The sequence below is a fragment of the Denticeps clupeoides genome, chromosome 19 (assembly GCF_900700375.1).
Source record: "Denticeps clupeoides chromosome 19, fDenClu1.1, whole genome shotgun sequence".
Classification (NCBI taxonomy): domain Eukaryota; kingdom Metazoa; phylum Chordata; class Actinopteri; order Clupeiformes; family Denticipitidae; genus Denticeps; species Denticeps clupeoides.
The window spans coordinates 6,758,666-7,009,004 of record NC_041725.1 but is presented as its reverse complement, the minus strand read 5'-3'; the positions used below and the strand labels follow the sequence as shown (position 1 = coordinate 7,009,004).

The following is a 250,339-nucleotide window of genomic DNA, read 5'->3' as shown; positions in this document are numbered from 1 at the left end:
CATACCGATCCAGTGCCCCATACTTTCACGTGGACCTGCGTTGAAGTCCTTTCAGAGGGAAGGTGACCAAGCCTGGACACAGTACTCAGAATGAGTACTGTGGAGTTTAAACTCCACCCATCTGTGGAGTTTAAACTCCACCCATCTGTACCCCAGCTGTCTCTTTGCATTCTTGACCGCTTCCCCACACCAGCAAGAGACATGGAAGTTCACACACCCTGATCCATAAAATATTTCATTTAGTCTCTATTGCATTTCATCTTCCAGTCACCAGCCCTGCCTTTAATTACGTACCAGTCGCTCAGCAGAATCTCTGTCTCCAACTCAGTATCAGTGGCATCTCCTACCTTATTCCCATCTGCATATTTAACGAGTGTTGTTTATGTAAATAAGGAAAAATAACGGTTCTAGAACAGATCCCTGCCCCCCCCCCCCCCCCCCCCCCCCCCAAAAAAAAAACAAAAAAAAAAAAACATAGTGAACACAAGGGTAATTGATCAATTACTACAAGTACTACATAGGGCCACATGGCGACATGCATTTAGCGACGTGGCCTTACACCTCGGGGGTTGTGATTCCAGTGTTCATGCTCTCCCCATGTTTCCACGGCGCGGGTTTCCTCCATGTTCTCCGGTGTCCTCCTGCCCTATAAAGGCGTTCACACTCTGGATTGTCTGCAGGTGTGCGAGTGGTGTGCGTGCCCTGCAGTGGCCTGGCATGCCACCCAGGGTGACCCCGCTTAGGAAGTGCTTCAAGATAATGAGCATGTGAATGAATGAGTGAGGGAGGGAGTGACAAAGTGCTATATATTACTAAAGTTTACTGAGACTTGAATGAAAAATTCATGAAGTTTGAGCGGTCAGACCCCTACTGTGCCAGACAGTCACTTTCCGAATAAACCTGTATACTTGTATTTGGGTATGGTTTTTACTACAGTGAAATAACCTGGCACTGTGTTCTTCCTCAGGCACTGTCTGTTCATTCTTATTTGTTAGGTGAAATGAACGGGTGATAGTCGATACTCACTTCTCCTAATGCACAATGACCCAATTAGATTACAGCAGCATTATGCTGCAAAATACAGTGGAAGAAGACCAGGGCAGGGGGGGGTCGTAATTTATTTAATTCCTGCATGTGTCTCGTCGGTATCTGTCTCAGTTAGAGAAATGGGATATGGGCTCCATCGTCAGTTTAATGAAACAAACAAATACGCTGAATATTATTTAAAGACTATAGCCGTCTCCTTTCCTCTTTTCAAAAATCAGCACACAGCCATGTCTCTTTTGCCTTAGAAAGCACTGCAAACCACATTTGTGCTCAGCCTGTACTGTACACGAGTGAATGAACATCAGAAGATGTGCAAAGGACACAGAATCTCAGATTCTTCAGTTAATAAGCTCAGAATAAAGTCTTTTGAGTTTATCAGACACTGTTATCCAGTAGTTACAGGGACAGTCCCCACTGGAGACACTTTTGGTTTATAGGCTACTACCTATAAGCTGTAAAAAAAAAAAAAAGATATATATATTCTCACTGAAGGCATCAAAACTATGAATGGAGTTATGTACTGTCACGATGAGCTTCAAGAGGTCGTCACCTGAAATGGTTCTCCAACAGTCTTGAAGGAGTTCCCAGAGGTGTTTAGCATTTTTGGCTTCACTCTGCGGTCCAGCTCACACCAAACCATCTGGATTGGGTTCAGGTCCGGTGACTGTGGAGTCCAGTACTTTTTGTTAAGTACATAACTCCACATGTGTTCATTCATAGTTTTGATGCCTTCAGTGAGAATCTACCAACGTAAATGGTCATGAAAATAAAGAAAACACATTGAATGAGAAGGTGTGTCCAAACTTTTGGACTGTACTGTATATAAAATATGGAAAACAACTGAACATTGTTCAGACAAAAGGCAGCCCAAAGAAAACCCAAAACATGTTCTCAATAGTCCAATTTAAAGCCTGAAGACCAGAGATTCCATGAGAAGAGGGGTAACGTGGGTGTGAGGCAGTGGTGGCCTGGGACCTTTTTACTCACACGATTTACTCTCAGCTGTACACAGCCTGGTTTCTATTATAACCCGGACGGGATTTCACAGATGCTGGCTCCCACGCGAATGACCTGCATCTCTTTAGCCAACTTAAAGCCGCCCACTCTCTGCTCGTGAAGTGGAGACACACCCCAGCTTGTCTTACACTGGACTTGTGAGGCCTTTGGGCATCTTCATCATCTCGTAGCTTCAGAATACAGTCCGGCATGAACACAGACAGAAACTAGAGAGCTGCTGACAGCTCTGAAAAGACATTATGACCTGACATGGTCCTTCAGATCAATGCTAATGCAGATGCAATGACCAAATTGCCGGACATTGTGCCAGCTACAATGATGTTCCACATAAATATGAATAGAGCTGTTCATACATTGCCAGGGTAATTGGCCTTTCAGGACAGAATTATTACCGCTGACATAAGGACAAATAAAAAAAGACTTTATTCGTTTATTGACTGGATTCAGAATGAGTTTGTTGTGTATCTCTTAATGTGAACTGGAGTGGGATGGGGGTCAGTGTCTGCCAAATAGCCACACAGTCAAAAATGAGAACAAGGCCCATCATTTTTTCCACTGGGAGCCCTTTCTATTGGCTGGGGCTGTGATTTTAGCTTCTCAACATGGAGTTTGTAAAACTGGATGTTAATTCATTTGAATTCGAAAATTCCCTGAGTATCCTGATACCAGATTTTTCTGCTTTGTTCTGAACTTGCCCTTGCTTGATCTTCGTTTGCCCCCAATGTTGCTGTTTGCCCATGGTTTGCCTACTAAAGTGAAAAAACACTACTGGCTGAACCAACTGTGATGTAATGTCCTTTAAAAAAGTAAAGATGAGGTTCAGTAGTGCGTGTGGCCTACACCTACCTGTATGACCTCCCTACAACGCCTGGGCCTGCTCCTGATGAGGTGGCGGATGGTCTCCTGAGGATCTCCTCCCAGACCTGGACTAAAGCATCCACCAACTCCTGGACACATTTGTTGTCTCGTGACTGCGTGGCAGCATGGATGTGGAACCGGGTGACACGTTTTCCATTTAATCAGCGTTCTGATTGCCGGCCTGTGCTCAGTCATGGTTTGTCAATGAGGCAACGACTCAACGGCTCACCTCAACTCCCCTCATCTCCAGTAAACCCAATCCTTTCTCCTGCTTTCCTCAACCCTGATTCCCTGTTTGTTGTGTTTGTTATGTGAGCGTCGTCTGTGGTCACCACCTGCAGAACCACGCCTTTATTGGGGATGTCTTGCTAATCGCCTGTAATTTCAACCTGTTGTCTATTCCATTTGCACAACAGCATGTGAAGTTGATTGTAAGTGGACAATTTGATTGGTGATTGACTTGCAGTTACATAGTGTTGTTTAAGTGTTCCCTTTATTCTATTAGCACTTATGTGTGTGTGTGTGTGTGTGTGTGTGTGTGTGTGTGCGTGTGTGTGCGTGTGTGCGTGTGTGTGTGCGTGTGAGTGTTAAATCTAATGCAGCAAACCTTTGCTGGAAAGCCCCGTCTTTTTAGATCACCTTTCTACCCCTGGCAATCATGCCACAACACCTACTGTTGACAACAATTGAATCATATCTTACATTATTTTTTCTACACATTTATGCATGAAGGCCTTTGTCTGTTGCCTCTCTCGCCCACACAACAGTACACACAGCAGAGAGACGTCTCCAAGCCTGGAGTCACAAAAGAAAAGGAAATAGGGATGGCGAATGATCAGACTGGTGGGTGCGAGGTTAAGCAGAAAGCATGAAAAAAGCCCCTTTAGGCTCAGAAACAGTGAAATCAGCTACTCCTCCACAAACCAGATGTTAGATGCAGCACCAGCCTGCATGTGCATGCTCAAAGGCACAGGCTCATCTAAACGGTCATCCTGTCATTCTCACCTACACCTCCCTTCTCCTGGACACCAGGCTTTTCCCACCGCTCTTTAAACGACTTAATAAGATAAGATCCGATGATTCCATGAACGAAAACTGTCAAGCAATTTGTCATTATACTGAAACCCAGAATGAGTTCTTTTACATAATTTAATGCAATTGCAATGTCTGAATCATTTTTACAGAAGCTGATTGTGTCACATTCTTGGCCCCCCTGTCAGCGCTCTGGGTCAGGCGCTTTGGGAGTTCTGCATGAAAACCAGGAATCTCCTACACAGGAGCCTGTTTGCTTAGTCATTACTATCCATGAGGATGTATGAAATGTAGCAACAGTACAGCATTCAAATGAATATCAACACACACACACACAAACAGAACAATCCTGTCTGCTGTACTCCCAAATGGAGGGAACAGGAGTAGATTCAGTCATGTTTTCAGTGTGTGTGTGTGTGTGATCAATAAAAAGCATTTGATATCATTATTCTACTCCACCCACTCACACACACACACACACACACACGGTGTTTGTGCACAAGGCAGAAGTGAGAGAAATGCCTGAGACCATTCAGATATGCCCTAAAAACTACTGCTCAGCACCCAATGAATTGCTAAAGCAAGATAACTGTTAAGAAACCACTTTGAAGTCTGAAAGACATAAGCTCGCCCAGGGGATGGTTTGTGCAAGGGAAGAGTAAAGTGGGAGTGGAAGTGCAAAGATGAGTTCTCATCATTTGCAGGTAGCTGAGTATGTTTATGCAGAGGATTCGGTGTCCTGACATGAATCTGAGGCGCTAGTGTAATTTTCAAAACACAATGTCAACCTTGCTGCTGATTTGGTCACAACAGAATGGGTGGGGCTGAGACCCCTAAGTAATCACTGAGATACTAAAAGAATTGTTTCTCTCTAAGTGGTTCCTAAGGGTATTGTTTCAAATACGCTTTCCCAGCTTACCCCCAGAGTAAATAAAAGCACCCCTGCTGGAGTATAATTACTATTTATTTTATAACCAAATGAGTTACACCACCAAAAATACTCCCCTCTATTATTAATGACATTACTTTACTTTATTTTGCAGACGCTTTTATCTTTTACAAGAGGAATACATCAAAAACAGTAGAGTAGAATAGGCCTACTTAACTGGTTGACATAGAAGACAATGTGATTCCTATATATTGTAGCCAATGAGCTTGAAGATGGGAAGAAATGAGATGGCGACACAGCTGAGTAGCTCTGAGAAGACTTTCATCAACCGGAACCTCCCAAACCAGGATCAGGGCAGGAATTCACCTAAGATCACAGTACACTCCATGCCTGCCCCATTTACCTCCAATTTCCAGGCAACAGCCCACTAACTCACCCAACACTCACCCTATTGGTGGGGAGAACCTCACCTCACTACCCCCCAGAGGCGGCCATATGTAAATTAGCCCAGCCCTATTGGTTGCAAACACTACAATATTAACACACTGCAAGCGAGGCAACTGATTGTACAGCATTGAGGATATTCAGACTAAATCTACCAAGCAATATAAGCAACAATCTAAGAGCCTTCATTGAACCATTGGAAGGAGGCTGGGTGCCACAGTTTGAAAAGCAAGGTTATAGATAGTTTTCATTGTTACTCCCATCTTTAGCATCCTTTTAAATATTATTTTGTGTTGGTGAATTGCCTTGTGACCAACCTCTGTTACCTACTTGACTGCAGAATGTTGTTATGTGAGAGCTGGGACTATTAAACATCACATTAATTTACATTTACAGCATTTATCAGATGCCCTTATCCAGAGCGACTTACAATGAGTAGTTACAGGGACAGTCCCCCCCTGGAGCAACCTGGAGCAATGGTAGTAATTGGGATTTGAACCTGGGACTTCTGGTTCTTAGGCGAGAGTGTTACCCACTAGGCTCCGACCACCTTCCATTCAGAGTATGATGTCACATACTTATTGTCACCAAAAAATAATACATGTATTGTGATTTTGCATCAATTATAATCATTGTCGGGCCACTGGTCTAGACATTATGCTGAATGACAGCACTGCACCTTTCTGTGTCGTGTATTTCTGGTATCGTGGTCTTTGTTAGAAACTCCTACAGGAATATTCAGCCACTCAGGATCAGAACACTCCCCTAGACTACGGTGTCAGATTTCTGCCATGCACTTTTTGCTACCAGACGATTTATCTCTTGCGAAAAGTCCAGATCCAGCGGTAAAGCTGCACACTCAGGCTTGAACTGCAGCATCCATACATGTGCCACACACGTGTGCCATAGCCACACAGATGCTTTTCAGGCAGGTGACATCATGGTTTATGTATTCTGAATAAATGTATGCCACAGCTTTTTGCCTGTGTCTCATGAGCACAAGGGAGTGCACGATACTGCTGTGATTCACCGTAGCTGATATATAATACTGTGGGTTAAGGGGCTGGTTGGCTAATGTGTGAATTAGAGGAGTACAGCAGAGTGCTGCCACATAATACCCTGTCAGGAGTTCTTTGGCCTGTATAAGGATCAGTGGGCCTCTGTTGCAAATAACTCAGATGACAATAATGGCAGATTTTCTAGGGAGCCCCAGATCAATATGGCTGCCCCCTCCCATTACTGACATCCTCAGTCTCAATCAGATGAGAAAATCCATCTGAAAAAAAAAAACATGGAAAGTTCCTTGTCTCCCTCTAAATCTAAGCTGGGCCCATTAGCTTGTGGGCAAGCATAATGCTGCAGTAAAACACTGTCCAGATTGGAAGCACTGGAAGTTGCTAAGTGATGTAATCCAGACAGGCTTAGTGGTTTTCAAGCTTTTTCTTAAGCAAAAAGTGCTTAAATGGCAAAAAAAAAAAAAAAAATCATTAAAACCATAGCATCCAGTAAACCACGGGTTAGTTGTTCTTAGATGCACTTGCAGAATGTCTAAACACTCTTGAGATCACAAGTATGCAAAAAACATACACCAACATTATTCAACTTTTAATTTGCTCATTAATGATGAAGCATTGCCTTTTAAATTCTACAAATGATATGATATCTTAAAGTGAAGTAATTGTTACATGTGATACACAGCAGCACAGCACACGGTGCACACAGTGAAATTTGTCCTCTGCATTTAACCCATCACCCTGAGTGAGCAGTGGGCAGCCATGACAAGTGCCCGTGGAGCAGTGTGTGGGGACGGTGCTTTGCTCAGTGGCACCTCAGTGGCACCTTGGCGGATCAGGATTCAAATCAGCAACCTCCTGATTACGGAGCCGCTTCCTAAATCGCTAGGCCACCACTGCCCCACTAGGCCACAACTGCCCCACCTTACGTCAATATTATACATTATGCCTTGTCAGATATTATACATTTGATGTACATTGTTATGTACATTATTGCTATTACACTTAATAGAATACATTTTAAAAAGTATGACATTGTGCTATATATAATAAATTCTTAACATTGGATTTTGTGCTCTAGCAGGCTTTTCTAGGCCAGGGTGCATGAAGTCCAGATGTGACTTAAGCTTCCTCCCCATTAACGGCTCTGCAGGCAACACCCAGGCAGTGGTGTCAGTGAATCCCCCTGCCTCTTTAACCTCTTCATTGCTGGCTGCACGGGGAAAGTGTTTAGCAGTTTCTCATTTAGGCAATGTGTGTGAATGTCTTGATGTGTGTTAGTTCATTAGTTCATGTGTGTTAGTCGTTATGGATCCTCTCCTCCCTGCCAGTTTGGATCATGACTGAAACTGAACTAAACGAAACTTAAAAAGTGCACACTGCATTCAAGTGCAGCTGCATTCAATTTCCTTACCAAGTATTCAGAATGAGGCACATAAAAATAAAACGAAGCGCAGAACGATTGCTCAAAAGCTATTTTAGGCGCAATTTATCACTCTCCAAATACACACAGAATTGCGTAACGTTCATTCCGATTCATTCAGATTTTGCCAATGCCTCATGACCTGAGGGCTTTAAAGCAAAGAAGACTGACCTCATGTGTTAAAAACTGAGAATTACATGGCCGTACCTTTCTTCTCACTTCATAACAGCCTCACTTTCTCTGAACCACCGGTACATTACTGAATCCTGAGGCTGATTCAGATAACAACTAGCCAGCTGGTAAACCAGTAAACCCATGATAAAGTTAATAAGTCTGAAACTAACTGCTCTAGGGAAATCCTTGTGTTTTTTTACTGGATGTATTGCTCAAGTCCGAAGAGCAAGAATGTGCATGTGCAGGGCTGATGGTATTCTGGTGATCTGGCTCAGTTTAACCTCTGACTGTGTCTTGTAAGTAGTAACTGGACAAGCAAAGCTTTGTTATGCTGCCATTGCATAATCTCCATGACCAGCGAGAATAAAACATTTCTTCATGACATTTATTGAAGCGGGTGTTCTCCAGGCCTCCACTATCCTGCTTAGAAACATCTACACCAGGACGCTGTCCACACCAGTGTTAAATGTAGCTATTCATTTTCTGTTATCGGTTACTTCTTCCACAGACTGCATTTGACCACAGTATTCACTGAGCAGAGTCAAGGAACGTCTTTGGGACCACTCAAGGTCAGCAGCATTGTGAATATAGCGTCTGGCTGCCTAAGCGTTCACCTTCCTTCGTCCCTTATTCTGAAATGTACCTGTTTGATTATATTTACTGTTCAGTGCATGATGTAACGTCTTGTTACTGTCTTGCACCAAGGGTTTAGTGTCTAAAACCCTGCCGTTCCTGACCCCCCCCCCAAGTGTAACCTACAATACCGTTAAAATGAAATGAGTTTGAATAGAAAACAAATTACAGTACGTGTGACTCCAGGCTGCACCACAGGTCAGTACATTTAGTCAAACGACTTGAACGTGTGTGCTGAGGAGCGCTGAAGCGATGTGTTCAAGTGGTCCAGGGTATGAAACAACGAGGCACACACAGAGAACGTATAGAGACGTGGTTTATTAATATTGTGGAATTCAGCAGGGCTCTGTTTCCATGGTTCTGAAAAGAAGTGCGAACCTGCTCAGGTGGACATTCTATGACAGGTACCTTGATGATGACGGCAGGGGTGTGGCTCACCTAGGACCTGTTGTTTGTGCCCGTGAGATGTATGGAGTCGCCGCTGGTCTAAAAATTTGTGTTGAGTGTGTTGGGTTGGTCACCTGGTCATCCATTAAAGGTTCCGTGACATTAATATATTTTTTTGCATTTTGTCATGATCCGGTCCAGCAGGGGTTACTCCAGGTCCGGAGTTTCATGTTCGTCCTGTGTAATGTTCCCTGATTGTTATCACCTGTGTATCATTGTATAAAAGTCTCCTGTTCATGTCTTTTCGCCATCAGGTCATTGTTTGGTGATGTTTCCCTTGTCTTGTGAGTTATGTAGTAAAACCCCTGTCTCGTGACGTCGTGTGTATGCGGCCTCCTTCCTCGCCATGTCCAGACATCGACATTTTATAAATGTCTTTGTGGTTTGCTTCTTCAGTGTTTTTAGATCTTTTTGTTAGTTGCTTCTGTGGAGTATTGAAGTATAATTACAAGTATTTTATAACTTTCAAAGGTTTTTATTGACAAGTACATCAAGTTTATGCAAAGGGTCAATATTGTCAGTGTTGGCCCTCTGCAGCATGGCATGCTGTCAATAAACTTGATGGCGACCCATTCCTTCATAATCAGTGCTTGGGTTTTGTTTGTCCACCTGCCTCTTGAGGATTGACCACAAGTCCTCAATTGGATTAATGTCCAAGGAGTTTCCTGGCTATGGACACAACATTTCAATGTTTTGTTCCCCGAGCCACTTAGTTCTCACTTTGGCCTTATGGCTCCTTTTGGCTCCATCATGCTTGAAAAGGCATTGTTCTTCACCAAACTGTTCTTGGGAGAAGTTGCCGTAGGAGGATGTTTTGGTACCATTCTTTATTCATGGCTGTGTTATTGTGTGTGAGCGCACAGCACATTCTCCAAAACTCTCCACCTCACTGTGGGTGCAGATGGACTCACACCTGCCTGCTGCATTCCTGAGCAAGCTCTGCATTGGTGGCACCCCGATCCCACAGCTGAATCATCTATAGGAGACGGTCTTGGTGCTTGCTGGACTTTCATGAGCAACCCGAAGCTTTCTTCACAACACTTCTTACCTTGAAGTTTTTGATGATTTAATAAATGGTTGATTTTGGTGCAATCTTAGTAGCAGCAATATCCTTGCCTGTGAAGCTCTTTTTATGCAACACAATGATGACCTCACGTGTTTCCTCTCAGGTAACCATGGTTAACAGAGGAAGGACAATGATTTCTAGCATCACCCTCCTTTTAAAGCATCCAGTCTGCCATTCTAACTCAGTCAGCATGACAGAATGATCTCCAGCCTTGTTCCCTTCAACGCTCTCACTTGTGTTAACGAGAGGATCACTGAAATGTTCTCAGCAGCTTCTTTTGTGGCAGGGTTGAAATGCAGTGGAAATGTTTTTTTTGGGGGATTAAAAAAAGCTCATCCAGGATGCGAGCTGTGGCAAGGGGGTTTGCTGTGTCTGTCAGCATAGCGTCTAGAGCATGGAGGCGCTAGCAGGAGACAGGCCAGTACATCAGGAAACGTGGAGGAGGCCGTAGGAGAGCAACAACCCAACAGAAGGAGGAGCTCTGAGAGAACCCTGCAAATGACCTCCAGCAGGCCACAAATGTGCACGTGTCTGCTCAAATGGTCAGAAACAGACTTCATGTGGGTGGTACGAGGGCGAACGTCCACCGTGGGGCCACTGGTGCTTACAGCCAAACCTTACAGTCCATGCAGCACGTTTGGCAAGCAAGATTGGCAAAAAGAGCAGCCTTTAGAAGTTGAGAGGGCATTTGTGGAAATGATGTCATCAACACCATTCAACCACCACAATGTTTGTTGCAACCAGATCCGACCATCTGAGCTGCTGCTCGCTAAATTTCTCAAAGCACTCATAATACATTTATACGTTTCTAATAGACATAGACAGGTTTGGGGAACTCTTGGGGAATTTTTTTTAATAGGGGACCTTTAAGACACGACACTGAAGACTTCTCAGCCACAGGCACGATGGTGGTGGCCTTGAGACATGTTGGAACAACGGCGGTGCTCAGTGAGAGGGAGTGAGTGAGATCAACTGGGAGCTTGAAAAGAAAAGTCCAGTCACTTCCATTCTAGTCTCTCCTCTGTTTTGCTCTTTTTGCCCGGAAAAGACCTGCATCCCCCGCCCGACTCCTCTCGGCCGATCGGCTTCCATCCAGAGACCACGCCCATGCGTCCCCACGACACCGGAGAAGGGCGCCGTCATCCGATCCTCTCATTGGCCCGCGGCGAGGCGGGAATTGCAGACAGCCCCGCCCACTGGCAAATTCATAAAAAAAAACACAACAAAGGAGGAAAACGCGTGGGGCTAAACGCGTGGGCCCCGATCAACGCAGTTACACCGAGATAATTACAGAGATAAAAACGTAGATATGGCTTATTAAATGTGTAATTACTCGGGAGAAGGTGTAGGTGCAGCAGGTGTGTAACCCCCCCCCCCCGTCTCGTCTGATACCCGTGACGTCACGCCGGGAAACCGGCGCTACACGCTGCGCTCCGGTCCTCCGTAAACAAGAGCGGCGATGGTGGCGGGGATGGCCGGCTCGGGAGGCGGCGCGCATCTGGACGACGGGTGGGCCTCCTTTTATTCCCTATTTTCTCCCCTACCCTCGCGTCTCCCCTTAAAAATGCCCCTCAAATTAATTAAAGATTTTCTTTTTTTTCTCGGGGGGGTTTTGTCTGCAGCGCGCGCGCACAATGACGCCGTTATAACAACACAAAGCGAAAGGAAACGAAAAAGGCGGCCGTCCTCGCGTCGCGGGTTCGATGGACGGCCGGGGCCTTTCTGGAAAGTACCGACAAGTGAATGTGGACCTAGAAGCACGTGTGTCGGAATCGCGACTATTCTGCACGCGTGGGGTGCACTGGGACGGACCCCGTTCTTTGCGTTTAGCGAAATAAACAACGACCCGGGGTACTTTATGATGCACAATAAATTTGGCTCGGTACAGAATAAATATCATGCTGGTGTCGCACTCTGAGCTGGATCGATGTTGCAATGGTTGCACCGAGGCTGTAGAATCATGCAGACAGGATGTTTACTGGTCAGACCAGGTCGAATAATCTCGACTGTTAGACAGTCCAGGCCAAAAGTTTGGACACACCTTCTCATTCAATGTGTTTTCTTTATTTTCATGACCATTTACGTTGGTAGATTCTCACTGAAGGCATCAAAACTATGAATAAACACATGTGGAGTTATGTACTTAACAAAAAGTGGAGACCTGGACTCCACAGTCACTGATCGAGGTGGTTTGGGGTGAGCTGGACCGCAGAGTGAAGGCAAAGGGGCCAACAAGTGCTAAACACCTCTGGGAACTCCTTCAAGACTGTTGGAAAATGCCAAGAGTGTGCAAAGCAGTAATCAGAGCAAAGGGCGGCTATTTTGAAGAAACTAGAATATAAAACATGTTTTCAGGTATTTCACCTTTTTTTGTTAAGTACATAACTGAATGAGAAGGTGTGTCCAAACGTTTGGCCTGTATTGTATATGATTTCTGCTGTTTACACTGCATGCAAATGCAAATCAAACTGGCGTGCGTGTCGAGGCAGGGGCTTGGCTGCGACACACGCAAACAGGAACATGATTGGCAGAGTGGTTTTAACGTAATGATGTCATTTTTTAATTCAGTTGTCTCAGGGTCGGGTCGAAAATTCAAAAACAAAAATCTATACATTTCTGGGTTCTAGATAATGTTTCATAGGCATAAAAGATGGAAAAGTATATTTCAAAAAGAAAAATGCAATTGACCTCTTGGTCAAAGTCACAGGATGAGTCAACAAATGGTTTTCTGCGGAGCGTGTGTAGAAACATCATCTAAGACCAACACACACACGTTCTACCACTTTTTCTCGTGTGCTTCTATAAATACGTCTCATCATGGTATTACCCCGTGTGACACATCCTTGTTTACATACCCGCTGCCGATTTCTGGTTCCGGATGTGGACGAGAGGGCTTATTTTGACTTGCCAGACTTGTTCTGCCTGTGTGTGGGCACCGTGCTGCTGTCGGCTACAGTTTCATCCACATTCAGTACCAGCAGATGCCTGTTCAGACGTGTGGAAACGTATTCACGCCAGGCAGTATTAAAGCCGGCGGCTCCTCCCCTTTCCGGCTCCTGCTGTGGAATGGTTGTGGACGGAGACATCAACCTCAGTTTGTGGTTGTCAGTTTGTCCTTGTAGCTCGATTTTGTGTGATGAATGTGGCAGCTTTCGAGCTTTCGTAGGGGCAGCGGTGGGTAAGGAAGCGGCCCTGTAATCAGAAGGTTGCCGGTTAGAATCCCACTGAGGTGCCACTGAGCAAAGCACCGTCCCCACACACTGCTCCCCGTGCGCCTGTCATGGCTGCCCACTGCTCACCAAGGGTGATGGTTACAAGCTGAGGACACATTTCATTGTGTCACCGTGTGCTCTGCTGCAGTGTTTCAGTGCAGAGAATTTGCTAGTGTGGGTTGTTTCCTTGTGACTGGACAGGATGGCTTGTAGGGCTGCAACTAACGATTATTTTAATAATTGATTAACCTGTCGATTATTATTTTTTTTATTAATCGTAGAATCGGATAAAAAAACAAAAAAAAAACAAAAAAAAAAAAACAAGAAAAGCATTCATTTCCAACCCTTTATTCAAAAACAGAACCAAAATCTTTAGAAAGTGCACAAACACGTTGCTCCTTGAGCTGTTATAATAATAATAAAATAAAATAAAAATGGACTAACACAAAAAACATACACATGTATGCTTTAAAAAAATAAAGTGCCACCTGAGCTGCCAGAACGATAATTTATAAAAAAATAAAGAACAATACAAATCAGAAAATTTAACAGGATTTGTTTGAATGTCAGAACTTTGAATGTCACACTGACACACACACACAGACTGCAAAAAATGCTTTTCTAACTTAGTAGTTTTGTACTGATTTCAGTCCAAATCTCTAAAAAATCTTAAATCAAGATACATTTACTAGACACATGAAATAGCATAAGAAATGATGTCTTGTTTTCTGATAAAACATCTCAGAATTAAGTGATTGTTTAAAACAAGCATAATTATCTGCCAATGGGGTAAGAAAACTAATCTTAATGAGATATAATCTCAAACAGAAGTTTTAAGCATCACTTAATTTTCTCATGCCGTTTTTCTTGTCTAGTAATCTTGATTTAAGATTTTTTAGATATTTGGACTGGAAACGAGACAAAATTACTAGGTAAGAAAAGCTTTTTTTGCAGTGTAGCTATACATGACAACAGATTGAAAAATGAAACCTCCAAAAAAGGCTAGTGAATAAAAACATGTCTTGCAAAGTAACTATAGCAGCCCTGCTTTACTACTGTTATTAACGCGCTAACGTTAACTTGTCATGCCTGTCAAGCTGGATGACGGGTAAACATTTACATTTACAGCATTTATCAGACGCCCTTATCCAGAGCGACTTACAATCAGTAGTTACAGGGACAGTCCCCCTGGAGCAACTTAGGGTTAAGTGTCTTGCTCAGGGACACAATAGGCGAGTCGTCCACGCGGAGACGCAGAGAACAGTCTGAACGCTGTTTCATCCCCCTCCACACCTGTAGGTGGTGCTGTAAGTCCCTGTTTAGTTCTCCTCCGCGGCGAGTTCAACACCAGCACCAGGGACATTACGTTCCTCACTTCAAAACGGAACAAAAGTAGGATTCTGTAGGGACGTACCCTGCTGCTGAACTCCCTTCTTCCTCCTCAAACACTCCAACATGTTTGCGTTTCAGGTGCTGGATCATTGCCGTGGTGCTCCCGTGTCGTGCCATGTCGCTTTTGCATATTTTCGTGCAGATTTCTCTGCCTCCGCCATGTATCTGTCCTCTACCTCCGCTCGTTTTTTTTTTTTTTGCTCCGCGCTGTCTATGAGGCGCCAAAATCAGCTAGTATCTGTGCGCGAGAGAGACCGAGTGTGTTCACTCTGCTCCATAACGAATCGATTAGGAAATTTGTTGGCAACTCTTTTAGTAATCGATTTTTATTGATTCAAACGATTCGTTGTTGCAGCCCTAATGGCTTGGATATGCTTATGGGGAAATATTGGCAGCAGCATTTTTGTTCAGGAAATGTAGTTCAGCTGCAGTGAAAGGAAATATAAATATTGTACTTTGTTATTTGTAGGTCAGGGGTGTCCAGTCTTTTTTTTAGGTCAGGTGAGAGGAGAGTTCAGCCATTAGAATCCCCTTATTTTCTACTGAACTACCGAAAAGCCAGTGTTTTTTTAGCATGTGTGCGATTCTCTTGCATGTTATTACTTACAGCTATTTTGCATGATTTATCTCTGTCTGTATGTAGATTTTGTGTCTTCTGATCTGATGACACATCAAAGTGTGTAATCAAAATGTGTGATATTATTTCAAAATGAAAGGCATCTTGGGTACCTGAACACAAATTTTGCAGTAGAAGTTCACTATTCACTATTGAAACATAGTGACAGAGCAAAATGTTTTTTTTTGTTCTTAGTTTGTGTTAAAATGTCATTCTAAGCACTTGAATGTTAAGTTTTTGTATATTATTATTATTATGTTAACACACAGAATAATCTTGTTGTACTTTCCATGGCAGATTTAACAATTTGTGTTTATTCTTTGTTTCTGGTCCTTCAGAGATGAAGATATTCCTCCACCGGATCCAAAAGGTGAGAGTCATTTAGAAATTTAGGGTGGTAGTAGCCTAGTGGGTAACACACTCGCCTATGAACCAGAAGACCCGGGTTTGAATCCCACTTACTACCATTGTGTCTCTGAGCAAGACACTTAACCCTAAGTTGCTCCAGGGGGGGACTGTCCCTGTTACTACTGATTGTAAGTCGCTCTGGATAAGGGTGTCTGATAAATGCTGTAAATGTAAATGAAATGGAAGTGTTATCCTGCATGGCCACTAGGGGTCAGGGCTGCTACACACGTTGAAGAACTGGAATAAAAACTGGGTTCCGATATTAGATATTGACTTGTTGACATGGATATTCTTAAAATACACAAAGTTTGTACAGAATACACAAATACACAAAAAATGTACAGTATGTGGACAAAATCGTATTTGCTTGTTGATGACTTTATTTGCTTTGACTTTATTGGTTCATTTTTTTCCTCATTAATGTACACACAGCACCCCATATTGACCTGATGGAAGCGATACATGTGTAAGCCCGCACAGAGTTTGCTAAAAAACAAGTAGGTGAGAAATAAGATTCTCTGGTCCAATTAGACTGAGATAGAACTTTTTGGCCTTCGTTCTAAGGTGTGTTTTCGAGGTGTTTTGCAGCTGCAGGGACAGGACAACTGGTTGCAATCGAGGGAAAATATATACATAGGGAATGCTAGACGAAGAGAAAATTATATATAATTTATATATGGGGTGGTAGTAGCCTAGTGGGTAACACACTCGCCTATGAACCAGAAGACCCAAGTTCAAATCCCGCTTACTACCATTGTGTCCCTGAGCAAGACACTTAACCCTAAGTTGCTCCAGGGAGACTGTCCCCTGAAACTACTGATTGTAAGTCGCTCTGGATAAGGGCGTCTGATAAATGCACACATACATACATACATACATACATATATATATATATAGATAAAATTTCTCTTTGTCTAGCACTTAACAATCTCCAAGCATACTCTTTGCTGACAAGTTAGGCCTTGTCAGGGCTCTTAGTTTTTGTAAACTCAAAATCTATAGAAATCGAACGAGAACTACTGGTGTCTTCCTTCTGTAAGTCGCTTTGGATAAAAGCGTCTGCAAAATAAAGTAAAGTAAGTATAGGGATATCCTGGAGGTTTACCTTCCAACAAAACAATGATCCTAAACACACAGCTAAAATAAGGAGTGGCTTCACAACATCTGGGGAGACCTAAAAATGGCTGTCCACCGACGTTTACCACCTAACCTGCCAGAACTGGAGAGGGTCTGCAAGGAGGAATGGCAGAGGATCCCCAAATCTAGGCGTGAAAAGCTTGTCACATCTTTCCCAAAAAGACTTATAAGCCATATAAGATGTAAAGGGCGCTTCTACTAAATACTGAGCAAAGGGTCTGAATGCTTAGGACCAAGTGATAGTTCAGTTTTTCTTTGTTTGTAAATCGGCAAAAACACAATTCTGTGTTTCTCTGTCAGTATCGGGTGATGTGCCTACATTAATGAGGAAAAAAATGAACTTAAATGATTTTAGCAAATGACTGCCTGGGAACCGGGGTCTTTCATAGTCTTCCACTTGTTGCTCATCAGTGCTCATCTTATTAACATTTACTTATCATGTTAACACTATAGCAGAGTGGACCCACAAATGAGCCCCAGGACCCCTTTTTATTTAGAACGTGCTAGTAGCATGAAAACGTAGAACGTGCTAGTAGCATAAAGGTTGGTGTAAATATCCAAAAAGGCAGGGGATTCACAACTCCAGGCAGCAGCAACCACTGCCCTTAGACTTTCTGCTTAGTCAGGTAGAAAAAAGAAAAGATCGAAAGCCATTCGCTGAACAAGCCGAGCTTGGTCGTCCTTTTCCTGTTTACCTCAGCGTCATGAAAAAATGATGGTTTTCGAGTGTAAACCTGTTTCCTTGGGCCTGTCCCGATGTCGACACGAAAACCCCATAGCATACTGGGTAACGCTGAGGTGGCATAGCCACTGTGGAGGGAAAGGTGGTGAGGTTGGCGCGATGGAAATAAGACATTGAACTGGCGTAAACACGTACAAGGAAAACCATGTGCATCATTTGCCCGAATTAAAACATTTTGGGGTTGTCATTTTGTCACCAGTCTTAGGCTGGTGAACAGCTGTTAAAAACAATGTCAACCATATTTCTGCCTCCTTAATGTGACACGGTGACCTGCCCTTGACCAAATGCATGCTGAGCTGTGATCTTATAGGTACTTACCCGTGGTGACCTTTTACTGTTACCCAGAAACTTTTAAAAAATGTAGTGATGTTAACACAAAACAAAGAACACACTGATAACTTATCCTATCAAGCTCCATCCTATGACATTTAGGGCTTTTTTGATTTGTAGTTTTTACACTATATTGTTGTAGAGTCTGTATTCTGTACTGAATACTTTGGAGTTGATGGAGTTTGTACAATCGTCTTCTGTGGAAAACATTACACAAATACAACTGGAAACAATCGCACGCATCCGTTTTTCTGCATCGTGCAGTGGCAGGAAAAAAAAAAGATGCATGTGGCCCGTTTCTAAGGTGAGATATTTGCACCGCATTGTGGCAAACAAATCTAGTCTTTTCCCTCCTTTTTCCTTTAACATAAGCTCTGACTTAATTGTTTATAGCTTTGGTGTTTATATCTCACATACTCATAAAGCAAAATGACACTATTGTCACAGTCAGCAGGTTGCAGACTTTCTATGAAATCTGGGCACTATAAGTAGACTACACATTTTATACAGACAAAAATTATAGGCATACACCCACTTTTTATGCAAAGTAATGTAAACACACATACTCAAAATGTGTGAATTATGCAAATGTTTATTGTGATCATGAAAAAGCCGAACACTGAGATCTAGCTGAATTTTATAGTGATTATCGATCAAGATCGTATAATCAACCCAGCCCTAGTATTGATGCATTACACAAAGTGGATGGAATAATGAAGGAGGAGGACAGACGTGTGTATTTTCAAAACTCCAAAAGAATTCCAAACTTCTGTACCAAATGTGATTTATTTTCATTAAAGATGAATCCTACACAAGCAGTGTTTCCTCTTTCGATTGAATACAACACATACAGTAGCCAAGGAGCAGAGTATGAAGTGTTTCTTGGAGTTGGAAGCTAGTGGGCAGATAAGATCCATGCATTAGGAGAGGAGAGTGATCGGGCGTGATCAAGGATTCATGGTCTGGGTGCGATGACTGTACAGGAACCGACATTATGGAGTGGAGGGCCTGCAGAGCGGGAGAGGAATATCGATCAGCTGGTTTTAGATAGGGTTGTGGTTAAGGATGCTAAGTGAAGGTCCGAAATGTGAAGTTTTGTTTAACAGTGTTTCTTATGATTTCCAGATTGCTTGACTGAAAATGAAAGCAGCAGTTCAGGTATTTACGAATCAATATTTAACTTATGACCATATTCACACCAGGAAAAGAAAAGCAGATTGGTGTCATGTTATTCTGTGAAAAACAAGTTTTTCACATTTTAATATCATCATATCTTCATTCCATAAATTAGTACTAAGTAGTAGTAGTTCCATCTTATAACATGAAATGTTTTGCACATAGGTTATCATGAATCGAGTCCTTTACAATTACTGTCTGTACTCAATAACAGCAGAATCTCAGCATGAAGTCATAAAAACTGTAAAAAAGTCATATTCTTCAGTTTATCTGTTTTCTATATTGTTGTAGCCTATACACTGTAAAATACCTCATTCTAATGTGAAATGTAAATTGGTACATTTTTTTTCTTATTTTTCTGGCATGGCAGAAATTTATTGCTGTACTATGTGGTTGCTAAAAATAAATAAATACATATTTTTTCCCCCCTTCAAAAAAACATGTGAAAACAGATGCATCAACTGATGAGAGTTCATCGGGAGAGGAAGACGAAGAGCAGGTGGATGAAGAAGAAAGAACTACAGGTGAGTTCTGACCTATGCTGCCGTTTCTGTCCTGTTTTTCATAATTTGCTTGATCAAGCAAATGATTCTTGTGTTTCAGAAGGAGCCTCCTCCAAACCAGAAAACACAACCGTGGACGGTAACCGACTTCACACACAGAACAACAATATCTGTCATCTGTTTTTAATATTTTGTCTCCTTTCTGAATGCTGGTTGTTTCTAGCAGAAGAATCATGTTCTCAGTGCTCAGGACATGGCCAGAACTCTGAGCAGAAAGTGGCTGACTGGGCACTGGAATTATGGGAAATTTGACATTAATATAATCTTTTATCTTTCCGTTTTCCACAGAATTACCCACAACTCATGGAAATCACAAAGGCATTTTGACTGGTAAAATACTTGAATGGACTTGTAAAATTTTGTTTTGTGTGGCTGATGATACATTCAGGTGGCCCTGATACAGAAACTAAGCCAGATTTGTACATCCAATAATACATTTGCACTGATAAGCACTGAAACATGGCACATTGCACACTCAGCATATTTATAAGTCTCCGTAGCGAATGTGTCCTCTAATGTTGTTGGTACTTTATACTGTAGCACAAGTAGCTTAGTGAAGTATTAGTCACAAATCTGTCGAAGTTCAAGTAAAAAAACATTACATTGTACAAATACTTGATTCTAATCAGTCTGTCCATCCTTTCAGGTGTCAACCATAAACTGGGCTGTGAAAAATGCAAAGCCAAGCAGGTAGTGTGTGTGCGCTAGTAATATTGTTGGGACTTTTGAGTAGATGTCTACAAGTTGTGTAAAGGTTTAGGATTTGACATTGTAACACTTTTGAACACCTATCAGCCACAGTCTTGACAACACCAACATTGTGGTCTGTCACATTCCAAACCATCTAGTCAATATAGTGGTGGACTTGCTGAGACTTAATTTACATTTACAGCATTTATCAGAGACCCTTATCCAGAACGACTTAGAATCAATTACAGGGACAGTCCCCCTGGTGACACTCAGGGTTAAGTGTCTTGCTTAGGGACACAATGGTAGGCTAGCCTACCATCTAGCCTTGTTGCAGCTTGTGTCAGCACCTTTTCAAACTATTTCTGGTACAGTACTGCAGTGTGCATTAATCTGCTGAAACAGGCAACTGCTTACAATGAATACTGTTGCCCTTTTAAAGTTTTTCCATTGTGTCTTCTGACTTGTCTTGCATTAAATTTGTGCTGTGGAATCAGATTGCATGAGTTTTTGTCACGACAGTGCGTTGCAGGGAGGACTCATCAGGGGTTTAATAATGAGACATCAAACATGGCAGGAATCAGGAGATGTACCAGGTGACAGGAACAATGCTTGCATGCTGACTAGAAACATTCAGGAACATTTAGGACATCAGGGAACATGAGACATGGAACACATAGGAAAGAGTTCAGGATATGACACTTTTCCTTCACACCTCACAGGCCTCAGCATGACCCTGCATGACAGGTGCCATACGAACCAGTTATCACTTAACCTGACAGTGGTTTTAATGTTGTGGCTCTGTATATACACGAGTAATGCGTGCATAACATAATATACATACATATTACCCTATTATACTGTGGAGCTGGTGTCTGATTTCAGTTGAATTTTTTTGGAAATCTCTCTTCTTCATTCCCTCTTGTTGTCTCAGAATCCGGATTATGAACTTGTTACTCCAAAGAGGATGTCAAGAGGTCGCTTGCAGTAAGTCCCCTTTCTTTCTTTAGTTCTTATTTGCCAGTAACACAACTTATACAATGTAAAAACACGAACAAAAATACGTTTGATGTCATGGAGTGATATTGCGGACTGTGGCCGGTATTACGCAGCAACAGTGTTTTCCCCTCTGGTTCAGTAAAGGTGAGGGCTTATCAGGATATGTCTGATGAATGAATGACACATGTTTTTTTTGTTTTTTTTTCGGGTGGAGCATTGAGTGGGTGTATTTAAGAAGGTGTGCTTTACTACAGTGTGAGCGGCTCTGCATCTGTCTGTGGTTAACATGAGACATCGTGGCGGTAATGGCACAGGCAGAGCGGAATTACAGCAAATCCATCAGTTTGTGGCAAGAGGCTTTATGCGTATAGTCCCTGTATTACCATATGTCACCTGCCTTTTGCTGAAGGGCCAATTTCACAACTGTCGTTTAGCTGAGAATAATTCAATTGTCTTTATTTAGACAGTCAAAAGAGGATTTCCCTTTCGTCGAGTTGTCTGCAAAACACAGTTGAATACACAACATTCTAATATAATAACTAAACAGCATGATTACAGAACTGGAGATGTTTCACACAAAGAAACGTCAGCTCTGCATGTGAATCTTGCAAACCGTAGCAATATAAGACTTGTGACTGAAACTGAAGTGTGGGTGCAAGGTTCACAGCATGGTTGCACATTTGGGGGGTGGGGGCATCCGAAAGGAAAAGGGTGTAAAGCGGTCCGGATGTAGCATGTAGCATGGAAAAACCAACAGGAAATATGGTCCCCCATTGTGATTGTGGTTCTCTGAGTTATTCCTAGGTCCCTAATTTCAGTTTTTAGCTTAACTAGTTGTTAAAAAGTCATTCATAAACCAGTCAGAGAGCATGAAACTCCTGAACCCCAAGCTTTCTTTGTCTGAGAAAAGATACATTTTTTCTCAAACAATAATGTCCTTATATAAAAACATTAGTTTACAATAAAACACAAAAAAAATACTATTACTAAAATTTATCATCAAATTCTTATACCATTTTAAACTACAGACAATTTAATGTACAAATTCAAGCTTAAAATTGGATGAGCATTAGTACCTTGTCTACTTTTGTTTTTGAAGGCACCATAGAAGAATGCCGCCATCTTGTTTTCTTGGTGTTGTGTATAATTCTTCTCTGACCAATAGAGGGCAAAGAAAAGGTTCCTGTATGAGGACAACAGGTTTAAATAGAACAGAATCATATATTATGTTAAAGAGAAGCCAAAATATAATGTCCCCATTAATTGTTGTCTATTTCGGTAGATTTTTGATATGATGTCTGGCAGTCTTACCTTTTTGTCACTCATGCATTCAACTCTTTCAAATCGGCCATCAGATAATCTGGATAGATTGAGTGTAATGAACATGAACATGAACATTGGTGTGCTGTGCTTCTGCAGGTTGGTGGTGGAGGACGAAGGCACGTACGAGTGCTCAGTGACGGGCCTCGTGTTTGAAGTCTCTCAGGGCGTTCAGATTAAGTACTGTCTTCTCTCCTGGAGCAAGTTTGGTGCATATCTGAAGGACGAGTGGAAGTTTGCTGGACCCATCTTTGATGTGGATTGTGACCCAGCAATTCTCAAGTCCATCCAGTTTCCTCACTCCCTTTGCCTTGCAGGTAATTAAGAAATGAACTTCTTTTATCAAACACCTTTTTTTCAGATGACTAACACAATTTTAACTCTTACCAACCCCACAGACCAGGATGATGACATGGTCTTTAGTGTCCTGCACATGAAAAACAGTAAGCCTGTTATCGAGCCATCTGTTGAGCACTCTGGTAGCCACATAAAGTGGAGTGTGTCATCCCTGTCCCCCGTGGGACCCATTGTCCAAACGAACAGACAAGTGGGACACCACGGCGTCGTCTTAGTCTTCAAGGAGGTTGACCAGCAAGCATCCTACTCCTTCAGGGTGTACCTGGCACCCAACAATGACTCTGACATTAAGGTGAAACTCACATGGTCCAGTGCAGCATTTTATGTATGATTTTGTGATTTAGAGGGACATTAGTCATCTCATACTACTCTGTAGTCCTCGTAGTTTTCTTAATGGCTTGTGAGAGTGACAAAGCTGAAAACAGCCAGTATGTAAGACCTTGTGAAGTCACTGCTGTCACACTGTGGGTTTACAGTAGTTCTTGATGACCCATTTCCTTGCTCTCTGTGGTTTACTGTCCTGGATATCAGTGGCAGTCAGTAATCATCTCTTCTGGGGTTCAGACTCTGTAGGCGTGGGTGATGAGAATTGTTAATATAGAGTTAATGGTTTGAGTATTGTTCCCTAAAATGGTTTTGTTATGACATTTACAAATTTTGTAAGCTTTCTTCTGTGAGATTTAGTACAGTAAACCTAATGTGTTTTTAAAAATGAACTTACCTCAATCCAATACTTCATTTGGCTTCTCCTGTTAGGGGTCGCCACAGTGGACCAGCTGCTAAATAGTTGTCCACTTTTGACCGGGCTCCAGGGAATACATGGTTACATGCGTCTCCAGTGTTTTAAATGTAAAGGATTGTGTCATAACTAAATCTTATGTCACATATTATTTGTTAGGACATCATGAAAGAGGTACGCAGTTCAAAAAAGAAATACATGAAAATGGAGAAGCCTCCAACTTGCCAGCGGCTTCTGGAAGAGAGTAAGAAGTACCGGCTGACCAGTGATCCAGAAGGGGACATCACACCTGTTGTAAGGAAATGACCCTTTATACTTGCACTTAGTCATCTGGACACCTTTCAGTTCACTAAATGCAGCTGGAGATGCTTTCCTTGAAGAATGACTCAAACATACGTGTGTGCTTTGTCTCCAGAACTTCCAGTTCACTCTGCACGTGGTGAAATTGAAGGGCTACTTCGAAGCCTTCTTTGAGCAGCCACCCCCCTTTAAGCTCAGCCTGATAGAGGTGGAGTCGGATCAGGTGGTGTGGTCCGCCACCATTAGAGAAGGTATGCGTATGCAAGAATGACACGTTTCTCACCTGCCACTAGTCACTCCTTGTCAGTTAGGTTTAGAATATGGGTTGAGATTTTGGGTTCTGTACAAAGCTTGGGGCGTATGGTGAAAATATTGTAGTAGTACCGTAGTTCGTTAAATTTTTATTGCAGCACAACGCGGATCAATGGCATTCAGCAGGCATCTGCACCAAGCAGGCCTGGTGCAAGAAGATAAAAAATACCAGGATGTGGGTATATGGGACACTGGATTTAGCAGCGTGCAACTTTATACAACTTGGAAAAATAACCACTCTGCACACCACCTTTTAGCTAACTTGCAACCCACCTATGGTGACAAAACCCTTAACAGTCAGCAGTTAGTTTATGTGGGGTAGCTGTCAAGTGTTTCATGGCAGTAAAATGAACCGGACAAGAACAATAATTCAGGCAGCGCAGGTTCACACACGAGCAGAAAGCATGTGTTCTTTGACCTTACTTCCTCGTCACAATCCATTAAAAATGTTGTAGTTTTGGAACTAAAGGCCAGGCTGACTTGCAAGTTGATGGGCAAAAATGATATATGATGCATGCAATTACATCCAGGTCCTCTTTAACAGGTGACTGCGTGGACAATGGCAGCGAGAAAACAAAAAGAAGAATAGAGCGTAAGTCATTTATCTGTCCTGTTTCTTAAATGTTTCTCAGATGGACATAAAGGGGATATAAAAACTGAACGCCCCCCTGTTTTGTGATGTAAACAAATATCAAACACAATAAATAATTGAAAAAATTTTCCCCTTTTAATGTGACCCATAACATGTACAATTCAGTTGGAAAAAAAATGCATAAGTTACGTAAAAATGCAACCTACAAAGGTACTATAAGCTGGTTGCATAAGTATGCTTACCCATAAAATATTGCCTTGTTGATGCATATTTTCATTTAGTTACAGCATTCATTCTACTAGGATAGGAGTGGCACACCTTGTGAAAGAATTCCAAATCTGTCAGGGCATCTCTTGTGCAAAGCCCTCTTCAGGTCACCCCACAAGTCTTCTACAGCAGATAGGTCTGGGCTCTGGTATCACTACATGACCAGGGTTCTGTGAGAAAGATTTCCATTCCATAGACTTGAAACACACTCAAGAGACAGAATCAAGTTTCTGAGGAAATACCTGAACATTTTTCTGTTGTATTGCTGTTAAAATGTACTATATTCACCCTTCTTTAGGGAAGAGAAACAGCACCAGTACATCAGAAGAGGAAGCTAATGGTAAAAGATCTCGCTGGGATGATGAATCAGGTGAATATTTGCCATTTTTCTTGTCCAGAATTTGAAAAATCTTGTGGAATGTTGTTCACTATCCCCTCATTGCAACACAGGGAGATGTGGGCAAATACACAGCTCACAAAAACACAAAATAAGACACCTAGATCTGAATGAAATATTCATATTAAATACATTGTTCTTTACATAGTTAAATGTGCTGACAACAAAATCACACAAAAATGATCAATGGATATCAAATTTATCAACCCATGGAGTTCTGGAAAGTGGAAAAAACACACTACAGGCTGACCCAGCTTTGATGTAATGTCCTTAAAACAAGTCAAAATGAGGCTCAGTAGTGTGTGTGGCCTCTACGTTCCTGTATGACCTCCCTGCAACACCTGGGCCTTCTTCTGATGAGGTGGCGGATTGTCTTCTGAGAGATCTCCTCACAGACCTGGACTAAAGCATCCATCAACTCCTGGACAGTCTGTGGTGCAACATGATGTTGGTAGATGGAGTGAGACATGATGTCCCAGATGTGCTCGGTTGGGTTCAGGTCTGGGGAACATGCGGGACCGTCCACAGCATGAATGCCTTTGTCTTTCAGGAACTGCTGACACACTCCAGCCACATGAGGTCGATCATTGTCTTGCATTAGGAGAAACCCAGGGCCAACCGCACCAGCATATGGTCCCACAAGAGGTCTGAGGATCTCATCACGGTCCTCTGGCGAGCATATGGAGGGCTGTGCGGCCCCCCCCAAAGAAATACCACCCCCACAACATTACTTGACACCACAGCTAATTAATTAGTCTCAATTAATTCATTAGTTTTGAACGGTCGTCTTATATCCTGGCCAATATCTTAAATCATATAACGTGGAACATTAATGCAAAACAAAGCCCTGGGGCAAATGAGTTATATGGTAGTTATATGGTAGCTTCACAGTTCATGTAAACAGTTCATCTAAATCTGAAATTTCATGAGAATGTTCTAAATGGTTCCTTAGATTAGTAATGTTGGTTTGGGTAAACTCCCTATCACAAATACGCTGATTCCTGTTGTCAGTGACATTTTAGAGAGAGCCGAGGTGTTTTTTTTAATACTTGAGGTGAGTTTCATCATGATCCCGACATGGTCACTGCGAAAGACAATGCTGGACTTTTTAAGGATCTGCTGAAAGCACCTTGTCCTACCAACACCTAACATCTACTCTCTATCAATTACAATGGTGGGGGAAGCACTGCACGAATCATAGCCAACCTAATTATCGCTCCCCATCTGCCTTACAATGTTTATCCAAGCGATGCATGTCTCCGTTCCTCAAAGTCCTCCGTCGCAGGGCTGGGTTGTTGGAAAGGTTTCTTTAAACCACACCCCTTCTGCAGGGCTTTTATTAGATTGGTCGCAGAGTTTCTGGAAAAGCATCTGATTTACTGCGTCTTTTTCGGTTCTGTTCTGTCTTTCCCTGAGCAGCCCCTGACATTGACGGTTTTTCCCTCACCAATTTTTATGTGCACAAATCTGTTTTTTTTTTTTTTTGCCTCTACACTTACTTGTTTTGGAGGTATAAACGTCTTTTTAAAATTATGCCTCCTCAGCAACCTCCTCAGAACCTTGATTCACTGGTTTTCTTTCATCATTGTGTGTAGCTTCTTCTTCTTTGTGTTGTAGAATTGTTAAAGTCTGTCTTCTTTGCACCGCCTTAATGTCCCTGTGCTCTGTTTTATGTGAACAGATGGCATCAGGACTGATAAGTGCCCTAAAGTGACCAACGAGCAGCTAATGGAAGTTGCCAAATGCATGGGCAAGGAGTGGAAGCAGGTGGCCATCAGCTACCTGGGCCTCGACTTAAAGGAGCTGGAGAAGATTGAGGTGGGAGATGAGGAGCTGACCATGCAGAAGTTCAGGATGCTGGACTTGTGGCGCCAACGGCGGTCGAAAGGAGACGCAGGGGTGGCTGAGCTCTACACGTGCCTGAATAAGGACGACGTTCCCAACGAGGTCCGAGATGCTTTGGAAGGTGAGGACACCATGTTTATTGTCAGCACTGGCTTTCGTAAGAATTTCGTGAAATGGGTAATCGGTGTCTGTTTGTGATTTATTATCTGATCCTCAGATATGATGAATGGCGACAGCTCAAAGTGAACAGTTGCAGAACATCAGCACCAGAAGAGGCCTGCTCAAGCCCTTCAGATGCCTTGTGCCCCACCAGCTTGACAAATGACATTCCTCAGGATCACTAAATGGATGGATGTGAATTGAGAAGCTTTTCTTCTCTGCCTGGTTTGATATTTTTTTTAACAAACTCTTTCTGATTCTCGACAACTGAGATCCAGGGATCTGAGATACATCTTTTTTTAAATCATGTGTAGCAAAAAAGGGAACATGCACATGAGTGTGGTACGTATGTACAAGGACATGTTGCAACTGTTTTATGTGAACAATAATGAGAAATCATGGGCAGGATTCATTTATTTTCATGCGCCAGCAACTGAACTCAGCACTTGATTTATTCTGTTTTTTTTTTTTTCTGGTGAGACGACCGCTCAGGAAAACAACCCACGCCGGTTGAATGCAGCTTATTTTGTTAAGTCCCACATGCTGTATTTATCGTGGGTTATTGTGTGGAGCTCAGTTCATTTGGATTTGGCGCATTACATGCAAGTGCTCCTTTCTTGTCTGTGGTACAAAAAGTCATTTTTTTTTTTTATACCTTTTGTGTTGTATTGTTGTGTGTGTGTTTGTATATAGAGAAACGCTCTCGTTTTAATTGAAATTCCATTTCTGGTCGAGTTGAATTGAATCAGTTCAGGGAAATCAACTCAAATTCTTTTGAGTAGCGTGCTGAATTTCTGTTTTCGCTCGAGACCAGCTGTGGTAAAATCTTCAAACATTCCAAAAAATGTCCCCCTGTTGGCTCCTGCACTAATGCGAGACTTAAAGACACGTCACGTCTCTTTTCAACGATGAGTACTTGAAAAAGAAACTAGAGTTTTTCTACGCCGCACAAGAGAAATCATCTCTGTAAGTCTTATTTGTTGTCTGACATTAAAAAAGTGAAAGAAAAGCAGCCGGTCTGTCTTTCTGAACTGCAAAACATGAACTGTGACATGCCATAGTGCCCATTGCCAATTTTTTTTTTATTAAAGTCAATAAATAGTAAAATATCAACAAAGTGTTAATAAATAGAAGATAATAAATAAATACTTGTACATGTCAATACCCAGAATATAACAGGATCTGTAAGTAGCTTATTTAGACGTGCTTGCACCCAGTCTGATAGCTTTTGATTTGAGTAGAAGAGTGTTTTACTTCTGCTTTCTGGCGTGGACTTTTGTAAATAAATCCTGGAAGATCCTTCCTCCCCCCCCCCGACTACCAACAGAAGCACCGAACAACTTGGGGGGTCGGTAGTGGCGGCGGCTCAGGTTCTGTTCTCCCCGGCCGCCAGGTAGCCCAGGGCCCGGTTTATGGTGACGGCGCGCTGCTGGAAGCCCTTCGCCAGCTGACACAAGCACACGCGGTTGTTGAAGGCCTCGGCCGACTTGCAAAGCTGGAGGAAGGAGGGGAGAGCGGGCCGAGGTCGGCGGTGAATCGGTGCAGCCCGGTGCCAAACTTCATTTCCAAACACAATATCACAGCAGACAGAGCAAACCTGGCAACACTTGCAGGATACAAAATAAAATAAAAATACACCTACATTCATGTCTTCTGATGGTGGCTTCTGCTCGGGGTTAGACGAGACACATTTCTGGGGGAAGATGGATGAAATATTAAAGATATTAAAACAGTCTGATCTCCTTGCGATGATTCGACAATGTCTCTCCTAGACCGATTCACACATGAAAAAAGAGTCATTTACCTCCTTGGTGTCTTTGATGGCGTCCAGGACCTCCGTGAGGTCCGATGTCGGGTAGGATTTATTGTAGGCGTCCAGAACCGCTCCGTAGTGTTCCAGGTCCGCCCTGATGTTCACCAGACATTCACCCTGAACAGAACCGGGTCAGACATTCAACACCGAACTCCGGTCCGAACCTCATCGCGCGGCGAATCCTTACCTCGTTCAACCGGGTGTTCTGTTGATCGGAGCAGAGCGAATTCTGTCGGAGGGAGAGAAGAGCTTTAAAAAGAAGAAGGGGAGAAACGAGCAGAACTGTCCCACGCGTGGGGTGTATTTACGGAGCTGACCGCGGGCGCGCAGGTCGACAGGGTCGCGGTGTGCCGGACCTTCGCGGGCATCTCGGTGCAGTTGAAGCCGGAGTACAGGTCGCTCTGGGAGGCGACAGAACGGCGACAAGTTGGAGAAAAAGAAGGGGGACAGACACGGGCCACGTGGGCCGACGCGGTGTCGCCACTCACCCTGCGCACGAGCCGGCGGACGGCGCGGAGCAGGTCGTGCGCGCGCGCGACGCAGTCGGAGTCGGGAGCGCGCTCGGGGGCGCGCACGCAGGGCAGCGGGGTCGCGCCCGCGCCGCGCCAGCAGAGCAGCAGCAGCAGCAGCAGGAGGGGCCGCGGCGACCGGCTCGTCGGAGGGACACTCGGCCAGGAGCTTGGCGGCATGTCGGCGAAGCGTGTTCGCCATCGGGCGTCTGGCGGCTCGTATTTAAAGGAGCCGCCGACCGGCCCACCCCGGGAAATAACGTCAGGCGGTTCCACGCATCTCTCCTCGGCACAATGATGATATCAGTGTTAGTATCGTAATCCCGGAGAAACCACTCCAAATCCTCCAAACTCATTATTCTGTTTCAAATAATAATATATACAATAGCAGCAGAGCCACCGATTATAACACACACCGCCCTTCAAAAGGCTCTTGTTTTTCATACAGTACAGGCCAAAAGTTTGGACACCTTCACATTCAATATGTTTTCTTTATTTTCATGAGCATTTACGTTGGTAGATTCTCACTGAAGGCATCAAAACTATGAATGAACACATGTGGAGTTCTGTACTTAACAAAAAAAAGGTGAAATAACTGAAAACATGTTTTATATTCTAGTTTCTTTGCTCTGATTACTGCTTTACACACTCTTGGTATTCTCTCGATGAGCTTCAAGAGGTCGTCACCTGAAATGCTTCTCCAACAGTCTTGAAGGAGTTCCCAGAGGTGTTTAGCACTTGTTGGTCCAGCTCACCCCAAACCATCTGGACTGGGTTCAGGTCCGGTGACTGTGGAGGTCAGGTCTCCACTTTTTGTTAAGTACATAACTCCACATGTGTTCATTCATAGTTTTGGTGCCTTCAGTGAGAATCTACCAACGTAAATGGTCATGAAAATAAAGAAAACACATTATTTACTGAATGAGAAGGTGTGTCCAAACTTTTGGCCTGTACTGTACAATATGAGAAAGGTTTGAATAGATTGGTGTGAAATTGGCTTGCTGTATAGCTTTGTTAATCAGATAAGTTTTCAGCTTTATTAAAATAATTATGTTTTTTTAAATATATAATCAGTAAAGCTTTTAAAGTGTCATACATTAAAGGAATGCAGCATTTCACTGGATCTCAAGACTAATGGTTACTGATAAAGTTCCACTTTACGTGCATGTAGATATTCCATCATTAACAGACATTTACAGCTACCTGTCACTCACAATATGAGTTTTCACCCATTTGGCATAAACAATGTTTCCTACCTAAAATGAGGACATTTCTAATATAAGTATATTTTTGCAGGCACTATTTTAAATATATAGGGTCAGTTTGATGCTAGTCTTAAAGCATTTCCATAAACTTGAATCACCAGACACCCTAACTTGCAATGATTGGTACGTCATTTGGTCACTTTGTCAAAATCGAGTCTTTCTCATGATTTAATAATGTAGTAATAAAGTGCAGTCATGTCGCCTAACAAGCAGAAGTATACTATATTACCTCTAATATAATATTAAAATGAGAATATCACGTGATGAGTAGGATAGAATAAAGAAAATATAATAATGGAAATAATGAAAGATGAGGGTGGAGTGGTTATATGTTATGTGTGGTGCCATGCTATATCACCGTATCAGCATATTTTAATGAATGGCCACACAAGCACACAGTATATGAAACAAAGTTTTATTTTTATTTTACATTTCTGTACATAAACATTTCTTCCCTCAAATAAAGATTCTGAATATAATAGGATGAAAATGATAATAACACACTTATTCATTTAAAATGACTTGTGTCAGAAAATCAACATTCACAAAATGTTGAATAGCGATTAGAGTGAACATATTACCAAAAAGCTACGACTTGACTACAAGGCAGGCATGTATCCTTTACTCTTTTAGCACCTTCAAATAAAAGATTCAGTTTAAAACTACCATTTGTGCAGAATAAAAAAAAAGAGGCCAACTTTAAAATACTGTCCACCGTTTCCCCCCCCAGAAATTAGATTTTGTTCATACAATGTTTTTTTGTTCTTACAAATGGATTTTCTACTACATTCTCACTATCTTTTTCATATTTTTTTGCTTTTGACAGTTATAATTTAGAGGCAAAATGTAAAATAAAACGTAAAGAAGCAAGGCCAGTCACTGCACAGAAAGCCAGGGACGTAATCCTAGACTCACACGTAGAGATTTCGTCTCTCAGACGTGCTCCACCGTCAGCAAGTTTGGAACAATCACAGAAGCGAATGAAAGAGGCGGGTCCTCCGTTGTACTGATATCATAATGATGGAGAGTGCGTGGCGCATCGGTGAGAGAGGCGTAATGTCGGAGGGGATGTGAGCGCCTCACTTGGATGGGGTCTTTTCAGCCAGATGTTTCTGCTGGCTCTCAGCATGCCTGCATGGAAACAAGATCCATCAAAAACCACTCCGGCAATTATACAGCAATAGAATTGACTAAACTGGAGTGGCATCATTTTTAAATAAAATTTTCATCCGATTAGCAATAAAAAAAGTATTGTAGTCATTTGTAAAGATTATTCATAAATGTAAGACTTGACCAGCAATAAATAAGTATTAAGCGATTGATTAACTAACCACAGTAATACAACATAATGCTGGCATCGGTGTGCTAAATGCCTTGAATTAAATGTATATGATCTTGCAAACTGAGGACAAACTGTACTTTGGATGAATAATTACGTTCATTAATGTAATTCATGAATGTGCCTTTACTCCATGTAATTACTATATTAATAGTGTATAGCAACTGTGTTTCAGTGTGAAATTGGGGGACACTCATGCAGTATTGACCTGGTCAGGTCCTCAATGTCCACCAACATGGCGTCCTGCTCCATGTGAAGCTCATCTCGGATCAGTAGCAGCTGCACCAGTTCCTCGTTCAGACCTGAATATCCAAACACGGGGTGAATAATGGGTGCCACACCACAACTTTTCAGAAGTGTCCAGTGTCGCATGTAAACAATAGGCTTTGCTTTCAGACAGTCTCTTGCACCAGCAGAGGACATGCTGGTTAAATCAGCCACCCTCTTCCTGTCACCTCTGACTATTGATCCTGTGATTTCCTATTTTTTGGCATAACACATGATTCTCAAAAAAAATTATCTCAGTCACCAGAGTGGAAGTTCCCTAGAATGGGAAGTACAGCAGGAGTACACATTATTTAAGGGAAAATATATATACAGAGGCATGGTTTGCGGGAAAGAAAAATGTCATGCTGGTTTACCAAGTCATTTTAAAACGGTAGATAACCGAGGAATGTAGATCTGTGGTTTATGGTTGATGATGTCAGTTTATTAGTTATTACGTTTCCTTAGTGATTGAAACTGAAAAATACTATAGTAGCATACTATATGAGTGTAACTATTTTAATGATTGTAGTTTCATGTCTTAATAATAAAAGTATTTTATAACTATAAAGGATAAATCTAAACCACAAAATATGTTAGTAGTCTCATTAAATACAGCAAAACATTTTACTGTCAACTATTCAAAATGGGCCTAAAATGAAATCATTTAGAAAGCTGACTGTCACTGCATTTCCTCATGACATTCATTAAAATGAAATTACATTTAAAATAAGGGGTTTTGGAGGAATATAGTTTCTTGGCACCCCATGTTAGATTGGCCACACATTCAGTTACGTTCAGCAGGGCCATTTGGCAAAAATGTCATGAAATGAGGATTAATGTGGGTGTAGTATGCATCAGTTGCTCATATCAAACTATGACATAATACTAGAAATTAAGCAATATTGCAGAGATATGCAAATATTAAATTCTGTCTGTCGGTGTGTTCACTTACTCTCAATCTGGGAGTGCAGGTCATTAACAATGACCTGTAGCTGGCCTAGAGTCATGTCTCTGAGGTCGGATGGCTTCAGGCTCCTCTTCATCAGACACTCACTGATGTGGGGCATGTGGGGCAGCTGTTATAGAAGAGATAAAAAAAAGTGCATTTTTTGTGAATTTACATCGCACTGAGACTATCCCTCTCTCAGCACATCGTGCACCTTGCACCAATAAAATGCGTCCGCAAGGCGTGTGCTGTTGTCTATATTGTACTTTCCGTAATTGTTATGTTTCATACAAACCTTTATTTGTTCATCCTTATAAATAGTGATAAATATATTTTGAATGACTGTTTGCAGTATGTGAAGCATGTGAAGCTCTTAGTTTGTAAACTCAATATTCTATAGAAATCGAACGAGAATTGCTGGTGTCTTCCTCTTGTAAGTCGCTTTGGATAAAAGCGTCTGCTAAATAAAGTAAAGTAAAGTAAAGTAAAGTAAAGTAAAGTAAATGTTAAGATTTTGTGTATGTGCCCGGCTGAAGGCCTGTTCGCTGCGGGTCCTGAGATTCTGTGTGGAGTTAAACTGAACCAGCAGGGGGCGCTGCGGATGCTTATCTCCTTGTCTCTCCTTAGCTGTATGCTGTTTGGCTTCCTTTTTTCCTCTCCGGGCCTTCTCTTCCTCTCCTTCAGTTTCTGTCTGTGACGTGACGTCTTACGTCCACTGTAGCTTTTGCATGCCTGCGAGCGGCATGTACTTTCTAACCTTTTCACTTCAAAATACGACCGCTCTGCAGCGAGGTTCACACCCAGTCACCATCACGCTTCCTGTCTCGGTTTAAATGTTCAGAGGCGTCCCCCGAGACGAATTTCCCCCTTTGCCCTGACACAAGTGTGTGAGACGAAACGAGAGAAAGAAAGTGAATGAGCTCATCTGTTTACTCTTCTCACAATGTCGCTGGCTGCTGTGGAATTTCCTTCATTTTCAGTGACTTTTACTCGCAGGCTGTTTGCCACAGACATTTTCACTTCTACAGAGAGCGGAATTAGAGAACAAGAAAGCCACGTTCAACATGTGAGCTCCAGAAGGGCCTTAACGTTAACGCTGGACCGACCGCAAGGCAGGGAGAACCGGGGGGAAAAAGAGCAGCGGACGGCAGCGTTTAAATGAGGATTTGAGAGCGGTGAGGTGTCCCGCGTTCATTTTACATTCGCAGCTTTGAGCCTCAGCGCTTCTGACAACCGGGCACAGCGTGACTCCCAAAGCGCGTCACCCGCTGCATTCTGGCCGATAAATAATACATCGCCCTTCCACTTGCCCGCCTGTTTTGCACTGAATAAGTAAAAGCACCAGGTGGGCCGGTGCAGCGGGGTGCTGGGTAATCAGACGGAGGCGCGGCATCCACGTACCCCGTCAGGGCCCGAATGCCAAAGAGGAACTGAGGATCAGACAGCACTGAGCTCACCAGCGACCATGTCAATTACACTGATAATGAGCAGCGACTTAAAAATGTATTTCCTTTATTATTTAAACCTACTTCCATTATATACCCACTTTATTAGACTCAGGTTATGGTAAGTTACAAATGTCCTCCTTTTTGTAGAAAAAAATAGTTTTGTCCCGTCAAATTGAGTTCCAGTGGAATGCTGAAGGTTCGACACTTTTAAACCTTCATTCAACCTTTTGCAATGAACTGAGTTACACTGAGCACAGAAGCAATAAAAGACGGCCAAATGCAGATTGTTCTGTATCTGGTGCATCACCAAATATGGGTTTGTTCAAATCATTATTTGTCACTTTTTCAATTACTATTTATTATTACATTTATAATATATTCAATTCATGTTATGTTTTATGGAAAACAAGGATCCTAAACATTTAATGATAGTGCATCACCAAAGTACATTGCATTGTAGACACCTTATGTATTCTATGTTAACAAGACAGTGTTGTTATAATATGTAAATATACTAACAACCCTATAGCATATATACTATATAGACGCCAATCCCGAAAAATGTCCGTAAGCAGAAAGAAACGAAGAGAGACAGTTGTGTGACTGACCAGATCAGCAACCGGGGACTTCTTGCGGTTCTGCTTCTCCACCTCCACCTGCATCTTGGCCATGGGTTTGGCCATCGCCAGTGCCAGCCTGGCCTCCGCCTGCAGCTTCTTCTGCCGACTCAGGAAGTCCATGTCCTCCAGCGACTCCGAGTCATCCTCTGTAGTGTCCCGATCCGAGTACGATGAGCTTTGCTTGCTCTGAGGAAAGAGTGAAACCGGCCCGCATTATTCTCAAGTTGCTGAAACATTCACAGTCATGCTTACCTGTGTCCAGTAACACTGGAAATCCCAAAATACACAGAACTCTGGAGATGGATTATGAATCTGGGAATCTAGGCCACATAACACAGCGCAACAGCCAGGTCACATCCCCAGTTGACACCACATAAATGTTGAAGGTGAAGGTGCTGCCAGTGAGTTTGGAACCAGATGATGTTTTGATATCTTATTGATTATCTAAAACTTCAAAATATTGGGTTCTTCTGGTCACAGTGTAGAATGTTATCATGGAAGAGAATTAGATTTATTTGAAGCATAGGACCAGTTGTTCCTGGAAATGAGTGCTAATAGACTCATTTTGTGACTCACTGATGGTCGTGTCAGTAAATGACCCATGGGTCAGAGTACAACTCATTTCACACTCGGTTTGGTGGGTGGGGGTGGGTATGCATGTGAGCTCAGAAATTACATTCAACACTGACTGACCAGAAGCTCTGTATCATGTGGTCAATGTCGAAGACTGGCGACTAACGGCTCTGAAGGTCCAAATTTGGTAAGGTTCAGACCCAGTGATCCTTCCCTGTTACACACTGCAGTGCACTTGCAGCACAAATACCAACTGGGCAGGCCCCGCCCATCCAGGACTGGAGTGTATCACAACCATAACACAACTAGCACCCAGGCTGAGATAGCCTCCAAAACAGAGTATGATAATAAAACTGGGAAAAACTCATTAGAATTTTAGGAAGCGTTTTTCCAGCTTTCAACCAGGAAACATGAGGTGTAACATGTCTGTGTTTAAATTCCCCCCTTCTCACCCATTTGAAACGAACCATTCAATTACATGTCATAATTTACTGTTGAGTACAGGTGAGGTCAGTGAGGTGCTTGTGCTTTCGCAGTGAGGTGGCGTACCATAGGGGACAGTGGTGTGTCCAGACTGGTTTCTGTCTTGCTGTCATCCGCATCGCTGTCTTTGTCACTCCCGCTGTCATTGACAAAGCAGATCTGGAGATTCATCCCACTCTGCAGTCTGTGGGGACACATGAGACGGTTGCGTGAGTGAGTGAGAAATCCACCTGACACTGAGGGTCCACTAAAGGAGTTTCAGATGGCACAGTTTAAACAATATATATCATTCGAATTACAATTCTCACAGAACCATCAAAATATTAACATACATTGTCCAATATCTGCTATTCACTGCATATGACCTCAGTTGCTGTGCAATATTTAAATAATCGCTATGCAGAACTTTCACTTTATCTTGTGTTCTGTTCTACATACATGTCTGCAAGAAAGGAACTGCTTTTAATCTCACTGTATATGCATATAGTGACAAAAAATGATAAAAAATAATTATATGGATATTGTAATAGAATACTTTCCATTTTACACCGCTATGTCTTGGTCATATTATGCATAATAGAAATTTGCATATATGTAAGAATGTGTGGATGATTTCTGTTTGTTAATTCTGCACTTGATTTCTGTACGAAGAGGAAGTCTATAGAATAAAATAGAATAGAAAGAATTTCTAAAAGTAACACGTGATGATAGACACTCCCTGCAATCCCCTTCTTTTATCGCGGTTGAAACAGCACATATTACAGATTACTGGTTCAGGCAGTCATACAAATGAAACCATGTTCTGCAAGAACTGTCATAGAACCTCAAACCAAAGAATAAACAATGATGTATGTAAGTGTAGTACATTAAAAATACACAGATTATGCACATACAATATATCATGAGGTATGTGTTGTTAATACACACTGAGATGTGACTTAATATTTTGAACTTTTTTTTTTTTTTTGGGGGGGGGGGGGGGCACTATTAATGACATCAAGAATAATTGTTCATGCGTGCATAGCTTCCTTTTTTACCACCTCCAATAATTTTAGTTATTTATTGCTTATTTAGGTATTTATTTATGGTGCCTTTATGGTGCATTTCTAATACCTTTAACATTTCATGCCATACAGATGTTACAGATGTTTAAATATTTTTGCTATTTTCATGCAATTGAATTCAATGTTGGTAACTGTATGAACTTTATACTGGAATCATGTTTGAGAATGTAAAAGTGTGTACATCTATGGGGACTCTTTTGTTTGGGAAATCACTTGACTTTGAAGAAAATATTAATTTTGCTTATAAAACCATGTGAGATTACTGGAAAGCTTAAAGGGTCCTTCCAATAACTTCTTGTGATCTTGTGTGGGAGTGGAGCTTCTCTAATGGGAAGCAATGCATTGTGGGGAACTCTGAAAGCGCTCTGAATGCTGATTGAAAGATGCACAGTGCAGAGGTTGAGAGTTCACAGCTGCCAATGCCAAGTATTTCTGTTCTCACCCGCTTTCTCATTTGGTTTCACTTTTGCACGTTCTTCCTTACATGAGGTCACGCAAATGTTAGAGGCCAAAAAAAAAAAAAAGAAAAACCCTCCTGTGGCTGCAACTGAAGTCAGATTTCCCAGAGGTCCAGCTGCCACTCTCTAGCTGCCTTTAAACAGGAAATGAGAGCTGTTTTTGAGGCATGGACCAAATGGACAAGACCCTCTTACTCATTAAAAGAAAAATTTGTCAGAATTAGTGAGAAACAAAGTGCCCACAGGAAGGAGTGTGGACAATGACTATCAATGTACACTCCAAAAAGGTTCTTCACCTCCCTCAAGAGCATATTTCTCCACCTAACCTCAAAATCTTCCACAAAGAGAGAATGCAGGGGCGCAGGGAAAGTCAAACTGCTCCAGGTTTGTATAACCAGTCATCCCCTCGAAGGTCAACGAGAGCAATGAGGTCAGAACATTGTTGCTGTAGAAAACCCTCTGCTTCTGTTGACAAGCTGTATGGCATTTAACTAATTGAGAACAATTTTACATAAGCGATTAATAGTTGTGTTCATGCTGTATAACATCATAATTTCAATATTGATATTTTGATTATGTTGAGATTTTGAATGGCCAGTGTGCCCTAAATAAAATGATGAGTGAATTGGTTTAAATAATACAATCAAAATCAATGAAAAGTTCAGTGTTCATTTGAAATGAAAAATAATGAAAAAATAATTATTCCAAACAGTTGTAACAGACATGTATCATTAAGTTGCCTTTTTTATAACTTTATGGGAGCCTTTAATGATTAACATAAATATATTTACCGTGACGACAGGCTCGGCTTGCCACTTTTGCTGCAGCCTGTGTAGAGGCCTGGTCCATCGTCGAAGAAGCTGCCAAGAGCGAGCTTCTGCCGGATGGACTCTCTCTCATTCTTTTGGGCCTGCAGAGAAGGTGGACAAGAGAACGAGTCTGAGATGCTGTGTTGTATATGTAAAACTGCCACTGAAAGCATGTACAGCAGTGGACAGAAGACACACGCGTCAGTCAACAAATTAAAGGATTTGTGGAAGTACAAGGGGGCAGTGGTGGCCTAGCGGGTGAAGAAACAGACACGTAATCGGAGGGTTGACTGTCCGAACCACGAACCCCTGAGTGGTTCTGAGGTCCCCTTGATCAAAGGACCGTCACCACACACTGCTCCCTGGGCGCCTTTCATGGCTGCCCACTGCTCACCATGGTGATGGGTTAAAAGCAGAGGACACATTTTTGTGTGTGCTGCGGTGTTTCACAATCACTTCACTTTCACATGTGCGTATGTATATATAACAGCCTGTACGTACAATTGTGATCTTGTTTTCGAAAATCCAAGCACAAACTTTCCCAACAAGTATAAATGTAACCACGTCAGACAGTGGCGCTGCAAAAAATGGCCAGCAGGTGGCAGGGTGGGAAAAAGAATGCACATGTTAACATGAAGCCAGCTCATGCTGGAGACATGCCCAAACTATCTCTGCACCTAGAAATCACACACACACACACACACACACACACACACACACACACACACACACACACACACACACACACACACACACACACACACACACAATTCAGGTATGCTGGGCAACGGAAGACCTGAAACTGTGAAAGCACTTGAATTCTCATCAATCACCAGCAGAGGGATATTTTTGCTTCTACAGGGTGGTAGTAGCCTAGTGGGTAACACACTCGCCTATGAACCAGAAGACCCAGGTTCAAATCCCACTTACTACCATTGTGAGCGAGACACTTAACCCTAAGTTGCTCCAGGGGGAGACTGTCCCTGTAACTACTGATTGTAAGTTGCTCTGAATAAGGGCTTTGAAACAATCAGTAACAATCCGTTAAGATGCCTGTGGCTGAATTATAAGTTTTATTCACATTTTTAATGGCTGTTAACAGGTAAACGCTTTTTGTAGATTGGTTTTTGTAGATTGCCTTCAACTGTGCTGTGAACTGAGATGGAGCTCATGATGTGGGCGGGTGTGCGACCTTCACGCCAAGCTGCAGATCTCACCACCGGTGGGGTTATCTGCAGGCCAAGACCCTAAAATGCTCTATTCCTTCACAGTTTTCGTACAAAACACCCTGCTGTACAAACACACTGCACACACCACACAGAGTGGGGTGGACCCCCTGCCTGGTCCCTCACACCCCGACCCTGGGGACAGCAGCTGGTGCGCCAGGGGTGCAAAGACCATTATGGACCGCAGCGTAAAACCAGCACAGGGAAGCGAAGTGTGTTTGTGGGGAGGAGGAGATCACACCCCAATCCACACACAATAAAGCAGGTCCTTTAAAACACAAAACAGCGGCCGATTTAGAGCTGCAGCCAATTTCAATTGTTCTGTTAAGAGAATAGTGTACATACAGTGTGTGTGTGTGTGTGTGTATATTCAATTCACTGCAGAACCTGTGATATGTAACAGCCTTATGCTTTCACTAGCCATAATTTAACATTAACAACCAATGAACAGAAGAGGAATGGATGCTGACTGAAGTCATTACTGATCACAGTTTTAATACAATGTACACAATGTGTATTCTGAATTATTATATTTTGGTATGTAACTCTGGACAGGAGGACCCAACCTCCACTAAAGTACAGATACACAACCGACACTGCACTAAGAAGGCAATTTCCCCTTCTGTAGCACCGGGCGAACTTTTTCTTTTCTTTTCCAGTCCTTTCCCCTCCCCTCTTTTCAAGCTTGAACTGACCGATCCGTCTTTCCGAAACAATAGCGGCCTTTCAGGAGTTGGCAGAGAGTCACTGCCACTGGCGACCTCACACCCTGGTCTCAGCCACCACTTTCAGACAGGGGACGATTGTTCGCGAAGGCATGAGAGCTTACATCTTCTCTCTGTATGTAAGTGTGTGTGTGTAAAAGAGATAGAGAAAGAAGTGGACAGAATTGTGTGTGTGTGTGTGTGTGTTCACCATCTAGTTCTTCCTCAGACAAGAACACGCAGTTAACAAAGGTGTGTTTTTGGGCCATGTTTTGCAATGCAAAGAGAAAAAAAAAGAAACAGAATATAAACCAAAAATTAATACTATTTTCTAACAAATAATTAAGCGATAGGAAGTCATTGTTTACCCGTTCTTATGAATAAATACTGAATTAAGAAACAAAACTGGTAAAATGTTTGTAGATGGACCGCAGGCCTTATAAAGTTATGAAGCCATTTAATAAAGTTCCTTAGCATGTAATCCAGGGTTTAATCCAGCATTTAATTCACTGCGGTTCAGAGCCAGGAAAACACACATCTATCAGTCCACAGGCACAATGCACCATGGGTTACCACAGGATATCTGGCAACATGAGCTAAGGTCAAAGGCATGCCTAATGTGCAGGTGTGTGTTTGTGTGTGTATGTGTGTGGTGCAGAGTGAGTCAATGAAAGCCCCACTCCTCTGAGATGCACTACATTCCACTTCCTGATAAGGACACCGACCTCTCACCCTGGGCCACAGGTCACCGTGGGGTGACAGGAAACCTGGGCCCGTCAATTCAAGGTGCAGTAAAAAGAGGGCAGCAAAGAAAAAGATCAGCGTGCACCATCTGAGCTGTTGTGTGTGTGTGTGTGTGTGTGTGTGTGTGTATAAGGACGGAGAGATTACAGCAGGTCTTGACAAGACCTGAGAGGAATCCACTGCAACTCGTCTTTGTAGAAACCATTTAAGGTAGGATGGCAGGATGAAGAAGTGAACCAACTAAAGAGTTGCACCGCCATCTTCTAAATCTGGAATACATTCGTAAAACATCTGCATAAATGCAAGAACCATCACACAGGGCAGGCTGGGAGATGGTGGTGGGGGAGGAAATATCTCTCAGGAATGCAGGGGGACAGGTTGCATAGCCCCCTGCCATTAACACACACACACACACACACACAAACCAGGGTAAATATGACCAATCCCACAGACCAGTCCACCTGTAATGCTGCACAGAGCTGAGTAGTAGGTACTCAGTAGTAGCTATGTGTAGTAGTAGTACTACCTATAGTAGGTAGTAGTAGTAGTAGGGAGGTAGTAGCCTAGTGGGTAACATACTCGCCTACAAACCAGAAGACCCAGGTTGAAACCTCACTTATGACCATTGTGTCCCTGAGCAAGACACTTAACCCTGAGTGTCTCCAGGAGGGGACTGACCCTGTAACTACCGATTGTAAGGCGCTCTAAATAAGAGCGTCTGATAAATGCTGTAAATAATACACACACACACACACACACACACACACACACACACACACACGCACACATTACCTTTTTGCAGCCGTCTGTTAAATAAAGAACAGAAGTTTTGTAAATGACATCATCCACGTCATAGTGGACATGATCCATGTTCTCTCCCATCAGCTAAGTGTGTGTGAGAGCGCTGTCTCCATCTCAGGCAGTTCTGAGCTCTGGACAGCAGGACATCTTCTGCTGCTGCTGGACGAGCTCCCATACTCTTCCCGTCTGAGCTCTGACTCAGGGCAATGCGTGGAGCTGCACCCCCACCTTGACTACGCCGACTGTGGGCAGGAAGGCGGTCACTGACAGAGGTGGTGTGTGTGTGTGTGTGTGAGACGGGGGTTGGGGTGCTCTCACCCTGTTGTGAGAACAACTGCTTCTTTTGGCAGATTTAGAAAGTGACACCTCAACAGGCGAGAGAAGCTGCGGCGCTGCACCTTCCTCCCTCTTAAACTGCATCAGCCAATCAGACGTCTCCATCTCTCGTTCTGTCCGTTTTCTCCATTTCCTCCTGCTGGTTAGTCGCAGGGTTTAGAGATCACTAACACAATGTAACACAACATCGACTGTGAGGAGGATCACTAAACTCAGGTTAAAGTTTATAGAAGTGGTTGATGTTCATAACTAGTGAATTTTTAGATGATCTTGTTAGATGACCCTTGTTCTCTCGGTAAGACAGAGAGAGAGAGAGAGAGAGAGAGAGAGGGGAGAATGTCTGGCTCAGCATTCTGACAGTCAGGTGCTCAGCACCTGTTCAACGTGTGTGTGTGTGTGTGTTCAGGGAGTGGGTTAAGCGACATGCTGCTGTGACTGGAGGAGAGACAGGAAATTGTTTGCATTGCAGAGATTTGTATTAATTGTGAAAAGTTCAGTTTTTTTTTTTTAAATCAGAAATATTTCATGCAGGTGGGTGAGGAGTTGGACTGATTTGTGGACATGTACACACACACACACACACACACACACACAGGTCATACTGGAACACCTTCATTAACATGAAGCTGTTTGAAATCCCTTTGAAGACCAGCGGCCGCGCTACACACTCTCACCCTGCACCCTCTCTCCAAAACACACACCGTACCCTCCGTTCCAACGTCACCGTCTGATCACTAGTATGGTCTAGGACCTTTGGTTGACAGGCGTCTGGCCGCAGAACCTGTCAAAAACTAATTCGCACGAACACACACTGCTGCGTCTCTCTTTCACGCACACACAGACAGCGACTGAGAGAACAGGAAGTGGGCCCGACAGATCTCTGATCCTGGTGGATTATGGGTGACGCCTGCCATTGTGAAGCACACACACACACGGGCTGTGGGCTGCAGGTGTGTGTAAAGGGGCTCTAATGCAGTCTGACTTCATCCCGGAGCTCCATGACTCACACAGAGCAGGGAAGGAGGTGCATGGGGTGACTCCACGCTCCACGCTCCACGCTTATTCTTCCATTCCAAATATAAATTCAACATCAAAATCTATCAAATGAATAAACATCGGCAAGACATGGAATATAAAGAAGTTGTGCCCACGCGCATAATGAACGGGAACCATGAAAATAAAGTCACGTTTATTATTGCATTTATTAGAGAGTTTAATGAACTGCGTGGAGTTTGGCAAGTTTGTGCTGAAGCGAGTGAACAAGTGGTCCGAATTCGGCGCTGACAGCCTCTTCGCCATCGCTGACCGCGTTTACATTGTGTTGGTGTGCAAACGCCCCGCCTCCCGTGTAGTGGGCAGCAGAAACGCAAATTATACACAATTCTCCGTTTTATTTGTTTGATTCCACGATTCTGTCTGCGGAGTCTCCCATCTGTGTGTAGCAGTAGATTCTACCTCTTCTCATCTCCTAATCTCTCCTTTTATACATTTTGTTCTTATTCTGGAAGAAAACGGGCGAAACTGAGGCTGCTATAGCAACGCGGAGAAACGGTACAGAGGTGTCTCTATGGTGATGCCGCTGCTGCGGTTCCAAACAAACTGGGCTAGAAAAAGAGCACACACCCTGTGGGACGTGTTGTGGAAGACACACCTACTAACACACACACACACACACACACACACACACACACACACTTGCTCAGTGTATGAAGACCAAATGATGCACGAGGTCTATATTGTGGGTGTGTGTGTGTCTGTGACATTTAAAAGAAAAATTATCATTATTTATTCATGCACCAGTTAGCTGCTTTACAGTGACTTCTAGACAAAATAATACACACACACTCACACACACACACACACACACACACAAGCAGCCCTCGCCACACCCTGCAGGCTGAGATTATGAGAATCGATCCGAGAGCATCCGAAGCCCCCACCGACCCAGCATCCCTCGCTCCTCCGCCCTCAGAAGCTGGCCTGTGTCTGTCGCCGTAATGCATGTGACTGGACAGGAATTACGTGGTGTGTAGGAGATGTTATCAAACCACACGCATAAAAATCCACTCCACTAGCCGCACTTGGCAGTGTTTTAGATAAAAGCATTTGCTCAGTAGCTAAATGTAAATTCACCCACACACACACACCCCCCTTCTCTCTGTTGCCGTGAACCGTGAGAAGACGGTTATTGAAAGTCACCTTCGCCCACACGCTTCGTGGCTTAATGGGTCTGTACTGAGAGCGCAGTGAGGTGTGTGTGTGTGTGTGTGTGTGTTTTTTTGTTTAGGGGCAGGGGAGCAGCCCCACACCGCCCGCATCTCCTGCAGGGGACAGCACAAGGGGCGCTGGCAGTTGCCTGGATACCAGCCTAATTGAGCGTCCCCGAGAGAGTCGGTGCTATCGCAGCCGGGCCCTCCTGTTCCGAGTCTCCTCATCTCTTCTCTTCTGTAGGATTACAGTGTTCCATGCCTTTTAAGCAACATTCCTCGTTCTGGTTATCTGACCTTTATCTTGTCTCTCCGCCCTCCCTCTCTAATCGTACTTTTTAAATCTCGCTTTCCTCTTCCTGCTATTTTTGGTTATGGCAGGATAACATGGTTAGTTCTGGCCAGCGCTCTGCCAGTGAGTTTAATCCGCCGACTGTTGTCCTGAGGAGCACTCTGCTAAAGCTCTTTTTAAATTATAATATTAATAATCATAATGAAAGTCTCCGTTAAGATGTTTCAGGGCAGAACCAGCTTACCAGCGAGGTGGCAGAGATGCAATAATTCTGCCCATACCAACGTTTATCAGGACATGCAACAATTTTACTAACGATTTCTATTACCATTGCACATGTAAAGCTGGAATAATACTGAACAATAAATAAAATGAGGCTGTGTTGCTGGTAATGTTAAGATCTGTGAAACGCGTGTCTGTCTGGTGGGGAATGAGGGCGGGGGCGCTCCGCTCAGACTTTATCATTAAGTTAAATGGGACACTTCTGTCGCAGTTCTCATACACCAGGCTCCCTGTCTGGGACACACACACACACACACACACACACACACACACAATCACATCACTGCAATGAAATATACGCTGCAGTAAATCTCATAAACACACACACACACCCTCTCATTCCCAAGGAGCTGTTGGTGAGTGTGAGCTCTGAAGAGGAGAGGTGCATTATTTCCTGCAGTCAAGAGTGCGCTTAGCAACCGGACCAACCCAGATGACAACAGACAGCTCTTCACCGACCGCGACGGACGTTCCAAACATTCCGAAAAGACAAACGTGTGCTCCTGGCGCCCTACAGCCAGGACACCAGCTCCATACCTGGTAAGCGCAGTTTTCCTGGTGAACCATCCTCTTCCTCAGCACATCGTAGTCGCGGAGAGGGTGGAGAGGAAGAGCCGGGGAGCCGCGCTCACGCTTGCAGACCGAGAGAACCGAGCCTGCCTCTCCTCCCCTTCCGTGTCTGGTGTGCAGCGGGGGCTGGAGTCAAATGGTTTTGTAGCGCTGCCGCTCTCTCTCTCTCCCTCTCTCTCTATTCTCCATTGACGGAGGGATCTGAGGACTCATCCACCAGGGAGAGGCAGGAGAGGGAGGAGGGTGGCGAGAACGAGAGCGAGGGAAGGAGGGGGCAGGGCTCTCGCTTAATGTCAGACGTCTCCTGACAGCGGGCCGAGAGGGAGGGGTCAGGCTGACCCCCTCCGCCAATGACGTTTCGGCGCAGAGCCGTGAGGAGTGGGGCGGAGTGACCTTTCGCTAGTCAGGGCAGCAAGATGGAAATGTCCCACAGAGAAAGTGAGGGATCAAAGGAAAAGAAGGAAAAATCCAGCGAGGGAGAGAGAGAGAGATCCACCACTCACATTTTCCAAAATCTCAGCCAGCCTGATTTCCTGATCCCGCCCATTTTCTGAACAAATGACTAAAATAGTGTAAGATAATATGTCATAAAATGTTTTGAGTTAATTTATTAAATCATCTCTTATTACAAAGACACTATTCTAATAATAATTTCTACCAAAGTACACTGGTATGTACAAATGGCACAACATCATGTTGTGATCACGACACAAAAACACAATAAGATGTGTGAATTGCTTTCTCATGACGTGGGTTATAGATTTTACATTTGTTTTGACAGCCAGGTCACGTTTAGACTTCGTTTAGAGTCTCGCAGGTCTGAAACGTGTAAAGCAGCGAGTGGAGATATGTTCCTGAGCAAGCGTACTCACTTTAATCCCTCCCTCCCTGGACCCTGGCATGGACAGCAGGAATATAATCCCCCTGTGCCATCTGTCCTTCTGACGTGGTGCCAGCCGGATAGAGCTGATACCCGCCCGCGCCATCATGGCTTTCTGCCGTTTAAAGGGCTCGCTTTCGATCGCTAATCAATGGCTGCAATTATTTCATTACTCTAATTACTGCGGTAAGGTAATACTGGTAGGGATGTAGTGGAAGTAGAGAACAGAATTGATCACATAATCACAATTTTTCATAAAATGTATGAGTAGCAGATATTACCTAGTCAAATAACAGCCAAATAGAACAATCAAACAAATTGACCTTTACAATTTTTTAGTAAGTAAGTGCTAAAATAACCATTCAGTTATAAAAAATTAATCAAAAATATTTTTAAAAAACGTAATATTTGTAATAAATGAATAAAAAATGCTGGGCCCTCACCAGTGCAGCTATTATTGAATATGCGCTGTTATTAATAATTAATATAATAATTAATGTCTGGACACGTGTTTTAGGCGAGAGCCCCGTTTTCGGATCACTGACCATTTCTATTTTTTTTGGACAGCATCCCACCCTCCGCTCATTGATCTCCCTTGCATAATTCCGCAGCAGAGTTTAATGAGCCGTAAGCGGACTGGCGGTGATCTCTGTATGCTGTGGTGGTGGATCGCTCCCTCTGGCAGCTCCCACAGGGTCCAGCTGGAGAAGTGGGAATGGCCCCAAGCCCGAGGAACACTTCATCAGAATGAACCCTCAGAAGCCCCTTCTGGGACCGCAGGCATACGCCACTTCAACTCACCCATGTTTTGCACAAATCATTATTCATAATGATCGGTCACACCATTTACTGTAAGTAATAGTGAAGTAGTCATATTTATTGGTGTACTGTAGAGTTTAAATGTGTTTCACGTTAAAATGTGGCTCACAGAGGAAATGGACTTTCTGCAGGAGTTTGGAAAGTAGGTGGGCGGAGCCTGCAGGTAAGAGACTGATGACTGGGTGCAGCATTGTGGAGATGCTCCACTAAACCAATTAACACATGCAAAACAGGCGCAGACGTGCCCGGCTCCTGAACGTGAGTAGCTCGCACGTAAAGAGATGCAGAAACATGATCATACACAACCTCTGGAGAACGGCGCAGAACCATCCGGAACGGGGGAGACGCTACTGGACCGCCGTCCCTTTGATCCCGGCACTCTCTAATTACAGCAAATGACCGAGCTAGTTCATTTCACCCGAGTATAAATATATCCGCGCAGTCTGGAGATCCTTCATGACAGGAATGATGAAACTTCTCCGTGTTCCTGGGCAGGGGGATTATTTCGGGAAACATCAACTCAAATTGTCTGCGGTCTGGACGAACTCTTCACTGCCTGACAGTGGCGGCGAAATGGGATCTGAAGTCAAGTGTGTCTTTCGCTCTCTTTATTTCCCACACACACGGCGCAGAACAGAATACTAATGCGATCCCAGCTCGCGGAGTAACTTTGAAGTTGGAATCCATGAGCTACACGCAGCCCCCCTGCCTACGCACCCCCAGTCCGCTTCGCTCTTTCATCTCTTCCCCTTCCTGCACATTTCCAATTCTGTTTCAGCTTCCATCAGGAGATTATTTACTGATACTGCACATTATGCACATCAACCACGACAATGACAAATCAACACAATAGTGGACAATAGCGCGTCTTACAATGAACACCTCTCTCCTCTTTCTCTCGCCCGTCTCTGGCCCCCCTCCTCACCCCATCACCATGGCAGCAGTCGTCAATGCTGACCTTCACATAGTCCAGAGGCCTTGTGTATCTGGGTGAAGGACAAGGAGAAAAGGAGTGGCTAATGTCACTGAACTTAGCACACATCACATTCAGCGCCTTTCCAACTTGAAAATGGCTTCACCGATCAAAAAAGGCCTTAGCAGTGGACCAATTGGGCTGCAGAAATTCTGATACCGAATCTTGCCGGTTATGAATTGATGGCATTTCACAACATGATAAGCAGAACAGTGATTTCAGACACAAGCACATGCACATTAACTTGGATTTTGATCTTGATTATTGCAGCATTAATTCCAAAGCATGCCTTTCTCCAAACTACTCCACTCTTCAGGTCACGTATTTTCTCTACCTGCTTGTCAAATTCATGGTCCTGGGAGATTATTAAGGGCTTATCTATATTATTCATTTTTTGGATTAATCTGGTGCTAGTTAGAAAGACAATTTTGGATATGGCTCATGGCATTTTTGACAGCTCTGACACTTTAGACTGGTTTCTGGTGGGATATTCCTGCTCCACCTCCTCTTCTCGGTCCCAACATGCTTCTGCTGTCTGCCAGACTGGTGACCCGCTCCGTCCCAGATGCGTAAGAAGTCCCGCTGGACCGGGCAGCACTGCAGAACACGGACTGCTGGCTGCCCGCAACACGTTCTGAAGCCAGATCTCAACATGGGAGCTGGCAGATGGGCTCAATGGATGGGTTTTTTTGTTAGAGGTACCAAAAACATAGTTAACTTAACCCCTTCAGTCCTCATGAATCAGACAGTACCTCTTTATTATTAGGTAGCTACATTGTAGGTATTCGTAAAAAGGATATGAACTGATTTTGAAGCGTTAAATATAATAAATTACCTATACCCCTACACTCACCAGTCTTTCACCTTTATTCATTAGCGCTCAGTTCTGACTAAAGGGCCACTGCAGAACAATGTGAGCCCATCGCAAACACTGCAGTGACACTGGCCTTCATCAGAGTCACTCCAAGGTAGAGATTGGTCCTGTGCCCCGGCTACAGTCTGTAACTCTACACATCACAGTTGTCAGTGAGCTATATACGAATTTTGATGATATCACACAGGGACAACATGCTTGTTCTTATATGACATCATGTCTGAATATAAAGAAGTCAATCGTGTAGTCTGCAGTATTCCCTGCATTTTCATCTGTTTCAGTGCATATCTGACTGTAGATGTAGAATCACACATACACTGTCAGGATTGCCTGCAGCTGGGCTCCACACCGGAACCCAATCCTGACGCCCCATAAATGCCGGAAGTTTCCGCCCGTTCGGGGTCGCTGGCATTTTCGTGGACTCTGCACGAACTTGACCTGGTTTTGTTATGAGTGTTTTGAGTTCTGGCAATCGCCACACGCCTACGGGTTAGTTTCACTTCGTTATTTAAGTTAAATCGTTTTCGGCCACCGCGCCGCTGTTTATTTGTATTTCTTTATTGTTTGTATTAATAAAACCCCGTTCCCAGCATGTCAAACCTCTGCGCTTCCTTCCCTCGTAAGTCCGTAGTCGTGACAGAATGCCAGCGACCCACCCAAAAGCGCAGAGGTGGAAAGCGGAGGAGAAGAAACGCCGCGAAGGACGCAGCCCGGCGCGGCGAACACGGACGCCAGGGGAGAGACGCGCCGCCCGTTCTGGTGGAGCGTTTTCTCCCCGACAAGCCGTGGTACGCGGCGCCACGTGATGACGTCACCCCCGGGAAACTCCGCGAAACCCGGAAGCGACAACGTCGGCGGGTGAGTGGGCGGAGCGAGGACGTTGGCGTCGGCAGCAGCGAGGAAGTGACGTGGGCAGCGAGCGCAGAAGATGCGACCCCCACGATCTTCGCCATGTCGAGCCAAGAACTCTGCGCTCTGCTGGCAAGGCTCCCCGTGGACTGGGACGACACGGACGACGACGAGAGCACGGGAGACGAGAGTTGGGCTCCGCCCATCGCGCCAGTCTGCGATCGTCGCAAGGTCCGTGGGGACCCACGTCACTTCCAGGGGGGTGAGAAGCGGCAACAACAACGACGGCGTTCCTCCAGCGAGGAGGTGGGCAGCCTCCAGCCCGAATGGCCAGAGTACTGCCCATGGGAGCTTATCGCGCCATGGGTCCAGGATGTCCGCAGGGTGGACGACCCTCGGAGTCACCGGTGGGAGGACACGGATGACGAAAGCGATGATGACGTGGATTTTCGGTGGGCGGTCGGTGCCGGGATGGCTCCGCCCAGCGTGCGCGTCCGAGATCATTGCGGCGTCCGTGATGACCCATGTGACTTCCGGGGGTACGAGGTTGACACGGACGACGACCAGGATCGTCACGAGGTCCGTGGAGACCCACGTCCCTCCCAGCAGTGTGAGGAAAGCTGGTGGAAGAGGGCGACGGGATGTCGCCAGCCAGCAACTGCGCTGCCGGGACTGCCTCGCAGGGAATCCTCCATTCCTGCTCCAGTCGCCGACCCGCCTTCCCTCTGCCCGGACGTTCCCCAGCGAAAAGGCAGCGCAGCACCAGCGTCCACACCTGCTGGAGAAGACGTCCACCCCCCTCCACACCACACACCTACCACCATCTCCAGCAACGTGCCCAGCCCCATGTGGGACAGCCCAATTGTCCCGGGACCCTTCAGTGGGGCAGCAGACACTGATAAGACCACCACCATCCTCTCGTGTCTGCTTGGGTCAGCATGGGGCTGGAGCGCAGCCCTCTGGTAACAGGGAGAGACAGACAGCAGTTTTCGGGACTTCCAGCAGAGACTGAGGGCGGAGTTTGATCGGCCAGAGCCTGAGCCAGGGATCGAACTCTGCCCCTCCACCACGTCCAGCGCCAGTCAGGATCCGGGGCAAGAAGACCAAGCACTGGCGGGCGACGAGAAGGTCGCACCTCCCGAGATCCTGGCTGTGCCCCCTGAGGAGGTCCTGGAGAGCCCAGAGAGGGAGCCAGACGACCCTCTCTTCTGTCTGTCTCTGTCTGTGTGTGTCTGTGTGACATATGTGTCCGTATGTCGCCCCCACTTCCCCTCTTTGTGTCCACCAGATGGCGACCCAGCCGCGGAGCCGAACCCCAGGGAGGAGGTTCCTGACCCGAATGTGCTGGTCCAAGGCGAGGTGGACAAGCCCCACGGTACCCCTAAGTCCAGCCGGGGGGGGTGCTCCCCCAAAGAATTTTTTGGGGGGGTGCAGTTCGGGTTGGGGACTCCTCCTGAGGGGAGGGGAGGTGGGGAAGCGATGGAGCTGGGTCCTCCGGTAGCCAGTGAGGAGGGCGGGCCAGGCATGGGCCTGCGTCTGCCTCCAGAGGGGTGGAGCGCCATAGAGCCCCCGGGTAGGCATGAGGACCCAGCTGGGACAGGCAGGAAGAGGGCCTGCTTGTCCCAACGGACGCAGAAGGGGCTAGCCGGATGGTCTGGCAATGCCCCCCCCTTGGCACCAGGGCCGTGCAGCGAGAGGGGCTGCATAGTCCCAGAAGGCACCAGCCTGGGGTGCCTGGAACAGTCGCCGGAGGCTCTGGGACAATCTCCCTGCGCGGTGCAGGGGGTGACACAAGAAGTGTCAGAGGGGACGTGTGGAGACGGCCCACATGTACCCAGATGGATCGGCCCTGATTATTGTTGTGGCAGGTACGGGAGTCCGGGGCCCGCCATGCGGGACCACGCCGGGGAGCAGGCCGAGGGTCCGGGGCCGCCATGCGGGACCACGCCCGGGGAGCCAGGCCGAGGGTCCGGGGCCGCCATGCGGGACCCCGCCGGGGAGCCAGCCGAGGTCGGGGCCGCCAAGCGGGACCACGCCGTGGAGCCAGGCCGAGGGGTCCGGGGCCGCCAAGCGGGACCACGCCGGGGAGCCAGGCCGAGGGTCCGGGGCCGCCAAGCGGGACCAACGCCGGGGAGCCAGGCCGAGGGTCCGGGGCCGCCAAGCCGGGACCACGCCGGGGAGCCAGCTCGAGGGTCCGGGGCCGCCACGCCTGACCACGCCGGGGAGCCAGCTTCGAGGCACCGGGGCCGCCACGCCTGACCCCGCCGGGGAGCCAGCCCGAGGGACCGGGGCCGCCACGCCTGACCCCGCCGGGGAGCCAGCCCGAGGGACCGGGGCCGCCACGCCTGACCCCGCCGGGGAGCCAGCCCGAGGGACCGGGGCCGCCACGCCTGACCCCGCCGGGGAGCCAGCCCGAGGGACCGGGGTCAGGCGTGGCGGCCCCGGTCCCTCGGGGAGCCAGGCCGAGGGTCCGGGGCCGCCATGCGGGACCACGCCGGGGAGCCAGGCCGAGGTTCCGGGGCCGCCATGCGGGACCACGCCGGGGAGCCAGGCCGAGGGTCCGGGGCCGCCAAGCGGGACCACGCCGGGGAGCCAGGCCGAGGGTCCGGGGCCGCCAAGCGGGACCACGCCGGGGAGCCAGGCCGAGGGACCGGGGCCGCCACGCCTGACCCCGCCGGGGAGCCAGCCCGAGGGACCGGGGCCGCCACGCCTGACCCCGCCGGGGAGCCAGCCCGAGGGACCGGGGCCGCCACGCCTGACCCCGCCGGGGAGCCAGCCCGAGGGACCGGGGCCGCCACGCCTGACCACGCCGGGGAGCCAGCCCGAGGGACCGGGTCCTCCAAGGGGAGGATACAGCAGGGCAGGAGCCCTGTGGTTGCCGCCGTCCGCCCCGCCGCCTCCACTGATGGTACTGTTGGGGCTCCGAGGACGTAGCCCTTGGAGGGGGGGCTCTGTCAGGATTGCCTGCAGCTGGGCTCCACACCGGAACCCAATCCTGACGCCCCATAAATGCCGGAAGTTTCCGCCCGTTCGGGGTCGCTGGCATTTTCGTGGACTCTGCACGAACTTGACCTGGTTTTGTTATGAGTGTTTTGAGTTCTGGCAATCGCCACACGCCTACGGGTTAGTTTCAGTTCGTTATTTAAGTTAAATCGTTTTCGGCCACCGCGCCGCTGTTTATTTGTATTTCTTTATTGTTTGTATTAATAAAACCCCGTTCCCAGCATGTCTGCGCTTCCTTCCCCCGTAAGTCCGTAGACGTGACATACACACACACACACAAGCACACACACACTTGTACCCATCCGATCTTAGGAGCCAACCCAACTAAATATAGAGAACCCAGAACGTCAAAGTGCTTGTACATTGCCAGCTTCAGCATGACGGTGACAGTAGTACCCACACGCAAGCACAAGACCGAAATAGCCCTTCAGAAGTGATCAATTACATAAAACTCAGCAGTAGAGCTTTCTTTTCAGCTCCATTTTCCCTCCACAATTCTCTCCATTGTTCTCCCTCTCAGCACAGCTGACTTTAGAAAGCTGACATTTGCAGTTAAATTAATTTAATTTAAATTTTAACAAAACCAATAAAATGACCTTCTGGAAGCTAATAAATAAGATGACCATGGATTTGTGAGTGTGTGTGTGTCGCTCTGCCAGTGAACATGTTGTTCTGTGTATCTTCATGTTCCTCAGCATCGGTGTGACAGAATGCACTGCTGCTGGATGCTCCTGTAGGTGTGGGTTGTCATGACAACCATCTTCTGCAGCAGGTTAAGTGATAAACATAGTGTGCATGTGTGTCAGCAGAATCACACTAACATTATTCAAATTATGCGCACACACACACACACACACACACACACACACACACTACAGAGGGAATTTGGTTAGTTAAGGGTTATGATGTCTTTCTATCATCAGGTTGGATGCTGGGGCTCTAACAGCTGAAGAGCCCACCATGAGTTGGCATTCAGCCCAGCACAACACACACAGAGACACAGACACACAAACATGGAGATGAGAAGGACAGACAGAGGAGAGAGACTCTACCTTTCTCTGAAAAGCCATTTGATTTTATTTTTAGGTACATAAACAAGTCGACTCCCTACGATCATCCCTGCACTCATGCTGTACAAACATGAACACACACACACACACACACTATACATACTGTATACATGAATACCTGTATTCACTGATTTTTTTTCTTTCACACCCCACCCTTTTAACCACAAACACACACACACACAAACAGACAACGTTTCCGTTTTTGGTTTGGAGCCTTAAAAAAAAATAACTACGACTGGCTACTACTATCGGTCTGAAAACCGTTTCATATCCTGACCTCACTGTGGACAACACGACACGACGCGGAAACCGGTGCAAGACTAGAACAAATTGAGAAAGGTAGTTAACCATCCTGCCCATTTAAGTTACCAATTGACCCGAAGAAAGCCGAGTCCCCGAGGGAAAGCCACATGAAGACAGGGAGTGCCTGGGAATGGAGCCAGCACCTCCCTGTTGCCAGCAGCGCTAACCACATACCGCCAGTTACCACGTGTAATACGCTGGTTCCCCTACTGTCCTGAAAATAGCTACTGAATAGATACACACTGCATAAATTAAGTTGTGATAAAGTTATCATGACTAACGTCAAAACATCTATGTCTTTGGTGAAATGTTGAAAATGGATGTGGGATTCACGCATGTCAGTGCAGCTCGACTGAATGTGTTCATATTATTCCTATAAATCCTCTGTGACGGTTGTGTAGAAATTTGACATGAACGTGTTATTTAAGAAGAGCCTGACAGGCCTGTAAAATCTGCCATAAGGGCACACTCACCATGAGATCATAAGAGTGTTGATTACATAACGTGAGTCAGCGTGCTTTCATCAATGTGTAAATCAATATAGCAATTTTCTGTTGCTGTGAGTGATGTGTTTGTGTGTGTGTGTGTGTGTGTGTGTGTGTGAGCGCCTCCCACCCCTTACTCCCTGTCTCTCGGGATGTTTTAGGCGGAGGTGAGCTGGCTAATCAGACAGTGATGGAATGCAAGCCACAGGCGACCCATTTCCAGAGCAAACAGCTCCCGCCCTCTCCTCCTTATCTACCTAACCCCACCCCCTTGCCCTGCCCGCCATGACGACATCATCCAGACAGGACATGCATATCAGCCCTACCCCTTCACCCGAGTGACAGAGTACGACACAGTGGATTATGCTACAGCGATTAGGAAATACATTTGTTCTTTTAACTAAATGTGTTCTTTAAGTGGGCTTGATGTGTACTCGAATGCAAGTGTGGTTTTTTTATGGGTGCTGTGTGTTCCAATGCCACTGCACTTTAATGCAATAACCACACGCTGTCCATCTGGAAAGCATGGCAAAGGTCAAGGGAAGGGGTGTGTGTGTATGTACATGTGTGAGATGCATATACAGACAAAATGTACAGAGGACACATAAACACATGAGAATGCACCAACCAACAGCACATAAACACAACCCAGCCTACACCCAGGCACTGCCTACAGCATACGGACCATGTATAACGTACACACACCTACACTATGTCAACCCTTAAATGCAGTGAGTATCATATTTGACGTGCAATTCTGAGACCCATTGAATTACCACGAGATATAAACTTTGCATAAAAACCTTTTGAATACTATCTGGTGCTTGTCTTTTACCTTTTGAACTACAACAATACTCACATGCAGTCGGTATAAAGGGAGATTTAGTGGTAAATCCCTCAATGGTTATTTGTTATTTTTTTATATACATTTTTCTATTACACAATTTACAGGTTGTAATGTGATATTTACAACAAATAATTAGATATTTATGAATTCTGAGCGTTAAAAGGAAGTTCACTGCTGAAGATGATCTGCGCATGCTTGATGGTAATTTGAGTGACACAGACGGCCTTGTAGAGACAGATGATGAAGTGGAAGATCGGAATTGGACTTCCAATACTGAGCATGATGATGAAAGCAAAGATTTTTATTGCCAGTACAAATAAATAATATATAAAAGTATGAAAAAGTATAATATATAAAGTATGAAATAAAGTAGTATGAAATAAATTATGAAATATGACAAACTTTTTTATTTTATTTTTTTTACATTTTGTTAAAGGGCCCAATAAAAAAAAAATTCTGTCCATTATTTGTTGGTTCAGGCATTAAAGGGTTAAACCACACACACACACACACACAGAGCACATGGAGAGCATCCCCCACCACCAGCCCTGTACACCTGGTCTTTGTTACTCTGTTTAAAGGAGTTTCCACTGACTCAGGGTCAGCATCTGGCACTGGACTTGCCTCCTAGCTTGGTACTCGCCATTAAAGGTAAAAGCAAATCATGCTTGAATTCATTTATCTGCACACACACACACACACACACACACACACACACACACACACACTTTTAAACCAATTGCCAATGTAAAAGGAATTAATGAGTCATTAAATTTTTGTTAATTTTTGTTGCACTTTCACACAAAGACAGCTTTTTATATGTATAGAATGGACAGGAAGATACAATAAGCAGAAAATCATAAAATATGATTTTTTTTTATAAATAATAATAAGTATAGAGCCAACAACATTTATAAAAGCCAACGCAAGAACTATGCTAGATGTAACTAGGTCATATTTGGAGTGAAGTCAATAAAAACGTGGCAAAAATGATTGCCAAAGGCTGGAAATATATTAGAAACCGCCCGGCAGATTGGAAGAGATATGAGTTATGAGATATGAGTCGAACGAGAATTGCTGGTGTCTTCCCATTGTAAGTCGCTTTGGATAAAAGCGTCTGCCAAATAAAGTAAAGTAAAGTAAAGTAAATGAGTTCTTCGCCAGTAAGTGGGGTGGACAAGACGTGTAAACATTCACCACGAGGAGTCCATATAAAGCAACGCCAGGCTCGCACACGTGCACACCTAAACTAACGGTGAGGTGGTGAGGGCGGGGAAAAGCTCCTTTACCTGAGTTAAGAACCGCGCCTGCGCGGCAGAATCCAATCCTCCGTTCATCCGCCGCCGTGGTGACCGGCCGAGTTATGAACCGGCCCCGCGCGCCGGCTGGAAATAGCCCGCTAATGTGTGGAAGCGTGGCCAGGGTTGGACCCAGCCTGCTCTGCGCGGGCAGCTTTCTGTGTGTTTAATGACAGTGTGTGAGCGAGAGAGGTCGGGCATGCTGGAGCGCGTGCACACACACACACACACACACCTTGGGGGCTGAGTCAGACACAAGAACCAACTTTAGGACCTGGCCACATGCACACACCGGCCTCCAGATCCACCGAGCACTACCGCGCTCCTTTTTCCTTTTATTCCCTCACGAGAAAAGCACGAGGCGTTCGTGTATTTCTGATAATCCCCGTTTTCCAGCGTACCTGCTCCCCTCCTGTCAGCTCCAATCTTTTATTCCACGTCGCTCCACGCCGCTCTCTGACCCCCCCGCTCTCGCAGTCTTGACGTGGCACAGCGCTCAGTGAAGCCTACTGTGCGGTGAGGGGTAATTACTGTGTTGGGCACACACACACACACACACAACACAAAAAGCCAGAAAGAAGGAGAGAGGCTAAAAGTTTTCTTGAACTTTTTCTGCCAACATCACTTCCCGAGCCAAGGCAGGAACCGCGAGCCTGGTTTGTGTGCGGGTTCGAGTGGGTGTGGATGTGTTTGGTCTGAGGCCCTCCTCGCTGTCTGTTAGCATTCCTGAGCTGCGGGCCTTAACATCTCCCACGCTGCACTCGCACTGCCGCCTGGCTCCGCTGCTTGGGTGTGCAGGGGTGCAATGGTGCAAGCGTGTGTGTGTGTGTGTGATGGATGGGTTACATAACCTCTTATTGCACTCAGTGTAATGTAATTGGCCTATTCTTGTGTGAGAGCCCACCGGTAACGGATCTGCAGATCTCCTTGTTATCGCGCCTCCCCACACGGACCCGCCTCCCACGTCAGTCACAGAGGATGGAGGCTGGACCTTTCAGCCGGTGAAGAAACATGGGTGACCGCTAACCCCAACCCCCTGTCCCCCAAGTGACAGCTGCTTTACTCCTGTATCAGACACACACACAAGAAAAGGCTCACATTTCGATAGCCCTTAAAAACGCAGACAGCCAACTGCACCGAGGACATTCTATGACGAGGCCTGCGGGTGAACATCTCAAATGCCAGGAAAGACTGGGAGAACTGAACATAAAGCAAGATATTTCCCATCCTTGACTGTCCAACAGTACAGGATTACACCAATGCACAGTATACAGAAATGAAAAAAATCTGCATATTCTCTGCAGCATACCTGGCATTCAGTAAAATGAATAGGGTGGCCAGACCAAGGAGATGATCTGGTACACGCCATTTAAACATTCTAGCTCTAGGCTAACTTTTTGCACTGGTTGCACTGGTGCAACAAAGGTTATGTGCACCAAATTCACAGCGTCAGTTTAACAGGTTCACCTTTCATTAAAAATGACTGTCCTTATAGGCAATATTGACTTGTAAATGATGAACTACATTTACGGCATTTACCAGACGCCCTTATCCAGAGCGACTTACAGGGACAGTCTTCTTGGAGACACTCAGGGTTAAGTGTCTTGCTCAGGGACACAATGGCAGTAAGTGGGATTTGAGTGTGGCCACTGGGCTAAAAAGTGAAAGTGAAGTGATTGTCATTGTGAAGCACAGTACACAGTGGCACAACAAAATGTGTGCTTTTAACCATCGGCGTTAGTGGGCAGCCATGACAGGCGCCCGGGAAGCAGTGTGTGGGGATGGTGCTTTGCTCAGTGGCACCTCAATGGCACCTTGGCGGATCGGGATTCGAACCAGCAACTACTAGCAGTACTGCTACAGCTACTATGACCTGTTAACAGTCTGGTCAACATAAAGTTCTTTATTTGAAGCACAACAAAGGTAAATTACTTAAAACAAGACACGTACCACATGTTAAGCATGTTGGCTGACATGTTGGGCATATTAAATAATGTTGGGTTGGGGATATTAAAAAGCTGGGCTCAGGTCAGTACAAAAATATCTGAACCACAGCCAATCGGATATTTGCCCCGCCATTCATATGGAAGGGTGTAGGGGTGCACTGCGTTATGGGATCCGCAGCCAGTGCACCTCCAGCCCGTCACATCACTAGCCCCGAACAACAGATCTATATAGAGTTTGACACATGTGCTGTAGATCCCTGTCAATGTTACATATTTTATCAAATACCTGGCTCAGAAGGCCTGAGGTGTCAGCAGAGACTGGAAACCTGCTGGGGTGAGTTTACCAAAGCTTGTGTTACTGAGATATTTGGCCCCATTCAATGCATGGGTCAAACTATGGGCCCCGGCTTGGTTCACAGACGTTTAACAACACAAGGCACAGAGTGACCAACGCAGGAACAGCGGCTTATATTGAACCCATGTTAACTGGAAAAAACCCATCAGTGATGTCATTATTACTCCTGTTGGAATGATTACTTTACTTTGTTTATGCTGACAGTGATTATACTTGCATAATTGTTATAATGGTCTCTAGCCATCTTTAAACATATGACATTTTTAGTGACTATTTTATAGCTTTGGAAGATGTAGTGTGCTTGTTTAATGACATGCGAGTGGACAGACCTGGCTAATACAGTAACTAATACAGTAACAAAGCCAAACATCACAGCACAACACTGGGCAGAGAAAGGAAAGCCTAACATCCTGGAGGAAGTGGTCTGTTGACTGTGCGGAAAAAGAAAAGGAAATATGTTGAATCATAAAAAAACACCTGCGGATCCACGAACACACCCAACATGACGGACTTGGAAAGACCACCTCTTATACGTACAATATCACAGAAACAAGATTAAGTTAAATGACGATTATTTCTGCTAGATTCAATGCTAATGTCTTTATCCTCCACCATTGTTTGCATGCTCGCTGGCTTCAGAGCATGGGTTTATTAAAGACTTTTTAAACCACCTCTTGCCATTATCTCTGAGCTGGATTTGGAGAGGTTTTCCGGCAGCCGTGCCTAATGAGCACGGCGTAAATAATGCATCGCTTCCAGAAATGGCGCTACATCCAGAGCGGAGTAAAGCAGCGTCCTCCCGGGACCCACCCTGACCTTCACGCTTCAGACCTGACAGCAGGATTTCCCATCTACCGCTGAGCGGAAACAACCACGTCTCCGACCGATTCCAGCACTGCGTGCCCCTCCCCGTCCCGAATACAGAGCCAAACCCAGGACGTCAGTTCTAATTCCGGGCTTTATCTGCTGAGAGGGATCTTAATTCCTGCGTCAGTCTCCCCTCTCTCCACGCCCGAGCCCAGACTACCGTGGTAAGCCGCTCTTATCAACCCCAACGCATGGCCTTATCCCGCCGAGGAGAAGAGAATTATATCCATTTTTTTGGGCTCTGTGCATTATTTTTTTTTTTCGATACTTCCCACTCATCTGTGTGTGACAGAGCATGGGTCCCGGAATGATGCACTTATAGCAATGGCCGATCAATAAAAGTGGTGTCCACATACAGCTGGGGGCATGTACCACCGGATCGGATCATGAGTGAATTTCCGAGACAGGTTACCTTTAGAACGCTCAAACAACCCCCACGTTACATCAGCATTACCACTACAAAAGACAAACGGTGTAGGTCCGAGACCACCTTCCAGGCACTGAATTTAACGCTGTGCACTTGTGATCTGCCAAAGATGGCTACATTTCAAAAGGTTTTTGTTACTTTTAGGAACAAGCTGTATTCATTTCGTTTTTCGCAATGAGTAAAGTGTGAGTATAGAGATTAATATTATTCTAAAGGCCATAATCAAAACTTTGTATAACTGACAGTTAATCTAGAACAACCTGATATCCACCAATCAGTGCTAGGGGTGGCTTAAAAAACAGTTTCATATTAATCCTGGCCATGAATTTAATGTACAATAAGATCTCATTTGAATATTTTTTTTCTTCCTAGAGCTGACCTACATGCCTTATACTCCTACTGTCAAGACATAGCAAAGAATGGTGGTTAAACTTTTCTTCAAGATATGACACAAGAGACACCTACAGACCAGAATGATTTAGAACCAGCACTGCACTTTCTACATGATCAAATCTGTTTCCTATTCCAGGCTCTTCACACACTTGGCTTCTAATGAATTTTTAACAATTATCAATGAGCAGTCATGAAGGCAACACATATTAATTCAGAAAACATAATTAGTTAAGAAAGTCTATAGTTAAGATATAATAAAATATATAAAACCATGCTAGAGTCTTCAAAAACAGCCTCTGTCATAGTCTCCATAGCATGTTTGGAAATTCCATATTCATATGAAATACTGATTCTGCAGACGCTGTGTGCTTTATTACCCCTGCAATTAATGTGGAAATGTGATTTTTGTACAAAGAACAGTAGTTCATGTTTACAACAAACAGAAATCTCTTTGACTTAGAACACCACCTACTGGGCTGGAATTCAGCACCTTTTGCATTTCTCAGTAAACTGCATATATATATATATATATATATTCCTGGATGCAAAACTGTTATGTGGACGGGGACAGAAATCTGTTCTGTGTTCAAGTAACAGGTTCGGTTGCCGTTCTTTCAGTATGCCTCCTCCTCCTCCCGCATTCCTGCCATTCTCTCAGGCAGATAAACCAGGCCTCAGGGGTTGGATGCACAAAGGGCCAAGGCTGGAGCTATTGTGGCCAGGGGTCTACAGTGTTAGCATGCCAAAGGCCCCAGCCTCCGCTGGGGTTTAGTCTTAAAGCCCATTCACCACCATTCACTTCATCTGCTCTTCAATCACTCCCACTCCCAAAACTCTGTGTTTGCAAGGGGACAAACAGTGAAAGGAGAGCAGAAACAGCCGCCATTCCCGGCAACCTCAATAATACAAGAGATGGCGGTCATCCCCCCTCTCACTCTCTTGTGGGAGAACTCTTGCCTCTTAAATCATATTAGTGAACAGGCCAATTACTCTGCAACACTAGCCTGAATTAGTTTATAATAGTCCGAACTAGCAGCGGACAGCAGAATGCCTCAGCAGCAGCAACCACTGGTCTTATACACTGATTTTCAAACTGTATCTAAAAAAGAATTAGATGTGTAGGAGATAAACACATCTGGTATAAAAAAAACCTTACAGATCATCTTATAGTAATAATTTAGTCTTGAAAAAAATAGTATTGATTAACTAGTGGCATATTTATTTTGACATTTGTACACTGTGATGGTATGTCAGTATTAAAAGCACTGATGTGATTCTGAAGGAATGACTGGCAGAGAGAAGTTGGAGAACCCCATTGGAGAAACACTGCACTGCCGCCATCTGCTGGCCAAGTCCCAGAAAACAAATCTCACTTCTCCAAGCCTGCTCTTGCAAAAATATTGATAAAAAATTACATACATTAAAGGGCTGCATCCAAACAATCTTAAACTAACGTGTTTAATTTAAATGACGTTCACGTTACTTTCACCTGCCGCTCCAGTGATCAAGTTGTTATCATAATTCATAATCGTTTATGTGTAGGACACCTACAGAAACCCTATTCACCACTATCTGTCTTTCATAAGGCCTCCATGTCCTCGCAGCAGCAGCAGCTTAGTGGCAGTAGCCAGAAACAGAGGCTTAAAGCATAGCCCAACATTAAGGCATAACAGCCACTAATCTTACAGTGTGTCAAACCCTCCCTCACTCAGCTGCACAAAGCCCTTTCAGCATGGATGTCTGTCAGATTAAATACAAATCCTGACGTAACTGTGTAGAAGAGCCCTGGAAGAGATCACAGCAAATACACTCGGGGTCACGCCCATGCCAGATCATGCATAGCTGAAAGTCAGTCTTCAGAACTTGCATTTATAAAAAAACATTCATACATACACACACACTGTATATATATATATATTCACATTTCCTGTACACACAGCACCCCATATTGACAGAAAAACACAGAATCGCTGACATTTTTGCAGCTTTATTAACAAAGAAAAACTGAACTATCACATGGTCCTAGGTATTCAGACCCTTTTCTTAGTGTTTCGTAGAAGCGCCCTTTTCATCTTAAATAGCCATGAGTCTTTTTGGGAAAGTTTTTCACACCTAGATTTGGGGATCCTCTGCCGTTCCTCCTTGCAGATCCTCTCCAGGTCTGGCAGGTTGGATGGTAAACGTTGGTGCACAGCCATATTCAGATCTCTCCTTTGATGCTCAATTGGGTTTAAGTCAGGGCTCTGGCTGGGCCATTCAAGAACTGTCACGGAGTTGTAGTGAAGCCACGCCTTCGTTATTTAATTCGTGTGCTTAGGATCATTGTTTTGTTGGAAGGTCCTGAGCACTCTGGAGAAGGTTTAAGGCCAGGAGATCCCTTTATTTGGCCGCATTCTTCTTTCCCTCGATTTCAACCAGTCGTCCTGTCCCTGCAGCTGCAAAACACTCAGTGTCTTGCACTGAGAAGAGGCTTCCGCCACTCTGCCGTAAAGCCCTGACTACTGAAGGGTTGCAGTGATGGTTGACTTTCTACACCTTTCTCCCGTCTCCCGACTGCATCTCTGGAGCTCAGCCATGGTGATCTTTGGGTTCTTCTTTACCTCTCTCACCAAGGCTCTCCCCCAATAGCTCAGTTTGGCCAGACAGCCAGCTCTAGGAAGGCTTCTGGTCGTCCCAAACGTCTTCCATTTAAGAATTATGGAGGCCAGTGTGCTCTAAGGAACCTTAAGTGCAGCAGATTTTTTTTGGAACCTTGGCCAGATCTGTGCCTTGCCACAATTCTGTCTCTGAGCTCTTCATCCAGTTCCTTGACCTTGTTTGCTCTGACATGCATTGTGAGCTGTAAGGTCTTATATAGACGGGTGTGTGGCTTTCATAATCAAGTCCAACCAGTATAATCAAACACAGCTGAACTCAAATGAAGGTGTAGAACCATCTCAAGGACGATCAGAAGACATGAGTTAACCTGAGTTAAATATGTCACAGAAAAGGGTCTGAATACTTAGGACCATGTGATATTTCAACAATTCAGTGTTTTTCTGTCAATATGGTGTGTTGTGTGTATATTAACGAGAAAAAAATACTTTTAGCAATGATTTTAGCAAATTGCAAAGCAAATATAACAAAGAAATTTGAGGGGGTCTGAATACTTTCAGTATACACACATACACACACAGTTTCAGTCACTGAAATTAGCCACCTCAAGATAGGCTAAAGAATTGTATAAGTTTTTCAGTGTGAAAATTCTCATCGTGAACTAAATTTCTCCGGCTTAATAATCATCTTCGAGCAATGAATGTATTTTGAAGCATGGAATTGCTGGCTTGTGCTACACTGCACCCACACGCCCACACGCACACACACACACACACACACACACACACACACACACACACCACCAACCTCTATTTCCTGGCAGCAACAATCCGTAACAGGAAGGGTGTTCAAGCTCTTTTATACAAGGCGCCACTCTGGTCTGATGACCAAATGCGCCACAAGCAATGGCCAAATATAAGCGTTGTGTCAGTTCCAAGAAATAAACTGGGTTTTACTGGAACTATGTTAAAGGTTTTTAGTAAAGACAATATCCAAAGGGCAAAATCATGATGTTATGTGAAAGATGCCTTGATGTTACCATTCTAACCAGCTGTGAATTTCTCTTATTTCCCATGGTGGACACCCTTCTGGTGAAATACTGACACCCCTATTTCATGCTGTTAATATTACACAGTTGCGAATTCATTTCCCCCAAAGAAGGACATACTGGCGTAATCCAGTGGAATAGTTCTGCTGCATCATGACCCCATCATCCTTCTGCCACTCTCAACATTTAGTACTCACAGAGGTAGAGTTGGTCCGGCCCAGGCTCTGGTTCTGGTTGTGGTTCTCCTGCTCTCGACACTGCAGCCCAGCTAGGTGCCTCTCCAGAGCCGCCCAGTCCATGGTGGGAAGCTGGTTCTCGTCCACGTACTCATCCCCGTAGGCGCTGCTGAACCCGCCTCCGCCTCCCTCGGTCCCGTTGATGCCCGCTGTCCGCTGGCCAGGTTTGGGTGTGGTCTTGCCGCCTGTGGAGCTGGGAGAGAGGACCTGGTGGGCGCTGGTTAGGATCAGGTTGCCATTCTGCTTCAGCTCCTCTGGTACGGCGGCTGCCAAGGTGGCTGTGTGGGCCGTGAGAGGCGGCGGAGGTGTTTTCACATCCTGTAGCTCTTCTGCCAGACTGCGACTGTTCACAGGCTTCCGGAAGCTTCCGGTGTTGCCATGCTCCAGGTCATGGCCCTCATGGTACTCTCCTTGCCCATATTCGCTCTCCCACTCCTCAATGACCTTCTTCTTGTAGACCTGGTAGTCTTCATCCTCCTCAAAGTCCTCCAGGGGGGTCAGGTCCAGGCTGGGGGAGCATGGCGTCACCTTGTTGGAATTGGACTCGGAGCTGGAGCGACTGGACGCATCGCTCCCGAGGTCCATACCATCCTCCCTGTAATCCTGCGAGACAGAGAGCGGACAAGAAACACGGATCAGACAGAACCACACACACACACAAAACCCAAAAGGTTGCCAGATTGAACAAATCGGCACTTGCAGAACGCCGGATTTGAGGAAGCGTGCACACAGATATTGTTCACAACACAACACTGCGGTTTCAGACCAAAACCACAATCGCACTTCCTGCCACTGGGACTTCCTTCCTGCCTGATTTCTTGGCACAGGACCCAGTGTGCTCCACGACACCTTCACAGCTTCCCAACGGCCACAGCCTACACGAGCGGGGAGAATAAATACGCCTTCCTCTTCCGACCTCACTGGGGAGTACAATTTTCTGGGACGGTAGAAATGTTCATTTTTGTCACACAATAAATACAACAGGCCTTTAGCTACAGGACTCTTAATCTAATGGTAATGACACGGTCATACATTTAATATGACATCCTGTCAGTCAGTTCCTGGCAGGAAAAAACGTCTTAATAAACGCACATTTATCACTCAGACTGTAACTGGGCATGGCCGAAGATGAAAACTCCTTACAGCATCATATGGTAAATAAAGTCACCGGCGAAGAGGGCGGACGTCACACAAACGTCGCGCGTCATCCGTTCATGTGCAACTAACCGGAATTATTTTTCGTCCAAACAGTGGAAATAATGTCTAAATTCAGGTGGAGAGGGTAAACAACAACAACAAAAAGTCTGAGGCTATTTCTGGTCGGAAAAGCCGGAAAATAAAACCGCGGCGGTTCTCGCGAGATTTCAGCGCTAATACGTTCATTTGAATGGCTCTCGTTTCCAGGTTCCAGCTCAGGTCGGAGGAGTTTGAGGGTTTTTGGTTCGCAGCCCGTATTTACAACACATAAAGCCACTCTGAATAGGGGGCGGAGAGCTTTTAAAAGTGCCACGGCGACAGCGCGGCGCGTCACTGCGCGCCACGGCCCCGCCGAGTTCCAATTAGGCTTGTGACATTATTCAGAAACGACGCGGCGTCTTACCGACTCGCTCATCAAAATCGCACTTCCATGAACTGCGCCCGACACGGAAGACCGGCGTTTTCGCGGCGCAGAGACCCCGCGCCCTGCGCGTCTCCGGCGCGCTCGGCGCGTTGACGCGTTGACGCGTTATTCCCGCACAGGGCGCGTAATTACTAAAAGTGGTTCAGGACGCGACGGAGCCGCTTTGAGTTGATCCTCGCGGATTAACCTACAGCCAGTACGCGTGTGGAGCGTACCCTGACAGCTGTAGACAACACACACACACACACACACACACAGCGAGACGCGCAGGGAGGAGTGGGCGCTTTTATTTCATTTAAACCATCTTTCCAAAAGGGCCACGACAGCGAGCTACTTTGACGAACACCCAGAGCACGAGACGGCGTCGGCCAGGAAAAGACCACGCCCCTCCCACCCCACGCACATCCACACGCCGCGAAGTTGCCTTTAAGATGCTCCTTTAACAAACACGAGCGCAGATCGCAAAGTCATTCGTACTCAAATGATGTAATGTTCTAAAAAAAAAAAAAAGTCATGGAAAGGAACCTAATCTCCACCCGGCAACAGCGACAGTGACCAAAATAATTCCACCCGTGCACAGCCTCTGGCAAATGACTCTTACTATATATACACATTACTCTCTCTCTCTCTCTCTCTCTCTATATATATATATATATATACACACACACACACACACACACATATATATTAGAGAGAGAGAGAAAGCTGCCTGGCTGTAATTCCTGTAAACTGCAGCCAGTCAACATAACACCCACTTATGGAAGACATGACATAATGCTGTAAAAAAGTGGACGGTTTCCAAAAACAATACAGCATGTCGCTACCCAAACATACATTTCTAGGGAAAAAAAACCCCGTTTTCTGCCTACTTACGGTCATCTTCTCCGTCGAGAGGTCTTCCTCTCAAGACATCTTCAAGTCGGTGTTGGAGGAGCGCGGCGCGCAGGGCGGAGATGTATGGATGCGTGTGCAGGAGAGGAGGATGCTAGCCGCGAGAGGGACGGGAAGCCGGTGGACACTTCATCGCTCGGCTCGCGGTGCCCAGCCCCCCCCACCCCGGCCCGGGGCTCCAGAGGCGCGGTGCAAAAATAGACCGAGTTCAAGACCGCCCGTCTCCCCGGCGCTCGGGTGTAAAGTCGCTCTTCCCGCGGCGGATGACGGAGCTGTGGTCTCTCTCTCTCTCTCTCTCTCTCTCGCTCACACACACACACACACACACACACACACACACACACACACACACACACACACACACACACACACACACACTCTTACGCAGCTGAACCAATACAGCATGCACTGGGCACTTGTGCATAGAACATGAGCAGAGATGATCGCATGCACAGGTCATTAGGCCTAGGCACCTAGTGAAGGTGCATGGAGTATGCATTATATTCACATGAATAATTGATAGATATGTAAGACAAATAATCGCATTCATTCATTCACTCATTCATTTATTCATTCATAGTGTTAGACAGTCTTGTCTAGAGCAACACTGGTTTATTATTGTTTGCAAACACAAAGGCTTTGTGAAATAAAATGAATGAATAATGGCATGAAAAAGGATGACGTCCTTGTGGTCTGCATGCTGTGAGCCATGCTTACGAGACACGTAACGCTTAGACACCACCTCCCTGGCACACACTCAGCAGTGATTAGGGCAAATCAGAGTTCTCAAAATATTGCTTTGAGATGTAGGCTGGATTATGGGATGTTGGGAGATGACAGTGAGATCTGAAGCAGGTACTCCGTGCAACATTACAAACTCTGTCGCTCACTAACTTCCCATACATGCTCCAATGACCTGTTACTCAGGGTCATGGCAGCCGGAGCACATCCGGGGACACTGGCACACACACACACACACACCCACATACCCACTGACAATTCCTGACATTATAGACAAAAGCCTCACATTATACACATTACACTCAAATAGATTTTAACAAGGACCAAATACCATCTTCAAAAAATGCAGCTGTTGTGGGACTTTCCTGGTCTGCAGTGATCAGGATCTACCAACAGTGGCATCACCTAAACGTCCTGAGCAAGTACAAAAAATGACATTCCCTGATGGCAGTGTGTTCTTTCAGCAGGATAAATAGCCCTGCCACAACACACACATGCTTCAAGAATGGCTTGGCCTCCAAATCATCCAGATCTTAGTCCGACCAAGCATTTGTGGGACATGCTAGAAAAGGCAAGTTTGATCCACAGAGGTGCCACCTTGCAACTTAGCCCGCAACATAAGTCTGGGTGTTGGTGTTCAAAAAGAACTTTTTGAGCAAAGCCTACACAGAACACCAGAATACATACCTGAATTACAGGGAAGAACTTCAAAAGTAACAAGCATGGTGGTGGAAATTCGACAGCTTCTTCACTTTGTCTTTAAAGGTGCCATGACACTTTAACATTAATACGAGTTCCCCTAGCCTGTCTAGTGGCAAGAAATGGCAATACGTATAAAGAACGGCAGCTCAGGCGGTCGGCTCTGGAATTTGTCCCCTTATGTCGGCTACCTCCCCTTTCTCCTGTAAAAAAGTATCTCCACAGACCGTCACGGCTTGAAAACGTGTTGCTCTGTGATTGGATGTGAAAATGAGCACAAATGCATTTTTTTTCAGTCCCGTCACGCAGACCCTGAAGAACCAGTGGGTTCAATATTTTTTTCTCTGGAAAAAGGCCGACGCAACTTCCTGTCTGTTCCAGACATTGTGGTTAGTGAATGGTACAGCCAGCTAAAACTGTCTGTAATTCTGCACCACGTCTGAATTTCAGAAAGAGTCTTCAGATACGTTATTATAAAAAGGCAAAAAAAGAAATTCATGTAATTTGAGCTTTAATAAGTGGACTGAAACAGTGTCACGTACATGGTCTTCACCTTTCTTACCTACATTTGTATGCGACCCACGTTGAACTGCGTTCAGCTCGGTGGTTTGTACCTCTTTCCCCGAAAAAAGTTTCACTTTGAAATGCATGACGAGAACTGGCTGTGACTTCTTGACTGTTTGCAACAGCAAAGCTACACCAGGCCACGGAGAGCTGGCAGCGGTCTTGAGTCGAGTTTTTAAAAACATTTTCCCACTCCCCTGCTACTGCCCCAGGGAGGACGAGAGCAAAGAGGGGAGAGCAAAAGAAAATGTCAGTTGCCTGGGACGACTTATCTCGCTGAAATGATGTTAGAATCAACCTGAATCTACCTGGTCTTACACCGCTGCCAATCAACCCCATGCTCCGCTGACGGAACCATCAGCCCGAAGGTCTGAAATCACCACGGGCCTTTCACTGGCACAGGGATGAGAGAAAAAGGAGAGATAATAAGGCAAAAGCAAGGAAATAAAGAGAAACCTTTTTGTAGGATTTTTTTTCTCTGTCTGAAGCATTTAGAAAGAAAGGGTTGCATCAGCAGCTGAAAAATGTCTCGATCCCTCTCGGACTCTGACAGGAGACGTGCAGAAGTTGACCCCCAGGCCTGGGAGAGCAGGAAAACACCACTGGATGTATCTATTAGAGATTCCCTACACACAACAGGACGTCTGTCTGACACTTTTTAAAAGAAGTAGACAGTAGAGATGCCTTGTGTAAAGCAGCTTAACAAATACGCAGACGATCAGCTTTTTAGGTTGTAAAAGAATGAAGTAACTCAGTTTGAATCATAATGAATCAGTGAATTTACTGTAAAGGAGTAGATGCTTACAGGCTTGCATACATTTTATTCACTTATTTATCCCAGGTTAAAAAGGCACACAAGGCAGCTTGTATCCATCAAAATGCCGGTGATGTGGCGTTGCATCGATATTTTCACTATCATCTGTAGCGGTTGACTGACCCAGATTGTATTGCACATACAGTACAGGACAAAGGTTTGGACACACTTTCCCATTCAATGTGTTTTCTTTATTTTCATGACCATTTACGTTGGTAGATTCTCACTGAAGACACCAAAACTATGAATGAACACATGTGGAGTTAATACTTAAAAAAAAGTGGAGCCCTGACCTCCACAGTCACCGGACCTGAACCCAATCGAGATGGTTTGGGGTGAGCTGGACCGCAGAGTGAAGGCAAAGGGGCCAACAAGTGCTAAACACCTCTGGGAACTGTTGGAAAACCATTTCAGGTGACGACCTCTTGAAGCTCATCGAGAGAATGCCAAGAGTGCAAAGCAGTAATCAGAGTAAATGGTGGCTATTTTGAAGAAACTAGAATATAAAACATGTTATTTCACCTTTTTTTTGTTAAGTACATAACTCCACATGTGTTCATTCATAGTTTTTATGCCTTCAGTGAGAATCTACCAACGTAAATGGTCATGAAAATAAAGAAAACACATGGTGTGTCCAAACTTTTGCCCTGTACTGTATGGGCAGTGGTGGCTTAGCTGGTAAGGAAGTTGACCCGTATGGGCGCCTGTCATGGCTGCCCACTGTTCACCAAAGGTGACACATTTAGTTGTGTCACCGTGTGCTGTACTTGCTGTATTTAAAATTTCGCAATTGAAACTATGTGGTAAGCTTAAAAATTTATTTTATACTGAAAAATTCTAACATCATATGTTAAAACAATGTTTTAGAGCTAATTAAATAGCCTTTTGAAGTACCCTTCATGATCAGAGAATCAGAGCTCAAGAAGTATGGAGAACCTAGGTCGGGTCCACTGTTTAACCAGATATGCTACAGATATACTAAATATGCCACAGTCCAGGGGCAATGTGTACGTCACATCCGACCCGCTCTATCATCTTTGGATCTCTTAATCTAGAAATCAAGCCATTATGCTGAAAACCGAGCTTTTCGAAGTCTGAAAAGGCCCCTATTCCAATTTCACACGATATCAAATATCAGCCACTGACAGGAGTGTCAGGCACTGAAGATTCGTAATGCAAACACACACACACATACATACAATCAGAATCCAAGGAGACATGATGAAGGTCACGACTGACACTTATGAGACAAATAGTGATTGATTATTCTGAGATGCATGTGCAATGTGGACAGATTTCAAATGGTGAAATGTCCACAAACTCCTATTTACAGGCAGTGCTGTAAAGGAAGAGATGAAACGGCAGCAGAACCCTGAAAAACACGGACCCAGGCCTCCACTCTGAATTTTCTGCATGGAGTCAGCACTAGCTGGACGGGGACGAGTTCGGTGGCTGCTGGGAGAATTTACAGCAAGAGACAAAATTGGATCACGTCTCAGCTGCCGTGCACACGGAGCGCACCTGCTGTTCTCTGGATCCGCGCAAGCAGCTAAACGAGTAAATGAGCTGCTCCGAGAACTGATTTAGTGAATAAATAAAAGAAGAAGCAAGCGAGTGGGGCGGCAAATAGCAAACAAACTAAAAAAAAAAAAAAATTAATCCTGCATTGCTATGACCTCCGTCCAAGGATGCTTTTTTTCTTCTTTCCGGTTGACATTAAGTTCCAAGAGCATTTTAATATGTCGCTCTGTATTTGATGTACACTACCAGTCAAAAGTATAGACGCATATACTCTGTGGCTTTGGTCACTATTGTCATCAAAAGCAGCCATTAGTGTGATGGGTTAAAATCAGAGGACACATTTCACTGTGTGCACAATGCTGTGCTGCTGTGCATCACAATGACAATCACTTCCCATAAATGACTGGTAGTGTATATAAAAACAAGTGCAGCTTGCTTGTAATTTATTTATTGAAGAAGAGAAATAGACTACCCTTTTTGTTGGTGCATAATTATTTTCACCACTCAGAATTAGTGATGGGCAACGATTAAACATTTTAATCACAATTAAACACATGCGTTTCTGTGATTAATTGCATTGCTATGCAAAACACTTAGTAATAAATAAAAGAACACTTATTTTTTATCTTTATTGTCATTGTACAACAAAATTTAGGTGCTATTTTCCTGTGCAGAACATTTTAATAAAAACTAAATTTTAATAAAAACAAAACACAAATAAAAATGCGTAAAATGTTTAACCCTGAGTGTCTCCAGGGGAACTGTCCCTGTCGCTGCTGACTGTAAGTCACTCTTAATGAGGGTAAATGCTGGTAAATGCTGCAAATGTAAATATACTAAATATACTTTGTCGTTCTGGGTGATTTAAAACAATGAATGTCTATATGTAACATGTGCAAAGTAAAAAAAAATGTCCCAAAACACACATCACCCTGCTGTTGTGTGATTTACATTTCATGACTAATGAACATGGAACCACACTGTGGTTTGGTGGTTACATGCTCCTCCCATGTTTCCTCCCACTGTCCAGGGGCATGCTAGGTGGCTCTAAATGTTCAAGGTATAAGTGTGGGAACGACTGATGTGTGTGTGTCTGTGTGTGTGTGTACTCTGCAGTAGATTGGCATCCCATCCCAAACAAGTCCTCTGCCCTGCACCCAGTGTCCATATTCTATAACTCTATAATTCAAGAACTAGTTAATCCAAAACACATCCAATGTGAAACATTATGTGCAAACTAAAAAATGACCACAATCTGTGCAGTTCAGTGGCTCAGTTCAGTGGTTGTTCCTGCCTTGGGCCTGTAGATCGCTGGGACAGACTCAAGCTTCCTCATAGATGACTGTCAGGGCCAGCTGCTCAGACCAGGCCCAGTTCCTTCTGAGGAAGATCACACTCACACTCACTCTAACTCATGTCTACAACTTCTCCATTTCTTTTGTTATATACTGGTTTTCTAGGTTTTCTGTGAGCATTCGCACAGCATTGGGCTGGTGCATGTACGTTGGGTTACCACTGTATGGTTACCACCTATCACAGGACCTCCTGCCAGAATAAAAAGCTCTTCTTCATGCCAGCTGTCCTACGATTACATTTACGTTTACAGCGTTTATCAGACGTCCTTATCCAGTGAGATTTACAATGAGCAGTTACAGGGACAGTCCCCCTGGAGACACTCAGGAATAAGGGCTACTACCACCCTATATCGTGCAAATTCACGATTCAAGATTGGTATATTGTCAGTACAGCAGTATACACAGTATACCGTATATTGAAATAATGTTTCACACAGATCCCCCCATAGTGCAATCATAAAAGAAAATATATTTGTATATACACACTAAACTATACTAACTAAAACTTAAATACTATACAGGTTATCTATTTAGGAGAAAAGTAAAAGTTTTCTGTTCAATTAACAGGTTGAACAGGACATAACTGGACAACATCATGTAGGATGCTTGTAAGTGGATATGTTGGATATTTCAAACAGGACACACAAGACGAGACAAACATGTGCAAGATGTGCAGGGATGTGCAAAGATCAGGTGCATAAGGCTGGAAGTGTATTGCTATTGAGTTTATCAGTTTTGTAAAAATAAACCTTTTGACTGTTTTTTCCCCATGATGCATGCAAATGGGACAGGTGAGTTTGTGATCACAGCCGGGGACCTCACGAGCTAGGAGACATAAATAATGCCGCGTATTAAATCATATTAGTACAGAATGATCATTCCACCTGTTTATGTGCCTGTCCATCTTGTAGCATGAACAGACGATGAACTCACTGATTCCTTGAAAGCCGCCAGAATCCGCGCATTTCAGTTAACACGCTGCTTGCTCAGGTGATGAGGTAACAGCCTCAGCTCTGTAGCTGTTGTCACGCAGAGCGTGTGAACCATGACTCCTTCAGAGCCGTAATGGAGGGGCAGGCGGGGTGCAGGAGTCAAGCAGCTAATGAGATCAACAAAGGCCCCTAACCAGCAAAAATTCAAGGATTTTCGCAAGGTGTGGACGGGCAGATAGAATGCCTCTTATCTGATGTCCCCGATACCGAGACGGAGTTTCCCTGCTGACATGGAAATTTGCCTGATTTGAAAGATTTGAGTTGAAAGATTTTAACCATGGAGTTGCCCTGGAAACAGGTGATGACTGGGCCGGAGATGAAGGGATGTGAAGGTGGGGAGGACACACCTTCACCTTCTGTAAACACTGTGAAATATTAACAGACACAAACAGCAATGGGGCTGCCTGGTGCAAGCCTGGGGTCAAGAGTGCAGGTGCCTTTAAACTGGCAGACACCTTTCATAACAAAGTGACACAGCCGTGAGAACGTCCCTCCCACCTAACCCCAAGACACACAGGTTTCATATGGGTAACACCGGCACAAACACCGGTACCCATCTACTGTTGCTAGACGTAGTTCAGCAAGACTCTTCTGTCCTGCATTCCTGATGCCACATTGGTCCTGAGTGTGATGCGAGAGAAGAATGACCACGCCGAAGGTGGCACTTCAGTGCAAAGTTTTTATTGGGTAAGGTTTCCAAAAGTACCAGCAAAAATATAAAATTAAAGCAAGTGAAAGTGATTGTCATATATAGCACAGCACACGGTGACACAACAAAATGTGTCCTCTGCTTTTAACCATCACCCTTGGTGAGCAGTGGGCAGCCATGACAGGCGCCCGGGGAGCAGTGTGTGGGGACGGTACTTTGCTCAGTGGCACCATGGCAGATTCAAACCGGCAACCTTCTGATTATGGGGCCGCTTCCTTAACCGCTAGGCCACCACTGCCCCTAAGAGAGTGGTGGCCTGTCTTAGGGGCTCAAAGACAGACTACAAAGCACAAACAAAATGACAGAAAAGTTCAAAGTTGCCCCATACCTCCCTCCAACCACACATGTACAATAAAAGATGTAGGCATGGCTTGTGTTTGTGTGTATTGTTTTCTAACCTCTGGGTGAAACATCTGCTCCTGCTACCACAACCTGCGTGGGCACCCGCTAAGCTGTTTGGGTAGCTTTAACCCCGTGAGCAGTATTGGAGGGACACCTGACCTCAGAACAAGAATTTCCGTTGCATTTCCTCGCACTGACAGCAAACCTGCAGCACAAGTAGTTCAATTTCAAGTTCAGGACAAGCATCTCTGAGGCACACAATACAATGAACATTAGGACATGGCTGATGTTAAATTCTGCAATACTGTTTGTTCTCATTATTCACAATTGAAAAAAAATTAAATAAATGAAACTCACATATTCATGCCAACTTTATTGCTGGGTCACTCTAATGATTGCTATGTGCTCTCATACAGACATGTACAGTATATTCTCAGTGCTGCAATCTTGATTCAGCATGAACCTGCAAATGGCTCCTATTTTTAAAACATGCACAGCAAATCAAGCCATTGATTCTTTAGGCAATGGTCTTCATGCAGAGAATTTGTCTTTAAACAGCATTCTTTCTAAATTTGAGTAATAATCAAATATGTAATGAGTTGAACAAGTGTAAACATAAACCGGCTGCAGAAGGCAAGATTACCAAGGTTGGTCATGGCAGCACTGGACAGTACACATGTGGACAGTCCTGCACAGCTCTGTGGACACACAATGAAGCCCCTTTGAAAGTCTTCTTCCCGCAGCTCTAACAGACTGTGCAGGCTGTATAATTATATGTCTTTAGCCCGTAATAAAAAAAGAAATGGACGTTCCAAATGAGAACGGGGGGAGGGTCCTAAATTAAATAAGGTTGTGATAGATAACTATGCCCGTCGCTCATTCTCCTCTCCTGCAGGTGGGAAAAGAGTGTCTGCAGTCGGTGGCGGCGGGCTGATAAAGCCAAATAAATCTACTGGCTCCGAGACAGCAGGGGAAGAGCGAACGCAGGAGGCGAGAGAGAAAGAGAGGGGAGGCGGTGAGAGAGGGAGAGCGCAGTCAACTATGCAATTACTGACAGGAACCTGCCCTCTTTTTACGCATTCGCTCCGTCAAGTTTTACTTTGGCCCACAAAGTCATACAGAGAGGCAGATATATGAACAGGTATATGAAATTTGAAAGCAGCCAAATTCTTTTCCAACAATGCCAGTACTGCCTGCTGTTACTCTACACTGAAGTCACATGGGAGTCACATTTATTTGGAATGATATTTTGTTGGAAATTAAGGCCATGGGGTTCTTCCATTTTGTTGTTTTAACAGGTATTACATGGTTTTATTTGCCTGGTGTAGGTATAAAGAAAATGTAGAAAAGCAAGAAGTTATGTATAATTAGCTGATATATATAATAATATAATTAGCTATGATCAGTTCAAGGGGAATTTTACTCCCCTTCCCAGAGCCCCACCACTTTTAAATAGCTTGCAGCGCCTGCTGCAGTCTCTGATTATTCTAATATAATATTCTTTTAATAAAAAAGTATTATATTGACAGCTATTCAAATTTCCCTGCAAAATTCCATTTTTAAAGAAATGTCAGCTCTCACCTTTACTTTGTGCCAGTGTGTTTCGGGACTTGAAATGTAATAACAGGTTTTACAATAACAGGAGTATGTGTCTTTTCATTATTGTGCTCCGATGGGCATTGCATGGGAGGATAATGAAACATTATGTTTGGCAGAGACATAAATGGAATTTTCATAAGCTTCCAAGAAAAACAAAACAAAACAGAGAAGCAGAGGTTTCGGCAAAGTTGCAATTATTTGTTCTTTGCACTTATTACAAAAATTAAACATGACAATGGTGGATTATCTCTACTTAGACAAAAACAATGGGTCTCTGTATACTGCATTCAAATTGAAGTGGACATCCCAAGAGTATGTTTCTTACAAACAAAAATTCTAAAGCATAAAAAAAATTATGTTGACAAGAAAAGCTTGACTTGTTAATGTGTAGCACAACCTTTTTATATTGAAAAAAAGAAATTGCATTAGTAAATGCATTAATATTTATGGTACTTATCAGACGGCGCCTTGCAATCAGTAGCTACAGGGACAGGCCCCCCTGGAGACACTTTAGATCTTCAGACTGACATTCACCTAACTGAGCTATCAGTCATGCCACATATGTGTATTGTGAATTAGGGACGTGCAGATCGTTCCTAAATATGGTAGTAGCCTAGTGGGTAAGACACTTGCCTGTGAACCAGAAGACCCGGGTTCAAATACCACTTACTACCATTGTGTCCCTGAGCAAGACACTTAACCTTAAGTTGCTCCAGGGGGGACTGTCCCTGTAACTACTGATTGTAAGTCGCTCTGGATAAGGGCGTCTGATAAATGCTGTAAATGTAAATGTAAATATCAATGCTATCGACATCAAGTTGGTATCAGTATTGGATCGATACTAGCACAATGGTATCGATATTTTCACTCTTCTATTCCTGTACCACGTTCCAACTGAAAGTAAACATGCCGGTAGGAATACTGCTCTTCACGCATCAGTGTGACTCAGTGACGTCACAGAAAGGTGCGGCACCAACCCCGCCCCCCAGCAGCTCAGTACTCAAGACAAACACCAACTGAACCACCACCCCTGGAAAATCTCATGGTGCACACACTTTTTAGTTTGGAAAGTCAATCACATTTAGTATAAAAAAAAATTGGATCAGTATCGGATTTATATCGCCAATACCAACCTGAATTTAACTTGGAATCAGAATGAAAAATAAATCAGTGGCAACACACATCCCTATTGTGAGTGTCTGACACACATACTGTATTCTATACTGTATTTTAGGGTTTAATTAGGGTTAAAAAAAGGCATTAAGTTACATATAATTGGCTGTGATTATACTAGAACCCCCACACTTTAAACAGCTTATTACATATTAAACACCAAATTTTAGCAGTCATTTTGTTATAAGAGCTTCTTAATTATGCAAAATGTGGATGTATTGCAGTGCAACAATTCCCCACTAACGTGCAGTACATTTTCGTAGTTCAAAGTTGAAAGTATTAATGGAGAGAGCAACACAACTACATTGTGACACAGAGGGGAGGAAGATAAAGAGAACGCTTTAGTGGCCATCACGTCTAGTGGCTTGACTGCATTTAAACGATCTGTTGTGTCTTCCGAGGTTAAACAAATTACCAACTGGTAGTGAAGGATGGAACGGGAGGAGGATAGACCTTTTTCATTTCCCTAAAGGAGAACACAGTGCTGATCTTGAGTCACGACGCCTCTAGGCCACACGTCAGGGAGAGCTTCCCCATACAATACAGAGAGCTGTTATACACACATTTGTTTGGATTTGAATTGGTCACGGGCTGAAGGCAGCAGCCTGGCTGATGTACGGTATAAAAGCACAGTGTGCTGTCATGACAGCAAAGCTCTGGAAAACAAATGCCGTTATATCAAGGCAGGGTCATTTGAGGCAAGTGCGGAGGTGAAGCGGTCGCTGCCTTGGGTTCATTTCACACTATGCCATCAATAATGTGAGCAGTGGTGGCCTAGTGGTTAAGGAGGCGGGCTTGTGATTGGAAAGTCGCAGGTTCGAATACACCAATCAGTTGAGCAAGCTACCACCCCCACCGGCTTTTACAGGCTGCCCACTGCTCACTGTGTATCACATATGACAAATAATCACTTTCGAACCAGCCGAATGTCATTACTTGTCATAGGCAGAAAACATTGAGGGCAAAATATACCCATTAGATGAAACACAGTGACTATGAAATAACAGATTGTGAAAACAGGCAACGTTTAAGGTTTTGTAAAAAGTGGTATAAACCTCTCTACACAAAGCACTGTATTAAAACCACTCCTATCTGATGTTACCTGGCAGAAAGAGGCATGGCACAATAGAGGTTAAAAGAATGAACAGATTCTAATTTATTAACACCACTAAATTACTATTGCAGTTGTATGTAAATATTGTATGTAAAAATGTACCAAAGTTACAGATCCCCCCCCAAAAAAAAAAAAAAAAAAAGTGATAGGAGAACATGATAGAGAAAGATAAAGAACCCAAAGATAGAGAAACCTTGAGCCAAGCTTCAGACAGGTCGCCTGGTCCAGGAGAACACCAGGTAGAGTGAAAGGGCCGGAAACTGGAGTGAACCTCCCCAGTTCACGATGGAAAGGAAAAGGAAGTCCCCAAGGGAAATTCTTTTATACATTTGACTCCCAGGAAGTTGCAACAGACCAATCAGAATTTGTTATTTCTGCCCTGTCAAGCCCTTGGCATCTCCTGTTTGGGGGGTGTCTTAACCCGACAAAGACAAAGCAGGGGACCCCAAACAAATGGCTGGCCTTTCACACCTCTTTTTACGATTTATGATTACAACATTTATCAGATGCCCTTATCCAGAGTGTCTTACAGTCCCCCCCTGGAGACACTCATTGTTAAGTGTCTTGCTCAGGGACACAATGGTATTAAGTGGGATTTGAACCTGGGTCTTCTGGTTCGTAGGTGAGTGTGTTACCCACTAGGCTACTACCACCCCATACCACCTCTTGCTCGGGGGAAGGCCGTTTGACAAAGATATGGAGAACACAGAAGGCGATGAACCTCTACGCAAGACAAAAATGCAGAACGTCATGGACCTGCGACTTCCCATCTTACAGTCTATTAGCCAGTCACTTTTATGTCTGCTGTTAATAGAAAGTTTTGTGACAGTTTCATTTTGGCAACTTAAATGAGACTAAAAATGAACAATGAACGGCATGGGGTAAAGTAGAGTATTTCACATTGAGATGCAGTGGAGTAAAGTAAGGAGTCTCACACACACACACACACACACACACACACACACACACACACAAACAATAAAAAGATATTTCCTTTGTTACTGTCCATCCCTGCGTTTTACAGTTGGCATGTTTTTGTGATACAGCATTAATGCAGGATTCCTTCAGGTTTGCCATGAGGTGAGAAAGTGGGTTTCAAAACTGATCATTTAAGACCTCAACCACAAAAAAAACTTCCTTCAGCATTTTCACAACTAGTAAAGTGTTGTCTATAGCCAGCGAAAGTGAAATGTCCATTCGCACACTGCTGCACGAAGCTCAACTTTCATCCTAAAACCAACATTTTTTCACTTCAGTCTTCATATTCCATAAAGCCTTACATAAAACAGAAAAATGCTGTATGGTCATTCTCTCGGCCCTCCTGAGAATGAGGGAGCAAGACAGCAATTGTGCAGAATACTCTAACTGTGTTGACAGTGGCACGGACCTTTTCTTCTATAAATGCACTTGTCAAGTTGTCAGCTGTTAACTCTTGCGTTATACCACCATATATTTAATAGGGTTTCTGAATGGGACGCTGTAATGGTGTATCTAGGGAGCTGACACTGAGATGGACGTCCCTTGTTCTTCTATAGCTGCTCTGTCGTTGAGATGAGGACTTTCAGACACTTGCTGCCGGATTTTTCCATCTTTAGATACATTACCCACAAATGTACTAGAACACCGAAGACAATTAATTTGATTTTGTGGTCCATTAAAAGGATAAAGGATGCTAGACCTGAAGGAGAGAAGAAAGAAAATCTGGTCTACGAACTATGAGTCTACGCAATTTTGTTCTATTCCAATCCTTTTGCTGACCTGAAAGGTGATGTAGTTTGATATGAAATTATGTTCTCTGTTGTTCAACATAAAAATGGAGACGCTGATCTTTTTCCCCCGATGTTCATATTTTGATCTTACTCACAACCGTCTTTAATGCGCAGCATCAAACGCATTAATTCTTAATAATTAACCTCGCTGCTCTAATACTTCTGGAGGGGGCTCATAAACATGTTGACAAAATTAGAACCTTTTTAAGACATGCTGGACACACCCTGTCCTACACCTACTCAATTTTCCAGTCCTTTGTTCTGTATTAGTGTGATGTAGAGAAGTGAGACATTTTACAGGTCGTCCCCACCCTGCATGCTTCAGACAGACAGATTAAAGCACGCTTGTTTGGGTGGATTGATAACAGAGAAGCGAGGCTGTGAAGGACGCAGGGTGGCTTGAGACAGAAGCAGTGACGAGGCGGCAGTGTTCCCTGGATATTGCGGGGACATTGGTGACCGGCGGTGAATTACAAACAGAACAATAAGGTCACACTGTTCTGCAAAAAGGTAATTAAAGCTTTCAGCAAAACGGCAGTGCCTGAATAATCAGAACATATCAGAACACCGAGGTATTGATCGCTTACCTAATTGTTAATGGCCAAAGGCCAGGAAAGGAAAAAAAAAAAAAAAAACACACACACACACACACACATTCTCGAACGCACATGCCGGTGAACTATGACACAAATCCTATTATACCGAGCTATTAACAGAACGGACGCTGCTGCCGCCGCACCCATGCACCAATAAACAGTTTATGCTCTGCTCTTACCTCCTGTATTATAATTAGAGCCTCCCTGGGACAAATCCGCAGAGCACCAACAAAGTCCAATTAAATGTGTAATTATAGTGTGGCAGCTATTAGGCTTTCACAGCAAAAATGGAGGGAGAGTGTGCGCACACTCACACACGCACACACACACACACAAAAAGACACCTCGTGTGCATGCTTTATGTACAAGTGTCGTTTTCAGAAGCAGTAATGATATCATGAATATGAAACGGCATTGTGTTTCACTCATAGCAGAAGTGAGAGTCTTATCATGAGGAGATAATCTCCGGAGAGATGAGCAGAGACGGCAGGCCGGGGAACAGAGACACACCGGGAGTGTTATTTCCTTCCCTTTTATGCTCTCTGTGTGTGTTTCAGGTGTGAGTGTACAGCTTGTAGGTGTAAATGAGAGACATTAAAGGGGGACTCTACCTCTACTTTGATGCCTTGGTGCCCATGGCACCGAATCACATGCACCTAAGGGTTCTAATCACCTGAACCCTTTATCTGTTTATTAAAATACATCAAGCATTTGCTCCTCCTTTTCACCTTGTGGCAATATGTCTACCCTACCACTGGCAGCAGATATTTTATTGTACATACACAAAATGTTGGGAAAAATCACAAAAATGAGCTCATGACTGGTTTTGAATTTGAATTTACACAAACGATAACCAAAAAAATCCTATATATTTCCAGGGCTAAAAAACGAACAAAATATGATTACATTTTCAGCTCATAAACACAACCAATGTCAAAAGAATTTCATGAATGTAACCGGATGTAAAAAACATCCAACACTATGGTTATCTATAATTCCCACAAAGCCTCGGCTGGTCCATAATCAAATCCATCTCCCACATGCACCAGATTCCCAGCTCAGGCAGGATCCTGGATGCCCAGCCCCGGCCTGAGACGCTCTGTGCGTCTGGAGCTTAAGATCGGATGAAGATCAAACCCGGGTCCTGCTGCAGGTGTGAACAGCAGCTGTCTCTGGCGCCGGCACCTGCCGCTCAGCTGTCACTTACCTGCTGCAAAAAATGATTCCACTTCGTCCCGTCAGCACCGATGAGGAACTACTGCCGCCGAGATTCATGGGTAACACACACACACACACACACACACACACACACACACACACAGCAATTCGAAGTCTAGTGTGGTGGGAGTGCATGATTTGGGCTCAGATCAAAAACAGAGTTAGTGAGATGTCTGCGCCCCAGATTGGCAGAGCGCTTTCACCCGCCGCTTCATTAAAGAGACGGTCACCGGCCTTTCAGTTCAGCTCCCCTCCATTAAGCCTGAGGACGCCTCAAACCTGCTGCTGTCAGCAAGAAGAGCACAGCGCCCTCCCCAGTGCCATTCAAGTCTCAGAGAGACGTAGGGACGGAGGGAAAGGGAAGTCTGGTCACAAGGTCACAGCAGACCATTCGGCTAAGGACAAATCGCACTGGCTCAAATTGAAACAAATCACAGGATCTTAAAATTTAGCATAAAATATCTCACATCTATTTCACATGCAGTGCCTTAACGGTATCGGGAATAAACAGTCAGTTGTCCATGCGGGCAGAACACAGTTTATTCCCAGCTGACCGAACTGAACGAGTTGCCCCCCGTGAGCCATGTAAACGAGTGAGACCTGAGATGAGGTAGAATTCAGAAGATGGCAAATCCATACTGCTGTAAAAAGCGAGACCATTTCCAGGCACAACGTAATCAGAAATCCAGAATCTGTTGCTCTGGGGAGAAAACATTATTTTAAATTCTGGCAAATCACATTATTTATCATTCAAATATTACTGATAATAATTAAACCAGGTAAGTGGTCTGCCAGAATGTTCATAAGTGGGTAAGACACTTCTGTGAACCAGACAACCACAAACTCACTTGTTTAAACCCCACTTACTTCCATCGTGTCCCTGAGCAAGAACCCTGAGTGTCTCCATAAATGTAAATGTGAAATATTTGATTAGTATTGGTTCTCCTTATCTTTCCAAAATAAATACAAAAAGTGTGAGAAATGATCTACTTATTAGGAAATACACCACAGAGTGCAGCAATTTCAGCAATGTCCACATACTAAAACACAATCAACACACACATTTCTCATACCTTATGTGTACACAGTGCCAGCCCTTCGTTCTGACTCAAAATATCTAAAGCTGCAAACTTGTGGTCACACATGACATGAAAGCTACCACCTCTTAGATGGAGAACTGTTTGAAATAAAGAACAAATCATTTGATTGATAATCTGACAAATTTCTGAAAAGAAATCATGCCACCTGAAGTTCCTGCCTAACCACACTCCTCATCCAAGACTGGGACCGTACTGCTGCCAATGTCAAGATCAATTGTCTCTGGCACATATCAGAACGTTTTGGCTCAGAATCTCATTCCCTGTCAGGGAGCTGAGGCTCGGCCTTGGGTCAAGCTTTCAACAAGAAACTGAATATAAAAGCATTCTGTCAGTCTGTCTGAGATATGGCTACAACATGACCGCTGCGGATATTAAACCCAAATTAAGCAAAACAAGAAAAATGCCAAAAAGCTCAAAATATCAAATTCGGCAATAGCCCATCAAAGATAATATTAAAATATAAACTTCATAATCTGGATTCCCTTTGCTCAGTAGGACCTGGAGTTTGTTCACCTTATTAAATTAGGAAGTTATAGAATAAAAAAAAAATCCACAGCATAGATAATATATAGTAAATTTGGCAACTTTAAAGTTTCAATAAGTGAATACATTCTGCTGCTGGTTCCGTAAGACCCGCTAGTCTAACACTATGATGGGCTGGCATCATATCTGGGGGTTGTTCTTTCCTCTCGGCTAGGATATGTTCCAGCTCCCCTATGACCCTTGACCTGGACAGGTAGGTTTAGAAAAGGGGTGGTAAATGGAGCAAAACACTCAAGCTGTCACACCAGATTTTCATATGATTCATGACTGTGGATGTTTCGGTGCAAACGTATGCATGCATTATAACAACATTACAAAATAAATAAATAAACAAGCATCATAAAAAAAATGGTGCAGAGCGCAAAAAAAGTTTTACGCAACCACATAAACAGCCTCTCATTTGCATAAATTTCCACTGCATTCATGTCTTTATTATATTAGGTATGAAAAATGTGATTTATGACACTGGCTCTGATGGCATTATTAAATTAATTACATTCATTAACATCTTAACAACATGCTCTTCACGGCCAGAGGAAGGGGTTGATGTCATTATCTCTTCAGCCAGAACAAGCCGGCCCTTAAATCGAAGAGACTGACCAGAAGGGACATCACGACTGTAATATTTTACACCAGATTGCATATTTTCACAATGGGCCTGAGGGTAGATATTATTGATCTTAAAATGTTTGTCCACTCATGCTGGATTCTTGTAACCAATGGATTACATAATCAGATTAATTAGAATATCATTTGGAAAATTCTCTATATTTGAAGGGAAATATGACACAGTCACCTTACAGACGTGACAGATCTAATTGAAACCTTTATACAGACCACACATCACAATGTGGCAGCACCAGTCCATCCTAGTCACATGTTATCTCAGGGACATGCGAGTTCAAATCACAGCACCCACTACGGTGACTTAGTGGTCGAGGTAGAAGAGACAGTGACTAAACCTCAGATTACGTCTTCATCAGGAGGGGAGTACAGCGGTTTTACTAGCACAGAGAAACACCCTGGCCTGCTGAACAGCTGCCGCTTCTGATTCAATTACCTCAGTGTCTGTGCGAGTACAAATGGGTTTTGAAGACAGGCAGTGATGAACAACGGCAGTAAAGAGAGATTCTAGCTATTCCAGAAAAATGCAAATAACATTGAGGAAAATTACGATTACTGTCACGACTACGGACTTCCGGGGGAAGGAAGCGCAGAGGTTTGACATGCTGGGAACGGGGTTTTATTAATACAAACAATAAAGAAATACAAATAAACAGCGGCGCGGTGGCCGAAAACAATTTAACTTAAATAACGAACTGAAACTAACCCGTAGGCGTGTGGCGATTGCCAGAACTCAAAACGCATGAAACAAAACTAGGTCAAGTTCGTGCAGCGAGTTCACGAAAATGCCAGCGACCCCGAACGGGCGGAAACTTCCGGCATTTATGGGGCGTCAGGATTGGGTTCCGGTGTGGAGCCCAGCTGCAGGCAATCCTGACAGAGCCCCCCCTCCAAGGGCTACGTCCTCGGAGCCCCAACAGTACCATCAGTGGAGGCGGCGGGGCGGACGGCGGCAACCACAGGGCTCCTGCCCTGCTGTATCCTCCCCTTGGAGGACCCGGTCCCTCGGGCTGGCTCCCGGCGGGGTCAGGCGTGGCTGCCCCGGTCCCTCGGGCTGGCTCCCCGCGGGGTCAGGCGGTGGCGGCCCCGGTCCCTCGGGCTGGCTCCCCGGCGGGGTCAGGCGTGGCGGCCCCGGTCCCTCGGGCTGGCTCCCCGGCGTGGTCAGGCGTGGCGGCCCCGGTCCCTCGGGCTGGCTCCCCGGCTGGGTAAGGCGTGGCGGCCCCCGGTCCCTCGGGCTGGCTCCCCGGCGGGGTCAGGCGTGGCGGCCCCTGGTCCTCGGGCTGGCTCCCCCGGCGGGGTCAGGCGTGGCGGGGCCCCGGTCCCTCGGGCTGGCTCCCAGGCGGGGGTCAGGCGTGGCGGCCCCGGTCCCTCGGGCTGGCTCCCCGGCGTGGGTCAGGCGTGGCGCCCCGGAACCTCGGCCTGGCTCCCCGGCGTGGTCCCGCTTGGCGGCCCCGACCACTCGGCCTGGCTCCCCGGCGTGGTTCCCGCTTGGCGGCCCCGGACCCTCGGCCTGGCTCCCCGGCGTGGTCCCGCTTGGCGGCCCCGGACCCTCGGCCTGGCTCCCCGGCGTGGTCCCGCTTGGCGGCCCCGGACCCTCGGCCTGGCTCCCCGGCGTGGTCCCGCATGGCGGCCCCGGAACCTCGGCCTGGCTCCCCGGCGTGGTCCCGCATGGCGGCCCCGGACCCCTCGGCCTGGCTCCCCGGCGTGGTCCCGCATGGCGGCCCCGGACTCCCGTACCTGCACACAATAATCAGGGCCGATCCATCTGGGTACATGTGGGCCCTGTCTCCACACGTCCCCTCTGACACTTCTTGTGTCACCCCCTGCACCGCGCAGGGAGATTGTCCCAGAGCCTCCGGCGACTGTTCCAGGCACCCCAGGCTGGTGCCTTCTGGGACTATGCAGCCCCTCTCGCTGCACGGCCCTGGTGCCAAGGGGGGGGGCATTGCCAGACCATCCGGCTAGCCCCTTCTGCGTCCGTTGGGACAAGCAGGCCCTCTTCCTGCCTGTCCCAGCTGGGTCCTCATGCCTACCCGGGGGCTCTATGGCGCTCCACCCCTCTGGAGGCAGACGCAGGCCCATGCCTGGCCCGCCCTCCTCACTGGCTACCGGAGGACCCAGCTCCATCGCTTCCCCACCTCCCCTCCCCTCAGGAGGAGTCCCCAACCCGAACTGCACCCCCCCAAAAAATTCTTTGGGGGAGCACCCCCCCCGGCTGGACTTAGGGGTACCTTGGGGCTTGTCCACCTCGCCTTGGACCAGCACATTCGGGTCAGGAACCTCCTCCCTGGGGTTCGGCTCTGCTGCTGGGTCGCCATCTGGTGGACACAAAGAGGGGAAGTGGGGGCGACATACGGACACATATGCCACACAGACACACACAGACAGAGACAGACAGAAGAGAGGGTCGTCTGGCTCCCTCTCTGGGCTCTCCAGGACCTCCTCAGGGGGCACAGCCAGGATCTCGGGAGGTGCGACCTTCTCGTCGCCCGCCAGTGCTTGGTCTTCTTGCCCCGGATCCTGACTGGCGCTGGACGTGGTGGAGGGGCAGAGTTCGATCCCTGGCTCAGGCTCTGGCCGATCAAACTCCGCCCTCAGTCTCTGCTGGAAGTCCCGAAAACTGCTGTCTGTCTCTCCCTGTTGCCAGAGGGCTGCGCTCCAGCCCCATGCTGACCCAAGCAGACACGAGAGGATGGTGGTGGTCTTATCAGTGTCTGCTGCCCCACTGAAGGGTCCCGGGACAATTGGGCTGTCCCACATGGGGCTGGGCACGTTGCTGGAGATGGTGGTAGGTGTGTGGTGTGGAGGGGGGTGGACGTCTTCTCCAGCAGGTGTGGACGCTGGTGCTGCGCTGCCTTTTCGCTGGGGAACGTCCGGGCAGAGGGAAGGCGGGTCGGCGACTGGAGCAGGAATGGAGGATTCCCTGCGAGGCAGTCCCGGCAGCGCAGTTGCTGGCTGGCGACATCCCGTCGCCCTCTTCCACCAGCTTTCCTCACACTGCTGGGAGGGACGTGGGTCTCCACGGACCTCGTGACGATCCTGGTCGTCGTCCGTGTCAACCTCGTACCCCCGGAAGTCACATGGGTCATCACGGACGCCGCGATGATCTCGGACGCGCACGCTGGGCGGAGCCATCCCGGCACCGACCGCCCACCGAAAATCCACGTCATCATCGCTTTCGTCATCCGTGTCCTCCCACCGGTGACTCCGAGGGTCGTCCACCCTGCGGACATCCTGGACCCATGGCGCGATAAGCTCCCATGGGCAGTACTCTGGCCATTCAGGCTGGAGGCTGCCCACCTCCTCGCTGGAGGAACGCCGTCGTTGTTGTTGCCGCTTCTCACCCCCCTGGAAGTGACGTGGGTCCCCACGGACCTTGCGACGATCGCAGACTGGCGCGATGGGCGGAGCCCAACTCTCGTCTCCCGTGCTCTCGTCGTCATCCGTGTCGTCCCAGTCCACGGGGAGCCTTGCCAGCAGAGCGCAGAGTTCTTGGCTCGACATGCCGAAGATCGTGGGGGTCGCATCTTCTGCGCTCGCTGCCCACGTCACTTCCTCGCTGCTGCCGACGCCAACGTCCTCGCTCCGCCTCCTCACCCGCCGACGTTGTCGCTTCCGGGTTTCGCGGAGTTTCCCGGGGGTGACGTCATCACGCGGCGCCGCGTACCACGGCTTCTCGGGGAGAAAACGCTCCACCAGAACGGGCGGCGCGTCTCTCCCCTGCCGTCCGCGTTCGCCGCGCCGCGCTGCGTCCTTCGCGGCGTTTCTTCTCCTCCGCTTTCCACCTCTGCGCTTTTGGGTGGGTCGCTGGCATTCTGTCACGACTACGGACTTACGGGGGAAGGAAGCGCAGAGGTCTGACATGTTGGGAAGGGGATTTTATTAACAAATAAACAATAAAGAAATACAAATAAACAGCGGCGCGGTGGCCGAAAACGATTTAACTTAAATAACGAACTGAAACTAACCCGTAGGCGTGTGGCGATTGCCAGAACTCAAAACGCATGAAACAAAACTAGGTCAAGTTCGTGCAGCGAGTTCACGAAAATGCCAGCGACCCCGAACGGGCGGAAACTTCCGGCATTTATGGGGCGTCAGGATTGGGTTCCGGTGTGGAGCCCAGCTGCAGGCAATCCTGACAATTACTCAGTCAGCAGTGAAAAAATGTCTTAGGCAAGGGCTATGATACAATATATTGGGGGTTCCTCACCCTCCGAATACTGAAATAAAAAATAATTTTTAATTGCTACAATAGACAACACATTACCATCCACTCACTAGCTTTAAGTAAAGCTAAGATCTATTCTCTTATTGGGGCAGTGGTGGCTTAGTGGGTAAGGTAGCGAGCCCATCATCAGAAGGTTGCTGGTTCAAATCACAAACCGCATGTTGCCACTGAAGAAAATGATTCACGGTGATTTAAAACTTTCTGATCAGGAATATTGTTAATGTTGTAAAGGACTATGACAGCAAAAATGAGTCTCCAGTTCATATGGAATTGTGTGTCTGTCACTTTGAAATGATTAGAAAGCCATTTCGCAGGACAGTAAAGAAGCAATAAACCTGGCAATCTTCTCATTAGCTTAATAGATTATGAATCAACATATCATGCTCTATTCAAAATAATTTTTTCACCAAAAAAGGAACTTTGTAAATGACTCAGTCTTTGATAGTGTAAACAAATGTATTAATAAGTGTGAAGGTGCCATGCAGGTGAAGGACTGAGGAGGCACAAAAGCTCTAGGAAAGATAAAAAGCACAATGGCCAAAACATAAAAGAAACAAACCCAACAACCCACTAGCTGTGACTAACAATCAGGACAACTTAACATAAAAGCGTGACCACGTTAATGAAGGAACAACTATTGTGTCCTGCATACACACTTATAAAGGGTGTAATAAGCGGCAGCTGTGCGTGATCAGGACCCAATAATGTGTCTAACAGGTGCCAGCTGGGTACCTGGACGTTGCAGAAGGGTGATGGATGAGTGACAATAAAAAGGTCATGGGCACAATGAGCCACCAGAATGGTTTTACCTTACTAACAATTCTACAGTCTTATTACTTACATAATTTGAGTTTTGATGGTGGTGCCAGTTCAAATTTCTCATGTCCACTGGCCACTCAGGATGGTGGTGGATGGTGGATAGAAGACACCACTGCCACCAGGATAGAAAGATAAACTATGTGAATACATGAATGCTTGCATCATATGAAAGCTGGTTGATTGTTGAGATGGTGTCAGATGGTCATTAAATCAGATGAAATAAAAAAAAAACATACAGGTTAAAACTGCTAATTGAACCATTTAATTGCGTCATGTTGTCTTTTTCTAAACATAAAGGCAGCAGAGATCATTCACTCATCACCAAAGCAAATCCATGCAAAAGCAATAAATGAATTCCTCCAATCAACATTTATACTGTACATCGTCATTGATGGCATGCTCTAACCATGACGTTTTAAACTCCACTCTTTCACAAATTTTTATGTTCACGTTTGTCTTAAATTTAATTTACATTTGCACACGTCACATCACTCTTGCCTCGCCCATATTGCAGCAGTAACTAAATGAGAAACAATAGCCATCCACTGCAAAGCTACCACCCATGATTTATTTCGGCTCAGCGTAGTCTGACCTACCTTTGTAATTTGTGCTTTTACTTCAGGAGCAGAGGAAGCTGCCGCGGTGACCTCACAGAACAAGATTCATGCATCTCCTCCTGAACTCTAAAAATAGAAATGAGAAAGCCAGGACACATCTGCCGCGAAGTGAAGCCCACATCCCAGTGGGAAACTATGGACATGACCCAGACAGATGAGTCCATGGTTACCTGTCCACTTGACTAGACTGACTCAGACTTCTCTGCTCCCTCTTGTCTCACTGGCTAGTCTGGCCGCATCTTATTCATTCATGTCAGGGGCTGTGATCTATAATCAAAGGTGAATGTCAGTATATGTAAAAAACGAAAAAAGATTTACGCCGAATAAACTATCAGACACTCACAAGGAGTAAGAGAAGCTGTAGCATACATATCAGACATAAACATAAAAAAGGCCTTACAGTATTCATATTTACATCCACGTTTAGTGGGAATTGTGTTGCTTATCAGCCTTCACTGTGGAGAAAGGCTTGCTAGACTAAGAAGGAAATGAAATGTGTGGGTTGGATGTAAATAGTTGAATGTTTTGCATGCTGAGAAGTGTGTTGCATGTAACAAATTACGTCCCGCAGGATGTGGCCCACACCTGTTCTAACCTATTGCTATTCATGAAGGAGCAGCCTCTGGTTAGTCCACGTTGAGAAAGGCAAGAAAATAGATATAGATAAGGTTGTCGGTTCGAATCCCAATCTGCCAAGGTGCCACTGAGGTGCCACTGAGCAAAGCACCGTCCCCACACACTGCTCCCCGGGCGCCTGTCATGGCTGCCCACTGCTCACCAAAGGTGATGGTTAAAAGCAGAGGACACATTTCGTTGTGTCACCGTGTGCTGTGCTGCAGTGTGCTGCACAATGACAATCACTTCATTTTTACTTCACTTCAATATTGATCTTGTGATTGCATGAAATAATGTGTTTTGTATGGTTTGGCATGTGGAGTAAGAAATCAGTCCTGATGCTTGAGCTGGAAATGGTTCATCTTAACGCCATTTTCACACTTGACACAAAGTTGTGAGACAGTCCTTGAGCATGCAATGGAGGATGAGCAGTCAGTGAGCTGCACAATTAACTCACTTAGAAATAAGTTTTCATCAGTCATTCAATGCATGAAAACTCCTGCCTGCTGAAGGACAGATTATGTGTGCCCAGTTCCTCTTGCCATTTTTTTTTAACACAGAAGGAAAATGGAGCAGGAACTACCGTCCCTGAGACCGGTTGTGTCTCCTTAAAACGTGTGCCCAAGAGAACAGGTTTGTCAGGCTGGAGTCTCCAGGGACAGATGACAAGGGAGCCAACCTCCATGGAACACCAGAGAATAGGAGAAAGCGTAAAAAGTAAATGGGGGTGTTGAAATGCTGAAATTAGTTTTAACTAAATATGTACTTGTGTGTAGATTCCTCATGCAGTATTTGCAGTATTTGTGTGTTGCTTTGTTAAGTCTGCTCAAAATTGAGCAGGATCAAGGAACCAACTTGAGGCGTCCACACCGAAATCGTGACTACAATAAGTGAAGTGAAGCGACGGCTCAGGGGGGCAGTGTTTTTTTTGTGTGCAGTGTACGGGCCCTGATATTTATAATAATAGAATATTTATCGCAGTATCATTATTTCAGATAAACTCAGTTTTTACTTTGACCTTGATTTTGATAAGCAGTCATTTCCATGTCATTTTAACCTCAAGGTTTGTGATCATAACTGTTGACATGTGATCTGATGTAATATTTCAGATTAATAAAAACCACAGTGACACAGACAGGGCAAAAAAAAAAAAACCAACACAGGGACATGCTGATGCGCTTCTCATAACCTTGATGGTGCACTGTTTTCACTGGAGGTGGGGGTGGGGTGCGCAGGGGTCCATCTGTGTAACCATGGAGATTGAGCGATTTCCGTCTCTGCGTATTAATCTAATCTCCCGCGGGGTCTGAATGTTCTAGCGGGTGGTGCATTCATAATAACGGCTTATTAATACAGTCGAAACTGCCGTCGCGCAGGACCCTGGGATGGGAGGCCGGTGGACCCAACCACTCCTCACTGCAGTCGACAGAGTAACTGGGAGCACAGCAGAAGTGGCTGGTGTGTGTGGTGTGTGTGTGTGCATGTGTCTTGTGTGGATGAGGGTGTGTTTAAATTTTATGTGTCTGTGTGTGTAGCGGCAGACCCCGGCGAGATTTACAGCCAGTCTCACTATGAGACCGATAAATTACCCGCCAGCTTCGGTGTTTATCCCACAGTAAAAGCTCTGTTCCTTATCAGATGAGTAAATTCCACGCTGACTGTGAAACTCTGATTTGTGTGGAGCCTGTATGAAAAATGACGACACATAATTTCATTGCGAGAAGGTTTCTATAGTCGCTTGTGTGTATAATGAATATCTGAAAGTCACCTGCCTCATAATAAAATACTCTGCAGTGCCTGCAATAGCTTGTGTTCAGTGTTCAAGGCCTTTTCACTCTGTTTGTCCGATTCTAAAGAGTTTCTACCCCTTTTAAGTCATTTAATTAAACTCAATATGCTTTCCACAACATATTTGTTATAAAACTATGATAAAATGGGGGTTTGAAATAAAAAAAAGTTGCCCAATGAACAGTTAATCACCAGTATTGATATGTTTTGTCATCACTGACTCTTAAATTGTGATTTTTTTTTCCACCCTAGTGCCATTTTTTTTTCTTAATCACATTTTGTAAATAAGAAATACCTGTGGAACCGTGGCACTTCTGCTAGATCTGAATGAGAAAGACTGGTATGGGTAACATCAGATATGGATCGGCCAGTTAGTTTGGAGAACAACGTAAAACGAGAAGCTAGTAGTAGTCGTTGGAGAACTGAAAACCAGGTTTGCCTAATGACATGAACTGAATGGTCCAGATCACACCTGCCTTATCTTTTGTTACCAGGTTACTGTGAATTACTGTGCTTTTGGTTGAACAGTTCGAATACTGCTGTTGTCACTTCCCAGTCCTCTGACCAGCCTTTTCCCAGGCTGTTTTTTCCCTAACCTCGCCCCTGTCTCATCAAACTAATTATCCACAATGCAACGCTGCCAACTAGATTTAGTGACCTTTAAGATTCCTTTAGCCAAGTAATTAAAAAAGAAAGGCCTAGTGACTTTTTATGTGGACACTGGAGACGGTCCTATATTGTTGTCACTAAAAACAGCTTAAATTACAGCTGAAGGCTCTGCAGTAAAGGAGAATGACGACCTAATGGATCCTGCCCTCAGTCAAAATCTCTTAGGGCTAAATTTAAGCACAATTTACATTCTCAACATGCAGCACAGCACACGGTGACACAACAAAATGTGTCCTCTGCTTTTAACCATTACCCTTAGTGGGCAGTGGGCAGCCATGACAGGCGCCCGGGGAGCAGTGTGTGGGGACGGTGCTTTGCTCAGTGGCACCTTAGTGGCACCTTGGCAGATTGAGATTCGAACCGGCAACCTTCTGATTACGGGGCCGCTTCCTTACCCGAAAGGCCACGACTGCCCCGTAGCTTGAAGGTTAGCTGTACTGTAGGTTGAAAGGTGCATCTTCACACCAAACGTACACTGTGCCCTACGTTATTTTACACCACACTGATTGCCCTGTTTTCTCCAGACTACCACAGCAAAAAATAAAAAATTGGACTGGTGGCGTAAAATCCAGTCTCAAACACAAGAGATAAGGAACACGCCCTGAGAATTCCAGCTTTCACGCTCCTAGCCATGCATGAAGTTCATTGTCCCTGAGATCCATCAAAAACTGGAACAAAATCCCTGGAAGGGATCCCTGGAATGGCCTGAGAACAGGGTGAACAGGGCCCTCATTATGAAATGGGTCTCATGGTTAATCCCACATCCAGCATGCGGGACATACTGTACATAGCGAACCTTCATTAGGGGAGTGGTGCAGAAAATAAAATTCCTCAGCCTCTCTTCTGTCCTCAGCATGAACTGCATCCCCGCAATTCACAAAGGTCAAGATTGCTCTAGATTTCGCTGGGTTGCTGCAGTATACAGACGTAATTCCAAAACCGATACATATAAATGTACATTCTCTGATTATACGGAACTCTTTACAGGTTTTTTATACAGCTGCCATTAGTGATTTACTTATGTCCTGCCTAAATGGGTACATAGTTTACTGCTCTATAAGACCTTCAAGATTTTCCCTCTGTAAGTCAGAGTGAAGCTTTAATCAGCTTAGATCATTTAGTAAAATGCTTTCGCCCAGTGAGGAGGGCTCTGCCTCTGCATGTTTCAGGTATCTCTGTTTGCCGCTCTCCACGGTGGACCGTCCATATCTCCCAGCACGCTTCCATCCGCTTCGAATAGCTGCTTCATCATCCGAGGGGCCTGATAGTTATTCAGCAGAAATGCTGAACAGTTTCTGTTTTACAGTGTCTGCCATCCTCCCGCTCGATCAAATTTATGACGCGTGTGGCTCATTCAGACTAATTTATATATATGAATCTTAAAGATCTGCAATTCAGAGAAATAATTTGCACTCAATTTCAAATCTCTTTGGTCGAATACATGTCCATGGTAATTTTGTGACAAGTCTCTTTTAGAAAAAGTAGTTTTGCCTGGTCTCAGAAGACATTATTATTCCCTAGACTACTGTATGCAACATAGCCATGATTTATTTTGTTCTTTTGAAATTTCCTGATTGAAATGTATCATTTCATGGGAGTTACAGAGATTATTTTTGAGATTATTGGCATTGAGTTCACTCAGAATCATCCGTATGTTGCATAATGATGACGCAAACATCATCGCTTTATATTACCGCTGTAAATTTAAAAGCAAAAGCTTTAAATTAAAATGGGCTGCTTTGTATGGTAATTAGATGTTAATATTACTCCTCATAATATGAAAATGTAATGTCAGTAGCTACAAACAGTTAGGATCCTAAAAGACAACAAAAATCACATAATTTAATAATTTATCAGTGCAAGATTGCTGATGAAAAATTGAAAGTAGCCTGATCTGCAAAGAGCCTACTTGAACAGACTTACCTAATATGATAATAATAAAAGCCAGTGGCTTGTTTCAGTAATCTATGTTGGCAGTCTGACAAATAACACAATAGGAAATTAATTAAATTGTGAGTCATTCAATTTATTTACAGTTCCATGTTTTTTTTGAGAATATTAAAAAAGGTTCTTTGTTCTTGTGAAAAGTATGGGAAATCCACTGTGTAAGCACCTCAGGCTTTTAGATGGAATTGGAATTGGTGCTCTGGGTGGTTATTGTTATGCCCAGCAGAATTAATCATAATTAATTTAGAAAATAAATACAATCATTTTCAGCCATGTTCTCTGCTCTAAATACACCTGGACCATGTGCACTAGACTGGTAAAATAGCCCCTTAATGTGAAATAGATGAGCATGAATCACAAACTCCGCTGTTGGGTAATTCAAGAGCAGCATTGCCTTGTTGGTATCTGGAGTGGGCCATCATTCGAAAGGCATCCAGAAGAATACTAATGAAAAGGGCGACCTGGAGCCCGGTGTCGTCTGTGTTCTGTAAAATGTCTGTTTTGGTGGGAGCTCAGTACCAGGTAAGGCTAGTGTTGCTACAGCATCCGAGCTGCAGCTGAAATGGGGACATATGAAGTCCATTAAGGGGAGATCTGTGCCTCTCTCCGTCCATTAGCAGGCTGAGGGGTAAGAATGGATGCTGTGGCTGTACACAGGAGACCATGCGAGGAAAGGCTCTTCAGTCTGCATGATGCATGCACGCACACACACACACACAGACAGAGAGACAGAGATTTCAGAGACATTTTAAGCTGCTGGATCTGCTATAAGTCGTGATGCATAAAGGGAATCTTTATGCTCAGCAGTATTAGCACGACAAAAAGATGAAAGGACGAGCAATGCAGCCTCCTTTTTCACTTAGTGCTACATAAATTGCCTCATGTTTAAACAGCATTGAAGCATGTGCTCTTTTGATTTTTACATTAGTACTAGTAAAATGCCAGACACCACACAGGGCCATAGCGCCAGTCATAAATCATTTCAAAGTTCTTGCTACTTCAAGAATATGTGCCAACAACTAAGAAAGCCTCCTTTAGAAGAAAATTCTCCATAACAGACATAAACACATGGCAACACACAGAAACAAACGGTCTTAATTTTACTGCTGTCTTCAAGTTCAAGAATTTATTAATATCAGTGAGAGACCCTTTCGTACACCCTTTGCATACACAGGTACAGTGGGGCAAAAAAAGGATTTGGCAGGCACGGATTGTGCAAGTTGTCCCACTTAAAAGATGAGACAGGTCAGTAATTTTAATCAAACGTACATTTCAACTGAGAAACAGAATCTAAAAAAAATCGGGGAAATCACACTGTGTGATTTTTAAAGAATTTACTTGTATATGGTGCAGAAATAAGTATTTAGCACCTTCAAACAGTCAGACTCCAATCTCCACCATGACATGATTGTACACCTGCACAAGACCAGGACGAGCCAATCTACAACAGCTTGGAGCAATTATTAGAAAATGGAATCACTGACAATCGCTCAACCTGGAGCTACATATAAGATCTCACCTCAGTGAGGAAACAGCCCAGAACTTTATGGGGGGAACTGGTCAATGACCTGAATGGAGCTGGGACCACAGTAAGAACGGTTACTATTAGTAAAACACTATGTCGTCAATCCTGCAGTGCTCGAAACGTCCCCTTGCTTAAGATAGCACATGTCCAGGCCTGTCTTATGTTTGCAAGAAGAATGCTGAATTGCATCCCAAGATAGGATGACTGATCGGATGAATGTATCATGAGATTTTGAGCAAAAGATGACACAAGGCTGGATCTTCCAGCATGACCACGATCCCAAACACACCGTCTTGGCAATGGAGAAGTGGCTGCATAAAAAGCATTCGGGTTCTAGAGTGGCCTAGCCAGTCTCCAGACCTCAATCCAATAAAGAATCTGTGCCCAGTGACATCACAGCTCTTGAGAAGATCTGCATGGAGGAATGGGCCAAAATACCAGCTACAGTGTGTGCAAACCTGGTAAAGACCTACAGGAAACATTTTACATTGCTTAAGATAAACTTGTGCTGTTGACCAAATACATAGCTTCTGCACCATTATACAAATAAAGTCTTTTTATACATTCCGTCTCTAAATCTGTTAAGTGAGACAACTTGCACTATCGGTGGCTGCCAGGTACTTTTTTGCCCCACTGTATATAAATGATTGTTCTGTATGATTGAACGATCTAAAAATGTACAGATTTTGCCCTAAGCATTTTTAAAAATTTGTGATTATATGATCAGCGTGGCACTATAGTAGATGTGGTGCATTTAGCCTCCAGCATTGCTTTAAGATTGACAGAATGAACCACCAGAGGAACCACCTACCCAATCATGTTTTTTTCTTAGTGGTATAATATCATTGACATCCAAAAGGTGAAGACGTTTAAAATGGGAGGAGTCCACAGGGGTTCATATGTCGTAAGAAAATTACTGTGTAGTCTTAATTTAATAATTCTGCAATATTGTTATCATCATTACACTTACATAGTACAGGGTGGGCCATTTATATGGATACACCTTAATAAAATGGGAATGGTTGGTGACATTGAACACATTTTATAAGTGGTCATAAACTTAACAAAATTATGTTAAAACCAAGCACACCATTGTTGTTCTTGTGAAATTACCAATACATTTGATGTGTCACATGTGTCTTCCTATTGAAAAGTTGGATCCAAGATGGCCGATTTCAAAATGGCCACTACATTTACATTTACAGCATTTATCAGACACCCTTATCCAGAGCGACTTACAATCAGTATTTACAGGGACAGTCTCCCCCTGGAGCAACTTAGGGTTAAGTGTCTTGCTCAGGGACACAATGGTAGTAAGTGGGATTTGAACCCGGGTCTTCTGGTTCACAGGCGAGTGTCTTACCCACTAGGCTACTACCACCATGTCTGGAAATTCCACTATGGTCACCACTCATCTTGAAAAGTTTGCCCCCTCACATATACTAATGTGCCACAAACAGGACGTTAATATCACCAACCATTCCCATTTTATTAAAGTGTATCCATATAAATGACCCACCCTGTACATCTATGTGATCTGGTCCCCATATGGCTGTGTGTATGTTTTGTATTGTATTCTGGCTGCGTTCCTGCACTAGGAGAGGGCAGGATTAGTGTTGTTCACACCTTACATTGTCAGACACTCTGCAGACAGACAAAGCAGGAGGGGGCTAAGTGCCAAGGGCCCCAGGGAGAGAAAACAAAGCTGCTCCTCTCGCCATAATGCTGGCCTGGCTGGTACTACTGGGACCATAAGTCATAGGTCTTCTGGTGCACACAAAGACTTTGCCATCTCTTAAGGCAGAGAACCTGCATTACTGGTTCCTTTTAGAGGGTTGAATTAAAGGGTGGCTTGTGTTCTGTCCAACCTTTGCATCTTATTTCGACTAACTCATGTCAGGGGGATGTATGGCATGATAAGCTAAATGCTAATCCTCCTGGAAATGGACACTGCAGAGTGCGATGTGCATCCTCTCATTAACATCCTGAGCACAGCACACAGTGCCTTGCTGGTATGACAGTAATGTCCTCATGGGTGCAGTCTCACGCCAGGGGATCAGAAATTAAATGGTCCTTTATCTGGACAGCTGCAAGTATTTGCAAGTCAGTCATTGGGTAACATCTGCCACTGTGTCACAGAGTAGCGTCTGGGTATACAGGGAATAGTGAAATTTTGTGAGAGTTTGCATGCACTGCATCCATTGGTTGAGAATGTGATCCATTTTTTGTGAGCGAGAGAGAGAGAGAGAGAGTGGCATTGGGGGGGGGGGGGGGGGGGGGCTGATCCTTTGAACTTCCAGTATTAAAAGCAATGGACAGCCCTGTCAGATCCATACGAGAGCTCCAAACACCAAGCTGTTCAATCAATGGCTAATAATTAATTCAAAAGGCCAGAGATGACCTGGCCATATGCTAGAGCTTCAGAGAGAGAGAGAGAGAGAGAGAGAGTATGGGGAGGAGGAGGGCAACGGAGATTTCCTGACAGAGATCTCAGTGCCTCCAGAGAATGCAAACCACCACACCGTCCATCAGCTGCTGGATGACACACTGCAGGAGGTCAAAGGGGTCCAGCCAAAAATATCCCCCTCTCTCACTCACAAACATGCCACAGTCATACAAACACACTGAAACACACACACACACACACACACACACACACACACACACACACACACACACACGTTTCGGAATGTCTGGAAATTCCTACATTCATTAGGGGCAGAGCCACTTTAAATTTGGAGGCAGCAGCAGCCTCTCAGACCCAATTCTCCCATTTCTTTTTTATTTTAACTGCTACTAGTTCCGTTTTACATATTACTTATGACCAAAATACAAGTCACTGCTATATCTGATAAATACAGACACATGGGGCAGTGGTGGCCTAGCGGTTAAGGAAGTGGCCCCGTAATCAGAAGGTTGCCGGTTCGAATCCCGACCCGCCAACGTGCCACTGAGGTGCCACTGAGCAAAGCACCGTCCCCACACACTGCTCCCCGGGCGCCTGTCAGGCTGCCCACTGCTCACTCAGGGTGATGGGATAAATGCAGAGGACAAATTTCACTGTGTGCACCGTGCACCGTGCTGCTGTGTATCACATGTGACAATCACTTCACTTAACATTCAGTCAAACAAAATAAAATGAATTAATTATGTATAACGGGACCCCTTGTTGGCCATTTCCCTTGTTTTTTACAACTAGAACTATAAGACTAATTACCAGACAGCCTGTGTGTATATCTACTTTTAGGCAACAACACCAAAATTACAGGAATTTAGTTGACCAGCATAGTCTATAGTCAAACCCAGCTTTACTTCTTAAAAGATTTAATCAGTATGATGTACTACTTGACAATTTTTTTGTGGCACATAATGAAAAGCTAATGCTATTCTGCCCTATGCTATGCAATCATGGCATGCAAACTGTGACAGCAAGCTACTCAGTAAACAGCAGAACTCTACGATACAAGTATGACATTTACATAGCTTAAGGTGGAACATGTTTAAAAATACAGTTTGATCATTGTGTTTTGACGCTTTTTGGCTGTATGCCAAAAATCATTACCCTGTTACAGTGAAAAACATTCAAACTGGAGGCCGCTGTATCAATAAGGTATCGGCTAATTTGAAGAATCAGTAGCATACAGATGTATTGATCAACCCATATAAGGACTCGTACAAGAGTACTGAACTGTAACCCCCTCCGTACCTTCATCCTAAGGGCTTTCCACTAATGGGATCCAGTACCTGTCATTTAATCAGCCTCCCTGTCTGCAGGCACATTTGATTCTCGCCCTAATCAGCACCAAAACACCCAGCTGCCCCCACCCCCCGCTCCCCTTGGAACGCCATATGCCCCGTGGCCACGTCTCAACAGACAGCCCTGCGAGAGCGGGGATTACTCACCCTGCCCTGTAATGCCGGTGCTGAAATGGACAGGGACAGGAACTGTGCCAGCATTAGAGTAGCCTGCACTGCTACCAGGGGCCATCTGGCCTCTGTCTGTGTCACCGCCCACCGGGATCTCTCATCCCGTCAGACACAGAGAGCACAGAGCGGCCTTTAAAACACTGGCCTGAGCCCTCGTCTCCACATGACAAACTTTAATAGGGGACAGACATAAGAGAGAGAGAGAGAGAACAGTGAGGAAGATGACAGAGTGCGGCCATAAATGAAACTAAAATTGAAAGAAGAGTAATACAACAGAGAATAGAGAAAAAAAATTATGACAGAACAAAGAGAGAGAGAGATAAAAAGAGTGAAAAAAAGCCGACTTTCAGATGACTTTCATTGGCATATAAGATGTAGTGTATGTACATCCTTGATATTTATAAAAATAAATCTATACAATACAAAAAAAAAATAAAAAAATCAATGCCAACAAGAGGAGGCTCTATTTCTGCCTTCAGGAACATGATTTTTAAAACGTTTAAGATGATAGGGGCTTTTTTTGTTATGCCTACCTCATTCATGGTGGTATCAAACACTTGGCACTTAGCAGACCTTTATCCAAAGCGACTTACAATCAGTAGTGACAGGGACAGTCCCCCCCTGGAGACACTCAGGGTTAAGTGTCTTAATCAGGGACACAATGGTAGTAAGTTGGATTTGAAACTGGGTCTTCTGGTTCACAGGCGAATGTGTTACCCACTAGGCTACTACCACCCTGTCAATATGTGCAAATTTTGTCTCTTGCTCCTCCGTTTTCCTCCTCTTTCCACCCCACAGGGGTGTCAGCGGATGGGTCCTAGCAGAGTCTTGGGGCCACACCCGATACCAAACCATACGAAAATAATATCAAGAGTGAAAAGACAAGAAGAAGACTTGGAAGTGAAGTGATTGTCACATGTGATACACAGCAGCACAGCACACGGTGCACACAGTGAAATTTGTCCTCTGCATTTAACCCATGGTAACCCATGAGTGAGCAGTGGGCAGCCATGACAGGCGCCCGGGGAGCAGTGTGTGGGGACGGTGCTTTGCTCAGTGACACCTCAGTGGTACCTTGGCAGATCGGGATTCGAACCGGCAACCTTCTGATTACGGGGCCGCTTCCTTAACCGCTAGGCCACCACTGCCCGACTAATGACAATTATAGAAAAAGTGAGAAATCGGAAAGATTACCGAAAATTCACACAGCAGCAGCAGCAGGAGCAACTGAACTGAGGTGAAAAATGGCCGACAGACCTTTGGCATTACAAAATGAATACAAAACAAACTGATGGATCAAAATAAAAACAAAATGGCAAGAGGAAATGCGAGCAATCCATCACCATTAAGCTGAGGGTGTGGGGGCTCCACGTCTCCACGCATTGGTATTCCTGGTCGGGAGCAGATGCTGCGTTTTTTTTCGCCATGTCTTAGATGGGCAACTTGCGGCACTTCGGAATGCTAAACAGCCATGCCTGGCTGTCACTACCCGGCTGGTTCAGCCTCAATAGACAATCATGTGGATTTGACGCTTGAAGAGGCATCACCCAACCCTCTGCCTACCTCCGCATCAACATCAACCCCACCTCATGGCGTCTGTTTCCATGATTTTCTGTCAAAGCAAGGTTCTGCACCCACCGCCGGCATACCCGGGGCTGGAGTGTTTACAGCTGACGGCCTGCCCTGCCCTTGCATTTATGATAACAAGAGGAAAAGGGTGCAACACTGTCAGCGTCATCCAGGGTCAGAATTTTATCAACACAACACAAATAGTGGCAAAAAAAAAAAAAAGTTGACTGTTCTATGATGTGCACATATTTTAGAAAAATTACTGTTTCTGAATGTCATAAAATGTTTACAGATTTCTGTATAAAATGTAGACAATTGCATAGGTGGATTTAAGATAATCGCTATCCATACAAAATGGCTTGTGATATGTAGTTTATATATGTAAAACATCACAGAAAAATACCACAATTTTAGGACAAGGATCAAAAAGTTTTCCTTTTCTACAACATTGGCTCATGCCACGTCTGTTCCCTGTAAGTTTTATGGGAATCAGACTTGATTAATTGTATAATAGTATTTGTAAAGTAACGCACAGCGACAGATACACACCACATAAAAATAACCTCCTAGCTGGCAGTAATAAGGGTACATGGTTGTGGGTTCGAATCTGGGACCAGGCTTTTTTGAGTTAGAATTCTCCCCCCATGTATGCATAGGTTTTCTGCCGGGTTTTCCAGTTTCCTGCCACTGTCCAAAAGCATGCAAACTAGGTGGACTTATGACTGTAAACTGCATAAAGGTGTGAGCCCATGGTGTGCTGGCGCCCTGCCCTGCGCCCAATGTCTCGGAACCTGTGGTCCTGACATGTATTAGGAAGTTATTGACTTCTTAATGAGGTTTCTGGTAAAATTAACTCACGGTATGTGCAGGACAGTAATCACTAACTCAGATGACTTTCCGATTGACTTGCTTCTACGTTACTACTCTCACATAGGAACTCTAATTTAATGTAGTGGTTAAAGGAACTATATAGGATTTTAAAAAATCAATTTAACACATTACTTTAGTGCTCCCGACAATGAGAACATAGAAAATAGTCTGTAAGCAGAGACTACAGATAATTACTGAGACAATGCACAGACTTCAAGACAGGCAGAAAAGAAGAGCTGGGGAAGGGAGGACTGATGAATAAGACCTGAAAGTGAATGGAGAGAAGAGGGTGGTGCGGCTGGCAGTCATACTGGTCTATGGGCCTGTTCGGTATGAATGCCAGCAGGGCTGATTTATGGGCTATTGGGAGATTGCTATGTCGTGTTCAGCATCAAACATCCAGTCTGGCCTCAAAAGAAGCAGACAAAGACCGCCGCTCTTTGATCTGGCCCACGAAGGCATTGGTATTCACCATCCAGACTGGTGGAGAGCAGTAAACCCTGGCTGCATTTCCTCCATGCCTCTCTGTCGCCGTTTCCCATTCTGCTCAGCATTTCCTGTCATCATTTTCCTTTAGACCAATCCTTGGACAACATTTTGATGTGTTTTACATTATTTCTAGATGAGGAATTTTATGTAAAAAAATTAAACAACGTGCTCACATTATGTTTGCCCGTTCATCACCATACAGATATAGTGGTCATTTGTTATCACACCTCAGCCTATTTTTATCTGAATAAAAACCTAATCTATCTATCTATCTATCTATCTATCTATCTATCTATCTATCTATCTATCTATCTATCTATCTATCTATCTATCTATCTATCTATCTATCTATCTATCTATCTATCTATCTATCTATCTATCTATCTATCTATCTATCTATCTATCGCAATAACAAAATTACGTTTGAACTGCAAAATCTCAATATGACTGCTTTTCCATAATTGAACTTAAGTAAAATTGATCTTATTATGCTTTCTTTATTCTGTTGCTATTATTGTGACTCTGCTCTGTTGTGGTGATTTAATAGTTAAAGAGGCTAAGAAACCCAGAGAGCTGCTCAGATCCGGACACTTCTATCCATTCAGACTCACAGCACTGCAGATAAGCGGCTGCTGCTGAAATTTCCTCTCCGGCTATAGAGCATATGACAGTTTTAGCTGTGTCATTAGTCCTGTGACCAGTTTGCACAGAGCCCCTGCTGATCCGACAGCAGCTACATCTCAGATATGCGCAGCACTGGGAGGGCACGGGTTCACATACCTGCTGCTTTCAATATTCTATCTATTTCTGGGCCTGGACATTGGTACTTATGTATTTCTTTGTTTAACTGATGCTTTCATTCATTTACTGACTGCATGTTTAGTTTTTCTGGATCAACGTATCATTAACATTTACGTATCATAACATTTTTGATCAATGGCTATACGGTCCCTTATTTAGAATTTATTGTGAGGTTGGGAGCTTGACGGATGGGTCATTTACCCCATGGCTATTAGAATCATTAAAAGGTCAGGCGTTGCAACAGTGCAAACCAGGACTAACAATAAAAAAAGAATAATTAAGGACCCCCCCACCCTCACCTGCTGCTGAGACACCCACGCTCTGTGACATCTCTGTTCATAAACCGCTCCAATGGCATCATCCCCACCTCAGAAGTGAAGTCTTTCATGGTTGCATATCTTGTGCCAGCCCAACCCAAGAGCAGCACTGTAAAGCGGCACCAGACCCAGGAACCCATTTCCCCTCCACTCAGTGGTGAGTAATTATCCTAGTAGTTCACAACTAGGAGGGATTATGGAAAAGGGGAAGAAAAAGAAAGAGGTGAGAACAACGCTTGTGTTTGTTCTTCAACGGGGGAACGTGTGACTCTTGTCTTTTGCCCTGTCGAGGTGCTGGGATGAAGAGTGGATTTTAGCGCTCTGATTAAAACAAATTAAAGTCAAGGATTAGTGTCATGCCGTCTGGGCTGAAGCTCAAACGGCTGATGAGAGAGAAAGAGAGAGACGGAGACAGAGGGAGTGAAGGTGATTATAAACCAATCCAACTCTATTCAACTGTGCTTTCAAACCATTACATGCTAGAATGTTTTCATGTTTTGGTTCCAATATTAATTCTATCTCGTGACATGGGGTCAACTGTGCCCCTTGTGGCTGCAGAGAACACTGCAGACTTTAGCCTCAGCTACATACACAGAACAGCCCGGTAGTGCATGGTGAGAGGAAGAGAAGAGAACATGTTGAAGGAAAGAGAGGAGTTTCCATTCATCAAAGCACACAGCAAATTACAGATGGATCATCAGCCACAGTATTGTACCCACCGTGGGCCATTTTACCCACACATACGGTCCCGGATGTCTGACTGAGGTCTCATTACCCCAACAAATGAGGCAAAGAGGCAGACAATGGACGGGGGTGAAATAAGGGAAGGCGAAAAGGGGGACACCATATGTTGTGCAAGAGTTTGTTATTCTAATCTTATTGGGCTTTCTGGCACATGACCATACAGATACACAAACAGACAGACACATACACAGGAAATACTGTTAAACAGTGGACTGGCAGGCATAAGAGAGGAAATGCTGGACTATGCAGCATGGTCTGAATGGGACAGGGGCGCGGCCAAAGCTCACAGAGAACAAGTCACCTCTAATGTGACACCTGCTGGTCACTGGCAGACGGATAGACTTATTCAAAATGTACGGTGCTGTCAAATTTCATCAGGCTCACTGCACCGAAACCGTGGATTTGAAGTCTTGTCAGTGTTGTGTGTGCCTCTCTGTAATTACCTGGCTAATTAACTGCGTTGATTGGCTTTTATTATTTCTTTAATATTATTTCTTTTGCCTGTTTGGATTATGAACAATTGTTCATTTGAGTTCTGTGATTTATTATTTTTATGCATATTTTTCACAATAACAGATTTTTATATTAGACAAAGATAAAAAATAAAATTCAGTTTTTTTGTAATGTTTATTGAATAATTATTTGATTTATGGGCGGTGAAAAGCTATCCAACCCTATCTGGCCACCATTTGCAGCAAGAGCTGCAATCAGTTGACTCCAGCACCTCTTTTTCCTTTTTTTTGAGCCATTCAGAGGTGGAGTTGCTAATGTATTTGTTGTCCTGGTGCATAACCCAGGCGTGTTTGAGCTTCAGGGCACGAAATGATGGCCAGACATTCTCCTTCAGGCTTTTCTGGTAGAGGGCAAAATCCATGGTTCCATGAAATACAGCCAGTTGTCCGGGTCCTGACTCAGCAAAGCAGCCCCAGACCATCACACTTCTTCAGCCCTGCTTGATTGTTGGTGATGTTAATGTTCTTATTATGAAGTGCTGTGTTGGGTTCACACCAGAAGTAAACAGTTCAACTTTCCTCTTGTCTGTCCACAGATTATTTTCCCTAATATTTGGGGGATGATCAAGATGAGATGGGCATTCATGTACTCCTTGGCCTGCAGTTCTTTACATCTTGTTCTGGGGTCATTTGTGACTTTCTGGATAAGTTGGAGACACTTTGGCTGTGGTTCACTGGTGTCCCATATCACTAATTTTGTAACAATTTCCAGATTGATAGATGTCAGTGACTTTGTTTCTAATGTTTTTGAGTTTCTTTGTCTAATTAAACCATGTAAGTATAAGTAATGTATACAATTAGAAATAAGGAAGTGGGAAAATACTGTATGATGTTATAGGACATCATTGTTAGTGAGTATGGATTCTACTAAAGTGCATTGTGCATAGATAAACCCCACTTACAACCATTGTGTCCCTGAGCGAGACACTTAACATTACATTTTTGGTGTCATGATTTTATGTGATGACAAGATGAGGGGCCGAATGTCAGAAGGGACCAGAAACCCAATTGTCACAGGGGGAATTCGATGACGCACTTGCAGACATACTTTCGGCGTGGGGATAAGCCGTCGTACCGGTAGAGGACGCTGGGCGAGCGGGGCAGGAGGACCGGGGGCGCCTGGCCGGCGAGGAATGAGGAAGTAATGGACGCGCTGCAACGCAGCGGGGAGTCAGTTCGGGATCTTTGGGAAGGACCGGGGCAGAGGAGAACCGGAAGACGGCGGGTTTCAGGATGGTTCGGTATCTTTGGGAGGACGGGAGTAGATCTTGGGCGGCAGAAAGGTAGGGGAGCATGGAATCCCGTCTTAACCGAGGGGTCAGGTAGGTTCAAGGTCAGGGGCAGGAAGAGGTTGGAGTCAGGAAGTTCCGGTCGGGGTTCCTTTCGTGGTTTCCAGGGGATCAGGCAATTCTCGAAGTCGTGGGCAGGCGAAGGTCGTATTACGGGAATCTCAATTATCGGAGGTCGTGCGTGAGAGAGCTAGCGTCTCTGGCGAGTAAACTCATACAACTCATACAACTCATTTAACTCATACAAAGAGCGGGCGTGTCTCCTTGGTGTTACCTCCCTTTTATACTTGCCACCGCCCGCTTCCATTTCCTCTTCCGGGTTGCCATCTCCCAGGCTGGTGAGGTGCCCTCTAGCGGGCTGGAGGCGCGTTGGCCATGACACCAATAGAAGCCTAGTGTGTAACATTTACATTTACATGTACAGTATTTATCAGGGTGGTAGTAGCCTAGGGGTAACACACTCGCCTATGAACCAGAACCAGAAGACCCAGGTTCAAATCCCACTTACTGCCATTGTGTCCCTGAGACACTTAACCCTAAGTTGCTCCAGGGGGGACTGTCCCTGTAACTACTGATTATAAGTCGCTCTGGATAAGGGCGTCTGATAAATACTGTAAATGTAAATGAGAAACATAGCAGGAGTTTTCTTAGAGCTTCAGATGGCTAAACATAATATTCAGTGCTGTTACTTATATTGGCACAACTAAATAACAAACAGCTATTTTTTATGACAAAAAATAACCTAAAGTCTTAATTCTCAAATTGTTGGTGCTCACAATTCACACAGTTCACAGTAAATCGCGATCCAATAACTCTGTGAAGAAATCTTTTTAACCTGAGTACTGGATCACATCTCAGCATGAGGATCCTTAATGGGCAAAGACACAGAGGGAAAAATGGAAAAACGTGAGCTGGAAAAAAATGGAAAAAAGTCAGCACCAACAGACATGCTGGCCAGCTGGAGCAGATGAGTCCAGGAAGCTGGGCCTTTTGATTCCTTTCCAAACAGGCTGGTGGATCAACTCAGTCTAAAGGAAACAGGAAAACAGGGGAAGTGTGTGGGACTCACAGCTCTGTAACCAAACGTATGTAGGTCACAAGGGTCCAGGCTTTTCCTCTCTGTCACTCTTAGGTTATTTTTGTACGGGTTTAAGGGTTGCGGGTGACCTGGGTTCTTTCATCAGATGTGGTAAGTGATGATGGAGAGGTAAAGAGTGCAGTGATCAGAGTTCCAGAATACCCACTCCTCTTAATCACTATTAAAGCCCTCTAACTCCGTCTTCTCATCTGTCCTCACCTTCCCGTCTCCTCCTCACTTTGCCCTCCACCACCCCTCTTATCTCTGTGCCTGTCTCCTGCTGTCTGCTCCCCTTCTCCGTGCTAAAATTAAAGGCAGTGTGGGCTCTGTGATACGGGTTCCGTGGCGCAGGTGGTTGGGGGGGGTCAGCTCTCAGATCTGGCTTGTAGAAGCCAGCGTGTGGGCGGGTAGGTGATGGGGAACTAAATAGGGTTTGGGGAATTGGTGCAAAATGTGAACCCATTGTCAAATCAACAGTCGCATATTAATAAACCGGGTCTGACTGGTACATTCAGAAGCTGGGTGTGTGGAATGTATTCAACATGAAAAATGCTTACCAGCCAGGACTACTGTCACCTAAGCTGGCAGTCATCTCCTGATCACTGGCACAGGGCAGGATGGGAAAGCAGGAAATCATTAGTGGAAGATCTGTGAGTGATTAGTCTGCCAGTGCAGCTGATAGGTGGGTGCGTTTGTATGAGTGTGCCAATCCGTGCCAGTTACCGTGGTGTACACATCTCAGAGGCTTGTCCATTGACATACACTGATGTCATTGACAAGCTTTAAAGGTGTGAAGATTATTTAGACATGAGCCCATGTTGTAGTCGATATATAGTCAGTTGTATCAAAGATATTTATGTTCAATTAGAAACTAGGACACAGACATCATTGTTAGTGAGTATGGATTCTACTAAAGTGCATTGTGCATAGATAAACCCCACTTACAACCATTGTGTCCCTGAGCAAGACACTTAACATTACATTTTTGGTAATGTTAAGAAACCCAATAGTAGCCTAGTGGGTAACACACTCGCCTATGAACCAGGAGACCCAGGTTCAAATCCCACTTACTACCATTAAGCCTAGTGGTTAAGGAAGCGGCCCTGTAATCAGAAGGTTGCCGGTTTGAATCATGATCCGCCTAGGTGCCACTGAGATGCCACTGAGCAAAGCACCGTCCCCACACACTGCTCCCTGGGCGCCTGTCATGGCTGCCCACTGCTCACTCAGGGTGATGGGTTAAATGCAGAGGACAAATTTCACTGGGTGCACCGTGTGCTGTGCTGCTGTGTATTCCAAGTGACAATCACTTCACTTTCATTGTGTCCCTGAGCAAGACACTTAACCCTTTGTGTCTCCAGGGGGGGACTGTCCCTGTAACTACTGTTTGTTTTTAACAGTAATTGTTTGCAGCAATGTCCAAAAAGATGCACCAGTTTTAAGGATAAAAATTTCTTGAAGCAGCTGACAGCACATGGTGACAACTGTACATGGCAACAACCGGGCTGCGGTCTCTAATCCTGCACACAAGTGTCACTACAGGGTAGATATTTTGCTGAGTGTAAATATAATTTGTGCATTTCTATGTGTGCATGACTCAGCAGTGCCCAACCGAGACTCTGTGCTAAGACCACGGATGTGTCAACAACAGCGGTATTTGGGAGCAGCATGCGGTCGCCTTCGATTGCCTGAGAAAAACAAAATTCCAGCCAAGCCCTGATGGGCACAGATCTTCTGCTCCCTAGGACCAAATCAATGCAAAACACTGCAGCCACGAAGGCCAGATCCTATCCGCCTTGCTCTATTAAATTTGTGGACACTAGAGCTACATTTCACTGCATGTGATGCATTTCACTGCATGTGATGCATTTCACTGCGTGTTGTACTGCTATAACTATGCCTGTGACAAGTTCAAATCTTGAGTAAAAATCTTGAATCTTGAGATACCTGCTGAATGAGTCTGGTTTTCACTGTACAGTACCAGGTTGAACTATTTTTCATGTTCTTACCAAGTGATTGAGTGTATCAAAGTGACAATTAATGAGATGTGTCCTTTTATGTTTTATGTTATTGCCTTATCATGTTGTCTTTTTTTTTTAATGGTACAAGAGAGGTGCTAATGCTAGATCATTTTCTCCTCTGGGTGAAAGTTATGGCTGGCTTGCCAGATGTGGATGTGGATACCGGCGGTCCAGAGAGGAGACCTATAGTGTGTAGTAAAGGACGCAGTGGCTCTGTGCACTCGGTCTGTCAGTACAGTCACTGTGGGTGAGCAAGGACAAGGGCGATGTTTCTTGCTGAAGTGTTCCTTAGAACGCAATTGCATCTGATGTCTGTAACCCAAGTCTCTGGAGTGGCCAAGAGAATAATGACTATGAGTGACAAAGGGTGGCAAAGAGAATAATGAGAAAAGGGGCGTGGTTTCAATGTCTTCACTGGACAAGCAGGTCAGCCTGACTTCACTTAGCAAAACCACCGAAATTAAGCAAAATGGATACCAGCTATTGTCGTGGAGAATTTGGAGTCTTTGCCAAAGGTCCTGTCCACACCACAACGATTCTCTCTAAAACGGGTTTACGTTTTCTAAAAAAACCTGCTTCCACATGGAGCATTATCTGAAACGTAGTTGTACACATAGAGATGAAGAGAACATCCCGGACGCAGTTTTAATGACCCTCCACACCTGTAAGTGGCGCTGTAACTCCCCGCTCTCGTGTCTTGTTTTGCATCTAGTTCTCTGTTAAACTGCCAGAACATGTCTCCAGCCTTGTGTTTTCATTAGGGAGGATTTCTTGTAATCGCTTTATGAGGTTCTGCAGCTACTGCAGCACAACCACGACACATCCGCTACTGTTGTATTCCGTGTTCGGGGTTATAGGTCAAGTTTGAGGTTGGGCTCATACATCAGCGAAATAAAACTGCTCTCAGACCAAACATGACTGGCACTTTGCATTGATCTCCAACTCGTTATTTCCTACGGCTTGCACAGCACGAGAGTTTTGCAGTGGGTAGGGTTAGCAGTTAGTGAATCACAAACTTCGCGGCGCATGTCACCTTCTTTATTCTGCTGGACCAGAGCTGTGGTGAAAGTGTTCGTGTTGGGTTGCCAACTTTACCAACCCCAAATGAGATTTTCTTGCAGGTGCGTGCGTAGCTACTACAGCTAAATATCTTTTACTGACTTAAAAAATTGAGAGCAAATCTTTGGAAAAGGTTTGATGTTGTGACACCACCATGCCCTTGGTACACCAGGTGGCGCAAGTGGACTGATTGTGGGTCCTAATCACTTACAGGTTTCTGTGCCTCGTGTGTCACCCATTTGGCATGACAGATGGGTTAAGAAGTTAGTCTATTAATTTATTTAGCCTTGTAGGTATGATGCAGGTGTTTAACCTAGGCAGTGGTGGCCTAGCGGTTAAGGAAGCGGCCCCGTAATCAGAAAGTTGCTGGTTTGAATCCCGAAGCGCCAAGGTGCCACTGAGGTGCCACTGAACAAAGTCCCCACCGTCCCCACACACTGCTCCCCGGGTGCCTGTCACGGCTGCCCACTGCTCACCAAGGGTGATGGTTAAATGCAGAGGACACATTTTGTTGTGTCACCGTGTGCTGTGCTGTATATCACTTAACTTTAAAACTTTTTTCCTGTGTGTAACTGTTAATAGTTAAATGTGAATTCTAATACTGACAGGGTGTGAAAACATTAAGGGCCTATAAGAACAGTTTTCTCATGAAAATGCATGAGCGTAGACTTACGGAGCATCCCTGCACACTGTAACAACACGCACATTATTGTCCAGCACTTTGATATAAAACACGGTTCGATATCATTAGATGGAAGTTATTGGAGTTCTCAGCAGATGTAGCTGATACCAGCAAATGGTTCGATTGTGAGTGGCTCACATTTGGGCTTTTACTTTCAAATCAGCGATTTCTGGGCCATGAGGTAATTACACTCTGCTAATTGGATGTCATTAGCCTTTCTGAGATGGGGGAAATGGAGAGGCTAATTTCAGCCTTTACGAATGGTGAGCGCTTTAATTGGGAGAGCATCACACTACAGTTTTTCTGCAGGTTGGCATATATTTGTATGATACTGGAGCATGCACACGCATACTGAGACGCAGACAAGAATCGGCAAATCAAATCTAGCCACCCACACAGTGCTGAATACCTCATAACAAACATAGAAAATACTTGAAACTGATGGGTGATATAAACCCATTAAAACACAAACCATTTGTATAAAACAGCCCGAAGCTAATTAGGGTTAGATTTAAGGTCATCACATCCAAAGATTATCAGAGCCCGAGTCTCGGAAGATTGACACAACTCGACACATGTCTGAAAACAGTTGTTGACATTTTGTTGTTCAATTAAGATATGGCTCACAGAGTCAAACAGAGGCCCTCGAAGAACCACCACTGTGTCTTTATTTCAGTGTCTCTTCATTTAAAAAAAAAAAAAAAGATTTATGATGTGTTTTTATGAACAGACAGTCCTTCAGCTGAATAAGGTGCCGATGGAACATAAAGCCTGTCACAGGGAGATGCATTCTGCCATAATCTCTGTGAATCACACTGTTTGCTCAGCGAAGCACTGTTCGGATTCTAATTTTACAGCCATTCTCCCACAGCCTCACAGTCCGAACGCCTCCCTGAGTCTGGTGTCTGTGATAATACCCTAAACCCAGCCTGTGAGATGAGATTTAATTGGAATGACAAGAAGGAATGCATTCTCTTATCCCGCGTCCCCTCCTGTCACCCACCCTTCTGGCTCAGTTAGTTCCACTAACGGGATTATAGCCATGTCAAGCAGTGTTGTCCATACCCTAAAATATAATAAAAATGCCATTCAGCTGCATCTTCCAGTATGTCTCCCAATCAAACACCAAACAGGGTGATAAATATACAGAATAGACGGTATATCCTTTTATTTAATGAAGATGAATAGGGCTTTGTAAAAAAAAAAAAGCGAGCTTCTTGAACCTGTTGTGCTGTCAAAAGCATTATGCTAGCTGAATGGGGCCACACCGCACACGCAGCCACGAGGACTTCTGAAGCTTCGCCGTTTCTCATCTCTGTCTGGGTGAGGAGTCCCTGCAAGACAGAGCGAGCTGCCCCCCTGCCGTCTGTGGATTTTTCGAAAAAACCACAAGACAACAGGCAGCTTTTGCTGTGTCCATTCACATGCAGTGCTTTTATGTATAAATGTGTGTGTGCCACTGTGTGTGTGTGTGTGTGTGTGTGTGTGTGTTTATAAATTTCCCCCCTTTTTTCTTTCTATGTAAAAGTTTCACAGCGCTTGCTTAGGGACTGGGAAGCGGAACGTATTTCTGCAAACGGGATCTCCTCCAATGAACGGTGTCAGTTTAACTATGTGCACATTGAAAAGCGAAAGATAAGACACTTTCACTTTCAAAATGTCACTTTAGAACAGGACTGGGATGAACTCACGTTCTGGAAACCGACCCCAATGGGTTCCTCGTCGAAGTGTGACCTGCGGCCAAATTTTATTATAAACCGTATTTATTTATTATTAAATTTTTTACCACATTTGCTTGGGCAGCTCGAGTGCAATGATGTGCCCAAAGCAGTTCTGCTTGACACTCTCATGAAATTGGTGCTGTCCCTTACAGCACTCTTAATTTGAAATGAATATTCTGCCATTTGCTGAAACATGGACGCATTCGGGCGCGGTGTGTTGCGGCGTTGTGAGACACACGCAATTATGTGAAACACGCATGACAAAAAAAAAAACTAAAGGCCAAATGAGCGCAGAAACCCCAATGGCAGCCAGTTCTTGCTTGATGAATGTGTGTTCCCTAGTCGCCGTGGACTGGTATGAGCTAGGTTGAGTGTAAACAGCGCTATTGACCGCAGGGTTAAGGGTTATTTTCTGTGTTATTTATAACCACCTTTGGCAAAAAAAAAAAATGAAGTAAAAGCTGTTATGCACTTTACTGTTTGATTCATCCTTCATCCCTGACCGTTCGCCATCAGTAATAAACAGGAAGAACTATAGTTCCAACGAGAATTGTTAAGATAAAGCATCAATTTTTGAATAGCAATTTACATCATGCATATGAAAAGTGTACTTTAAATAAAGGTAGATTTTCAACCGTTTAATAATAAACCTCCCGATTTTTTATGCTCACAGAATGCAGTCAGTCTCACTGCTTCATATCATTCAGACACACTGCTCTTATAAATGGTTGTGCCCTGATTGCATTCTGCCCGTACCTGAGCCCTCCCACCACACGCCCTCAGGTACATTACAGAGGCTCGGATTCCGGGCACGGCTGTATCTTGTAAATGCAGCAGGCCTTGCGTCTGGGGTACGAGGGAAGGAAGAGGGAACCCCAGACCACACCTTGCGGCACCCGGCTGGGCGGCAGGGCTGAAGTCGGGATTCGAGGCGTGGCGCTTACAAGAAATCGCGAACGAGGGGGAAAGTTATAAAAGGATGTCCGGGAGAAGCTGCCTTAATCTCATAAGCAATGCGTTTGTTCCACTCTGCAGATTCTGTGTGTATTTTAAGCGAGCTGGTGACGTCACTGGGCTGAAATTTGCTGTGATTAATGGGATAACCTTCAAGCCTCATCCTTTTAACCAGTTTGGTGCGATCAACAGATTCCTCCCCATGAAAATGGAAGCAAGTGGCATTAAGGAAAGTGGTGTAAATAACACTTAAATCAGCAGTAATATTTTCAGAGAAGTCCATTACACAAAAAACATGAACTTTCAGTTCTTAAATGCTAACACAACTCATGCAATGACAGCATACAGATGGTCTAAAAGAGGCATATAATCATATTTAACTTCATTTGACTGACAGCTATATGACTCACCTGCTATTGTAAGACCACAACCTCCACGATTTGTTAAATAAACAGCTTTGTGCTGGATGGTTAATTTTTTTCTGTGTGTGTGTGTGTTTGGAATTTTTTTAAGCATGCCGGAGAATATAGCTTTCAGTCGATAATATTTACTCTCCACATAATGGCTTTCCATGATGCAATCAGCTGCGGGCAGAACGGCGGGGCACAGGACACAGCATGTCAAATCAATCAATTTGGCACGTTTCAAAGGAAGGCGCTGTTTCAATCATCTATCACTGCCTGTTACATGAACAGCTTTACCGAACGCCCTGTGACAAGCCTCCGAGCCACAAGACATGTATCCCAATTGCAGCAAATTAATGCAGGGTCCCCTGTCAAACAGCAACACGTTAGAATACGTTTTTGGTGTCATGATTTTATGTGGTGACAAGATGAGGGGCAGAATGTCAGAGGGGACGAGAAACCCAATTATGGAGCGGCGCGGGGAGGTAGTAGCCTAGTGGGTAACACACTCGCCGATGAACCAGGAGACCCAGGTTCAAATCCCACTTACTACCATTGTGTCCCTGAGTAGGACACTTAACCCTGAGTGTCTCCAGTAACTAATGGTTTTAAGTCGCTCTGGATAAGGGCGTCTGGTAAATGCCATAAACGTAAATGCAAAGAGGAGGGTGAGTCTCCACTTGTCTCCACTCACCCACAGATGTTGACTCTGGCACAACAAAGCGACAAACGGGACGACAGGGTTCAGACACGAAGAATACGAGGAAGGCAGGTAAAAGGATCAAGCTTACTTGAGTTAGACTGCTTGATTAAATATGGCCACCGCCTCATGAGGTCACGTGACGTTACCCCCTCCTCCAGGGCCGACCCCTGACGGTCCCGGAACAGAGGAGGAGCGCCACCGGTACTCAGCAATGAGGGACAGGTCAACAATGAAGCGATTCGGCACCCAGGGCCGTTCCTTGCAGCCATGGCCGGCCCAGTGGACCAGGTATTGGACCAGCATGAATCCAGGTTCCGCTCGACCGTGAAGGCGGGACCCCAAGCAGTGATCGGGGTCTCCGGCGGAGCTGGAGCAGGTGGGTGTAGAGGTGAGGTGAGGAAGGGTTTGAGGCAGCTGATGTTAAAGACTGGGTGGACCCAAATGGACGGAGGGAGGTGGAGATGGTAAGTGACTGGGTTGAGCAACCTCAGACCAGCTGACGAGTGGAAGGGGCTCCAGATGGGTGAAGAAGGTGGGCTGGTAACCACAGCAGACCTCGAAGGGACTGCTGATGGTGGAGGCTGTTGGTGACTTCCTCCTAGAGCAGGAAGAGTGGCCATGTCTGCGTTGCTGGAGGAAACGCAGGAAACGCCCCAGCTGCTGGTTGACTCTCACCGCCTGGCCGTTGGACTGGGGGTGAAAGCCAGAGGAGAGACTGCAGGTGGAACCGATGAGATGGCAGAACGCCTTCCAGACAGCTGAGATGAACTGGGGACCTGTCCTGAGGGAACCCATGCAGGCGCACCACATGTTGCCCTCTTACATTGATGAACTTTATTCAGCAGCCCCTGTCTTGGGGGATGGATATATTTGTCAGGAAGTGACCAGGCAGTCAGGTCGAAGCTGAAAAACCGCGCCAGAAAGGTGCCTGATGCCTAAAAAAACTGTACAGAGCTTTCCTTAAAAAGGAAAACTGGGCACAGGTGAGTCACTACATCCAGCGGAGACCGATAAATAGGTGTGGAGAGATTAATCTCGGGTCAAGGGCTTTTCTGAGGTCGGTGTTAATAGAGGGCAGTGAAATTCCCGTTGTAGCATGCAAACAATGGGAGAGCAAGTCAGAAGCCCGCTCTGCATGCCAAACGCATACACACACACACACACACACGCTCATTAACACTCCACCACGAGCCGGAATGAATTGCACATCCTTGGTAATTGAGTGGTGAATGTGCCGCGTGGTGTTTCAGCTACATTATTTCAGATGTAGCTGTGACATTATCGTGACACGTGACTGCTGGATTGTGAAAATGTGCATAATCACATCCTGAGCTGCATTCCGGTGTTGTGTGCGCGAGGGTTTTATTAAATAAAGCAGATCTGAATGTTCTGCTATCTGTTGTAAGAATAGAAACAGGATTACATGGCCCATATCTGAACCAAGTGTGCATGCATGTCAGCAGGTATGCATTTTTAAACCGCCAGTTTTCCCACACTCTGCAAAGTCCTAGCCATGGCGGTGTAGCAGTGTTAAACAGTGAAAAGAACACACGCCGACGGTTCACCTTCCACTTCTGTCATGTTTTCATTCATTAATATTACATGGCCAACAATAGGCTGCCAGAAAACTGAGCAGGCAAATTAAACAGAGCCATCTGGAAAATAAGGCAAGAATTTGTCACGACTAGGCGCTGGCAGCCCACGCAACGAATCCGGAGTACCGAAGAGGGCACGGACCACCAGGAAACAGAAATGAGACAGAGATGCTATAGATCCTCACTTATGCACTAAAATGTATGTGTGTGTATATGTACACAGAAATAAAAAAGGTATAGGGGATCATGCAATTGTGAACCTATGATTTGTATTCTCTCAGGGTGTTCTAGGACAATTTAGGGAATGGATGGATGGATCTAGTCTTCAAATGTCTTCATGCACAATGATTTCAGTTCAGTTCTTTTTTTATTCAATGCCAAAAGAGGGTTGGCTGAGATACATTATGTATATTGAAATATTTATTGGTCTGGTTGATGAAACCACAGTGTGGCCGCACACCTCCTAGGGCCAGTGATCGAATCCCAGCTCCAGACGTGTACATGTGGAGCTGCTTTCTCCGTGTGGATGAGGGGTTTCCTCCGGGTTCTCTGGTTTCCAACGTTGTGCAAACTAGGTGAATTGTGACTCTACAATGTATGAGTGGTGTGAGTCTATCGGCGTTTGTGTGTGTGCCCTGCAGAGGGGTGTGACAAATGTCCTGGGGCGGAAGGGGAGTGTGTGAGTGAGTTTTTAGATAGTTGAAAAACTAATGCTACTTTTTTTTAGGATGCTATCTGTAAAGTTCTCAAAGACCACTGTGTGGGTCATCTAATGCCATCAACCTTATCTATTGACCAGCATAAACAAAACTATCTCCAGAAAGCTGAGATGAACAGGAACAGGAAACGTTTTAAACCCAATTTGCACATACACACAGACACATAGTCTCGTTTAAGACTACGTGTTTGGATTAATATGTTATGTCAGCTTTTATGATATGTCTTTTCTGGTCATAACAGTGCTTTAACTAACTCATTAAAGCACTGAAGACCACGCCCAGCTTCTTGAATAAGACTGCTAATCTATTCTTTTTGACAGAGACAATACCACAAATTCACTTTGGATTCACTTTGCTGATCTTTAACTTGTTAATGAAGTGATATGGCTTTTATGTCAGAGCTATATCAACCATATGAGTCGAGATTATGCCCATTGGCTGTCTCTGCTTCTCTTGCATCTCTGGGAGTGTGTTGAAAATATGATGTATTAAAGATTAACAGGGATTTCATAGTTCCAAAATCAGTTTAGAGGGCATTTCAAAACAATGATTGGTAACAGGATTTAAACCTGCTGTGATAATGTTTCTAAAATGTATAGTAGCAAAAGATACAGTAGTAGTAGTAATCCTCAGGTTTCACACACAACAACAACGATTAAACATATAATTCAAATTATTGGGGCACATATTTCATGAATGCCTATTGATGGATTTGGGCACATGTGTCATATTGATTGATGCATATTCATATCTTCATGAATTAAGAATTAGCATGCAGGAGAGATGTCAATAATCGGTGAGCCCTATTTATAAAAGCATGATTAAAGATTGTCTTCTACAAAGCTACAAAGTGTTTTTGAGTGAACAGGCCCCAAGCTTAGCACGTAGCTCTAAGCTTAGTGTCATGATTAATAGTGTCATGATTTTAGAGCATCCATCATACCCCTCCATTATTGATCTGTCTGAATGTGTTGCTATCCTGTTATACTGCACCGTTTTTTGACTTCACACCGCACTTCACTGTGTATGACTGAGATCACAATAAAGCTCTTCTTAACTCTGCTTTACTAAGAAAAACCAAAGTGGTCTGCATCTTAAAAAAATCTAACTTGGGTCAGTTTGCTCCATAAGAATTAGCAAATTAACAGAAATGGTAATCTGCAGAATAAATTCAGTACACAATGCTTTCATCTTCCATAACACCAACATTTTCCAATGAATTAAACAGCATGGTGAACAAATGGTCCTTCCATGTTCAAGTAAATGCAATACAATTTTAAGCCATGTTTGAAAACTTCTGAAGAACCACAGCAGTGCTATAAGTCTTACACCAAATTACATCATTGTGAGTAATAAAAAAATTGTGTAGTAGACTGTATTCTGAGTATCAAAAATGTGTCTAGTCTTATATTATATTTTAATAAGGTGTTCTCAAATAGGCCACACAAAGTAAGCAAAATGCCCAAAAAATTTAAATGAGTATCCAAGCATCCCATAATGAACCCAGTTCCTTAACATAAACTCTATTTCCTCTAATCATGCTTATCACCCGTATACACTTGTTTTACACAAAAGAGGAACAAAGATGACAACACAAAAACAAGCTAGTCAAAAAAATTATTAAAGATGCAATGTACAAGGTATTTGCCACCAAATTTACTTCATCTACTAGAAGGCAGTGTTTCACCTCAAAGCCAAGATGTCAAATCATATTGCAGCAAGATGCTTGCTGGTGTGCTGCGTTTGTTGCTCAGAAGTTGTTCAGTCAGGTTTATTGGCCAAGTATGTTAAAACATAGATGGAATTAGTTTCCAAAAATGCTGTCTGTGTTTATGGAAATTCCAGTTGATAAGAAGTGAATTTGCTTTTAATTTACATGGCACAGCATGACCACAAGTGCATTAATGTGATTAAACCACTGTTTAGTCTTTAATTCCAAACACAAACACTTCTGTGATTATATGGTACTATATCATATTGGTTCCTATACAATATGATAGTAAGAGCTGCCCATGTGCCACTGTGACTTTAAACAATCTAATCAGTTGGAGTGATATTTAAAATAATGTTGAACTGTGCAATGCATTTTGTCAATTGTTATTTATTTATTGCATTTTAATTATTAAGAATTTTCCATGGACTGTTCATGGAACTCTCTCCCAACGTTTCCTTCACCTTCCCGCAAGCCCTTACATTTACATTTACAGCATTTATCAGACGCCCTTATCCAGAGCGACTTACAATCAGTAGTTACAGGGACAGTCCCATCCTGGAGCATCTTAGTGTTAAGTGTCTTGCTCAGGGACATGATGGTAGTAAGTGGGATTCGAACCCGGGTCTTCTGGTTCACAGGCGAGTGTGTTACCCACTAGGCTACTACCAGCCCTTCACACAGGCTGCGACATCCTGCTTTCCGCTGCACAACAGCAGAGATCCACACCTTGGCTTATTGCATGTCTGCAGTTGTACTTTCACCACTTCCTGTCCTACATGGACAAACAAACTATTTCCTTCCAAGGTCTCTACGTTCTGTACTGCAGAAACAAGATTTCAATATAAATACAATCAACAGATTCATCCCATTACCTTAACAGTTAAGGTGATTTGATATGCCACATCGAATTAAATTTAGCATGGAGCTAAGTTACTTTCCATTTCAAAGTAATTTCTTTATGTGCGTATAGTTCATAATTTTTAAGGTCACCGTCTCCTTCATTTGTTGGTCTCTATTTGTGAACTTCAGGGCAAGTTACAGATTTGACCATGCATCCACAAGAGTCTGCCTGTGTATGTGTGGAGGATAGGTGGAGGTTGGGGGACGCATGTGCTGCTGCCTGGTGTAGCAACTGTCCTAAGGGACACTTTGTAATTAGCCACGTGTCAATCATTAGTGTTTTGCATAGAGGAATGCAAGGTCTGTTAAATTTGTCTGTCAGTCATTTCCCAATGTTTGTCTTGAAGTCTCATTATGTATTTAGGTGTGTGTGTGTGTGTGTGTGTGTGTGTAAGATCTCTTTGAATATGCCAGTTCATTAATCACCTCTATTCTCTAGAGAAGCCCCTAGAATTTCAAAACATTCTTAAAAGTATTAGTGTTAGCGGGTTACTGGGAGTGATTATATCGAGTCACATTTTCCATTATTGTGACACACACACACACACACACACACACACACACACACACACACACACACACACACACACACACACAGCAAAAAGAGGGCCTGTCTGTCCACTAGGTCCATTTCTTCATTTTGGTTGCTCAGTGTTTTTCCCACTTCCCGGCTGCTTGTGTGAACACGCTCCGTCTCTCTGGGGAGCCTGTGTGAATGAGGGGAGAAGCCTGGCACTCACTTCACCCCCTCTCTCCATCCTACATCCACTATTACAGCTGCAGAAAGAGCCTCCAGCCGAGGTTCACGCGCTGCAAAACTCACTCTGTAGTTCTGCCACAGCCTTTTCAGACCCAGCCAAGGCCTCAATATGGATCCATCTGAAACGGTACCAGGACCCTAAAACACAAATGCTTAAAATGTCGTCAGATTTTGACATCTGAGATGCAGACTGGGCCGCACCAATTGTACCGGCAGGCCAATTGTAACAACCTGTCAAGCTCTGAAACCAAAACTCCAAAGAAGTATGTGCTCATGGCCAGGCAGCTCACTGAATAACGTTGCACAGAGAAGACACAGGTTTTAAATCCCATGTGTTTTTTTTTTTTTTACTCCAAGTATAGGAGGGTTTGGGAACAACATTGGAAGTCCAATGTTGGGGCAGAGGTGGCCTAGTGGTTAAGGAAGTGGCCCCGTAATCATAAGGTTGCCGCTTCGAATCCCTATCCGCCAAGGTGCCACTGAGGTGCCACTGAGGTGCCACTGAGCAAAGCACCGTCCCCACACACTGCTCCCCGGGCGCCTGTCATGGCTGCCCACTGCTCACTCAGGGTGATGGGTTAAATGCAGAGGACAAATTTCACTGTGTGCACTGTGTGCTGTGCTGCTGTGTGTCACATGTGACAATCACTTCACATTACTTTATCTTTATCCCTTTTTGGTTCATGTCTCAGTTACCTTCTTACCTGGGGGGTTTGGATTTGTAACGTCGGACAGCAAAGATTGCTTCACCAGAAGGTCCAACTTTCTAATCATGTGTGAGTAACTGTACCTGGCATCTTGTATCTTCCTTTCGCTCTTCTCCAACAAAGTATAGGCAACTTATCAACCAAATCACACCTCAATAGTGCGACTTGCAAACACTTTTAACACCAAACAACCCTGCAATCCTCAAGACAGCATTAAAAAAGTCCTCTTTGTTTTGTTGGTTTCATTTTTGGATTCTCTAAATGGTGATTTTTTTTATTTAATGCGTTCAGCTCTTCTGCAAAATCCTAAATTGTCTGATACAATTGCTGTTGTTAGAGTCAGTGTAAAAATAATGTTGAGAAATAAAGTAAAGTTAAAGTGAAGTGATTGTCACATGTGATACACAGTAGCACAGCACACGGTACACACAGTGAAATTTGTCCTCTGCATTTATCCCATCACCCTGAGTGAGTAGTGGGCAGCCATGACAGGCGCCCGGGGAGCAGTGTGTGGGGACGGTGCTTTGCTCAGTGGCACCTCAGTGGCACCTTGGCGGTTTGGGTTTCGAACCAGCAACCTTCTGATTACGGGGCCGCTTCCGTATCCACTAGGCCACCACTGCCCTGAAATGTGTGTGCTGGATTGCTTGGATGTAAACTACTTTTTGAACTTGGCACAGAGGCAGATCCCTCAGACAAGCTACATGAAGAATCTGCCATGTTAACGGAGTTGGTGGCAAAATGCTTCAAATCTCATGAAAAGAAATGAAGAACATCAGAGCGGGTTTGTTGTATATCTTTCGATACTTTCTGAGGTGGGATTTCACAGTGAAGTTGGGGATGGGGGGGCAAAAAAAAACAGGCACCTTTTCTCATCTCATTGTCCTCTGGGATCACAGGGGGAAAAGATAAGCCGTCTGAGGAGAAGGCGATCGATAGGTGAGTTTGTCTGTGTCTTCAAATCCTGTGAAGCGTTACCAGACCCGCAAGGCAAATGGACTGACCATTTTTCACTCTGTTTATGACCTCAGCCCACATTTGCATGCACCTACATCCATGTACAGTAACGGATTATGAATTCATTATGAATTATGTTTATAAATTCATCTTTCTGGTCTTCTGTGCACCTCTACATCACGTCTGATTATCTTGGTCAAAATATCCTTGATGCACAAGAGCAGGTGTGTCTGAAGTCATGTACTTTTAAACTCAATCATTGGTGTGACCCCTAGAATCATTTGTCCAGTCTATCTGCAGCTTCACATGAAATTCACACCCTGAAGGGCACATCGTGTACAGACAGAACATCAAGGTAGTGACCTAATGGAAGTACACAGTTTCACAGTAAGTACTTGGCTCACCAGGGGTACATAATCCTTTGGGCCTGTCCAGAAACATTTCAACACTTGCTGTTTGCGGTTACGGGATTTCACCATGTAGCCGCACTGCCGTGTTCTCAGTGTTCCCGTTACTCTCACTTTTACTGAGACCACCGTGGAGCCTGTTGGTCACATGCATGAACCACAAAGCCCAGTTATAGTGACAGAAAACTATGTAGGTGTTCACTGACCAGTTTCAGAAATTGGACAGCAATAATTCCAAGAACATACAATTCTAAACAGAACAAGAGTCACTAAAAAGAGCGCCCTCTGCTGTGTGCTCTGCTTCTCATGCGCGTTCTGATGTGATCAACTCTCCATTACGCCAGTGGGCAGTTTAACCATTCTGTTGCCAGTAAAGCCAGTCACTCACGCTAACACCTTTTTAACGTATTACAAAAATCAATACATATTAAATAGTTGCTTCATCCCCCCAAACTACCCGACCTCAAATTTTGGAAAAGGCTGAAAACTACATTATATAGCTACTCCTAAATGATTCTACAGCCCCGCCCATTTTTCTGATGCTGGACTCTATAAATGCAAATAGTTGTAATGTTTCCTGCCCTACACTTGTGCTTGTATGTCTGTAGATTTTCTTGCATGGCCCCCCCCCTCTGCCCTGCAAAACAAACCAGAGGAGCTATAACATATGTAATTGAACACATCAGTGCTGCCGTTAATTCTGACAAAATTAAGATTTTAATAATAATGAAGAACACATCTGCTGATGCTGACCTGGAGGCAACTGTGTGCCACGTCTCCACGTCATGAAATACAATAACACAATAATACCAAAAGGAATGTCTGTCTCTGCACTCCACGGTCCTCAGCCCCTCCCCAACACCTTCCAGACTCCATGCCAGCTTCATTTAGAAGAATTGAAGAGTTGATTGAGTAAGGCTAATAACTGGGGTGTAGATTTACTCAGAGCTGTGGGGATCCTGGCCCTAAACTTGATTTTAAAAAATCTCCTCTCAACCCCACTGCTGTCTCAGAAAAAGAAAAAAAAAATCAATGAGTGCATTACCGACATCGCATCCACATTATATAAATGCTGACAGTGATTTGGGTAAGGGGATCGTTACGTGTGATGGAAAATGAACGGGGTGGCATGTTTGTTAAGGCCAGAAAAAAACAGCATGATTGCTGAGCTGAGGTCCATTGATTAATCCATTACAGGCAGCCAGGAGGGGTGTGTGCTCCTCACTTTACCTTTGTATTCCATTTGTGGTGATTCCACACAAGCGGGGGAAAAAAGACAAAAGGCAGGAAATGCTGAAGAGACAGACCATTAGATGCGTGCTCCTCTCTGTATATATGAAGAGAACCTCTGTTACCCAGGTGCCACCTGAGATAAGAAGCCATTAAACAACCTTCAGTACATTTTCCCCTCAGAAGAAAGCAACTCATCTAGAAAGTCAAACCAGGGAGGAAGCAGGTCAGATGCCCTGTAGTGTTTGTTTTGTTTCCAGTAATAGACTGAAGATTTTTTTAGAAGAATTATGTCCACCCATACGCAAGAATATTTCGCAATATATTATGTGACAGTATATTTCGTGTGTATTAATATATTGAGAATAGTACATAATAATATATGTTGATATATTCTATAATAATATATTTTATGTGTAAGCAATATATAAATATATGACAATATATGAAAATATTGCAATTATACTATTTAATATATTATTATATATACAGAAAAATGTCTTACATTAAAATGAGATTATATATTGAAAAAGGCATTGAAAATATATGGGGAACTTTGTCATATATAGAAATATATTTACAAATGTATTGCAATACAAATTCTAGTATATAGAAATATATGTTTGTTTCATAAGGGCACCCCTACAGTAGAGGAAAAGAGACTGGAGACCGAAGCTGGACCAGATAATGCTTTTGATGCACTTTATTATTATTTTTCAGTACGACAGTTGCCTGTTCTAGGGGTGATTAAACGACCTGTGACTGATGCCTATAACGTATACGTATGTTCAGCAACATAATACCAATATAGGGTAAATTAAATACTAAGTAAATTACTACAATTACCTTTTATTAGATATCATTGGTCCACTGACCAAGTCGCTGACCCCTTTATGCTTCAACTTTAATTATACATAGGAATTCTATATAGGATAGTGGTAATTCCATCAGAGATCTGCACCATTCCTTTTCAGGTCTCTACTTGGTACTTCATAAGGTATGTTGTAAACATAAAATAGAACATGAAAGGCTGAACACTGAATGTTTTTTTGTGTCCTGTTTTACCCCCTGTAGAATCTACCCACCACATCCTGATCAAGATCAAACTAGGTCCGTTAGATCCGCTGTAGGACACCCGCAGAGCATGACGGGAATGGCATTCCAATAAACAGTCTGCTTTAGAATAACAGAGTATCTCAGTTTCCCTCCATCTTGTTTAATTCTATACAAAAACCAAGCACTATTCACATCATTGACTGTATCAGAGGCACTAAGCAGATGTGCCAAGAGCATCATGAAGAAAGACATTGATTCCACCCACATTGATATTCTTCAGCAAGGAAAGAAAGTCTCAGATGTCAATCAGCGTCGGACACAAACATTAGACTATTAAATGAAAGTGCCAAAAATGATTTGCGTGAAACGTGTCTGCAGATTATTTTTGGGGTTCATTAATAAAGAGGATTCTGCTTTGCTCTGAATAAAGATGCAGGCAGGGAAGGATGTTTGATCTGCACCTCATAAATATTAAATCACACGTTACATTACATTGTACTGGCATACAATATAGGTCACTAATTCCTTCATTTCCATTCCCCTCCTTCCCTGTTTTGAATTCTCCTGTCCTCTGCTTTGCTTCAGGTTTTTCTTTGTATTTTTTTGTCAGGGGTGTCTAGACCGGGCAAGGCTATTTATGACCAACACAAATATTTCCTGTAATGCTTTAAATGGAACTGGGGTTACAGTCAGAGCGACTTCTAGGCTTTAGGAGTAATGCATAGAAAGTCTGCACATTCAGAAACATCATTTTGTGTAATTAACGTTTCTGAAATTGTGCCATGAACTACTCATTCGCATGCGAGGATAAACAGTAAACTGCTATAAAATGCCACCATTGCATTTCACAACTTAAGGAATTCATAACAATGGTATAAAAAATGTAATAAATAAGGGTTACAGGGTTTACTTCGCTTTTTGATTTTTTTTGCAGTGTTAACTTCCCCCAGACGTAGGTTAACCGTTAATAGTTGTCACTGCAACTGTTTTGGCCTCCATCCACAGTCTGCATTCTTCCGCTCCTCCATAACGACTGGATTTGAGGGCAGGAGAGACGACGAGGCATCGTGAGTCATTTCAGTCGCTGTCGAGAAAAACTTCTATTCGTTACACAGCGCCCACTCGTAGGGAGGAGGGGAGAGCGAAAACAGGGCACGTTGGGAGCGAGTAGCGGTGAACCGCGCCGTCTCGGGTACGAAAGTTCAGCGCCGGAGTTCACCCTTTGATCTCGCTGAGCACCTGCCTGTGGTGAAAGCGTGTATCAAGGCAGCTGCGCGCTTTCATCGCAGTTCAGCGTGCGGCGCAGTACTGTATTTATAAACCTGAGCCCGGTGGCAGGCAGCTCTTGACTTCAAGCCGGCGGAGTTAAATCACACGAGATGTCATCCACAGCGGGTTTCTTGATGAGACGAAAAAATGAAAAACTTCTGCTGAGCGACGACATGAGCTGAAAAAGCAAAGCCCCGAGTTCGAGAGGAAGGTCAGCAGAAGGCCAAGTCACACCAACTCGCTCACTATCCACAACTGCTGAATCCACTTTACAGGGGCGTGGCTGCCGGAACCAATGCAAGGATATTGGGTGCAGGGTGTTGGACCACCGCGGGGCACACACATGATTCACACACACCCTCATGCCTAGGGCCAATTTAGAGTGGCCAATACATCTACAATGCAGGCTTGTGGGTGGTGGGAGGAAACCGGAGAACCTGGAGATAACCACACAGTCACGGGAAGAGCATGCATGAGGCCATCAAGAAAACACTGTGCCACCACATAATAGATCCTGTAGGTGACTTACAGTAATAGAGAAATTGAGAAAATTTGAGTCCGTGGAGCTAATCACTATTTTGTGCTCCCTTTATGTACAAAAAAGGGACATTTGTTTTCACCAACACTGTCCTCATACTCTTGTCCGTTATGTTGATGTGGGCAGTTCACAGTCTACAGTAACCTTGCAAAAAAAGCCTACAAATATTGCCATGGTGGAGGAGGTTGAGTGGAGGCAGCATGAATTGCTTATAAAGTTTATAAAGAGACATTCATACAGACACTTTATAACATACATCAGTGACGTCTTACACCGAATCTCCACCATCAAAATCTTTGTAGTGCATCCCTCCATTACGTGACGTTCAAAAATACATAAACTCATGATGGAACCACAGCAGCAGGCCCTCGACTACCACTTACCCTCAGTGGGCGGGTTACAGTGTTCCATCCATTTGCACTATTTTGAATTCAGAATATGTCTGGTGGAGTGTCCAAAAAAGAACGAAAAAATTGTGAGACCCTGCTCCACGTCTCCTCTGGCACCTTTGCAAACAACATCCTTCCATCATTTCTAAGGGCCCTGAGGGCTCTTGGTTAAACTGTGGTGAAATGCGGGTGGGACTGTGGGAATTAAATGCAGCGACTACACCCCTCAGCAACCCCCCCCCCCCCCAACACACACACACACACATCCGTGCTCACAGGAGAGCGACATGCATGTTGTCCCGGGCGAAAAGGAAAAGTCACACCAGCAGCAGAGGTGACACCTAAAGTCCTGGGAGCAGATTTAACGGGTGTGTTGAATTATGCATGCCGCCACCGCACAGTGGCTACATTTAACACCTGCTACCTCGCGGCGTGCCGCAGAATTATTCAGCAGACCACCAGTAACCTATGAGCTCCAAAAACCTTCACCTGGCCTCCCCTCCATCATCAGAATACAATGGCCAGTGGAGTGGCGGACTGGAGATGATGGATTATGCATGTGTGTTGTTATTGTTGCAGCAGAAAAGATTTGCCTGCAGTAGGAATTCTCATTGTCACAAGGACTGTTTATATGAGCAAGTCCTATTTTGTGTATGTGTGTGTGTGTGTGTGCCTGAGTGAAAGAGAGAGACTCGTGATAAATAGGTATATGTGACTTAACGTTTCTCTGGGCCATGCGGTGGGCAAATAATATGTTCTGTATGAGAGAGAAATAGAAGCCATTCCGCATACAGAACAAAGCCTTATAATAGGTCAAAAAAAAAAAAGAAAGCAGGGCAAATCGTGAATTGGTGGCCACCCCATATGATACAACCCCCTAAAGCAATATTCTTTCAAAAGCAGATGTACCCGGTCTTGCACGGACTGCAAATGACGCAGTAGCTCATCCTAACAGGACACTTCCCGAGCTCATTAGAGCACCTACTGAGCAAACCAGCTTCCATCACAGAGGCAGTGCCAAAAGATATTTTGTCTCCAGAGATGGTCGTCTAAATGTGGAGACTGCTTAAAAAAAAAAATAATAAAAAATCCAAAGCGCTCATAACTTCACAGCCCAAACACCTAACTTGTAAAATCCATAAACAACACTCCATTCTGTCAAGTAATTACAGTACGCAGAACCATGCGCCTGGGAACACACACATGGGAGGCAGGTGGCGCGGCGTAATTATGTATGTATGTAAGTTTGTATGTGCCTGAACTTACACGCTTTCTGCGCTTCGCATGAAATATTAAAGAAAAAAAAGTATAATACTTAAATTATAGGCGATAATCATCAGAGTAGCACAAAAGAATGCGTAGATCTCTAAACATTGGAATATTTTCAGTGCCACGGGCTGTAACATTTTGTTAAACATTTGTATGGCTTCAGAAAGAACTTCTAATTCTGAACCATGCTCTGTGTGCCTCCTGTAACTGGAATAAATAAGTGAAAAACTGAAAAAGACGACCATCTTTCTTCTCCACTGTCCTGCCTCAATCACCCCTCCGAGCAGTAAGAGAGGATCCAGTGTCCCTTCAGTGAATTTCAATGGTGCCCTCGTGGACCTGGGATTCTCAGATGAGCAGAGAAATGAAAATCGATAAATGAAGAATGCAAGGCAGATTAAAAAAAAAAGTTCATCATTCACCCCATCGATCGAAAAGGCGGTAATGGGGGCTGTTCGAGACCTCAGCCTGGAGCCTCTGGCGGAGCCTTTTAATTTACGCTGTGCCTAACTGCTCCACATTAGCGTGTAATTACATGTCTAAATTTAGTCAGAGTATTTTTATCGCTCCTTACTATATCCGGAGAGTTGATGAGGTGGGGGGGTGGAGCCGGGTAACCTTTCTCTCTTTACAATGTTTACTACTGTACTATGGTTTCCTATGGAACTACTACTGCTGATGTGGCAGACACGCTGTACAGAGGGTAAAAAAATAAGATTTGAAGAGACTGGAGACATTTTTGACAAACCCAGGTCAGGCAGACCCCGCAAGACAACTGCTCGAGAAGACTGTTGGTTCATTTTCCACTGCAGCAAAGCTCCACGAGACCTGGTCACCTGAAGTCCCTGTGTCAACCAGAACAGTTAGTCAGATTCTGTCTTGAAATGGCCTCCATGGTTGAATCAGTGCCTAGAAGCCAGAACTAAACAAAAGACTATTGAAAAACCGTGTGGCATTTGCCAAGGCCCAAAGTCTGCTAAAAGGATGGGCGCTGGAAAAGTGTCAGAAGGTGGATTTTTTCAGATGAATCTTCTGTTGAATTACACCACAGTCGCTGCAAATATTGCAGGAGACCTACTGGAGCCCGCATGGATCCGAGATTCACCCAGAAAACAGTGAAGTTTGGTGGCGGAAAAATCATGGTCTGGGGTTACATCCAGTATGGGGGGGTGCAAGAGATCTGCAGGGTGGAAGGCAACATCAATAGTCTGAAATACCACTGCTTAATTTGCTGACATATTTTTTTATTTGCAGTAAATGTATAGGCGACAAAACTTTTATCTTTCCAAAATTTGACCTTTCTGTCTTGATTTTCAGTGAAATTATTTCATTTCAATGCATTAAACATCATTTGGTAGGGTTTTCATATAAGCCTTTCATTTAAGCTATTTCTAACACCAATTGATTATTTAAAAGTCAGGTTAATAGCAGGTGTTTCTACAAAATAGATAAGCGACAAGACTTTTGTCAAGAACTGTATTAAATATGCATTTGGATAAGTGTTATACATCCTTTTAAATGCTGCAATTGGGAATAATTTTTGATATAAATGGAGTAGATAATTAGTGAAGACATGTCACAGACCTTTGTGTCATTGTAGCATGTGCTACATACAAAAAAAGTCAACAGGGTCAGAGAGAAAAAGAATTCGAAAAATAAAATTGGTGAAATTCTAAAGATGAGCAGAAAAGCGAGGGAATAATTCTGCTGGTTGCACAGACTACAAGGGCAGACAGTCTGCTTTTTGTTTTATGGAGCCCATTGTTATTTAGCTTGACTCTCTCTTTGATAGGCTGACCCTCAGCATTCTTGTTAATAGCATGGCTGCTCTTTTTGGGCGAGGATGAAAATGTCAAGTCAATTAAAGTCAAGAGGAAGACCCAGAGTCAGGGTGGAGCACAGCCTATTGGTTTTCTATCACCCTGCTGATTTACTCAAGGGTGGGGTGTACACCGTAGGTATGATTGAGTGAAAGGAGATGCACATGTGCACACAAAGAAATAAATTATTGTTGTTATTATGATCCTTTTCTGTTATATACTTGTGGCAAAGCCTCACAAAATGTCCATTTATTGCACAACACAGACGTTCAAGGACACAAGTCCAAGTTAAAAACAAATAAAAAATCTGGATAATAGCAAATCATATTTAAGAGCCCAGAGCTCATGAACACGAGGCTGATGACGTTACTTTCAATGATGTCTTTTTTTCTTTTACTGGAATAAAAGTTCAATGTATTAATGTATTGGCCTAGCGGGTAATCGACTTTTAATTAAAGGTTTGTTGGGCAAATTCTGAACAGCCAAGGTACCACTGAGGTCCCCTTGAGCAAGGTACCATCCCCACACACTGTTCCCTGGTGCCTTTCATGGTTGCCCACTGCTCACCTGGTGATGGGTTCAATGCAGAGGACACATTTCGTTGTTTGTACCATGCGCTGTGCTTGCTGGGTAGTACAATGACAAAAAAAAAAAACTTTTCAACCATAAAGCGTGTTGATTGAACATGATGAGTAAAAAATTTAGTGTGGAGAGGAACCAACATTTTCATTGTGAATATAATCCCAATCTGGGAAGTTCATAATGAAGAGTGGCAGTCGGTGGTGACAGTTTATTTAACTAACAGATAATAGTATATTAATGTTACTTTTGTTTGTGTAACAATATGTTTGGAAAAGATTAAGCTGTTCTCATGAATCTCCCCGTCCATTAGTTCTCTGGATGGATAGTTCACTTTTTTATTGGAATCTAGCCATTTTGTATAAGTAACAGATGTTCTGATTTGCACAGTAACACAAGTTAAAATAAACTATTTTTGTCAGGAGTTTCATTTAATTTGGACTCACTAAAATGGACACTGTTGATATTTTAAAATCCCAACTGCAATGAAGCCCTCAGTGCAGAATAAATCTGCCTGTTTTAAATGCCTTGGTGAGTTGATTTGAATAACGTTGCGTTCTGATCTTGGCTCGCTGCTGTTCTCAGCAGGTGAGGTCTGCTGGAGGCTGTGATGAAGGCCTTGGAGGCATCAGCACTCACTCACACTCACGCTCAATCAGCTTCCTGATGGGAGAATAAAAGTGCTCCTAATTCAAAGACAACCTGAGGAGGACTAATGACCAGAGGGCTTAAAACTGATAAATATTCAACAGGCATCCTTTCATTTAGAAAGAAGGAATGAAAAAAATACCCGAACATCAGCAAAAGAACGCTAGAACCAAATAGTGCGATGCACTTTGAATATTTAAAGGTGAAGAGCAGAAGGATTGTGAAAATACATTATGTGCTTACATGATGTCATATGTCACAAGTACAGTCATGTGAAAAAACTATAAAGATCCAATTCCAACTCTTTTATTTCTTGTTTAAATATCTATTAATTAATACTGGTCATGCTTTTTTTTAACAGTCAAAAATGTTCATAATTTACACTCATGAGCCTTAAAACCAACATTTTAGATTCTAACCTCTCGCAGGTGATAAAATGGTGAAGAAGGTCGGCCCTTTAGAACTAAAAGAAGCTTGTCGCAGGGTCATTGAGCAGACTTGACTGCAGGACTGGGGCTGTGATGACACTAATGGTCCGTTGTGGCCACTGTGAGTTAAGTGCCTTAGCGACAGACTTGGCTTGATGGGAGTAAAGGAGTTTTCGGGTCTGGGTCAGTGCAAGGTCAACATCTCCCGACTTCAGTATTTCAGCACCATGCCACTGGTTCCTAAAAATCTTATAATTTAAATTATTACTTCATGAAATATTTGGATTCACACGTTTGAATCCAAGGGAAAGGGATTCAGATGAAGATCAGGTAGGAGAACCCGTGGTAGGAAAGACTGATAGATCTTTCAGCAGTGCAGTGATGAGAACTATTGTCAAGAACTTACACTATAGACACATTTTCTTTATTGTCGACAATACTCAGCACTGGTGGTTGCTTATTGAATCATTGTTCCTTTGGCTGGAAACATAAGGAGAGGGGCCAGTATGGCACATAGATGACACATTTTTAGTGACCATCTGGTCAAGGGTGTGGAGGTGAGCTTATGTGAGCTTCTTTTTGTCCCTGACTGAAAAGACCGAAATAATGAACATTTCAGTGTATATATGTGTGTGACTGATAACAATGAGCGCTCTACGTTTAGTCAAAATTTTATATATCCCTCTTTTAGGACCGCATCTCCATATATCCAGGTTTGCACATGCATGGACTAGCCAGTCAGCCAACAACTGTCGGTTGCCATAAACAGATGTCATCGTACAACTTTTAAAATAGAGAGTAGTGCATATTTTCAAGCGTATTCTAATACCAAAGAGCTCATATTGAAACAGAAGGAACAAAACATTCAGCTTCTGAATGTCAAGGCGTAAGGAATCTTATTAAAGAAGATTGCAGCTTCCCGATTTAACAGAAGAAAATGAATTTATAACATTTTAAAGTTCACAATAAGAAGTTGATAAGACCCATGTCAGACTATGGCAGCTCATTGAAATGATTTCAGCTGATGGATGGCGCTCATAACCCTTTTCATTTCTATTGCGTGGGTGTACGGAAGGTTTGACTCATGCATGCAAGAAATACTAAAGCTGAAGGGCCAGCTTTGTAAATTTTACACCTAATGCATGTAATGCATGCATACAATGCATGGTGTAAAATGCTTTAAAATGCACCCAGATAGTGGAGCACAATATGATCTTGTGTTTTTAAAAGCACTTTTTTGATATTCTTTCAGTTATTAGGTTTACAGGCATGTAAGAATTAAATATGTGGGGGGCCAAGCACTTCCATTTGCATTAATATGTAATATCAAAATGTTTCTCTGATTTTTTTCTCAAAGTGATTATCAAACATTAGCCAAAATTTTAAATGTATAGTTATAAAACACTGAAGTGATTTTAATACATATCTCAGTTTCCATCACCACTTTGTCCTTATCAGGGTCTCAGGGTGGGGACCACCACAGTAATACTCATCCAGGTTTGGTGTTATGTGCACAGACTACTGGCAGACTCCAGTGAAGAGATCCTGGTTCCTGAAAACTGCTAAAGGACGACTTAGCATGAATCGAACCAGAGGGATACCACAGCCACCACTACCGTAACAACTAAAGCTTCAAATTGACATACTGTATGTGAATTTTAATAAATGGGATGTGGTATATTGACAGCACCTTTAGTTTTAGTAATAGTTGCTAACGTTCAATAAGGCACATATTTACTTATACCAGCCATGAAATAATGGCTGGAGATGCGCAATTATAGTACAGTATATGTAAAATGAACATAGTGTAGACAAGGTCAGCCCCTGGTATGAAGAACATAATGTGGCAGTGAGTGCGATTCCAGAGAGAGGTTAATACACAATCTCTGGAATGCAGGGGACCCCACAGACAGCCTGGCACATCCTTGCCATCTTTCCCAATCCCTGTACCCGAGCCAGCTCATTAAAGACTTGGCAGGGAGCTGTGATGAAGATTTCTGCTCCTCCTTGGATAGGGTGGCCTCTCCCAAGGTGTTTTTTGAAGCTCAGTGATGATATTGTTTTGCAGGCATATGCTCGGGAATGCAACATATTTGACAGACCACTGAGACACAGCAATGACATTTCTACGCCAATGTCCCTTTATCACTATTGAGTTATTTTTTGGGATTTTGCTTGGTTTTGGGAATCACCCCAGCTGCCGTTCATTTGGTATGGGTGATTAGAACCCTTTATATGTTCACTTATCCCTCACTCCCTTGCTCTGCATTATTTGTGGAAGTGATGCTGTTGGCCACTGTTTTCAGTTTGTGTGTGTTTTTCTGGCCATCGTGCCTCGGATTTGTGTTTATCAAAGTTTCACAGTCAACATGTCTAGCATTTGTGCCTCCTTCTTTTGCACCCCATGGCATTACACAGAAAAAGACAAAGACAACACTTGGCACAAAAAAATCATGCTGGCAGGGTCACTATTATTTTGTACTGATCACTGCTGGAGGATATTTATTTTGGTGTAGATTGAGAAGGCTGAGCTGTAATGTCAATTATTCATCAGGACCATTGTGACTTCTCTGCAAGAATATCAGCTTCAGATTCCAATTTCATTTAATCAAAGTCAACTTCATTTTTACAGCAATGCATTGAAAATTTGATAAAATAGCATTTTATAGGGACACTATAAAATGCATCAAAAAAATAAGGAGAAAAACTCTTGAAAGTATATACACAAGCTGAACATATATTTGGATTTTTGAATGCCTGAATATTATTCTATTTTAATGAATTGGTTTAATAAATAAATAAACAATATAATATAAGTAAATGCAATGATTGACTGGAGTCCATTTAGCAGAGGATTGTACAGCTCAGTAGTGCGTTAAGCTTCAATTAGTGAGCAAATGCAAAAAATGAACCAATCATCCTAATAAGCAAAGTTGATTGTGTGGATGTATAACACAAATCTGCACTACAATTGGTATTATCAGGAGTCATTTGTTGATTTTACTGTATGTTAGCAGATTATGCTACAAACAGGTTATAGGTAAGCAGAACTGATTGGCGTGTTTGACACAGGCTGAAACATTATCAGCTGTATTTTAATGTCAGAACAAAATGAGTGCAGGGCTGTAAGAATGTTCTTGCTAACTTAACAGTGCTTAACCCCCCCAAATGTGCTGTAAGAAGCGAACATAGCCCCAAGACTCATCTGAGACCCCCAGGGCTACATTTCAGTGTAAGGCCATAATGAAATGTTATGCATGGATGTGCTCATTTCAGACCAAATGGTTCTGGTAACACACAAGGCCAGAAAAATGTAGAAATGACAAGCCCATCCTCTGCCTGTTTAATTGGGTCTGAGGGGGATATCTTTGAAATAGCACATGGGCACCGTTCACAATCTGGATTTCACTATTGTACCAATGAGAATACCTGAATGAATAATCTATCTGCATGTTTGATTTGTGGTCCCAAGACGACCATAATAGAAATCCTGTTTGTGATGTCTACTGACACCCCTCTTTAGAAGCGGTATAAGAAGCATAGAGAATGCAGGGAAACAGAGGAGGAAGGGGGGATGTAGACGGCCATGTGATGTATTGACAGAAGCGGGTTTAAATCGTTCAAAATGAAAGCAAGACAATCGTGTCCAATGAGAATCTGAGGTCAATGCCCCGAGGGACCACTCTGTCTTCAAATGAATACTCCAGCTCTTACATTCACTGCTATCCTGTTGATGTTCAATACTTGTGTCATTGCATACATTCTCCTCTTCCATTTCTGTAGAGGTGGACAATTGTCTATCCATGATCCTGTGTAGAAGATGCATGGTAAAAGTGGTTCTTGATTGGCATTGTGTTTTGTTGATTGGATTCACTACAGAATTTGTAGTTAAAGCTCAAAATGTGAAATGTGGATATTTTCATGCCCATTTATGTAATTTGTCAGAATTAATTACTTTTAGAAAATGTTCTCCTTAGTAGTTATGTTGTTTAGCAAAGCCAAACACTACAATGGTCATGATGGGGGACCCAGGACAAAGTGGCAGATTTATTTAAACACATAAAAGCCTCAAAACAGATCAAACACAGATTACAGATAGAGAAGGGAACGCCTAGAGACATTTCTATGTTGAGCAGACAAACGTCAGGTCAAGAAGAGGAGCAGCCAGGATGACAGATGAGTCCTTATCAGTGACAAGAATAACAGCGTTAAAATAGTGTAACTCATTGAATAACCAAATTTTGAGAGTAGTAAGTAAAATCTATAATTAATTACTATTAATGCTCCCAACATGTGGTGGGGCGGGGTACTGCAGCGGACTAATGAAGGTTGACAGCTGCAGGTGGTGATGGGATATTTGGAGCTGAGAAGACAGGTCAGGGTGAACGGAGCAGACGGGCGGAGGGCATGCCAACAGTACACAGCCAGTTAATATTTACAAATGTGTAATTATCAAAACACCCACAAACAACCAAAGCTGCATCAAGTTAGACTAGAAGCATTTTTTGAGTAGACATCATCCTATATTCATTTAGAAATAAGAATGAAAATCATGGAATTGAAGAGAAAGTCTGGGAGTAAAAACTCCTGAGAGAGGAAAAGGAAATTAGAGTGCATGGAGTATCCAGTGTTCAAGAGAAGAGAGTTGATGCGATATGAGAGAAAGAGATGGTGTGATGTAGGAAAAAAGGTATAGACAGACAGAAAGAAAAAGGTTCCTGGTGTGGAGGGAGGTGGATTTGAGGCAGAACAACGATGTAAGCAATGGAGAGATCTAATGGAGGAAAGAGGAAAGTTAAAGTACACCAACAAGAGATGTTAGAATAACAGTGATGCATGAATAAACGTGGAGTAAGGACATTTCTATCTATATCTGAAGTTGGTTCTTGGATCAGTTCTTGGATCAGAAATGGGATGGAAAGTGATGGAAAGAGGGAATGAAGTGAAAGTAAAGTGATTGTCATTGTGAAATGCAGCACAGCACACAGTGACACAATGAAATGTGTCCTCTGCATTTAACCATCACCTTTGGTGAGGCAGTGGGCAGCCAGGACAGGCGCCCGGGGAGCAGTTTGTGGGGACGGCGCTTTGCTCAGTGGCACCTCAGTAGCACCATGGTTCAGGGATTCGATCCTGCAACCTTCCGATTACAGGTTTGCTTCCTTACCCGCTAGGCCACCACTGCCCATTATTGGATTTCAGATGGAATGAAAACTAATAATGATGAAAATTAAGCTTTGTCTTTACATGGTTTTCTACGTCACTGCAATGCATTGAAACAAAGGTTCCTCCCACTAGGACAGAGTTACAAAAGTGATAAAAAAACACTGCAGACATTGCCGAACTACTGATGAAAGAAACATTTCAGAGTTTGGGTAAAGACGAACATCACAGCCATCCATTCCTAAAGCACAGAGGTATTAAAAAAATGCATTTTTTTCTTGTATTACAAACCATTAATCACTGCTCTACATTTTGTGTTTTCATTTAGCCAAAAAGTGAATACTGTCTGATGACAGACATTGGTAACTTTTGCCCTGTGAAAGAGGACTTCCTTCATATATTTCGATTAACAGAAGGAATAATGAATGCAGTATAAGGCATTAAATGGATGAGAAAAGAGAATAATGGTGGTAGATGAATGGTAAGAAGCTGTAAAAGCTTATGGAAGTCAGAATCCAACAGAATGAGAACCATTTCAAAATCCCTTTTATAGTACCATATATTATAATGCCTTTACTACAGTATGGGCCATCCTGCAGCAGGCTATAACCCTACTGTTGTTCAGAGTCATTCAATAGTAAAAATGAAGGGAGACATTAGATAAAAAAAAAGTAAGATTGACTGACTTGATTTAATAGAAAATCATCTTTCTTAATTTTATGTGCGTTTCAGCCCACACACGACTGAAACGCCCTTCTGCATGATGATAAATCTCATCTCAATATCTCCACCCACGACCTGAGAACTACATGGAATTTCCCTTTGGGGATAATAGGAATCTGAATGAAGGTGTGCCATTTTGTTCTTGCAAGCACCAACCCCCACAGCATTAGATTAGATTCGATTCAACACAGCATGAGTACCGAGCAGCAGATTTTTTACCTATATATTGAGTTTACCAGAGATGTTACACATTGCGGCCTCAAGCCCGGATTGTGGTGCCATTGTGGAGTCACGTTTGTGAGAATTTTCCATGTAATTCATTCATTGCTTGGTTGGTTAGTCTTTAACCTAGAACCATACCTGCTTAACATCAAACAATTGCAACGCAGACAACACAAGTATATTGTAATGTGGAAGCTTTACAATGTAGAAATATTAAATTGTGTGTTTGGCCATGTTAGTTTTAGGGTGAGCCATGGTTCAGTATCACACTTTTGCTATTCTGACCAGGGCTGTTTAAACAGGGTAAATAAAATCTTTTAACCAAAGCATGTCACCTTTCACCAAGACCAAAAGGAATTGTTACATTTTGAAAAAGTGGAATCATATGCTATCTTTATGAGAACGGTAAAACTTTCATTAATATGAATGAATTCTTGAAATTGATTTCCCCAAAACTGTGTATTTGTACAAGATTCTTTTTTTTTTAAACAGAGCCTTGTGGCAGGAGCAACATGCAGCATTAGATGAGGAGACTTGGTGGAAGGGGGGTGTGCAGGATGTGCACTGTGCTAAATTATGCATGAAATTCCTCTGCCTTTTACGTTTTGTATGATGATCATTTACAGGCATCTTCTCGCATCAAAGGCCGGTGCTGTGAAAAGGCCACTTTTATCTGAATGTGCGCGCACATTGGGGCTCTGTGCGTGTGTGTGAGAGTGTGCTGTATGTGTAAAAGCTGTCACATTCAATCTAGCAGCAAGCGAACTGCATAATTGCCTTCGCCTAGGTTAGCATCCTCTGCATTGGGGGTAGAGTGTATGGAGTAAGTTTTTATCAAAATCATTTATGAAAATTACATGTAAATTTACTCTATGTCAAAGAAACATTGGATTTAATTTCGCATTATAACCCCAACTCCAGTGTAACAAGCAAATGTATGTATTTGTAGTTAAGTAATTGCTATCTTCGAGTCAACCAAAGATCTTTTCACCTACACTTCTTGTGTGTTTCCCAGGCAACGTGATGGACCATTAAAGGCATAACTTGCTGGAGCAACGAGTTCAACCAAACCATCTCTTCCCACCCAGGGTCAAGCCAGTCGTGTTTCAGTTGCCCTGGTTTTTTTTTCCTACCAGTCCCTTAATTATAACACTTTTTAGGTAACTTTTTCAATCTTTGCCCATAGAAACTTTTTTTGTTATTTAGTACAGATTGCCTTTTGGTTGATATTCTGAATCTGCTAAAATAATTGACAGGGTGGTAGTAGCCTAGTGGGTAACACACTCACCTATGAACCAGAAGACCCGGGTTCGAATCCCACTTACTACCATTGTGTCCCTGAGCAAGACACTTAACCATGAATTGCTCCAGGGAGACTGTCCCTGTAACTACTGATTGTAAGTCGCTCTGGATAAGGGCGTCTGATAAATGCTGTAAATGTAAATGTTAATGTTTGCTTTGATCTTTAACCTTTTGCATTACTGATATCATGTTGAATTTGTCACAACCATTTGCCATGGCGAGGCAGGTGAACGGACATGATGAGACGAGATGACGAGGAAAAGGGACTCATTCGCACGACGTCACGAAACGGGTTTAATTGGTGAAGAACAGGACAGGGGAGACATCCGTGAACATGGTGAACGTGTAACATAACAAAGACCTGACGAAGAACAGAAATGAACAGGGTAGCTTTATACAATTAAACACCAGTGAAAACGATAAGGGAACATTACACAGGACTAACGTGAAACTCTGGTCCAGATCCCGGACCGGAGCAACCCCTTCCGGACTGGATCAGGACAGAATTGGCCTTGCCTTTGCTCTTTATTTATGACAATCCTTCTTTGGTTGGTACCACCGTCAACCAGACTGCCCTTCACATATGTGGTTAATCTGATTTCTTTTTTTTTTTTTTTTAGCATTGTCTCATCTTTCTGTCTCAAATAAAATGCCGTTCCCATCACTTCTGTCTCTAGTTTATGACAAGATGCAAAACAAAAGAACAAAGAACTGACAGAAGGACATGAACTGCCATCTAACATGATTCCAATTCTGACTGACTACAAGTCTCAGGTAAAACAGAGGTAATGCATCTAAGAACTGTTATGTGTTTATCATCATCTGTCATAGAGAGGGCTCTTTTTTTTTTTGAGTCAGAACTTTTCAATTCAAGGTCAATATTTTATTTGGCAGCTCTGGGGCTATAGCTGGTGTGTTACTCCTAGGCATCCTCTTGATATGGATATGTTGGTATAATTATTAACATCTTATGGGGTTGATTCCACCGACACAGTAGTGGCAGTCGTGAATAGCATTATCCCCCACCCCCTCATTAAATTTACCTTTGCCAGAAAGGCAATTTACCTTGCCTTTCTGCTGGATGATGGGTAACGGGGTAGCTCGCTGGCAAAAGTGACATTACGACAAATGCATTGGTGTAACCTGTCACAGCAGGAGGCGACAAAAGAAAAAAACACCAATGGGGGAGGAGTTGGTTCCATTTGGGCTCATTACAGTCTGGCGTTCCTCTGTTCTCCAGCTCAGTGGAGAGATGAGATGGAGAGACGACGGGGGGAGAGAGAGACCTGCCTCAGCGCCAACACGGAGGCCCAGGTGCGGCTCAGGCGCCGTCTGATTTAAATGAGTTGGAGAGATGGGAGGAGGGAAGGGGATTCGTGTCAAGCATTGTCATGTGACATCAGTCGAGACATGATTAATGATATGTACTGGAGTTGGTGGCATACTCGCACAAACACAGAGCGCAGTCGAAGCCAATAAAAAACCACTTCTCTTTTCGCCCCAAGGGTAACAGAAACAAGGGTCCAAAATCTAGTACACACTCACGCACACACACAGACACTCGCATACACACAGATTGATTATTGTGTGAGGATCAGGGACACCTCGCAGTGGGAGGCCTATACACCTTGTGCTCACACAGTCTCTTTTGGGGTTGGCTTATCAGGGCTTGTTTGCGTTGCTCTCCATCACTCTAATGAACTGTAGAAGGGACGAGATGGTGACACTAAATTAATTAATTAAGTGGTCAGTTAAGGAAGAAATATTAATGAATAAATGTTGCATGCACAAAATAACTAAATCAAGTTTAAAAAATGAGTGGAATGACAATGACTCTAAATTTTGTGTAATATAATATAATATTATAATAGGTGGTAGTAGCCTAGTGGGTAAGACACTCGCCTGTGAACCAGAAGACCCGGGTTCAAATCCCACTTACTACCATTGTGTCCCTGAGCAAGACACTTAACCTTAAGTTGCTCCAGGGAGACTGTCCCTGTAAATACTGATTGTAAGTCGCTCTGGATAAGGGTGTCTGATAAATGCTGTAAATGTAAATGTATAATATAACTCACCCATAATTGCAAAATCCATAGCAGGGTTGGGTGCAAAGTGCTGTGTTACATTATACTGTGTTAAAGAATATAATGTAATACATGAATTACATTATATTATGTCAAGTATATAGACATTTACCAGTGCTCTGGTCCCGTATCTTCTTGACCAGAGTTGAGTGTTTACTCTATTACCTTGATTGTTGCCGTCCATTTGCTCCTTGTTCTGTGTGCGCATGTCTGTGTGTGGACCCACGTGCCCCAGTTTTATCCTTTTCCCCACCGCACGATCCTGACAATAGTACAATATAGGTGATATATTATGACACATTATAATATATCATAGTTTCTTCCTCTTAATTACTGTAAATTTTAGTGAACTGAAAACACTGAAGGCAGAGACCTACCCAAAATAATGAAATGCTGAACCTGTGCAGGGCTCAAACATTTTGTCATACATCACTGTCCGCGTTAGGCAAAGAAACAAAGAAGCCCTACTGTTTCCCTACTGTTTCAGGCTCGCCCTCTCGTCTGAGTGATTTCTTTACAGTTAGTGTCACGGCACGCAGAGTCGAATCTGCACTATTACTATGTAAGGAGGATTACACATGTCCTAATCCACAGCAGTAGGGTTCGGGGAGTGACGACATCTGATTATGCGGGTGTATAGAGTTACGCAAGAAACGGGGTGCAGATAAAGACAGAATCCTCTTAAGTTCTAGTCACTGGCAATTTGATTTAATTCAATAAGGCTCTGATATGGTGCTTGAGCTTTTAACATGATTCCCAATTAGCCCCTGGGATTCACTGGAGCACCCATCTCCTCGTCCTAATGGAATTAAGCAGTAATGACAATCTTTAACAGCCCTGACAGACGCTGAGACAAGAGACAATTCCGTCTTTCTCCCCACACCGTCTCTTCCAACAAGCTTAATGTCAGGTGGGGAAGCCAATCCTGTGTTCCTTACAAAATACCATTCCTGATCTCCTTTTCCTTTCAGATCACTTACAGAATGGAACATGAGAGGAATGGTAGAGCTTGGTGAGAGAAAGTCTGCCTCCCGTAGCACTAAATACTATGTACTACGTAACCGTCTCCAACCTAGACTTGTTCTTAAAATAATGAACTCTAAATAATACATTGTAGTGCTGAATAAAAGAAGAGGAAGCTAAACAAAGAATAATTTTGTTCTGAGGAAAAGTTCTCAGGCCTCTAGAATTCCAGAATCTGAAAGAAAGCCAATACCAGCACAAAGGAAGAGCTTTTACTAAATATGCATATGGTCCAGGATCATTTTATACACATATTAAAAGGATTTCACTTTAAAGTCTGAAAGTATGCTGTGGTATCTGGTACCAAGCTGCCAGATGCTGATTCTTTAAATCCTGATTGAGATGGTGCCTCCACAGATTGAATATGATTTTTCAGAGCATCCCACAGATGGACAGAGGCCAAAGCATCCTTAAACTAGTGGTGTTCCTCAAATGTTTTTGCAGTGTGGCAGGGTGCAATATCTTGCTGATAGAGGACACTGCCATCAGGCAATGCCTTCCATTTATGTTCAGGTAGAGGGTATATACTGTATCACATGACAAATAATATTTAAATTTCTTCACATAGGAACTGTACATATTTGTTCTCTGATTTCTCCATAAACGTGGTCCATTAAAAGTCTGCACAGATTTTTGAAATAGAAAAAATATAGAAAAAATGTTTATATTCATGTTGTGCGCATTAATGAGCACTGTAGGAGAGCCAGACCTGGTTACAGCACTGATCAGTCATTGAGGTCAGGATCCGTTTGGTAGGGCCTAGTCCGGATCCGGAGTTCGGACCAGAGTTTTGTGTTCGCCCTGAGTTATTATGTTTCTGCCTGTATAAAGCTGCCCTGTTCGTTTCTGTTCGCTGTTGGGTTGTTGTTTTGTGCGCCTCAAAGTTTCTGCCACCAGTTGTGGTCTATTCTACACTCACATTAGACGCAGTGAGTTTATTTTCTCGCAAAACTCGTGAATGGCGGTGTGTCTCTTGGCAACGTGTTCTTGGTGCAGTGGGTCCAAGCTGAAGCTCAGTTACTTTGATGGTAATGAGCTATTACCAAACATGGTTCTTAATTCAACAGTTTTCACAGAAAGATAACACCTCTCCGTTGGTCGTGATGGTTCATATTTCGGTTTCATGCTGAAATGTGAGTGTGTGTCAGTCATGATAATTACCGGTCACCCAGGATTCAAATTCAGACATGACATTAAATTCACCCACACCTTTTTTTTGGACAGTGGAGTGAGTGCCTTCCATTTAGTCAGAAACAATGTTCAGGTACATCTATGGAGGTGCCACCTCAGGACAAGGGTGGCCTAGCGGTTAAGGAAGCGGCCCCGTAATCAGAAGGTTGCCAGTTCGAATCCATATCCACCAAGGTGCCACTGAGCAAAGCACCGTCCCAACACACTGCTCCCCGGGCACCTGTCATGGCTGCCCACTGCTCACCAAGGGTGATGGTTAGAAGCAGAGGACACATTTCGTTGTGTCACCGTGTGCTGCAGTGTTTCGCAATGACAATCACGATTACTTTCACTTAACAATGACAATCACGATCACTTTTATTTAAAGAAGCGGCAACTGGCAGCTTGGTACCAGATGCCACAGCATACTTTCAGACTTTAAAGTGAAATCCTTTTTATATTTGTAAAAATGATCCTGGTCATATTTAGTAAAAACCCTTCTTTTGTGCTGGTGTTGGTATTGGCCTCGTATTTGGCTAAAACTACAATTGCTTATTCATGCCCTTATTTAAATGCCAAAAAAAGCGTTTTCACATCAATGTTCCATTCTATAACCACTTGAAAGTTCATATTTTGAGAATAATATTTTTTAAGTTTGGTGCTCAGTACATCCCAGAGCCCTTTTGCTTCCTACCACTCATCAGGTCATGATCTCATTTCAGCCTGTTTTCCTCCACAGACCCAGATGTGATGGGGTTGAGGCACCATTCAGGGGAAAACACAGACATAAAGTCACATGCCTCAAAGCTGGGGTAAAATCACTCAAACACACAGAGACTCCGTGTGACATGCTCTAAGGTCATGATCTGTCTATAAAGGCAGCCTGGTGAAATTGTCTGGGCCATTGTGGAAGTGTGTGTGGTCGCCATGGTGACTGATGTGGAACCACAGGGAGAGGGAAACACAGTGCCGTGACTGACGGTGACGTCTAATTAAAGTAAAGTGAAGAAACCGCTAATTAACGCGAGGTAATCATTGCTTTGAGCTTCCATTGAGCACATTTCTAAATTGATTCGACCCCTTAGTGATGGGTAGGAAATTCCCAGTGATCAGTAGACCTGTTGTCGGCAATTCACACTTAGGTGACGGGCAGGTTCAAACACAAAAACTACTCGGCTCTGTAGTAATAACTGAACTGAAGAACAAGCTACAAACACCGGAAACAATGCTGCATTATTCTAATAATGAAGGAGAATAGTGACAATTTCACATGATGGTTTTTAAACAAATATTTTTTATTGATTTGTACTAGAACAGAGAGTACGAATGATTATAATGTCCTAATAATTATTCTTTGAAAGCAGGAAAAAGCAAACCTTCAATTAGTAGAACTCTGCTTTGGTGTTTTGCCAATGATTTGGTTTGAGCAATATGGCGCTGCAGGCTCTGCATCAGTTATTAAAAATCACTGCAGCAGAATGTGTAATTTCATGTCTGAGTGTTGTATGAGAGGAGCCTTTATTGACTTTTTTTTTTGTCAGGTGGAGGTGGAGGAATGAGGGTGCTGTGGCTATGGATCACTCACCGTTTAATTAGCCCTGCAGTGACTACAGTCAGGTGGATGGAAAGAAAAAAAATGGAGGAATAAGAACTCTCAGGAACAATTAGCATATAAATTCCAATTAGCAATGAGAAAGACAGTAGGGACACTTTTTTCCCATCAGTATCTGACTCACATATGCAATCAGAGGTCAGTTAATTAGACCTTGTAGGTATAGACATTGAGGCTGAACCCGAATTTCCACTTCTAGTCTTTTTGCTCGAGAGGTTTCTGACCACATGACGGCCTTGCAAATAGAGACAATAAGAATTGCTGCAAGACCTGCTAAACAAACTGAAGTACATCAAAAAACAAACTCTGAGGTAGTGAAAGGTAGGTGAAGCAGTTTAAGTGCCATGCAATGAGCGGGTTTTTTCTTTTTTTTTTTTACCATGACAATGTCGGTGCTACGATGAGAATAGTGACAAATCTAAATCTACATAGTCCGTGGTTAGTATTTGTTGAAGAGAATGATTCGGATCAGGGTATGATTGCTGAGGGTTCACCGATCAGGATAAATAAAAAGGCTTTGCAGGTTCAACAGCAAGCTGCTTGTGTGAGATTTGGTGTGTGTTTTGCACTGAGTTAACCGCAAGCCATCATTGGCTCGGACCTGAACTCATGCATGTGGAAGAAGTTCAGTTCAGGACTTGAACCCACAACCTTCCTGTTACGAGTCCACTTCCTCACCCACTAGCCTTGAGCATTACAAGTGCTAAAAAATCGTTTAGGTATTCAAATCAGTACCTTTCTGCAGATTTGCTCAGGGACACTAAATCCTTTCAGTGATAAGATCTCAGCAATTAAACCTGACCGAAATTAAAGTGCAACATTAACCATCATAATGCAATGCTTCTACTTGTGCTATAAGTGAAAGTGAAGTGCTTTGTCAAACACAACAGAATCTGTCCTCTTCTTTTAACCATCACCCTTCATGAGCAGTGGGCAGCCATGACAGGCACCCGGGGAGCAGTGTGTGGGGACGGTACTATGCTCCCTTTCACCTCAGTGGCACCTTGGCGGATCGGGATTCGAACCTTCGATGCAACCTTCTGATTACGAGGCCGCCTCTTTAATCGCCCCATATAATGCCCCATATAAGCACACCTCCTCCCACACAGTCTTTTGGGAAAGCCTGAAGATCGGTGGGGTCACAAAGGATTTCAGATTCCCACGGCTTCTTTATCTGAAATGGGCATTTTAGTGTAGAACACCGCAGGTCCCTGAACTGGACAAGCAAGTGAGAGCAACCAGAGAGCAAGTGAGTGTAACACCAGAAGACTACAAAATCACAGGTTCGAACCCCACTTACTACCATTGTCTACCCTAAGTAAGACACGGTCCCTTTCTCTGCTGATTGTAATTCCCACCCACCAACTTGTTTGCATGTTCATTATCAGGCAGCTCCAGCTATCGGGTGCTTCTTTTATATCACACTTAAACACATAATGGTGGCATTTAAAGGCCACCAGGCTACAGACTGGCACCCATATTTAAACATGCACATTTAAAATAATTGTGCATACCGCAAATGTTACTAGATTTATTACAGAGACATGACAAGGCTCCTTTTCTTTCTTCATTTTTTTTACTTAATTAGAGTCCTTTGAGTCCAAACCCATCTGCAATACTCCCTGCACATTTGTAACAGCTGGCCAGAATGTCCCTTTTAACGCGTTCAAGGACTAAAAAAAAAAAAAGCCACACCTTCATAGATTGTATCCTCTGAAGGCTGCAGTCTCTGAAAATGGAACATCCTGGTAAACACCCACAGCAAACATGTCCCAGCCCCAGCACCCAGTCAGACACGCAAGCGAAAACATTTACAGAGCGGTTTATCACAGGCGCTGGACGCCCCGGGGGGACCTACACCCGCCCGGGAGATTTCTGGCGCTGGCCCTCTGAATCTATCATCTCAATTCTATTGATTTGTGACTGAGCGGATACATTCCAAACACGATTCTGTCCACGCCCCTTTTCCGGCCGGTCATGACGTTGTCTCTCAGTCCGTCTCCTCACTCGGCTACAGGAGTATTTCTGTCTCTGTGACATCAGAGCTGGGGCTGAACAGAAAAAGGAGGGCAGAGAATAAGAAGAGAGAGAGAGTGGAAGAGAAAAAGAACACAGCACCCATCTAAACTTTGTAATCCCCAAAAGTGCTACGGCAGATGTGAGACTCAGAAATGACAGATTCTTGTGTCGACACTGACAGCATCAGGGACAGCTGTGTGTGTGTCTGTGTGTGTGTGTGTGTGTGTGTGTGTCAGCCCTGAGACCTACTCCATAATTCATGAGTAAGTGTGCCGATGTATACTTGTGTGTCCTGTTGCCCACGCAACCTCTGACTGTCGTCAAGGCAACATCTGCTTATTAATTGTCTATGAAATGAAGAACTTGAAGCATTGTAGCCATGACAGATGGGAGCACAGAGTTCAGAAGGAACGTTGAGGAGCCTGCCAGAGATGCAGCTCGGCCTGGGTCAACCACATTTCTCTTCTAATAGAACTGAACAGAACAGCACGGATTCCAGGGCTGGCCCACTTACACAAGTCAGCTTTAAGTGTGAAATGATGGCACTTTAACATCCACACACACATATAAAACATCACACATCACAAGAAATATCAAGATATTCCTTCTCTAATTTTATATATATATATATATATATATGCATTTCTTTAACATCTACTGATTCTGCAAAAGAAAACAACTATATATATATATATATATAGTTGTTTTCTTTTGCAGAATCAGTAGATGTTAAAGAAATGCACACACAGACACACAAACACAGAGAAGCCAGCTTCAGAGGGTTGTATTTGTTGGTCTCAGAGGACACTGGACAGCAGCATGGAGGGCGGGTCGCTAGAGTAAAAGACAAGCTGTCGCTATGCCAACCGAACACACATTCACAACAAGGGAACCCTTCAGGGAATAGACAGCTGCTGATGAACGTTTAGTTCTAACTGGGACCAAAAAATGCGAGATCCCACAGGGAAGGATTCAGAGAGAGAGAGAGAGAGAGAGAGAGAGAGAGAGAGAGAGAGAGTGAGTCGGGGGAATTCTTTCTTCAGTCAGGCACACTTGACCTTCCCTCCATTTTGCTCAGTGACATCATACAGCAAGCACTTCTGTCCCAATGAAAAATGAAAAAGAGAAATGGAAAGACACAGAGATAGGTAAAATATATAAACAAACAAACAAACAAACTCACACACACACACACACACACACACACACATATATGTATATATGAATAAAATAGGTTTGCCTTTATCTGTGTATTGGATAAATATGGGCTAAAGTTGAATCAATCCATGGATGGATATTATCCACACACGGAAAAGAGAGCATATCGTTTGCGTCCTGCTCCATCTTTGCAAGACTGATCCATGCTAGCAGTGACTTTTGCTACTTAATATTAATTTAGGTAACATTAATTTATTAATGCATTAAACTTTTATTGAGCAATGGAAGATCAGACTATGGCCACAGAATATGGTTGTCACATAAGAAAAACTCAAACGAACAAACATTCAAACAACATATGGGCCACAAGCAAAACCTAAAATGCCAGCATTATATTTTTGTGTCCACCACTATTTAAATTTTTTTTTTTTTACATTTTGGGAAAATACATTATATCATAGTAGACCATTTCTAAAATTCCATGGCTTTTTACCATAGTCGTGGTCTTCATTTCACAAAAGATAAAAAGGAATGTAAACAGTTTTTGATCCCATCCGTTCAAATGTTCAAAGCCATTGATGTACACAAGAAAAAGGTGGTTGAAGAGGAGTGATAATGAACCGAAATCATAATGAAACAGTCAGGAAATGTGAGGGTGGTTGGACGATAGATGGTCAACAGCCAATGAAAGTAGAGCGAAACAAAGAGCAAAATAGCACTTAAAATGTTCAAGAGCGAACAGAATCGGAGGGAGACACGACAACTGAGAGCATTGAGCCTTTGATACCAAATAAAAACAGCTAAGCGACTGGAGAATTGCCTCCGCCGAACATGAAAACCATGTGTGGCTCTGTGTTCATCCTCTGTGACCTTCTCCTGGGAGAGATGGAAAGAAAGAAGAGAAATAATAATTGCTTTCTTTTCTCTCTCCCTTCATATCGCTGCATGACAGTGCTCTACAATTTCCACTGTTCTGCCTGAAGCAAATCCCCTCAAGTTGAGAATGGCAGAGAGGAACGGGATGAGTGGCGTGATGTGGAGAGGGGCTCTGATTGGAGTCCCAGACTTCTTGGCAGTGTTGTTGAAGCACTGGTGGGATGACCAAGGCCAATGGCGCATTAGTAGAGTGCATTAGTTGAAGCAGGCCTGCAGTAGCGAATAGACATGGGTGAGGGACGGGGTCCCATAATTACACCTCCACATATCATCAGTAAGTCAGCCCCTCCAGGATGACTAACTTTTTTTTATCTAAAATCCAGTCAAGGCAGATAAACTGATTGTAAGTCTCTCTGGATAAGGGCATCTGATAAATGCTGAAAATGTAAATGTAAAAGTTGTTGTAAAATTTTGTGACAAAAGTTGTGTGTTCTGGGGAAGGTTGCTGTGAAGCTACTGAAATAAGTGAGACTCTGTCAGGGTGATTTGCCTTGGCTGGTGGCACAGGTCTGCAGCTCTCCGTGAGTGCTTTGCGGTAGAAAAATGATTTCCAATTGATGAATTCAATTGATAGCATCAGTATGCCCTTACGACCGCCCGGTAAGACTGGTGAATATTGTCATATCCACAGCAGCCATTATAATGAACAGGGGACATGCAACATGCAACAATACACTTTACCGCCTATTATTCGACAGAAATGAAAAACGCAAAAAATTTGTGTTGATTGTCTGAATTTGATGTTAACTGTTGCGATCGCAACATTGTGAATTCCTGGAGGGACTGGTAGGTACCAGACGAGTATTTGGATTGGCTTCTGGCAAGCAACATAATTCAGGCAGCCGTTTAAGTGAAGCAATGGCATCCATTTGCAATGCTGCAGCAATATATTTTTATGCTCCTAGTTAGCACATTAGGCTTATGATACATTTTTGGCCTAAAACTGAAAGTAGATGATGTAAGTAGAGATTCCAGCTACAATCGTCAGGAATTGCTGAAATATCCAGTCAAGGCAGATAAAATGTTTGTTTTATTTACTTAAGTACTTGAAGTTAACATACACATGTACTAATATTATAAGTGTTGGATCTGAAAGCATTATACTATAGTACTGAGAAACCGTGATATTTTTGTATAAGGTAGAATCCCAAACTGGCCTAAGCCTACTCATGTAAGAGGAAAAGGAAATGGGACACAGGTGAGAATTATAACGTTAAATGCAGCACAGCACACAGTGACAACGAAATGTGTCATCACCCTTAGTGAGCAGTGGGCAGCCATTGTCACGTCCATGCGGGCATGACGCGGCGTGTGAATAGAGAGGAGGACGAAGAGTGACGAGAAGACGTGGAATGAAGGACGCTTTCATCTGACATCATGAAACCGGGGTTTAATTGGTGAAGCACAAGACAGGGGAGACATCCGAGACGTAGACACTGGTGAACACGGAACATAACGTTAAAGACCTGACAGCGAACAGAAACGAACAGGGCAGCTTTATACAATTGACACAGGTGAAAACGATTAGGGAACATTACACAGGACAACAATTAAACTCCGGTCCGGATCCCGGACCGGAGTAACCCCCATTTCGGACCGGATCGTGACAGCCATGACAAGCGCCCGGGGAGCAGTGTGTGGGGACGGTGCTTTGCTCAGTGGCACCTTAGTGGCACATTGGTGGCTCGCGGATTCGAACCAGCAACCTTCTGATTACGGGTCTGTTTCCTTGTCTGCTAGGCCACCAGTGGTACACAAATATCATGACTGTTGTCTGTATCAATCTGTATCAGGGTGGTAGTAGCCTAGACTTTAACACACTCGCATATGAACGAGAAGACCTCAAAATCACAGGCTCAAACCCAACATTCTACCATTGTGTCCCTGAGCAAGACACTTAACCCTGAGTTGATCAAGGGGGACTGTCCCTTTAACAAGTTATATAATGAACATTGGTGAAGCAGTTGTAAAATTATTTTTTTTCTGTGATTTTTTTACATGCCAGCCCAATAGCAGGGTCCAATCAGGCACTGAATGCTGGAAATCAGACTTTTTAAAAGCAACTCCTCTAATTGTTAACTGCACACTGTTTGAGAAACTCCAAATAAGTTTGAGAAGGTACAGAACCTCCTCCCCTGATCCACTACACCCCCCTACCACTGCTCAGCTCATCCCCCACAACCAGAGGGCATCTGCCAAGAACAACCTGTCTGCCCGGCAAAAGCAGCAGAGCAACACTGTAGCTGCGCCCTGCAGCAAAACTCCGCCCCCCGCTGAGTCGGAGCTGTGAGGGACCAGGCAAACTGTCTTTAAAACTGCTGATGAGCTAAAATAAAATAAAAAAAAGTTTAAAACCACCAGCATGTATGAGTAAAACCTATACATTTTGTATGATTTTTTCTCTCCTTTTCATCTGCCTTTACATGCCATGCGTCCTCAGCTTGTAGGCTGATGTAATGATGCCAAAAAAACTCAATATTTTACTTTGCAGATTTCTCTACAGTACCCATGTTTCGCCGGTGAATAGAACAGGCTCAGTGCGTCTTTGTTAATTCTGGCCCTATATTACGAAACTCAGTATGAATTAGTCTCCTGTGTGTACGTTTGCATAGAGAGCTAGGAATCAATGCCAAAAAGAAGGGAAAAACTATTATGAATCTGATTATCTTCATGAGAAATCATTTCCAATTCTGCCATTTAAGAGAAACAGATTCATTTTCTGTCACCCACAAGACCAATTACTTAGTACAGAAATCCAGAGCTAATTGTGTTTTTCAGACAGTGAAGGATGATATATGAACGGCTGATGTAGACAGATCCGCCGCAGACATCAGACTGAGCCAACTGAGGATCAGCACTAAGGGGAAAAAAACAACGCATTGACCATTACCAAGGTGCTAAAACGTATCCCGACTCGCCAGTCTAATTAGTTCTGGATAATTTAATCCCGTCTTAAAACTACCCTAACATTCATTTAACACCAGAAGAGCACCCAGGGACTTCAGACCTACACCGAGGATAAAAAAAAACAACTCCTTTTATGATATGTGAATTTGTGACGATCATGTGTGCATTTACAGAGAATTATTAGGTGTGGATTGTGAAAGGGAATCATTTGAATGTTCTTGCTTGGCCCATGCTTCATCATACATTACCTTCTTTGTGGAGGTAACTTTACCTCAACTGCATTCTAGGCTGCAGCCACGCACTTTGACAATCAAAACTTTGTTTGGCGGATCAATGTACTTTTTCTGAAAAGTTTGGATTTATGTTTCTGCAGGATATTTCTGGCTTGGTAATGTCAATAGGTTTCAAGGCTAAAGATGCTTCCTCATGTTTACCTTGATTGTGAGTTTTCAAGCCTTTTGCTTGTTTGAAAAACCCACATGGTACCTCACCTCAGTTCCTCACCTCAATCCTGTTTCTGTTTCTGCCTGTTTCTTCCACTGTCAATGTATGGACATATTCATGCCATTTGCACCTTCCTGCTTTTTGTTTCTTCGGGCAGTACGGTACTGTGCCTCTTCTAGACTGTTCTGTTCTGCAGTCAAGAAACTCAACTAGCACATACTACGTCCCCCCATTCACTATAAAGTGTCTTCATGGTTCATATCTAATGTGAGTAGCACACAGTATATTTGCACTTGGAAGGCAGTTGTGCGAAAGGCGAAATGGTCACGCTCCATCATGTCTGTTCGCCTCAGCAGGGCCTGGGGGAACGACTTCTGATTGGCTCTGACACCACAAAATGGATGAGGCTGGGATTCCTGTCTGTCAAAAGCACTCATTAAGATCCAACGCAAGATCTCTGACTTAAGACATTTATTCCTCATCTGCTCGGATGATGGAGCTGACTAATTATAGTGGACGTGTGTATGCGTGTGTTTAATCAGTCATTAAAATACCACCAGTCCACATAAGGTCAATGCTTTTTGATAATGACAGGGCAAGGTTGACATTCACACTTGATGTGCGGAGCAGTCAAGGCCGAAGCTGCATAAACCCACACCCAGAAGGGACTCCAGCCAGCGTGCTGAATCTCAAAAACCCATTTTGGACTTTTGGGAGTGTCTGCCACAGACAAAAAAAAAAAAATCTAAATAATGGCTTCAAAACAGAAAGCTCTGTGTGAGCAAGGTTGAACAATACCCAGCCCGCTTGTAAGATGAGCTTAAAGTGTTGGCCAGCGCGGAAGCTCAGAAAAGATACTTTCTCGTTTAAAGTAGCTACTGACCACCACAGCACTTTTTACCACTTCTGAAGACCATAAATATGCTAAATATGCTCGCAAGTCCTGATATGGAAACAAGTTGTAAAAACTCCCGTAAAAGTGCTAATATGACATGTCATATCTCACACCTCTTAATATCGTCTGCTACTTTTGTGATAACCTTTAGCTGTGCTGTTTATTGATGAACCCTTAATTGTCTGTTAACTGTTGCTATATGTTAGATATAAAATGAGTGAGCTGTCCACATTATTTAGCCTCCACGGACTCCTGACAGGCAACGCGTTGGAATAATCCCACTTGGCATCTTCAAATAGGTACCATGTCACCCACGCCAAGGGTGTCTGTGACAGTGGGGCCGCTCTGGCACAGCTGACTGCATTTGCATGGATCCTGCCTGTAGCTGCAGCCTGAGCTAATGAGCTCGGTCACACGGGTAACCCTGTGAAACAGACGGAGGAATACCTGTGCCCCCCCCCCCCGACCGCCACTCTCTCTCCGGCAAAATGTGCCTCTTTACCACTTTAATTAGTGCACAGAGAAAATGCTGAAGTAATTACTTGTTATTCTGTTGTATTTTTCAATATTCATTCAATTATTCGTTTTCCTTATTTCGCTGAAGGCGGCAATCAGTTGTGCATAGAAATGAAAAGAGAAACTATTTAATCTCTTTAATTTGTTCTTTATGGCAAGAATTTTTGAAGTGTGTGTGTGTGTGTGTGTGTGTGTGTGTTGCGTGCTTCATTTTGTGGGAAATTAATTGCCGGGTTTAAATAGCATACATCCCCAGGCTTTCCCAGGTAGGCACAGCTTTGTATAGCCAGACGGAACGGAGGCCATGCACCTCCATGCACCATCACCCTCACGGTCTAATTTGACGGCCCCCACTGCTCCCCAGCAGAAGTCCAGGTGGGACAGCCCTGTGGTGTAACCCCCAAGTCTGTGTCTTCCAGCATGGCAGTCAGCGTGAGTGAAATACTGTCAGTCTCTCTAATGATGGTATGATAATGCTGATGGATTCCCCAAGATATTCAGTTGCTTCATTTCCTGAACATAATGAGCCCTTCCACTGCACCTCTCAGGCTGGGTTTCTGGGATTCTTCACAAGACACTGAAGGTAGGATTGTCTGATTGTTAGACAATATGGTCTACGTAGGATCTTGGTGTGTGTCTGTGGGAAATTAGCGGTATTGGATATTTAAATAAAGCAGAATGGTCTGCATGAGAGTCAGTCTAGGAGCTGAGATGCCAGGAACGTTCCATCAGTTCCTTTCCAAGAACTGATTCCAAAGAAACTTTCTTCTGTATAGGAGCTGTAACACACACATACAGCCAGAACTATGATGTATGACATCTCTCAGTAGCTTGCATGACAGAGGGCATGATTTATTTGAGAATGAACAAAAATTTTATTGTCAATTTGTTTGTTGTGTGTAGATGTCGATATATGAAATGGTAAAAATAATAATAATAATAAAAGTCTATGTAATTGTATATAGTGTGTGAGTATGTAGAGGGAATGTCTAGTTGTGTGTGTGTTTTTTTTTTTTTTAAGTTTGTCTGGGTGATGAATTGGGAGGGAAAGATTGTGAGATCTATGCGATATCCGTAATAGGTAAATAATTGCATGCTGTGTTGCTGGTGATGTTGGGAAGTATGTGTCTTTGTGTGAGTGGTTGGAATGAAAGAACCCCTGCGGTCATGGCTGGTAAATATAATTGCCTGTGTGTTTGTGAGTATGTAGCAGCGGACCCGTGTGTGCAGTCTACATATTCACTCTGTGCAGTTCTGTCTCGTCTGCTTTAACCTCTCACTCACACACTATCTCCCTGCTGCCGGCAATTAGGATTAGAACTGCTCACCACTGGAGAGGAAAATAGCCATTCATTCACTGGCAAAATGACAATGAAAGCCCAACACCGTCCTCTCCTGTAAGGGGAAATGAAAATGTTAAAAGAAATCAAGCAGTTGCTGCAGAGGGGATGAGGAGGGTGCAGAGGCTACCTGGCAAGAGCCGGGGATAAATGGTGCCTTAAGCAGGCACTGCTGGCAAAAAAGAAATGTAACTGTAAAAGAAAAGAGCCAAGCAGACTTTCCATATTTAGTTCTGACCTGGCTTTTTAACGGGCTGACAGGATCTGTATTTGTGATGGATCTCTTAAAATAATAATATAATATACACAGTGAACATAATAATGGTAAGCTGAGGTCCAACTGCTAAAGCATTACTGAATCTGGTCAATAGACTAAATCAATAGACATAGTCATTGAAATAACTGATAAGCGTAGAGATTGCATGAAAGACCCCGTGAATGTACTGGAGAATCCAGAGAAAGATCCACTAAACTGGTGAACAGGCTGAAGGATGAAAAGACCTGACGGCTGTCCTCACAAGTCATGCCGTTTCGTGCCGTGTCGGGCTCTTCCCGAAAAGCGAGCATTTCTGACATGGCCTGAAGTGAGAGTTAGCATGCATGCACCGTGGTTTCAAATCATACAGACCAGTGCCATGAGTCAGTATGTTCAGATCTCTTTAAAGATCAACCACGCAAAAAACCCAATCTTCTGGTACCATTTATATCTACAGGGAAATCAGGAGGATCCACAGCTGCTCACTGCAGAACCAAACTTATTTTGGCAGCAAAGGGAGTCATTTGACAAAGTGCTTCCCGTTTTTATGACCGCGCTTTTATTTTCCAGGACACTCAGCATGCACCGCATTATGCTCATGTTTTAAATCAATGAAGTGCCACCTGAACGATCAATTCACATCAATTCGGACAAAGGCGTTAAAAAGGAATCTGGTTTTCCTTTAATCTCTAAGGCCAAAGCGAGAGGAATTTCCAAGCGGAAACGGCACGTCTCCACTGCCACGCCCAAATCCCTGTTGGGTGATGCAGCGCGGGAATGTGAAAGCGCTGTCTCTTTAAGAGTGCGGGAATTTAAGTGGACGAGGTCGGCTGGTACCTTCCTTATAGTGAGTCCTTTGGGGGATGCGAATGCAATCGCTGTTCCTTTTTACAGCCAGAGCATTTAAGGGCGGGGGGGTGACCGAACATATATTTTCCAAGCTTTAAATCGACCGCAGTTTGAAGAAAGAAGGTGGGGTAAAAAAAAAAAAAAAAAAAAAAAGGCTGATAATAAAGTTTATGAACAATGCCAGGCGGGACATCACCTGTGTGTCTCCGCACACTGATGAGTTACTCTACACACTTAGATGGTTGGGAGGGAGGAACATAAAAGGAGAAGAAAAAGGCGAGTGAAATTAAACGAGGTAGTGGGCGAGTTGGGGGTGCAACATAAAAAAGGGAAAAGAGGGGAGGAAGGATTGTTAAGAGACATTAAATGGGCTGCAGGGAGATGGAGCGACAGGGGCAAGGGAAGATGGAAGAAATAACAATGGCAGAGCGGTATAGATGAGCGATGTGTCCTGACTCCCTGGGGCCTGTGGTGGCTTGCTGAGCTGGCTGTACTGGGATCAGACGCTATTACAGCAGCTTCAGAAAAGAAGATTCCGTCTTCAGACCATGGCTCCCTTCTGCTGATCAAGCACCGGCTTCTGCAGCAGTGATACTGCCAGGGAGACGAGTACCAGGGCATCTTGACATGAGATCCTCCATACCCTTCAATGAAAGGTTTTCGAGAAAAATGTCTAGACGTATAAAATGCAACATTTACCAAGAGGTTGTCTGAAGAAACAAAAATACTCCCTGAATAATAATCATGAATCCAAAATCCAATCCATGTCTTTATGTCCACCAGGGAGGTTTTTGGGCTGTCTGATTGCCTATGAGGATGACTATGCAAAAATTTCCCCCTGAAATTTGTTGTCCACATATACACCATGGACCAAGGAAGAGGCATTTCCTTCCATTAGAGAGTAGATACCCAACTTTAGTTTCAGTTTCACAGCACTTAACAATCCAACTGAAGGCAGTAAAGAGAGACGATACATTTCATAAGATTTATCTCACTTTAGCTTGTACAAAAGTGATTGCATCAGCAACATAGACCCACATTTACAATTCCAGCCAATGTCAAAATACATTCAAAATACATGGTTCTGCTTTGAAATTTGCATATCAGAGAGGAGCCGGTTGTTGTCCTTGGTGGAGATCTGGAGTCTCTGAGTATGGTGCTGCTTTGAATTTCCATTTTAGGGGAAGTATTAATTTATTTATTTTCTGCTCATTTCTTTTGTTCAGTAAAGGGTTTACAGGTAAACCTTTTCTGCACTAATATATCATCTGACTGAGGGGTCAATTCCCTGAAAATCGTTTCCATTGGCATCAGTCTGCTATTAAAACCTCCTCACTATACTACTAAATATTTCAAGCACATACATGGTTATGGTTTTTTCTACCTTTTGCTGGGGCTGCTATTCATGGGTCACAGCTGTCACTGCAGTGCAGTCAACATTGGAAATATTAGACACAAATTAAGATGTAATGACATGATTACGCTTGCCGCACTCACTATGAAGGCTGTAAAGAACCCAGGCCGATCGCAGAAAAGTGGCTTACGCAGAACATGTAGGTCTTTACGACCAAGAAAGCCGTGGGCTGACCCACAATTCTTCAGATTTTACTCTTTCTGTCACATTTTTAGAGTCACTTTCATTGAAATTCACAGAGCACTTTTACTCCCGAGGCGGCAGTTAAGCAGGAGAACATATTGTTATTATATTTGAGCTGTATGGTATATTTCATTTGTCAAAATTATATTGGAAATGCAAGCCGATGAATATATTTTTTGCTATGTAGCATATGAATGTGTGTGTGCGTGTGTGTGTGTAAGAAAAATTATGCTGCTCCAGATGCAAGATGATTTGAATAAATTCTTTAAAGGAACTTTAAACCAATACAATCGAGCACTTTCCAAGCAACAGGAAGGCTATTTGTTACAAAAAAAACGCTCTTAAAGGACATGCACGGTCATCTGTGCTCTTTTGATCAATATGCCAATGAGGGATGAACCGTATGTGTGCATATTCACTCTCTCTCACACACACACACACAAACCCCTTCTGAGTGGCTGCGATAGATTTTTCGCACAGGTTGACCTTTTTGATGAATGACTCAAACACTCTAGGCTCCCTTCAGAACCCTCACATGAAACAGCTTTCATATTGTCTCAGAGGACAGCCCAAACTCACATCAGAGGACAGGCGTAGACCTCACACAATGTCTTTTCCAGAGTTCTATTACGTGGCGCCACACGGCTCTGACTGTCACACTGAAACAGCCTGCTGAAGACGTGCAGCCGTCCGGGACAGGGAAACCTCCAGCAGGGACCAGATGGGCTTGTCTCCAGATGTCATCAAAGACCTGAGACACCCTTCACCTCAGGCAGGAGGAGCTTTCTTGCCTATCTCTGTATGGAAGCATAGCTGTGAAAAACACACTTTCACTATAATGAATGAAGGAGTAAGACATATTGGACCAAATGTGTCTATGCAAAATAAATAAATAAATAAATAAACAGGCTCCTTCATCCCCCAGAACCTCCTGACATTAGTGCAAATGGTGGCATAGTGGTATGAGGGCTCTGCAATTTTCCCTTTCTGGAAGTGTTTCTGCGTACAAAAAACGGACAGCTCAGCATCAGGGCGTTGTTGCTGCATGCTGCCCCTGACAGATGAATGCGCTGTAATGTTTTAGACAAAACTGACACTGATTCAATCTCCATTCGATGCAACTTTGTCGATGAACGAAGAGAGTTCAGTAGTAATTTTTTGGAAACAACCCGCTGCAGCACACTGAAGTGATTCCTGCTCATTCTCATGGGAATGCAGGCGTCTATCAGAGAAGAGATCAAGCACATTAAAAAGAAATGAAAAATATGTGCAACCGATGTCAATCTGCCGACACAGAATATCCTCTGACCTTCTCTAAAATAAGTGCATAATGGAAATTGAATAGACTTCTGTACAAAGACTTAAATATGTATGATACAGTAGATATGGGGCAGTGATGGTCTAGTGGGTAAGGAACCGTGCGCCTGTCATGGCTGCCCACTGCTCACCAAGGGTGATGGTTAAAAGCAGAGGACACATTTCGTTGTGTCACCGTGTGCTGTGCTGCACTTAAATCGCTTTCAACTGTAAATGCTGCTGCTTGTTGGGTGTAGGACCAAGAAAAAGCACTTTACACATTCAATTAAATGTACAAGCAAGCCATGTCTAGATTATGAAAGTTTCTGCAAAAAACGCCCTTAAGCGCAGCAAGACATCCCTGTGTGGAGTGTGTGCAGTGAATATTTCTATGCCATATCATGACCAGAATGCAGCAGATTAACTAAGTCATTGGGGGGTGGGATTTCCAGGTTATCTTCTCTGCCAGTGTTTGTGCTGTTTATGCTCTGGGCCGTCTTTCAGTGGCAACTATCAGACCTTCCTCTCCTCATCTGATTCGCTTGCTCTGTCCATCACATCTCTCTTTACCTTGCAGACCGCAAAGCATCCTAATGCAGGTCTCCAGTGCTGCGTGTGCTGGCAGCCTGTCTCTTCATTTTCTCCCCCTTCTTTCTGTCATTTTTTTTAAATGTTGGCATGGTGCAATTGGCAGGAGCGAAGGAGAATTGCACAGAATGCCAGCAAAACAAATAACCTGACCCAGGAGGTCAAAGAAAGGGGATGTCTCTCTCTCTCTCTCTCTCTCTCACACACACACACACACACACAAAGAAAAACAAGCAGGTAACAGGAAAACACACAGACTGTGCATCTGAACCATTACACACAGGCTCAACACATAAACCTATGTGCTCACATACGTTTTGTTGCTGATTTATAATGATTCATATATAATAAAAGTAATACCCACTTTTTACTACCCTTTATTATTGCTATCCAGATTCCTGCCTGGCTTCCAAAAGCAGGTACGCTAGGTGAATTGGGGACCCCAAACTGTCTGTCGGGTGTGGTGTGTGTGTGAGTGTGCACCCTGCCATGATTAGGAATAAGCAGGTATAAAAAGTGAATGAATGAGTGTGTAATGACACATTCACCCAGTCTGGAAGATACAAAAAGTGAAAACTGTTACTATATCTAGTCCAGGGACAGTCCCCTTGGAGACACTCCAGGGTTAAGTGTCTTGCTCAGGTACACAATGGTAGTAAGTGGGGTTTAAACCAGTGTCTTTGTGGTCTTCTGATTCATAGATGTCTTACACACAAGGCTAATACATTTTACATTTACAGCATTCATCAGACGCCCTTATCCAGACCGACCACCAATGCTGGACTGACACAGCACTGTACCATGTATGGTTATTGCATTAATACAACATGTTTAAAGTATGGTAACACATGCACATGGTGCTGGTTCATGAGCTTTTATTGGGTTAACAGCATGTTTTATACTAATTTCAAAGTGCTAATCTTCTGGAAGTTTTTTTTTTTTTATGAAAGACACAGCTGCTCTGTTGATATGCACCTCTTCACGGCACCTTCAGAGACTCTCAAAGGTAATGTTCCACCCTTAATCATGAGGAATGGCGTTATGCGTTCACCAGCGGAGCAGAAGAATTTACAGAAATCATTAAAGCCACTTAGCAGTTTTTTACCTGTCAGCATTAAAGTCACATTAATAAGGTTTTGCTAACGAGTAGATGAGCAGCACATTACACAGTCACACAGAACCTCCATTAATCTCAGTGTCTGCACATTAAAAATCTGATTTAGCTGCATCTGGAATGACATTAGGCAACATCTATTTGTGATTATTATGGTTCTGATAACACACGTAATTTATAAAACCCTGTTCGGAGCCTTCTGTAATAAATCACTTACCCAAGTATGCTTGACTGGGTGACAGTTAGACAACACAGACATAAATTGCCCTATACTGAGGAATCAGTTTGCTCCAAATAAAGATGTAATCTGCATACACACAAACTAGTGATGATTCTGGCCTGTGGAACAGAGACGTTCATGAGAGAAGCTGCTTTAACACAAACAGGTCATAATTATGCAAAAAACACAGTAGATTGATATACAGTATGGATGGATGGACAGATTCAGGGAGGGGTGGTTTGCTATTGTACCTGCTTCCCTGTGCAGAAATGACATGTGAGGACATTTGGATCCCACTAAAATATAAAAGATCACATTAAGCCTCACACACACACACACACACACACACACACAGACACACACACAGAAAATGAAACATCTGTATGTCGGCTCACACTCAGTTAATCACAATTCTACGTCTCTGTGGTTGGTGGTGGATTCTGTCCTCCTGCCTGCGCCACGGCTGCCATGGTGCAACACCAAATTTAAAAAGAAAGAAAGACAGAAACATATGCACATGAGCATGAGCCTCAGAGTTTTTGCTACACGGAATTCATTAAGTGTGCAGTCTAAATAAAAATAGCTGTGGGTTATCTGTATGAACCTCTCACAACCCCTGTGTACAAAGCTCAGCTCTAGAGTCATCAAAACAAAACGCATGTAAAAATCTGAATTTTTAGACATTTTTAAATAAATACTAATTTTCACCATATTATTCTAAAAAGTCCTATAGAGTACCCCCCTTGTAAAGAGATGAAAACCCCATGTCGCTTCCTCTTCACTAGCTCCATACACTTCTCACCCCAATTCCCAAAAAGGAACAAATGAAGGCACAAAGGAAATGCACAGGAAAGGAAAAGTACAGGATATATTATCGGAACATATTCTATGGGGAATTTTTCAGGCCAAAATGAATCTCTAATGAATAAACATAAAAAGGAAATAAAGAAAAAGATTGTGGCTGTGCAAAAGTGTGAAATTTGCATTGTTGGGAGAGTTCATGCACTCAAGAGCTGAGAGGAAGAGAAGAACACTAGCGGCGCGCTGGGATTAATATTACATGAGGTTTGGGGAAAGACGGAGACAGAACAGTGGTGTTTCGAGACAGTATTTTAAGAACGCACAGTCTGGGGTGAAACCAATTAAAGATGCGTGGTGTTACTACACACGTACACACAGTCAACCGCAGTCGGCAGAAAAACAGTGAGTAACTCAGTCACTCGCACTCGCATGCACAGGCACAGTTTAATCAGTGTTGCTGGGAGTATTCTAATGAAGTAGCACATTCAATAGAAGTTACAAAGTAGCAAACTGCAATTATCAGAGTTTACTTTGCTATAATTGTATTCAGTATTTTTTGAATATGTGTACAAACGGGTCATGTTTGTCCTGTTTGTATGGTGGTGGTAGTAGCCCAGTGGGTAACACACTCGCCTATGAATAGATCTATGAACCATACGTACCAGAAGACCCAGATTCAAATCCCAATTACTACCATTGTGTCCCTGAGCAAGACACTTAACCCTCAGTTGCTCCAGGGGGGACTCTGGATAAGGGCGTCTGATAAATGCTGTAAATGTAAAGCTATTTTTTTTCTAAACGCATGTGTAAAACAGCTGTGCTGTCAATTCTTTCTTATTTTGGTTGAATATTGCTGGTTGAAAAAGAAAGTGATTTTGGTTGTGAAACACACCACAGTACACAGTGACACATGTGTACGTCGATCAAGTGCACGTCAGCGGTTCGGGATTTGAACCTGCAATACTTTGATTATGAAATCACCTCTTTACCAGCTATAACCCCACTGCCCCAGTAAATTAGCATAAACAATAATTTAATGGTTTTTTTTTTTAATACACTACCCCATATCAGCCCAGACGGACCTGTCATTATATGCAGAGGGTTAATTTGGTCATGGGGGGGGTGACGGGGGCAACACTGTTCCCACCAGCAGGACAGCTTTCCTTCCTTCATCGGGTTGAAGGGGACTGACAGCTGGAACCAGCTTTTATATTGGAAAAATGCAGCTCCACTCCGTCCTCCATTTTTACACATCCATTCCTAAATGTGACCAGTCCCCACAACCATTCGTCCTTATGTCATCGGTGAGTGGCCCTTTGCATGATATATGAGGCGGGATGTCTGAGTCATTTCAAATCTAAACCAGCACTGGTACAGGAAGCCATGTACGTGTGTCCAAGACATGCTAGGCTTTAAAATGGGACGGTAGTAGCCAAGTGGGTAACACACTTGCTTATGAACCAGAAGACTACAGAGTCACTTACTACCATTGTGTCCCTGAGCAAGACACTTAACCCTAAAATTGCCCCTGGGGGACTGTCCCTATAACTACTGATTGTACTGATCGCTCTGGATAAGAGCGTCTGATAAATGCCGTAAATATAAATGTAAATGTAAAGTGCCATCAGCACTGACTCAGAGCTAGATGACTGGACCAGCAAAACCCAACATAAGGCCATATGAAGGCAGGAGGAAGGTCTGGTTTAACAGAATCTTCTGGCAAATCTCTGATGCTCAGTTACAGTTATTTTAATTAATGATCAAAAACTAAAACATAGAACAAAACTATGTAACGAGTACATATTTGAACACTGAAGTCCAAATAAGGGGGCAAGCACTGTGTTTAAGCAATGCTACAGTTCTTCATTATATCAGGAGGTCCCTTATCACCGATGCCACTGAAGATGGGATTACTGGCTGGATTACACTTGCTGCAAGATATTATATTTGCAGCTATCGACACCCACAAGTTTTTCATTTAATTTCTGAGAAGAAAAAGCCCAGTATGGTGTGGGCAGTGTCACAGTGTCACGGGCAACTATGCTACAGCACTTCTCCTGGTCTAAATGTGCATACCTACAGAGTGTTAAATTGTATAACTGTAACATTAAAATTATTTAGAGTTGGTAAAAAAGGATTGGGGACAGGAGACATTGCATCATACCTTCATGTAGACAGGTTCTAAACCATGTGCTTCTCGTCCCAGTGCAGTGAAGTGATTGTCACATGTGATACACAGCAGCACAGCACACAGTGAAATTTGTCCTCTGCATTTAACCCATCACCCTCAGTGAGCAGTGGGCAGCCATGACAGGCACCCGGGGAGCAGTGTGTGGAGACGGTGCTTTGCTCAGTGGCACCTTGGCTGCTCGGGATTCGAACCGCCAACCTTCTGATTACGGGGCCGCTTCCTTAACCACTAGGCCAACCTCTAGGCTACCACGGCCACCACTTACAACCACAGGACACCATTACACAGGACAACATTAAATGGCATGACATGGGGAAACCAGGAACTGTTTATAATGCTGGACAACTGGCCAACACTGCAGCATGTGATAGAATTCAGCAAACCAGTGCTGCATAATTCATATAATTTCCATGGATAATTCCACAGATGATTCTCTCACAGTGACATTATTAACTCTTCCAGAAATGAGGCAAAAAAAAAAAAACAATCAACGAGCACTCTGGCTCACATCATTTTAGATGGGGTGCAGTATTGAGGTGTTAAGCAGACTCCGATTCATTCAGTTGAACATTGAGGACAATGAGGAAAATATCTTTACTCATATCATCGATTCCTCTACAGCTTTAGTCTGTCTTACTTCCCTTTATCTTTTGGGCTTTTGTCCACAGAAATGATGAAAATTGTTTTTTTTCCCGCAAGGCAGTAAATTAGCAAACACACTGAGAGTCCCTCTCCATCCTTTTATTAATCAGAAATCATTTCATTTTCCTCCGGGGCAAAAACTGCTCTGACAAAAATTACAGTGTTTTTCTCTTCTTCTTCATCCACGCCTAATCTCTTTTGTTCGATACACTGTCTTCCTCTGTTCACTCTGTTTTTGATGGGGGGGCTCCACAAATGCCAAAGCAATAAAGCAAGAACCCAAATCCTTTTTCTCCCACCACTTACTGAGATAGACTAGAGGCTGGGTATTCAAATTTAATCACACAGACACACACTAGCACACACACACTGATACACACTAATAGTGAGGCACACTAAAGCATGAAGTTATTGCAGCTGTTGTAGGGTTTCTGGAATAAGCGTGTGTGCTGTTTCTCTCTCTCTCACACACACACACAGACAAACAAACACGCAAAGCTGCTTCTCAATCTTTTGCAAAATAATAGACAATCTAAGTCTGGACATCAAGATCAATGTTCAAGTTGACCACAATAGCCCCCTAAAGCAAGTTCTTCAAAACTGCTCCTCTGGGTCCAAGTGCTACAATACTTCCATGTTCCATTTTCTGGTTATGTCATGTGTGAAGGACTCTTTCATCATTTAGATTTTCTTCATTTTTCTTAATTTGACAACTGCATGCCTAGTTAAGACCACTGCCAACAATCAATGGAATCAGGTAAATGCCAACACCAATTGGGTATGTCCTGTAGAGAAAGGGGCAAATAAATGAGTGGACAAACCCACTGGTAGGTGTCACTTAAGCCGTCCAGTAACATAGCCATGAATATAATTTTGCATATAATGTATGATGATGCCACTTTTTAACACATGTCCCGAGAACAAACCCCACACATGGCATGTAGTGCTGTTACTATTATCAAGCTACCAAACACCAAAGACTTCAAGTTGAAGTTGAGCTTTATTGTCATTTCAGCTACATGCATGCTAGAGAGTCCATAGTGAAATGAAACATTTCTCCAGAGCCTGGTACAACATTTAAACAATGTTACATACTGACATAACGTGCACTTGAGCAACAAACTGGGCTACATAAAGTGCGAACATGTAACACAGGCAGCGCAAGTCAAGCAGTGCAGAATAACAAGTGTAACGTGAAATAAAAAAATTTAGACAACAAAGAAAAAGACAGCACTAAAATACTGTGAAATTGGTAATTAAGGTGCAGAGTAACACTGTGCAAATACTGCAGTGTGTTCTGAACATAAGTGCTAGGATGTGTGTGTCAGTCCCTGAGTGTTCAGGTGTCTGATGGCTTGTGGAATGAAGCTGTTGCAGAGTCTGGCAGTGAGGGACCGAATGCTGCGGTACCTTTTTCCAGATGGTAAGAGAATGAAGGGGGTATGTAGAGTCTGACGTTTTTTAGGAACAATGGTGTAAATTATTCCAGTAGAAGAACAGACACTGTACATGATGCATTAAATCTGTTTTGGTGCCAAACAAGTCAAATTAAATAAAAAATTCCAATCCTCTTTATCTTGTTTAAAGAACAGGAACACAATAAGCCAGTGGAATCAGTAGAATACCCACACACCGGATCTCAGACATATCCGAGTGATGTAAATAAAGGCCAGCAGTGAGACTGTGATATACAAGCAGTGAAGGATGGTGGATGGTGGCGGGTGATAGAACGTCTGTTGCCAGGTAGGCCTGGTCAGATCAATCCTGAGCATTTAATCAGAATTGAATTAAAGTGTAGATAAGTTCTTCCCTCTGGCTATTCCTGTCTGCAGTATCTGCTCCAACCATTGCTCTTTGAAAGGCCAGTCATCTGATTAATGTAATACTGTAATAACGTGAGCCTCCATGCCCCCCTCCCACACACACACACCCCTTTGTGACCCCACAAGCGACCAGTTTCCAAACGAAGTACCAAAACTGCCACCCAAATAGGCTGCACTTTTACGTGCCCCAATTAACCTAAATAATCCGACTGGCACCGCTCTCTGTGTGTGTATGAAAGAGTGTGTGAGTGGGGGGGTTCAGGATGTGTGGACTGAAAGATTTAGTTAAAGTGGGAGACTTGCTTAAAGTGGGGGCCTGTAGGGAGTTGATAAGAAACCACCATTTTCACTTTTGGGTTTGAGCTGAAGGAGTAGACGGTGGCGAGTCCTCCATCTCGCTCTCTCTCTCTCTCTCTCTTTCTCTCTCTCACACCCACACCATGTTAATGATTGACTGACAACAAAACTGGAGTTGATTTAAAACTCCTTGGTCTCTCTCTGTCTGTTTTCAAAGATTGGTCTTTGTCCATTACACCGCGCAGACTTGAATCGGGTTCTAAGCAATGCCACACAACACTCATGTGGGCTCCACTACACACCAATGCTGGATGGATGAATATAACCACTGGTGAGAAACGTGGCTGAAAAAATGACTTGGCCTTTTCTGTCCAATAGTATCACACGTACACGTACACACACAATAATCACTTTATTCTTTTAACATTCATTAAGAGGCTTAGACTGAAAAGAGACACACATAAGAGCAAAAAACCCCAAACAATTAAATACATAAATACAAATGCACTAAAAATGAATGGCAAGGCTGGAGACTATTTTGGCTTGAATACAAGAGTTTTAGAAAGTGAAATTGAAAAGATTGTCATTGTGATGCACGGCAAGCACAGCACATGGTGCACACAAAATGAAACGTGTCCTCTGCTTTTAACCCATCACCCTTGGGATTTGAAGCCACCACTGAAAATGACAATATAGCTGGGGCCATTACAAACATACTGGTAGATGCCACAAAATATAATATTTTATATGTTTTTATTCATTCTTGAACACGGGGATATCAACTTATATCCAGGGTTGTTCTTTTATTTTGCACAATATGCTAAGCAAAAATCCAAGTTAATTTGTTTCCTGTTTGTGGAAATACAGCATGATGAGAAGTCAGTTTTCTCCTCCACAGCATTTACTCAATGCAAATGGAGAATTTACACTCCATGAACAAATTTGTCCAAATGTTTACATGCACTATATGTCACTTACGTGACACCCCAGTGCTATTATGTGCTGCATGTAAAAGTGTTGGCCATTGCCATGGTAACTATCGTCAAGACTGCTTTGGCAGTCACAAGGATCTACTTTTTCATATCATATCTGTTTAAGCTGAAGTTGGATATCAGAGAATGGAAGTGCTTCTGCATTCTGTAACGTGAAGGCCATCACCAACCAGACAGCAGCCAAGCGAACATGGAGTTGCGATAGCAGGAGAAGTGCAGTAAATAAGTAAAAGTGCTTAAATCTGAATGAATAATGGATCTCTGGCGGAACCGGGTGACGAGCCACGGTGGCGCGCAGCGATGAGAATCGTAATTGGGCGGCTCATTCCTTCTTCAGTAATGAGCTGCTTTTGGTATGAGACTGCAGGCTGCTCCTTTTGATTCGGAGCACAGGTACTGAGAAAAGGCTTACCTTTCAGAATCACACACACACACACACACACAGTTTCACCATGACACTTGACATGAGGCTTTCTCCGCAATTAAATAATGCAATACACTTCCTTTTCCGTCACCATCTATGAGTGTGTTTGTGTGTGTGTGTGTGTGGAGACTGAGGGAGAGAGAGAGAGAGAGAGAGAGAGAGAGCAGGAAGGTGAAACGGAGAAAAGGAAAGGGGACCATTGGACATGGATACAGATAAAAAAGAGCAGGGTGACCAAAACACAGAGACACAGATGGCGATATGAAAATGAGAAAGAAATGAAAGTGAGTGAGGGGAGGCGGGCGGGGCCACTGCATCGCCCACATCATTTAAGGGCAGGGGAAGCCATCACTCATCTGCCAAAAAACATGATATAAGATTTGAGTCTGGCCTCAGAAAAGCCCCGTGCCCTCCCACATCTCTTGACACCTTCCTTGGTAACTGTCACCCATGGTTACGAAGCGGAACCATCCAGAGAAAAGGAGTCTGTCTGAGGGGGTGGGGGAGGACGAGGGAGTCAACGAAAATGAAACAAGATGAATGTATTTGACTTTGGAATGGGGGACACCTTCCTGCGCCCCTCCTTTCCTCCCTTCACTTGTACTCCCCATCCACTTGGTCTTTGGAACCTAGTTGCACCCTCCCAGCCTCTTCCTGCTGAAATATTCAGCAAAAGCTTCATGGACATTTGACCGCTCTAGAGTTGTCTAGGGTTGCAAATCAACATCATAATATTTCTAATCCTGTCACCCAGGCCATGTCCTCAAGGCTGGACAAGGCTTAATGCTGTCCTCCTGAAGATCCTCCGTGATCTCCGTCGGCAAACTTCGCAATGCGATCAATTCATCCCTGAGCTTGTGCTCCTCATAATCACATCCATCAGCAGGGGTCTTCACCCAGACATTAATTAGAGGCAACACCAGGGCATACATACAAAACGTGGCCATGCGGAGACATCAGCCCTTCAAAGGGAGAAGAAAAGGATGAACGAATAAAAGAGACCCCAAAGGCCCCATTCAGGAGTCTGATGTAATCTTGAAGGATCTAAATATTTAATAAAGAGTGCCATGAAATGAAAGGCAAGCGGGACACCGAAAAATGACAACCGAGCAATGCAAAGGAAGCAAAAAACTGACAAAAGAATACATTTCTTACATTTACTTAGTTATCCAAATAGTAATTGGTACACCTAATGTAATATGCAATCAACATACACACACAACGTTTAAAATTCAAATACTGACACTTCTTTTACAAGCCACAATATTGACCCCTAGTGGTCTGGTTGGAGTAGGACAGGCATTTTAGATGCATTAAACTTCAGTTTCGCTCCATTTAACCTCGTCTTCTTTGCTGTTGTGTTAAGGACGTTTCCTGATGGATGTGTGTTGATGTCTATTAAGATGTAGATTTAGATTTCTTGATGGATATGCTGCCACTATTCTGGCATAATTGTTTGGGCTTGGCTACAGATATGAAATATAATGCATACAGGGTTGCTGAATTCCTACAGTATTAAGATAATAAAGGACAAAGTCACCAAAGGGTAAGTTTTTTGTTTACTTTTCACTCGTCTTCCATTCACTTAACACCTCCCACATCCCAGTGCTGACTTTCCTGGAACTCAACCTGAGATTCAGATCATCTGGTGTCCAGTTTTCTGGTCCAAAACTAAACTACTTCCACCTCATGATAAGCATTTGTGTTGTTTTTTTATTCATCTTCTCATTGTTGATCCATCTAATATAAATTCAGATTTTTGCATGTTCTCCTTTGCAGTAATCTGCTATTTAGCATTCTGATGCCTTCACAACCCAGAATATTCAAGGATATCTGAACTGCTTAAGCCCCATCCGTATCTCTTGCCCTGCTTGGTCCAATGATAAAGATGCACCAGATATTTAAAGGCTTTGTGTCTTTAGCTTACATTTACATTTATAGCATTTATCAGAATATTACAGGCTTTTACAACTGCCACCATATGAATGCAAATTAATTAAATAAAAATGTAAGGTTTGATTTTAGTGTAAATTATTTTTTAGTTATACGTGAGCAATGACGTACAGAGCAGACAGTGATTTGTTGTATTAGTAAAATTAACATACATTAAAATAAAACTTAGTGTAGTATGAAAAAGGGGGATTAGGCCGATGGTTGGATTGAAGAGATATGGCAACACCCGTGACATTGCAGTGCAATTCAGGGATAAACACAAGACAGCGTTAACATTACATTAATCTACCATAATGTACCACAAGAATACCACGCCTTTTTTCACAGTGCATGTCAGGAAGGGAAAACGCTGGTGTGGTTTGAAGTCTTGGAAAAATTATTCTTTTTATATATATAGAAACGCATTCTTGCAGCGCTAGGACCCTTTTTTTTTTTTTTTTGCACAGGTGTGTTTGTGGTACCAAGCGTTCTGAAGAATGAAAAGAGGACTCTGGCCTACATTTGAAAAAGAAATGTTTTTTTTTACACCATAAACGCAGATTCCTATGTGTGAAGGACTAGATAAAGCATCAAGCCAATTGTGTTTGCCACTTTGACAAAAAATATTTCCAGCTCAGACACAGGGAACATATTACATAAAGATTTCTGTGAACTGAACAAATTGCAAATGGAAAGACACACAAACTAAAAGCATATTTTGCATTTAGGTAAACCTGAAGATTTAGATTTTTTATATAGATGATGCAAGTGTTTACACTGTTTAACTCTTGTGTACTGGCTCCACCTAGTGGACAGAGAAATTATTTTTAAAATCTTCTTCCAGCTGGTCCAAATGTCATTTAAGTATTTAAAATTACTTAACTCATAAAAAAATATGGCATTAAAATGTCAAGACCTTATTTTGATACAAATTTACATTATGTTTTGCTCTATTTATTAGGATAGTAATATTCTTTTCTTGTGTTCTCTGTCCTTTTCTGAATCACACGTTACTGACATGCAAATAACCGTATACCGTATAGTTTAGCACCACTTTTAGTAAACAAAAATAATACACACCACCCCCAGGAATTTTGCCCTGGTTGAGGGATGGAGAATGGATGTCACACATGACCTTAGAGTTTTTGCTGACTGAACTGTCTACTGTCACCATGGTTACATGTGGACAGCTCAAGCCCATGTCTGGTTCTGCCTGTGTAGAGTTCCTTGGTAATATATTCAGCTGGGCTTTTTCTTTTGGCACATATGATTTCTTTCTAGAATGTACCACCTTGTTACATCCATCCATCCATCTAGACAAACAGGGCCATTTTGTCCATTTTATGAATACTAAACAACTATTATTAACTGGCAGTTTTCAAGGTTATAAAGAATACAATAAGAAAACTATGAAATGGTACAGAATACAATGAAAGAATTTCACTGTCCTAATCCCGATCCGCCAAGGTGCCACTCAGGTGCCACTGAGCAAAGCACCGTCCCCACGCACTGCTCCCCGGGCGCCTGTCATGGCTGCCCACTGCTCACTCAGGGTGATGGGTTAAATGCAGAGGATAAATTTCACTGTGTGCACCATGTGCTGTGCTTCTGTGTATCACATGTGACAATCACTTCACTTTATCTTCTATCTTTTACATTAGACTACATTGATCGCTACACTGTAGTACCCCTCTCTAGTACCTGCACTGCGAGAAACAGGGTTACAATGAGAATCCATTTGTCATATCAAGGTATCAATATATTATGTTCTGAGGCCCAAAATAATGACATTTAAAAGTACTGGCCCAATGGCAACCCCCCAGATCCTTATATGTCATCACTTGCTTAAGGCATATTCCAAATATTCAGTAATATTACATTGTATTTGTATGAAAAACTTTTTATGAAAGAATTGTGTTTGATTGGCTGACATGAGAAACTGCATTATTGTCAGTAATGACATTTGTTGGTTATTATTAAAGTATGTTCAGCTTTGATTTTGCTGTTTGAATACCTCTATAATGACTTGATTTCAGTACTGTACTTCACTCTATCTATACTCCTAGTACTACTCAGCTCTCCATTCACTCAGACATTTTCCTTCACCTCTCTTTCCCTGCTGTGACTTTCCTAAACCAGCCAGAAGCAGAATGGTTTCCTCCCCTTAACAGGCAATTTTCATTGTCAACCCTCAGCTTGATCCACGGAGAGCTGAGGATCCTGCTTTGAGGTGAAGTTATTGTAAAAGGCACTATGCATGTTAGAGAATTAGGCTTTTCATGAATAGGAGGATATTTTGAATAAACGCTCTCTTTTCAAACACGCAGACAGCATGTGTCACAAAATGACAGCAGGCAGGTTTTAGTCAGAGACGGATAACGCAGCACAAAGGCAGGAAATTCAATCAGCGTATAGAATAAGCCCCAGCATGGCGAGGATGCTGAGGCGAGTGTGAGACTGCTGGTACGACAGAAAAGACAAAGAAATGTACTTTTTGCTATTTGAGCAGGACGTTTTCCAGGCAATGACTGTGAGACGTGACTGACAGAGGGACATTATTAAGGACGCAGTGCTGAAAGGGTCCGTGTCCCTGACCCCATGTCTGTGTGTAGCATCTCATTGCTGGAGCATAATCAAAAGATACATGAAGCACTGCCTCCTTAAAACATGATATTCATAAAGATCATGACAAACGTTAGGGGAAATCATGATCATTATAACTTTTAATAACTTTTAGATATTGATTTGGATTTTGAAAAGGACACCTGGATGGCAGTTCATCGTTATCCTTCCATTACTCTTTTCACATTTCTAATATCTCCTGCTCCTGTTGATTCCTTTTCTACAACATAAGAATGATTCATCTATTTTGATTGTCTCTTCAGATACAGTACAGGACAAAAGTTTGGACACACCTTCTCATTCAACGTGTTTTCTTTATTTTCATGACCATTTACATTGGTAGATTCTTACTGAAGGCATCAAAACTATGAATGAACACATGTGGAGTTATGTACTTAACAAAAAGTGGAGACCTGACCTCCACAGTCACCAAACCTGAACCCAATCCAGATGGTTTGGGGTGAGCTGGACCTCAGAGTGAAGGCAAAGGGGCCAACAAGTGCTAAACACCTCTAGGAACTCACTGAGAGAATGCCAAGAGTGTGCAAAGCAGTAAAAAAAAAAAAAAAAGTGAAGTGATTGTGACATGTGATACACAGCAGCACAGCACACGGTGCACACAGTGAAATTTGTCCTCTGCATTTTAACCATCACCCTGAGTGAGCAGTGGGCAGCCATGACAGGGCTTTGCTCAGTGGCACCTCAGTGGATGAAAAAAAAAAAAAAAAAGTGAAAAAAAAAAACAGGGATAAGGATTCGAACCGGCAACCTTCTGATTACAGGGCCGCTACCTTAACTGCTAGGCCACCACTGCCCAGTAATCAGAGCAAAGGGCGGCTATTTTGAAGAAACTAGAATATAAAACTGTTTTCAGTTATTTCACCTATTTTTGTGCAGTACATAACTCCACATGTGTTCATTCACAGTTTTGATGCCTTCAGTGAGAATCTACCAATGGTCCACTCCAGCTGGTCCAGAACCTTCCCAGATTATTTTACAACACTCTACTGCTTACTGATGCTTGCCTACAAAGAAGAGGAAAGGTCAGCACCATCCTTCCTCAGATCTCTCATCACTCCTCGCTCTGCAGCTCAATCGCTCCGATCCTCCAGCACTGTTTAACTGGTTCCAAGGTACTAGGAAAGCATTCATAGCTGGAACCAAGTCATGCAAAGTCATAGAGCCATGTTAAGTCATAAAACATATTTAAACACAAGCTAGAATTATTACAAAATTATGTCAATTTTAAAAGGTTATTAAGCTATACGTAGCCATGAATACAGCCTGCCCTCTGAAAATGAAATTCCATGAACGTTCAAGGGACATATTTAAGGGAACCCCAAACCTTATTTATGTGGTTGGCATGGGACTTGTGCTTTGTTTAAAAATGTTGTTCTGCATTTATCTCAAGTTGTGCGTATTTGCAGCATCTTTGTATTTCTACATATTTAAAATGTCTGATTTGTTGAGACCAGAGTTTCCCCCCAGTATTGGCAATGCTGTGGATAGAGAGGTGAAAACGTCATTTGCATGTAACTAATGCACATCATCCCATGTGTTTCAAACCATGTCTGAATTACTTAATACCTAAATATGTAAATGGTGTGTCTTATGTTACTGAACTCATGGACATGAAAGGTCGAGTTTGTAAATGGTTTTACACTTGGATGTCAAAAAATGTCATTAATTTCGTTGAATAAAATGCAGTTTCTGTTCTAAAGGTCAACACAAGGTAGGCGGAGTCCTCATCAGATTGTCCTCACTATATTCACAAATGCACACACGCGCACACACAAACACACACTTCGACCGATATAGACTGCAGGGTCCTCATTATAACATGTCCCCTGACTTAAGTGGTTCTTATGTGTCCTAATCCTTTACAGTGAGTAGACAAAGATGTGGAGGTCATTTGGCATTAGGAACAGCAGGCCGCCATGTTCTCATTATAAGGTAATGGGGGAATGCTTATGAGAGAACCTCTGAGGCGTTCACTGCTACAGGCCTCTCGTTTGTCTTTGGGGACAATTTTTTTTCTTTACATCTTCTAATCAGACACGGACACTCTGCCATGTACTTGCATGGTCAATGCACCACAATCGATCTGTTATCAGACAATAATCCACAGATATTAACATTCTGCACCATGGTAATGCACACACCAAACCACTTATTATTCATTGTTACAAGCATTACAGAAGACTTAATCAAGAGTGGAACATACCTGAAATCATAGCCGCTTAGTGACAATCAATCCAACATCACCCCCTCTGCCCCTGTTCTGTTAATCAGCAGAAATCTTGTGATATCAGATCTTCCTCAAATACACCCAGTTCCACCCATCAGAAACAAGTAAATAGATAAGTAAAAACTGCACATCCTGGAGAAATCCACAACCTTCAGCATGTCAAGTTTGTAAATTAATTATTAATCAACGTAAAATGCATATGCAAATGTTGCTGATGTACAAAATGCATGCTGATACACAAAATATAAGCGTTTCCCTCAGCAAAAGGGACACGAAAAATTCCTTTAAACCAATCAGCTGACAGAATAGCGCAGGTCGTATACAGCGCAGAAAAGGCGGGACTTACAGGGGTGCTGCCGTCTGATAGGGTGGTCATGCTGATGGACGTGCTCATCTTCCCCAAGGAGGAGAGTGAGGGAGGGGAGGGGCTCCTCTTCTCCAAGATCTCCTGTCTGTGTTGGAAGTCTTGCCAAGTCTGTTGAATGCTGCAATGAAACCATCAACCAATAACTCACTCAATCAATCAATAGTTAATAGTAAATTGTACATAGCTTACATAACCGATCTAAATATACAGATGAATGATACAATTACAACATATTATTAGGAATAAATAAGACATACGTGTTCATACATTTCATTCAGCACCATTCTGTGACCCCAGATATTTTGGGGATCTTGCACAACGAAATATTGCTTTCCTGAAGATAATCTTGAGATAACTCTTAGGATAATGGTAATAAAATGTGGCTTGAATCGAGTCTGTCAGTTGGACACTCATCCTGCTTCCATAAATGGACCCTCTCTTTGCTCTGTTTGGGTTCTTTTGAGAAGATGGACAACTGATGGTAATGGAAGCGTGACTGGCCATACCTTCTCTCATATCAGCAGTGAATTATTCCTGCTCTTCCATTGATTTAAGGTCAGAGACGGGACGGCAATTTAGCCGGGTTAAAACGGATGCTCCAATTATCCGTCCTGCAGAGCGCAATGACATCAATGGCCACCAGGCCATTATAGCACTCATTAACACACCCGCACCCTGACCCTGCTGCATGTACTCACACACACTCTGTCAAAGCGTCTAAATCCACTTCCTGCTGCAGCTGATGCATGCATCGCCTTTCATATTTAGTATATGAAATATGATCATGCACATGCACACACGCGCACACACACAAAGGGGACTGCACTTTTTTTTTCTGCAGTAGTTTTACATCTCAAGTCACATCAGCTAGAAATGAACACTAAGCCTGATGCTGATAGACCATCTTTACTTCTTTTAAACTGCTTAATGTTTACTGTAAATTACTTTATGGCACATACAGCACATTTAAACTGGACTGAAAAAAATGAAATGCGCAAATAAATAAAGCCATGTAATAACATGACTCACATGAACTCCTGGGATTCCAGCGGGATCGAGTCGGCTGGGATCTGGGCAATGTTGTTCTCCATATCTGTGGTCAGCTGATGACTGCAATAAACAGGAAACAGATTGCCTTCCAACCACAGCAGTCAGATCAGCTTTCAGGTGAATATTGGAGATGCTTGTGTGTGTATGTGTGTGTATGTGTGTGTGTGTGTGTAGATACTTACTGCTGCATCTGATACATGCCATCACGTTTCATATTCTCTAGAGTTTTCAGCTCTTCCTATATGAGAAGGAGAGAGAGCGAGTCCAGTTGAAAACATGTTAAATTGTAAAATGCCATAAAGGCCATAAAAAAGGCCAGGTGATTGACTGTGCATTACTCTATGTATATACTGATGTTTTTTAATAAAAAAGATCTACAGTGAAACATTATAAAACAGGTGCCAATACCTAAACTTACTTATTTAAATGTTATTTTAATGTAATTATATTTAGCTATAAACCATTTCCAGGCTAAATGTGTTGATTCTTCAGCACTAAATCCCACCGCTGCTGACTAAAAGGGTGTCTGGAACATAATTGGAGGCAATAATGACTTTCCTTAGTAACTCCCAGAGGAACGAATCTGATAAAGCCACAAATAGAAAGTTCTGCAACTCAGATTAGGTCCACAGAAAAAAATCATTGTTCCCACATTGTATGATATAATTCCTGATATAATTCCACTGACAAATAATGCGGGACACAATTTGCACACATTTTTATAGATGTCAAAAGGTTACTTTAGAGTAAATAGCTTAAACACACATACAGTACAGGCCAAAAGTACCATTGAGAAAGGAACCATCCTCACACCTTCCTCATCACAAAAGATTACTGGTTAAATGCAGTGGGCAATGACAAAACTTTCACTTTATTTTATGGTTATTGTATGTTTTTGTAAAAAGACCCTCAGACAAAATGATGAAACAGTTTTTTGTTAGCTGGGACAGTGAACTGCTGCAAAAAGAAAATGGTCATGAGGTGCATCCAGGTATACACACATACTCTGGGTTCATATCTACACATCCAGTTTTTAATCTAAACTAAACTGCAACTCAGCAGAGACTGAAAAATCGGAGCAGAGGTCAGAGTGGACGTGAAACAACAGCAGAAAATGAAATCAAAGTCTCTGTGGGCTTTAACCACAGAGTTTACCCTCTGATGGAGACATTAGCGGAGTTCATGAGTCAGCTGATAGACCCTGCCTGACGCTCTTCTCTCACACCCAACCCCCACGGCTCTCCGAGCTACACTTTAATAATTCGCTTTAATGAGACCACACTTTGCCCTGTATAATTTTTTTTTTAAGTGATTTAATTACAATAGGAATCAAGTCTAAGCGTTTCACCCGGTGCTGCCACTGGGGAAGAGTGGAGGTGGCTGTTGGGTGGGAGGAGCTTTGCATGGAAAATGACAGGGCGTGAATGGGAGGAATGTGACTGGTGTGTCCGGTCTGCATGTCGGTTGGCCACAAATCTACATAATAATGTGACACAGACTGTCACAATTCATTACCCGTTAAAAGAATATGGTAATGAATGTCTTAACAGTACAGTTAAACAATAGGTGGCGCTCAATACACTTAGTACACCGTGGCTACGAATCACAAGCACTGGTCAATTGTCCAATGAAATGAGACTCACTGGCAATGCAGAATTTCTAAATTCTATTTCAAGAAAGCTTTCATACATGTTCAGTTCAATACTCTTTCATCTGACTGTATTTAATGCACAAAGCACAAAAGCCTGGACTTAGGGATAAAACCACTTAAATCTGACTCAGTGAAGAGGCTTGGCCTTTGAACATAAAAGACACTTCTGAAATTCAAGGCAAGAGCACGTGAAGTTTTAGCAGAAGCAGATGAAACAAGACAAGTTATGAATCTTTTATATTTTACAACATGGATATGTTATTCAAAAGAGGAGACCCTCAATAGATTTAATGGTAAGTTTATGAATGCAACATTTCTTTAAATTATTAAAACGTACATTGTTCATGAACCCGTACCATGACCTCAAGCGTCCTATCTGCTTGTAAAGTCTGATTATCTGGTCCAAAACTCCCCTTCTGATCCCAATAGACAAGTAGACAAATAAATCTAATGACTTAAGTGAGCTACTGACATTTCTGCTCTTACTGCAAAAAAATACATTTCCATCTGAATTTCCATTTAGAACTAGCTGAGTCATCAGCTTGGGGGTATAAAGCTTGTGAATTTACATGGTGGACAATAAAACAAGCTAAATAAGGGTTAAACTCCAACAATAAAACATATTTTAAGTGTTGTAAATAGATTGGTGTAAATTTCACAGAATGGGTTAGTATTGCAACCTCACACCTCCAAGGTAGAAAGTTTGAATCCGTAGATCAGCGTTGTGTGTGTAGAGCTTGTATACTCTCCCTGTGTTTGTATGGGTTATCCGGTTCCAGTTTATACATTGCCTCTAGAAAGTATTCACAGTGCATCACTTTTCCCACATTTTGTTTTGTTACAGCCTTATTATCTGGAACAGGTTTATCCAGGATGTCTCTGTAAATTGCTGCAGTCATCTGTCCCTCTATCCTGACTTGTCTCCCAGTTCCTGCAGCTGAAAAATATCCCCAGAGCATTATGCTGCCACCACCATGCTTCACTGTAGGGATTGTATTGGCCTGCTGATGAGCGGTGCATGGCTTCCTCCAAACGTGATGCCTGGCATTCACACCAAATAGTTATTTCTTTGTCTCATCAGACCAGAGAATTTAGTTGAGAGATGGTCTGAGGAGAGCTATCATGTGCCTTTTACTAAGGAGTGGATTCCGTCTGGCCACTCTACCATACAGACCTGATTGGTGGATTGCTGCAGAGATGGTTGTCCTGATGGAAGGTTCTCCTCTGTCCACAGATGACCTCTGGAGCTCTGACAGTGTGACCATTGGGTTCTAGGTCACCTCTCTGACTAAGGTCCTTCTCCCCTGATTGTTCAGTATAGGTGGCCGGCCAGCTCTAGGAAGAGTCCTGGTTGTTTTGAACTTCTTTCACTTACAGATGATGGAGGCCACTGTGTTCATTGAGACCTTCAAAGAAGCCAAAATATTCTGCAAGGATGATCAGGGGAAAAGGATGCACCTGAGCTCAATTTTGATTTCTCAGTTTTTTATTTTTAATAAATTTGCCAGAACCTCAAGTAAACTTTTTTTCACAATGTCATTATGGGGTGTTGTGTGTTTGAGGGAAAAATAATTAAATCTATTTTGGAATAAGGCTGTGACATAATAGACTGTGGAAAAAGTGTGCTACTCTGTGACTTCTTTCCGGGTGTTCTGTATGTAATGATATACTGTTATACACTTTTCTTGGAAAAAAGCTCCTAATTTAGAAACAACTACTACAAGTGCTAATAAGATCTGGGTGAATTGTTCCATTAATATTTGGGACAGTAACTTCACTGTCCATACCACCCCAGATTTGCGACAGATGAGTGAATACACATCATCACTGCTCATGAACACCACCAAACAAAGCTTCAATGTCACCTTCATTGAACCCAAATCTACAAGGAACCCTCCCCAGTGGATGTGCTGACCCAGCTGAGGTGAAACTGAAAATGTGTATTTGTGTGTTTTGTTTGTGTGTGTCTGTGACAGTAAGACCGAGAAATAGAGAGAGAAAGTGAGTGTGGGTGTGCAAGAGAGAGACAGGAGGAGAATGAGAAAAAAATAAAGTAAAATAAATGTTGAGAAAAGAAATATCAGTGGAGTGAGAAGAAAAAGTGATTTAACAAGTGAAACCGAAGATATGGAACCAGGGAAGAAAAGGAACTGCAGGAGGAGAAAATTGAGTAAGAAAAATTATAGAGATGAAAAGTCATTGAGGAGGAGGCAGAAAGAGGGGTGCAGTAGGGCCTCGTGAGGCTGAGGAATTGCAAGCCATAATAGAGTTGCAGCGTGGGACAGTATGAGACGATCATTTCAATCTGCTGGCAGAGTTAGTGATGGCTCGGTCATGGCTTGCCCAGGCTATTAGCTTCCCTCTCAGTCAAAGCCACTCGCAAGGTTACCCTGAGCCCCTCAGTTCGTAGGAACCTAGTGGCCTCGAAACCCAATGGATGTTTTTGGGAGATTGGCATTCAGTTTGCATTCGATTTTTGAACCAGATTCATGATTTATAGGTGGTGAGTCAATTGCCATAAATAACAGGAATGTTTAAATTCACCTCTTTGCTGTTGACCTACCTTCCAATAAGAATAAACAGTAGACAGAGGGGTTACATGAGGCCAATTTTGATCTCAATGTTTCAGCAGGAACGGGCAACAGAGACCCTGCTGGAGTTCCAGCCTAGCCTGCTGAGAGTGAATGTCCAGGGTGTCACAGTGTGTATTTGTGTGTTTCATAATTACCACAAAGTACATTTTTGCTGGCCCCCTAAAGAAGAGAAAGTTGAGGTTTAGACACAGCAGTGTTCATGTGAGTGTTCATGAATACAAAAAATGGTGCCAGTGGTCATATCAGACGTCACTTTTTGGTTCTGTTGATTGATTCACCTCTGAACACAAAGGAGGAGGCTGTCACGACTATTGGCTGATGGGGGAAGGAAGCGCAGAGGCGGGACATGCTGGGAAGGGGGTTTTATTATAAATACATAAACACAAATAAACAATAAACACAAATAAACAACGGCACGGTGGCCAATAAACGTGGAATAAAGGGGAGAACACAAAAAAACCCGCAGGCGTGTGGCGATTGCCAGAACTGAAAATACACACATTCACAATAGTGCACTAACGTCCACGAAAATGCCGTCGCTCCCGAAGGGCCGTAAATCTCCAGCTTTTATGCGCTGTCAGGATTGGGCACAGGTGATGAGCCCAGCTGCAGTCAATCCTGACAGAGGCACAGGCGCGACATGGTGAAATTGAATGAATGAAAATTCATTAGGCAAATGAACGACATAGAAGTGAAGGGAAAAGGCAAACATGAATATCAGTCCTCATTAGCAAAACCAAATAGAAAACACACGTGAGTAATTAGGACTGTGAACCAGTGAACTGGTGCCACCTGGTGGGCCGGGCGCACCGTGGCATCACACAGCATAGTCTTTCAAGAATAGAAATTGTCGTTCATCAACAGCAAGAGGAGCCTATGTGATTCAAACACCTTCATATATTTTACAACATGAACTTAAATTCAGACTGACATTCAGGCAAATCCATCTGGTTAAATTTTAGCAGTGACTAAGAAAATTTGCAATAAAAAATTCACTGATTAAAAGCAGATTTGATTCCTATTTGCTAGGAATGGTGTTGTAATGGAGTTTAGGGCGTAGTCTACGTGACTACATTCAACTGGATGCCTGAGGTGGAAAGCTCCCATGTGGGCCTGTGATCAAGCTGCCAATAGTACTGTGGCCGAGTGTGGCCGACTGACAAGCAGCTGATTTCAGCATGTACCTCAGCAAGCCTTTTATACAGTAAACAATTCCGGTTAGAATAAAAGGTCCATGGGACACACTTCCTTATCTGAATTCACCAATCCTTAAGAACAGACTCTGGTCGATTCACTTAAAAGCCTCGGCTCTGATGCCAGCTCCATTCACTACTCCAGCTACCACTTCCTCCTGGTCTGGCTGACTACAACGACTTCCAGAGCTGGTGTGGAGTAGTCTATCCAAAAAAGCCTAGTGTGTGTGTGTGTGTGTGTGTGTATATCCAGGTTTGCATAATTTAGTAGTGTTGAGGACAGAAAATCTATACTCATTTTGGGTTTTGCAGTGCCAAGCAGGGCCTATTGATTGCTATAGTGCAGGCTAAATTTATGGAAGTGGTTGGGGTACACAGGGCCCTGCTCCTGAAGTTGAGGTGGAACCTTGAACCATGAGGGCTGTAAAAAATAACAGAGGAAATGGAGCCGCTGACAGCTGGTTACACCGCTGCCTCCCCATCACTGCTCCTTAGACTGATTAAGGAGCGGAGGGGGAAAGATGGAAAGACGAGGGGAAGATATAAGCCGAGGTGCACCCTCCGGCTTTGGAGAAATTAAACTGGACTGGAGCCAGTGGAGGCGAGAGAAGAGAGGGTTGATGGAGAGAGGAAGATGAAGAGCAGACGTGTGAGAGATGGGTCTGAAATACAAGTGTCCAAAGGGAAGCCAAACAGATAAGGAAGACTGGTAGCAAAAAAAAAGAAAGAAACATGGAAGGTGTGTGTGAAGGCTGTGGGTTGAGGAAAAGAGGAGAGGAGTGTCCCCTCTCCTCTTCATCTGTTCATCATTTCAGACTGCAGCTGTGACACTGATAAGTGGGACTGGCAGATGGACCCGTGTGTCTTCCGATTGAACAGGACAGAGCAGAAACACAGACCCAAACTCGGCTGCACTTGTTCTATTAATGAACTCTGCTGGCTAAATCAATGCTCACAACAACATGCATACGGCTCAGTAAACAATCTAATTTACCACAGGACTTCAGGCCCTCTGGTCCATGCAAGAAATGGTCCTTAGTATTGCTGGGCAATATAGCGTATAATAAAAAAGGTATGGTTTATGATACGTATGATCATTTGGAACCATTTGAATATAGGAGGCCCATTAAGCAATACTACAGGAGAACGGTGTTATATTGCTTGACATGATATTTAAGCTTTAAAGTGAGACAAATACATGACAGTGCAATTATACTACGGTTTAGCCCTTAACGTTTATTCATGGCTGCTACAAGTAATAATAATAAAAAAAAATGAAGTGATGAGGAATGGGGATAGGTTTTTTTTTTTGCTCCAGAAGAACTACATTAAAAGTAATCTGTCACACCTCATATTTAAGCATTGATGCGATTTGATTGGTTAATTTACATTATGTCAATGCTGAAATTGTTAACGATTACTTCAGTTTTCTAAAGATTAGCCAGTGTCTCCTTTTTTCAGTGTAGCAGGTTGGAAGAATAATGAACTTTAAATCACAACCTGAAAGGTACTACTGCTCTTCCATCACAGTTACAATGTTATTCTTCATGATTGGCTACAGCAACCGAACAAATAAAAAAAACTACCAAATCCTTCATATAGCTTCTACAATGAAAAATGGTCATATTGATGCTAGAGAACATATAAATATACATTGTGGTCAGGTACGTACCACATGCATGACACTTCGCCTAGTGACTGGTAGAGCACTCACTCACTTTCCATATCCTCTTAGTCCTATTCCGGGTCACGGTTGGGCATGCAAACTCTGTCCAGGGCCAGGACCTTGGAGGTGTGAGGCCACATCACTGCTACAGCAGGGTAAACTAAATGATATTGGAAATAATGAATTATGACTTAAAAGGTGATAATAATTTATCGTGCCCTAGATCCACGAATATCAGGGGGTTATCATTTTAATGTGATCAATATTCATTTCACAATGTATCACAAAATTCAAATGATGATTTAAACTGTGACATTTTAAGGCCACATTGATCAGAACATTTCATTATGCCGCCACAGAGCAACTTCCACAGTCCACAACCAAAGACACTGAAAAGCATCTCGTAGCAGTGACCTCTCTGTAAATGCCTCAAAGCTCCCCCTCTCCGGTTGCAGGAGACAAGTGATCCTGTCATATGCAGCCTACCCCTGAGGTGTGACTGAATGTGTGTCTGGGTGACCTGACCCTGCTTATCGTATTTTCTTGTCGGCCCAGACAGACAGTGTTGTCTGGGTGTGCTGTGTGTGTGTGTGTGTGGGTGTGTGGGTGTGTCTTCTCTACCAGCCTGTATCAGTCAGTCTGGGAGGTGTCCTAGAGTCACCCTGCCATCTCAGCCTCACCATTGCTCTTGTTCTGCTCCACAGGAGAGCAGAGTAACTCCGCAAGGATAATTACTAACAACAGAAGGATGTGCGGGAGAAAGTTAACGTTCCAAATGCAAATACAGTGCCGGTTGGACACTGCCATCGGCACTCTATTGCACATCAATCAGCCAGAATGTTGAAAATACCTGTCTAATATTGTGTAAGTTTGTGCCATGAAAGAGCTCTGAACTGTTGAGGCAAGCTTGATGTAAGTGTATTCATGCAGACTGATGGGAACGTTGTTCCATGTGGTGAAGATGGCTTTGCAAAGTGCATCCAGGAATAAGGAATATGGAATAATTAAGACTGAACAGGGTTAATACTCCACAACACTATAGGTGTAGGTCCATTCATGGAATAAAAGGTCCATGTCTTTATCCTGTCTTTATATTTGGTGTACTACAAGCCTCCTCATTGCTTGTTTTCCCTAAATGAGCGTTAAAATTATTTGTGCAACTGCAGTAATTTAGCTCTGATTTCCTATCCTCACATATTGCTAATGTTTTATCTACATTTGGCAATCTTATCCAGAGCAACTTGCTTTAAAATGTTCATCATTTAAATTCCTCATTTAGTTCACAACTGTAAATAACATTCGCTTAATAACGCAGATCCCCCCTTTAAGTAAATGAACATAAGTGCTCTATTTAATCTATGTATTTTCTAAAAAGGAAGGTTATTATCTTGCGTTTCAAGATCTTTAATGAACTGCTCATACATCTAGTGGAAGTTCATTCCACCAAGACAGAGCCAAGACCGAGAAGATTCTAGACAAATGCTTTCCTAGTACCTTGAGAGATGTGGTAGCAGTCGAACAGTGCTGCAGGATCGGAGAGATCGAGGTGCAGAGCAACGACAGATTTCAGGTAGAAGGTTGCTGACCCTTCCTTCGTTTTGTAGGAAAGCATCAACATTTTGAATCTGATGCGGGCAGCTACAGCAAGTCCGTGGAAGCGGTGTGGGAGAATTTAAGAAGGCTGAAAAGAAGTCATGCTGCAGCGCTTTTTTGGACCAGCTGGAGAGGTTAAGTGGCGCTAAGAGGCAGAAACCGCCAGAAGTGAGTTACAGTTTGGAGATAAGCAGAGATTGTACAAGCATTGGTAGATTAAAATGGACGAATCTTTCTTAAGGTGTAGAGAAGGAATCAACATGAAGGAGAGACTGACGAACTGTCCAGGGAAATTTCAATGTCCTGTTGTGGGGAGAATTATTGTTGTAAAATCCATATCTCTTTTAAGCTTTTGTGAGATGTGTAGGTGTCGGTTTTGTTTTACTGGATAGAATGAAAGACACACAGCTGTAGATATTATGCAAAGCAGTAATTTAGGCTTTGTTACAGTTCATGGCACATTATATCGTTCTAGGCATCTGTGTTTCAATGCACAGAGAAGACACAAAGGTTTCATAAGTAGGAAGCACTCCAAAAAAAAAAAAAAAAAAAAGCGTAAGCTGAGGTCAGAATTGAAAATGAAGCTCCTGCTGGTAAAAGCCTGTAATGGAATCAGTGCCACCAGGCGCCATTAGGCATCGTTACGCACACCACTGACATGCACTACTGCTCACCGGGGCAATACCGTGCACTATCCCACCCCCTGCGCGCCCCTGCCAAGCACAAGGCTACGGATGTCCTGTGTTTAGTGTGCCGCGTGTCTCTGTCACAGCAGTGTGTGTGTGTCTGTGTGTGTGTGTGTGTGAGAGAGTGATCCAGCACCAGTGTGTGTTTCTGACGTGGTTTCTGCGTCCTGGTGAGTGTGAAGTGAGGTGCTGATCTCCAGCACACGGCTGAGTGGTCTGTCAGACAGCAACCTGGCACGTCCAGGGCGCCCCGCCAACAACTTGGCAGCCCTGCCTGGTGTGTGTGTGTGTGTGTGTGTGTGTGTGTGTGTGTGTGTGTGTGTGTGCACCAGCAAGCATGCTTGGACGCATGAGAGACGATGTGCATGAGGCATGTGCTTCACCTCAAATCTAGCAGGTTCCACTCACTCTGTGGGAAATGGGTTGGTGTGTTTTTTCAGGAGGTCGCTCTCTCTGTCTGTTTACATTTTTGTCTCTAAATTTGGTCTCTAAATCTACATGCTGTGATCTGCTACATAGTGGCAGGGACTGCACACCATTTCAGGAAAAAAAAATCACAAAATCACATTCCTAACAATGCTTTTCGACTGTGATCTATACTATTTTGCAATAAAATAGTATAAAATGTAACCAGTTCTTCCTTGGCCCATCTACCTTCTGTACACCATGTTTCGTGCAAAATCTTGACCATAATCCTTATAAATTGTCTATGTTTCTGAAACAGGGCTTTCATGTGACACCTGAGTGCCATATTACATTTAAGGGATTTACCAGATGCCCTTATCCATAGAGACTTACAGTAGTGACAGGGACAGTCCCCCTGGAGACACTCACGGTTGAGTGTCTTGCTCAGGGACACAGTGCTAGTAAGTGGGGTTTGAACCTGGGATCTTGCGGTCATGTGGGTGTAGGTGGGTGTGTTACCCACTAGGCTAACACTAGCTATGATAAATAAACAAATACAAGTACATATAGTACACACACACACACACACAGGTCTATCTTAACAGCGGCAACACAGACAGCCATGTCTTCTCCCTACCTCCAACGTGTCCTCCAATTAGCCCACTTTAAATGCATTACACAGCAGCATAAGAAAGCCTATATAGAGAGGACCTTGCTGTCCCACCTTCTTTCTTCACCTCACTTGGCTCTGTGAAGATAACACATCCTCTCAAAAGGGATTAGTCACAGCAGCAGAGCTAAAACTGTTAGCTATACTGATGGATCCGCCAAAGGTAGAACTTAACATGCTGCACGTGGCATACACAGGACTGCAGGACCATGAAAATAATTACTGCTTTTAGGCAATCCTCGAGCATAATAATAGGAGTGATTAAAAACCCATTAATGTCAAAACAAATATCCTTCATATGCTTTATGGCATTATTAAAAACAGCATGTCCGCCTAATAGATGAGCGAAAAAAAAAGGCATCAAAGGACACAGGCCTCACTCACATCCAAATGATGTGAAGTCAATACCATCTTATCTATGACCACCAAACCAAGAGCAAATCCAATTTAATCCAAGACATTTGAAGTGTAAGACCAAGACACAACATGAATTAAAAGGAGGAAGACATCATCCCATAGCATATCCTTTGGATACATAATTTATATCACTGCAGCATGCGTAATGTATGCACAGCATTAACGAATGACCTAAGAAAGGTGTGTCATCAGTCAAAATAATCTAAACATAATCGCATGCATTATGTTTTTTATGAAATGCGATGGGTTTGTCTTTATATAGTTGTTTTTTGGCGGCCTGTTTTAATTTTAGTTTTAGTCAAGTCTTTGCATCAAGCTGTCATTTTACTTTTTATTAGTCTTATTCATGCCCATACTCATTTTGGTCTAGTTATTGTCTTGTTTGCTTGTTATTAAATGGTATATTTTGTTATAGTTATCATCACATGACCTGCATTTACGTTTTGTAAAAAACCTTTCTGCCTCTCTCACTGATGCTCTACTATTATATGTTACTATTATAGGTTTTTTCTTCCTTTTCATCACATCTCCAGGTTTGGATGGCAGGTTTCCTCATACACAAAGCATTACAGCTGCTGTGTTGCCCTCAGTGCATTAAATATACACACACACACCCACCAAACACAATTCCTTAAAAATGTACGAGCTGCATGCGTCATATGAGATGCTATTGTGCCTATATGCAGCGTGGTGTGAGTTGGACACTCCTGGATGACTGTGTACTGCAGTTCTGTCACTACTCAGCATAAAGGCACAGCTCTGTTTTAACTATTGTTTTTATTATTTATGTATTTTTTATTATTATTTTATTCCTTACTTCCCCCAAAGCTCAGTTGTTTTACATCACTGGCTACAAAATGTAAAAAAGGATATCAGTTATACAGCTATATGTGTAGATTTTTATGTTTTTTATAACACACCTATAGCTGCCATTTTCATTAAAAAAATAACTAGTTCTGCTGCAACGATATACAATAAATGAAATGATGGTGACTATTCTCTAGTCTCGTAATGCTCTTAAAGAGGCGTGTCAACAGACTGTTGCAATTATTATGGACAAAAAGCCAACACTAGTGTACAGTTGTGTGGCAGGGTTTTGCACAATATCATTCTCATTATTTAGTTTAATTCCTTCCAATTCCTTATGCGTCCCCGATGCCGTAAAAGCCATCAACTGGACGCGTCCAAGCAGAAAATGAAAACAGTTTGAATATTTCCCCACTCTGAGTGTAGGGGGGCGCAAAGTCTGCACAGTGGATCATCTGAGACAGAACAATTTGACTCCACTGGGACGGAGAGAGGATCCGGGGAAGGTGAAGTGCGTGGGTGTGTTCTTTGCAGTTTTCGGAATGAGTGAGTTACTCCTTACACATTCACCTCTATAAAAAGAGGGAAACAAAGGTCTATTAATCCCTTTGGGGAGTTCCGTTATGGAATTAGTAGATTTGTAAACACACTGGCTCTGGAAAAGTGACCTGATGAATTAAGATTATTACGTTTTTTGACAGAACTGTGGGAAACTGTGCAGTGTGAGAAATGTGCGAATTGAAAGAGGTTATCTACTCAACAACAACGAAGCCTAATAAAAAAAAGTCATCAAAGTGCATAATGGAATTGCCTTTGGTGTGAACAATGGAAGCCTCTGAATTTGTGCTGAAGCGTCCGAATGGAACGTTGGCTTTTCAAATAATGCTGCCTGCCCAGACAGCTGCCTTTAGAATGATGAAATATGATACATAGCAGAGAGAAAGACTATTTTATTTTAGAATCATGACTGAACTGGAGCATTAGTAATAATACATTACCGCAAGATGCTGGTAGTGTTTCATGGTGGTGTTACAGCTCAGCTCGTCAGATTTATGAATTGATTTAAAATGTGATTTTATTAAAGTGGGTCGCACAGTAACACATGGCAAAAGAATCCTTAAAATGAAATAATATTATAATATTGTGATGGCATCACTGCACTGTCCTAATAGTAATTGCCCTGTCACAAAAACCATCCATTAAAACTAAACAGGAATCCTTGTGTAAAATGTTGCAACAATAAACTGTAAGAAAACCTTTCAAAGAATAACAAAATATGCTAATGCTTAATGTTTAAAGGTCCCCTATTATGAAAATATATTTGTCTTAATCGTGCCGTAATACTGTATCTGAAGTCTCTTTCCAAAAATTCATGGCGCAGAATTATGGCCATTTGATCCAGTCCCACAAAGAGATTTCACATGCCGTTTCGGTTTCTGTAGCTTTAAATTCTAATGAGGAGGAGAAAGTGTGTTTACTACGTCCCGGGGTTTGTTCCCTGTATTAGAGTTACTAATATAAACTTGATGTTCTGCATCTGGGTCCTCTCCAATTACCTAATTTCCTGCTGGTGTCACGTGTCTGTACAACCTGTGATGGACTCAAATTCCACAGTAAAACAAATAAATATATGAAATGTCAGTAACATTCTGCTTTTGCTTGGTTTTAAATGACAAATGAATAGGCAAAATAATATAATTAAAAATCTAGTGACCTCCAAGTTAACATCATCCCTTTTTTCCTCCCCCTTTCACATGTGTATAAGGATGGATGAGGGTGGGGACTTTTTCAGGCTTGATTTTTATTCAACCAACAGAGAGGTATGCTGAGAAACAAAGATATGCAAATTTGCCTCTGTGCATTTGTAAACTGCAGTAATGTTCCTTTGGCAGAACTGTCCAACACCTGACAGCATTGTCTAACTCCTCGCACTGTAACCTGGGTGCCCTTGAACACATTTCTACCTCAAGCACCGCCCCCCTACGCTGAAAGAAACAACAAAATGTGTCCTCTGCATTTAGCCCATCACCCTTTGTGAGCAGGTGCCTGGGGAGCTGTGTGTGGGGACAGTTCCTTGATCAAGGGGACCGGAGTGGCACCTTGACGGTTCGGGATTTAAACCCGCAAACTTTCGGTCATGAGTCCACCTTACTTATCCACCAGGCTACCACTACAGTGAAAGGTCAGCCACCTCCACATGATTATTACATTGCATCGGCAAAAGTGACTTCATATAATTAAAAAAAGGCAAGTTTCAAGGATCATTTTAAAGTATAAAGCACATAATAAGATGAAACAGCACTCGCTATTACAGATAAAATAAAAAAGTTTCTAATCTATTACCTATAAAAACAGAAGAGCACAAACTCCACCACCAAATAAATTTTATTCATACAATAATGAGCAGTTGATTGTTCAGTGTTTCATCAGTGTTTTAAATGAACCCATTAAGCCTCTTGTGCCCATTAACCATGGTAAAATTATTGTAGCCTTGTGCTTAATGCTTTTAAATTCATTTGTACTTTTTACAATAAGCTCCATGCATCATCCCCCTGAGCTCAGGAATGGATGTAGACTGACATACACATGGCTGGTTTGTGCATCTGTTCAAGATTTACTTTGATCATTACTGGCTTCTTTCTAATACACTCTTCTTCTTGCTTAGGGACACCTCTTCTCTGGAACAAAATATACTTATTGACTTTTATAAAAGAAAAGAAAGCCCATTACATATTCAGTAAATCAAACAGAATTGAGGTGAAGGTGGTGATTGCCGATCCCTCCTGCATGGCTGCTCATTCTCAATGAGTTAATGAGGGAAGTCCTTGTGCACCAGCACCTCGCAGCCTTGCAGTAAATTGCACCCGTAGCCAAACAAGGAAGCCATTCCTTTCCCTGTAAATCTTCCTGTTAGGGAACAGTTGGAGCAGATTGAAATCTACTCCTGAATAAAACATTTCCGACGCCATGAGAGGGGAATAAACAATAAATCTTGACAAAACAGAGGGAGAGGCGTGGACCACATGGGGGTGAAGGAATATGGAGAGAGTTGAGTAAAAGGATGTTGATACAGTTCTAAGATTGGCTCATAAAAGACAATATCTGCTTATGATGACAAATTATTGCAAATACAGAACAAACTAAAACAACAATATTAATAATATATCTTTCATCATGTAAGAAATTTGTTGTCACTATAGAACAGAGACAGTGGATGCCACCGCTGAACAGAAAAACAACTCTATGCAGAAGCTGAACTCAGCATGTGGAGAGAAGGTGAACACGAGCACAATGTGGCAACAGGGGGGGTCATCAAAGGTCAAGTGGCCATCACAGCATTACAATGTTATTTAGGCTTCTGGAGAGAAGTGCTGCAGCCGTAGCACTGTTTAAACCAATCACAGATGAGCTCAGAATGATTTCACCAAAAGGTGTTTTTGTGTTCTGTGGGACCCATTTCATTTTTTTCCAAAAGAAAAAGTTGTATCAACTACTTAATCCAGAGCTCTTTCTCTCGCTGAGTTTATCCTGGACACACACACACACACACACACACACACACACACAACAGAAAAACAAAGAGAGCATCACAAGATACTAACACCATGCAGCCTGGATGAAAAATGCGAAGCAATTAAAGGCATTCACCACTGGAGACCAATAACAGTGCTTAATAATGATTATAAAAAAACAATAAAACAAAAGACTAAAACTGAGCAGAAATATACAGAAGCAAACACCGGCAGTGGCACTGGACCCATCACGGCAACATTGCAGCTTCTCCTTGCAAATCCCTGCCAGCCTGGGGTGAATGAGGTCTACCTCTACATTTTACACACATTGGGGCAGTGGAAACGGACCTTTAATCGAATCCCGAGTCACGACTGCCCACTGCTCACCAAGGGTGATTGTTAAGAGCAGGGGACACATTTTGTTGTGTCACTGCATGCTGTGCTGTCACTTGTCATTGTGTTAGCATTTAGATGGTTTGAAAATGAAAATGGTTATATGCTATAAATAAATTTCCTGATATTGTGTGTGAGTGTGTGTGTGTTATGTTAAGCTCTATATCTACATCGGTTCTATGAAGATCTCCTGGAACAGACAGACCAGCGTCTCTCAAATGAGAGGGACAGAAAGAGACCATCAGAGCAGAAAGGAAGCCCAGCCCTTTTCTCCATCCCGGCCTATTAGCATTTGTACTCAAGCCTGCTGTTCGTTTGTTTCAGAGTTTGGTGGTTTCACCTCAGTGTGCCGACGCAGACATAAAAGTTTGAAAGGATGTTTGACGTATACAGTTGTATAATGATGCATCTCTGTTGCCTAAATACTCAATGCTGAACATTCTGCTCCAGCAAAATAAACAGACAGTAATGAATATTCTTATAAGACAGTATCAGACAAACTGACGCTCCAAGGTCATCCAAGATCTCATCACATGACGTATCAGGGAGGCTCTAAACTATCCCAATAATAATCACAGGCACATTAAATTACAATAAGCCCAAAACCCTCTGGACAAACGCTCATAATTTACAATCAGTTGTTCCCATTTCTTCAGGGATTAACAGAAACCACACAGTGTTCTCAGTAGAACACTCAATAATTCTTTTTTATTACTGCAGTGAATGCATGATGTTTTTTTAATCCCTGTAACAGAATTCTAGATTCATGTCTGCAATGAATGTGTATACCATGCACATCCAAGCTTCATTAATGTATTTGGGCGGTGAACACTCGAAATGCAGGTGGTGCCCCGTTGTCTGCTCCTCTCTAGACCAAAGAGAAGAGAGGGTCGAGCGCAGGAGCAGCAGGGAGTACCTTTCAACAGGGGATGAGGGCAATGGAGTGGATGATCACTTAACAGCCTCCACTGGCTGCATTCCCAGACCGGTGGAGAGACTCTCAGGACACTCAACAGTCAGGACTGGTCTCCTGAGACACACACACACTGCATTAATCTGACCTGATCGAGCACAACCTCATCATTAACCCCTCCCCCCTGTGGTCTGTGGCCATTATTACAAACTTCCTGCTGCTGATAGCAATGGAACGCAACTCACATGATGAAAGAACGGCCAGATGAGACCCTAAATTATATATATATATAATTTTGCATGAATGGATTTTAATTTGTTCCTATAGACAAAAACAGTTAGATCTGAAAAGAGTGCAGGTGAAAAATGAACACACAAAACATCCCCGGTTCCTCTTACCACTGGATTCTTCCATGTGACAAGTATATGAATCTTGTCCCCCAGCACTATTTGTTATAGCTCAATGCAATAATCTAAGAAATAATCTTGTCCCCCAGCACTTGACTTCACAAATTAGTACTGTTATGGTCATTGTACAATGTTTTCCAAAAATATGTAATATGAATTCTAGACATTAAATGTTAAGATAAAAAAAACTAGTTGAATGAGCTATTTATGTGTCAAGATCAACCTCATGCCACAATTTAAAGACAAAGAAAGAACATTGTCCACAGTGTTCTGACCTCTTGTCAGTCATATCGAAGCTTCCACCACCAGGTTATGTACAGGCAGGTTATGGAAATATGAACAAGTGGATGACTTGATGTTTCATGAAATGTGGGGTGCAGCACATTTTACACACTAGGTGTAAAAAACTAGGTGTACCACCTACATGGAGTCCAAATTTGACAACACAGTGGAAATATTTTTGCTTAATTTTAAAGAGCTCAATGAGATGGAGGAAGATTAATATAAGAATATAAGAGATAACAAATGACCAGCATCTACCATAGACGAGCACAAATGGGCACATTTTAGACTATTACATGGAGTTTAGATATAATAATACACAAACACAGATTAGTGAGTGAGGAAAACCACACTTGCCTGGCCGGACAAATTAGCAGCCAAGGAATGGTTATTACACCATGAGATATGCAATGGATCAGCATCTCAATATGTATCACAATTTAGGAAATATGTGGTCTCACAGTTTACTGTTCAATATTTATGCATGGCTGCTGGGACAATATTTAGCATTAAATAATAAAATAAAACTGTGTCTTCTTCTCAACTGTTGGCTCAATGTTGATGAGCTCTTGTTTTTTGTGCTTCGACAGAATTAATGCTTTGTGTTATTTGTGCTTTGCACTATTCCACCAGGCCCAGTAACACACACGTTCTGCGCCCCATCCTCAAACCATCACCACTCATCTTCTTTCCCTCCATCTCCTGCTGCTTCCGAGGCAGAGCAGGAGGGGGTGGAGAAGATAATGCTGGTGAAAGCAGCCATCATCTCTACAATGTGAAAGACCGCTGTGCATTGAGGTCAAAACTGAGAGCTGTTCAACGTCAATTCATTCAAAGACAGTTGGATTTCACAGCAATTATTTTGCGGAAATGTCCATATAAATTATTCAAATTTTTTTCTGTTTAAAGTTATGCTCAACATTTTTCAATTTCTAAATGTTCTGCGTGTTTCTTTTAGTGGCGTAGGCACAGTTTTTTTTTTGTAAAATGTATTAGAGGTGAAGAGCATGACAATCAAAGTCATACAGAAAAGCTGCAACAATTATTCATTCATTTAATTTTTTTCTTATTTATTTTTATTTTCAGCATTTGCATCTTATTAAAATACACATTAGTAACCCTAAGATAAGTAAGATAAAGTGTCATCTGAAGAGTTCACTGCAGAAAAAGCCAGTCTGAGAGAATGTGGTTCCATGTCAATGTCACGACTACGGACTTACCGGGGAAGGAAGCGCAGAGGTCTGACATGTTGGGAAGGGGTTTTTATTAACAAATAATAAAGAAATACAAATAATCAGCGGCGCGGTGGCCGAAAACAATTTAACTTAAATTACGAACATAAACTAACCCGTAGGCGTGTGGCGATTGCCAGAACTCAAAATACATGAAACTAAATCAGGTCAAGTTCGTGCAGAGAGTTCACGAAAATGCCAGCGACCCCGAAAGGGTGGAAACTTCCGGCATTTATGGGGCGTCAGGATTAAAGTCAGGTGTGGAGCCCAGCTGCAGGCAATCCTGACAGAGCCCCCCCTCCAAGGGCTACGTCCTCGGAGCCCCAACAGTACCATCAGTGGAGGCGGCGGGGCGGACGGCGGCAACCTCAGGGCTCCTGCCCTGCTGTATCCTCCCCTTGGAGGACCCGGTCCCTCGGGCTGGCTCCCCGGCGTGGTCAGGCGTGGCGGCCCCGGTCCCTCGGGCTGGCTCCCCGGCGTGGTCAGGCGTGGCGGCCCCGGTCCCTCGGGCTGGCTCCCCGGCGTGGTCAGGCGTGGCGGCCCCGGTCCCTCGGGCTGGCTCCCCGGCGTGGTCAGGCGTGGCGGCCCCGGTCCCTCGGGCTGGCTCCCCGGCGTGGTCAGGCGTGGCGGCCCCGGTCCCTCGGGCTGGCTCCCCGGCGTGGTCCCGCTTGGCGGCCCCGGACCCTCGGCCTGGCTCCCCGGCGTGGTCCCGCTTGGCGGCCCCGGACCCTCGGCCTGGCTCCCCGGCGTGGTCCCGCATGGCGGCCCCGGACCCTCGGCCTGGCTCCCCGGCGTGGTCCCGCATGACTGCCCCGGACCCTCGGCCTGGCTCCCCGGCGTGGTCCCGCATGGCGGCCCCGGACTTCCGTACCTGCACACAATAATCAGGGCCGATCCATCTGGGTACGTGTGGGCCCTGTCTCCACATGTCCCCTCTGACACGTCTAGTGTCACCCCCTGCACCGCGCAGGGAGATTGTCCCAGAGCCTCCGGCAACTGTTCCAGGCACCCCAGGCTGGTGCCTTCTGGGACTATGCAGCCCCTCTCGCTGCACGGCCCTGGTGCCAAGGGGGGGGCATTGCCAGACCATCCGGCTAGCCCCTTCTGCGTCCGTTGGGACAAGCAGGCCCTCTTCCTGCCTGTCCCAGCTGGGTCCCCATGCCTACCCGGGGGCTCTATGGCGCTCCACCCCTCTGGAGGCAGACGCAGGCCCATGCCTGGCCCGCCCTCCTCACTGGCTACCGGAGGACCCAGCTCCATCGCTTCCCCACCTCCCCTCCCCTCAGGAGGAGTCCCCAACCCGAACTGCACCCCCCCAAAAAATTCTTTGGGGGAGCACCCCCCCCGGCTGGACTTAGGGGTACCTTGGGGCTTGTCCACCTCGCCTTGGACCAGCACATTCGGGTCAGGAACCTCCTCCCTGGGGTTCGGCTCCGCGGCTGGGTCGCCATCTGGTGGACACAAAGAGGGGAACTGGGGGCGACATACGGACACATATGCCACACAGACACACACAGACAGAGACAGACAGAAGAGAGGGTCGTCTGGCTCCCTCTCTGGGCTCTCCGGGACCTCCTCAGGGGGCACAGCCAGGATCTCGGGAGGAGCGACCTTCTCGTCGCCCACCAGTGCTGGGTCTTCTTGCCCCGGATCCTGACTGGCACTGGATGTGGTGGAGGGGCAGAGTTCGATCCCTGGCTCAGGCCGATCAAACTCCGCCCTCAGTCTCTGTTGGAAGTCCCGAAAACTCCTGTCTGTCTCTCCCTGCTGCCAGAGGGTTGTGCTCCAGCCCCATGCTGATCCAGTCAGACACGTGAGGATGGTAGTGATCTCGTCTGTGTCTGCTGCCCCACTGAAGGGTCCCGGGACAATTGGGCGGTCCCACACTGGGCTGGGCACGTCGCTGGAGATGGTGTGTGGTGTGTGGTGTGGAGGGGGGTGGACGTCTTCTCCAGCAGGTGTGGGCGCTGGTGCTGCGCTGCCATTTTGCTGGGGAACGTCCGGGCAGAGGGAAGGCGGGTCGGCGACTGGAGCAGGAATGGAGGATTCCCTGCGAGGCAGTCCCGGCAGCGCAGTTGCTGGCTGGCGACCTCCCGTCGCCCTCTTCCACCAGCTTTCCTCACACTGCTGGGAGGGACGTGGGTCTCCACGGACCTCGTGACGATCCTGGATGGGCGCGATGGGCGGAGCCATCCCGGCACCGACTGCCCAAACGGCGTCATCCTGGTCATCGTCCGTGTCCACCTCGTACCCCTGGAAGTCACATGGGTCATCACGGACGCCGCGATGATCTCGGACGCGCACGCTGGGCGGAGCCATCCCGGCACCGACCGCCCACCGAAAATCCACGTCATCATCGCTTTCGTCATCCGTGTCCTCCCACCGGTGACTCCGAGGGTCGTCCACCCTGCGGACATCCTGGACCCATGGCGCGATAAGCTCCCATGGGCAGTACTCTGGCCATTCGGGCTGGAGGCTGCCCACCTCCTCGCTGGAGGAACGCCGCCGTTGTTGTTGCCGCTTCTCACCCCCCTGGAAGTGACGTGGGTCCCCACGGACCTTGCGACGATCGCAGACTGGCGCGATGGGCGGAGCCCAACTCTCGTCTCCCGTGCTCTCGTCGTCGTCCGTGTCGTCCCAGTCCACGGGGAGCCTGGCCAGCAGAGCGCAGAGTTCTTGGCTCGACATGGCGAAGATCGTGGGGGTCGCATCTTCTGCGCTCGCTGCCCAAGTCACTTCCTCGCTGCTGCCGACGCCAACGTCCTCGCTCCGCCCACTCACCCGCCGACGTTGTCGCTTCCGGGTTTCGCGGAGTTTCCCGGGGGTGACGTCATCACGCGGCGCCGCGTACCACGGCTTCTCGGGGAGAAAACGCTCCACCAGAACGGGTGTCGCGTCTCTCCCCTGGCGTCCGCGTTCGCCGCGCCGGGCTGCGTCCTTCGCGGCGTTTCTTCTCCTCTGCTTTCCACCTCTGCGCTTTTGGGTGGGTCGCTGGCATTCTGTCACGACTACGGACTTACCGGGGAAGGAAGCGCAGAGGTCTGACATGTTGGGAAGGGGTTTTTATTAACAAATAATAAAGAAATACAAATAATCAGCGGCGCGGTGGCCGAAAACAATTTAACTTAAATTACGAACATAAACTAACCCGTAGGCGTGTGGCGATTGCCAGAACTCAAAATACATGAAACTAAATCAGGTCAAGTTCGTGCAGAGAGTTCACGAAAATGCCAGCGACCCCGAAAGGGTGGAAACTTCCGGCATTTATGGGGCGTCAGGATTAAAGTCAGGTGTGGAGCCCAGCTGCAGGCAATCCTGACAGTCAAGCTGAATAAATAGTCTATAGTGCTGTCTGGCTCTTTACTTCTTTTAATAAAAAGGTTCTAATTAATACCACTGGGAATCAACTTTTTTCAAGAGTATGGTGCCTCAGTCCAGTAATTTTGTGTTTATTAAAAAGCATTATTTATCATTTAAAAAACATTTCAGACTTTTCTCCAAAAAAAGCACATAGTTATTTGTCTATTAACTATGTCAAATTTGTAAAAATGTACATGTAAGCTTTTATATATTTCCATTGACAGTTTTATAAATCATCTTTAAAATGTCCCCATAGAGAGCAAGAGAGGTTGGGTGATCAATCAAACCCATCCAGTCTGGCTTTCTCCCTGTGCTGAGCGTGTGTGGTGTTTCCCTGAGTCATTAAGCTTGAGAACAGAATGGCTTTATGGGTCATTCCTGTGGATGAAGTACATTGTCCATCGCTTCATACACAGTCACTAGAGAAAATTCCTCTGTAACGTCTGAGGAATTTATCTGTCATTCCAACATTCCCCTTGGTAAGTCACCTCAAACTGGTTGAACCCACCCACTGAATTTCATTGACCATTAAATGGTTACATGCTCATAGTCAGTGGTCACATTGCTCATAGTCAGACAATTAAATGGTCACATTGCTCATAGTCAGTGTTGGGATGGTTACTAACATGTATTTCCCTACAGAACTGGGGGAAAACCGATCACAGAAAATAATTAAGAAATCTCTGGATTTATTGGAACATAACTGTATTATGATCGTCACATATTTACACTGTAACTGAAAAAAGCAATAGAGTGCCTCATATATAGTATTCTAATTACACAACATTCTTAGATGTATTGTCCCAAATAATGCTTACAATGTCTTCATTTTTATGGAGGAGCGGGAGGAACATTCACCCAGAAGAAGAGTCTTCCTCACCCTGGTCTTTTTGTCTTCTTGCTCCCCAGCTAATGTCTCTCAAAGCAGCTTTTTCCTCCAACGAAGGAGTCTGGTGTGGAGTCTGACTAAGAAAAGGTGCGGCAGTGGTGCGATTTAGCCATTATATAATTTGTTTATATCCCTTATCTGCACTGGTGCTGATTGCATATCACCGTGTCTGGCCCATTGATCTAAACTGGAGAGTCTTGTCTGTCGAGAGGAGGCAGAGAATGATGATGATATGGTCCCCTCTGTTTACAGTGACAGGTTTAGCTGGCCATTGCCGCTTCATTCTGGTGATTTAGTGGCCTGTCCAATCCTGCTGATGTACAGTATATGGCGCAGCTGATTATATATATATATATATATATATATAGAATGTCACCCCTGCAAGGAAAAAGGTATAAAACGGGTCGTAAAACAACATGTTTTTAGTGCCCCATCCGATTCCTACCACACACATATTCCCTTATTCAGTGGCAGTATGCGCAGTGTTAAGTGATGAACCAATAATGATAAGAAGCCCAGAAGAATGTGTTGAATGTCACTCGATGCAGCAATGGTGGCAGAAGGTTATTAGTGCTGTTTTGTATAAGATGTGCTTCTTTTAACATTTAAATTTTTTTAAATCTTGTTTCAAGATGTATTTCCTTTAGTGGGTAGTTTTTATTAATGTCTTGTTATCTAGGGCAGTGGTCTGCAATGAATGACCAGGGAGAGTGCATTTCCCCCCTGCCTGTAAATGTGCTTTCTGTGCTTTCATGCACAGAAAATTTTAATTTTAATTCCTTTGCAGACTCACAAACAAGGTAGATCATTGTCCTCTGGTCCTGAACTAAACTGCTAGACAAACAATCCAATCCAATTCAGCTCATAGTTATAATTGACACAAATGGGGCGTAGTTTCAGTACCTTCAAAGAACATGCCGCCAGCTTTAAAGGGCACAGAATACTGCTCATTATTTCATGAATTTTAAACCTAAATTTATATACTTAGCTTTGCGGATTCACAGGGTGCAAAAATTTAGTGCAATTTAAAATAAGATGGACAAGTAGCAGCAATATGATCATATCATATGAGTATATAATCTGATAATAATAATAATATAGTATCACACTGTCAGGTGTTAAAAAATGTAACTTCAGCAGAACGGAGAGTGTGCGATACAGAAGATCTGTAGTGTTCAGTTTGTTTGTGCAGTCGGTAGGTAAATGGCTGTGCATAAATTCTCTGGATGAGGTCATGTGCATAAATTCTGAGGTGGATGAGGTCAAATTTATATGAATGGTTAATGGAAGGTTTTTATACCGCTTTACTCAGTCTGTATTAATACTTTTAAGGGCCTTCATTTTCTAATAATATGTTTATTTGCCATCATAATTTTTTAAGACCCCACGGACACTCTGGGGTCTGCTTTCAGCCCAGCCCATTCTTCTAGTAGCAGACTGTCCTCTGCAGAGAACGGTGCACTGGGGAACTGAATAGAATGCAACAGATTCACTGCAGCCAGAGTGAGTGGAGGACAATCATCTACAGCTCTTCTTTTCATTCTACCTCTTTATTTGTCCTATCTTCATGTATCCCGCTTACCGTCACTCTCAAAACGATTTATGGACAAACCCGCGGGGCAGAATTTTTAGAGCATGCTTTCTTGCCAGATCAGCTTAGCATCTGTCTACGCCAGCATTCTGCACCCAGCTCCTGTAATGGTGGGAGACCATCACGGGTGAATTCCTGATTCATGGAGTATTGTATATTAGAATTCCAATGTGGTCGCAAAACTGAAACAGGTGTCAGAGTGATGTTAAATAAGAAAAATGTGACTTTGTGGACAGCCAAGTGTTTTCTAATATAAAAAAACTCACCCTGACAGTGTAGTTCTGATTAAAGAAAAAAGCTCAGCACTTTATTTCAGTGATGCAGATGAATAAATACTGCAATGTCACCTTTTGCATGAAATGATACTGTGATGCTGGGGCGTTCCTTGACACTTGCTACGTGTGTTTGAATGTTTCTTCCAGAACCTCGAGCCATCTTGTGGAGTTTCACTATTAAAACAGTTTTTTGTTCAGCTTTCCCCCCACTGACATGTCATGACAGATACTCAGAAAACCCTTTGATTACTATGAATCAGTGTTTTCAGATAAAAACAAATAAATGGTGTAAACCATGAACATTGTTAAGCCTATTTTGGGTGGGCCTCAGTCCACCACTTCCAAAATGAGGGATCAATCAGAGATTGTGAGTGGATGTCAATAACTGTTTAGACTAAATTGCCAACATAATGCAGCTGTTATAATTGTGATTTTGATCAAAATGTAATGGTTCCGTGCATCCGTTACAGACGTATTCCAGAATGGATTAAATTAGTTTAATTTTACACAGAACACCCCATATTGACAACCTGCAAAAAGTGTACTTGAGGTTTTGGTAAATGCATTTAAAATAAACAAAACTGAAAAACCACATGTACATAGACACAGAAACAGCCTCCTCTTTCCCCTGATCATCCTTGAGAGTCCACCTGTGGACTGTAAATATAATGTATATATAAGGTCCCACAGCTGACAAGTTCATGTCAGAGCACAAACCAAGCATGAAGTCAAAGGAATTGTCTGTAGACGTCCGAGACAAGATTGTCTCAAGGCACTGTGCTGCTTTAAAGGTCACAATGAGCACAGTGGCCTCCATCATCTGTAAGTGTGAGAAGTTCAAAACCACCAGGACTCTTCCTAGAGCTGGCCAGCCACCTAAATTGAACAATCAGGGGAGAAGGACCTTAGTCAGGGAGGTGACCAAGAACTCGATGGTCACACTGTCAGAGCTCCAGAGGTCGTCTGTGGACAGAGGAGAACCTTCAATCAGGACAACCATCTCTGCAGCAATGCACCAATCAGGTTTGCATGGTAGAGTGGACAGATGGAAGCCACTCCTTAGTATAAGGCACATGGCAGCCCACATGGAATTTGTCAAAAGGCACCTGAAGGACTCTCAGACCATGAGAAAGAAAATTCTCTTGTATGATTAGACAGAAATTGAACTCTTTGGTGTGAATGCCAGGTGTCCGTTTGGAGGAAACCAGGCACCGCTCATCACCAGGTCAATACCATCCTTACAGTGAAGCATGGTGGTGGCAGCATCATGCTCTGGGGATATATTTCAGCTGTAGGACCTGGGAGACGAGTCAGGATAGAGGGGACGATGACTGCAGCAATGTACAGAGGCATCCTGGATGAAAACCTTCTCCACAGCGGTTCATCTTTCAGCAGGACAAACGACCCTAAACACACAGCCAATATATCAAGGCTGTGTCTTCAGGAAAACTCTGTGAATGTCCTTGAGTGACCCTTGAATCTGATTGAACATCTCTGGAGATGTTCCTTTTATGTCATAAAATGGGCTTAATGGGTTTCTCCACTAATTTTTACTTACATTTTATTGTTGTACTGTAATGGTCTTTCTCTCTCACTTATATACATATATATGCTTTTTTCTTTTACATTTTTCCAATCAAATTCAAATTATGGATATTCCACAGCACATCTTATTCTAAACATTGTATTCTGTTGCGTTGAGTAGGTATGAAAGTAAATGCGTTTATATGATGCAAGTGGAGTTCAGCAGAAGAAGGTGCCATTCATTCTTTGTTGTTGTCCTCACACTGTCCAGAGAGAATCGATTAGCCACACACACAAGTGTGCCACATACAAGGCTGAAAACACAGTCACGGTGGCAGACGCTCCATGGAGGCACTGTTACATGGGTTAGCTAGAGCGTGAAGCATGACAATGATCCGCTGTGTGCCACACCTGCCACAAGTCACCTGCCTTCACAGCATGAAACAGCGGCCTGGCGCTTAGCAAAATTTACAGTGGATGAGTCTTGAAAGATGGCTGCAAAGCTGCAAAGTCAAACTTTCTTTTTAATTGAACTAAAGTACTTTTCTGAGGGTTTGATGAGTGCTGGGAGTGCTTGTACTGCACTGTGATGTTTAGCTGTGGGGATGGAGTATTTCTGGGACTCAGGAGAATTCTGGATGTAAATGTGTCTTACAGGCTCAGACTGGTTGGGGAATGCAGGCTGCCTGTGGCTCAGCCCTCTGCCAAGGCATAAACATTGTGTGTCGCATGCGAACCATGGGAAATAGCAAACTCATTTCTCCCTGTGCTAATTGTTCTGGTTGCACCATGAACATATATATTTACATTTACACCATTTAGCAGACACCTTTTTCCAGAATTACTTACAATCCCTAGTGACAGGGAGAGTCCCTGTCTTGCTCAGGGACACAATGGTGATAGGTGCACAGTGGTGGCCCAGCGGGCAAGGAAGCGGACTCGTAATCAGAAGGTTGCCCCCTCGAATCCCAAACCGCCAAAGTGCCACTGAGGTGCCACTGAGCAAAGTACCGTCCCCAGGTACCTTTCATGGCTGCTTTTAAATGCAGTGGCTGCCTTTCGCTGTATGCACCGTGTGCTACGGTTGGTGTGTATCACAATGACAGTCGGTGTTTGAACCTGTGGCTTTATGGTCTTCTGGTTCATAGGCGAGTGTCTTTCTGCATGTGAGTGTGACCATACTGTGTGATTTCAAAGAATTTGTAAGCGCCAGTGTTTTGTGTGTTTGACCAACCAACAGGCGCTTACTTCACTGGTAGTGCAGCAGTTTAGACCCTACCCTGATTTATTAGTCTTATAACTACAACTTTTAATAGTTCCTGTGGGTGTGAACATGCCAAAAAGTGGGAACTTCCAACAATTATGGGAACTGTTAAAATAATAATTCTTCCAGTGCAAAGGGACCTTAAAACCTCTTCTTTATTTTTCAGTAACAACACAGAGTAAAGCTAGATATTCTCTAGGTCCAAATAACAATAACAGGTTTCTGGACTCAAATGTCAAAAGGATTCAAAAGATCTCATTTTGGGGCGCATTAGGATTTTTTTAAAAAGCCAAGAACATCTTTTTTGTATATTGTATTATATATATTATAGCCAGAACCTTCCAGAAGACAAGCAATGGCTCAGATTAGCCCAGTGCAATACTGCATATTGCGAAACTCAGTTAAACTCAGTGAGTTGAGTACCATTCACAGGGGTGCCCTCCCAATACTTTCTACCGCCACTCCCAGAACAGAAAGCCAAAAGGACTATAGAAGATTCTATAGGGCTATAGAAGATAATAGAACGTACCTTTAGAACATTCCATTCAGCCCCTGCCTTATTGTCTCCTGGCACTCCTCTTTGTTCTCACGGAAAATGCAGCAGAACTCTTCGACAGACAACTGCCTCAATGAAGCGGGAGAAGGTTCCAGACTGTCCTTTCATGGTAAACACAGCGCTCAACTCCCCTCAAACAGAGCTCAGTGCTCCTTAAGCCCCTTCTCACCGGTGTAATGAGGGTGGAACTTACAGAGAGTGGGAGAATCAGGACAGAAGAGAAGAGAAGAGTTATAGTAACTTGAGGCAGGTTTGACTTTATTTGACTGATGGACAGCTCATTATTATTCCTCTTCCTTGTCTGCGAGATGGCAGTCTGCACTCAGGATGCCATTTGACGGTGTCAGCCTACTGACTCCCAGACTGGCAATGGGCTGCCACTGCATAGTGTGTGTGTGTAACCTGCTGAAGACTAGTCAGGTCACTGGCCAACACTGACATGCCTCCTCTCTCTCTCTCTCTCTCTCTCTCTTGCTCTCTCTCTGCATGCAGCAGATAAGCAGTCAATTTTCATTTTATCTGTATGAGAGTGTGTGTATGAGATGAGCACAGTCGAGCAGGCCAGCAGTAATTACACCGCAGGAGTCTGCACAACGCAACAATGGCACATATTCCATCTGAATATTCATCAGTGTGGTACCTGGACTCAAGCCTAACATTTTGGCTGCATTTGTAGGAGGAACCGTATCTGAAGATAGCTGAGCTTGATCCAAATATATGCCATTCAACAGGTATTGCTGAATAATAATAATCACAATTATGTATTATTAAGTCAAAAATAAATAATATATAGTTAAACTTGTTTTTATTCATACTACTAGTAGTAGCGTAACACAGCTGAGGCCTGTTGCCAGAACTAAACACTCCATTTAGCCATTTAATGGTAACTTTTTATTGATTTCATAGTTTTCAGCTTGAACTATTAATATAGACAAGTGTGTAACTTTCCAAATCACATTTTTTCCAGAGATGGACTCCAATTAAGATGCAGACACATTTCAAGGATGATCAGGAGAAACAGAAGGCACGTGAGCTCAGTTTTTAGCTTCATGGCAATGGCTTGTTTGGTTGTTTTTTTATTTTCAATAAACTTTTTTCACATTGACATTATGGGGTGTTGTGATTGTCACATGTGATACACAGCAGCACAGCACATGGTGCACACAGTGAAATTTTAGTTTTTCTTTTTCTAAATCTAGAGCTCAAATGAGCAAACAAATGAACTAATCAAATAAAAAATGGCCTCATATCGGATTGTGATTACAGAATATTGCTGATGTAGGCCAACATATCTCTGCAAAGTGAACTGATCCAGTTGAAACTACATGAATAAATGCCAGCCGATTGACTGTCTCTCTTCAGCCACATGACTGATTGCTTTCATCTCTGTGGCAGCGAAACAACTCCAGTCTGGTGCAAAAAACAACTCCCAATCAGCCACAAGGCCCCAAAACAATATAAATAAATGAGTGGGAAAGAATAGCTGCCTTTCACCGTGATCGAGGAGCCCTGTGGGTGCAGGAAGGAGGCGTCAGAGAGGAGGGAAGAGCGGCTGTGCAAAATGGAGTGTTATTTAAAACGAAGCAGAATAAATGTTACGAATGGCTTTGCTCGTAAAAGCATCTGGCTGTGCCACAGCTTTTAGCATGTGTGTTTTTGCGCCACATCATTTACACACTCATTGTGCATAGAGTTGGTTAATTCTTATTGCCTGCAAGACGCTTGCAACCAGCTGCCACAGCATTAAGACATTTAGTTGGGCTAACTCTAAAAAACATGATAAATATTTAGATTTAAAAACACTATTTTACACTTTAAAATGTCCACAAAAGAAGAAGGGACAGGTAGTCCTCATAAAAAAAACAGCTAAATGCCAGAGCAGGGAGTCCCTGCACAGTGTGTTCAACCGAACAACCCAGCAAACTTTGGACTAGTCACGACTCCCATTAACTCTGACAAGTGAGCAGAGAAACTTAATCACCCATTCATTTGTTTATCTAATTGCTCATCAAATACATCACGCGATACATTTACTCCCTTTCCCCTCATCTCTCTGACTGAGACATTTCAATATGTATGTAAATGACATCCCACAACTACTGTGACGGCCATGATTGTTGTCGGCGTAATTCGGCGACCTGTCAGTGGCAGACACAGCTTGAGTTCTCCTCTGCTCTGAAACACTGGATGCAGCATCACCTCTTTTTTTCATGAAGTATGTGAAACATGAACTATTAATGACCAAATCCAAGCTTGCAACATACACACCAGTGATCCTGTGTGTGCTGTGTGGGAAGAAGGTTAAGTGGGAAGGTTGTGGGATGAAGGGTAAATTTGATTCTCATGACTGCCTCTTCATCAATGCCATTAAGACCTCAAGCAAGATGGCAGACTCTGCACTCTGATGAATGTCTCCTATGTGTAATTTGCCACAAACAAGTATTGACAGTTCTGGTGGAATTAGCAGCAATGCCATGTCCTTTTAATTCTAAAGCAGGGCCGGAGCTATGCTGGGAGAAGAGGGGGCAGTGCCAAATTGAACAAATGTTCTGCCCCCTTAAATCAAACTATAAGGAGTTGAGAAAGTAGACAATAAATTACCCACAAACTGAACATGGACAAGATTTAATACAGTAGCTGAAAAATCCAATAGAAAAGGCACAAATGAGATGTTGGCCGAGTAAGCACAGCAGCGTCTCTACTTCCTGCGAAGGCTGAGGAAAGCCCATCTCGCACCACCCATCCTCACCACCTTCTACAGAGGGACTATTGAGAGCATTCTGACCAGCTGCATCACTGGTGTCTGGTTTGCACCGCATCAGACCACAATACCCTACAGCGGATAGTGATGACAGCTGAGAAGATCATCGGAGCCTCTCTTCCCTCCATAATGGACATTTACAACACACGCTGCATCAGGAAAGCCACCAGCATTGTGAAGGACTCTACACACCCCTCACATGCACTCTTCACCCTCTCACATTCTGGAAAAAGGTACCAGGCCCTCACTGCCAGACTGTGCAACAGAGATGGTCCTCTGTGCACAGAGATTTCATCACAAAGCTATACATCCAATCTCTGTTAGTACGCAAATGAGCCAGTGTCAGGTTTCTCAGTAGGCAGTAGGACTGTAAATCTTGGGTCAAGTCAGGTCTGCGTTCAATTTCTATCAATTTTAAATGAGCAGTCAGCAAACAGGAATGTCCGCTATATAGTACCTATCCTTTCCATATGATTCAGTGCTTGTAAATTGGTTTTGGTGATTTGCAGAATGGTGATAAAACTTTGCAAAGAAAGTTGGGTTTTTAAAAAGCTGTACTTGTCGGGTTGCATTCTGTCAGGCTCTGCACAATAGTGGGAGGCTTTCAGGAAGCAGCAAACCTCTGTAGTCAAATCAATTCGTGAGATAATTAACAACTAAAAAATATATGTATATTTGTAGAGTCATGGGGGGACAAGTCCATTGTTCTTCTCCAAGTTTCAGTTTGGAAGAGATGTGTTTCTTTCTCAATACAACAAGCACCACTGCAAGCCTGTATGCTGCATAGAGCCAACTGGAGGACATGTATCTGTCAGACCCCGACACAAAGCCCCTCTCCAGCCTTCAGCTCTGCACTCATTCTAGTTCAGTTTACATGACAAAAACAGCACCCGACTTATACGACTAGTACACACGGTCAGATCCTTTTATTAAGCAGCTATAAACTGGATGGTAAATAAGAGCCTCTGAGTTTACAAGGGTCCTTCAGAAAGTCAACCCCCCACATCAGATATGGGCTTCAGCTCTACCATCCCGCTGTGTGTGTGTTGCGTGTCTCTATAATTATTTCCACAATATATCACAATTCCACAATTTGAATAATTGCTAATGTGCTAATGTGCATGACCTTAATTGAATAGATTTTTATTGGTTGTTTGTGTATTTGTGTATTTTTAAAGAGTATGATGGTATGTTGATGATTAAGATTAAAGTTAGTGTTAAATTCACATATATAATCACTGGTTAATGTGTATTTTTGTGGAATATGGTGTTATATATTACAAACAATTTGTCAGAATAAATAACCATAACAACCAGCTGAAATTGCTCCCCGGAGACCCTGAATGCTGTTAATTATGTTGAATTGAACAGAACTATGCAAAATTACCATGAATTAACCATTAATTATTAAATCTTGAGAGGGAAAAAAGTGCCCTCCAGCCTAAGCAGGGTGGGTATGGAGTGGAGAAGTCAGCCCCCTCCTTTATCTTCACCACTGGCAAGGAGTAAATCAAATGGAGGAGGCTAGAGGACTTTAAAAAACGCAAAATATCATTACTCAGACAGGCAGAAAGGCTAATTAAAGTAAGACACTGGCGCCGTATTTCACAGTTCCAAGTGGGTATTGATAGAAAAAGGCGCATTGGCCTCGTTTAGAAGGACGCCTGCAGAAAACATACCTTGCAACAGTCAGCCCATTGTAATTAAGTACTGCATATGATGAATAAGAAAAGAAAAGAAAAGAAAAGAAAGAAAGAAAAACAAGGGCAATGGAGAGAAACAAATAGAGAAGACCAAAAGACGAAGGCTAAAATCATTACTTCAAAATGTAAGACCCTTTGAAATTTATGGGCTTCATAAGCCCTGATCCACCGAGAGAGAAGGGAGACTGCAGCACCCCAGGACACAACGTCTGTGTCAGCAAATCTCGCTGAACGTGACCCGCTTTGCATAAGGGAGACTTTGAACAAGCAAAAGCGTTTAAACCACAACAGTCAAACACCCAGCAGGCAACACATGCAGGTCCTGTCTGAGGGCGGCGCCCGCCTCCGAGGGCCTTCCGAGCACCAACAACTGCAGCCAACATGGATGCTCCGGGGATTCTGCTATATTTTGTAAGACATCTGAGGTTCGTCTTTTTTTCTGTGTCATGTTGTCTTATTTTCAACAATGGACTGGCTACCGTGTCCCGGCCCCACTCTGTGGGTGGTGGCGGCGAGAACATTCTGCCAAAAACAATCTACAATCAAGGGGCATGGAATTATGTTGCAACTGGTGGTTTAATAGATGGAGGGGGAGGACGAAGAAATAAAAAAAAAAACTAACAATGCTAATTAAGCACACATCAGACACAAGCAGCCCGCACAATGTTTACTGACAAGCCCCATTTGGCTCGATTCCGCACACACACACACACACACACACACACACACACACAAACACGAACACTTTTCTGAGCCTGAACCGAACAGACAAAAATAAAAGCAGTGATGGATAGACGCATGAACCAATGGACAGTCCAGCACCTCTGCCGTCTCATGAGACTCTTATTGTTTCAACAATAAGACTGGGACATGTATGGTCTTGAGTCTGAAACTGTAAGCGCTGCCCCTCTGCACTGAAGCAAAATCAGCCCCCATATTCACCTTCACCCCAGTTTCACAATGAATAAATGATCACTATATGACCTCCTATTACAGCATGCCACTCAAATTCTATATTGAAGCATCAAGAACGGCTCCTCTGCTGGTTTCGCTGCCAGGCAACGCTAAAGTATTCATGAACAACTACCAGAGGGATTGTTCAGTATGTTGTATGGTAAATATGTAATTACATATAACTTCTTATTTCCAGGTTCATTTTCAAGATTATACTAAAATTAGCATCATGACAATATCATAAATATTTAGAAATATTTCAATATATATTCAGTCAACAGAGGTTAACACACATTAACTTATAGTAGATAAGTAAAATGAAATGACAGTCCTTTACACATTGTTCTTTTTTCTTTATATAAGTAATGCATGCCTGAAAAACAGTAATTGCTGCACAGTATTAACATTACATGCAAAAATATCTCATGGAATACAAATGGGTAGTTATCCATGGAAAGCATTCACTTTAATGGTAAGAAATAGTTGAATTTTCTTTTTATTTCTGTAAAGTGGGTATTTGAAGGTCATGCTTTTTATCCTGTATAGTAAATATTGCTGGGAGAAATGAGCTGAGGACAGATTATAATTAAAAAATTTTTTTTTTTACTTCTGATCTCCATGCCATCTGTTATAAAAGTGAAGCCAGTTGGGCGCTACTGTGGATGAACAGATACACTCACATTTCCATGTGATTTCCACTTTCCAAAGCCTGGAGCCCCTTCACTGCCGATTGCCCTCCTGGTGTGCATCCTTTCCCATTGATTTGCTGGGACATTCCTCACAATTTGTATGCCAGCACAGCTCGGCAGCGAAGAACATACCGATGCAGGATGTCAAGGTCACACACATATACGAGTCTCTGCCCCCACACCCTCCACCTCCCATCCCACAAACACTCATTACACACATAAACATACAATCCCTTTGGGTAGCCAATGACACCAGCAGTCAAATATTTACAGTCTTCCGTTCTGAGTCCTGTCCTGTTTTGGGGATAATAAGCCTAAATAATAGTAAAAAAAAAAAAAAGAAAAAGAAAGAAAAAACCTTCCAAAATCCATATAGGACACGGTGACAGCTCCTCCAAAATGATGAGAGCCATATCATGATGTAATCTCATCCTCATGTAGGCCAAGACAATCTCAGCTGGTAAAAGAGCCACATTATGACCCAATTACAGTGTCAGTCTTTCCGAATTTTAAAAACTCTAAGTATTGAGAGCTGATGTTCTGTGTGTGTGGTGCTTCATCAGTGCATTGCAAGTTGAGTCAAAAGAGACAAACATCTGGAAATGATCATGTGTTTTTTTACCAGAGGTGTTTGTGCTTCGAATGTAGAATTCTATTTAGCACATCTTTTTTTGTAAACTGAAATGAGCATGTGACTATAAATACAATTTGTTGCATTTATCTTGCTTTATCCAGATTTTCTATTAGAAAATGTGCTTGAGTGCCGACAGTAAGTACCACTAATGCTGGAAAGCCCTTAACTCTTATCCGTCATTTAACCACATTTTGCTGTCAATGACAAGTTCAGATAATAGCCCGTTATGTGATTTTAAATGACAGAGGCTTCACACCTTTAAAAAAAAAAAAAAACCTGACACATTGCAAATCCATGCTGTGCTTCACTTTGTGTTTACGGCACGACTTTTAATTACCTTCTGTCAAGCGCAGAAATAACCAGTCCCTGCTGAGTGTGGATTTATGGGCTTTTAGACCCTCTCAAACAGTCCCACAAATCAGTGTTCCGCTTAAATTTGATGCTGAGTGAACAGAATCTGTTCTGTGAGAGCTGTAAATAGCCAAATGTGGTGAAGGATCACATTGCATGACAATAAGGTCACAAATGCATGGAATACTGTGAAAACCCTGATATTTGACGTTAAAGAACATGCCCCATCTTTAAGCTGGTCGCATTAAAACTAGAACCGGTAAAATGCATTCAGGGAAGGCTGTGTGTATTACTTGCTTTAGTTCTGTCTGCAGTTTACAGTTGTTTTATTGGCATTTTACAGCTTTTTTTACACTGTGCTGCTTTAAAATTCCACCAGTGCATGATATTGATGGGGGGTTTTAAAATTTGATGGACCTGTGCATTGCTATAGAATATTCATGGTGGCGACTGGTGGGCTTTCAGTGAGGCTCTTGAATAAATGTGCTTAGAAACCTGGACTTCAACCGGCGACTTCATTTGGTTCTTGATTTGCTTTAGCTTTGTAATATTTGATATGTTGTAGCTGATGCTAGTTGTTTCCTTTCTAACTCAAAGGAACGTATTTCTCCCTTTTTAAATCCTAACTTTAGGAAACTAAAACTCTCCTGGTTCACCTGCAGCTGTAAGCCCTTTCTCCGTGTCTCAGTGTGGGGCTCTATCATCCAGAGAGTCAGGCTGGTTTCACTTAAAGCTTCACTAGCTGCTTATTACCTAAACGCAGTCAACCCTCACCCTGCATATCACGCCCGGCCTGGTTCAGCACTGCGGGCCATTTTCTGCGGCTTTCAGTAAGGATTTGGGTTCTGGAAATATTTCAGCACATGATTTCTCAACGATTCCATTGCCAGATTATTCTGTGTTGGACACAGTTTTGATCCAGGGCTGCTGCCTCTGTGTTCAGGATGGTTAATCTCTCTTTGTTCTGTCCTTCAAAACATGATACTACTTTGGTTCCCCACACACACTACTCCCAAAGCAGTGCTCAAGGATTCAAAGCGGAGCGCCTGGTTCAAAAACCCATTGCCAGGCTCTTGATAACAGCCTGCCAGTAAGGGGACATGCATTATTGAATGAGTCTTCAGCTACTGGATGAGGTTAAGCTTTGCTGCTGCTCATGAATTACAAACCAATAAATGCCTCCTAGCATGCAATGTGCATCTGGATATAGATTATGGATGGCTTTATGTAGAATCTCGTCTTGTACTTAGATGGTGCTCAGTATTTGAATTTCCTTGGATGTGATATGGGTCTATGCTCTATTAAAAATGTGTGTCGACTAAGGATAATAAACAACAGAAACCAAAACCTGAGAAACAGGAATATACATTATTTCAGTTTTTCCAATATCGGAGACAAATGGTTAACAAAAATAATGACGTTTTTTCTTTTATACCAAAATACTGTGAGGAATAAACTGGACAGATACCTAGAAAAATGTGCTACTGTACCTGCTTTTCTTTCACTGTAACAGTAAAAATAATATGTTTTAATCACTCAAAATAAGAACATTTCTGTGTTATTTGTATGAATGTTTAATTTTAAGTTTTAATCTGTTTTAATCTATCTTTGTCACTAACACTAAGTTTGAAAATGAAGTTCTGACGTCATGCACTTAAATGCATGCATTCGTACGTTTTCCTGTTTGACCGCTTAAGAAAAAAGTGTGGCTTCTTCGCTCCTCTGCTGTGAAAAACGAATGCTTTTTTCACCGTTGCAAATGAAGTGAAAGACGAGGCGGCATGGATCTGATGATGGGACATCCACTAACACTTTCCACTGTGCTGACTGCACTTGGATTTCTTCCTATGAACGCTGATCTGATAAGTTATCTTTTTTCGGGAATTAACGATCCCGAAAAAAAGGGGAAAAAATTTATTGTTTGCATCACAGCAATGTTTCATTTACATTTACAGCATTTATCAGACGCCCTTATCCAGAGCCACATACAATCAGTATTTACAGGGACAGTCCCCCCCTGGAGCAACTTAGGGTTAAGTGTCTTGCTCAGGGACACAATGGTAGTAAGTGGGATTTGAACCTGGGCCTTCAGGTTCATAGGCAAGTGTGTTACCCACTAGGCTACTACCACCCTGTGTTTGCATGTTTATTAATTATGTGTTTCAGAATTCTAAATGTTAATATTGATATTATGCAATTGAGATATTGAAATATGTTTACTTTCAATAATGCTTTTGCACACAAATCAATGGTTTTAGCAGTATGTTGGTGGTAATTTGAGTAAAATATTTTCTGTTCTTATGTTTAGATGTCAAAGCGTGACAGACCTGACATCGATAACCTGCCACTTCTCTCAATCAGCGGCAGTTCAACAGGTTTAACATTCATCTGCCCAGAGAGGATTGCAGTATGCTTGAGGATTGGTTGAGGGTAAAATGGTTATGGATTTACCCACATTGGCCAATGCATTTCTTATGCTCTTTACGCTGACGAATGCCCTGCATGTATGTCAACCAAAAGAGTTGGTCAACACTTTTGACTTAACCCAGAAGGTCTTGATGGGGCTGGAAGCACATTCTCTAAAAACTGTAACTATCTTTTCAACAACAAAACAAAATATGTTTATTATAAAGGCATTTGTTTATTATAAAGGTATCTTTCTTGAACATAAAATATGTGTGTTGACATAAGTGAATGCATTGCTACCAATGAAATAAATATTTCCATATAAATAAGTTAAAATGGCTTAACAAAAAAGTTTCTTCCACTAAATAATGAAAAAAATAGCTAAAAAATAGCTAAAATTAAGTGATATATATTAAGTACATTTTCAGTAAGCTTTACTTAATATAGGACATAGGTTCTCAACCTTTTTACCATGAAGGCCTCCCTATTGATCATGACAGCGTGTTAACATTTTCACTCATTTCATTTAATTACTATAGATTTTAGAAGATTTCAATAAATTCTAGCCAAATCCACAGAGAAAAGAGGAGCAAGAAACACTTGGTATTTACATAAAATGACCCGTGTCAAATGTCCCATGTCAATATATCTGCATGCTTGACCAGCGTGCTTGCATGCTTGGCTCTTCCAAATATTGATCTGTAAACACTATAGGATTTTCATGACCAAGTTGTTGGACAAAGCCCAGCAGTTGAGAAACCCTGGTCAAGACCCAGTGGCTCTTGTATTAAAGGACCAGCACCTTGACCGTAGGCATAACAGAACAACACATGGCATTGTGATAAAGATTAGGATTGTGTGTTTGACATAAAAAAGCATTTTATCCCTCTGCTGTACTGGAGGTGCCTTTGTGTCTGAGTTTCTTTTTCTTTGGCATGCATTACATTCCTCATAAAAACACACCTGATCCCAGTTGGACAAGGAAAAAAGTGAAGGGCTATGTTTAAGCCAAGGAGACGTCTTAAAAATGAGGACCATCCTTGAATCTGTGTGAGAGAGAGTAGGTATCATACCTGAGTGCTAAAAACAAAAGGGATTTACGTATGTGTGTGTTTTTATGAATTAAAGATGAGTTTTGCTGAGGCTGGCTTCCCGCTGATCCATCTGAGACAACTCCCCACTTCAAAAGTACACCTGAGGGATGGAGCGAAGGGGCGGCACTCAGAAAAAACAGGACAGCAGGAGCTTTCACAACGGTGAAGCCTGATACCTGACATTGTGCAAAAGTGTTGCCAGATATATATATATGTTTCAGCCCACAACCTTTCAAAAATCATTAAAAAAACAGAAAAAATGCTGAAATTACTGTTACTACTGCTAAGACTTCAAGACTTTTACCAAAGTATCAAATTCTAAACCACAGAATCTGGCAACACTTAGGTTCCTCCTCCATCTCCGCCTGTTTTCTGTGTTCTAAATCTCACTTATTCACAATGGTGATCACAGAATGTCACAGAAGGGTGACGTCACCCGTATCTCGTTGAGCCCCACGGCGAACCCATGCGCGGAACCGACGGGGCAAAAATACTCCCTCATTTTAGAGAGGAAAGGTAAATCTAACGTAAAACTTTGTTTAAACTTAGTTTAGTCTGCACATTGACCTGTTATACTACTGGTTGCATGAAAAGACTAAGAACATGGCAGAACATCCATGGCCATATTTTTGTAGAAAAGAAGAACTCTTTCATTGTCAAATGCCTTTTGTGGCTGCCTCAGCCCCATATGATTTCATCTTACAAGAATTCATCATGCAATCTAAGGAAACAGGTAATCTACGATTTAATTCTGATGGCTTGACAGTTTGGGAATACGCTGCTACCCATTATGGCAGTAGCATGCTAAGTCCATTTGAATTTAATGGCTGTGTTAGTCATTTCAGTGTATTTTATAATACGGTATGTGTTGCAGTGATAAACATGATGAAAGTACTGACAATAGAAAATAATATGATTTTAACTCTTCATGCTGGAAAATCTATTATCATGCACATTATAATGCTAAAAGAATGGAAAATGGAGTGGAGTTGAGCTTGTACCCAGCTACATCCCTAGGTGATTAAAACTGATCCCATGGGATTCGGTGCTCAATGGCACTGAAACATGTCTGGTGTGGCCATGGGTGAAAGCAGCAGCCGTCTCACCAACAATTAGCATCACAGCATGAAATGAACCAGAGGGTCACCACAGCCACCACCACCGTAACAGATAAAGCTTCAGGGATCTTCAAATGGACCATAGCATCATAATGGACACGTAATGTAAACCATGACACTCGACTAAACAACTACTCTGCACTGTCCAGCACCTCCAAACATGGACATGTGCTCTATACTGCACTTTGGATTTTTCCACTATTACAATTGTAGGACTTTTTCTCTTCTTGGACAAATCATCACCAACCCTGCACTGACACCAATTGCAGGCTCACTCTACCCTGGAAGGGCGTCCTGCTCTGTATCACACATTGCCAAGGTTTCTTCCTTCTTGTTTCTCTCTCCTAGAGAATTTTGTGGAGTTTTTCCTTGTGAGCAGAAGGGTCAAGTGTGGGGGGTGTAGTGGTGGGCCGTTATCGGAGACTCTTATCGGGCGATAAAAACGCGCTGCGTTAACGTGATACTCTTATCGGGCGATAAAAAAAAATATCGCCGTTAATCTATTCACAAAGTTGGGTTGGGAGCTGGGTCTATACTACGCAAGCTATTGTGCCGGAGTTAAATGGTTACACTAGATTTATAAGTATATTTCTTCTTTCTTGTGTCTTTTAGTTTCTTTTTTCCTAAAGACCTTTATTTTTTATTTTGTAGCGCGGATGTATACCTAGCGCGGATGTATACCTGCACTGTAGGGGGCGAGAACGAGTCTTCGAACTGTGAAATTACTAGAGCTGTAATACTCGGATCCTTTTTAGGATTCGGCTCCCTCTGAGTCACTCACTAAACTGATCCAGGTGTGTGAGTCACTTGAGTCACTTGAGTGGAGCGCTAACCCGCTCTCTGATCCGGGTGCGTGAGTCACTTGAGTCACTTGAGTCAGTACGCACCCGGATCAGAGAGCGGGTTAGCGCTCCTGGTGGTTAACTTCCTCTACAACCGGACTCATGTAAGCCAATATATTGGAGTTTACAATTCAGATATGGTGTAGTTCGGACTCGAAGGATTCGGTTCAATGGAGACCTCAGATTCGTGACTCTTGAGTCATTTAAAGGATCCGGGCAATTAACCCGGGTGAGTCATGAATCGCACAGCTCTTGAAATTACCACATCACGTGTCGTGGAAACATGGATGCAGCTATGAAGCCGCCGGGTTTGCTTCAGGGAAAATTTATTTTTAAGATTAATCTATATTAATTTAGATTGCTATAGATTAATCTAGATTAATTCCAAGACTACAGTGAGATTAATCTAGATTAAGAAAATTAATCAATGCCCACCTCTAGGGGGGTGTCAACTGTAGTTCCTGTCAAAGCACAACTGTATGTGATTATGGGCTATATAAGAAATAAATATTGTTGTTGTTGTTATTGTAGACCACATATATCATCAATATAAGATAAATAAATTTAGCTTATTTTATCCAATTCAAGCCGTTATACAATATAATGATCACCCAAACAATATAATGAAAAACAAAATATTAATTGAAATGTCCATTTTAACTGTTATATATACTCTGCTTCAGTCGTCAATATCGGCAAGCACTCAGTGACTCTCACTCAGTACTAGCATTCAGTCCTAAAATATTCACAGGATCGGCTTCCAAATACTATAAAATATAAAAGTGGTCTGAAGCCACAGTGCCTGGGCAAGACACTTAACCCTCAGTGTCTCCAGGGTGACTGTCCCTGTCGCTACTGATTGTAAGATGTTCTTAAAATGTCATGAATATAAATTTATGATCATTTTAATAGTTATCAGTGGCAGAGTAATTAATGACATTCCATCAAATATTGATGGCAGAAGTGACAAATTCCTAAATTCCTTTGACCTAAAATTAATTGATTCGACCAGTAAATTAAAATTATACATTAGAGCCACAATAAACCATAAATGTTACTTTTTATACTGAAGTACACTTGAAGACAAATACCTTTGTAATTTTTACTCAAGCGGATATTTAAATGGAGGACTTTTTCTGTAGTAAAATTTTACCTTGTGTGACTCAAATTTTACTCAACTACATGGTTTGTGAACTTCATACACCACTGCTGATCTGTCATCATAAAACACACACACACACACACACACAGAAAGAAATGGGTTCAAGTTAAATATACTCCTGCATTCTAAAATCTGCTACAAATCAGCATGAAACACTTTCTTAAAAAAAATAAAAAATCAGCTCACCTCACCTAGCACACTGTGCTTTATATTGCTGGAAGCTCAGAGGGAAGAATAATCCCCTGTAAAATGCTGTGGATCATGTTGTGGAAAACAGTTCTGTGATAGGTTTCACGTACTCCGCAAAAATATCCGAGGTGAAGAGAGTGGTGACATTTTGGATCACTGTAATTCTAAAAAATCTCTTCCACCAGCCAGGCTGACAGAAGTACTTTGGAACAGCGGCAATGCGGCACCCCTCAGAGAGAAATGAATCTGAGAGGATGGTTTCACAAAAATATCAAAACTTGCATGTGCCCTTCTTTACTACTGGATCCTATTTCTTCGTCATGTCATCTAACATCAGCTTCTCTCTCTTAACCATGTCTCTCCATCTTGTTAATGTTACCTCATGGGTGTAGATCGCCCCCACCACAGGGCACGGATCAATCAGTAGGCTGGAGAAGGAGAGGTGAAGAAAAGCAAGTAAATCTAATTATTCAGTCTCCAACATGGGGGGATCACCAAGAAGCTCGTGCCACACTGGAATGGTGGAAAAGAAGAGATGAGAACACATGGTGGATAAAGTGTGAGATCTAGAGTAGGGTGGAGAAATATTGAGTGACTATCAGATATCAGAAGCTAGACAGAGATGAGATATTTAGGGATGAGCTAAAAAGAGCTGAAATGAGCCAAAGACTTAGAAACTTAAAGCAAATTTATTCGCCACACTTCTAGATTTTTATAAACTGAAGTGAGCGAATGGAGACAGACTTGAAACTTAAAAAAAAAACTCAGGCAATACAGGGCACACAAAGAAGCAAATCTGATGACCCAGTTCACCTAAAATGTCTACATAAATATCATTAATTTATCACCCTGTCCAATTCACAACCCATTTGCTCTAGGTCATTAGAGCTACTAGACGCTAGGCTTCAGAAAGCTTTTAAACTGTCCTTTGGAACGCACTCCCAGAGCCTCCTGCCTGACCATGAACGAATTCAAGATTCCCCTTTGCTGGCCTCATAAGGACATTAACCGGTACACAACAGTCCTGATGATCTTTAGCAGACTTGCATCAAAATAAACTATATTTACCTGTCATATTTTAACCCCCCAAGCACATTACAGACAAATCCGTGTGCAATAAACGAGTTTGCTCAACAACAGAGGGCCATAAAGTTAGAAGATCTGTAAATAGAATATCATTGTGACAGCTAGCTATAAAATACCATCAAAAGAATTGATGTCCAGGGATTGCCTGCAAGATGGAAAACGACCCCAAGAGATTACATTTTCATGTGGTTGTATAACTGCATTTTCTCATGAGTACTAAACACTAATTTCATTACTGCAAGAATAATGCATGAACCCACATTTTAAGCAACCTCAGTTTAGCCAACCTTGTATTTATACGTTTCGAAAAAATATTAAAGGTCAATTTTCTCTGCATGGATACCAGGCTATTAAAAGTGGAGCAGATGGGTGATGGCTGCAGGATGGATGACCTAAACCCCTCCAGCAAGTCCATTTTGCCAGCCTTACTGACATGAGCCTGACCTTTGCAGCAACTCAAACTGACATTTACCGTGACCCAGATCATGTAAAAAGCATGGCAACATTTCAAGATGCTGCTGGGACCAGACTGAGTGGAGATAACTGTACAGAAAGGTGACAAGAGAGACTGAACACACCAATTAAACGTTCATAGTGACAAGCAAAATTACAAGCTACTCCTTCCGTAAGGTTCCGTAAGGTTCACTAAGAAACATGCGAGACCATGTTTCAGTGCAAGAAAGTTTGTACCACAGTTTAGTGTGCTTTAGAGTGGTCAAAATACAGCATTCCAAATTGAACTCTCGCTTTTTGGGTTGTAGAGTAAAAACCAGACATCCAGTGAAAGTGGTGTTCTTGCCACGGGTTCAGCTCAAAAAGTAGATCAAGTAGTTTCAGATTTGGAGCCCTAGGCAAGATTTCAGGTGGCATCGCAGTAAATTCCACTGCAAGTGTAGATATACAAGAAACTGAATAACTTTGTCTTCGAAATTCTTTTATTTGAATAAACCAGTAGCAAATTGAAAATACAAAAAAATATAAACTTGAGCTTGTTGACGCGTCAAAAAATGACCCTCCCCACAAGTAGCAGGTAAAGGCTATTTAGAAGGAGGGCTTTCAAGTTTTGAAGACAGGTAAGGAGTGACATTCCACAGTGTTGGCTTCAGAGGAAAGTTACATATCCTTATTATTATTATAATTACTACTACTATTAAGACATCATTCATACCAACCAGTTTTAAGTACAAAGTTTTTTCTTCCTCCGTTTGTGGCGCCCACTGGATGGACCCTTAGCATTTGCCCATGCTGCCTACGCCACGGGGCGGCTCTGATTCCGCCGCATACCTCATTATCATAGTTAAGGAAACCCAGCCAGATTATAAACCAGCTAGTGATGACATCTTTTGTGTACTGCTAAATTTCTTTAGAATGATACTGATAAAAATGCAAAATGTAAAGTTTAAAACAGTAAAGTGGAAATACTGCTGTGCAATGTTAGTTTCCCTTGTGCACTTACAGTATTGAACCTCTTGTGGGCTTACTCAACGTCCCTGCAAAAAACATTTAAGGGTTTAGCATGTCTATTTTGCTATTATGATAATATGACTCATGCTCTATTGTAAAAGTATAATATAATTTGGCATTTATTAAATGACTTATTATTGTGAAAATGCAGGCACATCTCAAACAAGGGCTGAAATCTCAAAAACTTGAAATTGTGGTTTTAATTGTAATCAAACCTTTTGACCCAGGAGGAAAGTGCATGAGCCTTTCTCAAAAGCTTCAGTGTGAAGGGTCATTATTCTGTTATTGTCTGGGCAATGACTAGTCCAATCTATAAGCCATTCTGTAATCCATTTACTTTGATATTTAGGGTCATCCAACTTAAACTTAGATTGTTGCATTGCTGCATTTAATAATCCTTATTGTACGTCTTTAGGCATCTAAGGTGAAAAAAAACTTTTATCCATATCTACTTCCAATGTTATGCATATTTTAAAGTTATGTGAAGTTTGGAGAACTATTATATGTGACCATGAGTATGGAGAAAGGAGTGTGTCTGTATGTGTGTGTGACTTGCCTGTGTGGGAGGGTGTGTGGGAAGTTGATGGATGTTTTTTTTTTTTGGCCTCTAGTCACAGGGCTGGGGATTTGAAGAAGTGTTTAATTTTTTTGGAAGACAGACAATGCAATTAACAGTCCTCATGCTGTGAGAAAAAGACATGGCGGTAAAAGGAAAGACATGCTTGTGTGTGTGTGTGTGTGTGTGTGTCTGTTTTGTTCATGCGTGCATGTATGTGAGTTGAAATATTCATTAAATATTCATCTCCATCACCACACACACACAGACATGCCGGCCAGAAAGATCCATTCCTCTGTTACCTTTATAGTAACAACAGGTCTCACACACATACACACACACACACACACACACACTTACATAAACACCATCAGACAAATATACCCATGTATCCCTCACCTCTGAACTCCGTAATCTTGCCACTATTGGAATTCCTTGGGCATCTGTGCTTCTTCTCGCAACCTGTTACTTTAGAAACGGTGGCCAAGAGAAGTGTTGCCCTCCTGCCCGATGTCTCCTCCCGTCCATCCCTCTCTCCTTCCACAACCTCGCCTTTTAGGAAAGCATCACAGAGTAGACAGCCACCAATATCTCTGGATCTCACCTTTTAAAATACCCACTAAAATGTAGGTGCATACAGTGGTTGTGTACAGAACTACAGATGTGTTTGAGTCGTGTTAAAAGATACCAGATTGCTTCAGCTCAAAATCACCCAAAAACGTGGAAATTGAACTGAACTGTATTTATTCATAAACATAATTCATGAACATTTTCACATGTTCGGCCTGGTGGGAAAATCAAACTGTACAGACTGACTTTGTTTCTCAGAAGTCTAAACAGAACAAAAATGTAAAATAGCCCCTTGCAATTACTTGAGATAAGGGCTTAAAGGTAATATAAAATCAGGAGGAACATGCTCTGATTTCCACTCCACAGCACTGTCTCAGGTAAGGCTGAGATTCAGATGTGACTTTGCTTCAAAGAGCAAAGAGGTGCAGGGATTTTCAACACACACACACACACACACACACACACACACACACACACACACGAAGAACACAACGTGTAAAAAGGACAAGGTGACAGAGACAAAAAAGAAAGGCAGCAACTGTGAGAAGTCCCACTTTTGAAAAGCAAGGCGTATAAGTGAGATGATTTTCTTAGAACTGTTCTCTCCTTCCCCCTTCCTGTCCTCCCAACATGCACCTGTTCTGTTTTGCATTTGGCTTTTCGGGCATGAACAGAGAACAATTCTTTATTCCCGGTCACAACCAGTCAATTACCCAAACCACTGGGCCTTCTACTGTTAGCCAGCCAGGATTGCTCAGCATCCATCAGGAACCCCAGTGAGAGCAGAGCTCACTATAACCAACCTGGTTATATCCGTCATGCATAGCAATGGCATGGAAACATTTACATTTCAAAAACGTCCCAGGCTGGCAGACCTTACAGAACACTGGTTAAAGGCACGCCAATATGGACTGAACGACCCATAATCTACAGACAAACCTGTGTATGGTGGACTGGAACAAATGAACATAATTTAACAACCTGCCAAACCCTGAATTCATAAACCTGCACACACACAGAAAGACACGTGTGGGCATGCACATATAATCACACACTTGGTAGAAACAGCATTTTCAGATCATCTAATGTGCCAAGTCAAATGTTACCACCAAAATACACAAAAGTAATAAAACGGTTACAGTAGGTGGGAGGAGGATCAACTGTGAGTGTAGCTTCAAACTGAAAAGTTCATTTATCAACAATTTCTTCCCCTCAGCAACCCCAATATTAGGGCTGTTCCGTTCCTCTTTTGGACTCCTTGCAGGAGGTGGTTTCGGCTCAGTATTGATTAGATGTTGTATATTATTACAGTAATTACTGCCGGTGCCTCAGCTCTAATTAGGTTTAATTAAACTGAGTTCAGTATTTCACCCAAACTGACAGAATAGAGGGAGAACATCATATACTGATGAAAGAGCGCATCTGATGCATCTTCACCGAGAACGTACATTTTTACAGAGAGACACTGCCACCAGTTCCTTTCAAAACCTAAAACATACATGCCTGATCTAAACGCTCATTGTTATGCAAATGCATGTAGATTAATGGCTGAAATATTTAACAAATTCCTGTCATATTGGGATGAAGTGTGTTTTTTTCTGTAGAAACATTTTTGCCATGTGCATAACACGTCTGGTAATTGTCATGTACTCGAGCTGACACATTGAAAAAAGGCTAAACTTCAACAAATTGAAGTGATCTGCCACACCTAATATTTTAGCATTGCCGTAATGTGAAAAAAACAGGTAACCGCAGAATTCCAACGATGCTCCATAAAACAACCATACTATGCACATCCTACACTTTCTGCACCTTATTAATTTTATTATATAGACTGATCAGGGGTACAAGTAGGCTGATGATTGTTGCTCGGCTACATTTTATGCCACCCCTTTACAGTAAATATTTACGCATCCATTGCTTCTTTTTATTTCTCCATCATTCCATTCACACCCTTCCATTTTATATTCGGAATTAAAAAAAAAAGATTCTGCAGCAGTGCACTATTTTAGTTCCTCTGTGAATTCATTCCACTTTTAATTCTTTTTAACTGTCTTGCTTTTTTCTAGTTCACCTTGTATCTCCACAGGCTACTGTCCATCTGCTCTATGTTGTTTGTGTGCCACCCACTACCTCCTTATTAAAAGGGTCAGTTTTTGATACATTTTTAATGCTGGATCATTGCCAATGAAGCATTTCACACTCTTGCCTTCTCTACGTTAGACGGCGTAAGTCCTGAAGGTTTTTGCTGAACACCTTCTTATTGTTCGGTCATCTTAATGAGCATCTCATGACACTTCTATTGATGATGACAGTAGTGAACAAAGCTACAAAAATAGTAAATGTTTTTCTTGCGTTGGATTCTTCAATCTCCTCCATCTAAAGCCCCATCCACACAAGAAAGATTTTCTCTAAAACTTAAACATTTCTATCCGATCTGGCCTTGCGTCCACAAGGAAAAAGCATTTCAGGAGTCCCAGAATGGTTATTTTCTGAAACTGTGTCCAGTGTGAATTCCTTTTTTCAGTGTATCCGTGTGGAAAACGCTGACCTTCAACCTGACCTATGACCCCAAACGTGTCACACATACAACAATGGCAGATAACACGGTTGTGGTTGCGCTGCAGCAGCTGCTGAACCTAATAAACCAACTACAACAAATTCTCTCTATGGCCCACATTTCTAATGAGAAGTCAAGACTGGAGCACAAAGGCGTGTTCCGCCAGTTTAACACACCGCAGAGGAGAACTGGACGTGTAAGACGGGGTGTACTTTGGGGTGCCACTTACAGGTATGGAGGGGGGTCAAAACGGCACTTTGTCTCAGTGAGGACGACAACATTTCAGATTATGCTCCTTTGTGGTCGCAAGTTTTTTAGACACAGAAAACCCATTTAAGGGAAATTCATTCTCGTGTGGATGGGACAATAGACTCCGTAACCACCACAGAGTTGGTGTCCAAACTATTGAGTGGTAGTGTACATGAATTTCATCTGTCCCGCTGAGAAGGCATTCAAGACATTCTAGGGTTCATTAGAAAGAGCACAGTAATTAACACTTCAACAACTTGCATGCAGACTACCACCCAAATTTGGCAACATGTTGAGGAATTTCTATAGAACAGACTGCATAGCACACATCGAACAAGAACTGTGCTTCATTAAAATGTGCCCTAATTGGACAGCAATTAACCACAAAGTCTTCTGCCGCTTCTGAAATTTTCCTGCGGTGTCAGTTATGCCGTTGGCTAAAAGCTATTGATTTGCCCAACTTCCAGAATGTTCGGCAAGAGTCATTCTGATGAAAGCCAGTGGTGGGCTGAAAATGATGGGGGGGATGAAGGGTGAAGAGGGGCTAGCATTTAGTGTGCAGAACAAAAAGACTTTCGTTTTGCCCGCTACAGACGGGTACACTTTCATTTGCATGGGCCAACTCAGCAAGGCTGCGAATGAAAGAGCAGATTTAAGAGTTAGCCTGGGGCCAATGTCTTAGCACGCTGCTACTGAAATAGATTTAAAGGTTGTGACCGAAAGGTGGACGGAAGCGAGGGTGGGCTGGCTGTGAGTCGAGCTGCTTCATGTGTGAGAGAGGGCGCATGGTGTGTGAAAGTAAAGGCGAATTCTTGGAGTGACGTGACCCGGTTTTAACTGAGCGGGTGCTCTGACGAACGCCTTCCTTCTCAAATGTGCCACTTCAGACAGTCTGGGTATCACGATCATGTTAGGTTCCGATATAGGAACGCTCCTGGGAGGGGCGAAGTGACACGAGAGGCTATTGCTAATGGGCTGTTATAGGAGCTGGATGGCGGGCCGACGAGGTCGTGTGCTTGCACAGTGAGGAAAATCTCTATTCTTATGGGTCAAAGCGGAGGATGGAACACTATACAACCTACTCATGGGAGCTCATTAGATGGGATGCACTGACCACAAGGAAAGAGCAGGGTGAGACAGATAGATAAGAAAGAGCCTGCAACGAATGCCCAGAGGGGATGAACTTGTTTAAAATGAATCACCTGCACACTCCGTCATTGAGGTTTCGGGTGTGGCTGGGCTACTAACTACAGCTGCCAATCGATAAATAAAAATGAATTAATTGCAAAATTTGCGGTGAAGTAATTACGATTAACCACGATGATCCTGATTTCCCTTGTCTAATAAATCTAAAAAAAAAATGTGTGTCGTTGGAATCGGCACTGAAACTCCTTCAGTGATCATCGTAATCTTTACGTAGGGTCTAGCTCTGGCTAAGATGAATTTCACATCTGTATCGTGGGTCGGACATGTTATTCAATATTCATAAATTAATTACAATGATTCATGTGATAAGTGTTTTTTATTAGCAAAAACAAAATAGAAGACACAAAATTGTGAAATAACACATGTACATTTATGTGAAAAAAGGAAACAAGGCAAAAAATTTAACATTTGCATCTCTTTTTTTTTTTTGCAGTGATGGCAGCATTTCCTCTCTCCACCACCTTAACTTGGACAACGTGGATGGTTGTCCTGAAGTCCTGAAGGTTTATGCTGAACTTATCTTTCACACGTTAATGAGCGTCTCATGAAGCTGCTTTTGATGACAATAGTGAACAAAGCAGCCATGAAGGTAAAAGGAGGCGACTCTGAAAACACAGATTCATCAGACATCCTTCACTTTCTCCTGTTACAACAAATTCTGAATATGTTTCTTGCATTGGGTTCTTAAAATGGCCTCGCACTCCATAACCGCCACAGACTAGGTGCGTCCAAACTTTTGACTGGTACTGTGTACATACATTATCGTGGTATGTAGGGTTATGTGTGTGTGAGTGTTTCAGTGTGTGTGTGTTCTGTGGTAGAGCAATACAGAAACAGCCTCAAACTCCAGAGCTCAATTACTGTGGCTGTTTGCAGGGAAGTGGCCTCTTTAGATTTATGAGTGTGTGTATAATAGGAACTGAGCGGCTTCAGGTGCAGCAAGAACATCCAATCTCAGAGGCTACTTCACACCCATAAAACTCAGCACCCAATCTAAAACTCAGCAGTAAAATCTGAGGGCCCAATCTAAACCCTGCGCCAGTCAGTATCCGATCGACACCCATACGGCAAACCGTTAAAATGAGCATTCAATCTACCGAGCGGTCGCTGCAGAACTGCGCCAAAGAAAACTTTTCCCTAACATTATAGAACCAGCGAACTGAAAATATGTCCTGTATTCAAGAGAAAATGCTACATAACTGTATATCTTCATTATACTATGGGTCGTAGTAGCCTAGTGGGAGGCCAACCTGCATATAAATCCCACCATTGCCCTGGATTCCCTGGGAGCTATGCCTGTAACTGGATGGGGAGATTATTTCATTTTTTTGTGGAGTAAGAGCAAGTTAGATGAGTTTTGGAGAGACTCTTGAAGACAGAGAGAAAAAGCGCTGCTCTGGCTGCTAGGTTGTTCCACCATCAGGGCACTACAGATGAGAGCAGTGCGGACTGAAATTGCCTTGTGTACAGCACAAGCCTTTCACCCAGAGTGTCTCAGAGCTTTGGTATTTGTTTGTTTCATTAATTTTCTGACTTTAGTATTCCGAAATGCTTCCCTGGCCATTCGTTTTGTGTGTATGATATTTATGTAAAAATGGGCTCAGTTTGATTTCTTAACAAAAGCTACAAAAATGGAAATGCTTACATGTGGTTGATGAAGTAAGTGGTAGATATCAGGTTTTAAAAAAAATGTTATTGCATTTATGGTGTAAAACAAGCATGTGTGTGAGTGTCAGGGGTTTAAAATTGTACAGGCCGGAGACCTGTGATGGACAACATCTCGAATACTGAGCTCAGCTTCCAGTTATGATCCAGGTACCATCGAAATGATCAGAATAATATTTTTCCCCAAATGATCAGCTTGCTTCCAGCCATCTCGGTTCCATCAGGCTCTTAATATATTTTTCTCTCCTTCCGGAGAAATATGAGTCGACTCCTCTCCCCTGGACACTTGTGATAAATCTCACTCGCCCTCACTCCAAGGTGCACCAAAAGGAAAAAAATCAATGGCTAATTTGGGCACATCACTTCGTGGGCCCAAGAGTGTGTGCTCACATGAACAGTTCTGCTTGAGTGTGTGTGGTCTTTAATGCCTGATAGTCACTAGAATACGTGATTACTCTGCACGACGAATTGAAAAGTGAACATTTAAGTGGTACCAGCATTTAACAAGTTAAGATCAAATTACTGAAAATGGCATCTCATGCAGCAAATTCATTCGACTTACCCATTAGCATCTAGGCGGTAAGAGACGGGAAGTGCGGAACAGAGAGCGCACCGCCCTTCACGCGACAGGGTAACGGCCAGGAATGCTTGCTTAAGCATTTCCCCTTCAGAGACAACAAATAAATTACCACAAGAACACTCCGCCCACTTACATTGGCCTCCGTGGGTAATTTCGACACAGGCGGGAGTCGAATAAAGAGGAGCGGTTCTCCGTCCCATTCCCCTCGCGTCCATGCTGCACTTCCAGTAATATTCCTGTTGCTGCTACCTAAGTCACTTCGAGGAGTTCAGGAAGACTCGATGGTGCTACAGAAATGGCCATGTGCATCCTCCAAACACTGACATTGGAGAACAGACACAAGGCAGAATGACTTGCGAGCAAAAATCCAACATTTTCCAAAAACTAAATTGTTAAAGAACAACTGAACTGTTGAAAAACTGACAGCTCAAAATATGCTTCTTTTATATTTTGATTTGTTGTAATGCTCTTTTAAAATAAAAGTTTGCTAAATATACTATGTATACAATTAACAAAAGTAATAAACAATAGTGACATGTCAACATTTTATTAAAATGTATATGCTAAATGCAATGCTGCCCAGTTGGGAGGTTTCCAAATTTTGGGAGGTTTCCAAATTCATTTTGAATTCTGTTTTTTTGGTTTTTATAAAAGCTTTGTTTGGGCAAAGAAAAATTGGTCCAGTTGTAAGAAGAGAACCTTAAATAATTATATAATCAAATGGCTGCATGTTGGTTGTTTTTTCATATTTTCTGTATGTTTTATATAGGGTAAATTTGTCTTTAAATTAGAGGTGGGCATAGATTAATTTTCTTAATCTAGATTAATCTCACTGTAGTCTTGGAATTAATTTTAGATTAATCTATAGCAATCTAAATTCATCTAGATTAATCTATAGCAATCTAAATTCATCTAGATTAATCTTAAAAATACATTTTCCCTGAAGCAAACCCGGCGGCTTCATAGCTGCATCCGTGTTTCCACGGATTTCTAGGGCTGTGCGATTCATTACTCACCCGGGTTAATTGCCCGGATCCTTTAAATGACTCAAGAGTCACGAATCTGAGGTCTCCATTGAACCGAATCCTTCGAGTCCTAACTACACCATGTCTAAATTGTAAACTCCAATATATTGGCTAGCATGAGTCCGGTTGTAGAGGAAGTTAACCACCAGGTCGCTAACCCGCTCTCTGATCCGGGTGCGTACTGATTCAAGTGACTCAAGTGACTCAAGTGACTCACGCACCCGGATCAGAGAGCGGGTTAGCGCTCCACTCAAGTGACTCAAGTGACTCACACACCTGGATCAGTTTAGTGAGTGACTCAGAGGGAGCCGAATCCTAAAAAGGATCCGAGTATTACAGCTCTAGTAATTTCACAGTTCGAAGACTCGTTCTCGCCCCCTACAGTGCAGGTATACATCCGCTAGGTATACATCCGCGCTACAAAATAAAAAATAAAGATCTTTAGGAAATAAGAAACTAAAAGACACAAGAAAGAAGAAATATACTTATAAATCTAGTGTAACCATTTAACTCCGGCACAATAGCTTGCGTAGTATAGACCCAGCTCCCAACCCAACTTTGTGAATAGATTAATGGCGATATTTTTATCGCCCGATATGAGTCTCACGTTAACGCAGCACGTTAACGCCGATAACGGCCCACCACTACTTTAAAGGCTGTTACAGCTCTGGCAATCCAAATTCCATACTTTTTTTTGGTAGTTTCTGAGAATTGTTGGCTGCATCTGGCAAATGAGAGCGTAGTGTTGAATTAATATACATCATTAACCTTGCTGAGCATCAGTAGAGTCTTTGTGCTTGAGTGGTCACCGCACTTTTTGTGGGCTGGTGCAGCACTGGACTAGTGGAGTGGAGTTCCAAGGATGTTGTGTCACTAGATCATAGCAGAAGGCTATTGATTTAATATCAGGCCAACCTGGCCGAGACAGTAAATAATTCTGCTGCCTGAGTGGGCACTGCCTCCGATCACACGCCGCACTCAGCTATGAACAGAAAGCGAGGAGAGCCTTGACATTTTTCACACCCAAGGCTCTGAAGCTATGGTTTTTGAGTGTGTGTGTGTGTGTGTGTGTGTGTCTGTGTGTGTGGGTGTGTGTGTCTATATGTATATGTGTGTTTGTACTATAAGTGAAGCTTGCAAAGAAAAGTGGCTTTGTGTAAGACATAATAAGACGTGCTTTACTGCTGACAACCATAATATATGTCTTACTGGCTCTTAAATAGAGTTCTCCTCTACACTACTTAAGTGGATGATGAGGCCAAGAATCTACATTGAGCTGTGAGATATTCTAAACCATACACCCCAGTTTAAATAATATGTATAAATAATATGTAATATACCACATGAGCCTTGTTTTATCTGTATTCGGTTTATTGAATCATCTGTTTGTTGTATGTAAATTCAGATTAAGTTTCAATCCAATGTATATGTGTAGAAACAGGGAGGGGAAAAAAAACATCAATTTCAGGGCTGTCCTGTTGGTCTTGTATAATAGTGAGCATTTATGTTCTCTGAGTAATGAGAGTTTAATGTATTGCTTGTCCATGTCTGTGCCCTACCAGGGAGCTCTGTACTATATTGCTGTGTCAATGGGAGCATTAAAACTGACCCAATGTGCAGAAATCAAGCTAATGAGCAAAGAGTCGAGCAGTTAATTTTCTCTGTCATGCTGGTTCTTTGTTGAAGCATTAGGCATTTGCTGGACGGTGCATTAAAGACACTGTTATTTATTTCTCAAATCGCAAAAGCTACCTTGCTGGAGCTGGAAATAACAACACTGTTTGTTTGTTGGAATAATGGCTGCGGTCTAATTGGACTAGTTGTTCTTGTGATGTTGTAGCTTGCTAATGCAGTGGTGGCCAAGCGGTTAATGAAAGTGAAATTCATTGTGAAACACTGCAGCGCAGCACACAGTGACACAACAAAGTGTGTCCTCTGCTTTTGGTTGCAGGTTCGAAACCCGAGCCGCCAAGGTGTCACAGAGGTGTCACTGAGCAAAGCACCGTCCCCACACACTGCTCCCCGGCGCCTGTCATGGCTGCCCACTGCTCTCTAAGGGTAATGGGTAAAAGCAGAGGACATATTTCGTTGTGTCACCGTGTGCTGCGCTGCAGTGTTTCACAGTTCCTTCACTTTCATTAAATAATGAGTGAAAACATTCTGGTTCTGGACCACAAGGATCCAGGCTTCGTATACCATACATATACAGTTGACCCATTAAAATGCTTTAATTAAAGAGCTGACAGGATGCATACTTGACCAAAGATGTCTGTATGGTGATCACACCCAAAGACCAGGGCTATTATGAATGTAGAGAATGGAGGAAGAAGAAGCCTCGGCTTTGTGACGTAAGTGGCTTTAACAATACAAACATAGGGAGATGGGGGGCTGTCAATCATCTCAGTGTAGTCCAAATTCCATAGAAAGCATAAATAGAGTGGTGGTCTGCAAGTTCCTCCTCTCTCAGTTACAGCTAACAAGAAATGTCTATGTATTTATTTCTGCAAATTCTCATGAACGGTTCCCATGTATTATTTAGTTTCATTTATCCATGATCAATTATTTGCTTCCTCTTGCGTTTCTTTAAATAATTCAATTAACATGCGCCGGTCGGTTCTTCCCTGTCGTGTTAATGCTTTGAGGAAATGCCATTAATCGAAATGTGTTGACATAAGCCAGACACCCGCTTTGTAAGCCTATCCACTTCAGCACAACGCAATCATTCTGCCCCGCTCTGCTAACAGCACACTTTAACACTAACTTTGTTTCCTGATCTAATGAGGCACAGCGTACCTCCGCTGCTAGACTAATGAACAGAAAGCCATCGTCCGGAACAGCGACTACTGAGCAGGCCGCATTACTCTGGGCACCGGCCCATCTGCTGTGGAGAGAAGAGAGAACAAGCGTACGCGCCCAGAGACACCTGTAGACCCCTCGCATGCAATATCTGTCTTTCTCTGAACACGTCCCAGTCCTTTCACTCAACAAGCAGGAAGCAGAAACGTTATGTCTGTGCCTTTTTCTACAGCAATGAGTACGAAAGGGAAACCCCATCCACCTTTACATGACATCTCATGCACTTTATTCAGCCTCTGACCAACAAGAGGTACGTCTGCTTTGGAAGGATAAGGCGACAGGATGGTGACCGTCATTTAATATGTTAAAGTCATGCATAAGGAACAACGATAGCATCAAATGACAACAAATAAATAGCATCATGACCTTAAAAATAGGACTGCACAAGCTTTAAATGTACAGTGGATGTGTACAGGCTGTAAACCCCAAACATTTCAATGGTCCTCAGTGTTCTCCTTCTCTCTCGTTTTTCCTCATCCAGTCACTCTACTGGTCTCGGCGCTCGTTTTTCTTGCCGTGTTTTTTCTGCCTTTTGTTTTTGTGTCCCTGTCTAGGGGCAGTGAATTAACTTGCTGTGGACTCAGGGGGGAAACATTGAACAGAGTTACAGCTCCAGCACAACGTCATTAATCAATCAGCCCGCTCCGTCGGTTTGTCTAAAGGAGTTCTAATTAAAGATCTGGGCGCGGCACCAAGATGCTGTGTCCTGACCCCCCGCCAGAGGAAGTCCTCTGGTTCCAGTTGCTAATAAACGATCCGTCTCTCTTACCAGAGTGAGGTCAGGGCCCAGCTGGTTTATGGTTAATGTGGTTTGGAAGCTCGTCAGGGGTGTCACATTTTGCTGATGAATTTTGTTATCAGATCCCCCATTCCAGGCCTGCTTGCGGGACAGTGTAGTACGCCAGGCCCTCTGGATTCTGGAAAATGTGGAAAAAGGAGCCTTATAATCCAATTTCATTTGCTTCCCTTCCACCTTCCGCCCGTTCTTTTTGCTCATTGCAGTGTAATTTGAACATAATGTGGTACATCTAAACCATTCAACAGAGACTCTGGCCAAAAGGTAATATAGCACCTATATAGCAAATTCAATTACGAGCAATAACACACAAGTTCAGAGTCAATGTGTCAATTTCCCCTCCCAACCTGGGAGGCCTTGAGCAAGAGCTGCTCCCACAGGCCTCACTGAAGCCGATATTCCCCTATAGTTGTTACAACTGGGGGTTATGGGATCACTCACCTTACAGTGAACCCTAACTAGACCAATGCAGCCCAATGCTGGGAGGAAATTGGATTAATTTAGACCTGGATGTCTAAGCCTCCATATGTGCCCAAACCCTCAGATTACCCTAGGTAATACGTAACAATGATACAATAGCATTATAGACACTCACATAACATTTACATTTACATTTAAAGCATTTATCAGACGCCCTTATCCAGAGCGACTTACAATAAGTAGTTATAGGGACAGTCCCCCCCTGGAGCAACTTAGGGTTAAGTGTCTTGCTCAGGGACAAAATGGTAGTAAGTGGGATTTGAACCTGGGTCTTCTGGTTCATAGGCAAGTGTGTTACCCACTAGGCTACTACCATCCCATAAGGAAAAGATTTTGAGAGTGTGCAATCCAGTGTGCATGCATTACATTAAAGTAAATTAAAAGGAAACTTGAGTATGTCGTGGACAGTGCTGAATGAATTTGTCTAATTATCAAACTGAGGTATTCTAACAGTGAAACCCTTGTCATGCTGCCCCCTGTGGCGGGTACAGGAAGAACAGGTACGCACATAATGGCCTTGTTGTCCCAGTACAGCTGTTGCTCATGGCAATGAGGACTATTGTCTTCCTCCTCAGTGTGAAGATGGCGGTTCCTATGGCAACAGACATCAAACACTTAGTGCACAATCCATTAAAAACTGTAATTTTCAAAGTTAGAGGGGCGCATTGGGTTCCCATTGAATATAGGGATCAGAACGGCCGTCTCACCTCTCCATTTTGGGTTCTCCAGGTCCTCCCCCGCTCCTGCTGCAAAAGCAGTGGTACCTCTTCCCTTCCTCCTGTAAAATGAGCCAGAACTCTTAATCCGCGAAACATAATGACGACACATCCTGATTGGAGGTGCCCTTGAGCAAAAAAAAATAAAACAGATGAGGTAAAAAAAGAAAAGATTATTGTGTTACAAAGCTATAAGCACAGAAATTCAATAGTGTATGAGGGAAGAAACGGGTTCTCATTTAGTGGGCACTGGTAACACCCGCAGGACATGGTCTAATAGTACACTTGTTATTTTAATATGAGAAAATTCTTAAAAATCACCAATACACGTATTTTCACACCGTAATTGCATCTCTGTGAATTGTTGTGGTAAGTAACTGTTGATCAATTAGAGACAAAGTAACATTATGTATAAGGGTGATAACTAATATGTTTTGTAAGGTATATCTAACAAAAAACGTGTCAGCAATGGAGAAAGAAGAAACACTTGCAGCAATATAGAAATAAATATTTATAGGAATGCTCTACTACTATATGTATATGATTTTATATGTAAACGGAGATTTTCTCCTAATGAAAAAGACATATAATATGGGTTCTAAAATATGAAAAAATTAGGGATATTTTAAGATGCTGTCACCAAACAGCTTTAGTTAAGTCTGAGCGGAATCAAACAAGCAGGCTCACTCTGCAGGAGTCAACAACACCTCAGTGCTGTGGGAACGACGAGTGCAGAGAGCTGAAAAACGTTCGCCAGGATCCACTTTCGCTAGATTAACAATGGAAATCAGTAGCATCTCCAGAAGCAGGGTTCTTATTCTCTGTATTAATCACGGGTGGGTTTTTGGCATGATATGCAATAAACCAATTAGAGTCTCATATTCCGTTCGTGTTAAAAGCCAGGGGTCCTTGCACCTTGGCTGGTTGCTATTACAGCAACAATTTTGCCAGGTGGTGGAGCAGAACAGAGCTCTTCTCTGCAGAGAGAGATACTTTTGTGCATTTGTGCGCAGCTACACATCCTGACAAGCTCTGTGCATCCACCTACGCGTATTACTGTATTGGCCAGAATATATAAAACCAATTAAAACAGACAGTGTTTCACAATATCTCCCATCTTTTATTTTTCTGAACCACTTTTCTGATACTGCTTTTACATCTGATTAGAAACTACTTTACTGCTTTGGTCTAGTCCTCACATCTCTATGTGGATGTGACAGATATCACCATCTGGAGACTTTGAAGCTATCTTCAAGATCCTGGAAATTGCTATTAAAATTATATTAAATTCATCATTTTTCTTATGCGTTTATTTTTATTTGTTCTCTTTATTGTGTCAGTGCTGTGGGTAGGAATGGGGTAAAATAAACGGACAGAAAAAAAACAGTTAGTGTGGAGTGCCGTGTTATGTTTTTGTCAGGGGCATATTAACAATGTACATTAATAAATATGCATATTAATAAATGCCATAAAATGTAAACAATGTGTTGTGCTGCCTACAGCATAAATGTTAGATGACACCACTTTTTTTTGAGAAAAACTGATCATGTAGTCAGACCAATTTGGTACTATTATTACATATTACTATACTGGTAATATAACACTGACATCAGATCAGGTTTATTTGGGCAAGTTCCACAATGACTTTCCACTGTCTCAAGTTACATTTGACTCCTGTTTTGAAATGAAGTGGACAGTAAAATGACTTCAGAAGAGGTGGAAAGTAATTAATTACATTTACCCACGTTACTGTAATTGAGTAGTTTTTGTGAGTAATTTGTAATTTAAAGTTTTTTTTTTTAATATATAATTTTACTTTTACTCAATTATTTTACTCCACTACATTGGAAAACCCCCACTTTCTGAGTAAAAAACTGAAATGCAGAAGTATGTCAATGAAGATTCTCAGTCATCCAGGCGAATTTGTGTGAGAGTTGAGTCGTGGCAACTGGACTTTCTTTCTTTAATGTAGAGACGTTTCATGCCACGACCCAACTTTCAGACGATGAAATGCAGAAGAAAAAAAATCCGGCTGAAAGGAAATTGCGCAGTTCGCGTGCGGCATATTTCTCAGACCGCAGCGCCTCACAATAAAAACAATGAATTACCAGCCAATCAAAAAAAAGAGAAAAAGCATACACAACAGCCAATCAGAAAATAGCAGTACTGTATCTGGGCAAAATGCTACATAACTACAAATACAAAGGTATCCTGAAATTCTTTGCGTTATTCTGCTTCTTGTAATGAAATCTACCGAAAGGGTTGTTGACCCAAACAATGTTATTTGTTAAAACATTAAAACAAAAGATTACTTACTGTTTGTGATGCTCTTCACTTGCAAAATCACTCCAAGCAAAGAGTAAGTCATCTTTTGTTTTAATGTTATTACAAACTCCCAATGCATTCGTTTTTTTCCACATTTTTGTCATGTTACAGCCTTTTTCCAATGGATTAAATTCTTTTTCCCTCAGACGTCTACACACAACACCCCATAATGACAATGTGAAAACGTTTACTTGAGGTTTTGGCAAATTTATAAAAAAAAAACTGAGAAATCACATGTACATCACATGTATTTACAGCCTTTGCTCAATACTTTGTCGATGTACCTTTGGCAGCAATCACAGCCTCAAGTCTTTTTAAATATGATGCTGCAAGCTTGGCACACATATCCTTGGTCAGTTTTTCCCATTCCCAAAGAGTTGCAGCACCTCTGAAAGATTGGAAGTGTCGGTGCACAGCCATTTTTGATCGTATTCAAGACTGGCCACTGGCTGGCCACTCAAGGACATTCAGAGTTGTCCTAAAGCCACTCCTCTGACATCTTGGGTTGTTGTTCGGCTGAAAGATGAACCGTCGCCCCAGAGTTTAATAGCACTCTGGAGCAGGTTTTAATCAATGATGTTTCCCTCTATCCTGACTCGTCTCCCAGTACATGCAGCTGAAAAATATCCCCAGAGCATGATGCTGCCACCACCATGCTTCACTGTAAGGATGGTATTGGCCTGGTGATGAGCAGTGCCTGGTGTCCTCCAAATATGATGCCTACCAAAGACCAGAGAGTTTCATTTCTCATGCTGTGCAAGCTTGGCACACATATCCTTGGTCAGTTTCTCCAGGTTGGCTGCCATGTGCCTTCCGTCTGGCTACTCTACCATACGGGTCTGGTTGGTGGATTTCTGCAGACCTTCTAGAAGTTTCTCCTCTCTCCACTCTGGAGCTCTGACAGAGTGACCATCAGGATCTTGGTCACCTCCCTGATTAAGGCCCTTCTCCCATTGGCTTCCAGTTTTGGTGGCCGGCCAGCTCTAGGTAGAGTCCTGGTGGTTAAGAACTTCTTTGACTTATGGATGATGGAGCCCAATCTGCTCATTGGGACCTTCAAAGCAGGATTTTTTTTCAGTATCATTCCCCAGATTTGTACCTCAAAATAATCCTGTCTCAGAGGTCTACAGACAATTCCTTTGACTTCTTGCTTGGTTTGTGGACCTTATCTAGAGAGGTGTGTGCCTTTCCAAAATATGTAAAATCAACTGTTTTGTTCACAGGTGGACTCCAACTAAGCTGCAGAAACATCTAAAGGATGATCAAGGGGAAACAGGAGGCAACTGAGCTTAATTCACAGTGATGTGCTGTGAATAGGTGAAGTGTATATGCTTTTTGCCTGTGTATTCCACACTTTACATTGCTCAAACTGACCAAGAGCTTTACAGTCTAATACTGTAGTATTCTGTGGGGCAGGACACTTTATTTCATTCCTTACATCTGCAGTCATTGTGGTCATTTGTCAGTAAAGACAGCTAATGTACAACTGCTTGCAATAGAAGGAACAAAAAGCACAGTTTGTTAATAAGGAATTATTGAACATTTTCACAAATTTGGATACTTTATTTTTTATTGTAATGTTTGAGTTGACCCATACAATTCAGAATTTGGTACTTTTCTTCTTAAAAATGTTTTATGGGGTGATCTGAACATAGTTTGTTCATTATAGCACCTGAACGTAAATTTACTTAAATTACTTGTAATTTAATTACAAGTAATTAAAAGTCAATAAGTAATTTTTACTTAAAGTAAATTTTTAATTAAGTAAATTTTACGTATACTAAATTAGATTTTTAGATGGGTACTTTTACTTTTATATGAGTAGAATTTAAGCAAAAGATACTTTTACTACTTTTTTGTACTCTTTCCCCCTCTGTACTTCAGGCTCGTATCAAACACAATGTGACCTGCATGCCATTGGAGCAGATGTTCCTAAGCTGCGTTCACACACTCCCCCTCGCTGTCTGTCTGGAACCCCTTACACCACCCCCATCCTCCACAGACCAGCGCGTCCCTATCTTCAACTAATGGATTATTAAAAATGAGCCCTGGTTCTATCAAGAAGATCGATGATGAAATACTCAGACTCGTAGCTCACATTCCACACACTGATCAGAGGTCAGCACTGAGGACTTGTACTGTCTAGCTGTCCCCAAATCAACACATGCTTAATGTAGACTGGCCACTGCGTGTTTCAGTAGAACAAAAAACTATTTTTCATTCTTATTCATGACTGTGATGAAAATTGTAGAGATTTGTATGTTTTGTGTGTGTTTACATTTGAGCTGCACAACATGGCCTGAGCCTGACAGCTTTTTAATAGCCCGAATCCCATACCCGTGTCCCATGTTTTCATTTTATGTAGTCGCTTTTTTGTCGCACATGTGCACTTTACGTCAGTACATAACTTTGTTTAAATGTTACATGTAGCACCAGGTTCCAGAGAAATATGTCTGGGGGCGGAGTGGTACCTCCACTAGCACGAGTGGGTAGAAAAACTGATCCACTAGCTCGAATAAGCATCTAGGATGCCCATGAAGCAGCTCAAAAACCCTGGCAACTGTAAAAACACAAGTGATGTTTCAGGCTACTGTTGAGTTTCTGTGTAATATATTATTCAGCTTCCTAAAATCTTTCTAAAAATTTTCGTGATGTTGGAATTTTAAGAAATTCATTCAGATATGTAAATTCCATTCAGATATTACTCAATTAATGTGAAAACAATCAAGAATCATATCAAACCAATTTGAGAAAAATTATTTGTTAGTTTAATCGATGCATAGTAAAAAAAATTATAAAAAAAAAAAAAATATTTTACACAGCCCTACTTATTTTGTGGCATAGGCCAGCCAACCTGAGTGTACCAGCATGCTTTGCGTGCGCTAGAATGAGTGCTAGAATAAGAGGGAAAATAAACGTGCAGGGAAATGAGTAAGTTAGATGAAAATTGCTGAATGTTGGATGTTGAAAGGTATGTTACATGGGGGTTAAACATAAGGTGTGTGGATAGGCACCATCTCTGTTGCGCTGTGTCATGAAATAAGAGTAGAAGAGCAGCTGTGTTCTCATTAGTCAGTAAGCAAAAAGTGGGTGTGTTGTACTGGTGACTCCGCCTACCAGCTTGTACAAATAAAAAGCTCTGGTTCCAGTCTTGTCCTGATTCATCGACACATTATTCAACAAATTATTAGAATGTAAACTCACACATAGTTTAGGTCAAGAATGAGTCATTTAAACATTTTTAAACATCATTTATTCATGGTCAAAATTATTCCACAGTGCAACCAAAACGTTATCACCAGAGGCTAGCCCGTTTTACCTCCTCAGCATCCATTTTTGCATCTTTCTCATGCTAGTTGGATTCCCATTGGATCCCATGGAATCCCACTGGGTTTTGGACAAACTTACATTACTTTTGAATTGAGACACGTGGCAGAACATAGTATCACTTGACATGTGGTTCACTGTGTAAAGATAATAAAGATCTGCTAGCAATGATTGAAAACGGAGCCAAGGAGGGCAGCTAAATAGTTAATAAAATGTTTATTACCTCTGGTGTCTTTGGTTCCATTCTGGGAATATCATAAAAAATGGGATTAAAATTGCTGGAAAAATCGAATCGTTCGACATGGTAGAGCGTATTGAATTCACCTAGCTCTTCTCCGCTGGAAACTCAATGTGAAAGTGGCGGGCTGCTAGCCTTTTAAGAGTTCCTGCCAGCACTTCTGACAGAAACACCAAACACCATTCAGGGCTGCTGGCAGGCGCACTCTTTCAGCACAACACATTAGCGTTAAAGCCCGAGCCTTATCTACCGCCAGCCATGGCAGCAAACCTACACCGAGATCAGCATTATCGCAGGAGGGGGGGGGGGTGGGGGGGGGTGGGGGGGGTCCGCCGAGGCCAATCGCACGCGGCCATCCCATCTGAGATCTGTCAGGTTTATTTGTGGCAAGATGTTCCCTGATAGCCTGGGCACGAGGAAATGTTGAATCGGGGAAAGAGCGGTGTATCTTTAGGGAGGCTCATTAATCGGAAAATTGGAAATCAATTTACATGAGCAGTGCTGGCCATGGGCGATATCTCCGAGTCTCCATTCGAGGACTTTCCTTTCTTTTCATGGTTGCATGTGGGCAACACATTATTCACCTATTTACCTCTGTATTGTGTTTATTTTTGAGCCACATATTCCAGATGTATAGAACATTTTTTCTTTTAATGTTCGTTCCTGCTCAACTTTGTTTACAATACGCCATTCTGACAGTTGAGAATAAAACATCAGACAAATGGGCAGATGACGATGGCCAGCACTACATACTGTATACTGCATGACTGAGCCTCAACCAAAGATTATACCAGAGCTGCTTAAATGACCACTTTCTGAATCCTTGTCTGAGGGTTGTTGGGGAAACTTTGATTGCAGCATAGGAACAAAACAATGAATTGAACTCTAAAACTGGCCAAGGTGTGTATGTACATACACGACTTGGAAGAACCGGAAGGGGGGGATGTGCCAACTCAAGAACTGTTGGAGGTGAACACACCCACTCAAAAACAGGACAGAAGCCGAGAGCGCCCATTATGCATGCAGACAGGGACTTCATTTCAGGGCCATAATTAAGCAGTTCATCAAGGGCAGACAAGTGTGTTCTGGCAAGAAGAGTTTTTATTGAGTGGGGGCTGGGCCGTGGGTCCACAGTCGCCATCTGTGCCAAGTGGCGTCTGAACGTTTGGCAAACAGTTTTCCTGTAAAGGCATATAAATGGACACTTAAACTAGGATTGGCCTTCCTGAGCTATGGCCCATCTGTTCAGGTCCAATTCAGACCAGCAGTTCTGAAATAGCTATCCTATTCAGACACCAAACATAATCAACAATGTGCAATCCTGTGAAGCTAAGCAGGTTTGGGTCAGGGTTGATGAGTTGTGCTGATGTGAAAGTGAAGTGGTTGTGAAACACAGCACACGGTGACACAACGAAATGTGTCCTCTGCTTTTAACCATCACCCTTGGTGAGCAGTGGGCAGCCATGACAGGCGCCCAGGGAGCAGTGTGTGGGGGCGGTGCTTTGCTCAGTGGCATTCGAACCCGCACAGGTCTGTTACAGTTCTGTTTCTTACCCATTAGGCCACCGCTGCCCCTGTGGCACCCAAGTACAGTGGTGTAGACACGACACTGTATAGAGGTGCTATTTATTGCAATAAATGCTTCTCTCATTATACTCTTCTGTATTGGCCACACCCATGTGAACCAGCACTGGCCAACACACAAAATGTTCAGTTGAAAATTTGTTCAGTTCACACTGATATTAATGGACTGGTTCGTGTCAGTGAATATTTCAAAATGTCTGTGTTTGGTGCAGGTCTAAGTTAAAAGCTAGAAAGGTGAATAGTTTCATCCTCATAATTCCTTTTCCACATATTGGTTTCAAATAGATATTGCACTGAAAAAATCAGGTGTGGAATGGTTTAGGATTATATTTCAACTCACAGATCTGTGTTTTTTCTGCGTAAATCTTGATAATCAACAGAATGTTTAATGTGTGATGCTGCACTTTTTACACACTGCCCTGTCTGGCACTTAACTGCATTTGAACCAACATTATGCTGTGTATTTTGGTTTCATGCTTGTGATTTTTACACGACATGCATGTTCTGCCCCTGTGCCTTGTCCTTCACCCCATGCGGCATCACATAATGGCTCCACTGCAGAAAAATACATTTAGGCAAGTACAGCAGATTTTACACCTAACTGGTTTGGGCTGTAGTAACATACAGCTGTGCAACTAAATTTAAGATGAGGCCACTTTAAGACTTCCTTTTCCCAGCAAATATGCAAAAAAGGATGTTGTGTTGTACTATGCTGAAAAGTGGGAAAGCAGGAAAGAAGCAGGGAACATATGAGCAGTCTGGTAGAAAGTATTATGTGATGTGTTACGTGATGAAGCAAATAAAAGAAGGCATAACGCAAAGAAGAGAGATGTCAGGGAGAACAAGAGAAACTGTGATCAGATTGTCCATTAAATCCCAAACTGGCGGCTCCTGCTGTTATTTAGGCATGCAGGGGAGCGCTTTGGTGAACATACGGCACTGGCGTGGCTGCAAGAGAGACGGAGTGGCTCAGCCGACTGCAAAATCCACGCCAAACAGCCCCGTCATGCTAATTACAGCCTGCGCTCGTTCACACTGCCCGAGCTTCCAACACAAACACACTGCCCACTGGCACCTCTGCAAACACACACGCCGCAAAGACAGGGCATCCTTGGCTTAACCAGGTAAAGGTCACATTGCACAGGGCATGAAGCAGGTGCGTACCAAGCAAGGGGAATTCTTCACTAACGTATTCAAAAATTCACCAGATAAATACTTGTCGCTGTGTACTTGTCGTATACTTGTCGTATTATGCTGATTAGTGTGTTTATATAGACCTGCTACAAAAAAGTATATAATTTTATGGACCATCCTCTTTCTATACACATTCTACCTGGCCTAAAGTGATAAGGCTGAAGTGGCTGGATTGAGACTTTTTTTTTTTTAAGGGTTGACCAGTGGGTGCTGAGAAAATTGGCTCCTTTGCTTTCTCATATTTTCCTGTTACAGGTACAGAGGTCACTAATCTCCCATTTGTACTATTCACATTCTGTCACAGTTTGTTTTGCCAGTTTGCATGGTTTGGGATGATATATATTTTGTTTATTACAGGCCAAATTTTTTTAAATGTTTTTTTCAAGCCTCTTTTTCAAACTGAATGCTTAAATCAACCTGAATAGAGGGAAATTACTTCTTGGGGGAACCTGCAGAGGCCAAAAAGCTACTCATGCAAGACCTGAGACTGCCCTGTGAAGAGCTGGTCCGGGATTTCTTTCTATACAAATGAGCAGGTTAGAAAAACTGCTTGACGGCATAGGGGTTTGGCTTTCACTTAAACTTAAAATAATCTCGGCCAAGCCTGTCATTTCCCAAGGGTTTCCCAAGAAACCCATACAACTATTGCCTCTGATAAAGAATAGGTCAGGCGCCCAATTCGTTCCTAACTAGACACGAACTTGAAATTTCTCCAGCCCAGATCCCGTCCTACTTCAGAGCACGCTTTGTCAGCAAATAAATGGAGAAGCCTTCCCAAACCAAACAATTCAAAATGCCTCAATGATGTTTGCATGTAGCACTTGCCAAATCCAGTAAATAACTGGAGTTTTTCTAGTCTTCAGAAGCGCATCAGAAACAAATGGAAATGCCACCCGGTCCAGTGAGGCATGGAAAATGAGGCTGGCCCCAGAGCAGGGAGCTGAAATCACAAAGCTCCAGACAAGATCAGTCCAGCTTTTCTTGGGACACTTGCTGGTTATTAAGGCTCAATTCTCCGGCACTTCGCCGGGAGCGGGCCGCGCTCGCCGAAACCCCATTTTCCCCTGTGGCAGTACAGTGCGAACATAATGTACTCCTGAAATTTAATGCCGCTCTCATTCAGCCTTCATCTGAAATTAGCACCGCCCGAGCGCCGAGCTCGCGTCCCTGTCAGCGGGAGCAGGAGATCACAGGAGCGTCTGATGGCGAAGACACGCGGCTCGCAATTAAAACTGAGAAACAAAGGCAGAGCGCGAGAGCGCGGTGCAGCCAAGGGCAGAGCCCGATTGCCACAAATAACCAAGCGGGCACGCGGTGAAGGAGATTTAGACTCAGCATACAACCACTCAAATGGATTTAAGGTGGAAACTAGACCCCCTCCCCACCAAAAAAAAAAAGTCCACCACACAGATCCCATTGACAAGAGCATGGAATAGTTATTTATGTAGAACGCACACCCTGATTACACGGTAAATGTACACTAGATCAGTAAATTGCCCAGCAGATTAGATTAGAGCTGTATGGAGAAGCACTCGGGATGAGTATTTAAAAGGCGTTTACATGGCCCGTTGAGTTGAGAGCGTCTGCTGCCTAAGCTAATTATCACTTTAGACCCTGAGAGCGTCTGCGGTTTTGGTTAATTATCGCCATAGAACAGTGATTTTTACAGCAAACCTCTGTTCAAAGGTTTCAGGGATTTGTTCATCGTTCTCTAACTTAAATACTGAATTCTTGGAAAGCATTCCAGACTATATAGACCGCTTAAACCCATCACGGATGGGACAGGATGCAGGGAAGAAACACTCTGGAATCCAAGAACCTTGACTCCTGGACCCAGACTCGAACCTGTAATGTTGGACATGTGAGGCCTGTGCACTATCCATCACATAACCAAGTCGCTATTCCAGATTAACATAACTTAAAAACTAAGTACTTAGTACAAAAAAACAACATGATGGTATGAGAGAGAAGAGAACGTCTGAACACTATTTGACCTGCTCAACCTACATGTTTGCAATGGGATGGTGGGTCACCAACTACTACACATAACACTTAAATCACTAATGTGATTTACTGCATTGACATAATCTCCATCTATTGTGAAACAGGTAAAGATATTTTATTCATCTATTTATTCAATGCTAAACTCCTCATTCAGGTACTTTATTAAGGTTCTATATGCAAACGTATCCATAAACAAATTATAATAAAACCTCTATATACCTCTACGAAATTGAATAGAAACAACCAAAATAATAGTCATTGACAAAGTTTGAAATAATGGTGCAGTCGAACCCACACTTGTGTGAATTTGTCTTCTTTAATCGGTGCAGTTTTCAGCTGTACTAAAATAAATGAAAGTGGTTTTCTAATAATGAATGAAGCTAAGTAAGTAACAGACTTGCATTAACGAACACAGTAACTCAACACTATTTGTTGCTGATGAAGTTCCTCTCTACATGTATGCAGATATTCCATCAGTAACAGACATTTCCAGCCCCCAGAGTCATTTACATCAACAATGAACAAAACTGCTGTTTCCTATGAACTAAGTATATATTAGTGCAATTATTAGAGCCTCACTTCTGCTATGTTGCCATGATTTTTATGCCAGTTCATTTACATTCATGGCATTTGTCAGACGCCCTTATCCAGAGCGTCTTACAATCAGTATTTACAGGGACAGTCCCCCCCTGGAGCAACTTAGGGTTAAGTGTCTTGCTCAGGGACACAATGGTAGCAAGTGGGGTTTGAACCTGGGTCATCTGGTTAATAGGCGAGAGTGTTACCCACTAGGCTACAACCCACCAGTTCACAGTCCAGTGCCACAAATTGAACCAGCAAACTGGAGACATTTTTAGTACCTCCGCCCTGAGCTATAAGTCAAAGCAGCCCCTTCTCCTGCCTCGACAACAAGCCCATCCCACAGTGGTAATGATTTCCCCAACTGCCCATAAAGTGCAACTGCGACCATAATCTCTTGAAGACTATATTTTGCATAGAAGAGTAATGCATTTTCAGAATAGTTGAATAAAAAGCGCTGATAATCTGATCTCGGAGCTGATCTGGATCTTTGTTCTGAGCTCAAGGTGCACGGCCAGCCCCTCTGCAGGCATGTAAATTCATGAAATATTCAATATCTGCACCACGCGCGGCCGGGGGAGGGTTGACGCGCATCCTTCGAAGCTTGTCCGCTGCCTCGTCCCCCAAGTTGGACAACTTCGGTCCGGGGGACCTCTCCGTGGTGCTGAACCCGCGGACGCGAGCGACGTCAGCGCCACCTGATGAATGCGGAGCGACTTATTGCAGCAGGCGACATCGGGGTTGATGTCATTTTGCGCGAATCAGTGCCCGCCCCTTCCTTAAAGGACATCGCCCGGGAGAAGCCGAGTCCGCCGTGACGCGGAACCCACCCGAGACCGCTCTCCGGGTCTAAACGGTGGAATCGAACGTCGGAATTACCTGAGAGATCCGCAGAGACAGACGCTTCCTCTCCCCGTTCTCGCCTCGGCGGATCGTCCTGCGAAAGCAATAAAAGTTCAGCTTCCAAATGCAACGTTCCACCCCCACATTCCCGGTTTTTCTGGAATAATCTGCCGTCCGTGATGGGAAAACGGAAAACCGGGTACTGGTTGTGGTCTTCTAGACGATTAAATACTAGTGACAGAGAGAGTGAGAGAGAGAGAGAGAGCCTACCGAAAATCCCCCCTCCGCAGCATGCCTGGATCTCGCCGACGCTCCGGTGGCGGGAACAGCTGGGAACGGAGCGGCTCTCGGCTCCGGAGGTCCCGCTTTAGAAGCCGAGCTCAGCCAATCAGATGCCTCGGCTCCCGCTGGCACCCTGTCTCGCCATGCGACGCCGACAACTTTACTGGAATATATGATTAAAAACGTGACCAGACCCACGAGTGATGGTATTAGACAGGGGCTATATATATATATATATATATATATATATATATTTCATGCCTGAGGTTTAAGACCACCATCCAAAAATATGTCCCCTGGAGCATATAATAAAAAAAATGTCACATGTGAAGCATTTCCTTTTTGGGTTCTTATATTTACATTTACAGCATTGGTAGTAAGTGGGTTGTAACTGGTGACTTTGTCGTCGTCTGGTTCATAGGTGAGTTATGCGTCTTACCCTCTAGGCCACTACACCCTCTTCTCTGACCTTCAAATGTAATAAATTCAGGTGTGATTTGTGTTTATGGCAGCCAGAGTAGACAGAACAAGAGAAATGGGCGCCATTAGGAACTGCCCAATAAGCTGTGCCTTTCAAGATTATGGTTTCCAATGGGTGCAGTCCACAGCACCCTGTCATGATCCGGTCCGGAAGGGGTTACTCCGGTCCGGAACTGTTGTCCTGTGTAATGTTCCCTAATTGTTTTCACCTGTGTCTAATGTATAAAGCTGCCCTGATGGTTTCTGTTCGTCGTCGGGTCTTTGATATGTTACATGTTCACCAATGTCTCGGAAGTCTACCTTGTCCTGTTCTGCACTAATTAAACCCCTGTATCACGACGTTGTGCGATCTCATTGTCAACTCGAATCATTAAGACTCAGTGTATGGACTTCCCTCCCTCCTTCGTGGACTGCTTTGCCTGGCCCTCCAGGGGTCGTGCCTAAGAGGGGGGGGTACTGTCACGATCCGGTCTGAAAGGGGTTACTCTTTCACTTTTGTCAAGTTGTAATGTTCCGTAATTGTTCAGCTGCGTCCAATGTATAAAGCTGCCCTGTTTGTTTCTGTTTGCCGTCGGGTCTTGTTACTTGTTATGTTACATGTTCACCATGTTACCGGATGTCTCCCCTGTCCTGTTCTTCAAGGAAGGAAGGAGGTAAGTTACCTCCGGTTTAATCTGCAAAGGAGAGCCGGCGTGAGCCACATCACCACACGGATGTTGTCGTTTGCATTCTAGGTTGAATCGGGGAAGGGACAGGATGAGAGGGAAGAGTTGAGAGCTGAGGAGATGAACAGGATCAATCTTACTAGGTGAGGTGGAGCCGAGTCGAGTTGACAAATGCCAATCAATGACTGAGCAGCTGGCAGTGGCCATCTTGCCAATTTAGGGGAGTCATGTTATCTCATCTCCGTGTTGCTCCTGGTCACAGGGATGGATCTTGTAAATGGTTCTGGGGTGTGTAAAAACTCCAGGGTTAAGTGTCTTCGTCCCTTCATCCCATGCTGCTGCCATACTTGTCCATAGAGGCAGTGGTGGCCTACCAGTTAAGGAAGCGGCTCCGTAATCAGAAGGTTGCCGGTTCGAATCCCGATCCGCCAAGGAGCCACTGAGGTTGCCAGTCATGGCTGCCCACTG

The 250,339-nt window shown here is 43.4% G+C and overlaps 3 protein-coding genes and 1 long non-coding RNA gene across 11 annotated transcripts; 2 read left to right on the top strand and 2 right to left on the bottom strand.

Moving 5' to 3' along the window:
• The first annotated feature begins 11,260 nt into the window (after positions 1 to 11,260).
• Positions 11,261 to 28,602, top strand: LOC114769776 (uncharacterized). 2 transcript variants are annotated; one of them, XM_028963115.1, is made up of 16 exons: positions 11,261 to 11,552; positions 15,602 to 15,633; positions 19,006 to 19,038; positions 19,509 to 19,580; positions 19,663 to 19,698; positions 19,908 to 19,949; positions 20,266 to 20,309; positions 21,241 to 21,293; positions 22,725 to 22,942; positions 23,024 to 23,274; positions 23,881 to 24,015; positions 24,137 to 24,272; positions 24,878 to 24,925; positions 25,491 to 25,562; positions 27,271 to 27,555; positions 27,652 to 28,602. In XM_028963115.1, the coding sequence occupies exons 1-16, from the start codon at positions 11,503 to 11,505 to the stop codon at positions 27,678 to 27,680; spliced, it is 1,536 nt and encodes a 511-aa protein (XP_028818948.1). In that variant the 5' UTR covers positions 11,261 to 11,502; the 3' UTR covers positions 27,681 to 28,602. The 2 variants fall into 2 exon arrangements, with proteins under 2 accessions (XP_028818948.1, XP_028818947.1); XM_028963114.1 differs by having other exon boundaries at positions 19,660 to 19,698.
• A 52-nt stretch (positions 28,603 to 28,654) lies between these two features.
• On the bottom strand, positions 28,655 to 30,127 carry il12a (interleukin 12a). The gene is made up of 6 exons (XM_028962804.1): positions 29,895 to 30,127; positions 29,724 to 29,807; positions 29,594 to 29,635; positions 29,398 to 29,523; positions 29,236 to 29,286; positions 28,655 to 29,088 (listed from the first exon to the last, which is right to left on the bottom strand). The coding sequence occupies exons 1-6, from the start codon at positions 30,093 to 30,095 to the stop codon at positions 28,960 to 28,962; spliced, it is 633 nt and encodes a 210-aa protein (XP_028818637.1). The 5' UTR covers positions 30,096 to 30,127; the 3' UTR covers positions 28,655 to 28,959.
• A 1,452-nt stretch (positions 30,128 to 31,579) lies between these two features.
• On the bottom strand, positions 31,580 to 248,805 carry schip1 (schwannomin interacting protein 1). Of its 6 annotated transcripts, XM_028961301.1 has the most exons (15): positions 248,715 to 248,805; positions 248,481 to 248,538; positions 236,342 to 236,412; positions 236,143 to 236,226; positions 235,128 to 235,275; positions 178,941 to 178,996; positions 178,738 to 178,818; positions 177,688 to 177,826; positions 65,579 to 66,220; positions 39,170 to 39,288; positions 36,923 to 37,040; positions 35,789 to 35,986; positions 33,739 to 33,862; positions 32,728 to 32,821; positions 31,580 to 32,311 (listed from the first exon to the last, which is right to left on the bottom strand). In XM_028961301.1, the coding sequence occupies exons 1-15, from the start codon at positions 248,735 to 248,737 to the stop codon at positions 32,260 to 32,262; spliced, it is 2,007 nt and encodes a 668-aa protein (XP_028817134.1). In that variant the 5' UTR covers positions 248,738 to 248,805; the 3' UTR covers positions 31,580 to 32,259. The 6 variants fall into 6 exon arrangements, with proteins under 6 accessions (XP_028817134.1, XP_028817135.1, XP_028817138.1 ...); XM_028961302.1 differs by lacking the exons at positions 235,128 to 235,275; positions 236,143 to 236,226; positions 236,342 to 236,412; positions 248,481 to 248,538; positions 248,715 to 248,805 and adding an exon at positions 189,184 to 189,196; XM_028961305.1 differs by lacking the exons at positions 177,688 to 177,826; positions 178,738 to 178,818; positions 178,941 to 178,996; ... (3 more) ...; positions 248,481 to 248,538; positions 248,715 to 248,805 and adding an exon at positions 68,112 to 68,375.
• LOC114768878 (uncharacterized) lies at positions 47,390 to 55,293 on the top strand. 2 transcript variants are annotated; one of them, XR_003743156.1, is made up of 4 exons: positions 47,390 to 47,415; positions 47,797 to 49,719; positions 54,443 to 54,519; positions 54,671 to 55,293. It is a non-coding gene; the product is annotated as an uncharacterized LOC114768878 (long non-coding RNA). The 2 variants fall into 2 exon arrangements; XR_003743155.1 differs by lacking the exons at positions 54,443 to 54,519; positions 54,671 to 55,293 and having other exon boundaries at positions 47,797 to 48,080; positions 48,180 to 50,207.
• Positions 248,806 to 250,339: the final 1,534 nt, after the last annotated feature.

Coding starts and splice junctions, on each gene's coding strand:
- LOC114769776 (XM_028963114.1), top strand. CDS start 11,503: ATGGTGGCGGGGATGGCCGGCTCGGGAGGCGGCGCGCATCTGGACGAC. Junction 15,634..19,005: donor TCCTCCACCGGATCCAAAAG/GTGAGAGTCATT, acceptor TATGATTTCCAG/ATTGCTTGACTGAAAATGAA. Junction 24,016..24,136: donor AAGGGGACATCACACCTGTT/GTAAGGAAATGA, acceptor CTTTGTCTCCAG/AACTTCCAGTTCACTCTGCA.
- il12a (XM_028962804.1), bottom strand. CDS start 30,095: ATGCCGCCAAGCTCCTGGCCGAGTGTCCCTCCGACGAGCCGGTCGCCG. Junction 29,808..29,894: donor TCCGCCGGCTCGTGCGCAGG/GTGAGTGGCGAC, acceptor GTCGCCTCCCAG/AGCGACCTGTACTCCGGCTT. Junction 29,524..29,593: donor AGAACACCCGGTTGAACGAG/GTAAGGATTCGC, acceptor GGTTCTGTTCAG/GGTGAATGTCTGGTGAACAT.
- schip1 (XM_028961301.1), bottom strand. CDS start 248,737: ATGCTGCGGAGGGGGGATTTTCG. Junction 248,539..248,714: donor CTGCGGAGGGGGGATTTTCG/GTAGGCTCTCTC, acceptor TTGCTTTCGCAG/GACGATCCGCCGAGGCGAGA. Junction 33,863..35,788: donor AGTCCCCGGTTGCTGATCTG/GTCAGTCACACA, acceptor CTTCTATAACAG/CTGCCCCACATGCCCCACAT.